The sequence below is a fragment of the Bombus bifarius genome, unplaced genomic scaffold, assembly GCF_011952205.1.
Source record: "Bombus bifarius isolate JDL3187 unplaced genomic scaffold, Bbif_JDL3187 scf7180000009111, whole genome shotgun sequence".
Classification (NCBI taxonomy): domain Eukaryota; kingdom Metazoa; phylum Arthropoda; class Insecta; order Hymenoptera; family Apidae; genus Bombus; species Bombus bifarius.
The window spans coordinates 386,130-673,905 of NW_022884904.1; the positions used below are offsets into that span (position 1 = coordinate 386,130).

General features: G+C 40.2%; 15 protein-coding genes, 1 long non-coding RNA gene and 1 other non-coding gene across 36 annotated transcripts in view; 9 read left to right on the forward strand and 8 right to left on the reverse strand.

The window, feature by feature from the left end:
* Positions 1 to 5,212, reverse strand: part of LOC117213506 (insulin receptor substrate 1) — a 9,363-nt gene extending 4,151 nt beyond the window's left edge. The window contains exons 1-5 of one of the 4 annotated variants that reach the window (XM_033458889.1): positions 3,013 to 5,212; positions 2,365 to 2,510; positions 1,997 to 2,279; positions 1,534 to 1,629; positions 508 to 807 (exon numbers count right to left, since the gene is read on the reverse strand). In XM_033458889.1, coding sequence (XP_033314780.1) covers positions 508 to 807; positions 1,534 to 1,629; positions 1,997 to 2,279; positions 2,365 to 2,510; positions 3,013 to 3,397 — 1,210 coding nt within the window. In that variant the 5' untranslated portion in view covers positions 3,398 to 5,212. The remainder of the gene's footprint in view (positions 1 to 507; positions 808 to 1,533; positions 1,630 to 1,996; positions 2,280 to 2,364; positions 2,511 to 3,012) is intronic. The other 3 variants (XM_033458892.1, XM_033458890.1, XM_033458891.1) reach the window with 3 other exon arrangements.
* A 1,053-nt stretch (positions 5,213 to 6,265) lies between these two features.
* Positions 6,266 to 12,813, reverse strand: LOC117213508 (piwi-like protein Ago3). 2 transcript variants are annotated; one of them, XM_033458895.1, is made up of 12 exons: positions 12,193 to 12,813; positions 10,977 to 11,289; positions 9,988 to 10,143; positions 9,484 to 9,682; positions 9,100 to 9,413; positions 8,761 to 9,022; positions 8,324 to 8,677; positions 8,004 to 8,254; positions 7,790 to 7,940; positions 7,518 to 7,715; positions 7,223 to 7,414; positions 6,266 to 7,131 (listed from the first exon to the last, which is right to left on the reverse strand). In XM_033458895.1, the coding sequence occupies exons 2-12, from the start codon at positions 11,273 to 11,275 to the stop codon at positions 6,802 to 6,804; spliced, it is 2,706 nt and encodes a 901-aa protein (XP_033314786.1). In that variant the 5' UTR covers positions 11,276 to 11,289; positions 12,193 to 12,813; the 3' UTR covers positions 6,266 to 6,801. The 2 variants fall into 2 exon arrangements, with proteins under 2 accessions (XP_033314786.1, XP_033314785.1); XM_033458894.1 differs by having other exon boundaries at positions 12,115 to 12,813.
* A 3,695-nt stretch (positions 12,814 to 16,508) lies between these two features.
* LOC117213509 (cGMP-dependent protein kinase, isozyme 2 forms cD4/T1/T3A/T3B) lies at positions 16,509 to 70,680 on the reverse strand. Of its 3 annotated transcripts, none has more exons than XM_033458896.1 (10): positions 69,617 to 70,680; positions 42,293 to 42,459; positions 19,615 to 19,834; positions 19,466 to 19,529; positions 19,212 to 19,384; positions 18,811 to 18,957; positions 17,717 to 18,163; positions 17,281 to 17,580; positions 17,142 to 17,204; positions 16,509 to 17,038 (listed from the first exon to the last, which is right to left on the reverse strand). In XM_033458896.1, exons 1-10 carry the CDS (start codon positions 70,087 to 70,089, stop codon positions 16,873 to 16,875), a joined length of 2,220 nt encoding a protein of 739 aa, XP_033314787.1. In that variant the 5' UTR covers positions 70,090 to 70,680; the 3' UTR covers positions 16,509 to 16,872. The 3 variants fall into 3 exon arrangements, with proteins under 3 accessions (XP_033314787.1, XP_033314788.1, XP_033314790.1); XM_033458897.1 differs by lacking the exon at positions 69,617 to 70,680 and adding an exon at positions 43,818 to 44,152; XM_033458899.1 differs by lacking the exons at positions 42,293 to 42,459; positions 69,617 to 70,680 and adding an exon at positions 36,253 to 36,801.
* A 9,841-nt stretch (positions 70,681 to 80,521) lies between these two features.
* Positions 80,522 to 117,727, forward strand: LOC117213488 (paired mesoderm homeobox protein 2B). Its single transcript, XM_033458866.1, has 6 exons — positions 80,522 to 81,471; positions 101,921 to 102,191; positions 107,397 to 107,602; positions 112,410 to 112,575; positions 112,781 to 112,994; positions 116,687 to 117,727. Exons 2-6 carry the CDS (start codon positions 102,107 to 102,109, stop codon positions 117,174 to 117,176), a joined length of 1,161 nt encoding a protein of 386 aa, XP_033314757.1. The 5' UTR covers positions 80,522 to 81,471; positions 101,921 to 102,106; the 3' UTR covers positions 117,177 to 117,727.
* A 22,391-nt stretch (positions 117,728 to 140,118) lies between these two features.
* On the forward strand, positions 140,119 to 140,310 carry LOC117213534. Its single transcript, XR_004488673.1, has one exon. It is a non-coding gene; the product is annotated as a U2 spliceosomal RNA (small nuclear RNA).
* Positions 140,311 to 142,252: 1,942 nt separating this feature from the next.
* Positions 142,253 to 144,839, forward strand: LOC117213516. Its single transcript, XM_033458920.1, has 3 exons — positions 142,253 to 144,297; positions 144,373 to 144,471; positions 144,557 to 144,839. The coding sequence occupies exons 1-3, from the start codon at positions 142,521 to 142,523 to the stop codon at positions 144,595 to 144,597; spliced, it is 1,917 nt and encodes a 638-aa protein (XP_033314811.1). The 5' UTR covers positions 142,253 to 142,520; the 3' UTR covers positions 144,598 to 144,839.
* Positions 144,840 to 145,970: 1,131 nt separating this feature from the next.
* LOC117213514 (microsomal triglyceride transfer protein large subunit) lies at positions 145,971 to 154,061 on the forward strand. 2 transcript variants are annotated; one of them, XM_033458916.1, is made up of 5 exons: positions 145,971 to 146,264; positions 147,027 to 147,050; positions 149,076 to 149,269; positions 150,301 to 150,954; positions 151,411 to 154,061. In XM_033458916.1, the coding sequence occupies exons 1-5, from the start codon at positions 146,198 to 146,200 to the stop codon at positions 153,154 to 153,156; spliced, it is 2,685 nt and encodes an 894-aa protein (XP_033314807.1). In that variant the 5' UTR covers positions 145,971 to 146,197; the 3' UTR covers positions 153,157 to 154,061. The 2 variants fall into 2 exon arrangements, with proteins under 2 accessions (XP_033314807.1, XP_033314809.1); XM_033458918.1 differs by lacking the exon at positions 147,027 to 147,050.
* An 86-nt stretch (positions 154,062 to 154,147) lies between these two features.
* LOC117213518 (growth/differentiation factor 2-like) lies at positions 154,148 to 155,355 on the reverse strand. Its single transcript, XM_033458923.1, has one exon. It carries the CDS (start codon positions 155,175 to 155,177, stop codon positions 154,161 to 154,163), a length of 1,017 nt encoding a protein of 338 aa, XP_033314814.1. The 5' UTR covers positions 155,178 to 155,355; the 3' UTR covers positions 154,148 to 154,160.
* A 640-nt stretch (positions 155,356 to 155,995) lies between these two features.
* Positions 155,996 to 166,106, forward strand: LOC117213515 (long-chain-fatty-acid--CoA ligase 1). Its single transcript, XM_033458919.1, has 8 exons — positions 155,996 to 156,690; positions 157,251 to 157,374; positions 157,570 to 157,906; positions 158,367 to 158,835; positions 162,005 to 162,295; positions 164,117 to 164,338; positions 164,507 to 164,824; positions 165,097 to 166,106. The coding sequence occupies exons 1-8, from the start codon at positions 156,616 to 156,618 to the stop codon at positions 165,232 to 165,234; spliced, it is 1,974 nt and encodes a 657-aa protein (XP_033314810.1). The 5' UTR covers positions 155,996 to 156,615; the 3' UTR covers positions 165,235 to 166,106.
* Positions 163,876 to 164,686, reverse strand: LOC117213519. The gene is made up of 2 exons (XR_004488670.1): positions 164,545 to 164,686; positions 163,876 to 164,336 (listed from the first exon to the last, which is right to left on the reverse strand). It is a non-coding gene; the product is annotated as an uncharacterized LOC117213519 (long non-coding RNA).
* Positions 166,107 to 166,149: 43 nt separating the features above from the next.
* Positions 166,150 to 167,043, reverse strand: LOC117213491 (vesicle transport through interaction with t-SNAREs homolog 1A-like). The gene is made up of 4 exons (XM_033458869.1): positions 167,014 to 167,043; positions 166,516 to 166,863; positions 166,269 to 166,399; positions 166,150 to 166,165 (listed from the first exon to the last, which is right to left on the reverse strand). Exons 1-4 carry the CDS (start codon positions 167,041 to 167,043, stop codon positions 166,150 to 166,152), a joined length of 525 nt encoding a protein of 174 aa, XP_033314760.1.
* Positions 167,044 to 167,296: 253 nt separating this feature from the next.
* On the forward strand, positions 167,297 to 173,568 carry LOC117213517 (protein ERGIC-53). Of its 2 annotated transcripts, none has more exons than XM_033458921.1 (11): positions 167,297 to 167,512; positions 168,484 to 168,692; positions 169,142 to 169,198; positions 169,423 to 169,693; positions 169,774 to 169,873; positions 171,237 to 171,348; positions 171,425 to 171,599; positions 171,668 to 171,864; positions 171,935 to 172,128; positions 172,197 to 172,402; positions 172,494 to 173,568. In XM_033458921.1, the coding sequence occupies exons 1-11, from the start codon at positions 167,388 to 167,390 to the stop codon at positions 172,528 to 172,530; spliced, it is 1,683 nt and encodes a 560-aa protein (XP_033314812.1). In that variant the 5' UTR covers positions 167,297 to 167,387; the 3' UTR covers positions 172,531 to 173,568. The 2 variants fall into 2 exon arrangements, with proteins under 2 accessions (XP_033314812.1, XP_033314813.1); XM_033458922.1 differs by having other exon boundaries at positions 167,298 to 167,512; positions 171,938 to 172,128; positions 172,494 to 172,728.
* Positions 173,569 to 185,848: 12,280 nt separating this feature from the next.
* Positions 185,849 to 234,156, forward strand: LOC117213510 (talin-1). Of its 8 annotated transcripts, none has more exons than XM_033458901.1 (15): positions 185,849 to 186,383; positions 198,496 to 198,597; positions 216,622 to 216,811; positions 217,344 to 217,745; positions 218,135 to 218,405; positions 218,716 to 219,219; positions 219,596 to 219,693; positions 220,520 to 220,608; positions 221,357 to 221,815; positions 222,079 to 222,114; positions 222,516 to 223,540; positions 223,934 to 225,836; positions 225,980 to 226,726; positions 229,559 to 230,197; positions 230,618 to 234,156. In XM_033458901.1, the coding sequence occupies exons 3-15, from the start codon at positions 216,673 to 216,675 to the stop codon at positions 231,647 to 231,649; spliced, it is 7,344 nt and encodes a 2,447-aa protein (XP_033314792.1). In that variant the 5' UTR covers positions 185,849 to 186,383; positions 198,496 to 198,597; positions 216,622 to 216,672; the 3' UTR covers positions 231,650 to 234,156. The 8 variants fall into 8 exon arrangements, with proteins under 8 accessions (XP_033314792.1, XP_033314791.1, XP_033314797.1 ...); XM_033458900.1 differs by lacking the exon at positions 185,849 to 186,383 and adding an exon at positions 187,997 to 188,146; XM_033458906.1 differs by lacking the exons at positions 185,849 to 186,383; positions 220,520 to 220,608 and adding exons at positions 187,997 to 188,146; positions 220,926 to 220,948.
* Positions 234,157 to 234,453: 297 nt separating this feature from the next.
* LOC117213512 (spermidine synthase) lies at positions 234,454 to 238,711 on the reverse strand. Of its 3 annotated transcripts, none has more exons than XM_033458914.1 (6): positions 238,377 to 238,711; positions 237,176 to 237,382; positions 236,226 to 236,346; positions 235,874 to 236,120; positions 235,474 to 235,703; positions 234,454 to 235,387 (listed from the first exon to the last, which is right to left on the reverse strand). In XM_033458914.1, exons 2-6 carry the CDS (start codon positions 237,307 to 237,309, stop codon positions 235,235 to 235,237), a joined length of 885 nt encoding a protein of 294 aa, XP_033314805.1. In that variant the 5' UTR covers positions 237,310 to 237,382; positions 238,377 to 238,711; the 3' UTR covers positions 234,454 to 235,234. The 3 variants fall into 3 exon arrangements, with proteins under 3 accessions (XP_033314805.1, XP_033314803.1, XP_033314804.1); XM_033458912.1 differs by having other exon boundaries at positions 237,176 to 237,369; positions 238,382 to 238,514; XM_033458913.1 differs by having other exon boundaries at positions 237,176 to 237,369; positions 238,377 to 238,513.
* An 869-nt stretch (positions 238,712 to 239,580) lies between these two features.
* Positions 239,581 to 243,057, forward strand: LOC117213511 (G patch domain-containing protein 4). Of its 3 annotated transcripts, XM_033458909.1 has the most exons (5): positions 239,581 to 239,623; positions 240,288 to 240,364; positions 240,461 to 240,583; positions 240,861 to 241,044; positions 241,133 to 242,888. In XM_033458909.1, the coding sequence occupies exons 2-5, from the start codon at positions 240,292 to 240,294 to the stop codon at positions 242,886 to 242,888; spliced, it is 2,136 nt and encodes a 711-aa protein (XP_033314800.1). In that variant the 5' UTR covers positions 239,581 to 239,623; positions 240,288 to 240,291. The 3 variants fall into 3 exon arrangements, with proteins under 3 accessions (XP_033314800.1, XP_033314802.1, XP_033314801.1); XM_033458911.1 differs by lacking the exon at positions 239,581 to 239,623 and having other exon boundaries at positions 240,935 to 241,044; positions 241,133 to 243,057; XM_033458910.1 differs by lacking the exon at positions 239,581 to 239,623 and having other exon boundaries at positions 240,292 to 240,364; positions 241,133 to 243,057.
* On the reverse strand, positions 243,039 to 244,265 carry LOC117213513 (probable transcriptional regulatory protein LMOf2365_1554). Its single transcript, XM_033458915.1, has 4 exons — positions 244,042 to 244,265; positions 243,681 to 243,924; positions 243,415 to 243,577; positions 243,039 to 243,319 (listed from the first exon to the last, which is right to left on the reverse strand). Exons 1-4 carry the CDS (start codon positions 244,217 to 244,219, stop codon positions 243,110 to 243,112), a joined length of 795 nt encoding a protein of 264 aa, XP_033314806.1. The 5' UTR covers positions 244,220 to 244,265; the 3' UTR covers positions 243,039 to 243,109.
* Positions 244,266 to 262,024: 17,759 nt separating this feature from the next.
* LOC117213493 lies at positions 262,025 to 265,222 on the forward strand. The gene is made up of 3 exons (XM_033458871.1): positions 262,025 to 262,281; positions 263,232 to 263,449; positions 265,071 to 265,222. Exons 1-3 carry the CDS (start codon positions 262,229 to 262,231, stop codon positions 265,217 to 265,219), a joined length of 420 nt encoding a protein of 139 aa, XP_033314762.1. The 5' UTR covers positions 262,025 to 262,228; the 3' UTR covers positions 265,220 to 265,222.
* Positions 265,223 to 287,776: the final 22,554 nt, after the last annotated feature.

Below are 287,776 nucleotides of genomic sequence, written 5' to 3' on the forward strand. Positions count from 1 at the left end.
TGTATCCAAATGATTGGGATAGTGAGACGAAATATATGTATACTTCGAATATGAAAGATGTTACGGAAAATATAAGAAATAGACAAGAGAATAATTTCACGTGTGAGGAGGACCGGTATGACGGTAATGAAAACACCAAGAAAACACATCATTGAGACTGAATGCTGTAGGAAATATTCCATCGATTGTGTTGGCACGCTGAAAGAAACGAAAAGGGAAGCGTTACTTCATTATGAAGTATCGTGCAACTAATCGCATGCGAGTAGAAGCTTGCATTTCCACGGCAACGCGATGGTCTCATGGAGAAGTAAGTTATATATGACGCAACAGGAAGTAGTTTCAATTTCGAACACATCTGCTTGCGTATTTGGATTCCCATAGAAAGGAAAAAGTATAGAAAGAAGAGGGAATAGAAAATAAAATGGGAAATAGCAAGGCAGAGACACTGAAAAAGAAATAAAGAACATCTCTTGCTGATTTATCGTACAACGAAACAAAAATACATACAGCGTAAAACTGATCTTTTAGATGATTGCATTTGATTGATAATGGCAGCTAAGGGCAGCGACAAGGTTCTCTGATGGGATATTGTCGCGGTTGTGGTTGTGGTGGTCACGGTAGCGGTCGTAGTGATGGTAATAGTGGTGGTGATGGTTGTTGTAGTTGTACTTGTTGTAACATGAACGGATTGGGAATTATTGACGGAATGGGGATGACTCGCTACCGAATGACGACGTCTAGTGGTAGTGGCACAGTTGTTATTAGTCGAGGCAATCCCAGCAGTCCCAGCCCCGGTACCAGCAACGACTGCAAACCATACAGCTCTCACTGTCGTACAATTACTTTTCTTTTTCCATATACTTTTTGCAAAATCTAATCGACGTGATAATGATTGAGATTCGATCGAAAGATTTTTATTGAAGAAAATAACAGTTTATAGGTATCAGAACATCGTAAACGTAAAAAGGTTCCTATGTAGCAAAAAGTATCGTTGATCAATCTTTAGAAATTGAATAAATTTCTACTTCAAAGAATGCAATACACATTTGTTTTTGTTCTACTTGGCCTCGTTAATATGTATGTTCGCCAACGTCATATGTATGGTATTGAAACATATTGTGCAATACTAGAAACTACCATTCGCACACGGTAATCAATAAAATCCTGTTTGTTTCGCCGACGAATTTTTCGATTAACAATTTATCACGATTATCGTGTAATTATTCGGTTATCCTATAAAAATTTGACCAAAATATTTTTAATTAAAAAACTATAGAAAGTAGTGAAACAAAAATCATAGAAAGAAGTTAGAGGTTTTTCTTGAATTTCATTTAAATACACATGAACTTCTTTTTAAACGGAAAATTCATTTGTGTAAAAATAGAAGTCTTTTAATAGGCTATACGTATGTATATGATAAGAATACTTTAACAACAAATTTGAGTATATTGAATTATAATCGTGTTTGTCACCCTTTGATGCCCACATCTTATAAAAAAAAGAAGCATACAACTGCAATGACAGAAAACAGACCCGTGATCGTATTGCAAGAAGAGGTACTCTGAGTCTGATTAGACTGCTCCTGTTCTTGAAGTTGATCCACCTGCTCCTCGTGCGTCCTGTGTTCCTCTGTAATACCCGCAACCCATTTGTGTTATTCTAAGCTGAGTTTTCAATTGTATATTTCGTGATTCAGCCGATATTTCGAGGCATGTAATGTAGTGCAGTTATAGTTATGGTCTGATATAAAAAAGAAAATCAATGTCTTGGACAATTTACACATAGAAGCAAAAGGAATTTGTAGGATGATTTCTGTGCAAAGGAGCTTCTGCGTAAAATGTTCAGTATTTATAAAAAAAAATCGAAACGTCAAAATATTATAAATATATTGTTAAAGTATTTACATAATTGAAAATATACTCTGGAGGTGAGTGCTAAAAACCATAACTGATATTCTCTTAAAGTATAAATATGATTTATTAAAATTCAGACTCACCTAATGGCGAATTATGAAATCTTTGTCCAGCATGTCGTTGCAGCACACCAATTGGCTTGCTGGCTTCGGTGGCAGAGGAACTGCGAATTCTTTCGCGTGGCCCCACATCATCTTTCTTGCTACTAGAATTGCTCATAGAATTCATAATAGCAGCATGCATATTATTTGCTATATTATTGTCTTCAGCTTCCATCCATAATTCACCGCCACCAGTAACAGCTGAACGACCTACTTCCATGTAGAAGATACGTTCCATATATCCGCATCGTCTGATACAAATTAACTGTGGAGCAAAGGTTTCGCATTAGTCTTTCTTCTTAAATACACTAAATCTTAGACTATGTCATCCGTTAAAGTAGCATGCTTACAGGGAATTCTATAGTGTCTGAATTATCCTTTGCCCCGATTTTCACTAGGCTTAATGTTCGGTCAGTTAAACATAGCCTATAGGGGCCATGAATATTCTTTCGTTCACCTAGTCCTTTTTTCTGCATTGTAACTTGCCATACATGTTCTGAAATAAAATATTACATTTATGCCTCATCATAATTAATAATTAATAATTAATAATATATAACATTGTAGAATCAACAATGTGTGATATTGTATTTAACCTCATTATAACACTGCATAATATAACATATAACAAGATTTCCACATTTTATAACAATTGTTTATAAATTATTACAGCATATATCTTTTTATTTTATACAGGACAATACAGTTTTATATTTCTCACAAAGTATAATCAGCAATTTTCTAAGCAATTATTAAAAATATATTCGGAAGAGATAACAAAATATTGAAAAAACGTTCTTCTCCTACTTATTAAAGGCAATGACGCATTTGAAAAAACAAGTAAACAAGTGGACTTATAGTTCAAAATATGACACTTCAACGAAATTGGTATTCGTAAATAACGAATGTTTGTTTGAAATTGTTTTTCAACGCGTGAATCTCGCGTTTCGTCCTTAATATGCGGCCTAATTCTAATTCAAATCATGATAGCGCATTACCAAATATAGGCCGAGGTTGCTCTCCATCAGCTACATCTCCGCTCTGAAGTAAAAGCATCGCTTTCAGCCATTCATCCAATTCTTTCTCACTCTCCAGAATCAAGCAAAAGCATTCGTCTTTCGTATACAATGCGATAACATGTTTATGTTTGGTGTCCATGCGTCTATTAATATTGAAACAGCTGTTCAACAAGATGCTGCGCTTTGGCAGTTGCCTATTTTCAAATTTCTTTTTGCTATCGTAATATTCGAGACACGCGGGATATCCTGGTGCCTCGCCACGCAGTACAAAGAATTTTTTCTTCTGCGTCTTTAGCTTCTTCACGTGACCGGAGAGAACAACGGGACCTCCTGAAGGGGAGACTAAACCTCTGCTCGAAGACATCGCGCAGTGACGATCGAAAAACCCGTTGTCGCCAAAAATTTTGCGTCTTCTCTGTCGACGCGTAATATTGTACCATTTAAATGGTATAGATGATCAATTCGTTACGCATATTTTACTATACCCAAACATACTATGTCAATAGTTCATTGTGGTAGAATGCGTGTTCCCACCCACGTTGTCAGAGCAGCAGCTCGACTCGAAAGACACACTTCCAACTTTTGCACTGGAGAAATAACACCATATAGATATTTCAATCGGTACAATCATATATCGCTGCTTCTATCGGCGTAAGAAAATTCAAAGAACGTTTCTGTAAAACCGCACGCTCGTGTTGCTGTTTTTCTCTTAAACAACGTGTAGCCGTTCTGCTTTTAACGTGGAGAGGTTGTCGTCGATATCGTTGTACTCGAAGCAAGCCAATGGTGAAAGCACGTGTCGGGGGTAAATAAGCAATAACACGCCACCATAGTGCATGTGCACTCAATGTGTACTAAGGGCGTCGCACGGGTCGGCCTCTTCGATGCGATTCATGCGAGCATTTATTATCGAGTAACCACGTTTACTAAAGTCACGGAATTAAGAAACAGTCCAATCCACGACGAAAAATCAACAACTCTTCGTAAAGTGAATTTCTCGGTAAACATAGAAACTATGTACCTCTTGACGAGATTTCTGCGATCACGGTTCTCGTTGGGTTCCACCTGTCACGCGGCTTCGTCTAATTTCGCCCGCCACGGTTCGCGGTTCGCGTGGTATCCCAGGACGACAGATTGCATGGAATCTGAAGCGGCCTGTATACGCTAGCATTTACATATTTCGCATTTGCAAATATGTTGATTTGGAAATTACTCGGAAAAGTGGAAGTATCATTGATCCGGGATAGAACCGCAGGTACACCTGTTTATCGCGTTGAATAATACAATTTATAACGTTGACCAGAATGGTTGGCGCGTATACACAGACAGGCATGGACACATATAAAGAAAGGGTTGTATACACGATGATACTGACAATGAGAGACAGACACACGCGGGTGTTTTCACGTGTACACGCAGCAGCAGCAAGCGAGCGCGCGCGCGCGCTTGTGGTCGCTTGCTTGTTTGCTCGTACGTTTAGAGGAAATACGTAGAGAGGTAGAGAAAAAGAGAGTGGGACAGGCGATGCACACGTAGGTGGGTGGTTGAACCCCTGTTATCACTGGTAAGCGCGGTTTAAAGGCGGCCTGGTTCGGATAAATAGGCTATTGTCAAGGGCAGGTGAATTTTTTCATGCGCAATAGTAGGCACATCAAAACACGGCAGCATTCCAGGTCGATGCGAGAGAACGCACTCCTCTTCCCACACCCTTTATACATATATCGAGCACTTTGCGGAAACACACGAATGGAATTCACGATGTGGTTAACAACACTGTATCATCATGCACGACGTATCCTGAATGCGAACTCTCGATCAGGCATACGCAAAATCCGTTCACGACAATCACATCTGCTTGAGGTGAAAAATTCGGGTCTCCTTTCGTACCCACCATCCCTCTCTCCCCTTTCCGCCCGCGTGCAAGCGACAAATACCGCGTCACTTGGGATCACGAACGCGTGCTTTGACTGTTTTCTTTGATAACCGAATTAAACATCACTCGATTCCGCGGTTCCTCTCATACACGTCAATCTTCACGATTCAATGACACGCACGTATCTTCAACTTTTTTCCGTCGCACGCCTAGACAGCTAAATAGGCGCTCATGTCCATCTTGTAAAGGTCATGTGTATGGTAAGCTCCGCAGTTGTAAACAAGATGTACGCAGGCGCTAACCGCTCGAATGGCGGCGACGGCGGCGACTCGATACGCGATACGCCACGACCGTAAATACACATACGTATGTACGTATTTACGTACACATGCGGTTGTCTCTTTTGCAGTGGCGTAACTATTGTGTCGACTAAACACCGCATTGCGGTGGATCCTTCCGGAGCTCGTTTAAGTTGCGCTACGTTCTTTTCACAAATGTAAGTTCTCGATGACTTGGGTTAACCTCTGACTATATCGATCAATCTATTTTTATCGTTAATACCGATTGCTTGTGAATTTTTAGTCAATTGAATGCTTGTTTCACATTTATCCTTTAAAAAAGACATTTCATACATTGTCTGTGATATTACGTCTATTTGAATACAATGAACGATAAACAAAGAAACAATTATAACAAATATCAATGTAATGGAAAATATGCAAAATATTATGATGATATAATTTTTAAATATTATCATTTTTGTTACGCCATTGCTTTCTTTAATGTCCCACACTGATATACCGCGTCATAATATAGAGACGTGCGCTTGCATGAACATGTATGCATACTTTCAAGTCAAGGTGGACGACTATGGATACACGCATTTTGCTCGCATCGTTCTGGGTATTGGATCCTCATCGGCAGAGTCGTTTGTAAACACACATAAGCAATTAAATAAATTCCTTTATACTAATGGACTACTATAATCATTTTTAATACAGTGTTGAAGAACAAAATATAATTCTTAATAAAAAGTAATGCATAATATTGCACAACTCGAAAAAGTAAACACGGACATGGTTAAATTTGCATGAAATCAAAAGGTAAACATTATTCATGTACTTTAGTGGTTTTATTATAATATGTAGATTAATGAAGTACATGTTTTACGAAATAAACGAAGTACTGGATATTTATACACAAGGTCCAGAGTTCGTACTTGCCCAAGTCTGAAATTTTTTGTCCGCGATTCATATCGCGTGTATGGTGATTCAGTAATTATTCAAAGCATTAGCCTCGCAATATTCGTATATTCTAAGGGATATTAATAAACAAAATTTAAATAATTAAGTATACAAATTATGTTTGTAACAAAAATATAAAATATTTGTTTTTATTGTTGAACAGTTCAGTTTAATTTTATACATAGTAATTGAGAAGTATTTATATGGACATGATATAAAATTTCTAAATTACATTTTATGTATATATATAAACTATACTTATCCAAATATAACATTATATTTATGAATTTGCAAAATTGCTATCTTTACCCCTGACAATGTTTTGGTTATATTTATATAGAGTGAAGAAATATTACAACTTACCGATTAAAACAGCTTATTCAGCAGTGGTTTTAATACTGATATTATTGTCATATATTAATATATGACAGAAAAAATGACTTAGTAGTACCTTACAAAAAAATAGCTTTACCTCTTCTATAATACTTTTCAAGTTTATATGTCAGTGAAACATGAAACTATATTTGTGTGAACATATTAAATCCCTTATTATATCAATATCAGTCTAATAAGTACTTATGATTTATACTAAATCATGTGGCATCCAGATCTGATTAACAACATCCTAGGATGTTGAGTCATATATAAAACTTACAAGTAATATAATTTATCGGCAAGCGATTGATGTGGTTCTAGCTGTATATTTTGACCAATGAGAGAAACAAGCTTATGTGCATATTGACAAGGAGCTGGAACTTTTATAGTACCAGGCCAATTATAATACAAATGACAAAGCTTATACGTTAGTCGTTGTATATGTTCAGGCTTCATATTTCTACTGTCATATACAACGATATAGCGAGTTGGTGATACTGTTCCTTGACGTATGTTTTGAGAAACTAAGAAGAAATCGTAGACATCTGGTTTTGTTATGTAATAATCCACAATTGTTCCTGGTGGAGGGTTCCTCAATCCCGAGCTCTATAAATAAATATAATAAATAAAGAAATATATATATGATTAAGAACTATAAGTTGTTAATATGTAATTTCCTTCTTTCTTAGGCACTTACAGATTTCTCAAATATCCGGGTATTAATGCGTTTTTGAACTATTATTACAGTTAATGTTGGTTCGTAATTTATTTCTATAGCTTTAAATGATGCTAATAGCTGTTTTACCTCATATTTGACAACAATTTCTAATTGTCCATCGCTAACTCCATCTCGATATATGATAATACGATCTGGGTAACACGTATTACGCTGCAAAACAAAATAATAATAATATTTACAAATGTATTACAGATAACTAGTATACAGAATATTAATGCATGTATATATACAGTGAACGTTAAAGATTACTTACTCTATAGTAGGCTTTTACAGCCGAAATTAAACATATTTGCAACATATCTACTATTTCTTGACGTTTACCTTGTATACAGATTTTACTGTGCCAAATTGTCAATAGCTGATCTAGGCTTGCTACAAAGCCTGCAACACTCCCTTTTAATTGGCCATTACCTGCATGATATACGTCTATACCGCATATCATGCATTTGTCCTAACATATTGAAATTTTGTATTTATGTTTATTTCTTTAAATTGAAATTATAAATATGTATGTGAATCTCATACCATAGGTATAGTTAAAGCCCAAAGTGCTCCACCCAGCTTACACATAACTTGTAAAGCAATTTTTTCTGTTATGCTCTTTAATTTGTCACCACGAGAAATAGTTCTAGACATAATTACTTGAGAAGCTATAGGCATTTCTACACAGCATACTCTAGATATTGAAGAATATATTTTTAATATGGAAACTATAAAACATGCGTATAAACTGTTTTACCTTTTTACCGCAGAATATCTATCAGTTCTGTTTGTAGGAAACACGATAACCATTAGATTAGCCATTTCTTGGAAACTCTTTCTTAGTGCTTGTACATATGTTTCAATTCTATCGTCTTTTAAGCAAACCATCTGTGGGTCTCTAACAGTCATACCCATAACTTTTGTAACATTTTTGAACATACCAGCAAACTCTCGTGTACATCTTGTATCTTTTTGGCAATACAAGATGAACCAATGATTCAGATTAGGCTAAAAATATCATTATATTCTAAGTGTCACTATCAAATTATTAAATATGTAATATATAAAAGTACCTACAATTCTAAAAGGAGCATTTCTAGATGCAGTTGAACCCCAATCTACAGGACGATCAGATGAAGGTGTAAAGTTTGTACCTTGACCAAAGGAAACGCGCTCAGAATTAAGAACTCTGCCTGTAAATTCTATTACATCAGGTTCCAGATATAAACCCCACTCAGCTAATATTCCCCGTGGTACATCATTATTTTGTATTTCTTGCACAAAATGTCTAATTATATCACGTCGGGCATTGGGAGTCATTTGAGTCACTGCCATGAGATCCTTCATAATTCTAAAATCTGAACGAACACTATTGCTCAAACTTGCTAAGTAACATAGCTCAGGAACCAACAATATCATTTTTTCTTGTGTCTACATATAAAATTTGTACAGTGGAATTTGAGACGGACTAAATGACATTTACATTTCATTGCTTGAAGAACTTCATTACTTACCTGACCAGTAGATGATCTAAATTTATCACAATGAACTAAAAGTGGTTGATTTTTGTCTTTTATCTCTATATTCCAATGAAACTTATAATAATTTATTAAAGAAACTTTTTCAGTTCCTTTAATAAATTCATATGTTGGATCTTTATCCCACGCAACGTCATCAACACGATAAGTTTTATTATTATATCTTGTAAAAACGGATAACCCAATTACTTCTCTTACAACAGCATCTTTGAAATTCGGTTTACCTCCGAAGTTGATCCTGCATCGTTGTATTTTACGATGAAATAAAATTAACTATAATATTACATTTTTTATGAAATTATTTGCAATTCTTACATTATATCACGTATCGTTTCTGTACGCATAACACGATGCCGTGCATCTATGCATAATTTTAAACCCCCTTCATATGCAGTAATTGCTGTTGCAAATCCTGGCCACACTTCCAATTTATGTTGTGGTATAGGATGTATTCCCTTTGGATTAAAATTATGTTGGCCAATGCGAACTAAACTAAGCGATCGTAAAACACGGCCAAGTAAAACATTGAAAAATGGAATGTTCTCAGACATGGTTTGTTGTTTCTTATATATTACTTTTAATTCCACTTTTGACTGATCCATAGGATGTATAGATTCAAGGATGGTTATCTAAAAATTGCAAACCATATAAATCTATGTACGTGTACTTTTAAAATCTCATTGCTGATGTATTGCTTACATCCTGCTGTAACTTATGCGGTAAATAGAGTGTTACTCCATCAAATACTTTTGTTCGTCCAAGTGCTTGTAAATGTTGATTAAGAAGTTTTCTACGAAGTGGTCTTGACTCAATATCAGGATTAAACTTGACTTCATAATTGAACAACCCTTTTCCAGAATTTAATTTGAGGCTTATATAATTACCACTTAACTGTACTCTAAAAATTTATTGCTATTTTCTAATTTGTTTCATTTAATTTTATTGTTATTATTTATTTTATTATTACAGGTATCTTTGCAATCATTAAATACAAAATGATCAAAATCGACAGTATAAACTGATTACTCATTTTCAAAATGGAATTAATGTACATGTACTTGGTGGCATTTACAGTCGTGTTCTGAAAACAGAGCCTTATATGCAAACTCTTCAGTCTGTATTTTTAGCATATTTTTTAATGAGGAATTATCTTTTGATCATATCATAATTGCAGAGACATCTTGTACATATATCAATACTTACGAAGTTCCACTTGTTCCTTGTCGACATTTTGGTTTATATGCTGAATATGGTTTAGATATACTTGTTGTTTCTTGTATTGTTATATCTGATAATTTACCTAATACTCCTTCATCATCAAAAGATTGTACAGCAATGTCTGATTGTTTTTCAGCTAAGCTATAAAAATATATTTTTATTTCGTTTTAATAATATATATACTTGTAACATGTATTTTATGTTTCTTAAAGCATATTTCGGTAATTATATAGAAGAGAATATACGTCACTGATTCCAATCACTTTTAAATATGTACATTGTTGGGAAGACAACTCTCAGCAACTTTTCCTTAAACATATAATTGCCGCTTGGCTTTAATTTGAATTATTCATAAAACCACCTTTGGTACTTTTTATTTTTGGTCTGGGTTAGATTAATCTCTTTATCCTTGAGGTAGTTTACGGTTATCTTAATGTACAGACTTCATGATATTATATACATAGCTAAACTAATTATGTGTTAAGTTCATTTCTTACATTCTTGCATTTACAAATTAAAATGTGATACGTACGAAGTTTATATTATGAATGCATCTTAGCAAAAACACATCTATAATATCATCAGCATGTCCATACATAATGGTAAATCAACTCTAATCTAAGATAAAAAGTAGCAAAAGTATTTTTATGAATATCTCAAAAAACTAAACCCAAGTGGCAGTTATATGTATAAGAAAAAGTTATTCAGCATGTTGATCTCAACAACATATTTGAAAATTATTAAAATTGGCGAGGTATACCCTTTTCTTAGATGATCCTTAAACTGAGGAAAGAGACTTGTAAATTTAAATGATTTTATTAAATAATATATTAAATGATTGATTCTTAACGTAACAAATACATTTTTGTAATTATTACCCCGAAGGTAGTACGATATTATACTATTTTTGGAAAGATGAAAATACATTTAAAGATATAATTGAAAATAATATACCTACAATTTGGCATACATACCCAGCAGCTTTAGGTTTGTTGATTGACAACTCTCTACCTGGTCTAGCTACTTCTAATGGTTTAGAACTTGATGCACTAGCACGTAGCATTGTTTTTAACGTGCTTATTAAATTACCTCTTCCATGTCCTGTTTTAGAACTGGATGGTATTTCAGTTGGATTAGGAACATTATATTGTGTTTGACTTTGACTTTCTGATAATGATCTTATAGCTGTATCTCTAGATTTTTCCTTTTCTTTCATGAGCCTTAAAAGAATAGCTCCTCTTCCTTTACCAGTTTGCCTTCTCTGATCTTCCATTTTTCATATATATACTGTAATATAATTTAATCTTGTTTTACATGAAGGTATCATAAATAAAAATATCAAAACAATTATGATAACTACATATAATAATCTCGCATGAGAACTTCCACTATTGTGTTTTTTAATAGGAAACAATTCAATAATTCAATAATGAAACATAAAAATGGGAAAACTGAAAATGTTAAAAAAAATTTCAGCGCAAGTTCCTTATGAGAATTTTTTTTGAGTATAAAGCTTTATGACACAGTAAAATATATTGAACTTATACTCTCATATATCGATTCATAACTTAATCAAGATATGAATAAAAGAAATATATATTTTATGAAATTTTTGTGGAAATTTAAATATATTATATAAGAATACTCAAAAAATAGACACATACAATTACTCGTAAATTAAATAAATACGGAACGAACTCTGAAAGCAAGATACGTGTAGTGAGAACAAAAATTGTTTAAAAAATAAGTTTATTTAACATTCCGAATATTGTTTATGTAACGATAACAAAAATAAATTTTTAATCCATATCGATTTTTATTTTTTATTATTTATTTTATTATTAAACAACATTTAAGCTACTTCAAATAATTATTTATAAAGAATACAGGTTAGCTTTTAATAGGAAGCAATAAAATTATGCTGAATGCATTATACATACATGTTTCATATACATATCATATTAATTTGAAGTTAAAGTTTAAGACAAAGTTACAGGAAAAGTTTTGAAATATATCTATTCTTTTTCAACGTGTTATTAAGATGCATGAAAGAATGATAAAGGAAAAGAAAACAAGATATAAAATGGATAGATAGATAGATAAAAATTTTACCTTTACTAAACAATATGAGTATATAAGAAGAATCCACGTATGAAAATGCTTTGAAAACTAGTGTAAAACAGTACGTACTTGTCGCATGTTTTTCAATATGTGGCGCTACTTTTTATATACATATAATGACAGAGAGAAAATCTCTGGCAGTTAGAATGTGGTCACATGGTCACGGTCACGGTTGTTTTCATATAAACAGGTCTCACACTCACATACAGAAGCAAGTACAGGAGAAACACTTGACATTCAATGTTTTTTTTGTGTCCCACGTTTTGGGGGTCACCTGACTCCCCATATCGCTTCCGTCTCACATGCGACATTATCGATTCAGCATAGTAGTGGGTTCAATTAAAACAGAATTTTCCTATGAAACTATAAGTATGATCAGAGAGGAAATTCTCAAAGAGGATGATATAGAATATGCCAGCTTGTGAAGGAAGTGTATAGAATCCTATACTTCGGCATCTGATTAGAATGGTAATTTCGTGCAGAACCTATTACATTCTTAACATTTTCCGATTTTAACACGTCCCGATTGCATAAACAACTTTATTATTATTAACAACTCATTTTAGAAACTATTAAGTGAAACTATTTTTTATTTTGGAACTATTAAAGGAACTAAAAGTCTAAAATTCTTAAACAACAATCTTTTTAATGCAAAAAGGTGCGAATTTTGCAATCTATAACTTCGACTTGTTTCTACTTGCTTAATGTCAATGGAAATAGTAACGCACGAGAAATTTCGTAATAAAAAATAAAGGCCCGACTACCAATTATACAACCGTCTGGCCTACGTGGAGGTGCAACTTACTTTTTAGTGGCTGGTGATATCATGGTTGATGGCAAGCTCGCGATCGCGACACCTCCGGTGTGAAATACGGAGGGGCGATAGAGGCAAAAATTCTTAAAGATTCTATCGGTAAAACAGCGTCGGTAAACTGATGTTACAAATATCACGTCCCATCGGCGATAAAATCACTAAGGAGTTGTTTGTAATAATTCCTATGTTCGCAGCAGAATATCGTAGATGGCGTAAGACATTCTGATTTTTTGACAGATATTTTATAACATGAGACACAAAGTTCCATTTAATGTCACGTCTATCCTGTCCTTAGTCGACCGTTATACTTACGTATTTATATTTATTATGCAAATGTGCATGCGTTATTAAACAAGAACACAAGAGGTCTATATGCAACGTTCTCTTTCTATTTCTATAGCGCTTTTTTAGCTCGCTCACGTACTCTATCTTGATACCTCTATGGCCGAGGTCGAGATCGATAATTTGATAGGAGGTCAAGTTTTGTAGGTCATTTTATTAGCCAGTGTAGATTTGCTGACCTCACAGTAAGGCCTGAGGACAAAATTTATCTGCTGGCGTCATTCGTATACCCGAACTGATAAGCTATTTTAGAGGCTAATTTAATGGCAATTCCCAAGTCTTTTACATCATAGTCGAGACTTATTTATATGATCATGATCTAGATCGTTTATATGACCGTGGTTGCGACCATTCATTCTTAAAATTAACACTATGCGGCGTTTATTTCAAATGATTTGAAATTGAGAATACTCAACAATAGATGAAGATAAAACATTATTCAATACATCTAACGTAGCCTAATTTGAAGCACTAATAGTAGCAAATAGAGAATATAAATTTCAAAAGAAAAATTTAAGGAAAAATTGTAATTTATTTGTTGCAGTAGATATTGTTACACGAAAATTTGAGACATGAAACATATTACTTTAAAATACACCGTAAGACATTTTAGAAATTTTTTGTAATTGCTTCCTTTGATCATACTGTTACTTAAAAAAAGTTAAAAACTAATTTCTATTTGCTCTAGGATTAATCCTAATTCTTTCGGCTTCACTCATCTTCTCCTTTAATTTCGGCAGCTAACAAACGTTTAAACCGATGTTTTGCACGTTTCTCAGTATTATGGTCTTCGTTTCTGTAATTCCTTCGTGCTTTTGGCATGAACAAAGATTGTTTGTAACAATAATACTCTCTATGACAACCAATGTGGCTTCGCAAATCTTGCCCAAAGACCCGAAAAACCCGTAGGCGTCTTCGATTATTGAAGGCACCGTAATCCGCGCGAATCATTTAGTCGCGACGAGATAACAAGTTAGCACAGGAAATGGTCGCTTTTTAATATTTAATATTCTTAAAGAAGGCCCAATTAAATATACAATAATAATTCTTGTTTGTTGATACTAATAGTCAACGCCTACTTTATTCAAATGTTCAATGTATTACAAGTCCGAAATTTTAGAGAAGAGAGTGTTGCAATGTATACAATTCTTACCTTGTTTATATATACTACCGATCGCACTTTATTTGGATTGAATCGAAAATATCGCACTAAGTAATATATTGATTAAATTGTTTAAGTATAACTGTTTGAAGACTGACTGATTTCAACTCGCGTACTGTACGCTTTTAACTCCTGATTAACGACTAACGAACAATGAACGACTGGCTGTTCAGGTTTACTTCTTGATGTTCACTTTTTTAGGATCTTATGCTACAATTACTTTATTTACAATAAATGGATTGTACAGACGTTGATTAAACAGGAAACGATGGTTGTTTAACGTAAACTAAATACAACAACGTGCCATAATTAAGACAACTAGATAGTTAATTTGCAACTCTCGTCACCACGGATCCAACGCTCTCTCTCACATTCTCTCGACAACGCATTTTGCACTCTCTGATTTCCCAACTAACACTCTGCGGCTTCTCCACTGACACTGCCTGTTAATTCATCTTTCTCCCTTAATATCCCTTTGTCCTTTGTCTTAGCCCCACCACGCACGTGTTCCACAACCGCTCGTAGCCAGGGTTATGTAGGCCTTTTCCACGAAACCGACGACACATTGACGGACGGGTTTATGTTTCACCCGATATCTCTTAGGCCTTTTGCCCACGATACTACACTCTTAAATAGTTTTCTGAGAAACTCAACTCAACTCTTAAACTCTTAAATTTAATTAAACTCGTCGCTCAACTTGATATTGACTCTCGACTAATTTTTCACTCAACTAAACTCTGCTCTAAGTGGCTACGCTTATTTATACTAAAACTATCATGGTATAATTATCACGTGACGGTTTATTCCATGGTAACGCGGAGTTTGGCACGTAATTATTTCTGCGGATGCTGCAGTCTCCGTTTCTGCTGACGTCCTTCCGAAGGTATTAGGTTTCTTCTTTAGAAGCCCTTGCTGCTGCATTCCTCTTGCACTGCTAGTTTCTGCTGATGATAAGTCGTACTCCCCTTGACACGTAGTTACCTTTGCTGATGCCGATACTTGATTCTTTGGCGCGCTACAGTTGCCTGCTTATCGTACTGGGTATTGTGATGGGTAGAGCGCGCGCAAGGCGATGCATCTCAGCGGACGTCTCATTGGTCCTTGTTTCGATTTCGATATTCTTAGGGCAGGTTTTAATTTCGTTCGATAATATTGTTGTGCGTTTGTTTGTGGATTTGTTGCGATATTAAAGTATTCGTACGTATTTTTTATTTCCCTTAAGCTTTCTGTTACTAATTCCACTTGCCGAGAGTTATGGCTCGCGCTATTCGCGAGTTATGACGTATTCCTTTTCCTGTTTCACGCTACAGCCCGTATGGAGCGCGAAACGTGACGCATACGTTATCTTGATTTTACTTTCGCGTTTCCACCTCCCTTTTGTACATGTATAAAATTAATAATAGATGATTGTCGATGGGCAAGCGTATGGGATACGAGTATTAGTAGAAATAAGGAATTTTGTGCAATTAAATTTCAAAAACATTACAAATATAAAAATATAATTGAATAAAATACAAAATTTGTTTGAAAGGAGTCTAAGACAAACATACGATAACCATAACAATAACCAGTTACGCACCATTAGCATTAATAAAACTTTATTTATAATCGATATACATTGAATTGCTAAGTATATATATATATTTTTATATTATATATATATATTTATTTATAGTCAATTATTTACAGGAGTCACGTTTTCGCATGATTAATTAAAATAGAATTATTACAATAAACTATAGAGTAAATCAAACAACAATGAATCGGACGCTAGAAGAATCCGACATACTTCATTCTGTAAAACTGTGTGCACGACTTTGCAATTTCGATGGCAAGATGTCTCTTACAATTTAAGTTCACTGTACATCGTGCACGTTCAGGTGGACGCTTCGTACACACGTATCGTATTCGACTCTTACCTTTGTTAGGTATGGCACTTAACGCATTCGTGCGCGTCTCACGATGCCACGTTCGAGTTCTAATCTTATCGAACGCGAGCTCGTGTGTGTAAAGATTTTCCTAAATTAGACGCATGTTTAATTCATGCCAACAATATTTTGGCCGACGTCTTGAAAATTCATATTTCTTGTTAGATAGTACGGTAAAAAGATAATCTTCTCTATGTTCGAATCTATGGATCATTCGATAGACTCGAAAAGTTTGGAAAAGCTAATTTTCAACGGCCTAATTATCGTATCACAGGCCAGTTTCGTTTTCTTTGTATTATAGTATTCGGCGATCGATGTTATTTTAAACAATTATCTAAACATCACATAGTACCAGCTCGTTGAATAAATGCGGATGCTGATGGTCACGTTCTCCACCGACCTTCCAATTATCTTGCGATTCTTGCGACACGAGCCGAAGCTTTTTCCAACATTTTTCTCTTTCGGAAATAACGATTTCTTTGAACAAATAAATTAAATATCGATTAAAAATCATTATCCCAGCCGGATAAGTCGTCAGGAGGAGGAGGATCTGAATCCGGAGGATACTCGTCAAAGTTCGTTGTATCGGTGGCACTTTGAACTCGTGGCATGATTGGAGGTTCAAGAGTTCTCGATCTGAGGCCTTCCCAGTTAAACCCGTCGAACCATCTAAACAAGAAAATAGGATCGTTGATAAACAATTTCTCTCCCTTTTCTTTTTCACGCAATTAATTTCTTTTTACGCAACTAATACAAATTTTGATACACCTACTTATGTTTTTGTATTTCGCTAATGCCACCTTTTTGGTATCCAAGACGCTCTGCAGGATTATCCCTTAAAATAAATAATTAATTTCACGGTCTATCCGATAATAGTTTAATTAATATTATGATAATAGTTTAATCATTACCTGCACAGCTTTTTAATCAACGCAGTTGCATTTCGTGTGATCGATCTAGGAAATTCTATAGCGTCGATTCCTTTTAAAATAATGTTATAAGTTTTCATTGGATCGCCACCAGTGAATGGCGGTGTACCCGTGAGAAGTTCGAACATCAGTACACCAAGGGACCAGTAATCGGCACTGATATCGTGTCCCTTGTTTAAAATAACTTCCGGTGCAACATACTCGGGTGTACCACAGAAAGTCCACGTTTTTCTCCCGTGATCCAAACGCTTGGCAAAACCAAAGTCAACCAGTTTTACGTATCTAAAAAATATGACTAGCGTTTAAGAATGTCGTCGATGTTACGTTGCTGTATCACATCTATGTACAGTGATACGTGTCGGAGGAAATTTTCTTTACCTCATCCCGTACGTTAGATCTACGTTAAAAATCATCTTACCCTTGACTATCAAGCAAAAGATTCTCCGGTTTGAGATCTCTGTATATAATGTTCCTAGAGTGAAGATAATCGAAAGCTTCGACGACACAAGCGGTGTAAAATCGTGTCGTGCCGTCGTCAAAATGACCTTTATCCCTTAGAACAGTCCAGAGTTCGCCACCAAGGCAAGCTTCCATCAGCATATAAAGATATTTCCTGTCTTTGAACGTTTTGAACAGCTTCACGACAAAATCGCAATCAGCTTCACCCATAATTCTTTTCTCCGACATAATGTGTTGCTGTTGTCGTGTTTCAACGATCTGGGCTTTCTTCATCTGTTTTAGAGCGAACGATCTACTGCTGTCCCCGACTATTTGAACCAACTCGACTCTTCCGAAACCGCCTACACCTAGAGTAGCCAGTGGTCGAAGATCTTGTAGCCTTAAATCTCTGAATTCCTCGTTCAACCTGTATCAAAGCGTTATTCGGATGATGGATTCGTTCGTTCTATATTTGCACGATCGCTAATTACACTAACTTTTCGCAGGTACACTCTTGTCAGAAATTGAAATAATTGCCAACGAGTAATAAAAGAACAAGCGAAAATGTCTTTCTAGCCTGAAACATTACCTAATAGCGATCTAACGTAATCCGAGTATTTTTAAGAGTAACTATATCGAGATGCTATGCTCTTAAATTACATTAATACCGCATTAATAGGGTTTATTAACAACTAGTTAGTTTCTAATCTTTTTCATTTTTTCCGTGTTATGCGAGCCTCCATTCTAAGCGACGCGGCATTAATGCAAATTGCTGGCACGTCTCGAAGAAAAAAGCGAAACGTTAGCTTAATTGTCGAATCATTAGCACACACATGGTTGTACCGTAACGCGAAACTTACTCCGAGATAGCACGCTCTATTCTCCCATCCTAGGTAGTAGGCGTGAAACATAACATACAGATACACATAGACCAGGGATTTAACAGACGATTCACGATCATGATTATGGTCGTGTATAATTAACGTTCATGAGAGTTAACGCGGTTATTAGTAATAAAGCCACGTTTTACCGGCGTACGATCGGATTGCGAACTGTAAGTTCATAAAGGCTCACCTTCTACGTTCCACGAGCTCGTCTTTATACCGCGTACGAATTTCATCCAGAGACGAGATTAGCTGATTGAACGTTTCACGGTCTATCACCAAGCAACTCACTCCTTCCGGATCGTCAGCGATTATGTTGGCCGTTCTCAGGTCGTCTCTGTGGAAACGTTTCGTGCACTTTAATATTTAGGACGATACCGTGGGATTATGACGAGACGAAAGTGCGACATATAGTATATCGACTACGTACATACTGTGGTAACGTCCTATATTTGGCAAGCAAAGAATACAAATTAGAAGTTAAATTTTTCTCTTTCGTCGTTGTTTACCGTTTTAATATCCAAAATTGTTCCCTTACACCGATTGAATTCCCCTATTTTATAATAATCTAATGAAATTTGAAACAATTACCCTTGAAGCGCCTTCTCGCCGAAGAAATCGCCTTTGCTTAACGTCCTGATGTACTTTTCTTCCGGAGTATCGGGCTGCTTTATCGTCACGCGAACTTGCCCTTTGCTTATTATGAAAAACGTGTCTCCTCTTGCTCCTTGCCTGATTATGTAATCCCCATTGTTGTAAAAGGTCTGTAGAAGTACGTACACGATATGGAATAAACGAGAAACGAGAAACGAGAAGAGTATCATCGAGAAGATACCAAAGCTTACCTCTTCCAATACGTCTGAAATTTTGATTAAAGTCTCCTCGGGCAAATTCTTGAAGATAGGAACGCTGAAACAAACAAAATCACGTCGTTCGTTAAGCGTGTCTTCGCTCTTCCGCTCTGATACAGTTATCGCGTGGAAATGATTTTTACCTCTTTAAGAAATCCGTGTATTCGGCCTGCCGCGAGAGGCCGGTTCTCATCATAATCGTTTGGAAGCATTGCCGATCGATGGCCCATAGCTGGCAATCTGTAGCCGCTGTTATCGTCGCTGTCCTCTTACAATTGTAAAGAATTGCCAGCTCACCGAGCACCTTGCCCGGTGCCAGAGTGCTCAAGTATTTGCCATCGCGAGACACTTCCACTTTACCCTCTGCAAACAAGGTCGAACAATTAGTATTTGCTGGATCTGTCAAACATCGTCCGGACATTATTTTCGTGCCACACAACGTACAGTATCATCGAGCAGGATGTGATTTTTCCTGAGAACACAATTTTTTTTTTTTATCAAATTAAACGAAAGTAAACATCAAACGAAGATTTCTCGTTGCTTTTTCCTAACGCGGCCGAGAGATAAATTTCGACTAACCAGCGCAGGCGATCGCGTTTCGACGAAGTTTTCCACTAGTCGCGGTTCACGCTAACGAACGATCGACCGTATCATGCACGTTAAGGAGAATATTGTGCATCAGTCGGTAGAACCAGATGACGTAGTTGTTGGCGCAAAAATCGATTATTACAAAATTCGAGCAATACCTGCGTGGTTTGTTACGCACGATGGAACCTGGCAGGATAAGCTACGGATCACGCAGATGTACTTTTTATGAAATCTTAATTCCTCGTATTCGTCGTAATTGAAATTCATATTTCATTTCTGTACATATTTAGCGTTTTAACTTGGAACGTCTAATATTTCAATCCGAAGTAACTCGATAGATGTAATTACGCTATCTCGAAAATCCTGCAATCCAGCGGACGCATGCTGTTGAAATCTTCGCAGCAGATAATCAAAAACACATTAGACGACTCGTCAAGCTTATGCTATATAGCGCATACAAATCATATTCTTCTATCATACGTGGAAACATCAAAGATACAATCGTATCGACAGAATCGGACTTTTCGAAATTCCTTTCATCGATCGTACTTTTATTCGATGATAAACCGCGCCGCTATCATCGAAGAAGCGGTTCTAACTGATAAATTAGGGGAACAGTCGGAGCCTTAAATTACACTGTTTAACAAAGTTTTCAAATATCCAATGTCGTTAATAATTACTTTTTAGATAATGTTATACCGAGCTTCTTTAGCAATGTTTCGTGATAAATGCGCGGCATTAAACCGCGTGCCTCGCTAAAAAATCTCGCACGACCAAAAACCCCGCAAGAAATCTTAAGCGCGACGAAAAATAAGAAACATCTTGTAAAACTGGTAATTTTGCGGTTGTCCGAATGGAGCAAATTGCGTCACGCGGCAGTGTGTAAAGATTGCCCTCTCTGCTATAGTAATCAACATTTTTCAGCGCGTGGACGCGAGTGTGGACCGGATGTAACGAACGTACGCAGTTATCTCAGACCCAATCCCTTAGCGCACAATGGGCCTATTCATAAAAGCATCCGGTACCTGTGCAGTTTTCTGTTCGCTTACCGTTAACGTGTGCATTGTATACTCGATTTCGCCCACGTTCTTGCTTCTCCGATTAGACTGTTTGTGCCGCTATTACCGACCGTAAACAATTCTTCGGAGCGCTATTCCGCAATTCGTCGTTTCTTTCTTCGCTCCACTCGGAGAACGTAAAGCGGAGGAAACTGCTATCTACCCGGCGGAAGTTCCCTTATGCGGTTTAGTAATTTTTCAAGGTATTAGCAAGATACCGTCGACTTCAAAATTTTTGTTACCGATACTCGGCGTGCAATCGGCGATTTTAGGCGTCGCTATCGCATCGCGTACGACGAAGCTGCGATTATTTTCTTCGCGTTAACCTAATGAGAAGAAAACGTTGCGAAAAATGGGGTTTAAGAACTCGTACTATTCGCTGGGAGGAACGAAGAACGTCTGATCGACGTAAATCCTAAAGTCGATCCTTTCGGCGTTCCATCGAATCGATATAGCGTGGATCGGTGGAAATCTGCAAATTGATCGAACCAACGCTACGGTGGTTTGCATCGGAATTCCGAGAAACGCGTACTCGTTCGCGACAATACCCTCTCTGTAAACGGATCGACTTCATCTGGATTCGTTAGATCCGCGTTTCTTTTCTAGGAAAAGCGCGAGCCGGCGCAGAAATAGATCGAGGAAGGGAGAGTAATTGTTAAATGAAAACGATTAGCCAATCGTAGCTGACCGTTGCCGCTATAAATATTCGTCACGAGTTGGTAATAATCGGTTGGCACGATGTACGCTTCAAGTTGAAATATTACCGATGGCTACGCGAAGAAAAAGACGAGAGAGATCTATGAACGTGAACTCTTCCGTGATAAATGACATTTGGCCTTCTTTAGGTGCTGGGAAACGTCTAATTCGTTTCCTCTGTTACTTTCTATATTTTCTATTCGTAGTAATCGTTTTTCCTCGTTAGGCGAGCCACTCGGCAGCGAAACCGATCGATTACGTTTTCTAAAAATTTCATCGATCTAATAGCGGAATCCATACGCGAGCGTTTGACTTTATAATCAGTTTGATTTCCGTGCGATCTAAAATGGCAGTGGTCGAAAGAAGCGAAACTGGTATCCTAAGGATATCGCTTCTATCGAAACCTTTACGAAGAAGGAAAGAAAGAAAGGAAGAAGCAGCTGCGTATCATCGAATCAACTCGTTACAACGATTCACCTTTATACGAACAATCAGAAAGATTTCTTAATATTAAACGAACTTTTCAGATCGCCGAGCTCGAAGTTTCTATGCCTTAACAGAGCGATTGGCCGGTATCTCCGTTTTCTCCGATCATCCGTCGCATAAAAGTCAGGTAGACACGTGAAAGCTTGGTTTTTGCGAAGCTCGACAACAGCTTGGAGCGTGTTTCTTAACGCGTAACTCGTTCCGCCACTCGGTATATCGTATATCTGTCGTGGAGGCGTGCTCTTCTCGATTAAACGAGGCCACCAGCCGCTTCTTCCAGTGCATGCATCTCTTCGCGTTGTCTCGTCTTTCGCGAAATGCTTGATTTACTGTTGCGCCGGCATAATTTAAACCGTCGAAGGTGATTCACTTTAGCAACGAAGGCGCGATGTTCGGCCTTTTAGACGAAGATGGCGAACGAACGAGAGAGAAAAGGATACGCATTCGGCTCGCTCCAGGTTTCACGCGTCTTCCTCTTTTCTATTTCTGGCGCGTCTTCTATAGCGCGTTCATGATTCGTTAGGATCTATACTGTAATTCGGTAATACGTGGATATTTTGTCAAAGAGAGGGTTGAGAGAAGGGGATAGTCCACGGCCGTATTGTCCCGTGAACGTTGCTTTCACTTCCTCGCGTGCATATAACGTATCCTGTCAAGAACCCGCCGGTACAAAGAGACTTACGTTGCGAACCGGTTTCCAACCGATGCGATTCCCCGGGATAACTGGCCATTCTTCGACTCTTCTCTGGACTTTGCCGATCTATCAGTTTGGCTCAGTTCGCATCGAACGATCGCGACTGCCGCTCGAAAGTTTCACTTCGGTTACTCTACCGGAGAACAGAGCTCGAACCTTCAAATTGGCAAACGTACTCGTACGAACGGAGATTCGAAGTTTCCTACGATCCTATGCGGCGATGTTAACGCGTTCACCGTGATACGGGACATACAGGCCCCGTAACGAACCTTCCTCTGGGCTGCCGCCTCTTTTTTTTATATCGCCGTCATCTTTCCACATTTCTCAACGAAATAAACGCTAATTAAGTATTTGCAAGACAAAGTTACGTAACACGTAATAATAGCGAGAAATTCTACGAGACTCGTTTGCTCCTTAGAGGCAAAAATGTAACGACTTGTTGGTTGTACGGCTGTTATTTGTCCCGTGCCGCTAAGGATACTTTATATCGTACGTATCAATTGGATTAAAACAATTGTAATACGTTGTAACGTATTTGACAAAATTTTCAAACGTGAAAGCGCGATACAAAACATACGCCGAGACGAGTATGGCATGGCAGAGTCCCGTATCGTGAAATAGAAAAGTCTTTAAAAGAATCTGTCGCCGTGAACGCGTCAAGCTATTTGCGACGATGACCTCGTAGCTTCGATCAATCGTTTTTATTTTTTCATATTTCCGCGTACATTTAAAAATATGTGTCGTTTAAGATTACACGTGCGAGCGAACGCTCCTCGAGGTGTGTTATCGCGATTTACTTATTTTCTCTGAATAGATTAACACGGTGGTGTCGTTACGAGGATTTTCTGCTTCAAAGTCTGTTCGCATAGCGAAGCGGTAAACGAACGGAGAAAACGAGACCCCATGCACCTGAAGGTTAAACGTTCAGCCACGATGAAAGCCCGCGTCCCGATAAAAATTCCTCGCGTGACGGATACTCGAGAAAGTTATTTCCTCGTAAACTATAAATAACGATAGCGAAAAGCGTTTCAAAGGACAAGGTTTCGGAGCTGTGCCAACGCGAATTTCACCAGAACGTTCGTACTTGACATTAATATTCAACATCTCGAGGGACGATCGTAAAGTTTAATTTTTCCCACAGTTCTTTCAAATCTTCGCTGACCTCGTATTACGTTCCGCTATACGTTTTCTAACCTATTACGTTATATTATCGTAGGAAGTGATCGTAAATAAGGTATTTATCCAGATGTTCAATAGGAGTCGCGTTACAGCACGACGGAGCGTCGGATTACCATTCAGAAGGCAGAAAATAAAATAAAAAATAAAAAAAAAAAAAGAAAAAAACGATGGTTTCGCAAATGGGAAGGGGATTGAAAATCTAGGAACGCGCTAGCCCCTGGTACTTAATGTGCGTAATGCAATACGGTAACGCAATACACTAATGCCTGAACAAGAACTTACTCATTTGCATAAGTTGCTTCATCTTGTAATCAAGGTTGTCCCTTATCTCTAATTCGTTATGCTATTCGCAAATACCATCTGAATTTAAATCGAGATATCGCTCATAGAAGACAAACACGGCGGTGACTTTGATTAATCGCGGAGCCCTTGTCCGAGGTTCGACAATGGCCCTAATTTCGAGCAATTTTTAATAAGACAGGTATCAATGCCTGGAATCGTGCGACGTTAATACAAATTGGCAATTTCAAAATTGTTCGTCATAGTTGGCAAAGTGTCGCTTTCAGGGGTCATCGACTTCGTTATTCAATTAAGCGCAAAGGATTCTACGTCCCGATTAGTCGAAGCCGTCTCTGAATGAATTACGTCGCGACTTGGGTAAATTATCGAGGAGGAAAAGCAGCGGAAAATAAGCGCCAAGTCGTTGCTTGCGACTAAAGTTAGGCTCGACGAGATCAACGCGGCTCTTGCGAGTTGAACGTTTGAAAGATGCGAGTAAGCGAGAACTCTCAACGAGTGCGACAGTTTTAAAAGTAGGATCGCTGGCGTGTACGTTTTGCACGCATTTGCTATCGCGTTTCGTAATTTTCTGACACGATTGCGTTCCTCTAAGAGCCGTGGTTCGCTCTTTCGAGTCTCGGTTTTACGAGTCTTCACCTCCGTCCTAGGAATCCTCGTCCGATATTAACGCTGACCTCGCGTAACTCGTCTGCGACAGCTCTTTTAAACATCCATTCGAGGAAACGACATATCGGGCTATCGAATGATCATTTGGAAAACGTTGGAAGTTAATCGGATAGAATTCGAGATCTTTGGAGTATGAAACGAGTCGATAAAATTCGTAGAACCTGGAAACGGACGACAGTGCTTTCCCGCTCGCTGCGAAACAGGATAAAGTTTGGAAAGTGAACATAATTACGTGACTAACGGAATAATGTTACCTGGTCACGAATTCTCGATTACGAAAGGAAAAAGGAATGAAATTCCGTCGGGTTCTCGGTACATGTACGTGACATTTGTAATGACATTTATATACACGCGTTATCCGCGAAACGTTGTATAACCTTCGACCATCGCGAAAAACAAGAAGCGATCGATTTAGAATATCGAGGCAATCTCGATGTAGATAGATCATCTTGATGAATGACAGAACGCAAAGCCCGAATGGCAGATGGTATAAAGCGAAAACTTTTGCTGGAAAAGTAATTTGAGCAGCGATACTTTTAACCGAAACGTCGATCAACGATAGTTGTTGCAAGATATTCTAAAACTTCCTGAAATTACGCTCTACAATTTTCAACGACGATCGACGAGGAAATTAAGCAGCTGATCCGTTATATATTTCTATAGACACGATTTCCATTGTCCTGTTGCTTTGTATAACAGACGTTTATCGATTCAAATAGCAAGTCCATTCAACTTGCTACATAGTTTTGTAACACTACGAGAAAACAAAATATTAGAAATAAAGAGCTATTATATATCCAATATGAATCGCAAATAAAGGAAGTCTGTAATTGCGAGTGATTAATACGTGTCAGTTTTATTAGAAACCTTACCGTGCAAACAGATACGACGTCTCCTTTCTCCTACGAAAAGTAAGAATAAACTAAATTCTGCTTTCGTAGAACGAGCATCTCTTCTTGTCTCGTCTCTAAAATGATAAAATTCCTTTCTCCATTAAGTCGAAACAACGTTCTGTCACTGATTTCACGATTCTCTCTCTCTCTCTCTCTCTTCCAACTTGAATAGTTTAGTGTTGAAATCTAGTGCGAGTGTATTTTGCCATAATGTTTGCAAAACGAGCGATGAATCAGACATCGAGTTTTTTGTTCTGGATCCGAGAGAGGCGAGCTCGTGCCTCGCAACGTTAAAAACTCGATTCGAATCGGAATTTTCTAAACGGATACGCCGGCATCGCCAACGTTACACGTATTTCCGTTTGGATCGCGTACACGGTTAAATAGAGTCTTTAACGCGAAGCGCAATATAAATTATAAAGCGTCTTGCGCAATTTCGATAGAAAGTTACGCTCTTGTTTCGCTAGACGAACGTACGGTTAATCGGAGTAGTAAAATTCGATTAGATCGCTGCTTTCTACGGTATGTAGACGTATTATTCGTTCGCATTATACTACGCGTATTCGCTTGTAGTAGAATCTATCTATAGTAGAATCAAACCAGCGAATCGTTCTTGCGGAAATAGAACGTGCACGTACGTTATCGCCAATGATTTATTAGCAATTCTTTCTCCGCTCTACGACGGACAATTTAGTAAAAAGATACTTCTTTCTGTACTTTGGATAAATTCGAGGATACATCGACGACCACCAGGTGTAGCGCGAAGAAATTGTTCGAACGCGTCTCAGGTATTCGCGGATGCTTCGAAGGTACGAGAGACGAAGAAAAGGGACCACCCGCTATAGCTGACCTGCCAGAGACCTCGAACGAGAGAAGCTAACAGAAGAAAGAAGAGGATAATTCTTCTTCGAGGTCTGTCCGTGGTTTATGTTCTATTCGCATATTCTACCGGAGACTTCTACCGGATGTTCCACGGAGAATACGATCGTTATAATTAAAATTGACTGGAAGAAAAATTATTTTATTAACAACGGACAGCGTTTGACGTTCCTTAGACGGTTTATGGTTTATGAGATCGACAATCGTCATACGCACACAGTTTCGAAATGACTCGTTCATACTCTGCGCAGCTGCGGTTCTTTAAACTTTCCGCTTCGACTTACGACGAACCGTGTCGAACGATCTCTGTTTTGAAATACAACGTTACCACTTAACTCTCAGTGGTACCGATTCGTCCTTTGAAATTTTGCAACGCTTAATGGCTTCGTTGGACCGAGAAACTTTCTAACAATTTCTGCCAAAGTCAATTCCACGAACGAATCATTTCATAGTAAACTACCGTCATCTCCTTGTCATAAATATATTTACGAAGGCAAGTCGTTTGGTTTAAGAATTAACCATCTACCTATCGGGTACTTGGATACGACGAAGTCGAACATCGTGCAAGAAATGATCGGTTCCGTTTCTGGTAGACCGTCATATGCCTCATTGAAACAAAAATACCACAAGGTGTATCGATACTTTCGCGAATGGCTGTATACATCGGGTAGCGCAGAATTTCAAAGAGTACATCGTGTGTGTACAAACCCGCGACAGGCCACCTAGCATGACGATATAACAGGACAAAAAGTTTACGCCTCGCATACGATATCCCCGTCGAAAGGTTTTATTCGAAAGCCGCGTAACTGAATTCCCGCTTACTTGGTCTAGCGGTGTCTTATCGTCAGTCCAACCCGACGATCTCGTTTCTTCGACCCGTAGCGGATAACGACAAAGCGGTTCGTTGGGAAAATGCATGGTTCGAGCGTCGACTGGCCACCAGCTTTTACGTCAATGCTCGCCAGGAACCTTGACTAGCCAGTTTGCAAAAGCGGATCGCTGTCTCTAACGTTTCTTTCCTCGTTATCGGTATATATGTTTCTCTTTTTTCGTGCCTGTTCGTCGAACTAGGTCAATGGATTCGTTCTTCTAGAAAAATCGAACGCGTCGCTAGCGAGGATGGCTCGAATATATCGTCAAGGACGCGAGACCACTTTTTCGGAGCAGATTTCTTACGGTTTGCCTCTGAACGTGTTCCTTGTATGTTGCTTTTAGAGGAGAGGTTTGTGGGACGATGGTGTCACATTGTTTGAGAAAGATTGTTTCGACGAAAGAGTTACGGAGATTAACGTGGGATTTAGTCGAAGAGACGAGAGTTATAGGATTATACGTAGGATAGAACGATAGGAAATTTGGGATTTCAAAGAAGAAGAAGAACCGAAACGAGACTGTTTGTGTACGCATATGGTTGATAAGACACCGGGATGTTTCTTTAGAAAATATTTGCCGTAGAAGCTGGATATATTACTAGAGAGCTGGTAGAGCAGAGAATGCTGTTAGGAGAAATGGTCCTTATCACCGTACCGCCTCCAGGCGCGCGTGTAAGGAACCCTTGCATTGTTCACCATGAGTCATCGGTATATTTTTCGACTTTGCGAGATACCAGAACTTATTTCTCGCGTGCTGTATCCTTATAAGATTCGCACGGCTTTGCTTAAGCAAGATCGAGCAAGAAAAAGGGAATTGCCAAATTAATAACAGTTGGATTTATTAAGATTCCTCAGGCAAGTCCGTGATACGCGATTCGTCGGTGAAAAACCCCGTTTATTTTCGCGCGTCATTCAGAAACTGCGATTCGACGGGCTATTTCATTCGCGTAAGTGTCAGATTAGAGCGCGTAGCGTGAAAGTAATTCTTCCTTCGCTTTTTAAAGCGCGTTTATTAACAAATGCGCCTGCATTCGCGTAAAAGAAAATTATGATGAACGCAAACATACGCAAGTACTATTATATAAATCGTTATTACTTGGAAGTTTACTTAAACCCATCTAAACTATCAACAAAAGATAAGAACTCGAGTCAAGCGTTACATTATCCAGTCGCCGTAAGACGTACAATTTTAAGTAGAATCTATCGTAGTGGCACAGAAAAGCAGTTGTTCAAAGCGTTGAGTTTTACCATATACATTCAAAGATCATAAACGTTTAATCGTTCGTCGCAACAAAAGGCTTGCTTCTTCTCTAACCAGATCGCGAAGCAGAGTGACTCGAATCGCGTGGAATCTCGGACGACAGCTGTTCACCGATCCAGCACGAATTTCCTGCGATTACTTTGAAACCAAATCCCCCGGAATTTTCAGCGTCCAGTACACACATGTTGTCAGCCAGTTTGGGAGCAAATTCAGCTCGATTTCGGGCGAATAGGTGCACGACCTGTTTCGAAACTCGCTCGGTTTCTCCCTTTAACTCGATTCAGTTTGAGTCAGTTCGATTTCTTAATATCTTTGCTCAGATTTATAGATCGATGGTCTCGCGTTTCCCGCATTTTTGGCGGTGTGGTACTTTTACCGAAGAAGCAAAGAACAAGAATGCAAAGTATTTCCCTTATGAATATCACGAGCCATTTTAATTAATAACGAGGTAAAATTCACAAAGAATTAGGTGAGTTATGAGGCGCGTACGAATAAGTGCCGTCCATGGAAGTTGTACTTTTAAATAACGGTGTCACTCGCGTAACACTGAACTGCCTATATTATGAATACAATCCTTGAGAAAATTCAGCGTCGATGACAGCGCAAGTAGGTTCCAAGGTTCTGTCGCTTAGGTTTACGCGATTACGCTATATTTTTCCCGCTATGTCTTCTCGAGATCTTCTAGTTGATCTTTTGAATATAATTCTGTCGTCGACTCATTCGATATATCAACGGAGAAACAAACACTCTAAAGGGATTTATACAAAGAGGGCAGACGCCGAGAAAGATTAATCACGAGATGAAAATAAGCGGAACACGTCCTTAGATGAAATTTAAAAAAGTTAGGAGATACGATTGTAACGGGTTTTATGATTATTTTAGAACCAAAAGGCAAAAATTGGGATCATAGGTGGGTATAAAAATAATTCTTGACTCGTCGATTAGAACTAAACACTGTGCCTCTGTTCGAAATCACCTTCGCTTTTGACCTCAGTGGACTTTTTCCCCGACCATGTGTTGTAAGTATATTTTATAGGTCGAGATAAAAAAAGATGTCAAGTAAATATATGTCACTGGCAGAATTGTTAATGAATTATGGAAAGAAAAGGGATGTACGCTATCAACAGACACGAACGTGCGTTACTACGGTGACGAAGTATGAATAAATAACAGATATTTACATCTAGTAGCAATCAGAAGCTGTACGTACTTATACGACTCCAACTGCGACTTCGTTTCTAAATATTTAATATTCCTGCCAATACAAGACCGATAACAGCAAAGAATAGAATTATCGTTTGAAATTGGAGTCGTAGGAATATCACGATACCTTTCGACTACTACTACGTGTAAATATTCCTGATTCATTCATACTTTGTCTATTCATCTATTCATATCGTTCTTTTTGGTATAGCCGAGAGCTGCTACGAAAGACACAACTTCCTTTAGCGTGAATTTTCGATAATATCACAATGGATATTTAAAACATAGTTCCAGAAATAGAAAGTTCATTGGCCTTCGATAAATACATATTACAAGCTCGCCAATAGTAACAGAAAGCTTCCTATATTTTCATTCGAGAGTTGTTGAGTCGTTCGATTCAAGACTACAAGCGAGCGTATTATAAAATAATCTGAAAACGAAGAAAATAATCGATCGAGCTTACCTGTTAAATACTCTCGTCTCGATCGAACACAGACGCTTTTAACGACATATAACAGTGTAACAGTTGGTACATAACATTATCTCATAAAACGACACAGAAAGCCAGAGAAAACGTTACTTTTACATCAGACAAACGTCAACAGCGGATTACTATTCTGTTGCGAGTGAGAATGTAGCGAAGTTTACGTCTGATGACTAGGCACTACTGTTGCCATAAACGGGAGAATAACTCGCGTGTGTAATGCGTTCAGAATTTTGTCACCTCTCTTCTATAACTATTTAATAATGACATTGTTGTTGTTATTTTGACCTATAAATGTGTACTGACAATATACTACTACGACAACTACGACAACTACGACAACTACGACAATTAGGACAACTACGACAACCTGTACATGGTATATTAACCTATGCTCAAATATCGAATACCAGATTCTTCTTCTCTATAAAACGCGTTAGATGCTTGTTTCCTTAAATAGGCGGCTATATAACACCGGGTATTCTTGTGTGAAAGATACCAGTTTGCCAGGTAGTTTTATTGATGGAGGTCAGCGGAAAATCTGGGTCGAAAGACCCACTGTGTAGTCTCTTTTCTATAGGTATAGACAGTCTCGCGCAATCGGGCCAAAAAGCCACAGTGTTAAAATGGTAGAAGATCGATGAAAATTTGATTACCCAAGATTAAATTAGAAGCGATTTGAGATGCTCGAAAAATTTCTTGAAAGCTATTTTTTATCCACGTGTATCTACGTAGGGATATTAGTATACAGCGAAATTGATTAATCTTGTTTTCTTCTCCGTTAATTTCGACGAAAATCACTCGGACGGAAAATCATTTACAATGTAATAACTTAGAATGCATTAACACAAATCGTTCAGTTTCTAGCTCGTTGAGTTTCTTTTCGAATACAGTATGGAAAATCTCGCTAATCCCGTAAGACTAATTAAAGGCGAATAGCAACAAGGTATGGCAAATGGGCTGGTAAATATTAACTAATTTAGTTGAATAAAATATGGCACGATAACTGCTCGATCAACAAGTTACATAACTCGAACATCCACCGGTCTAAAAACGAATAATAATTTATAACAGTCGGCTTAACGTATCGTAACGCATCGCACTTTACGATCTCATTCGCTTTGTTCAACTAGAAATCAAAGATTCCCCAGACATTTAAATTGACTGAAAATTCTTGAGATTTCTCACTCGAGATTGAAAGAGATTTTGAAAACAGATTTGGACCTTCATAGTTGAAAAACTTGCGGTTAAGCTTTTAATTGGTTTTTCTCTGTACGTAGGGCACTATGTTTCACGGGACTTTCTCCCTTTCGTTGTCGATCGATCGGCAAGAAACGTTAAGACCAGCAGTCACAACGAGAATCGTTGATCATGGAGCGAACTCATCGCGATTAATCCAGACAGCGGCAACGAATATTTGCAATTAGAACTGCGGTTTGTAGCAAGAACGTGGGAAACACGGAAACACGAAATAGTCGTGCAATTAATACCTCGTGCGTTGATTACCGTGTAGTACGATCGTTGAATCGGTTAAGCTGATTAACGAACGACGCGGTTTAACACCTAGACTACCAAAGTAAAACAAATTCTAAAACGATACGCGGCCGAGGAGCGTGAAAGTTGCAACACGATGAGCATCGTATGAATAACAGATGAAACTCTCTCGAGTCGAAATAAAAACAGCAAGCCGCGCTAAACTGCACGATAGGATGGCTTCTCCCATAAAATACAGTCAACGAGGAAACCGTGCTAACGAGTAACCGCGTTCCGTGCTCCAGAAACTAGGGGATTAAATCTGGTCGTGATTTTTGTCTCTACTCGCGTTTGTATACGATGGAAGTCGAGCCAAGCAAAACTTATTTTGTTTCGGTTGAGATATCTCGCGAAGGCCATAAATCTCGTGTAGGTGAATGTGCCTTTGATATTTCAAGGTGATCTTTGCTTTTCAAATGCAACTATACATTTTTTTATACACCATTCGGTGCATTTTTTAATTCTCTATAAAAAAGTATTAAGCTACTCGGGTCGAATGATAATTAGATCAAATGATACTTTAACTTTAATCTCGTAGAACTTATCGTAGGAAAGACGAGGAACGCAGCGATTTACCTTCACGTTCTCCTTGTTTTTCAAACACGCAATTTGATAGAACTCGATGAAATTAACATTAAAATATGTTTTGAACAAAGCATTTTCGGATACGAGTATCTTGATACCTTTTTGTAGAGAATGAAAAACAGCATCGAATATCGTATAACAAGATGTGCAGCTTCATTCAAAAAGCAATCATCTCGATCACCTAAGATCACCTTGAGATCTCGTCATAACGTGTAAGTTTATTCCTCTGTCTAATCTATTAAAATTCTATAGGAAATAACGTAAAACGATATTCGAATTAATGGAGCATCGCTAATAAAATCGATCAGAATGTCAATTAAAGTTAAAGCAGCCGCGTGGTAGAACGACGAGAACGTGAGAGAGCAGCCAAGGGCGAAACAAAATATTTCCGAATAGTAATTGCGATTTTTGTATCCCTATGAACTTGAATTCTACTAGTGTTGTAGTAGTAGATTGCTGAACTTATTTCAACGATCGCATATTTCATAGATAATACTTAATATAATACTTATGATTGCGTAATGCAATAAAGAGTAAAATTGTGAGAATCCAGTGGCAATTAAGATTATCTCTTACCAGTGGGATGATACTTGAGAAATAATTGTTTCTTTAGCAAGATAATGACGAACATTCTTATGTGCGGTATCTCGGTTCGAAATCTTTAAGGCAACTTGAAATTATGGAAAATTTACAGTCAGTGAGAGCGGGTGAAAACACAGCAATAAAATCATTTTCGTCTTAGAGAGACAGGTGGAAATTTTTTCAATTTCGGATATTTCAATTCCATCGAAGTAAAATTTCTTCTTCCTTTCCAAATATCGCGAAGCTCGGCCGATTCGTTTCTCAATTTCGACTTTCAACCGAGTCGTCGATAAATCATCGCAGTGGTCAGAAACGCGATTACAAATAATCGATCGGAGAAGAAAAATTCGATTTGATGTTCGAAGATACGATTCGTTTCTTCTTCGCGATATAAAGAACGCGGTTAACGCAATGCGCGTTATCTTATGCAAGATGTTCTCCATAAAGATACAAAGTAAAATCAAAGTAAACGTCTGAAACGTGATTAGAAGCAGTGTAATCAACCTTCGCGTTGAAAGATACGAGCAGTAACAGGCTTGAGCAACGCTGCTCTTGCGATAGAGACGTCCGACCTAAATCTAGTTTTTACGATAGCTGACTGTTAGGTCAAATTAAATATGTAAACGGCTAATTCGCGTAATACGGAAACGTTTGTCGTATTCGCATTTGTGGAGAATCGAAGATCGCGCTTTTTGTGCAACTTCGATCCAATTTTATTTTTGTATCGTTATTTGCTTTCACAAGAACATTGCGATCGAAGGTTGAGACACACATTTGTCTTCTATTTATATGCACAAGTTATTACGTCAATCTATTTTTTGATATTATTGGTGTTGCCGTACCGTAACTATGGTTTTACGATACGTCAATACGAGATTTTAATCTTTCGGTATATTTAGATTTCGGTATGTTTAGAAAAATCATGCGTCTAAGGGTTAAGTCGAGTATCACGCAAGAATCGATCTCGAACGGAACATTTTCGCTTCGCTTTCGTTGACCAACGCGAGATTTCGCGTTGGATCCCGATCGAATCAAGGACATACATTTTTCACAAGATTACAAAAGCTGGTCGCGAGCGGTCGAGACTCGACCCGGATCTAGACGCTACGAGTGGTAGTGCAAACCAGTCTTCGCGGATATGTACCGTCTAATTGACGTTCTCTGCCTACGTGTGTATTGTATCTAATTTTATGATTAGACAACTTCCTCTCGTCTCTTTGCGAGGAATTAGGAAAAATTGATGTATCCTTCTTAGAAATGTTTAAATAAACTAAGAAGACAGGCGTGACAAACTTTAAAATGCAACGACTCACGGTCATTTTTTTTCTCCTTCCAATTGGTGGTGCAGCCCGAACACCGAAATTATCAATTCTTAACGTGTATCTAGATATCGGATTTGGCCACTATTCAAATAAACTATTTATCACAAAGTAATCGTTACGATAATATCATATGTTTAATTCAAATCGTGAATCTCGGACTCATCCAATTAAATAGAGGATCTTTGAAAGCGTAAAAATGCTGAAAACTTTGCAACTAAATTAATACGAGCATGCTGGGTTTTTATTTTTAGTGATGTCAACGACTGAGTGATATCCTGTTACGCGATTACCGCGTGTTCCCAACATATGCAGATTTTTCTCTTTTATTACTATTGTTATTACGATCAATCGCTTGATCGTGTAAAGAGCGTCGAAGTAATCGTTCAAATTCCTACCTCTTTGATATTTTGTTCCGATCCGATTTATTTCGATGTTTTAATTTTGCGTTAATTTGATTTAAAAAGCTTCGCTCGGAAGAGACGATCGATTTCGAAATACGCTTCGAGCATAGTTCACGATGTTCACATTTTCTTTAGATCGTCATCGCCTTCCTCCAGCACCTGAAGCAACGCTGACATTTTCTACCGTCGAATACATTTCCATAAACTTTTTTTACGTACCAGCCTTCGTGACTTTCATTTACTTTCGATAGGTACAGTATGTCTAACGATAATTACATAGAAAATTACACAAACAGGAAATTTCATCGTTGAACTTTATCGAAAGCGTAGACACGCAGAAATTAATCATTCAGACCACTATCGTTCAAAAGTTTCTATCAATTACTACGATCAACGAACGACCATGTATCCACCAGTGAATAATCGATCGATATCGATTCGGCGTGAGATTTATTCCAGTCAGGATCACTCTGAAATGTACGTCTCGTACTACCGAATTATTTAAAATGTTTTAACGAGTCTAACATGAATCGACCCGCGAATCGTTCTCTTATACGGCTGTTTATAAAAATAATCCACGGCAGGGAATTTCTATGTCATAGTTGCTACCCGAGAAGCATTGTGCGCACGTTTTTCTCAAATTTCGCTACGAACATTCTGGACAACCCGTTATTATCGCAGAAATGTGTCAGCTCTTACCTTGCGGTACCGCGTGTTCAGAAGCGTTACGCATACCGATCGATGGATCGATGTCATCGATATCGAGTCAATCCTGCTTAGGATATACAGTCCCGTGTAAAAGTTTTGCGATTAAACCATTCATATTACTCGTGTTACAATAACCAGCTAAGAATATCTTTAGGGAATGTTCCTACGTGCTTACTACTCTTGCATAACCGAACTAATATCACCAGCGAAATTTCACGAATCGCTGATTAGAAGATCTTAATATCAATAGCTTCTCTTACGTAATAGAAACTAGTTTGATAGCGATTAAGGAAAAGAGGAATTTTCCTACGGTTTGAAGGCTCGAGCGAAACAAATGACATCACCAAGCAAAGATAGTTGCTTAAAGAGCGGCAAAAAATCGGTGTCGAAATACCTTCGCGTATATGTCGTCTCCTAGCCGGCGGAGGAGCGCCGGTTCGTCGCCTCCTGGCGTAGGTGTGAACCGGTACGATCAGTCTCGGTCTGGGTATGAGAAATCCACCTTGACTATTCCCTCTTTGATTCAATTCGCTCGATTCACTGTCAGTCGTGCTGATGTTACTCGATTTCCTCGACTCGCAATCCTCCCTGGCCGACGAGTCAACGCGGCTACCATCCAGAACACCCTCCAGCTGGGAGATCACCTCGGCATAAGGTTGTCTGTACTCGTCCTCTCTCGACGCAGGTTTGCTTCTTGCGTTACTTGCCCAATTGACGCCACACTCGCGCCAGCTGGCCTCGTAAAGAAGCTCCATCGCCCTTCCTCGAGTCGCGTCAGGGTCCAACAGCAACTCTGGGTCCTCCAACACCGCTCTGCCAGGATAACTTCTCACTTTCATGGTCGGACGAATCTCGGGATTTCCAGAATTCCCACCTCTTTCAGAGCTTCCTTCGAGATTGACGAAAAACGAGGAAACGGAGTATTCTTTCTCGTAGTTCGTTGTTCAAGCACGAGAGACTTTTACAGACAGAGCGACGAATCTTGGTCGTTGAACGAGATCAGATAGCAAGAGACTCGTCGGAACGTTGCTCCGAGACGATAGTTGGAAACGTTTGATCCAGTGGGCGACCTTGGACATGATTCACCGCGCTGGACATTTTCCAACGCCTCCAGCTCGCATTTTTCGCTTCGGGATAGGAACGTAGATTGTACGGGCTGTTAAGAATCACCAGGGTTCCTGCCGCTCGTTCGTTTGGAAACCCTCCGTAAATTTGACCGTGGGAACGACAACTTCGACGTTGATCTGGCGTTCATCCAGTGGGAAGATCGACGAACGTTTCCCCCGATCGTTTCGTCCTTTTTGTTTAGCTTTGCAACAGCCCTTCGAGTCGGAACTGTCGAACTCTTAAAGGATCGAGCGTTTTCGAGCCGTATAAAAGACACTGGGAAACACGTGTCTCTGAGAACTACCTGGATTGCTTTTGGAACGAATCGACGAGTCCAGCGTTCGTCGAAAAGTTCCAGCGACTCCCCACCGGTTCATGCTTCGGGACAGCGCGTAAACGACAGCCGGCAGCGATGGAAAACTGCGAGTTGCGCGATTTTCGAGCGGCTAATTCCAGGTCTGTCACGAAGCAGAACAATGACGCGCTATTCTTAGTCCCGGCTCGATTCCTTTCGATACGAATCGGACCTCTCGATTCTGCAATAACGGGTAAACTGTTCGATCTTTTTCACCGCCTCGAATCTGTCTCGCGTACTTCTCCGCTCAAATCCTATCGTTTTCAGCTTTATCACTTTTCATTGCTCCCGTACCTAAAGCTCGTTATCTCTGATCGATGGAAATCCAAGTTTCCTCGGCGCTTTAGATCGAGGAATGTTGTTTTCTCAAGAAGTCACGTAGAAGACACACGACGACCAGATCGACAGATCGTTTGCTTGCGCAAGAGATCCGATGGACAATGAAATCACGGTTCCGTGTTCACTCGCGTTTCCACTTGGATCGGTCGGTTTTATCGGCAAAGAAATTTCGATGGCTCGTTATTCGACGACGAGAAGATGATTTTGGAAAAGTGCGAGCGAATGTAAGAGGAGTAAGAACGAATGATGTTTTCACAAAGAAGGATCCTGTCGCGAACGAGGATACGGGCAGGACCACTCCTTCGAGACTGACGCTCACTGACAGCGTTCGCGACTGGTGAAAAGTACGCCCGCAAAGAGCGTGCACGAGAAACTCCCTTCCCCTCCGACTGTCAATCCCCCCACCAGTTCGCTGTTAGCGAGAGAAAGGACAGTGGTTCTCAGGCGAATGCGATTGCCCTCGGCGCGACCACTCCCACGTAAGTACGTACAAGTATATCGGGTGACTCGAGAATACCGCAAGATACCCTTATCAACTTGTACGATATAATTGAGATGGTAAAAGACTAGATATCGTATATTTGTCGTATCAGCTGATGCGCTTCGAGCATCCGCGTCGAAATTCTTCTTTTTGGAGGCATGAAATTCCACGACTAATTCCATTAAGAGGCAACCATATTGCGTGTGACATTGCAGATTTGTATCGAATTATAGAAAAAGAGAAGAAACGGATATACCACGGAGATATACGTGAATCGACTGGAACTTTTTCGATTACGCTTCGAGAAATACCTGTCTCGCAGTTTCCTTTTGTCCGTTCGTCTTGTAATTGTTAGCACGCAAGTTCAACAACGAACGAACGATCAGAAACGATGCACCAATTACGTTTCCCCTGAATTGACTCGTTTATCTTTCGTAAATCGCAATGAAATAACATAGCCTAATTGCGAGAACAAGTGGGAAACACTACGAGCAAAAGTGGAGCAATCTTGGTTGGAACTGTTTCTCGCGTTTTGCGCTCGATTCCCCGGCTTCGTATTCCCCTTTCCTTTATTTTTCTCATCGTGTCATTATTTCCCATTTGTGGAGTGCTTTACACTTTGCTTTTTAACGCGGATAGATTTCTCTAATAACCCCGATGTAATTAATTCTTTTTCTTCTTGTATCTTCCTTCTCTTTTTCCAGCGATTCTTGAAATTCTAACTTTCTTTCTTTTTGCTTCGATTCTACGCCCCGCGTTGACGTAATTTTTAATTTGCAAATTTGCTGCAGGATGAAACGGTTCTCTATAAGCCAAGAGTAATACGCGCGACAAGTAAATTTTCTAAGATAACACGTATCTTGCAAAATATGACAGACATTAATATTACGTTCGATGTTCTCTATGTTTTCCATACATATATTTAAAAGTACACGTCCCGTTATTACATTTAAATCCACTCTCCTTACTGCTATAACGATGACTCATGATTTTATTATCCCGCAACGCGCATGATTGCTAAGGTTCGGATAAAAAAATAATTTCATGCAAATTATTACCAAGTGAACAACTTGTAATATAATTTTACCGTTAAGATTTTACTGAAATTATCGTGGAAATGGTCGAGTTTCCTCTATGTCAGATACTAAAAACCATCGCTAATACATGGTTAATTCACACTTTCATTTGCTCGTCCCTCGTAATTTACTCCAATCATTATGATTTTCCTACGACCACGTTTCACTTCTATCGCTGTAATTTCATATATTTTATTCATACGCACAAAGGTTTCTAACTTTATGTATAAACTTTAATCGATTCGGCATGTACGCTCTTTAACGAGACCATTGTATTAAGAGGAATCCTTCTAAAGCGATTAACCTACAGATTTCGTTCTCCCTGCCAATGGCACGAACAAAATTTAAACCTACGCTAAAAGTGTTATAAGAGAAAGTTTAACGTTAGAAAGTACACGGTATATAATTAATCGCGATTAAAATTGAATCGAAGATAGAATAAGCCTATTATGTGATTTTAAATTTTAAAAATCCACGTTCAATTTGTTAGGTATATTTAAGAATTTAAATTGGTCATCGTTTGAAAATTTGAAATTAGCCTCCTGACAGTACCAATCATGCTTTTCTAGTAGTTACTTTTATCCAAATTCAATTATCAAAAACCATCTAAAAGAATCACGGATTTGCCGTAATACAATTAAAATTGTTACGATTATTACTATTGCTACGATTACAATCATAGTAGTGTCAGAGTATAGTTACATAGGTACGTAAAATTATATGCATGACGTTATGCCGGTGATAATATGCGAGTGAAACATGCGTTTGGTTTACACGTTTCTGTCAGGCGGATTTTGCTCGTTTCATTTCACGGATACCTTCGAATTGTCACAAAACGATGCGAAACAATTTTGTTTTATAAATACATTATAACCGTTGTATTTTTTAATTACTATGCTATCACGGTACACCAACTTCCGAGAGAAAGGCCAGTGATTCTCATCCTTCGTCGTTAGATGAAACTATCGATTTTCTATTTCGTTTCCATCGAAACATCGCGTCTTAAGTAATCTAAAAACCGGCCACAAAGTAGGGAGGAAATTACCAAATAGCTTCTTATAATTTCTAGTAGATACGAATCTCTTACAATCAATTTATTACAGACCGATTTAATATATTACATTTATTTTGTAGATTAATTCGTAATAATTATTGCAAGGAATGTACGAAAGAAAATGATGAGAAGCGAGGAAGGAATTAATTGCTCCGAAATTGGTCGGCTCTTCCTCCAAAGAAAATCCTCATTTTAATTAATAAATTGACCAGAGATTCTATCGCTATAAATACACCGTTCTATGCCGTATAATCATTGAATCTCTTCCTGTTCAAGAGACTCGTGTTCGTAATTATTTGCGCAATCGTTACGCGACTTGACGTTAAACGTTACACGTTTACACAGTTGGCTTAATCGTGGCTATTACACGTAAAAATTCGCGTTATTACGTTGCACGTGACCCATTGCGTTCGAATTTAATTGTAGTATCGTTGTTGGTTGCGCAAATCGTGTCTGAATGCGCTCAACCAGCACCGGAAGTAAAAGCAAATTTCGCCAAGAACGAAGCTTCTTTGTACGACTATAATAAAATACTCGTATGAAATTGCTCGATGCGAAGGAATTGAAATTCGTCGATTACGATCGCTCGTCGCGAGGCTAGCTTGGTAGGTACGAAACAAATTTTGGTACGACGTAAAATATTTATAGAGAAGGAGAAAATTTTCAACGCGATCTCAACCGGCAACGTTATATCGGCGCGCCGTCGACATCGGCGAATATTCGAAATTCGTACGAAAATTATTACAAGTCATTGGATCGAATTAGCGAATGTTAAAGATCTATTTTCAAATATTTATATTCGTACGTATCAGGATAATTTCTCTCGTTACGTGCATATGCATTTTACTTTCAGTGTAAAGTGAAATCGCGTATTGTTTGCTGACCGGAGAATTAATTTTCGAAACTTTTTAAATTTGTTCGAAAGAAAAAAGCAGAAAGAGAAGAGAAAGGTGGTTTAAAATTATTAATAGGCATTCTACTTAACGATGGAGAGTAATTTTTATAATACATCGTATTTTTATTATACTTTCATCGCAATTCCAGAAAATGTATTCGCTAGTTCGAAATTTCGAAAATATTAGCATATTTTAAGCCGAGTTCGTCGGATATGGAGCGAAATTTGCTTAAATAGCAGATTGATCCTTATCGCTGGGAAAGAATGCCGAGTATTTTCAGCAACATTTTATTTATAACTACCGCTATGGGAACCGGTTTTTCGGAAGAAAAGGCAAAGAAGCTTGAATCATTCGGTTCCTGCAAAGAACGATGAATCACGCGTTGCATAGTTTGCGGGATTAAAGCGAATTTATTGAAAGTTTCTCGCCAGTCAAATGGCAACTCTATCGAACAAAGAAAGCAGATAATATTCTTGTTCCGACGTACTTACATATATTCGCAATACGGTCGAGTTCGTTGAACGTCGAATTAGAATTTCCTTCAAACTTGAAATCGCAAGGAGCTCTATACGCTCGTTTATGATTACAACGGTCTCTGCGACATCTGCTGTCATGAATTTTCCACGTGGAAAACGATACGACGGGGAGTGTGTAGGCAAAACGGCGAAGAAATTTTCGTGCGGCGACGCAAGAGGGCATAACGGTACACTGTGCGGTCGCAGGGAACAATGATCGACCTCGACTCGCCTGACTTGGCGAATAAACTGAAATTGCACGGCGCGAGGAAGATTAACAGCCATCGTGATTCCGTCATTCGCGAAGCCTCTTCGTCAGAGACGACGATTTTCCGCCTATATTCGTTAAAGCATGGCCAACTATTTATAACCGGAACGCATGGAAAAGCGTAATCGCGCACAGTTTCCTCTAACGAGTCGGTTGCGTTCGACTGGAATTACTCGCGCGAGCCGTACGACGAAATCCTTTCGGCTCCACGTTCTTTCAATTTTATTTCCAGCGATTGTTTAAATATATATCCAAATAAATCAGATCAATTTCTTACGTTCTGGAACTACGATACTCGCGAAAGAATATAATTCTGGGCAAGGGAAAGGTCTGTGTAACTCACCCTCCATAACATACACAATGGACCCAACATCTCCTTCGCGAATGATGGTTGAACCTGCCGAGAAGGTAACAGGATACATGCAGTCCACGATCTCGCGGATTTGCGTCAGCTCCAAGTTCTTCATGAAGTCATTATCCAAAATGGCTGCTTTGATCAGATCACGAGACCTACGAAGGAAAAAAGAGTCAGACACCTTTTTGTCAAAGGTTTCCCTTTTAATCGTAAGAAGATTATTAGAAACGTCGCTTCGAACGAGGCTGATTTGGAGAAAAAAAAAAAGAACGAGAAAAATGATAAGAAAAAGTTTAGAAATTCCGATGAATATTCATCCGTTAGATCGGGGTACTAAATCCGATTAATCGATAAGAATGGAACTGAAAATTAAGATAAAATAAAAAGTAAAATAAAAAGCGTTATCGCCACTCTAAATAAACTCAAAAAGTGTTTGACGTATACCAGGCTATCTTCTTGCATACTTGTTCAGTAAACAACTTGCGGCCTGTAACAGGTGCACCGTGATAAACACGGTTCGGTACTTTTGATGTTGCACTTGCAAAATAAACGCGAATATTACCATCGTAACGTCATATCCTTAACGTTAAACGTCTTACGTAGACATTTAATGCGAAAATTGCTACGAAGATTTCTACGACTTCTTCCTGACTGACTTGTTCTAACTTCTTTTTCTTCCATATCAATTATTGCAAGAGCAAAACTTATTATCCTACGTGCGACTCGTCTAATAAATAATCGTGAATAATCGCGTAGTACATAAAACAGTCGTGTTTGGAATTTACTCGTTATTTCGCTTAAAAGTGCGTACGAATCGCCAAGCAAACTAATTTTCCAACCTTACTTTACGACAAAATCGTGGTTTTCTAAATGTTTAAGCGCTCTAACGGAACAATGGAAAGTTTAAAGAATACAGCGTTTGGAAAGTTGCACGAGTGTTACCTACGACCGATCGAACAGAGTCGTCGACGAAAGAGGTTAGTTAAGAAACGACACAGGTAAAGTTAACGAAGCCACGTGTCGTGAATTAAAAGTATCCTGAATGTAACACTCTGTCACGTAGTTGCGCGGTGAATGCGATTTGTATAGGTGAAACCATGACTCGAAATTGCGCAAGGAACGACCAAATTTCACTCTCAACGATACGTTGTACGGTGATCGTTGAGTCATCGATCTCTCTATATATGGCCTTCGAATCGATAACAATGATAGATTAGTGGATTATTAGTACGAAATTTCGAATCGAATACATTCGACTAGATAGATCGGCTATCGACGCTTTAACACGAGGAACCGTGCCAGTTTCCTTTGCGATAATGTAAAATGTTTTTTCCTTCGAACGATAATATGGTCAAACAGGGAGTTAAAAATCAGTTCAAGAGGGAGTCTACCGTGTCGTTGTTTGTTCTACACTCGATACAGATAAATTTCAGACGATAACTTTTCCTCGATACACGGCGATAAGTAGCTGAAAATCGCGTTAGAACGAAACAAAAAGTGACGAATTCTGTACCTTTGCGGTTTCTGAAACTTGACGATTACCCGGCTGTCTTTGGTAAGTGGTTCGGCTGAAATCGCTTGTCTTTTGGATCTCTGACCCGGCCCGATAGCACCAGAGGCCAAACTGAAATCGACGATTTGCCGGAACTTGTCGATCTCGTTTTGGAGGTAACGAATAGTGGCATCCCGTTCTTCCAATGCTTTCTCCAGTATCTCGATTACATCGTCGCGACGTCTAAGAGCTTGCGTCCTCTCGTACAGTAATCGTTTCAGATCTCGTATCGAATCCATGATCAGAAAGATTTCCCACTGTCGTTCGCTTTAATTGAGATTCGTCTGTTCTTGAGATTTTCCTCTTGCAGTTGGTATACGCGTCGTGCACCGAGATTCCGATGATTCCCTATCTTCGACGGTCCTTGTACTTCCACTTCCACTGCTGGTTTCTGTTTCTCATTGGACCATTCTTAGTACACGTTGTAATTTTTAAAACGTTTCCCTTGCCTTTTCATTAAAATATTTTTTATCCGACAACGTTTCCTTTAACGACGGTTTTATCATCGAATCTTTCTCTTTTCTTTTTCAAGCGTTCGTTCTTTACATGTTCGAGCTTTATGATCGCCGAGGGTTGGAACGAACGTTTGCTCTGCCGGATTGGCAAAGATTCGAGCGTTCAAAGGTGTTCGATCGTTGGGTGAGTTATTCCATCTCGAGTGTATGGAAAGGTACTTTTAAACTAAATATAGATCTTCAGAAAGCAAAAGTATCGTCAAACAATCGAAACTCCGATATATTATATCTTCGAAGATAGCTATCTGTTTAAAGAACGGCGATACGAAGCGAATTTAAATCGTATACTCGCTAACAATAAGATAAGGTTGCAATATACTCTCGTACTTTCTAACTCGTATCACACTTTGAAAACGACTCCTAACAATTCTATCCACCTTCTCTGATTAGACAGCTGATTGCGAGACGCTAGCTTTTTTCGACTACATAATCTTTTTCAAACGTTACTTCTACTCTCTATACTATCGCTATCAAAAGCAAATGAAGCTAAGTAGATTAAATTCCTACCGATAAAGATGAATTAGAAACGTACGATTCACACGATAGACATTTAATTGGACGGAAAGGCAAATTACACAAGATTATTAGAAGTAGAATGTTAGAAATCGATTGATCTACTTAGAATCCCCGTACAAGATAACGATCTATTTTAAAACTGACATTGACTCCGACGGCTGAGAGAGTGTGGACGCGTGTTGTATATTATCTTAAAATCGAACACCGATAAGCGTAAATTTTAGATATTGTTCTAATAATTACGCTACCTCCGTTGCTTTCAACGATTCCATCAAAGATATAATAATTCTCAATTATTTCATAAATACAGCGAAACAGCTAATTATTATTAAAGCGGAACGATAGAAAACTCGTCGTCCTTTAAATCGACGAAACAGTAGACGAAACAGATGCAACTAACATTTTTACCTGAGCAAATATTTCTACGAAATCAGGTTTACGTTAAACAACGAGAAACTATAAGTTACTATAATGACGTGTTACGTAATCATCTTTAAAAATGATTGTGTAACGAAAAAATTGACTGTTTTATTGGACAGCGTATTTTTTACCTTTTGCATCAATTTGTTCAAGCACGATGCTAGGTATCGCGATTATATAATGGCAATTTGAAACGTCGAGGCGTTCTCGAGCATCTCGATAGTACCGAGGTAGGTATGTGGGCATAACACTTTCGAAAATAAGAATGGAATAGCAATGATCGACACCTTTAGCGACTGTCTGTGTTTAGCAAGCGTTCTTTCTCAATTAGAATTAGAAACGAACGGTTTGTTTTGAAATCGTTCGAGAAAAAACCAACTGGTCCATTTTAATTCATCAACGAATCGCCAATACCAACGAAGTAATTGGTTTTAAGTTCTCCGTCTTTGCATATACGCGTAGGTATATTTCCATATGGCTAAAATTGTTTGTTTTTCTAAAAGATACAAGTAGAATAAGATTATCGCGGGAATAATTTTCAACAGAGATAGGGACGAAAGAATAACGTGAATGAAGATCTTTATCACCGTGAAGTGGCAATGTTTCCAGTCACTTCGTATGTTATATCGAAACGTTGTATCTGCTAAACAATAGAAAATATTTCAGACACCAACAATCGATAAATATACACCGAAAGAAAATTGCGATGGTAACGAATCGTCTATAGAAATTTATATTACGTTTATTTCGTAGCGGTTAGCATAAACGTGTAATATCATTATTTGTATTATAAGTTTATCGATTGAAATTTATAACAAAGAAAATTTCGTGACTCTTCGCGACATTAACGTTGTTTTTAAGGCAGCTACCTTATCTTTATCTTTATACGAAGTATCACTATTTTCCTATTATTATTATATTATTATTATAGTCACCTCTCTAACACGATCCTGACAAATCGTCAACAACGTTCACGAAATTTACATAAATTTTAAATAAATTTTCTCTCGATACGATACACTTTGCCCTTCTCTTCTTTATGCGCAAAATACTGAACACTTCTGAACGCAAGAACTTAAAATTATAAAATGGCGCAATCGTACCATTCTTCCACCGAGTGCTCGATCGTTCGAAGAATTTACAAATAAATATCACCAACATCAAATTTAATAACTGTGTACATACACGGAATTATATATGTGTACAGATATCGATTTGTTCGATCGATCGCGAATGATAGTGGCTTGGTCGTAGAACCGTCACTTGCAAGAGTCTCCGTCGAACTGACAAGAAAGGCCGTAGATTTGATCGAAAGAACTCGATGCTTCGTGAACGATGACCGTCGATTAGCGCGAGGTTGGATGTAAAAAAGGGACTGTCTTAATTATACGTTAATAATGAAACGTAGCTAATGTCTATTTAATGGTGGCCTGGGAATCGATGCGATATTCCGTGCCCGTGATTAACGATCGAATGCCAAGGGTAGAGAAATTTCTAATTCAACTCTTAACGTCAGATCCTCGCATTTCCTAAGGAACAAATTTCTGGATCGTAAGTAGTCGGTTAGCGTGCTACGTTGCAAAATTGTCTTTAATTTCTTTTAATGAAATGCAATAAGCTTATACGCGACTCGAATTAACAGCAAATTAGTAGATCATCGATGTAGATTAATCGATATTAATTCGTGGTACTTTCCATTTACCATATTTGATAACGTATTTCATGTAGAAATTGACCAATGTTTTAATATAAAACACGATTATTTATTTAATTTAAGCGACGAAATAATCAATGCGGTTTGTCATTGATTATTTCGAAGGTAAGGGGATGTTCCATTTGTTTCACGCGAACGATTTCATTTGTTCGTTAAAGGTAATTCGAAGAATCGACGAACGACTAGGTCGATCGTTTAAATCCGCACAAGTCCACGCCAACAACGTTATTCGTTAGACTAATCAACAAGAATCTACAAATATCGTATCTTTTATAATTTTTAAATCCGCGTTACGTTACTCGAACCACCGTCGCTCGTAAGGACGAGAAACAAGGATTTCGAATACTTTGCGATTTCATATATCAATTACATTACACTGTCGCCACTGTTTATTAAATTAACTAAAGAAAACGACATATGAACTACGGATACAGATGCGAGGTATGTACCGAGAAGGTGCGAACAACACCTCAGACGTTGAACGCGAAACTGGACGGAAAGGACCAAGCCGAAGAGACTACGATCGCGTAGGGCGAGAGACTAACGAGAAACTCGAGTTCGCGCACGGTCTATTTTTGAGATATAATCGCGACTCGCGCTTCCTCGAACACAGAACGCGCTAGCGTACACACGCGAAACTACCAGTCAGCACGTCGACCTGGCTGCGACGTATTTCGAAAATGGTCCCCTTTCACCTAGCCTATTGCTCGTCTAGCATTCGCGATCAGCCTTCGCGGCGATCCGATCTATCGTTTCGGACAATTTCACCGATTTTCCCGACCGATTTCGATCGACCGATGGATCGTCGCGACCGAAACTACGCCGAGGAATGCAAAGGGATCGTCGCAGTCGCAACGAGTCGCTACATCGTCAACCCTCTATGGCGCCATGTGACACGAAAGGAACACACCTTACACGTATATCTATGATCACGTACCGAGCCGTTAAAAAATTCATTTAACGTCGTTGCCTGTCACGTTTCAGTTATGTGCGCGATTTTCTTCGCACCTCATCTTCTTTCGTTTATTTTTACACTGACAGGAGCAGAGAGAGAGTGGCTGAAAGGTTACTGACTCCAGAAATACCAAAGATGTAACGATCCTTATAAAAAAATATTAACACCGTTGTCAAAAATTTGCAAAAATTGTTTAATTATTATAGGCGTATAAAGATGCTAGAGATAGCAGTTCCATCAAAACATGTTTGAAAAAGATACGAGAAACGCGAACGTATACACACGTATTTAAGTCGTATAACAGGGAAAAGACATAAGTTAATACACGACTTAAGAAATGGTACGTATCTACTCCATGTGGTATTATAATAGGAAAGAACAAACTATTATACTGTGTTACATCACACAGAGTAGACTGTTTCAAAAACCTGTACAGGAGACAAGATCGATGGCTTAATTAGAATGCCTCTCTCGTACGAGCAGTGACACAAATGATACAAGATATCCCTTTATTTTTAGAACAACGCTGGCAAGAAAACGAGGCTTTTTAATGATTTTCATAAAAAGAAGATATCAGGCCATTAATACCAGCGAGCGAAGGAATCATTAACCGATCTATCATTTTCGCGTGAATACCGCAATCGCAACACATCATTTCCCGGCCGCTGCTTCGCAAGCACGAGATTTCTATTTATAGTGTATCGCGTGTACGATAAATAAAAAAGATTATTAATAGTATCTATAGCATTATCATTAACTCTCGATTAATTGCGAGTGTCGCTGAGTTATAGATGGACGACAGTTTAGATTAGAACTACGTTTAGGTATTTAATTTTAGGTTTGGGCAAATTTAAAATGAAGATAAATATCTCACAATTATCATCCTGATTTTATGCTAATTTATGAATATACATTATAATTATTATCTTACGCACTCGATTATAATTATCATCTAAGGATTTTTCACTACAAATTCGTCAAATATAAATAATTTATGAATAAACGAGTTAAGATTTTACAGAGGGGCAACGTTCTTTGGTTTTACAATTTATATAATATGTGCAATTAACATATAGCAGCGAATTGTATATTGTGATTTCGTAAGTCCATAATAGCCGAGCAATTGTTCATTGTTTTTTTTTCCTTACGAAACACCGCGGAAAATCATTGACAAGAAATTACTGCTTCTAGGTCATTATTGGTTCTACTACACGAACGATCAGCCAGGCGACCATAATTGCTCGTTACCATTTTTAGAAATATACATCTATACGTATCTGTTTTTTGATATTCAGGTGCAAAGTTTTATTGCTTTTCTAACGTCGCGAGACAATCTTTTTACGCTCGGGATCTTGCCAAAGTAGATAGTTTATTCGCTCAAGAACCAGATACGTTCTTTCTCTTAAATTGCGTTTATTACCAAAATTAAACTATTACGATAGAATATCAGTGTTTGCCGCGTAGTATCGTTTAACGACTACGGCTATCGACTATAAAATACCTGTTGAAACACCTATGACCCATGGACCCATGACCATTCGAAAGATCAAGCAGCGAAATTTGTATCCTACGACATTCGTGCCAAATTACAGAGCTAAAAATGATTCGTAATTGCCATAATCGCGACTTCTAATCGCGAGTTCTGGACACGGTTGTCCATAAAGAGTAGAATTTGCGTTTCATAAACCTCGTGCTTTGCAGAAAAACGCTGGCACTGTTCCGACGAGGATGTACGTGGTCTCGAAACGAGACCTTGCCTCGTTTTTCGAAACCGTATCCACCACGCAATACGACGAGACGATCGTTTGTTTCGTTTGTTTGTTTGCACGTAGTCCACGATCTCGCGAATACACCGTCCAACCATCGCGGGACGTCCCGTTTGAATTATTTAAACGGCGTCCACCGAAACCTTCGCATTTCCGTTTCGTAATCGCGGCTGCGCAGCCGCACGAATGGTCACCGGGGGATGTTAGCTGAAATCCGACATCATTTTGCAAGCACCTTTGATCGGCCAGGAATTCGCTCCATGCGATCTTCTTTGCGGTTTCGCATATTTTTACATTTTATTAAAGTATCAATTTCCTTCTCTTTCGAAAGCGATGGAAATTTCGTTTCACCGATCGTTTCTTCTGCGGATCTCGTTGTCGAATCACCGAGGATACAGTGTATCGGGGCTCGTCGATTTACTTCGTCAAACGTTGAAACGAGGAGGCGTGGTCCTTAATATAAAATGGTTAAATTAATCTCGTGCACGAGACGTATCCGTTGCGATCGGACATTGGCGTAGGCCTATGGAATTTCGTTTGAAAAATATGGAAATTTCGAAGTTGAACGTCCGAAACGGACAGGATCTTTTAGCAGAAACAAGTAAAAATCTGCCAGCTGCCATTACCCATGACCAAATCGTAATTATTAATGCAACAAACGTCACGGTAACGACATTAGATGGATTCGAGTAGTCGATGAAACGACGCGATAAAATATTTTCGCGCTACGATAGAATATCGGTACACGTATTAAAAATTTCCAATGGCCAATTAGAAACTTACTTAGCCGTCCTCGTTCCGCCGCGACGACGAAAACGGTTAATCGACGGCCAAGGTTGGCTCAAACTATTCGATCCTCTTGCAAACTGGATGTTCAATCATGCAACGTATTGTAAATTTAGATATGCAATTCTGTCGTATAATTCGCTTGCTTTCATCGTTTCATTCTATCGGATAAAAGAACTTGATATACTGCCAACTTAGTCTAGTCAAATACAAAGGGACACTCGATCAATGAGACTATTGTACGAGTCAACGATCGAAAGCAAATGCTAATCTCCAACTAACATCGTAGATCATTGGACACACTTAAAGGTACGTAGCTACCTACAAAGGTATATGCTACCTTTTTATACCGAAAGAGCGAGAATAGCTGAAAGGTTGAAGCACATACCGCGTATTTCACAATTATACTAAATTCGTAAGATTTTAATTCTACCAAAGATAACAGATTTATTTCTCTTTTTATGAACGTCCCTGCGACACCGTTACCAGCCGATTCCGACGAAGATATAGAGTCATCGCGAGCAGCAGGGTATTTCTTTACGATAAGATCAACGGCGAAGAGTTCACCCACCGTAGGTCGTATTCTTGTCACAGTTGATGAAGCGGGAAACGTGTTGCACCTTCACGGACGGTTAAACCGTAATACGGCGAGAAACGCGTATTATACCAAAGCTGGTAGCAAATCGATTCGTTTTCAAACGGTTTAACCGGTGCATCAGCCAATTGCACCAACAGATACGTATATACGATAACGGTTTTAATGAAAACTTTGACTATTTTTATTGCGACGCGAAGCGATTCCACGCGATAAATGCGTGTGAATATCGAACGAACGCGGCTGGAATCAGCTTACCGTCCAAGTTCGTTGCTCTCGGAAACGATATTCAGATAAAAGCGCTTCTTCCCAGCTTTCGTTCGCCTTTGTTCGCCAGACTTTGCCTTTATTTATTTAACAAGTAGCTCTACCGATACAGTAGTACATTCGCTGATATGTTGTAAACTTTTGTTCTTCCGTTGACACCGACAAATTTGATACTAAACCTATGTCGAAGTCGCAGTTCACGAAGAAGCCAATCGAAGTTAATGTTAATCGTTGCATGGAATTAACGGCACGAAAAGCGAAAATAATTGGTGAAATTAACGGTGGAAGTTTTCATGTCATGAAAAGTGTAACAGTATACGAACCCGTTTCCTCGTCGAGCAAGTTGGAAAGCGAAAGCGACACTTCTGATGCGTGAAATAAAATATGCACGAACAAGTTATACGTCCTTGATCGACTACATAGAAAAAGTGTGATCGGAAGACGGGAAAGAGCCTTGACAAACGACGAACCAACGACATATGCAAACCTTACACGCTTCAAAAATTGAATAAAGCTATAAATAATAGCAAATAAAAAGAAATCTACAATACATTCGATTTAAGGTTGTTGATAAATTTCTACGACAATCCGGCTAATTCCTGGCATTGAAATGACAAATCAAACTTCGAAATAAAAAGATATTAGTAAGCTAAGTTTTATAGCTAATTCAATTTGCAACAAATGTCGTAATACTCGTTACACGTGTAACTGTACGAAACCCTATGATATTTATGAATACATAGGAAATTTCGTAACGTGTGCCGAATCGAGGCGATACATCGCCCAAGGCATCTCCCCAGAGTTTGACCCCCCTTTGAATATTGGCAAAAGTGACACGGGTAAATGGAACAACTTCCCTTCTCCCACCTACACGTGTACCTCTAAAACGTTACGTAACGTTTGGTCTCCGGGCTGTTACCAAAGAACACAGGTAATTTCTCGTCTCATAGGTCCGTCCATTTGACCTCGATCTACTGGACCGATGTACATAAATACATACATATATGCAATGGGTGTAGAAAGTATTCGTACAACTGCTTAAAACAGAATAACTTTATTTAAAATGGGACCAAACGACTTGAATCTTTCTTTTTTTTCCTTTTTCAAAAATCGTTGTTATCGAACATACTACTTGTTGGATGAAACTGAATAAAACGGGAAAGAAGGAAAGGCACGTGCATTAATTTCGTTAATAACATCCATTAATCTTAACGAAGATCGGATCGTTAATTGTTAAATTAAGCTTTCTTGTGCAACAAGTTTTTACGAAACAAAGCTACTGTGACGAATGTTTTAATTGATAAATATGTGTCAAACTTTTATCGCGTGCAACGTTATCTTCGAGTAAATATCGCCTGTTGTATCGATAGTATAGTATAGTATAAATTTAGTATCAATAACATCAAGGAATTCGTCTGAATTAACTATGAATGAAACTAACAATTTATAAGTCCCCTTGTTTTTCGAAATGTCCTATAATAAAAAAGGTAACGAATAAAAATCATTTCGATATCAACGTTTTATTTTTCATATTATATGGTTCGAAATCTGAAATAAGTTAAAAAAGAAAAAGATTCCAATTGCGAGGAACGAAAGAGTAGAGTGGATCGGCCGATGAGAATTCACGATGTATTTCGCACGTACCGACGGAGCGCGATCGAAAACACAATTTGCAGGGAGCAACAGGTGGAGGAGCGGAAAGTGAAATATGCTCGCGAGAAGGCGCCACTGTTCAATGACGATATCTCGAGAAGGCGCTAATTCGTTCGTTCGTGGGCTTGGTTCGAAGCTCGTCGTCCGGCCGCTTGTGCGGCTTTTTAAAATGTCGCCGATGGCCGTGACAGGGTCTATTTTTAGCCACGACGAGATAAGCGTGGCGGGGAGAACAGTCGAGGAACGAAACCGGGAACGAGACGGAAAGAGGGAACGCTGTAGGTGAAACAGAGACAAGAAGAAACATCGAGAGTGGGACAGCCAGTAGCGTAACCGGATGGCATTTTAGTAGGCACTTGGAAAAACACCTGTTTAATTAACTCCCTGTCTATGCAACGATCGACGGAACCGAACGTATCGATTCTACCGTTTCTCTTTCAGCAACATGACAACATCGTTCCACATCGATTTACCAAATTGTTCTTTTTAAGGAAAATTGATATTATTTAACGATTCTGTCTCGAAAAACAAACCAAATTTATCTCTTACACGTGTTGAAAGCGTAGACAGTTGCGAGTAACATATGGAAACGTTAACCCATTAAACAGCGTGTCGAGAAAATGTTTCTGCTTCTGTTAGTTGACACTAGGGAATTCATGATAATTTGTCCCTAGTTGAAAGATTGCCGAACGATACATACGTATATCTCTAGACGATAAAACGCTTGCACGTTAAGATTATCGTGTAATTTTGATTCTTTTTGACGTAAATTGCTGAAACGTAAATACGTATAGAACTATCGACTTGTAAAACAGCTTCGATTATGCAACCGTCGTTATCAAAATCTAAAACTGCTAATCTTCTAGAGTGATTCAATTACATCACTGTGAGCAGGAACGGCGGAGGCTCGTTGGGTTGGATAAAAACGACACTGGAGTCAGGGGGAGTCGAGGGTGAGGAAAGGGGGTGAAAGAGGTTGGGGAAAAAGAGAGAAAGAGATAGATAGAATCAAAGAACTAATTATACGTGACGTCACTCGACTGGTTTCAACACAGAGTCGAGTGCAACGAGTCGACTCGACGAGACAAGTCACAGCAAGTGGGCCAGAGAAGTCTGTCTTTCTCTCTTTATCTCGCTGTTCGTTTTCTCTGCTCGTTCTCTCTCTCTCTCTCTCTCTTTCTAAGCTGCAGTCACAGCGGAAGCTGCGTACAAGCAGAGAAGGAGCGTAAAGGAGGTTTCTTCTCGCTCCAGATGAGGTGGGAGGTGGTAAAAATAGAACTCCGAAACTTTATGGACGGTAAATCACTGGCACGTTAGGCCCGCTGCCATTCCCAACGTCTCGTTCATCCCGTTCGGCCTGTTCAGTCTGGACTGACCAACTCATTAACCGTAATATAACGACGGTGACGAATAGGAAATTCAATGTAAGCTTAATTAACCATTAGGATACGCGCGACGTTAGGAAGTCTCGAGTTTACCCAGCATTTTATATTTTCTATTTCCTTTTTGCCCCTGTCTTCTCTCGAAGGGAGGCAGTTCGTGGAACGTTCGAATTATATGCACATATATCAATAAAGGACATCAGAAGATTAAACTCGATTTTAATTCGACCGCTCCATAAAATTACTTTTATTAGGGGCCGACGCTGCTACGTATAGTTTGGACGTCTGCGTAGCAAGCTTCTGACAGGCGAAAAAAGATCCGTAAATGGAAACTTGTCGAAGGTTCAACCTGTTGTACGTTGGCTTTCACGAATTTATTGATTCAGGATCAATGTATATTCTCTTTCGCGGACCGCATGAATTACGGTGGGCTGGAAATTTCCGAAGCCTTTAAAACGAGGACTCTATTTGGAGCGCTTTATTAAAGGAGCTGCAGAAGCACTTACACCGAACAAATAAATTCTGATTCTTGAAATTACATTGAATAGCTTTTAAAGCTTATCTTTGAATCGACGTTAATAAATCCAATAGTCCAACGGGCAAATACGGAATATTAAAAGATAAATACTGATTTCTGACAGCGACACGTCGAAATGCGAATCATTATTTATGTTTCCTACATTTCGACGAGTTTTATATCGCCGGTATCAAATTTCGACCGTATGAAGCACCGTTTATAAAGCTCATTGACTTCAAAAAAAAAAAAGAAAGAAGATAAAAGAAAAATGTTTAATGTATAAGTGAAATGAGAAATTCGCAAATTTAGAAACATGTTTCTATATTTACTTTGGTCATTCGACTTTTTATTAGAAATATTAGTCGATTAGCGATGATACGTTAGACAAAATTTATCAATTTTTACGGTTAACGTACAAGTCTTATCGAAACATGAATATTAATAAAAATCTGTTGATAATATAATAATCTAATATTACGATACCGGTTCGTGATCTGATGAAAGTGCATTATTTATAATTTTCTTGTATCGTTTCCAAGAAATATCTTCACGCTGCTGTTACATCACGCCTGAACGTTGATTAATTATACGATTTCCATATTAAAATAAATTGATAATTTCTTAAAGAAACCCGAGGTATTCTGAAAGACGTCTAAATGTAGACATAAACGGTGATTCACTAAATTCTTTGAACTGTTCATCTATTAGTCGTTTAGCAGCATAAATTTGTTACAAATAAATTATTGATGAATGGAAGTAATATATTATACAAGTATAAATATGTCGCGATTATACTACTAGTGTTAAGGAGAACAAAAACAATATTCGCTGTCGACAAAATAATTTTCAGTGTACATCAAAGTTTACCATTAAATACACTTACTATTCGTTATTTGAGATCGTGTGCTCGAAGATTATTTAATCGAATTTCTCCGTTTACGTAGAACTTGATTCTTTTATCTAGTGGCCCCTCACGAATCGATAATGGAATGGGATACAAAGAGATAATTCAAAGCGATCTTGTTTTCTAGATTATTTTTAGCCGTTGAACAATATCGAAAAGACACGAGCATCCACCATTATAAATCGCGTTGTTTGTTTAAACTTCTGGTAATTAGAAAGATTAATAATAATAAATCATTACTAGATCCCATTCTGTTCTATTCTGATAAATAAAAAGACAGTGCCGTAGGTATGATTTACCAACGACGATCGAGTAACAAATTCTTTCCTTCCTTTTCTCTCGTTCAAATTAACGTCTAACGCGAAGGACGAAAATTTACGACATGACATATAAGAATATATTCTGTAAGATAAAACGTAGACTCTAGATCTAAGATTATCTTACATTACAAAAAAGAAATTCATTTTCTGATCAAGCGTTATGTAAATATTTGCACAGCAAAATCGGATGCAAAAACCTGTTAACCTCTGATCCTGATTGCTTACATTACAACAAATTTATATATCTAAACCTGTACAGATTCGTTTCGATATGACAGCACGTGGAAACATTTCCTAATATAATTAGATACAGTTGTCCATACGGGTTCCTCGTCGTAGATGGCCCAAGACTTTTGCACGGAATCGCAAACGATTTCGTGAATCGTCGAGAAAATCCAACGAAACTGAACCAACCACTGGGCCCACTAGTGCGATGTCGTCACTGGCCATGACGAACGCAGCTATTTTCAGGCCCACTTACATATCCAGAAGACGTCTCCACAGGACGGGGAGAAGAGGATAATAGAGCCACGTGACTCATACCAACTGGTACCACGTTCCAATAAATAATCTCGAGCAAGCTGTACATACACGATCGTCGACGACGCGATAGTCCAATTATCGCGGCTTAATCTCGCGCGTCAGAGGGCCCCGATTATTTGCAAGCATCGATGGCGACTTCCATATAAATTCTGTTCAGTCCCAACGCGAGAATCATGTTCCGGATGAATAGACGGACGCGAAGGAAGCCACACGGCGGCATACAAATCTTTTTGCACCTTGTATGGCCATCCACTAGCAACGTGACGATATTCGATCCTTCGTAAATATTCTTCGACTTCGGATCGCGGATGATTAGTTAGGTTCGGTTCGATATGCCAATCGCGCGATCATTTATAGCTACGCAGTTCCACGGCAATGTAACAATTAATAATGTATAGGGTGATTCCAGGGAAGGTGGACTGACTTGTATACAGTCGGTATTAAGACTCATAAGGAACCGTTTAAGGATAACGTTAAGTTAAAAACGGCTCGAACTAAAGCTATCATACGCTCGCCAACCGTAACGTATCGCTTTTCCACAACGTGTAATTAACAATTACATTGTGTCGTATCCAGTTACGCCGTATGATGTCGAGCGAAACGATAAACATTATCAGCTATCTATAGCTGATATAAAAAAAGTGATTGTAGTTCACTGTAACTTTAATTGTAATTTAATTGTAATAAACTCACTATTATCATTGCATGTCTCGTATATTTATGGCACATTTTTTTATATATTTCTATAGTTATTGCGTTATATTTTCATACTTTACGTATGCTACTTGCATATTTCGACATACTTTATGATTATCATAATAAGATACTTTGATCAACTTTACAGATGTCTGCGGAAACGAAGAAATACAATTTTGCAGCGTAGCTCGTTTAAGATGGACCAAATTTCAAAAAAAAAAAAAAAAAAAAAAATAAAAAATAAAAAAACGTTACACTGTTTCATCAAACTGATTCGTTAAATCGGCTCTGAACGCGTTTTATCGTGTGTACGCTATTTGTTTTGCGGTCATTAATTATTTCGATAGAACGATATGTTGCCGTAGCGTACAACACGACTTATTCATACGCGTTGCAAATATCAAGCGTTACTCCGCGAATATGTAGCGGTACGTGGTCCTTTCTCGGTTGTATTATTAGAACAAGCATGACGGTGCGTGTTTCAAAGGTGCTCGTTCCAAACACTTGCCGCGAAAGCTATTTTCTTCGTGTTACTGAAAAGGAACTTACGGTTTAATGCAACCATAACTGTGCCGATATCAGGATAAGATATACGATATTTCGTTTCTCTGAAGCGTCTATTCGACAAGATAGTAAAAAGAAGCCACGTAACGTATGTATGTGAACGTATAACATTCGATATAGTCGTAAATTTTTCGATAAGAACCATCAAATTTTGATATTTCCACGACAAAAAACGTTTTTCGCGACAAAGGTACAGACAGATAAAAAAATCCAAAGATTCACGAGCAATATTGATTCGTTTATCGTAAACTATGTACGAAGGTTTATGTCGATTTAATGAGAGCAGTTTATAATCGTTTTTCTCCGAAAGCTCGTCCGATTTTAATGGAATCGAAGAAACGGTGAGATATCAAAGCAAATGGTAGCGAAGGAAAATAAATGAATCGAAGCTGCTGTAACTCGAGCAGCATGGTAATAACGATAAAATAATACGAAACCTCTAAATATCAGAGTATTTCGCGGGTATCGAGGGATTTGTTTGTTTAAAAAAATGTTTTTTAAAGTTTCACCCAGAAATTTATCTTTTCTCTACATATTTCTTTCCACGCTGTCAACACTAATAGCGGTCTTTTTACACGTTTTTAATTCTATTCCTAATCTTATTCGCTGCCTTATTCTTGCGAAAGTCGCATTAATATGCAGAGATATTTATAAAATATTCCGATTATACAACGTTTACTCGTTCAAAAGTATTTTCAGAATTGCGAGTTGTAGACAAGTCTTCGCTAGGTGTAGCTACACCAGGTGTGAGAATATAATACAAAATATACGATACGAACGAAAGTTTCAAAAAATGATTTTTAACGATTTTTTAGATAAATTAGAATTACGGTATTTTTCTAACCACTTGCGTGCAAAGCTTTTCTACTTAAAGCAACGCACAATATTTTCGTTGGAATATTGAAAAGAGTAAACTGAAAAGATCAACTCGATGAAGCCGATGGTCTTTCTCGATCGCGAAATATTTTCTACTTAAAAGTTAAAACCGACGTTCGCTAGTATGTATCGGACAGTGAAAACGAATGGTAGGCATTTTAATCGCTTAGAACCAAGAAACCAAGTTACTAGAGAATTTTCACGTAAGTATGTACAAGTATTTGTTTATGGCCCTCTGTAAAAGGTACAGTCGATGATCAGGCGCACTGAATGAGGCCATTAAAGATCCGCTTGTGTTACGGAGGAACGAGTTTTGAACGTGCCGAAGAAATAGAAGAAAGGCACGGAGAATGGAGAAGCAGCTAGGTGTGACCGGTCTATAAGATTCTCGAGAGCGCCATGGGACGTCGCGTCCTAGCAGGTGCCCCAATCACCTTTTCTCCGTATGTCTTCTCCTAGAAATTTTATATACGAGACGTCCTGCTTTTGACAAATCATCCCGTGTTGTAAGTTATCACGCTCAGATCGTAACGATGAAATTAGATTCGATGTATACGAAACCGAGAAAGCATATTTCGAAGAATATTCGAAGCGAAAATTCAAGTGCATATTAATCAGCTTTCTATACGAACGTACCGTTCTAGATGTTCTATCAGGCTCGATTTTAAAGCAGATATCGACGATAAATCGTTTTAAAGAGTCGGTTTCCACCGTGGACAGAAAAGAAGAAGACTTCCATAAGAAAGAAGAAGGATCGACGACCATTCTTTCTCGCGTCGATGTTATTTCGCGGAGAAGAAACTCTGTAAACATACCAGTCTTTCAATTACCTATTTCCTTTTTCGTTTATCGTCGAACGAATTCGAAGGTGTATCGTGCTTCTCTCTAGTTTACTATCTAATCAGTCCACAGAAGTTCTGAGAAACAAAGGCTCGTGGACGTAATCGTATCGGTATTTGAATAATAATAACCGGCGATGGTACGGCTAATAACACGTAATTACTTCCTCTTTGTTAATCAATTGTAAACACGCACCTTTCTATCGTGCGTTTTCCCTTTACACGCACATAGCTGTGAATCACGAAATTTTATCGCTCTTCCGCCTAATTAAATTCCCGCTCCTTTTTATTAAGCTTGTAAGCTTTTTGTTAATTACAGATAAGCGAGGAATCAAACGTTCCTGATAAAACGTTGAAATATTTCTTCCCAGAGATACCGTTTACGTCATAAAGTTTCAACTTTACACACGAGCCTTGGTTTAAGTTGAAAAATTGTATCTTTTCACGAGCAATCGAGATTCGAAAGTCACACAGGTTCGTCGTGTTTCTGCTTGTAAGAAAAGAAGCGCAAAAGTCGGATAGTTAACCGATAAATATCATAGCCGAGCGTCATTTAATCGTCATTTATCGTAGATCGTCGACTACCAGTGATCTAACAATTATTTCTGCGTATTTTCTGCTATTTTTGTGATCTCTTATCGCGCTATCAAACTTCCGTAGACCTCACGATACAACAAAGAATATCTGTCTTCTTCGATAAATGCCTCGCTACCGTCCGTTTAATTTCTCGATATAAATAATATTAGAGATTAAAGATTATTCGAGGAATTAGAAACGACGTTGTAACGATGCTATGTGGAATGGTTTCCCGTCTAAAAGAGCAGATCAAGACGTAGAACGGAATTTTTCTACTCGACACTTATCTTTTTGGGAAAACCTGATCTCGGAACGAACCCCGCTTACGCAAATAGATGCCAAACGGTCATTAGATAACTCTTGCGATGAAAACTATCAATTCGTTCTTATTTTCTTTCCTTTCTCCGCAACGTCATCGAATCTCAGATCGCTTGCACAGATCGCTTTGAAGAATCTATCTCCTATTAACCGTTAGAAAATGACTATCTCATGCGTTATAGCGGAGTATCCGCTATCGTCTTTCGTAAATCCAGATTCTTCAACGTCAACGTCCAACATCGCACGAAACGCAATTTCGCTGGATGTATTACTCGCACCATTTGGAAACTAATCTGTACTTCCCATATCAGCTGCCAAGCACCTACTACTTCACCCTTCGCAATCCTTAAGGAAGATAAATTGCCGAAGGAATTTTTAACGACGATCCAGCGGCAAGTGCGAAGGAGCGAAAGAAGAGGAAAGACGAGGACAAAAAGACGAAGAGGGGGAAGAAGAAGAGAAGGAAGGGGCGTGAATGGAGCGCCTGGTGGAAGCTTCAAAGGGCGCTCGTGCGCGTCAAGTGCAGCCCCGGCCTGTGCTCCCGGTGCAACGACCTTGAGAATTCGGCCTCGGGTGCGAACGTTTCGAAGGCGGTTTCCTGCGGGCATGCACACGCTCCTATTGCAGGGCACACGCGCGATTTTATGAAAACGGTCGTTAGCTCGCCAACGGCGCGTAACCATGACGTCAGTCCGACATGAACGCAGTCTGCACTCGACGAACCTGAAACGTATTATTTTTCACGGCACTTCCCACACCAACGATCACGCTAGTCTGCGATCCGTTCTCGCCAACCAACTTCCAATCCAATATGTATCGTTTTATCGGAGCTCCCTCGAAATCGTTTTAGTCATCGTTCCTTTCCGAGAATTCGTTCCATTTTTGCCTTTTATACCGTTGATCGATAACTTTGCCAATCATTTCGCACGTTGAACGTACAGTGGCGGTATTCCTTCGTAAAACACTTTGCCAGCAACGTTATTACCTTTGCTTTCAAAAAGAGAAAGATAATAAATATCTAGGAATGCTCGTGAGAGAATGCGACGATACAATTCGATCGATTAACATCGGTATTAACGCGGTATCGCGTCTTCGACTGACAATGAGTAACGTGGCACGAAAGAACGCGCGGTGGTCGATCGGTAATTTGTAACCAGAAGGCGATTAATTCCGCCTTCGGGCCGCGCGCGAAGAGCATTCCAAGGCGATCGCGTTGGTCCATTAAAAATCGCGGCCTAACGCGAATTAAAGCAACAGAAACGGTCATATCGGGTACGTTGGCATCGCGGCGACAAAAATTCGAGAGAAAGAGAGAAAGAGAGAGAGAGAGAGAGTGTAAAGAAGAAAAAGACACAGTTCGCATAACGAAGCAGTCAAAGGCTAAAATTAGCGGCTGCTCCTGACCTGGGTTTCGATCGCGTATAACTCACAGTGTCAAAATGCGAGTCAAATCTCGAACGCGTGCCTACGGAATGCTTTCCGTGGCGCCATTCTAACGGCCGACCGCGTTTCTTCGCGACGAACCGGTCGTGCCTCGAGCCCTAATGCAGATCGTGATCCTCGTCGATCGATTACCTCCTTCCCGCCGCTCGTTTCTCGTTCATTCCTCTTTCGCACAAACAACAAGAAATATTTTAATAAACCAACGGCATAGCTTCGTTATTAATGATTATCTCGCTTCTCAATCCGACGTTCAACGATGGAATTCGGTTCGAAGCGCAAGCGAACTGAAACTTTTACCTTTTATCATACAGAGATAGAGCGAACGCAACGGATGAAATATCGAACCATTTGTGTTTTTTCCACGAAGAGAACGAGTTGTATTAATACATTTCTCAAAGTCCTTAATTATCACAGTTGTCCTGCTTCGCAAGATTGTCTGAGCGTTTACAAATGTAATAATTGGTGGGAAACATCGTCCGGAAAGAAAGGCAGGATGTGGCACGGTTTTGTATTTTAATTCAATTACCTTCCGAGTAGTTGATCTTGATACCTAACGATACATAATAATACTTGCTACATGAACGTGTTATCGTTCATATCGACAGGACTTTAACGGACGATCTTACGAGTACCTTTCAAAATGTCTAAAAATGATGATAATTCTATAGAGGAGATAAATAAATAATTACGCGAACGGGTTAAGCGGTTAAATTTAAATGGCTACTACGATTTAAATGGCTACGAACGAAAGAAACAAGTCCATTTCCTTTGGTCGTCGTATTCCTCTCCACTATTTTTCTCGCAAAGTCTCGTAAAAGTCAAGTCCACGATCCGTCGATCGACCGTTTCCTATCAGCACGTGGCCGCTTTTATCGCTGTAGCGTTTCAGTAAAAAAAGAAGAATCACTGGACACAATAGCGTTTAGGAATGCACGAGGGAACGATCCGTCTGTTAAGTACGCACGAAGAGTTTTAGCGCACGAGGCCGAGAGTGAGAATGAAAAAGAAAAATACACCGCGGTGAACTCAGAGGTGCAACGAAACGTATCGCGTTTGCGAAGCTAATGCTACACGCCTACCACGGGCGCCAGCCTTAGAAAGTGGTATGCAAGCGTCTGATGAGAGTGCAAGTCTAACGCCAGCTTTAGCTATCAACGAGCGTGTTGTTCGGTTCTTTGACGAAGAATCGAGAACGGTACGAGCTGGTCTGTCCGTAGAACGCGAAAATATCCGATCGCAAAAATTTTATTTTCCATTTTCTACCTACTTTTTCACCTAGAATTACCCAGTAAACGATAGTATCGCGTATTTAAGGACCACCCTGTATAAAAGTCTATGAATTTTATCATATATATATATATAATTAGGAGAATGTTAATACACAACAAAGGAAGGATGTAGCGAGCGCATGAAATTAATTATCGTAAACGAAGTGAAACGTGATTCATTATCCATCAAGAAATAATAGTTAATTAATTGTCAGAGAAATACAGTTTGCTTTAGTCTTTGATCAATTCTGAATTACAATACGTAACTTTTCAATTATTCCTCTTAATTGTACGCTATTTCTATTTCGATCGTCGCACAGATCTAAAGATCGATTTATTTCGCTTGAAGTGTCTCTTTAATCTAAAACCGCCCGATGTTTATGCAAAGAAGAAGCAGATTTTCGATATGCCGAACTAATATGCCGAACGAAAGCAAACAGTTATTTTTACTTCGATCGCTCCACTCCCACGCGATTATATTTGATCGTTCGCCATTGCTACACTGCAATTTCCAAAAACGGTGCTTCAAGATAAACAAATTGGTGTCCGTTCGCGTTAAATGGTTTGTGGAGATTAGATCGCAAAACGCGTGATACGGAATTCGGATTTCTTTATTATTTTATACTACGAATGCCTTAAAAATTCTACATTGGCAAACCAATGTTTCAAAAACGCATCTCGGAAGAACGTATGTACGTTTGAGCGTAATCGAGCGGATTAGGTTCGAATTAAATAGAAATTGCGTTGAATTTATTCTCCGCTATCGAGTCGAATGGCACCTATTGATTCAACGTTGCTTTTATTCGCGATTAAATCTCGAATAGTACTCGATTCGACATTACGAGGATATATGCAGGTACAGTGGAAGACGTTCGTGTTTAGCGAGACTAATGTAACGCCTACCATCAAGCGCCCGCCTTAGAACTTGGAATGTAAATCCGCGAGGGTCTCGCCTAAGCGCCGGCTTCGATACACGCGGCATCGATATCTGCACGCCCACGCGGCTCTGCAATCACAGCACGTCCTGCTTATGCCATCAAAATTGCTGGACAAAACGGTGTATTAACATTCACCGACCGAACCATCAAGGAAACGTCTATTTTTGTCACGATTCCGATTCTACGCGTGCACGTGTTTATTGCTTGATTTCGCTTCGCTTTCATGGAGAATATTTCGGTTTATGGTTCCGTAAGGAGATCGTCGAAGAGAACGAAGTTGCGATACGCGAAATTATTGGACCGCTACGATCCGACAACAGTCGTGACTTTGCGTTAAATAATGTGTCGGGTACGCAGAAATTTTATATGTTAGATACACAACACACATAATACGTAGATAAGCGTAAGATACGCGACGGCAAAGACGATTCTTGTAAATTTATATCTTTCATAATGTTATTAAAATAAAAAGGAAAAGAAGCTGATGTCTATTTAATATTACGCGGCACTTTGTAAACAAGTTTTTCTTTCGTATAACATCTACCCGCTGCCTTCCCGTTTTACTCGTTGTTTCGTCATTTTAATGAAGTTTCAAGGAAGCTTGACACACCGTATAAAATGTCAGGAGTAAGTACTTGTCGGGTACGCAAACTTGAGCTTATGTCGAAACGCCCACAGGCGGCGATAGGACGATTGCCTCGTTTTATAAGAATCGATGGGAATTCAGCACGGTGAAAGTGCGTTTTCAGAAATATGGTGAAATCCCGGCTTTTTGTTGCCGACGACTTGCAGTTTCGATTACAGTGTACGAGCACTTCCAATATTCCACGAGACTCGGCTATTCGGCGTAGTAAATTTGTCTTGTTACGCATCGATTTCACGTGGAATATTTCAACGAATACCTCGAACGCTGTCCACTTTTTTCTATACAGATTGCTTCTAGAAACTGGGCCACCTGTACCTCCGTGGAATCATGCCAGCTCATTTATCGATGAAAATGATCATTCGTCGATTAAATAATTGTCCAACTATTAGAAATTTATATATACGCGAATGTTATCCTTGCGAATATACGAATAACGTAACAGTCAAAGAATTTACGTTTTCTGTAACTAAGGGCGTAGAACAAGAGATATTGAGTATTTCAAAAATGTCGCATTTAGCCACAATCATGCGATAATACGAAATTATACAATAAACGAAAAGAAATAAAAGTACATCCGATCATCTCGTTAGACTCGTACTTATAGCTTATCTAATTGCAACTGTGAACAAGCGAAACGTATGTAAGTACTCTGTATTTATTGAAAATCGACGAGTTACACCACCGTACGTTCCGAAGCAGGTACATTCGATACGTGAAACTGTATGTAAACTGCACGATTTCTATAATTTTATGGAAATATATATATAATTATGAACCTATCGATATTCGAGCGTTTCTCAGAATTAATATTCATATTGAGATTTTATTAGAGCAGTTACTTCGCTGTTTTCAATTATAAACATACCAACAACGACTCGAATACGACTAAAAGTTTTACTTTTATTTCTATATTTAATCGTCGAGAAATTACTGCTCTAACTAATCCCAAAGAGACGATGACGTATCAGTAATTTATTAAATACGCGCGCCAAAGGAAAAACGAGCGTGTACTCTATTTCTATCGGGATAACATCCTTAATGGTGTATTTCGAAACACGTCACTTCCACGAGGGCTTATGAAAATAGCTGTACAAGCGATCCTTAATATGTACTTGCGCATATCTCAATTATATGCATATATACACATAAATTGTTACGTTTCACGAAATACATGGAAAGAGCAAAGCAATAGCCAAACGTAACGTTAAAGATCGACTAAACGAAGATCGCTACTCCTCCCTATACTTTATTTATTTCAACAGGGCATAGAAAATGTTTCAAGTTAGAAACAGATTTCTCGCAGCATGTTTCCACGCGGTTAATGATCAACGATCTTGATTCGTATGCGAGATCGTTTTATACCGAAGAATAATAATTATCGTGAATTTTTTCGAAAAAAAAAAAGACGAAACAAGCGTAGATTACACGTGCGATTATCAGTATCGGTTTTGCGGTTCTTTGTAGCTTGCTCCTCTTGCTCTAACATGTTTCAATGTGTTTATAATTTTATTATCATATTTATTTTTGAATCATCTGATATCATCCGTTGCCAAAATAAATTCCACCGATAACGAGTTCCAATGCTATTTTTAACCATATAGAAATAATTTACTCTTTATACGGATGATAAATTTTCTGTCATCCGGACAAACACGTGTTTAACAAGAATTTTTATCAAGAGTACATAAAACAGTCATAAAAAGGTCATAGGAATCCGTTTGCTCTAAAAACATTCGCACCGTTATTCGCGAATTGAACGATCGACGAACCAAATTTCTCTTTTTAATCCCAAGATCAATGCAGAATCGAACCACCCAGAGAAAAAGTATTAAACCGAACCAGTAGGAATACGCTGCAAAAGAAGTACCTCTATTTTTATCGTCGTATACATATTTGCGAGCACGTTTTTTCGATCGAGTTCTTATCCAACGTATACTACGTCGCTCTATTATTCAGATAGAGCAGCGTTTAGAATGTTAAATATCAAAGGGATTTGCATATCGAACATAGAATAATCTGCCTTCAATTCGATTTGAAAATAGATCTACGTCTGTTATTCGCTCCTCATGCTGTCCACGTTTGTTATTTTCGCTTAATTTTAAACAACTGTGTAAACAAATTGATTCACGAACAAATCGATGATGCCAGTCATATTAGGACGGATTCTTATTCACGTTATTACTTCGATATTATTCGCATAAAGTTTTTAGACTTGAATAAAATCACGCCACGAGAGGAAAACGTTAGCCGATCCGACGTGTTTTGTTTCGTTTTTCTTTAAAACAAAAAACTCGGTTTCAGTGAACTCGCGTACGGTGACCTTCGAATGATTCAAGGGCGTGTAATTACCGGAAGCACAAGCTTCCAACGTATCCAGTAAATAAAATGCAAAGACAACCTGATTTGCGTATACGCAAATGAATCTTGCCTTTTTGCCAAAGTAAAAAACGGATGAAGCTTAACTTTGAACTAACATTGAACGAAAGAAAAGCTTCGCTCTCCTGATCTTGTTGATCAAGTGAAACAAGAAAAAAGAAAAAAGAAAAAAGTAATGAAAAAACATTTCTTGTTGCGTCTACACTTCTTAATACTGTCGTCCGCTAAGTCCTGTCTTTCAGTGATCGCTTTGTCGGCACATAATTATTCAAATGATTCTACATACACAGAAAAAAGTGGAGTTTAATGGAAAATAATTGTATACTAATAGCGGTTAGTGATAAATAGCCTATAATTGTGGATGAGAACATGAATTTAGAGGTAAAGTCATTTTTCTTATCACTTCGATACTGTAATCTTCATATCGTCGTAAAAAGACGACGATTATGCATGAGCAACCCTAAAAGACTGATATAAAATGTCACAGAATTTGAGAATATACCGACATTTAAATAAAAATATAATTTAGGAGGATAAAAGTTCTAGAGGATTGTTTTGCTCTCCCATAACGAAGATCGATAATTATGACAATAATAAATATCCTGAGTATTTTAATTGAAGGAAAGAAGCGTATTAACGAGTTGTAAAATAAATATTCTCAATGATAACCGTAATAACGAATATACAAGTAAGATTTAACAATAAAAATCGACATACATATTCCAAATAATTTTGGAAAGATTTTGCTTCGGTTTATGATTTTGTGGCGTAATAGTGTTAAAAGAGAAGTTTACTTTGCCGGAATAAAAGATTCGTAGCACTAATAAAGGATCATATCCATGGTAATAGGAATCAACGTAAGTACTCCAATTAACTCGTTGAATAGGCTTTAAATAGATATTGCTCTATTTTAAATGCTCTAAACGTGATGATATCAGAAGGCAGATTCATCGTTTTACAATAAATGTGTCAATTGTAAAAGCGACTATTACCAATATTATTTTAACACTGTGTCGATAGTTTAGTGAAATCCAAAACATTATATCTATCATATATATACGCTTATCAGTCAAAGATCAGTCACTAATTCAATTTCTATCGGTTATCGGTTCTTTAAAATACATTTTGTTCGTATCTTGACGTTACATGCAATTTTCCAAAATGACGATATATATAGCATGGAACTGCTGAAATGTATGCGAATAAAAAGAATGGTCTAAAAAAGTAAGCTACGGTTCCGAAGTTCAAAAGACACCATTGTGTGTTGAAAAATTTCAAGAATTCGTTACCACCTTGTTTTCCGTCATGTTCGCGTGAAAGCAGCCGCCGATGAAGATAATATGAATTAAAAAAATCCCGTACACGAAGCGTTGTGAAAAACGTCGCCTACCAACGTATAGAAACGGACAACCAAACACGCGTTAATGCAAATATCGAAACTAATCGCGAGTCAAATCGAAGGACAAGAGGACGAGAAAACATAACCTGTTACAATTATTGAGCGCCATTGATTCGTAGATAACTACGTTTGGAGAATCCGAAAATAAGTATGATATCAGTGTCCGATAAGATGAAAGTACGCAAAACGTAAAAACTATGAATGTAAATAAAAAAGTTTATCTATATCGATTTTTCATATTCCGAGCTACGTTTTCTTTGTATCGTTTCATGGAACATGCAAGTAAAACGTGGTAAAACGTAGCGCGAAAAAACATTTGGTCGAAATCGATGTAAAACCTCGCGAAACACGACGATGTCCGCTGCATAGGAAGCGTTGGAATGGAAAAGCATTGGTTCGCAGTCACATGGTGGCCAGCCAGTGCAAAACGCGTGTACGCGTGTTCTCGTCATAATAAACACGTCCGCGAGCACAGTAGTAGCGCTGGTTGACGTTAGTAAAAATACGTAAAATTCAACCGACTGTCGCCGAACACATCCGAACGTAAATTATTCGCCGACACGTCACAGTCGCCCCAAACAAATAGCAAAAACCATATATTTGAATAGCAACGCGCGTATCAGAAAGAGAGTACGTTAAATATTTTTGAAAACATCTCGTCCATCGATGACAATCGCGTGTATAATATTTCCATGTTTCTTCGCACCACATCGAAAATCAGTTAAATTACAGCATGAAATCGAACGCGAGCGCGAGTGTGATCGAGTAAAAACGCACGCACATAGACACACGCATGCGCGGCATTAAGTGGCTAACCTACTGCAACTTAACGCACCGTGTCCTATAGAGAGGTAGTCGAAACGAAGGTTATTTCCGTCGCGACGAAAAGGAATGTAACGGCGATCGAAAAAATCATGCCGGTTAACGAGTTTAATCGGTAGAGTAAGAAACGATCGTATGACACCAACCTGTCGCTCTTGTCGACGACCGTCAGCGTAGCGAGCTCCTGGAGCGGTGGTTCCGCGGAGATTCCCTGCGCCCTCTGCTTTCTAGGTCTTGGTTTGGTCGGTGTCAAGGGTGACTTGAAGGGAAGCACACTGAGAAACTTGTCGAGGTGACTCCGTAACTCTTGTATCTCGGCATCACGACGACAGAGAAGCGCCTCGAGCTCCGTGATCTTCTCGTCCTTGACACGCAGCAATTCTTGCAGCTCGCGAAGGGTGCCCATAGCTGTGATCGTGGTCGCTCCGGTGACGTTCGAAATGGCCCTCTGGCCGGCCGCGGCGACCACGGCCACGGCACCGTGCGTCGGCAGCTGGGAAGCGTCCTCCTCGTCGGCGAGCCGCTGCTGCGTCGACGAGAAGCACAGGGAGTCGAAGCACACGCGCATAGACACGCAGGCGTCGCCGATCGGCACTCTGCACTTGGTACCCTCGTCCATTCAACCCGAACGAAACTACCGCGAGAAGAGAACAGGGCCTCGTCGAGGAGCACGACCCGGACGGTGCGTCGTCGGCTCGCTCTACTCCACAATTCCGCGCTCTCCAATGCCGAAGGACCAACCTCCTCTCCACCGTCTCCCGTCACGAACTACCACGATTACCGCTGTCTCGCTCTTTTGTTTTTCTGCATCGTTCTTTCCCTTTCTCTCGCTACTCATCCCCACTCTGCTATTACAACCGATAGCTTTCCTCGTTGCTCCATAACCTCTTTCTCATTGTGTCCCACTCTATCGATCGTGCTCTCGCTCTATAATGTCGTCTCTTCCTAACGTTGCTTGTCACCGTTTCTCTCTTTCTCACTCTCAGCCGATTTCTCCTTCTCGATCTATCGTCTGCGTTCTTCGAACCGTCTACCTTCCTCGCACGTTCTCTCCTTAACGTCGTTACTGCTCCTTATCCCTCGTATTTGTTATCTTCGTTAAGTCTTTCAACGTTTTCTCTTTCCTCTCGTACTTTCTCGTTTCAACGTTTGATATTTCTCGCTTGGATGGTATCGATGATCGTTTCTCTATTCCACGGTATGCGCTATTCTATTCCATTCTCCTTTGAAATGCAGCGCGATGCAGGGGATACAGAACGGAGTCGGCTGACTAGTGTTTCGACTCGACTCGACTGCCATCGTGCGCATCTATCCTTTTCTCGCATAGCATTGCGTGTAGCTTCATTTCTGCCTTGCGCTTCGACACGATTCTTCGCGATAGTTCAAATTTACTCTTGGATTGCGCCACGTGACTGGCGCGCCATCTGTACTACTCTTCTCCGTCAAAAATGCTCCGCCGACACGAGCGACTTGTTTATCGGCTGCTCATACCAGATCATAAAAAAAAAACTATAGGCAAATCAAATTCCTTCCTCTATTCGCTTCTTTATGTAGTTAGTGTTTTCTTTAAATCTATGCAGTGTTTTTACTGCTTCTATCGTAAAACTTATACATACCTGTGTAATTAATATCTTATTTTTTCTTTTATTTTCTAATAACATCGTTCAAAAATATTCTTTCCTTAGGTTCCAGTGTTGAAATTGTTCGCGATATCGGTACAAAATGTTTTAATGTACATTCGCATCATCATTTCCTCGACATTGTTGTACGTATCGTTGTACATTGAAACAATGGTGCCTTTTTATTTACTTTGGATAAGAGTGACTGCATTTTTACGACACACTTCTTGCACATCACGCCACGCAGTGGCTGCATGGAATAATTTTCATAAGCCGTGATTTTATCTATGTCGGTAATTCAGTGCAGCCATCGTCAAGGCTAATAGCGGATTTCGAGTTTGATAACGAAGCACATATGTATATAAATGAAGTCTTAAACGATATATCAAGTTCCTTAACATTTCCATTTTATTATTTTCGTTTTTATTTTACTTTATGCTTCGATCGTATATCATGAACATAATTCCTTGCAAAACAAATAAAGATAAATCGAGGATATGTTATAATACGACTAGGCAAACGACAAAGGGGACGAAATATGTATCCGTAGCAATAATAATACGAATAATACGAATCTTTTAGGACAGCGTTGCTTTTCACGATCGTTCCACTTTATCGCAAAAAGCAAGTTTTGTCGTTACGTTCGAAAGTTATATCACATATATCAGCCGGTGGCAACTTTCGTAAGTAGAATACGAAGAAACGAGAAACATCCGTGTAATTGCAGTGATATACACATGCTCAGAATAGATTCGTAAAGCACACAGCAGTTGATCCCGTAGTTTATGTGCGTCAGATTTCTAGAGATGACGCCACGTGGTCCGCTGACCTTATTGCATTACATTATGGTAGTTATTTCGATTGAAACGATTAAAATGACAGCGATCCTACATTAAGGCTTCACCAGTATAATGTTTAAATAGCAAGAATGTATACTTCGTAAATCAGTTGATCAAGCGAATGTACAGCGAGCGCTGTTTTATTGAGTAGCGCGAGAAGCTCGTAAAATAGATCGAACTCGAGAGTTGCTGTTTCTGTTTCATTCATCGAACGGAATTGACAACCAATGAAATTTAATCTATCCTCGTCTCACAAAATCTTCTTATCGTGACAAGTTCTACTTGAAAAATCAGCTCTTAGAAAAACGACGTCGCTTATGAGACATCCTCCCTTTCGTATCGTCAAATCTTCCAACGAATGATCAGATTTATAGTTTACTCGACTGTATAGGAGCGTAATAATTATTCGTATCCAATTACGCGAATCCAGACAATGAACCCATTACGCGAATCTTATTACATTTCGTTAAAGTTCATACATTGTTACGATATACGTAAATCCGCCAAACCGTCTGGATACTTATGAGCGATGATACATATGCATACAAAAGGGAGAAAGGGAGAGACGATTAAATGCGTGAAAATAAATTGAGAGAGCGGCCTCGGGCAGCCGATCGGGCATTGTCTCTGGCGTCTCGATGACTAGTTACCGAGTTATCCCGAATCGAACGCCTGGAGGGAGAGTCCGGCCCGGTAATAGCCAGACTGCTGCTCGGGGAACCGTAATGTCATAATAGAATAGCGATGTTAGTAATAGCATCGCGTTGCACCGGCGTAGGTAACCGGCCGATTGACTGGTTCGCGTAGAGAGAGGCCCAATTTGCATCGCATTGCGTGTATTCGTTACGCCTTGGTCCGCGTGTTCTGCGTCTACGTGCTGTGCGCTCGGTTGTACACGACGGCAGCAACGGTGGCGTCGCCTCGCCGCGCGCAACGGCCATCCCGACGGCTAAACCGCCGCCGTTCCAGCAATCAGCGCCCTGGGAGATCCGTGGAAACCGCGGAAACCCCTAACTCGATTATCGTTTCTGGCATCGTTATCGTTATTAGTCGCCCCATCGGCAGACTAACGGGAAAACCAACTTCTTGCGGTTCGATCCTGTTTCTTCTTTTCACGTTAATTGTTTTTCTCTTCTGCCTTTTCCTTTTTTCTTCTACTTTTTTTTCTGGTCAAGGCGATTTGTTCCTTGGCGATGACTCTTATCGGTATCCAGTCGGAGAATCGAGTTTTATAGATATTTGCGTAGGAATTCCTTTTGCAATTAGATGCTCGTGTATTTATAACATCTTGACGAGTCTCAATCCGATTATACGCTTCGTCGATGATTTTGCGCTCGATCGAAAGCTGAACTTCGTTGAATTTATTTGAGAACACGCTTTCGAGAAGTCTACAAATTCTCCAATATTATTTTCGTTTTCTTAACGAATTCTGTTAGGAATCGTCTTGCTTTGTAATAATCATCGATGTTATCTTCGTGATTACGGTCACTTCGTTCGATTGGCCAGATATCGAGGTACCGGCAAGATAGTATAAAAATGCAGAAGCAACATCTTTACCAACCACCCCCTTGGAGGAACGACGCTTTGATCTCCCTCTTGCCTCCATTGCTGCATTTCATCCCCCCCGCGACACTCTTCTGGTTGCCTGGATCCGTCCGCGCCCCTCAAAATATCAACTAAACGATAACCGTATTTATTATTCATTCGGTCGGCTCGTTCGCTGCTCCTCTCGCGGCTCCAATTTTGCAGAGTAGTTTTTCAAAGAATTTCGCGAGCGTGCCGGCGCATCGCGAGCAGGATACACGATGGTAAGATGAAATCGAGGGAGGATGAGATATTTCGCGTACGCGAGACACGTGATAAGAACCAGAGCAGGTGAATTTGTGTAAGTTTCGCCTAGTTTTGGGATTAAATACGACGCGAGCGTGATGAAATTTCTAGCTTCCGCTTTCTATTCTATGCGATATAGGTCTGATCTATTAGTCAATCGTTGTAAGTCGACTAATTATTAATAATTTAATCGGTTATCGATATCAACTCTCTACGAATAAATCGTTGCTGACCAACGGTCACCGACAAAGACGTGTATATCTATATTTACGATGTATAGCAAATAAACGTATACAGAATTTCAAAACTTAAACAAAAATGAACCCTTAAAGAAGTTCCGCTTTCGAACTTCATCGATAAGAGAATTATTACCTTTTATTGAAAAATTTTCCAAATATTTGGTTTAATTAACGATCGCATAACGTAAAAAAGGCGTTAATAAGTATACCGCGTGTACTTTTGCAAATCTTTTGAGACTGCAAAGAATCAGCCCGGTTTGCCCGTGCACAAAATTTTGGTGAAAATAATCTGCGACAAGCTTAATCATATATGATACAACTAATATATTATAAATTGACATAAAACATTTCCTATTAAAATGGCATGAATTTAGAGGAGACGAATTATATTCGAAAACGTATTGTTTGCACAGAACATAAAATCCGGTGTAAAATTTAACGCTTCTGATGTAATATTAATCAACGATTAACTTGCAAATATCGTACGAGGATCGAATAGAAAATATTTGTAAATTGTAATTGCACGAAGTGCTGTTAGAACGTACAGCTAAGTTTCTGTTCGCATGATTTTATATATGACGAAATACATAGTTCTAAAATTAGTAATTTTTCACAGCGAAAAAGATAGGCGATAGACGATAGACGAAACAGAAAACTTGCCTGTTTCCATAAACTTTTCGTAAAGAGTTTAATCGAATGATTCCACTGTATTCACCGTACAGTCGTTAACGATACAGCAGAGTGTACCGAAATTACTTAGTTTCATAGTAGAAAAGCTCTCTGCCTCTCTTAAGGCCTATCGCCGTCATACTGGAAATAATTCAATCGTCGTTAGAGAATGGCGCAGTTTCATTTTCGGAATGAAGCTATCGCATATTATGTTTAATCTTGGCTCGCCTCGTCTTCGCGAACCACCGGAACGTCTTGGAAAGCTCAACTAGGATAACTAAGATTAGTGTCGAGCTCGTTGTGCGACAATTCATTTCGCGAAGATATTCGCAAATTGTTTCCTCTCTCTGTGTCAGCGTTACCTCGATATTTATTATTTTATTATCGTTTCCACTTTTTCTTTCTCGATGAGTTTAAGAGGTCCTAGCCTCGTTACGTTATTATTTAAAATATATCATATAAAATTGTATGAAGAGATATTAGTATACTTTGGAAAATACGTCATCCTGGTTCACGCTCGATTTCTCTCAAGATTTCACTCCTCTCGGCTTTATTTTAAAGGTAATGCTCCCTCTCATGTCGCAAGTTTATCTTAACTTTACGATTCGTAGACGTCAATCCGCGTCAGAGAAAGGCAGTTTACGTTCTTCGTGTATTTTTGTTTTGAATTTCTTTATTGCTTCTTACGATATCGATCCTTCTACATCGTGTCGTGCTCGAGTTCCTTCGCGTTTATCTGCAATTAAAACAGCAAAGAAAACTGCCTGAATTCTCGATTTGCATTACCGTACAACGATAGATAACGATCGAAGTACTCTAAAATACATAAGACGACCCAAAAACTTTTAGATCATCTACGATCCGAAGATAGCGATCGAGAGTTAGAATCTACTAAAATGGAACACGTGTTCCAGTATCACTCATACAAACAATTTCTCTGCACATTCTACGTTCCTCAAGACGTCAATCTGCGTCAAGAATATCATGCCAGAGTTCTTCGTGCTCTTTCTTTAATTCTACCCCTCTTCTTCCATCATTTCCTGTGCCCTTTGAACGCCAGGACGGCGTCGTTGATCCTCTTCCCGTCTTGCGTTCCCTCTGTGTCCAAGTCCCGGAGGATGAAGGGATCAGAGGAGAAAGAGATATGGATTGACACTCGAATTCCTTCGGTAAAGGATCCACCCTTCGCTCGGTCATTTTTCTCATCCGCCGTGCATCCGAGTCGCGATCTAACAAACTAGATTCATCAAATTCGACACCGATCGTCCATTCACGGCGGTCGTTTGATTTCCCTTCGCGGAAAGGCCGCAGAAAGAGACTCGAAATTCCGAATCCTTACTGCGGTAGGTACTACATTGTTAATCTCGTGGAATATTTTCTGACACTGATGTTTATCAGGTTGCCTCGTAAGTTTCGTCTATTTGATAAAATATCTTCGACACAGACGATAAGAACTGCAGCATCTACTAGATTCATTTGTAAGATTTAAAGGTTCGACCGAATGGCGAAATTAATGCAAAAGAAAATATTTTCATTCCCCGTACGAAAAAGAAGGGGTCGCAGGAATGTGTGAAATATCGAATTCTCCCCCGAGCTGCCAAGTTCCTCGGATGTTTGATACAGTGACACGAGAAACACCGCGCTAAATCATCTGTCGCCCCCCTCCCCCCCGAATTTACCCCTGCAGCGGCAGAAGCCTTAAGTCTCGACCTGTCTATCCGCCGTCACTCAAGAGCGTTACGAGCCGACCCTATGTGGCTTTTCACCCTTAAAACATCGCGTTTACGCCTAATCGCATTTCACCAAGGCAATTTATTAAAAAGACACCGTCTACGTCGACAATCTGACTTTAATGGCAATTTTCGTCGTTGAGTTTGAAACGACACTGCGCGACATTTGCTCGTCGTGGATTTTACTTCGCGATAAAGGATAATTCCTCGGATAGGTACGGGCGATTTTGCTAGCCGGAATAACTTTTTAATCGAAAGAGAATTTACTTTACGTTGCGACGAATTTCGATGTTTCGCCTTGTGATTTTTTTAACAGCTACTTACACCTACGTTCGAAACTACACAGACGCTTGATCCAAGGATCCAAGGATCCTCGCTACGTTTTATTCTCGAATCTATCTCTCAAATGTTCGTTTCGTTGTCGCAAAGTCCCGCTAAAGAGGCAAAACACGAGGGTCGCTTAAGAAAACCGACCACCCTCTATCAAGAGAGAGAAAAAAAGAGAAGAGGAGAACGGAGCAAATTGTCGCGATCTCGGTGTGGCGAATAAACCGCGAAACAAAGAGATTCCGCGTAGAAGTGGATGGTAAAAAGGTTGACCCAATAGAAGGGATTATCGAGCGCGGGTGAAAAATAAAAGTACCGAGCAACGAAGCAGCCGATCTGGGAGTCGATCCGGCGTGTTGCGGCAAAGAACGCCAACCCCCTCGCGCGTCTTTCTCGACGTACAACAACCGAGAAGCTTCCAACATCGCCATCGCCACGACCACCATCGGTACTAGGTACAGCGTCGGTACTACCACCACCGCCGCCTTTTGCCCTTCTTCGTTCTCTTTCACCCCGCCAACCCCTTCGCCAGCCGCTGTTCCATCCAGCAACGAAGGCTGGCTGACGTTCCCGCAGGAGGAACATGGCTCCCAGGCACGATCCATCCTTCCAACCTACCCCTCTCGACTCTCTCCGCTCCTCCCGCGGCCCGTTTTCTCCGACACCCCCATCCCCACCGGCTGGTTGGCCCCTCGTTGCATTTTAAATCAAAGCCCCGGAGGTAACGCAATCACCAGGCATCACGACGCTTCCACAATTTTCTACTTTAAGCTACTTTATGTATTAGTACTCCCCCCTCCCTTCGCCTCGTGGCCGTCCGTCTCGCTTCCTCCGCAGTGGGATCCGCAGCACCCCCAACCCGACCCCCCGCGGCCCCCAAACCCCGTCCATTTCTCGTCTCTTACTGGCAAGCCAAGGCGAGCAGCCACCGCTGCTACATTAGCCCTCTACCGAACCATCCTCGTCCTCCTTCCAACCGCCACCTACTTCTCCGACGGCCTCGCGTTCCAGACTCAGTCTTTTACACTCCGACAGATCCTCTAGCACCCCCGCGGAACACCCCTCTCGGCTCCTAGCTGCGGCGTAACGAGGTTATTTTATTAAACAAGCTCCGCAACCCGCTCGCCGACGCTGTTGGAATTCTGACTGGACAGAAAGACGAGAACTTAGGAGGAGTTACGGAGTCGAGGTTGAAACGGTGGTTGAATCTCGCGCAGCTACGAGTTACACCTGCGTTTTTCAGTGTTTTTTGAGGGCTTAGCTTGCTGTGCATTAATTGGTTTAGCTTTCGTCTTCGCTGGACACAGAATAGTCGATGGAAACGTAAACAGAGAGAGGGAGAGTAGAACGTTGTTTCGCGATATTTTCTTGCCACTAATTTTTTACCGTTCTCTATCGTTTTAAAAGCCAGCAAAGCGAAACGATTCGCAAATCTACTCCCTGTCCCCTGTCGCGGAAAGAAAATCATGCCTGTAAACGGTGGGGAAAAATTGGGAATAGATAACCGGATATTTCCAATGGAGTCGGTATGATAGAGGGCGGACTAGCTATACGCGGTATAGGCACTCTATACGTGGTACGTAGTTCGCAAGCGTAGACCGATGTAATCTAGTCATCAGGAAACTTGATTATTATTCTCCTAACTCCTTCCTGTCTCTGTTTCCCTTTCCTCGAATTTAGTACTTCTGTGTTCTCCGATTGCTTCTCCGTCCGTTTTCGCTGTTGTCTTCCCTAATCATTTACTTTCGTTCTCTGCCTATATGTAGCTATTTAGTAGTCAATCCTGATTTCATATAACAGAATTATACGTATGACCTTATTCCTCTTCTTTAAGTATATTTTACAATTTTGGTCGTAGTTTCTTGTCTTACTTTCATCGGACTTTAATTTCTGCCGGCAAACATATTTACGTCGTTTCAATTCTATTCACTTTATCCGTTCAACCTTTCTTTATCTTTGCCTATATATCAATTTATCTTCACAGTTTCTTCTTCGCTCTCTTCGATTCGCTCTTCTCTATTTCCATAGGTCTCGTCCCTTTCCGTTCCGCTCTGCGTCTTACGTTCCGATCGGCATCGCCTCACGGTATTTTCCTATCGCGTTGATTTACGTACGCGCGCTCCCCGGCCATCGCAAATCAGAGCTAACCCCGAAGGGTTGGAAGAATCAAATGGAAAGAGAATATATGGACACGGATAAGTGCGTATTTGATTCGAAAACGTCATCGGCGAAGGCTCTACGTTTTTGCTCGGCGAATATACGAGTATCTTGAATTCCCGGCAAAGCGCAATTCGATAGGGGATGAAATTGGAACCGATCAAGCCTCGGGAAAATTGCGGAAAAATCGAGACGCCGGATTCCTTGTATCAGATTTTATCCACTTCTTTTTCTTCTTTCTCTTTTGTTACTTTTATTGGCCTTGAGACCCGACTCGGTCCAAGGTTGATTTCAATTTTTGTTCATCGAAAGAGATACAACGTTGCTTTCAATTTGAACGGAGCTGACGTTTCTTTCCGTGGAATCGGCTCGTACGATACGTCGTCCTTCCAAATAGCACTTTCAAAGTTTTTTGAAGTCTTCAGGTAAAAAGATGTCTTCGTAAAGAGAAATAGCGAAGACTCTTACGACCGAGTGTACGATATTCGGACGCGTTTAAACTGTCGAAATACGTAAAATAAAGATAGAAAGGGACAAGAACGACGTAACTCGTGCGTATAACGGATTAATTCGACTCAGTTACCGAAAATTATAATACGTATCTTAAGAGCCTCTCGGCGAAACTCAAACACAAGAAAGCGTTCAAGTAGGTGCAGAGTGAACCGCGAAGAGGCAAACGTCGTTCACGTCCGTATACGTATATACAAACACGAGTTCTTGCGCTTAGTTGCGAGTTGGCCAAATGTCCGGCATGCAAGAGCCAGGAACGTCGTCCAAGATACGGCCTGAAGGAGGATGAACAGCACGACGCGTTCGTCCTTCCTCGGAGAGGGAGATTGTTCGCGAGCCACGACAAACAAGGATAAACGAAGAGCGACTCGAAGAGGAGAGAGAGAGAGAGAGAGGGAGAGGGGGGGGTCGAGGTGGAGCGCGGCTGATACAAACGAGAGAATCACTATGGACGAGGGGTAAACACGATTTACACCATGACGACTATTGCCTCTCCTCTCGTCCAAAGTGCCTACGCGTAGATGCGAGGGTGAGTTACAACACACGGGGAGACACTCGGGTTGCCCACGGTAGGGATGTTTGTCGTACGCGTTATTTGGCCAATAAAACCACGTGGCGATTCCGCCACCCCCGCGTAAAGCGGTTGCAACGACGCGATCAACTCGGATGGTCGAACAGAGAAGAGAAATCGTAGACCACGCCTCGCGAGTCGCTCGACGCCTGCGTGGTTCCGCCTATCGAACACGCTTTTGCTGCCTGGCCGTCGAAGCGACACCGTATCGCGACACACAATCCAGCTCTGGGACCCTCTTCGACGCCTCGAATCGCGACTCCTCCGGTTTTTCGGCCAACACGATCACGGCCCGCGGATCATACTCGTTCGAACATCACGCAGCGATCGGATCGGTGCAAGCTCCGCTCGTAACATCACAGATGCTGTCGAGAAGAACCCGAGGACTCGATGAGTTAACAGTGACGAGGACGAGATTCTCTTGGAAAACGTCTTTTTATTCGAAGACTCCGTGTTAGAACTCCAGAGCGAAAGAGAGAGAGAGAAAGAGAGAGAGAGAGAGAAGAGAGAGAAAGAGAGAGAGAGAGAGGACGAGGTGATCGAGGACTAGGTGAATACCGTTGTAAGATCGTTGGTGTTAAGATTTGTTAGGTGATCCATGTCATCTCGCGTCAGCTGGATGATCGAGAATTCCCGTAGAAGTTTCATTGGAGCTTGATGGAAGGAGAAGTTTAAAGATGGAAGACTTCTCGTAGAAGACTGACTAATTGCTGTGAATAAGGAGGGCTCGTGAAGAAAGTTTGAGGACGTTGTTCGAGTAAGTGACGCGTAACGGATACTCGTTTCTTGCGCGTCGATCAGCTGGTTCGACGAAACTTTCGTATACCTCAATTCCGATCGGAAATTCACGTCTGCGATCTTCGAAAACTGTCGGGTATGTGCATCTGCCTCGAGGGCAAATCTAAGGATCGAACAGGTCGACCGAACTTTCAACGACTCGCCACCAAAATTCACGAGAGCCTACAGATACCAATGGAAACAGGCAAACTCCGCCACGTACACCTCGAACAGTGCGTTTATTAACCGAACAACGATACAATTCAACAAGTGTTTGCGAATCAAAGTGCCGAAGCAAGAACAGAAACCTCAAAGACTCGTTGTCGGTCTGATGTTTCCAAAGTGTCGTCGACGAATATTATCCGCACGTCCAAGTATATATTATCGAAAGTAATAAATAACATACGACGAGAAACTGGTGTCAGTGTTAAACGAGGGCACGAGTAAATCATCGTTGTGTCAGTGATCGGGAAGACTGTAGGGGAACGGTTGGCGGGAAGACAAGGTTCGGGGTAGACCGTGGATCTCGCGAGCGCGTCGCACGGTAAAGGGGTTCGGAAGGTCGACGGTGATCCGCGAGGGTGCGGAGGTAATCGGGAAAGTGTTGTTCAGCCACGAGTCCAGGATTCTCACCCCCGGAGGCGGTACCATTTCACCCGGGGGCGCGGGGCCACCCGCGAGCCCTTCTTCGGGACACTATCATCCACCTACGCATAGTCCACCCTTGGTCAAGGTGAGCGATTGATATTCCAACTGTTCCCAACGATCTTCCTTTTCAACTCTTAATCCCGGACTGTACGACCGAGAGGAATCTAAATTTTTCTTTCCTTACTGCAATTCGACGAACAATTTTAGCATCTTCGGCGCTCGAATTGTAAAAGACGACCATTTTCTAAAATTTCGTTATTTATATAATTCGGTACAATTGGGGAAAAAATACCAGCAGAAAAAGTAGCAGAAGCCTTAGTTCGTCGGACAACGATGATCATAGTACAACGTGCACGTATTAACAGAAATTTCAAATATACTCGTGAATTTTTAGTACAGGACATTTTTATCGACGACAAATTTATCAAAGGTTTACGGATAAAAATGTAATGGACGAGTTTTCAGTTGTATACAGCCTCGCAACAGTTTTCGCGAATAAATTAATCCAGCAAGGGATTTCCTTAAGTGTAACTGGTTCGTACCAAGCTAATTTACCAGTTTGAACCCGCTATAATAGCATTTGGCTATATTTTCAATTATGTTTGATAGGGTGCTTGAGAAAATTGGATAATATTCGAAAGAATCAAGTGTTTCAATCGTTTCGGTACAATTGTAATGGCAGGAATTGTTAATATCGTATAATGCCTATGCACTTTAATGTGCTTATAAATTACAATCTCCGATAGACAAATACAGTATCATTTCCCATAACTTCTTTGCCGTTATTCGTCTGATTTTGCATCTCCTTCAATTTCCGTAAATAAAATAAATATATCCGAATGGTATATTTCAAGTAATACTTGCTAGGTGATGTTCGCGGGGAGTACTTGCTTATTTACGAACTACGGTAGGAAGTAAACTAACTATAGTCGCAGATCATGGCATCCGACGGATCAGAATCACCGAGTTTGACATCGAATAATTTTATCTCGTTTAAAGTAAATGATATTTTATAGCTATTAGTTGCTATCGATAGTGTTACCAAACGTATTGCAGAAAAATCGATATCGTTGTTTAATTTTGTATCGGGCGGAAGTGTGCGCGCTGTTTCGAAGATGATACCGTTCGATTCACGAATCTTTTCCAACGTCATAAAATATTTCTCGTCTTTTTCGAATTTTTACACTTTGCTGGCGTTCGTCGTTTGTCACGTATCAAATCATTGACATTACTGACGCAACGCATCAAAAATATTTACCTCGAATATTTGCAAATGACGCAAGACCACAAACGGTACTTTGAATCTTTGAATATTGATTCAATGCTTTAAACGCATTTCGACCAAACTATAGTAATTTGTGAATCGTTTAACAATTGTTTATACAGTACCTTTTCGATTCGATATCATGCGATTAAATTTAATCGGTCGAGGAATTTTTAACTCCGCGCGTTATTCTCCCAAATTTCCAAATTTATTACGCGTATTTCTGCCGATTGCTATTTCTTCTTTTTTCACTTTTGAATCACTTGTTTCGAAGCCGTAGTACCATCAAAAACAACATTCCACAAACAGCCGAATCAAATGCAACTCAATTTTGCAGGCGTATCGGTCCTAGAGTGAACGCGTCAGAGTATTTAAATTCACCACCACCGCAAATATATGCACATTCGACTATTCATTTGGCTCGGTCTTCCGTGCATCGTCTCTTTATCGTTTCGATATCTGTTCGCGATTTTCCATCGTTTCGTATTTTATCGTCTAATAACTAATGCAGCGCGATTGTTCGACGATCGCGTCGAATTATTCCAATACGATCCATTGGCCAACCTTTAGTTTCCGTTTCGATCGTTTCGCCGTGCGATTCCAGTAGTTTCGGGATAGAAAGCATCGTGGATATCTGCGACGCGATGCGACGCGACGCCATACGGTGGCCGTGAAAGGCGACTGTTTTTTATGGCCACGTAATAACAGGATAGCCGTTGAGGGGATTTTCGCCGAGAGAAGAAGCTGAACGAACCGCTGGAAAGAGGTTGACGATGATGGGTATAAGGGCGGCTGTCCGTGCTCGTTCTCGTCAACCGGCACCGTGAATCCCTCCGGGGACTCGAGCTGTCTACAGCCGAAGCTTCCGCTGGAGAGCCGAGTCGGAATTTAACGCGATATGATTTTTCCCGAATGATTCCGTTCTTCGAGCATTTTTTTTACACCGCGACGATCTCGAGAACGAACGTCATACCGCCATGTTATTTGACTTGTAGCCACGACGAAGTGCACTCGAACGCCTCAAGTACCAATAACAGAATAAACTCGCACCGTCGATGCCTCGAACACTCGATTCGATCGAACGGTTAAAACGAAGGATCGTAAAAGCGTGGATGCAAAAAGGTAACTTATGAAATCTTATAATATAACGTATTAAGGCTATTGTCAACAAGACATTACGATAAGGTCGGGTTAAACGATTCGATGTAATTGATGGATTTAATTGACACGCAGGCTCAAGCTGACAATCGGTATAAATATAAATTGTGCTTCTATTCGTTGAACGGAATATTCGAGAAAGCCAAGCACGGCGTTGGAATCGATCGAACGATCGCACCGTTGTCGAACGGATTAAAATCCGTGGCGCCGTGAATTAGAATCGATCGATAACGATCTTGAAGATTGTCGCATGATTCTTGGATAGAGGTTGCATTAAAATATAATGTCGTTAAGCTACGCGCGATCGTTTAAAAGTATTCTAGTGGCGAGATTCATTTCGATGGAGAAGCAACTTGTCCGAGTTTCGTCTCGTCGTAACGAACGAGTACAATATCATCGATATAAACGATACGTGTTAAAGAGATCGTAGGGCAAGCGGCCGCGGTAACCGAGAATGAAACACGATGGAAAAGCAAAGATTCGAGAAGACGTTGGAAAGCGCGAAGGGCCGTTGCGGCCCTGCTCGCACGCGCGCCCAACACTTTTGCTCTGATTAAGCTTAATTCATTCTCGCGACGAGAGAAGCAGCGGAGAGAAAGAGAGCAAACGAGAGAAAAGACGTTCCAGTAAAACGGGCCAACGCCGTACGAACCGGCGGCTCGCGCTGTCTGCCGTCCAATCCTGCCAACTTAACCTCATTAATAAATTAATTAGATATTATTGTGTTGGCAGCCAGGGCGGCAGCTGCGGGCCACCTCTCCCGCTCCGCTTCCTCCTCGTCTCTCCACGTCTTGGGCCCGCAGATGACGCTTCGGAACGCCACTATATCTATACGTACAAGTAGGGGGTCAAGACCTGTGACGTCATGTCTTTGCCTGTGACGATCACGCGTGTTCGGTCCAACCTACCCGCACGTTTTTCCATCTTCGCATACAGTAGCATCTCGATTATAATTATCCGTACCTCGGTTAGATCGAATTATCCGAATAAAGTCCGAGTCATGAACGAGCGAAGAATAAATTACAGCACGTATTCCGTGTAACCGTGCGATTCTCTTACGTGGCGTATATACACGAGATGCTACCTCTTATTCGTTTTATAGATTAAACGAACGCAGTTTAGAGTCTAGTTCGGATACAGTTTACAGGCTTTGATCGACGGATAGAAGCTCGTTCGATCTTTTATCATCGAATCGAGCTCTTTCGTCGTTCAGCGAAATTGTCGGTTTGTCCGGTTTAAACGATTCTCCGTTAGCAACGCAACGGAAATAGGAAAGAAAGAAGCGATCCGACGCAAAAGTGAGAAATCGCGGAACGACTCGTTGGAGAACCGGATGAAAATTCGTAACGCGATCGAGGAGAGAGGGTCGATCGCAAGATATCGGGTAACGGCGAATCCTAGCGAAGGAGCTGACGCGGCGATGCTCATTACGGGGTAGAACGGTGACTACTGGTAATGACAAAAAGCACATGCAGCATTATCATTGCGGAGTGTATGGCATTAAGCTGTAGGGGGCCAGGATTAGGATGTCGGCCATTACCGCGCGTCACTGACCGTTTATTCTACGCCGTGCACGGTGTGGTGACTTCCTCTAGACGCGTATGTATGCCTACATAACCGGAGGATGAGGACACTCGCGAGGTCGTGAAATCTCGTCGAGTGCGATTCACCTTTCTATTCGATAACCTTGCTTTTCTCGACATACGCGTGTACTCTATCTCCTGCTTTTTCCTGCTTCTATCGATAATCACGAAATAATTAGCGGAACGTTGCCGTGTTCTTCCAAACGAACAACGAACGACAGTTTTACCGATATATTCTTCCACTGTGTTGCTCGTTGTACACTGTACATTGCATATTGTTTTCGAGAATCGTTTAAATTTACTTCGTTGAATCAACGGCGGTGACTAAGCGTCATAAAATGTCAATAAAATACTTCAACGATCTTTATTGGCAACCGTGGACTTCCTCCAGCGTCGTTTTCAACACACGTTTATTTGTAAAAGTGTTTCCAGGGTAACTCATTTTCAATTTCGCCTTTTACTTCTCTTTTTTCACGTAACGATATCGTACGTTCACATCTGCGAGCGAATGAAGATCGCATTAACTCGACTAGTCGCAAACAAAACGATAGATCTAAATTCGTGCTAACTCACACCTATCAAGCAGGACAGATGTTCGGATAAATTAATTATTCCCATCAATTTTCATTCGCGGAATGTTCGCTCGAAAGTCGGCGACGAAAATGCTCACTACGCGACGTTAACGCGATATAAAAACAAAATCACTTCGATTACTTTATCTTTTGCGAACGATTGAAATCACCGAGCAAAAATTAGTCAGAAATTGGATATTCGCGAAAGCTGTATGCTTAAGGAATCGACGTAAAATTCGATCAGACGTTGAAGTTAAATTTTTAACGAAACGTTTAATGGAAAAGGACGGAGCAAGCGAAAAAGAAAAAAGACACGATGGATCAAATTGCAATTATCGATCAACCGATGGGAAAGCACCGCGGAAGCCTCTTCTGTGAAGGCGACGTCGATTAAAAGTAACGCGGTTAAATAGCAATCTGCCGGCAAATTATGTAAGCAACGCTTGAAACTAACGCGATCACAGTCGATTCGAACGCAACGAACGATTAACTTCGTATCCGGACGATTAATACGAACTCGAGTTAATTAATAGCGTCGAGTAGCAGTGTCGTGTTGCCACTCGTCGAAAGACGTATGTATCGGAAATTAGAGCGAAAGAAGACTTTATCGCGCTTCGAAGAACGTTTACCTCGATTTTGCGGTCGTTTCATCGATTTTACGTTTAACCGAATCTATGAAAACGACGAGCTACGAATTTAATAGAACGACTGGCTGATCTTAAGTCGCGCGATCCACTTTTCCAAAATTCGTGGAATTTGCATAAGCTGGCATCCACAACCACGTACGTACGTAACGTATTGCCTAACGTTCGAATACAAACTATCGAACGAGCCACTTTTTTTTCAACCGACATTCATCGAATTTCGATTTCCATTTTATCCAGCGCGAATGACTTAATTTAATGGAATAAATCGAAGAAAAGATGAAAAAAAAAAAAAAATAAACCGCCAGAGGAGTCGATGTTTAATTATTTTTGGGCGAAAAGTACACAGCTCGTCGGGATTTAAATCGAATTTAAATAAATCGACGGCGCTGCTGTTGACAGAAGCACTCGCGGAGAGCGCAACGAGCTCCCTGATTTAATTACAAATTGATCGATTTGTTTGTGCGAGCACTTTCCGACGCAGTCGTTTCGAAAAATCCCGAGCATTCGTCGAAAAAAATGGATGTTTTACAGGAGAGACAAGCGGTGGGGGGAAAAAAAAGGAAAAAACAAGAGAAACACGAGAGAAAGAGGAGCGAAAGGAGAAAGAAAAGAAATAGACCGATACAACATGGTGGACAATTGAACGACGGTGCTTAGAGAGGCTGGTGCGTTTAATGCGCTTGAAGCAAAGCAGATAGCTCGCTCTAAATTGCGCTTAAGTAACTTAAATTTAATTTAATTTCGCATTGGTTCATTGGTGTCTCCGTTCGCGATATTTAATTCAATACGGGCGTAACATTGTATTACGGGTACTTGCGCAATGTTCTCGATGAATGAAAGAAAATTGGATAAAAATATAGCAGTCGAGGATTGCTGATGGATGTAAGTGGCAACGATTAGAAAACTTTATTGGCAACGTTTAAGTATTTATTCGATGCTCCGCGTCTCTTGACTTCGAAAGAAATTGATAGCGTTGATATATAGAGCATCGAAAAAATCGAATCTCAGACACGAAAGATCGTATCACACTCGCAAACAGGAATAGAACATTCTTGATCGATATAATCCGATTATTCGCGATGCTTTTCTTACGATCATTCTCTTCTTTTTCGGTATCGTTCATTGAAATCGAATAATTATAGGACGGTATTAGTTCATGAAACTTCGAAGAAACGACGTATACGCTGACTCGATACTTTACAATCGATCGTCGAACGAGGAAGTCGTCGAACATAAAATTTATATACGTACGCTATATCGATCGATGTATCACGCATAATTCTCGTGGAGTTCGTGGCCCCGGGATCGTTCGGTTCGAGGAGAAGCGTCCGCTGGAAGACTTTCGACCAGCGTCGGTCTCGAACGAAATTGACTCTTAATCGCAGTGGCGCCACGCGGTCATGAATAATTGCCGGCATCAGCAACGAATTCGAGGACGGATAATGCAGCAATCCTCGAATCGGGTCGTATCATTTATTCAGTAGCTCGTGGCCGTCACACGGTGGCCGAAACTGTGGATTTGCAAATCGTATTAACCCGCGAGCGCGAGAAAAAAAAGAACTCGCTCCCTTTCTGGACCCCGCGCGTCGCAAAGGGATTAAAACGCCGCGATTTTTGTTCGCGCGTTTTCAAGGTGGCCCTGTGTCATGATTTTTCCACACGATCGCTGATTTAACCTTTAATCGCTATCGCGTATCGTTGGGTCGGCGCAATTCGCAAGAGTTTCGGTATTGACTCGATTTTCGGCTACTTGCTTCCCATCTGTATTTTACGTGTTGCGCGCTGCGCGTTGGAGGGCACCGGATCCTCGCGTACGCGCTCTTCTCATAAAATAATTGTTATCGACTTTGAAAAATAAACGCTCTCCAGTAAAGAGGATTAATCGTACTACGTGTAATCGTATTCTAATCAACCCGTTTACTTACGTACACGCATCGTTCAACGTATTGATTATTGATCTCTATTAATTCGCGGTAGTACGTTACTCCATAGCGTACAGATCAACGCAACGATTGCATCGTACGCTTTTCGCTATGTCTATTATTAACAGAAGCATTACACCGTTTGTCCATTCATTTTAAATGATATTTACAAGTCTTCTATATCTCTCCTCGTCGAATATATATTTGATAGAACATAATGGAAAGAGCTAAGAATTTATGTATTCACGAAGATGGAAGGAAAGACCCTGCTGTACGATTTGACTTCGACGAATCTTCCACGCGTTCGTCACAAACCAAGAATAGCACCCACCTATTAGCCACACGAACATATCCGAAAACCAAGTCCTTCAATTTACTCCCGCGAACGCGTTCAAATCTAACATCGACGCATCCAAACGATGAAAGCTCTTCTTCTTGTCGAAACAGCGTAACGGAAGGAGATCAGAGAGAGAGAGAGAGAGAGAGAGAGAGACGAGAGAAGAAGAGGAAAAGAGAGAGTCGGTTAAGGGAGGCAAGCGCGTCGCGTTTACACGGTGAAATGCACACACGTGGCGGAGGGGGTGTGTAGGAGGGCGCAGACACGCCCCTGGCTCGAAAAGGTGCACCGGGGTGTGTGTAGGGAATTCGAGGGGAAAAAGGGGATCCTCCGTGGAAACCAAGGGAAGAGGCGCAGTGAAAAAGGTGGATCGAGACCGTTCCTCCTTATATCGGTACCCCTGGAGGGTCTCCGCTCCCGCGCGTCCTGCAGCCCCCACTTTTCGCCTGGAGGCTGCTGTTTTACGCTTTTCGACTTTTTCAAGATTTATCCCTGCCGCTTCCTCGCTAAATCGCTTTCCGGGCGAAATTTACGGCCGGGCAATAATACAGCAGAGCGAGTGTGCAAGCGGGGTGCAAGGGGGATGCAAGGGTCCCGGCGGAGGTGGGCCAGAGAGGAAGCGGAGGATAGTAACAGTAAGGGAGCGTACATGCATTCCCGGCACGTTTGCCGGCTTCTTCTCTACCTGACTGACTGCTTCCACCTCTTACTCGAGCACTTTCTTTACGACTATCCTCCACCTTTCACCCTCCGTGCACCGAGAAAACTCCAACAGGGCCATTTCGGGCCTGCGCGCGCTTTATATCTTTTCTTCGGCGCCTACTCGCTGAAAATCGTTGTTTCCCAAGATTTTATGGAATCATAGGACGTGTTAATGGGTCCGAGATGGGGTTCGTTCAAGGGTGAGCGAAGGTGGTAGTAACGAGCAACGGAAGTAGGGTGATCGCGCGATTGTTAGCGACGTTGACGAATAACCGATGAATGCAAGATGAGTTCGGTCTTACGTAACTATTAGACTTCGTAACGCGGGTGTGACAGAGTCATAAACGAAGGCTCGAGAGCCGAGGAATTTTAAGATCGAGGGTTCTTGATTCGTGAAAAAAGTTTTTCCCTTATCGATCGTTGATAATGGAAGCACGTTGTTTTCGCTTTCGCGATCTATTAAAATCAGAAACCCTGAAAATTTCACTGCAAATTGGAGCGTAAGAACGACCAAAGTAAAGAACAGAAATTGGAATCATAGAAAGAAATTGGATAGAATATAACATTTTTTAGAAGTCGTGTTGACGAACCATGGCCAGTCAAGGTTCGACGGGTATAGCGAGGGTGGGCAAACGTGGTGGTGGAAATTTGGCTTATTCCCCTCTGTAACTCATTATGTTACGTTTACAAGCTATCCCCACCACGTAGCTTCCGTTGAGTGAGTTCACTCAGCTTCATCGAGCTTGCACGGTCTCTTCGAAATAGGTCATCGCCAATCTCTGCCGATTCCACTGACCGACGGAGGACACGAAAGAAAAAAAAAAGTGTAGAAAATTCGGAAGCATCTTTTCCTTCCAAAGAATCGATCGACACCAAGACGCTTTAAAAGATTCGATCGTCGAAGTGAAATATTCTATTCTATATCTTGTTCTATATCTTTATGAAATTTCTTTGCGAAATTGCCGACCTTGTTGAGATTCGTAAAAGCATCGGTCATCCACGATCACGGGGAAGTTTCTTATGCATTATTCACCGAGGTATCCGACGAACAGGGTGTAAAAGTATACCAGGCCGATAAACTATATAAATGATGTTCTAACGCGGAAACACGACAACCAAGCGAACCGCTGGTCACTCGTCAGCACGTGACCAGCGAATTTGGAGCTGGGATTTCCCGACGAAATGATTTATCGGATTCGATCGAGACACCGAAGCAGAGGGACGATAGAGAAAAGACGAGATTTAAAGTACGACAAGAGAAGAACGAGAATTCGTTAAAACAGCGCAGCGCTTGTTATATTATAATCAAAAATTATAACGAAAGTAATTCACGAGAGAGTAAATGTTCGTTCATCGAGTTTCATCGAACTGTTATTTGCCACGATTCTTTCACGTTTCATTCCTTCGAGCGTATCGCTGGCAGAATCGTTTCGAACCTACGTTCCACCGTCTAAATTGATTTTCAGTCGCTAGATCCCGAGCGATTTTTTACGCTCGAAAAATCGGTCGCTCCATGTTCGATAACCTAATGAAAAATTAGTTAACCTACGATAGAGGAATTTCCAGTGGTCCACTGGACCGATAAGGATACCAAGCTTATTGGTTACCGTTACTCGAAAAGATTGGCAAGCGTTGGTCTAGGGGGCGCGACATATTGGACGAAATTGGCGCATATCAAACGGAGGGAAGCAATTGGAATATAGTAGGATCCAGATCCCGTCCCTGCTCGTGCTTGGTTTCGTTGGAAATGGTGCCCTCGGGGCGAAACCGGGAAGCGAAACCCTCGACTGCGCATCCCCTATCTCTGTTCCCTCGCACCCTCCGGCCTCACCATCGCCACCACTCCATCCTGCCACTTCCAACAAACCCCTCTGTTCCCGCGCTGCCTTCCGCCCTTTCCGCCCCCGCCGCGATATTATATCGCCGGGAAGAGCCTATCTACTCGCAAACGCGAGAAGCCCAAGTTCTCTCTCGTCTTGGAACGAACTTCAAATTAGATACAGCTACGAGCACAATGGAGCACTGCTGGGTAAATACGATAGCGTAATTTCGTATTCTCTTTGCCGTAATCGGCTGAGACGTACGATTTGCGGCCGAGCTAACTATTGTTTGTCGATTGGAAGAACGTTTTCGACGAGCAGACGATTCGCCGATGATCTTTCACGGAAGAGGATTTTTCGTAAACGCGAAGAGACGAGACGATCAAAAGTTACGAACAGACTTTGACGTTATTTAAATAAAATTATATCTTTGTATCGTCCGCGATTTATCAGGAAGCCCGAAACGAGATCCCAGCAAGCTGATTTCTCCGACGTTTTTCGATCAACGTATCTTCCAGAATCCTATCGAGGCGAATCGCGAAAAAGCAAAATCGCCGAATCTCCTATATCGTTCGCGATTCGCCGATCATCCCTCAAGATCCCAAGAACGTGTAACTCCTCTCGGCCTTAAAACAAAGACGACCGGTTGCTCGAGGCAGTAGCCGGCTCGTAGCTGTCTCTACTCCGCGACTATGTAACCGGAGAATCAATACGATCCTCCTGCTCGTTCGGTGCGCCAATTGAGCTCGTTGAATCTGTGCCCCGAGCCACGCGGTTACGTATGCCCGATTCCGCGCACAGACGTGCGCTGGCATACGCACGCCGCACACACGCACACGCGCACGCACATACACAGCTTAAACACAAGCGTGAACGGAGCATAGGTACAAGGTGTACACAGAGATACACGCAAGCACACTGACACCGTTCACGAGGATTTTCACGCAGGCACACACGTATAGAAACATTCGACGATCCACTTGCGATCGATGAACGCGGAGGAGACGCACGGAGAGACGTACGCGTACCGCAGCCACCAAACAAACTCATCCGTGTAATTGACAAATTGACAGATTAATTCAATCACGGCCAATGCTTCTTCGTCCCGGCCTCTCGTTCTCGTTCAGGTTCCCCGTTTAATGTATATCGCTACATCGATGAAGAGCCATCACGGACGCTTCTTGTTGGGTCCGTTCCTCTCTATCCTCCGTGTTGCTGTCGTAGCGCGTGTGTTTGTCATCGTTGGAACGTTACGTCGCGAATGGAATCGCCGTCGCGAAGCGAGCGAACAAAGCGATAGCGGTTACATTTTAATCCCTTAAAACGAACATTTTTCCTCGAGTTATCAACGAGACATCCGTTAAATATCGTTCTTCGTTCGTCGTATATCCTAATTTACCTTGTCATCGATCTCACTGGACTTTACGTTTGCATGATACGAGCAATGCGAAAGCGTAGCAGGAAACGCGACGAAGGCGACAACGTTCGATCGAATTTGGTCGCCGAGAGGCCAATCGTCTAACGCTTGGATGTTTATTACGAAACAATCAAGATGTTTGCTCGTTCCCTCGAGATCACTGGCCGCGACAATGGCGATGCGTTACAAGGGGAGGCAGTCGTTTAAGGGCTATAAATGCATGCCGAATGGAACGGTATCCGGAAGCGGAATCTCTCCACGACCCATCGTCCGGAACGAAATCGCGTGGGACGTTTCTTCCTGCTGCAAAGATGCTGTATACGGGCTATTAATTGAGAGGGGAACGATGAATAGTCCCGGAATGATAAATAGATCGTGAAAAAGCGTCCAGGAACCAGAAATCACGCCATTACGGACCGCCTGCTCTCCCTCGAATCAAATTCCTTTGCTTTGACAGTGTACGACGAGAAAATGATATCGCTTCTGTCAATCTTTTAACGACGACGATGCTTATCTCCGACCGAAAAAGTCGTCAACATCTCTCCACTTACCTACGTTGTTTGATTCTACATTGTTAGAATCTTCGATTCTATTATTGCGTACGGAAATCTCCGGCGGTATCGAGTGAAAAGCGAAAAAGAAAAGAAAAAACGGGAGAAAGAATCGAGCCCTGGAATCCGAGGGAGAATCAAACCAGAGAGTAATAAACACTTGATTCAACACCGCTCATCTTCCTCTTGTCTCTTCACACCGGCAGCCAACTCCATTTGACTCTTGCCTCTACTCGATTCCACCGCATTGCACACGCCCTTCCCGATGTGTACACTCCAGCGAACATCCATACTGCTTCCTCCGTACCCTCTGTTCTCGTTCTCACCCCTTTGTCCCCTCGCCCCGATCCTTCGTCTCCCTTGCTCCACTCGACTTGTCCCTCTTTCTCGCTCCTCCGTCGCTGCTTATTTTTTTCCATTTCGCACTTCCTGTCGTTTCTGCATTTTTTCGCGTTCGCCCCTTTTTACTTTTTTCGTCGTAACCGTGGTGGCAGTCACCCCGCACGAAAAAGGGTGAGGATGGTCGAGGCTCGATCATAGCCGGCCGTTCCGCTTTTCCCTTTCGGTTCGAGCAGGCCACCCGGTGGTTTTCGGTTTATTTCCCGCTTATCCATTTATATTTGATTTATCCTGGCTGTCGCGCACCGCTCCGGGAGGGTTGACGCCTCGATTATCGCGTCGATCGTCGCGCGAAGCGATGCTTCCATCGTTGATCCTCGCTCAACGACGCGTTCTCAGCACTCGCGCCGATAAACATTACACGGAATTGGAAAAATCCTCTAAAATCTCGAGAAAGAATGGCCGATTATTAAATGCAAACGCTAGAAGCGTGGTTGATCAAACGAATATTTGTTAAATCCGACTGCTAAATTCGATCCAATTAGCCAGGATTGCGAAAACCTGAAACTATGGTAGAATCGAGAGAAAAACGATAAAAGACCGACGATCTTGATTTAAAGCTGTTAAAGCTGTTCGACCAAAAAGGGAGGAAAAGGGGGCGAAGAAGAAGTTTTTGTTGAAGCAACATCCGAGGCAAAAAACTGATACGATGAACTAAAGTAACTGAATACTTAACCGCATAATTCGATCAGCCGGAAAGATCGAGCGACCGGTTTAATAATGATGCCCGTTCTCCGGCAGTAATTTCGGGTAGTTTGGTCGTGAGCTTACGATCCGGGGGATGGTTGAGCGTGCGCGAGTAAAGAGGTTAGGGCACGGGGGAGCAATACCATATGCAAAATTAACCTCCATTAAATGCGTTAACTCGGCGACGAGCATGCTCCGATGCGCTTAACCAAAGTACATTACACCGTACTCGATGCGGTCTATAGACAGGGCCGTGCGATTCTCTACAGGGTGTTAACGAAGAAAACGATCGAAAAAGTGTTTCGGAATGTGAATCTCCGACGAGAGACGTTTAATCGTTTAATTACATCGTTTGACTCTGCGAAGATACAAGGGCCTTCGCGCTCCACAAACCTAATATCGTTAATAAATTTGAAGAATCTCGACATCACGAGTTAATGTTCGTGATAAGTCGGTGATAAGTTCGACGGTAAAAGAAACACAATTTTCAAGGTAAATTTTATGGATTACCAGTCATATGATATCGCGTAATACGGAGGATGCAGTTCGAGTATCGTAGATGGAAATAAATCAAGAGGAGAGAGACACCCTATTTAGAGGCATCTTTATTCGTTCTCTGAAAGCCTGATTTCATTGACTGCATCAAAGGTACCATAATCTAAAGTACACTTACGTACGAGGGTTTCGGTGGGGAAGCGATAGAGATATACGTCGTTCGGAAAAACCAGATAAGTACAGAAAACGATATAACGTTCGAATTCGTCTAGAGGATTTTTTTAAATGAATTTTTACGTCCTTCTTATTTTCTCTAATTCACTTTCCACCGTAGGATTCCCAGAAAATTACCGACCACGGATACGTAGACATTGCCGGACGAATAAGAGCACAGATGTGGCCTGTGATCAAATTTGAGACAAACTAGTCCGCAGATGTGTCAAGGCATTTGTCATCGTCGAAACGCACGCACGATCCTCTACGCTGTACGAAAGAGTCTCGCTGTCTCTCTGCACGTTTATTAACACCCTGTATATGTCGTGGCGTCTAATTGGCCGTCGCGATCGTCGGGGCAAAATGGCCTTACGCCGCGCATATTTACCCACAGTTCGTTTCGTCCTCGATTTCTTTTCAACGAGACGACAATGCGCGCTCTTAACCCGTTAACCGTCTATGCCGTAATATTATTGAAGAAGCCGATCTACAATTGTATTGTGCGCGACACGATATTACGTTCTGGGGCACGCTCTTCCCTTTTGACCCGTGCCAATCGAAACACTGCCTCTCCGGCATGCCTCTGGTCCGATCCTCCAGCCGGCTTTGCTCCGATATTGGACAGATTTTGAGAGCGAATTGCGATACGGCTAATTTTCTATCGCCGTTTACGATTAGCTTATTACCTCAATCGTCGAGTAAAAGAATAACTTTGAACGTGATCGATACTGTCAAAAGTCGCGGGACAGATGTGACAATTATCTCGCGATATTTTACAACAAATTGTAACTTCCGAAAGTTATACAGCAAAAGCTGACAGTGCGAATTTATTAAATTTATTGGACAAAATAGCGCAGACGAGACGACATTCTACTCGAAAAAAGGCGAAGAAGACGTTAATGCGGCGTCGAAAGAAATAAAAAGAGCGGTCACTTTGCAACGCAGCAAACGCAATTAACGAAAGCACGCAAAAGTTTGTTTCCTTTGCCCTTCGCATTCCTCTCAACTTTAGAACCTAAGGGCCTTCGTCGTATAGTAATAGATGCTTATTAAATTGTGTCATCCAGGAATAAGGGCTAACACGGTGCATCCAATTTGTGCCGCTTAATTAATTCTCTCCAATTTATTCCAGCCGGCCAATAAAGAAACCAGGACCCCGTCGGTCAACGAGCGCCGATGCGAGCGCAATATTGTCCCTAATGAAATCTTCGTTAATCGCGTCTCCGTCAAGTTTTCCAATGTACGACGACACGACGATGTCGTTCCAATTGCTCGCTCCACGAATTTTACGCAGTTAGACTCGATAGAAGACTCGGGCTTGATTTTTAGCCGTTCGTGACGGTCTCTCTTCGTAGGTAGGTGTATAGCTTGACACAGAGTCGAGTTCGATACTCGAAACAGACATCGAAAAACGTCCTACGAATAGATGATTCCACGCGTGGGAATGGCACAAAAATTATTGGAAATTGGGCAGAATTGTGGAATAGTAAATTTCAATACCAATTACGATATAAATATTAACGCGGATTTCAATTAATATTATTTACCGTTAATATCAACATTGGCACTAATATCAATTCCGTTAAATTCGATTATATCAATTAGACAATTTTAGTCCCCTCGGTCATGGGCATATATTAATTTATGGCTTTCTGTGTTTAACATTCGCTGGAACGGTGAAACGTAGTTGGCGTGTATGAACGGGACAAAGATTTAAACCTGATCGAAATCTAAGTCGCAACTTTCCTATAGAATCAACAATTGGAAAAAAAGAGTCGATTAAAATTCGCTTTATTCGTAAAACTTACTTTTCACCCAAACTCACCCCTGTATCGCTATCGACAATCCGAACAAACTTACCTAACCCCGTTTCACCTCGTCGAATTAGCAGAAGGAATTAATCAGAGGATATAGCAATTGTCGAATAAACGCCAGTATCGAGTCTCGGAGAGGGACAAGAAAGCGTGGAATCCGTCGCGCGTTTACCGGATTCAACCCCCTAGTGTCGTAGTCGACTCGGGGAGGATGCTATCGCGCGGAAGCGAGAAATTAGCGAGAGAATAGCGGGAGAATAGCGACAGGGTAGCGACGGGGCGAGGCGTGACAGCAAGCTAATTACAGTATTATCGCTTTTAATTGCGATTCGTGCTATTTGCGCAATGGCGTGGCGGTGCAGCGCGCGATTGTCGTCGCGTGCCGAATTATTGGATGTTGACGTCAGCCGACGCGGCACCGCTTTGCTCGTAATTGCCGGCACCAATTATGCAATTAGCGCCGCTCTCTAATGAGCGCAGTGTTACACACGCGGAATCTAAACAGCCGGGATATTTGACAACCGTGCAACGTATCGCGCTTCTACGCGAATTTTCGCTTCGGCACGAATCGCTGCGAACGATTTCTGGATTACGAGAAATTCGCTTATTTACTCGCGGATTTACGCCTCGTAGCAACAGCTGCCTTTACTTTTTCCAAACTTCGTAATCCGCTGTCTTTCAAAAAATTATCAAATCGTAGAATCTTATTGGCGATACGAAAGGGAAGAGAAAACGAAACTCGCGATCGTTACTGGCTGGTCTATCTCACTGTTTGCCCAAAAATCTAATTATCCGCAGTATTGAAATCTAATTACGAGCTGTGTGTTCCGATACTCATAAATGATGCGCTATACTTGCAAGGATGTTAAACTACAGTAACTCGATAACACTGGCCCCGCGCAATTAGAACTGTCGGTAACAAGATATTCCTACGTGTACCCAAATAATTGAATACCGGCATTACTGGATGTCCATAATCCGGGTTACCGAACCATTGGATGTGTACATTACTCACACACCGTTACGGGACTAACATCGCTGTAATTTTCGTAAACTTCGTAATGGACTATCCGGCACTCTCCGGTGCGTCGACATCAGCATCGATATCGATAGATCGGTTGCTCTACGCTCTCACGAACCAATTTCCATGCCTGTGTTAAGCACGGAAAAATAGGACGAGTTGTATGTTTGCAACCACCCGGAAGAAATAACTACGGTAATTCGATCGTATATCGTTCTCCTCTCTTGAAGATCGAGATAAGCGAACGAACATTTCGCATCGTGAAAAAACAAGGTTATTTTGGAAAACACTGGGAGAAGAAGTCGGATCGTATCTGGGTTAATGTCGTTTCAAATTCTTCGCAAAGATATATAAGCGCTTGTAAAAAGAGAAGAAAGGAAAGAGAAAAAGAAAATAGAAAATTTGGTCAAACACTCGAAAGTACCATGGTGTAACGCGATTTCCTGTAACGTATCGGCCGCGTTGTACGAATTTTCTCACCCGTCGAACCCGATTACAAGCGAATCATAGAAACCACGTCGACGCGAATCGAATTGCCAGCTACGTACCATCGAACCCCGCTAACTGGCTACGAAAACTCGTAACGTAACGAGCGTGTAACAAATCCGACGCGTGTGCCAATGTGTAAACACACTCCACTCGAAGCCGCAATCCCTTATGCTCTTAGAATAGGGTGCAGTCGGATGATCGCACAATAAAACACTGGCATAATGTTTCGCCCCCGCTGGTTGAACACCGCAAATACACCCCTGGACCGCACGCAGGTTTATTTTCGAGGGAGCACGTCTGGCGTGTACGTACATCGAAAGGGCTAAGGACCTGCTGCAGCAGCCAGAGCTCGAGGGACACCCCGGGGCACCCATCGCGGATTAGCCTCGCTACATTTCGTCCCTTCTGTCGATGCGTATGTTCCGTCATTACGCGTCTAACTCGACCAACCTAGGCTACCAAGGGTTGTTACCGAGTATTCAGAGGGGTTGATTCGATTCTTTCTACCTGCGACTAATCGGCTGATCCATTTAATGGTGTCACTGGCTCGCGACGTTTGATGTTGGAGCGCGCGGACAGACGAGGGTGAAAAAGGGTGTCTCGGTTGATTTTTGGTTTGCTCGGGGTTATATAGAAAGAAAGTGGACTAGCGGATTCGTTCTTTCGGGGGTGAATATAGTTTGTCCTTTATCCGAAACAACGAACACCGGATACCGGAAAGTCTTTGGAACTTGTTGCGTTCTTTAATGAAATAAATTTGAAAAACAAAGTGAAACTTCGAATTAGCGAAAATTGGTGAAATTTTGATAAACGAAAGTGACCGATATACGTAGGTAAAAATTCTAAGGGCCCGATACAGACTAAGCGTTACCGTACGAGGTTCGAACTTTTCATCGACTTCCGGGAAAAGCGAAGACGCTGCACCGAAATGGTTTTACGGGCAGCATCGAAATCACCCCCGAAATTCCATTTGCGATCCCTCGGAAAGGAGGCTGCGTGCATACGTAAAGCGAAACCCGAGCCAGTAATCCGTCGTCGTGGAAGGTCGGGCAGCCGAAACGAAAATTGGCTAAATTTCGTTAAGTTTGGCAGCAATTACTTTTGATACCCGACACGCGGCCGTAATTGCGTTGGGCCAAGCTGAAGCGAGCGCGCGCGACAGAGAGGGGTAATAATTCGCTAATATCAATTTCAAATTTCAATTAGTATCATCTCGACGTCTGCTCCCAGATCCAACCACCCGGCTGCCCCACCACCGCTATTCGTTGCCGTTCTCTCGCTCCTTCTCTCTGTCTCTCCGCCTCGGTTTTCTCCTGGACCCCAGAAGAGCACGGCATGATCTAAAATTCAATTTGTCCCTTGTAGCGGAGCCGCAAAGGGCGAAGGAGCAACAAAGGCAGAGAGAAACTAGTAAAAGAGAGAGAGAGAGAGAGAGAGAGAGAGAGGAACGGCGGGAACGATCGAGAGGGAAGGTTCGCGAGGCGGTGGGTCGGTGGTGCGGCCGGTGGTTGGAAGCAAGCAACGTAGAATCGCGTGTATATAGAGGAGAAGGTGGCGGAAGAGCATAGAGTTAGGGAATACACGGAGTTTAAAGCTTGCTGTTCGCGTGCACGCCGTTATGTAAGCAGAGCTACGGCCCTGTAGGCATGCGCATGCGCGACACGCCGACCCATTATAAATTGATAACCCCGCCGTTTATTAAGTTCCACCGACCGATGGCTGCTTAGGCAAAGAGCCCTCCACGCTCCTCGCCTATACGTGCATTATTTATTTACGAGAGTTTACAATCCCTCTAATGGGGATCGGCGTAATCGGCCGCCTATATGCCTCCAACCTTCTTCCCCTCTAGATTCCACTGTGGCCCTCTTGGCCCCCGTGCCCGACGCCAACCCCTTGTCGGCTTCTCTCTCTTAATCGCGTTTCAGCCCGCTTTCGAAAATCCCAGTATCGCTCGGGGAAATCGCAAGTAGCCAGGTTACCGAGGTGCTCGTTACGAGGACGTTGCACGTGATAGCATGTGTACGTAACCAAACGAGAAACGTCGAGGGGCTTCCGGTTGAAACGTACGATCGGTCTCGCGAGGCACTTCGTAGTCACGATCTCGCGAAAAGATCGTAGTCGCAGCTTGGTTAAAAGATTTACCAATCGCGAGGAAAACACGGGTAGACAAGCTTGGATCGTAGGTAGCCCACAATTACAGGTACTTCGTTGGTATCGATATCGCTTCGAAGCGAAAATGCGATTGATTTTTGCGTCGATGGCCATTTCGTTACTCAAACTTAACCTATGGAGAACTTTGACCATACGGTCGTTATCTCCGAACAACTGCTTTGGCAATATCGTCATTATCATTCTACGTGCACTTACGTAATTAGATCCAATTTAATGGTTAATTATTTCGTGCGTGTAAGTGGATAGAGTCCGGTTATACGTGTGGAGGATCGATCGTTGTTAGGTTGAGCGAAATATTGCTGTCGCAGTCCGCAAAATATATTTCGAATAAACAAATAAGTAAATAAATTATTTACAGACGAATTCGTGAAGACGTATTTGGTACAAATACAAGTCGCGGAATAAATACTCGATAAATACTCGGAGAAACTCTGTAGATTCACCTCGATACTCGTTTATACTCGTTGATGCTCTTCGATACTGTTCGAAACTCTTCCGCTCGCGATCGCGTCCGTTTATTTACACTGGTCGGGGGAGAACCGGAAAATTCGAATTCGTCTACGTTTCACGGTTGTATGTAACAGCGACATCGTTTTGCCCGGAGTTTATTTGTTCTCACATTACTCGTAAACTAGCGGTCTTGATACTCCGAGGTAAAACAACAGCAGGATTTGAATTGTCCTCTGACTCGTGTGCCGCTACATACTTAGTTTGCCATTGTAATTGTTTGCGCAGAAATATCTTATATAAATTAAGCGTAACTTGTACTTTGATAAATTATAAGCGAATTATTTCAAACTAATTAATGAAAAATTATCTCGACGAGCATCGCGTATTCCTTTCTTCCTAAAACCGAGTTTAAATTGTGTTTACTCTTTGGGATAAACTGCTTTTACGATATAACGCAGCAACAAGCGACTACGCGATTGTACGAAAAAGGATGAAAAATTTGAAAAATAGTAATTAACTTGCAAACGAAGATACTCCGTTTTAACGTTGTACTCAAAACTCTGTCAAAACACGTAACTAAACGTCTGTTTATCGGCGCTTCGATTCCGGTCTATCGTAGAAACCGATTAGCCTGTCTTCCAACTAAGCCTCCTACTAAACAATTGTTACCGACAACCAGCAATTACATAATTCGTCCCCTCCTTCCCCGATAAATCTTCCAGAAATACCAGTGACTCTATTGTCTAACAACCTCTAATTCACTTTCCTGGAAAAATGATGCACGACTTACGTAAGTAACCCCTCTTTCTCTCTAATTGCAGATTGGATCAGTTCACACTCACCAGCCGAACAATAACCACCACCACACGCATCATCAGCAACAGCAACAGCAGCAACAACAACAACAACAGCAGCAGCAGCAGCAGCAGCAGTCGAGTCAACCGCAGGTGCCAGGGGCAGGAGGAGGTGGAGGGCCGGGGGGTGGGACGGTGGCCAGGCCAGGCGGCATGTTCTGCTACCACTGCCCCCCGGGTCTTCCAACGCCACGGTTACCACCCACCCTCGAGTACCCATTCGCTGCTACTCACCCTTGTAAGTAGATATTCCATTTGTCTCTTGCGTTTTGTTCACGGATTTTCGGATAGCAGTTCAAATTTAAAGAAGTCTTTTTCTTTCGATGACTTTTCAAACGTTTGGTCGCGATGGAAAAATTTCTTTTTCAAACTACGCGTTTTATCGAAAACTGACAGGGCAGTAAACGAAAGAAAATTTTTTACAATATCGGTTGATCTTGCATTTTTCTAAAAGCGAGGACATTCGATTCCAATGGGAGCAGACGATTATATAATAAAACAAAGGGAATTATAGTTTAATACAGGGTATAAAAATAATAAATTGCATTCCCCAAAATATCGCAAAACGTAATAATTAAGTTGGCAAATACTATCGATGTACCTCGTGCCTTCCGGCGACTCGATCCCCCAGAGTACCGTTTTGTTCCGATTTACCCCCGTAAGAAAAATTTGATTCCGCCCATAATCTTACATTTCTTCATCTATTTTCCCCCTTGCTATTCTTCCTCGATTTCACTCTAGCCGTTGCGAGGGTGGATTTTAAAGCGAGCTATGTCATGGAGAAACGTCGATTCAATTTCTCAAATCACCCTCGACATAACAAGAATTATAAACGACGATGGAACCGTCCATCGAAGGTTTAAGCATTAGTAAGTAAGAAATTTGATGTAAATCCTTAATGATTATTTATTATGTGGTGCGGACGAAGAAATCCTGATAACACTGTTCTAAGCATTCTTGAGTTCTGGGCCTAATTTCGAAGGTTCGTTCGAAGAAACGGTATTCCACGAAGACGTTATAAGCGACGTTAAAAGAGAGTTAAGGAAAAGGCGATGATCGCGGTGTAATTAAAGAAAATCGTGCAGCAAGGTGGATGGACGTTAGAAAGGGAAAGGGAGAGGAAGAGAGAAAAGGGAGATTGATTGTACCGGCACTTGCTCTGGCGGAACACATCGATGAAGTTACATTACCGACTAGACCGAGTTACGCAAAGTGGACGCTACAAACTGGACGGCCGCTAAACTTAATTTGCACTTCGGAGCAACTTCCGGCTAAACCGCGTCCCGACGGCAGTGCCGAGTCGCTCTTCGGAACTTCGACGCCAGTTTGCCTATTCACCGATCGCTTTCCAAGTCGAATCTCGTTTCTGTCGCGTACGTTAACTCCCGTTTGTAGATATATATCATTTTGCTGGAATGTCACGGGGTCGGAACACTGGGTTTCTTTGGCTCTTTACGCGTTGGAAAAACGCGATCGAATTTTGACGGGAAGCGCCATTCTCCGCGATTTTACGCGATGAATTTTATATGACGTTTTAGAATTGAATCCCGCAATATCAAATTTGATCGCGTTTTCCTTTGTGCGAGCTAAATTTTGTATTCCTATTTTTACAATTCTGCGGATTCGATCGTGTTATTTATGAAAATTATCGTTCCATAGCGCGATGAATTTCATGCTTTCAGCGATACTCCGAACGAAAATAAAATTGCTACGATGTTCATTTTATTTGATATTTTCTCCTAATTTAACAAATTTAATTCGTTAAACAATCAAAAGAGCAGCGAGAAAAGTCGATTCTTTATTCTTCTTTCTTCTTTTTTTTTTTTTCTTCTTTTTTCATCTGTCCGAACATGGTTCATCGAGCCACGATGTGTATGCTCACTTTATTGCATATTATAAACCTCAATGAGATACATGTGGTAGGTAGATAATCGAATGGGGACCGTAGGTGAAGAGGGGAAAGAGATACGGTATCCTCAGGGACGTGTATAAGTGCCCTTCCATCTAGGCCCGAAATATAGTTTAAATAAAATATTGATTTCCCTGGCGCAAAGTGAAATTATGTTTTTAATGCGCATTTATCATTCCCTTTATCGCAGGCGCTCCCCGTAGCTCCACTTAAAATTAAGTGAAATTCGTACGCGCGTTTACCGTTGATTAGAACGCGACGAAAAACACGAAGAATTCCTTAAAGCGTTGCCGAAACTTTATTCTTTTGCCTGTTGATAATTGCGAAAATTGTAAAAATTTTATTTCCAGGTAGGACGAATTTAATCCAAGCCGAAATGCTATAATCGTTTCTTGGAACTTTCTTGTTGGAAAATTTGCGTTACGCGGTTCGTTTAAGTAACTCGTTACTCGCGTAATTATAGTTTTTACCCTACAAATACGACTCGATTTATAATTGAATTTAGAACAAAAATCTCGTCTTCGTTTCTAACAAATACGAAGGACTCTTGGACTGGAGGCCCGAAATATCTCACACTCCGCTTGCTAGCTGAACGATCGAATTTAAAAACATTTAAAAACACTCGTTGCTGCTAAAAATCACTATCGTCTGCGCATCCTGTACAACCTAAAACACGTAATTTCGACAGCACGTGTGTGTCTAAACCTAAACGATGCCTGCTGGATGGTAGAAGGGGCGCAGGGGTAGAGTGTCCTCAGGGACGTTCGTGCACCCTTCCAACTCCCCTGGTCGCTGCCCCCCCCCCTCATCACCCCCCGTTGGGATAAACAGATTAGGTAACTACGTGATAAGTCGGTAAGTGGGTTCACTCGGCGCAGGGTCCGAACCCACCGACATTCGCTCTAACATCTAACTAGCTCGTTACCGTCATTAGTAACGGTCGGGGTGTCATTAGATTTCGTTCTGTATCTAGTTTTTCCACCAAACCTTCCAACCCATCCACTCCGGCCGTTCTGCAACGAATTTCAGGCAGAGGTAAACGCGATAATCGTTTTTATCATTATTCTTCGCTTTTCTTCGTTCCTTTCTATTGTATTTTTCGACTAAAATAGAATATGACGAAAAACGGAGAATACAAATCGAATCTTTATATAACGGTAATTTCAATTTAATCCCATTCTCTTGATTACAAGAACGACTCTTCGAACGAATCACAGGCCAGAAACACAGAACCAGTGAAACGACAAAAACACGATTCCCGACACTCAGAGTTCGGTACCTGTCCCATCGGTACCGAAAGGGTTAATCCAGACACGCATTTCGAGCGGAAGCAAATCAAGGACGGTCCCGAGTGAAGAGGACAAAGTGTTTTAAAGGCGCACGTAGCGTGTCGACGGGACACGTGCGAGCTTTCCGCGTCTGCTTCCTGGCAAGAAGAAATTAATCCCTCTATTGTTTTTCCCTCGGCGGCCAGACAAAACTATGACCCTTCTCGTGGCGACGTGTGTCGCTGGAAAAGGAAACGTGTACAAAAGTCAGCGGGACCTTCCTTGCGCGCACGGTTGTCGGGTACGTTAATAAATTGGATCAAGCCAGGAGTCTCGATGAGTTGTGCGAGTTGTCTGGATCCAGACTTCGTCCCCGCTCACGAGTCTAATCTAAGATCTTGAGTGGATTTCAGTTTCGGCCACCGATAAATTTATTTAGCCAACCGACGCGAGCTTCGATTCTTGCTTTCTTACCTCTCTTCTATTCACCATTTCTCACGAAAACGTCCCTTCTTCGATCTTCGAATTTCACGCTGGCCCATATCGTTCGCTGATTGTCGTCCCATTATTGTTGTCGATTGTTAACTGCGTTAAAAGCAAGATGTTTGCGCGTAAATAATACACGACGAAATTGACGCTATCGTTTAATAAACGAGTCGCGACGATTAGAGGGAACGTATTTGATGGAAACAGGAAGGGGTTGGGGGTTGGACAATTTCCCGCGACGAGAAGGCTGTTATTAAACGCGAGGACAGGACATCGATCGCGGGAAATTCAATTGCAAAGTCATACATACTGCACGCGAAAATCCTCGCGAACGAACACATTAATTTTGCAGGGGCGGCAGACTATTGCCAATGACACGGTACGAGTTTGCTCAACGGTATAATTGTTCCATGGTAGTTATGAAAGTTGGTTTCCGGTATGGATGACTTGTTGCAAACAGAACAGACGTGCCGACGCAATCGAATTCCTGAATTCTCGCGTTCCCTACGAGCCGGACCCGGTTTTAAATTTAACCATGCGAAAAACGCTCACGGAAGTGAACGTCACCGAACGCCTCGGGGAAATCCAATTAGAAATGTTCGGCGTCAATTAGCGTGAAATCTATGTGAAATTTTAGAACGAAGTGTACGCATACCTATGTGTTAAAGCTCGCTTGAAGCGCGAAATTATCGAATCGTCGTAGCGGTGAAAGCATATGTCAGATGGTTGTTAGGAAACTTTGCTACGAATCTTGCTGTCTATTTTTCTCTTTATTTATCCGGTACACTATGCTTTGTACTCTGGTAGTATGCGTTTAGAACGTATCACAATGGGGAAACAAAAATTTATCGCTTGGCACGAGACACAATTCCAACGATAAGTAGAAAATGACGTATTAGACGTAAAGAACAGAAGAAGAAAACAGCAGATAACAAACCAGCGAAGGAAAACGACATACTCCTATCCTGCAAAAACATCCCAAGCCGTTCCAAAGGATCCCTGATGGACCCGATAAAACGACCCACCATATCGGAACCGTAAAAGCAAAACCATAATCACGGTGAAAATGGAAAATTGAACGCGATCTTGCAGGTGGATGCACATGCGTGAATCGTTAGGGCGAACAACAGTCGATACTCGCGAGGGTAGGTTGGTCGTGTTCGGCAGCCGAGCAAGCCGCATGAATTTTTATGAGCTTAGGAAATTAATTTGTGTTTTTCGCTAAGCTCCGGCTTAGCGCCGCGGTAATTAATTGCGCTGATTGCCCTGCATCATTGATAAGCGGTTCTCTGGCTTTCGTAACGTTTACCCCCATTGGGCCATCTCTCTTTCTCCCTGTAGCTTCGCTGTGCCCATTTCTCTGTTCCATTTGTCAGGTCGTACGCGCAGCGTTCAACGCCATCGTTTCCCTTCATCCCCCTTCGTCCTTTTGTCTGCGCGTGCTTTGGCCAGCCCCCGTTTTTCCGATTTGCAACGAACGAACTGTGTGTTCCTCGTAATTGGCCCGCGAACGAGCCATCGCGCGTTAAATCATGCACCAGGCGATAGGGTGCTTTTGAATTTTTGTCAAACCTGCGGTATACGCCAGATCGGATGGAACGTTGGATCGAGGGTGAGGGCTTTTTTTATGAAGGGTTTGTTAAAATGTTTTACGACTGTTTTACGTAACGCTAGTAGAACTCCCCTACGTATATACATATACACACGTTACATATATATTCGCAAAAGCAAGGTTAAGGAGAAGAAAGTCTAATCGCGATATTTTGATCGTATATTACAGACACTAGTTACTCCGCGTATCATCCAGCCTTGCACGGAGTCGGCGAGGATTCTTTCGTGAGACGAAAGCAAAGAAGGAACAGAACCACGTTCACTCTTCAACAACTAGAGGAACTGGAGTCAGCGTTTGCGCAGACACATTATCCGGATGTCTTCACGAGAGAGGATCTGGCGATGAAGATTAACCTCACCGAGGCCAGGGTTCAGGTTAGTACGATGAAACGAATGAATACGAAGCGAAAGTTGCGACTCTCGTGACAAACAGATTTGGACAAGTTTAGTGGATGCGTTAAAGAAGAAACAGATACGGTGTGTAAGTAGTGTAGCGAACGAATAATTTTCAGTTAGAAAGATAGAAGAAATACGATGAAAAGGAGAATCTGAAAAATTTAATATTCAAATTGGAAAATTTTGGAAACTAAGCCCGTATACCGAATAAATTGAAATGTTCGTATCTCGTTTTGTTAAAAGCATTTGACATATATTTCGGGCACGCGAGTCTCTAATGATTTTGAGTGGCACGTTTTTTTCGCTTTTAGTCCAAGAAATCAATTTCAAACGGTGTCAAATGGATAAATGGAACAGCGACGAGCGAAATAAAATAAGGCGAAAATGTCGCTTGACGAGCGGATTTGTAATCGATTGACCTTTAATTTATCAAAATATACAATCATATGCTAACGCGAATGCACTTTAATAAATGCGTTCAATTTCGCCCGCTTCATACGACAAATTTAATGTTCCTATAATAATTTTGAATATATTTGCCGATTTCTGAGAAAAGAGAAAGTGCATAAAGCGTAATCGGATAAAGTAAATACTCTACGTATGCTACGTAATGCTACGTAGTAATGCTACGTCAAATTTGGAATCACGAACAACGATTATATCTTGCAAAAGTGTAGAAAGATACGAGAAAGCAGAGATCTACCGCAAATCTGTTCACGGTAAACCACGATATATTTCACGCATTCCCTGTCGGAGATTCTAAAGCAAACGGTCAAGCGAGACACAATGTGATCGATTGTTTCGATGCGCGACGGTGGATCACACAGTGTAAGAGAAAGGGCGCAAGATGTAGGGTAGTTTTAGGGTACACCCATCTCCCATGGGAGGTGCTGACACCCTCGACCTGACGTAATCTTCTGACAGAGTAAGCCGGTAATCTCCGGGATTACTTTGTACTCTTGGCTACGTCCTCCTGCCCATATTTACTCGCACCGGCGTAATTCGCGCTACACAGAATCCCGGCAGTAATAGCGATTCCCTGCTGAAATCCTGTTGGAACATCTGCAGGATATCCGATCGGTGATGTCAGATTTTTAATTCGACCCCCCCCCCTCCTCTTTTTACGTATTAACATCCTCATGATTCTGTCAAGAATCTTTTCCTTCGTAGCCACCCAAAAGTGTATAACGTTTCAATTCATATAACAAGTCGCGCAACCAATATCGTTCAGTATACTGTTCAATTTGATATTAAAATCTTCCATCTCCTATTCGATTGCATTGGGAAATGCATTCGATTTAATTTTTGCTAGGCCGATAAGGCTTTGTACGAGATACATGGTTAATCGATGCAATTATACTCTTGGAATAGTGGTTTTTAATATAAACAGGATTTGGGGGGAGCGAAACATCGAGCGATAAAGATTAAACGAAGCAACGAGAAGCAAAGACGATGGGATTTTAACGTCGAATGTAATCTGATGAAGAATTAATAAATAAGAGCAGCAGAATCGCAATTCACCGGATTGATACCGCACGAAGAAGAAATAATCCCAAGAGTCTGCGCATTTTCATATCTCGTCCCGATATTGCGCTCTGAATCGTAATTCACAAGGTTTACGAACGAATTTATATCGGTCCAGATTTTCAGCTTGCGTTAAACACGGTTGAACGATAAACGTTTTTCTTCGTAATTGAGACGATTTGTTGAAATAGGAGGGATAACTACAAATCCAAATCTACAACGATCCTACGTCGTTCAGGGAGAATGAGTGACAAACAAGAAAGCTAGGAAAAGAAAAAGAATGTGGGGGGAGAGAGAGAGAGAGAGAGAGAGAGAGAGATAGCAGAGAGTCTAGTAAAAGAATCCTTCAGCGTGGTGTGTCCAGCAGAGGGGCACGGTATTATCCCGCTGCATTGTTCGGATTATAAGACGAGAAGGCCATGGTAGGCAGTGGTGTACACAATGGCAGGAAGGTAGGGACAGGACGGCTATGACGCAATTACGGCGCAGACTCATTGTTTCATTAGGGAAGACAAAGGGAATCTGAAATAATGGACAAATAGGCGCGTTTATGCAACGCCGGTCCTCTTCTCCTACTCCAATTAGAACCCCGTGCGGGGTAGAACGAGCGCGGGGGTGGCTGAACCATCGTCAGTGGATCGTCCGAGGTAGTTACCAACCTCTGACGTTTGTTCGTCGCCCCGTGTATCGTGCGCAACAATTATGCTACACGCACACCGCCGCTGCAGGGAAAGAAAACCGAGCATGCGCTACGAACGAGAGGCCACCACTGTCAACGTTACATAGTCGCGTGCTCTTTGGCCCGGTTGAATTTCAAAGCGTGCAACGCGAATTACGGCGCTACGAGACGCGAGCCGACACACCTAACTATGCGCGACTGTGTACGTCGCTCGTCCACGATGAATTTTACACTCGTGGAAAATGGGAAGAACGATGATCGTCTTATAGCTGTATAATTCGATCTGTATGCAATGGAAGTTGGATAATCGAGTCGTCCGGTTAAATTGAACGATTCCTTGGAGAACAGTGGGACGATACCGTAGAAAAATTCAGATATAGAAAATTCAGATATAAAAAAAGAACGTCAAAAAATATCCGGAAAGATTTATTTATCATTATTATTTCATAAAAGTGATAACGCTACAAGATTACGCATTTCAACAGTTTTAAAACACCGTTATCCTGTTTGAGAAAAAGGAAGGGGCCAAATGTAAAGAATAATTAAAAGCAGATTTGCAAAGCAAGTGGCAAAAAGATTAAGCGCATTTGACTTTGGTCAGACCGGAACAATGCTACTGCTGACGTGTTTGGATTAAAAGCAATAAAAAAGGGGGAGGGGGTGCGATTAAAAAATAAAGAAGAACAAAGGGATAACGGGAGAAGGAACGTATGAAATACACGGGGGTGAAGAACGGCGATGCCTTTTGCCATTGGATTACATACCGTGCTAATGCGCTTATAAATTTGCAAGCAAAAATGTACCTTTCGTTTTTTTAATGAAAACATAATAGAGATGTAAGAGGCTTTGGCACGCGAGTTTCGCATACATTCACCAAGATCGCGTGTAATTGATTTGCGAAACAGACGATTATTTCGTTCAATTTTTCCAAATTAAATGACGATTTAAACGTAACCTTTTCATACACATTACGAAGAACAGTAACCAGTTTACTTTAGCTTTGCAAGATATCATGGAAACGATCGGCCACCACCGTTAAAGCACGTTTCGTCGATCCATATCGATCTATCACACTTTTCTGTAAGAAGCGTTGAAAGATTAAATGCGTTTATTTCATGGAGGGAAACGAGTCGACGCCATTACCGACGTCTTTCGGATTAAATCCGTATTGAAAAAAAGAGGACATGCGCGAAGCGAGAGAAGAGGGAAAGAAAACGGGAACGATCCGGTGGAAAGACAAAGAAGGAGAGATTGGCAGTCCCGACGGAACCGCGGCTTTGTTCCCAGCTATTACTCGCCCCCGCAACCCTGAGGATATTATTATATCTTTCCCCGTCAGCCGGTATCCACCGTCCTCGTTTCCCGTGTACGAATTCGAAGGCAACGCGAAGCTGGCTCATCGTATTTATTTTATTAAACCATTTTCCAAGCTTCCTCTCGCCGTAAAACTTTCGCTCCAGGACAAAAGATAATCATTCGCCGGTACTCTCGACCGATCTCTAATAACGCGTTTTGTCTTTTAGAAGCAAGTCGGAGGAAGAATTACGTTTGCGCCGATATAATTGACTTGCCGGAACTTTATTTTATTATCGATTCCAATCCGTTAATGAGTTCTCGTTACTTTTGCGCCGTGATTCTTCGAAACTTTCTTCGATCCGCTTAACTCTCGTCGAAGATTTTCGTGCGAAATAACGGATGGGTTTTTTCAGTAATTTGCGATGATATTTCACCGATTCTGCAACGTCTAAGAAGGCGAACCGACTAATCAAACGATATAGATTAATATACGATCGTTCTCCGATCCTACAAATTTTCCCAAAAGTGACGTTTCGATCATCGTAACTCTAATGTCTGTTTGGCAATGTGTAAAGCCTGTTAGCAGCGTGCTAGGTATCTTAAACTTGCACGTTGTCCCAACCGTAAGAGCTTCAGAAAGTTCAAAGTAGGAACTCGTTCTGGAAGAAATTGGTGTTAGGGTGCAATCGGAAAGCAACGACACACGGAGTGAACGAGAGCACGAGGCGGCGGAGGACCGCCGGGTATAATAAAGTCTATTTCAGTTGGTATTATGTCAAGTTAGGCTCGTTAGCGGAACTCGAGCTTTTTAAAAAACACTCGGCCGCTGTGGTTGCTGTCGGCTCGTTGAACATGCACGCGGGCAAGAGGCCCAACACCCCCTCTGGTCCAGCCGCGAATGCCATCCCTCTACATGCAATTATCCTTCCATATCCGCACACCAGGTGTAGCCCTATAAAGCAGCTTAAGTGCCGCCTTCAGCGCCGTTCCTCATCGTACTCTCGTTTGCTTTTTATCTTTCTTTCTATATTTTTCTTTTTTACACTGTATCGTACACCTTTTACTCTATTTACACCTTCGTCGTAATCAATCGCAGAGGAGTAGATTAGCCGAAGTGTCCTCTTCTTCTTTTTTTTTTTTTTTTTTTTTGGATCGATCGTTCGATCTCGATGTGGAATATTTGTGGGTTAAAATCATTACAAAAAGTTGCTGGATAGTATCCGTTAAAACATCTTCGCTCGTTTGCTTAATCATCGTCTAATCAAAAAATATTGGAAATTATTCCAGGTATGGTTTCAAAATCGTAGAGCAAAGTGGAGAAAAAGCGAACGTTTGAAGGAGGAACAGAGAAAAAGGGAAGGTAACGGGGGAGGTGGTGCATTGGAAACGACAGGCCTGGCACCGCCAACGTCTTCGTCGGCAGGTCCAAGTCCCACAGGACACGACCCTGAAGGTACGATCGTGAATAAAAACACGGCAACTTCAAACGTATTACTATTAATATCGATGTAATAAATTTCGCGTTCTTCTTTCGAAGAGAGACAATTTTAGTAATTGCAGAAATGAAAAATTCGAGATCTGTCGTTTCGACGAGTTTCTTCTAGCGTTTAAGAAGCAAAACTAGCATCGTTCAGAATTGGTATTTTCTGCTAAAAAAGGAACAACAAGCAGCAGCGCCCCCGACGCGGAGGACGCCGGCCCAGATGGAGCTGGCGGATCGAGGAGTCCCAGCACGACTTCCGCGTCGGTCAGTCCGCGGCCTCAGCAGAGTCAGCCGTCCTTGGGTGGCGTCTCGACGCCACCGCCAACCCCCATAAGGGCGCCGCCGCCACCACCTAGCACCATGGGAGGTCTCGGCCCACCCGGCGAGAGGTGAGCTTTTAGCTTCGTTTGTATTTACGTCTTTAGGAAATATCTTCTTTCTTCATCCGCCCCCGCACACCCCCGCCCCGTTTTCCCCTCGTCTGAAACTCAGTCGTGGTTCCACGCTGCAAGCACCGCTGAACACGTCGACCGGATGCTTGATACGCGCCATTAAACCACTCCTCGTCGCTTCCTACCCGACCCCCTTTCAGCCCCCCAACCCTCATGCTGCGCCACGTTTTCGTCCCAGTATGCTCGCTGCCATTCGTATAATCGCGATAATTGTCGCCTCGTTAAATCGCTACGGGACCCCGAGACGAGCGCGCAAACGCGTACAACCGAACGAGTTGCATACGCGCGATTTAGGAGCTGACCGTTCCCTGCTGCGATGTTTTACGATTCTTCGGCATGGTAGGTGTGACTTATTTGAGTTTAAAACATCGTAGACGAAGATCGCACAGAGTTGTCGACTGGGAATTAGGTTGAGATTTATAGAGAATATGAAAGATCGGCAGCGACGAGCGCGAGTAAAGGAATTGGGTTTAATACCGTTACGTTCTTTAGCTGCGTTGTTTGAGAAAAATAAGAGCAATTGGAAATAAGGAAAAGTTTGAAGGAAGTAGATAATGTGGAGAAATGGGTCGTTCTGTCGAGGATAGAGGGATTCCAAAGAAATTCCCGTAGAAGAGTGAAATTTAAACCTACTTCTTACCCGACACATATTCAACGAAAAAAATTCACGTACACCAAGCTGGAATATGAAAATAGATTTTCAACTGTGTTCCACCATTCTACTGACAAAAGAGATGTTATATTTATGAATTATGTAACGACGAAGCAAACGAAAAACCCCACGGGTTTAAAATATTCTTCTACACCGTTCTAAAAATAACAATGTCATAAACATAGGCATTTCGTGATACGTTGCGTGTTTCATAGCGTGCATTAACGTAAATATTTCTTTGTATTATCATCGTTGAATTAATGATTCTTCGATCGAATTAATATTGCAACGATACTATTCCGAGAAAATCATGTTATTGGAAAGCGGAGGATAAGCCATTATAGCAATGGCATTAATGTCAGTATCAATAATAGCGTTTGTGATTAATATTACTAATATATTAAATGTTTGCCGTTAATATCAATATTCATATATCCATCTCATTCATTTTCGACGAAGCTTTTCCTCGAATAAAACTTCCAAATTCGGAATACTATTGATACAATAGTGTACTAGATTAAGAAATCCAAGCGATAATGTTTCGAAAGCGAGAGATCCATTTTCACGTTCTTCGACAAAGAATTACTGCTTCTTACGCAAGACAGATATGCAAAAATCAGCATTTACACGGTCGTTCTAAAACGGGAAAGCCAAGAAAATAAATCCAAGAAACCATAACCGATTCCTGCGGATCTTGCATGCACACAGCCACGTATATACGTGTATATAGGGCTGAAAGCTTGAGCGAAAGAAACACGATTCGCCGATTTCCTCCCGACGACGGTAAGTATTCGACGGTGGCTCTTTATAATCCCAGACAAAGCTCCCCTCTCGCATCGACGGGAATGGTAAGAACAATACCCGAAACGTAGACACACGGAATACACTGGTAGCGGGATGACTCGAGTCAAGATGGTGGAACAGACCGCGGATGGAAACAGCAAGGGGATTCGGAGGGGGAGGGTTGAAACGGTAGGAAGATACTCCTTCGCCGTCTCCGCAGTTGTAATTTATTTAAAACCGCTCGCCGTAAATATATCCTCATCATTTATTCAGCGGCTCGGCAGCTTCTCGACTGCAGGGGTGTACGCTTTACTGCGTTCTTCCTTACCTACCAACCAGCCCAAGAACACCGAGAGACTGTTCCATGTGCAGTCGATTCTCGCGGAATAGGGGCGGATCCGGCACGGAAGGGTGACTCGTTCGAAACAGGCTATCTCTCTCTCTCTCTCGTCCTTCTTTTAGCCCGCGTCTCTCTTGTTTTACAGTAACGCTCTTAGGAACGTGGGATTTAAATTACTTGCCGAGAACAAAATCTTGAGTGAAATTGGTCTCCACTCCGGCACCTGTATCGATCCTCGTCTATTCGATGCATTCCGATATCCGCCTTGATATTTGGTGGAAACATATGGTAAAGAAAGATTCTGAATGTTAACGTCGAAGATGACAGTTGTAACGAGTTTGACGATTGTCAAGCTGTCGATCTAGTCGATTCGCTGCTCGAATTGTTCGTCTCTTGGACGCGGTATCTTTATTTGCAACCGGTTAATTACCCAGAGTTCAAACCGCGACAAACAGCGATCAGCAATTGTGCGTTTCTCCCGTAAGAGGATCTCGCGCTTGAAACACGCACGCGGAGTAATCGTAGAAGCTGCGCGAGTATGCACAGACCATGTAGATATCCCGATTAGACGCGTAGAGACCAAGAAACAAAGTGCGTGTACGCAAGGAAGGGAAGCGAGCGAGCGTAAGTAACGTAAGTGCACGCTAGGCTACGCGGCTAATTGCCGCCAATTATCGCGCTTACCGCGGTTCAAGCTTTCCTCTCTGCGCCTCTACGGTCGCTTTCGCCTCCTTCGCCACCCTCCGTTACTATCCCGTTGCGGTTTCTTACTCCTATCATCTTCCACCAACCAAAATCCACTACTAGCCCTAGCGCACACACTCTCAGTTTCGCTTCAATTTTTGAACGATGATCCGTGTATCGTCGTTTATCCTTTATTCTGTCCTTTGCCTGTCCACTTTCCAAGCAGAATAGACAGGTACGACGTCCGACGCTTACAGAAAATTCTACGTCAACGCCTTCATGGGCGCAATTCAAATTTTTGTGGAAAAGCAGAAATTTCGACGTTTGTGCTATGAGTGGTATGGATCATACCGATTTGATCTACCTATTTTATATTTTATCTAGTTAACTTTTAATAAAATTTCATCTTTTAACCCGTAAAAGGTAATAGAAACAAATTAAATTCAATGCAATTTACTGCATTTTAGCATATATCTAAATTTTTATATTATTTTCCATTATTTATTATTCATTAGCCTCAAATGCTTTTTTCTTCGTTATTTATCTTCGCAAAATTATTTATCCTCCTCCCACAACCCTCTACCTCGACTTTAACTCTCCTTAACTTTCCCTTTTTTTCTACAGATTCCGCCGTCTATTTGTACACGTTTACCCATCATCGTATCTCTCTGTTTACCATTTTCGCTTCGTCTCCGTTCGCCTAATTAAACATCTCTCTCGTTCCGCCTTGAAGACTCATCGTATCCGTGTTTCCGTCACTCTTGAGTTCCGTCTCGAGCTTCACCTCAGGCACGTTACATTAATTAAACAATATTTGCGATTAATATTTGAGATAATCATCAGCGCCTCGAAGCAGCCTCCGCCGGCTGTTGGAGGATGCGGAATATCGCGCGTGCTAATCGGGTTAGCGCTTTCGTGAGCCCTTCTGCTTTCCTCTTCCACCCTTGCTTCTCTCTCACCCCTCCCACTAACTTCCACAACTTTGAAGTCGTATCTCGTTTTTCTAATCATTCTCCGTTGCAATCTCCACTCGCTCGATAAAATGTTATACATCAAAAAATTCCATTTTTCGATAACCATGTTCCCGATAAAAATTTTGCTCGATCGCTTCTTATTCCCTCGATAGACCGATAACGATTAATCAACATTGTTCCCTAATTAAAATTCTAGCGGCCCAGGGTTGGCGGCGGGTTTCAGGCCAGTCGAACCACCCACGTCTCTGTTCTTCTCTCCGCACTTGGCAGCGCAATTTTCTCCGCCACTCTTTGGTAACAAGGTGGTCAGTAGCGCGCCAACATCGCTAACCTCGACGACTCCGTCGCTCTGGACCTCGAGCGATCATCGACCTGGAAGCTTGCAGGACATGTTGTCCTGGTCTCCGGCCGGATGGCCAGGTTCCCTGTGTGGCTGCTGCAAGCCCGGAACCGGGGATCTCCACAGGAACAGCAGCCTGGCCGAGTTAAGAAGAAAAGCTCAGGAGCACTCGACCGCTTCCGCGCTTCTCGGTGGGCTGGCCGGTTTTCCTGGAGGTTTGCCGTTGCCGTTGCCTCTGCCATTGTTGCCGCCGTTGTTGGGGCTGTCCAGGAGGCCTGAACACCATCATCATCATCTGCCGAGCATGGTGCACCAGATACAGCCGACCACAAAAGAGGATCCCTAGGATCGCGTGCAGCGCTCGCCTGACGGGCTCGTCGCCCCTTGACACTGGGCATGGCATGTATTTGTTTCAAGACGTTGGTTCATTTTTCTCCTATTCTTTCACGGTTTCGCTTCGGTTTCGTTTAAGAATGACGATATTAGGGGAACGGTTTGCGAATTTCTCAAGAAAAGGTCTCGAGGTTTGAAAACTGATGATTTCTTGCGTGGGATTGCGGATCTGTTCGTTTAATGGGAAATTTATTCGTTTCGATGTAAACGTCGTTCCTTTAGAAAGTTACTTGGTGTTCGATCAAACGATGGAAACAAGCCGATAATCAAACGACTTTAAACAACAGAATGATCTGTTTGAAGCGAAATTTGCCGAAACTAGATTAAACGAAAGTACAATGAAAGCCGAAGCTTTCGAAACTTCTTTTACCTCGTTTCTCGTTTAGTTATAGAAAAGATTGAAAGATATAATTCTAATGTAACTAATTAAAATTTACGTCCACGATAACGAAAAATCAAACTAGGATACTAGGACACGATCATTAGACGATTTATACGTTCTTTCGAATATAATTTTTCGTCCATTGTCTCGCGTGAACGCAGTTTTGCCTTAACGAAAGTCTAAGTTCGCGTGACAAATTTTACTTTTATCGAAATCGAAAAACGCTCGTGAAAACTTTTACGGCCATCTGTAGATAATTCACAAATTGCAGTGGACTGTCGCCAATAAATAGACTATGAACGATTAATTGATCACCAACGCTGTACGACCGAGTACTCGTTTTTCTGGTTCAAATATGAGAACGGATCGTCGATCGCAAAGGACCAACACGTGCCTGATGCGCTCTATACTTAATTGTCTGACAGGCGAAATCAAATGTTTCGATCTGCGCAGGAACGTTCGAATATCCGTTATCCATCATTTTTTAACTAATTTCATTTGTAAACGAAATGGATATCCGTATTACTGTGATGACAAAGAAATTCTGTAGTTGCAAAGCAAGTAGAAAACATAGATATTTAATATCGTTATAGACGTAACATTTCGGTGGAATTTGTAATCGACGAATCAGAATTCACGATTTCATGAAACCAGATATCGTTGCTTATAAACTCAATTGAAAAGTTAATTATCGGTCAAACCGGCGATTTTATTTTACGTATAATATTTTTTTAAGGATTTTCTAACTCCTTTTCCGTTCCTAATATATATTAGAAAAAAGTGTGCTTCTCTCGACTTTAAGAGGAGGAAACACGAATTAATTTGTATTCCGTGATAGGATAATTTCTATTATCACCCTTAAATCGAATCTATGACAATTTTCTTGAATTATATGATTACTCTATCGCATTATTCAAATAATACGGATATCCGTATTATCCGAGTAACACGGATATCCGCTTTACTCGCGCGACACAAGCACGCGCCTCGGATAATGTTTCTATCACTTAACAAGAAACGAAAAGAGAAAAAAAGAAAGCCGAGAAGAAACTAGCTCCGCCTCGTTCCTCGATCTATTCGAAGATAATCGAATGCACAGATACGAGGATGTCCGTCACCTTAAATAACATAGTGTCCGGAACACTTTGAATCTGTTCGTCAGAGAGAATTAATTTTTCAGGTAATGCAAACTGTGAAAGTTTCAGCCGTTTTCCCAATCCTTTTATTATCCAAGAAGAAAGATGAAATCTTTAATCTTTGCTCTAATTACGGAATTCTTTGCATTATAAAAAGGGATAACGATATTGGATCAAGTAATAGATTGAATAACGAAGTATTTGAAGAGTGAAAAACAATTTCAATCTGTTTTTGTAATAAAATAAAATGGATAAAAATTATAAGTTGACCGTTTTCGTCACTTTGGTAATTCGAATGTTAAAAGGAAAGTCGAAAATTTCCGGTTATTGCAGATCGAATTAAGGCTGACGAGCATCGTCCAAAATCACGTTATGATTTTAAAAAATGGGCACGTTAACCACGAGTCGACGGCTATTCGTACATGCCTTAAAATAATTTCCATCGACGTAATGATGTAATTTTAGAAAAGTCAAGGGAGTGAAATCGCTGTACGAGTGCTATCCATCGTAGAGATACGAGCCAATGGTGTGTATATATGCACGGGAAATAACGATATAAGAGACGACAGTCCCCTAAACAGTCACGTGCTATGTTCATTTTAATCGTCTCTACGATTCGTGCTCGTGATTAGTTAAGAATCGTTTCGATTGCGTTACAGTACGATCAACGTTCGTTCTTTTGGATTACGAAGGCGTGGTATAACGACATAACGACGAAAGACACGTAGATACTAGTAGAGACCTGTATATTAAATCCCGGTGAATTGTCAGTGCTAATCAAGGATAATCTAATAAACAATATGTTACAAACTAGCAACTATCATGTAGCTTGAACTGAATTATAGTGAATTATTCGAATAAACATGTTCTCTCGTGATAAAACGTGTGTTTAATAAAGACAAAATAAATGAATAAATAAATTGTCCTGTCCCGTGGCAATCTGTTTTCCAGAATCTTCTAAATTTCTCCCAACTTTACTTTAACATAGAGTATTCTGTTCGTATCGCTTATACCTTTCGCCGTTCCTATTTCCTTTTGCTTTTGTTTCTCACAGGGACATACCAAAATTCGCTATATTAAGAATAAGAAAGATATGAAAATTTATCGATATTAGTCTTCGAAAGAAACGGTTATTGCGTTTCGATGGAAAATTCCATTTATAAATGACGATCAATGAAGATTCTTAGAAGCTTTATAATCCGTTCGATCGAACGAACTAAAATTTTCACGATCTAGTCGACGTGGTACGCTGCGAAGGATCAGGTGTTCACTTAAGGGATCCCAGAATCAACTCGGTACTGAGTGATCAAAGGCTATAGTGAACCTATCAGAGAGATTTACTGGAGTACTAACATCTAATAGCAATTGAGCGTTGAATTACACGCGGTGTACAAAGGAAGGGATTGATCGACAACATGCATCTGCCGATGTATTCGTAATCAGTTTGAAACAGGGTAAGTTAGACGTTCAACTTGATCCTCGGCATACAGACGAGTTTCTTACTCGAATAAAATTACCTACGATATGGACTTTCGCTCTCGACGATGAAATATATTACAAAGAGACGATGTTTCAAGTACGTCGAAAAGAAATTGAACAAAATTGAAGATTTCACAGTTACGTGTTTGATTAGAATCGCAGCGTAAAAAAAATTTGGAAACGTCGTATTTAGAAAATATGCATGCTCGTGGTCGATAAAAATTCTCCTCTCCGTAGGCAACGAGATAACGAAATAAACGTACCGATGATCGATTGTGATCGAATTAATCGATCCACTCGAGAACCGCTAAACACCGGTTTCATACTACACCGTTTCGTAGAAAAATGAAGGCAACGCGAATAATTCCGTTAGCGGGGTAAACTGATCCCTGGAAGAGGAGCCCTGCCGCAAACAACGGCATTCCGATGCGCTGTATCGGGTCTTAGATCGAACAATTTCCCAGCTCGAAACCACGTTGACCCGCCGATTCTCCGAACGGGGGTTTTTTTAAACAAAGCACGCCTCTAAAAACCGAGACGAAGTGCCATGACGCGAGACACAGTGGGGAGGGGGAGGTGAAAGGATAAAAGAGGAGGACCGGTTCGAGAGAAATACCGCCGGAGAGGATGAGGAAGGGGTTGTTGGCAATCAATGCTCCTCATAAGAAAAGCTCACCCTCTCTTATGGGATCAACCCTCCCCTAGCGAGGTCCGCACCGAAAGAAAGGAGAAGAGGGGCAGAAAACGAGGACGGAGACGTCCTACGTGGCATAGAAAAAGAGGAACCGAACGGAATCTATTTCAGGTAAAACGAGAGAAACTAACGCGATAGAGGGAGGGAGAGAAAAGAGACAGACAGCCGGACAGAGAGAAGAAACGAAGGAACAAGGCGAAAGAGGGGAAGTTCTGTCCAGAACGGAAAGAGACGCGCAAAGAGGAATTGCCGCGAGAGGGACGAAGATGGTTACCGTTCGCGGGACGAGGACAGAGAGGATAGCCAGAGGGAGAGGGATAAAACGATACGAGGGGGTTGTTCCTGGCTCGACCAACCAGAGACAAGACGCCATTGATCGGCACGTGGCTCGGGGGTTGGTTCAACGGATTCCGGCAGGGTGGAGGATAGTAACTTCTGCTTCTGCTCGTAACCGTGGCGTGGTGGTGGCAGCGACTCGCAAGAAAGTGGAGGTGGAGAAGAGGTCGTTGCCGATGGTGGGAGTACAGACGTATTCTGCACACTCCGTTACACTTACTGGTAAACCGTATTAATCAACGACATCATGGTTTATCCCCCATTCCTCCCCACTCTTTGGCATCCATCTACCTCAAGCTACTCTATCCTCCGGCTCCGCGGGCTCCATCGCGATCTATGTAGGAAAACGTGTGCACCGACGTTGCCTTACTCCAGCACCCGCTCCGCCGGATACGGATGCGGTGGATGAACGGGGTGGGTGACTGGAGGGCGCGGAGCTGGAAGACTGATAGCGGACCGAGCCAGGGAACAGGCGTAAAGACGCGTATGCGAGGGAAATACCGAACGAGCGGCTAAGAAAAGCGAAGGAAAAGAGGCTGCACGGGGAAAAAGAGTGAATTGATTGTAAGGAACGGGGCGCGCTCGGGGGTGAAAAAGTAGGGGAATGAAAAGAAGCACGAGAAAACGGGAAACGATACGGTGGAACGAGCTTGAAACAAGCTTTAACGGAAAACGTGGATGCAGGAGAAGTTTAAAAAGTTTAACGGGAGTAACGAATACGTTCGACGATGAATTTCTGAAATTACGTAAAAAGTGCGTAACGAAGACGAAGGTTGTCACGACAGAAAGAGTTTGATCTTACACGATTTACGAATACTATACAATATAGAAAAGAAAAATCAAAGGTTTCAAGAAAAGGTTTCTCAATGTACTCGGTGTATAGAAGATATATATGTATTTTGATACGGAGAATGGAAGGGTGGCGAAAAATAAATGGGATAACAAGGACGAAAGTTGACGAACGTAAAATAAGTATGGCAACGAAAAGCAAAATATCGAAAATAAGAGAATCGGAGAAAAAGAGGAGGAGGAGAGAGAGAGAGAGAGAGTTTTCGCGTGAATTGCAGGAAGAAAGAGATGGAAAAAGAGAGCAGAAGCGAGGCGCCAGGTCACTTTGGGGAAAGAGATCGACGCTTAACAATGTCTCTCGATACCCATTACGTGGCTAGCTGGGATTCAACGAGCCACTACTACCACCCCTATCAGCGTATATAGTCGAAGGAAGATCCGATTGATCCTCTACCTCTAGCCCCTTCTATCGTAACTTTAAACGCGGCTCACACAATCAATTTTCTAAGTACATAATTCTCCTGTTTCTCTTATTTCGGATCGAACGATAATACTATATACGACAAATCGATATTATCGTCTACGTTGAGCTTGTTGGATCTCAAGCACATCTTCAACCAGTTATGTTTTACAATTTTCCTGGAATCCTCCGTATTTGTTTAAAATCAAATATGATTTTACGCTGAGAGCTTCGGGAATGGAGAACTTCCGAGAATTTGAATATGAAAAAATTATAATGAACAGAAGAGAGACGCTTACTCGATTGTTGGATTTTTATATGAGAGAAAAAAACACACGCTAAGTACACGAGTCATTTCTGTACGAAATTACTTCGGTGTCTGCTTTCGATAGCTCTGCGAATTCGTTTCTTCCTCCTGTATAAAATTACGATTGAAAATGTATATCTTCTAAAAATGTTGAAAACCCAGCCACCGCCGTTCAAACGCGTATCTACGCTGTACGATTCAACCTGTAACGAAACAAGCATCCTCCATCCTCGACATCAAAATCGGATTAAAATAGCGTGTCTTCTAATTCAACTTGCGTCCCGTAAAATCCCGTACGAGGGAATCTGCCAATCGCGATAACGAGTTCCTGTGTAAGCGTTTCGCGGTACTCAATTTCTTCCCGTTACAGTCTTTATCCCTCACAATCTTGTCACGTCTGAGTTCGGCGTTTCGACGCCAATTATTCCAGCCACGACGTTTATATTAATCACGATCCAGAGAAGGGCGTTACACGATCAACTTGCGAATCAGGACGTGGTAACTGATTTTATAGAGCATCGGAAGGATCCTGGCAGAATCGCGGAGGTCGAACTGGCGTGATGGCCTGATGTCGGTAGACAGTGATTAATACGGTCAACGTCGTCTGGTATCTTCTTCCCTAACTGGAAGAGGAGCTAGGCTCGTCTGCGTAGGAAGGGGATGTGCTCGCGAAACAACGTTTTCAACCGAGCTGCCGGTGCTCTCGAGAGCGTACTCCGTGGTAAAAGGTTTTACGAAATTCATTGTCAGACAATTTGCATGTCAAAGCCGTTCGAGAGCACGCTCTACGACCTACCAGCCGGCGGGGGAGAAGCGTCTGTCTCTGCTCCTCCTTGCTGCGCCACGTCGGCTAACCGACCCTCTATGGCCTACAGATCACGGAATTAGGAAAAAATGAGGCCACTTTGTGGCCAACGCACCGATCCAACCTACGCGATTGTTTATCGAGGGGATTATCGTCGGGGCTTGAAAGGAATGCTGCACGATGCTCGCGTTTCGGGCGGTTAATCGAGCTCGATGGGATGCTATGTTCAGTTTGCGTTGGACGAAACCAAGTACCTCTTGATCGCGAACGTACAATGACACTTGGAAATTCTAAAAGAACGTTCGTTAGAGGTTTTCAATTAGCAGTAATTTAGTAACATCGTAAACGAGACAATTGAATTTTGAACTAGAAACCCGATCAAGTTCTTGGCGGTACTTCTCTCTCGCTTGAGAACGATGGAATTTTGTATATTTCGTACTATTAGATATTGCGTAACACATATTAAAAGGATCAATTTTATGCCTAGAGAAGGGCAACGAAAAATAAACGATCGTTACAGAAATTCCGCGTTAAAAAAAGAAAGAAGAGCGAATAGGTAGCGCTTTATGCCGCTTCGTTAATTTAAATAAAAAATTGCTTGCAAGCATTATTCTCTCTCGTATTTACCGTGTTTCCATTTTCGACGAGAAAATCGTTTTTCCGGAAAATCGAACGGCAATTTCTTGCTGAATTATGAATTGCGATTTTGTATAAAAGCGGCATTACAACGGTAGAGAGAAGGCCGTTGTAATCGAATCACTTTATACAGGGAAATGAGGATACTTTACGGGGGTTTCGCGCTCGTCAAAATAAAACAATCGCTTCTGTGCCCCAAGAAAATGCAACCTTCGTTTTAGAGGCTGAGTTTTACGCGAGCCGACCATTACCATCCCCGTTGCAATTTCTCGGGTTCTTCGAATAGAATCTATCAATTCACAATTACCGAGGCTTAATGTTTCGAGGATTTCTAACGTTTCGTATTCAAGTCATTACCCAGCGTTGTGTTGTCCACCTAACAATTTTTTAACACGATTTTTCTACACTTGCGTAGAAAAAAAAATAAATCAGCAACTATTGCGCGCATTACCGATACCAATCTATTGTATAATATCTACGTGCACACGATATTTCTTCGTTTTCGTTGATATACGATGGCGTATCGCTAACGTAGATGAAAATTCTTTAAAATTCAAGCGCCGCAAAGTGTATCGAGAATAAAAGGGCTGCGCGTATAATTTCGGGACGGGGTATCGTATATATTTTAGCGAAGCGAAGGGTGAAAGTTGCGCCGGACAAAGGGCGAGGGCGTAGAAGGCGAACGAAGAAACGACCGCCTGGATCTCCGGTGTAACGCCTTATAAAGAGTAAGGCCACGGCACGAGGGCGGCAGGAGAATTTATCGTGGTTGTCTGGCGGAGCTAAGGGGATCAGCGGCCGCAATGATTTTCAATTTTCAAATCCACTTCCCGTCTGTTCTCCTTCGTTCTCCTTCCTATCGGGATATCGAATCGGCGTATTTCGTATACACACGGTTCCTAAGTTTTCGCGGAGACGTACAAGACACGGGCGGATACACGTTGCACTTTGAATCTATTTCAACTACGTTTGTGTTCGCTTCCGTGTACGAATATGTATACCTAAATAAACATTTACCTGTACAAGAAGAAAACGGTAATTTTCATTTTTGTTTTTCTCAATTTAAAATCCTTTCTTAAAGATTTCAAAATAAAGCTACCATTGCAAGATATCCTAAATATTCGTTTTAATTATTTTTCCAGATAACGTGTATGTGGCAACGTGTTTCGAAGAGATTCGTTCCATCCGCATCGTCGCGCTGGAAATGAATCCTAAAGCGTCATCAAGCCAAAGGGAAAGAAGAAAAAGCGAAATGGTCGTCCGTAAAATTGGATTGCACGGTTTGATTTTTTTCTTTTTCTTTTTTTTTTTATAGGCACGTGGTTGCAATACCACCGACATAGCCTTTACCCCGAGAAAGCGGAAACGGAACTGGACGAAGCCAGTACCGCCGGCTCGAAGTTAACGAGGTTTTCCTCGGTTGGTAAATTTGCCGCGGATTGGATCGCGCGAAAACACGCGCACTAACGTGGTTTCCAACGAGCCCCCTCGCCCCTTTCTATCCGTCCTCATCCCTCGGCCGAACCATCCACCGGTGTCACCGACATTCTGCACTTTGATCATCGTGAATCGCCAATGATGCCTCGATGCTAAAATGCTGCTTCCGTAACGCGATTACCGCAGTCGACTCCACCGAATATTTTCGACCCCTTTTTTTCCTACTTTTTTCTCTCTCCTCTTTTTTCCTTTCTTTTTTCCAATTTTTTTCTACGTCCCTCCTTCTCTTCTTTAATGCAGGATACGTGGGAACTCTGGAAGCTCGCTCGCTCGCGAAACCTGCCCTCGATATATTCGATGCCGAAGCTCGTTACACTTTGATCGCAGCCCGCCGCGCCGGTTCGCGAGGACGAAAAAGGATTCGCCGCGGTTAAGCTTTCAGCGTGCGGTTCGCTCGTTAATCGAGTCTCGCAGGATCCGTTTTAGCGTCTCGCTTAATGCGACGACGAGGAATTCGCCTAACGTTTATTCTGCTGGAATTGCCGTGTTTTGGATAAAACAGTGAAGAAGCTTTCATCGTTCACAGCAGAGAATCTTTTTAGATCGTCTCTACTGTAATTGTGTATTTCACGCGTGTATGTTTGTTGTTAATGGAACGATTGCTACCAACTATTCAGCCTCTAGGACGCGGTATCGAGATCAAATTACCGCGAGATCGGCGCAACGATGAAAAATCAGTAAAAACGTAAACGCGTAATTCGTTTAAAATTCGACGTTTCGTTAGGTAGCTCGCGTTGTTGAAAAGCAAAATTAAAGTCCATTCGAGTTGAATTAAAGAGGAAAAAGATGAAATAAGAAGCGATACAAAAATTATTCCTATAGGTACGTAAATTCTACGTGTTATTCATAATTTCTCGAGCGTTATTATTTTATCGATACCGATACAACGTATCGCGTTGTAACGCAACAAAAATGGCTGGCCGGTATAAAAAGCGCTGGTGCGTAACAAAATCGAAGTAAAACCTTTCATAAGTTTTGATTTAAACTCTCATGGATAACTCATTCCGTAAACAACATTTTATACTTGACGTATTACTACCGTTTTATACGGGTGCGCGCAGCACTTTGATCAGCGCCGGATAGCTGATGGAAAAATGCAGGCTGCATAACTCGGTTATAGTTTGCGTACACGTCAGCAAACGTTTTTACGCATCCCCCCGTCTCGAATCGGTATACAGGGTGTCCCATAATGGATGGTTTACTACAACGAATAAAAGAGTATCCTGCACGGAAATATTTATATAAAATCGAATAGATATCTTCATATAGATAGATCAAGAATATGAGATGAAATTTTAGTCTACGAACCTGTTTCCCACGAAACCAATTCTATATCGATTTCAAAAATCCGATTATCCTATCAAATAAATATTAATATAGATACATTTTGTGAAAATTTACATTTCTTAATACTCGTACCACATTACATGTATATACATATATATACACAAATATTTTTTTCGCCGAAAGCAAGTTTATATCGATTTCGACAAAGCGCATTTTTAGAACGTGTAAAGGGAGAAATATTTCTATTCTGTAAAATAAATTTGGCCGTATACCTAACAATTGTACCGTTTGTTACAAAACACCCTATACATAACGTGTATTAAATGTTACACCAAGTTCTATAGCAAAATGCTAACGCTCTATTTACCTATTTCAAATGGAATGAGTTAAAAAATTAATAACCCGAGGAAAAAAAGTTCGCCAAATTTTTTCGACAAATATAGCCGGCCAATTCGTAATTTGGCTGGATCGAACGAATGGCTCGTATAAAGCTCGATATTGGACGTTATATGTAACAGTAATCCTACTTTCATGTAGGAACGAAAAATTCATTAAATAAAATAATAAAATGCTTCTGAAAATGTTCCTAAAAACGAAGATTAACAGAAACAAGTATGTTCAGTAACTAATTACTTTTTTTCGTGAACGTCATCAAACACCACATTTTACAACGTGATCTACTTTACAATTCGCCACCTCCACTTTTCATTGTCCCTTTTATCCATCGTAACCCACCTCTATTAACCTGCCAATTCATCGCCGAGTTCTAACCTATAATTTCTAAAATACCGACCCACCCTTCTCCTTCCAACTTTTTGCGGAACCATACTACAAACAATTTACAACTTAAAACCGGAAGCATCCTGTATAAACACGCACGCATACATATGTGTTATATCCTGTACGATGCGGCGGACTGTAGGCATCGGCAGGCGCAGCCAAGCGTCCGCCAATTATTCAGCAAATGTTATAATTGGCACATTCCATTACGCGTAATGGATCGCACTTAGCGGCTGCCGGTGTGATTGGGGCTCGAGAGCCGCGGAGAGAAACGCCGAGACGGGAACGAAACGGCTGGGACGTTCGAGGGAGCGAGAGGAGAGTAGGGAAGGAGGCGAGGCCAATCTCGATAATACGAGCGTAGCGAAGGATACGACCTGACGCGTGCGAGATACTCGAGGATAGCATGTATCTAAACACCACCGGGGTATTCCATGCCGGATTGCCACGGTTCAATCTCGATTCTCGATGACCGAGAATTTTCATACGTGTCGACGGTAAGCTGATAACTACACCGAAAATACGATATAGGGAGTAAACACCGATACAGATGTGTAATTAGGCTGTTTCCTTGGGATACCGGCTTAGAGGTTAACATGGCTGATTGTTTATCGGAGCGTTGATCGTAAATTACACCACTTTGGAATTTTCGCAATTTTTTAAAATATTGACTTTTTTTGGCCGGGGCCCCCAGGGTCGCAAAACCTGTACCTATTAATGCTAGCACGCATTCTGGAGGGAGTTGCAATTAATTATGAATAAGCCTGTGTAATCTTTGTGGCAAGGTGGCCACTATTAAATTCGACATTTGTAAAGAAATCAATAATTAATGTAAACGTAAGAAATAAAATTGATAAAACTGACACAGTATCTCAAATACGATATTATCATTAGATTTAGATTTAGCGATTATCGCTACTTGTCTTATCACTTTATCGCGACTAAATTATGTAAATTATAACATGTAGTATAGATGTATAATAGTGACATGAATAATATAATTAAATTTCTGTTATATAAAATGTTAACACGTACATACATAACGTGCATGCTTTCATCGAAGATTCATAGCGCAAATTCGATAGATGTGTCAATAATGATTTGGAGGTTATGTAATTTACAATATAACCAGTCGCATTCATAAATATATATATTCGCAAATACCAATAGTCGAGCGAATTATAATAACAATCGATTTAAAATGCACTGAACATTAAAAGTATTCACTTACCAGAACCTCGATGGAAGACAAAAGATAACCTGTTCTTGTCCAATATATCCACGCACCGATCGATCCTTTATTCTGCGTTATAATTATGTAGAGAAGATAACACACACAAAACACTCCATATCATTACGTATTAGGAACACTATGTTGATTTTTATAACACTTACTCTTACATATGCAACAATTTCGGAAAGAAATATACCGGTAACACTCACGCGTCAGAACGCCATTAAACTGGTTGAATCGATTCAAACAAAAGTCAATCGTGATAAGCGCGCGAAACATGTATTCATTTGATTTATATTAGCCACAGTCAAGTACATTAATAATGTTTAATAATTCGAAATAATGAAAATTTAAAAGTACTGACAATTTATCAAACGCTATTAATTATTCGGTATTTAATTGGAAGGGACAATCTATATATCATGTAATAAAAGTATATAAATGATGTAGGAACGTATGGAAGACGACTAGGAAATAATTAGGTATTATTTAAGATGCAGATATTCGTTAAATAAATTTTTTATTACTTACTCATTATCATCGTTATATATCGAAAAAGATTATTATATTTTTACTGTTAATACTACCGCTCTTTAAACTTTCAACATTCCTTGCGTTAGTTAAGTGTTATTATAAAGTTGAAAAGAAATCAAACGACAAATATAAAGTATTAATTTTTTAGACGTAACGTACAATCGTACAGCGATCTTTCGTCTCTAAAAATACAATTCATGCGAAATAAGTTTCAGCGTTGCACTTAATTATTTTATTTTCCTGCACTACGAACCCTTCATGAACTGGGATTTTTGAATTCAATTTGTTACTTTACGCTATATCAAAGGATGTAATAACTAATATGACTACAGACGATACATCGATGATCATTTCGTTTCACTTTCGATACAGAAATCTCTACTATGAAACAATTAAAAAGCGAAAGCATCGATCTTGAAACAATGCACGAGCTACTGAAAATACAAATCGATACTCTTTCCTGGATTCGTAGTTGCAAAACTGTCGCAGCAGTAAACCAGTCAGCGCGCAATGTACCGTCAGGAATGATTTGTACTTGCACAAAGGCAGATCCCGAGCGCGCGAGAAATCTTCGGATATCATGTGGTTTCGCGCGATAAGCGTAGATTGGATAGCGGCCGGTGGTCATCATTTACAAGCGGAAACAGTGATGCAAGAGCTGTGAACGCTGCTGGACGCCGGACGCCGCATGCGGCCCGTGACAATTATTAGGATGGCAATTAGTGGTCCGAACTCGCACGAAACACAATGGTGCCGCGATAGAAGTGGGAAATCTAGCCGAACGCCACGAAATAGACTCAGGTGCGCTCACTGGCCGCTGCTGAATTTATAATTCTGTTAGACACCCTCCGCAACGCGTCACGTGCCGCCACCGCCCCCTCAATTCCGATCGCACTGGATAAAACGCTGGAGAACGTTTTTCGTTAGATCGAAAACGACATACCGCGGCCGTCTTTATTGAATTAACTCGATTGAAGGTGGTTCTATACCGTACCCTGATGGTCCATTGAATTTTCATATTGAAATTGATACGATACGGATAGGGAGTGAGGGCAGATTGTTTGATTACGAGTGATCGAAGTTTTGTCGCCAGTGACATTAACTGGAGAAGCAAGCATGTAAATCATTTTACACTTGGAACGTTTAATACTCTACTTTCATATTTTCAACCAAAGTGTTAAAGATGAATTGCTCGCTATATCATGGTATGGCACGTTCTAAACTTTGAAACTTTCTTGAGCAGATAGAATTAGACAAAAGTTCTATAATTTGTATAACGTAATAATTCTATCAATTATGTGAAACAATTTACATGGTGTATAACGAGATTGTATATTATAGATGCCATGTATAATCATATGGTTAAAATTTCAGTCCTGGTAACGATGATTTCGCAATATTTCTTTCGTACATGACCATATGCATGGATGCGTCACGGCTTTTCGTTGGAAATAAACCTTTACGCGTCAATAAAATCAATGAGCCTGGTCGGTGGATTTGGTTTGCGTCATTGAACAGTGTATTCGACCGAGGCATGATTCTTGCTATCGGACTTCACTGACTCGTAAACCGAGCTCCCCTACTTCTATCGAATCCGCACAATTTAATTCTACCAGTATTCTTCCGGTTTACATTAAAATCGTATCAACGCGAATCTCCATTATATGTTTCCACATATTTTCTCACTATACAAATAATTTTGTATTTTTCTCCATGACTCCGTGAATTAGTTCATAAAATAAATTGTCGTCATTTTCAATTTTCCATTATATTATCCATTCATATTTATTACTGTTTATAAATGTTTAACGTTTAATTACTATTGATTCAGTAATACAGATACCATTGCTCGCGCAGAAGCTTTTAGGTGAAATTGTGCTGTTAATAGTCAAAGGTATTACATGATAAAGTATACGGCAAAATATTACGTAACAGAAAGTGTCTACAGAACACCCTGGAGTATCGATGCCACCCTAACAACCCCTGCTGCTTCGTCGCACTCATCGAATGCTCACTGACACGTGCCGCGTCGTTATTAAGACTCGATCTTGGAACAAAATCAAGGAGACGCGCATGTTAACAGAAGAAATTATCACCGTTCAAGATCGGAACACTGGTTCTGTCGTTAGGAATATATTTCATCGAGACGAGAAGAGGGAAGAGATAGCAAAATCAAGAATATTCGGATTTGGATAAGGAAGCGATTTCTAGCATCCAACCAATTAACGTCAGAAAGATTGATTTGGTAGAAAACGAAGATTTTTGTATCGAATGGCACGAGTCGAGCGTAACACGGTGGGCATCGTGAGAGAGGCATCTCTGAAGGAACGGCCTGTGCCGGCTGATGAGGCGGAAGGCACCTAAAGAGATAAAGCGGCGAAATGGAGGGACGAGACACACAGAGAGATGCCTAGGCAGCCAACTGGATGTTGGTGTGGGACGGTAAGAGGGCCGGCGAGCTGTAGCAAGAGAAGCGAGAGGGAAGAGAAATCAACTTTTATTTGCCCGGAACGTCGTTAGGGGTAAGTGGAGGACCGAAGGGTGGCCGGACGTAATGGCGCCCTCAACCTAACCTCGGCTCCTACCTTCCGGTATCTGTAGCGTGTCTATCGTGCCTCTTCATCCTTCCCTCTACAGCTACCTACCCCCTTTATCCTACAATGCATCGGTATGTTGTTGGAGCGATTGTTACGGTAGAGAGACGCGGAAGGTAGTTGTAGCGATTGGTGGAGGATGAATATTTTCAAACGAGTGAAACGAATAGAATAATTTGTGAGATCATAATCGTTAATAGGCTACGAATGCTTTTATTCGTTTATGACAAACACGTATTTAACAAATAGGGAAAATGTAAAAAATAAGCTAGCTACTAATTTCAATGACTAAGGGATGAAACAAATCTCTATTTATCTTGTCGTTAGTTATTCTAAAACTCAATGATAATTTGATCAATTTTAAACTCCATTTACACCTTGAAGCAACGAAGCAATAATTTAACAGTTTAATATAGCATCGTGTTACATTCATTGACACTTGATCATTCCGATTACATTTTCAAACAAATCTCATTATACGACATTAATCGCGCGATTAAAATAAATCTGGCGTCGATGACGTTATGAAATCCTGACATAACGCCAGAAATCGATTGCCGGTGGACCATGTAAACGAGGGATCGAAATATCCTCGAACGAATTCACGTGACACGATATCACGCGTTTATTAGCGTAAATAAACCGGAGGGATTCGTAAGAATAATAAATGAAGGTTGGTCGCGTTACGACGTAGCAAAGAAGAGAGACAATGGCTTTCAATGAAGATCATCGTGTAGAGAAAAGCTAATTCCGGAATGACTATGCGATAAATCTGAAGCCCGTCTGCTATACCCGGGGATATTACCATCACAATGGTAGACGTCGAGTGGTACGAGAAGAAGAGGGCTGGGCGGGACGTTGAGATTGCGATGTCCGGCGCGGCGTCCCGACGCTCCCAAATGCCGCCATACACTTCCCCTTCGTTGCGCGACGCCCACCCGATTACGCGCCCCTGAATATGTTGGACTTAACCGTATCCACTGGCAGAACAAACTTTCCACGGTCACGTGCCATTTGTTCCGAATTCGTGCTGGTTCAAGAAGGTAATTCATCGAGAGATTCAACGGCTAGCTACAAGATCCTTGATAAACTAGTTGATAAATTATAACAAAAATTTGGATGGTGCTTGAATTTTGGCTGGCGAATCGATTCTTTCGCGGAATAATTCACCGCACATAGGATATCTGTGTGTCGCGCATCGTCGATTTCAGAAGTATGTCAACGCTAGGAATTGGGTTAGAAAGTTATCGTGTTTTTATTTCCAAATTGAAGAGCGTGATATCGCAGAAACTTAAATTGCTATCCGAGTTCGGTAGATGGATGGTTCGCGATACCAAATCATTTGCGAAACACAAGGTTGCAAAAATTCCTTCCACAGATAAAATATCATATTCTCGATGCCATTACATTCGATCCTTTACTTTTCTATTTCATCTTGTTTCGCTGTCAGACGCTGTAAAACGCTCTTACTCGAACGCGACATTTCATCCCTTTAGCGTATCGGTAAGATTTTATCTTTATGTGCTATTCTTTCGTTCTTTCGCCGCTGGTGGCCACGTGTCACGCGTCCGCACGCCTTAATAGCAGTCGGAACATTAGCGATCACCCTCTGAACGTTTACCACTATTAGGTCTTTTGTATATAAAGTAGAATGCTTGCATCGACCGGAAGCGCGAAGGAAGGAAGAGGGAAGACGATACTCCGGTGGTAAGAAATGGATGGGCGGGGTGATATTACTACGAGCAACTCCAACCCTCCACTTCCGTCGTGATAAATTAACAGAAGCTTACGACACTTCGAGGCCCTTTGTCGAATCTAAAGACAAGAGGAACAACGTTAAGGGGATGCTTAACTGGCAATGACATCATTTTTAATGACGCTGCACTGGTTTCAACGAATTGGTGTCGTCGCGTAAATATCGAAACGATGTTCCGAAAATCGTAACCTTTGTAACAGATTCTTTATAATATTCGATGGAAGGATATGCTCCGATCGATAAAAGGCTTTCGTTCTTGCGTTTCACAGTAAATAGAAGTAAATGTATGTCTTTGCAAGATCTTCTAGATACCGCTATTCAGACGTAATCAGTACCCAGTAGAACACCAAGTAAATTACGAAGCAAATTCCAAATCAGATCTGTAAGTCTATCGACCAGCTCTGTCAGCAAACAATCGTCTGTTCCCCTTCGGCCGGGTTTCTTACGTATTTGAGAAAAAACGACGCGGGTAAACGATGGGAAAGGACTGTTGAAAAAATCATCCTCGCGACTAAAAGCCCGGCAACTCTCCTTTTTAGCGTAACTAGCTTCACTCGCGAACCTGAAACCACACGGCTTCGCATACTATGTACCTCAAACGCGTCGGAGCCGCGATTTCGTTATCCGGCGCAAAGGATCGACCAAACTTAAAAACCGATCCCTAACGAACAGCCCCCGGCGTATCCACCATCAGCCCGTTAGAAAACGATTACTTATCGAACGAAGTAGAGCCAATTCGAGCGGCCAGGCTTGCATATTTGAAGAGAGACTGCTGGCGTGCGCACGGGGAGTCCGCGCGGCGAAGTAACCTCGTCAGAGAACGCGGCACTGCGGTTAGGTAATAATAAAGCCACCGTTAGGGTGGAAAAGCAGCCGCGCCGTCATGGACAGACTCTTGAAGGAGCGCACGACGACCAGGCCCTTGGGGGGAGGACAGAGGTGGGGTTGGGGGTGGAGATGCCCGCGGCTTGGGCTATCATAATATAGATTAGCTCATATGGCTCTCCCCTTATGTTAGCTTGGATCCAGCTCATAGCCTCGAGTGCTCCGGGATTCACTATTCATACACGCGACAATTAGATAGGCATTACCGTGCTGTGGTATAGGCGCGTGGCCTGGCCACGCACACATCGACGCTCGCGTTAGGAACGCGCGTACATAGGCGAGTCTCGGCAGGGGTGGCACGAAGAAGCGGAGTTGGTTGAAACCAAGGACCAGGAGGGGCGGCCTGAGTCAACCCCTAAGCCAGTGTAAACACGTTTTAATAGAGATTCGCTCGAGCGGTTATAATAGCTTTGCGGATGTAGCGGCCCGTCCGCCTTTCGCGCACCCACCCCCACCGCCAACCCTTAGCTTCGACGTCTGTTCTCGCTATGCCTCCCTCCTCGAGCCCCCGGATCGTTACGCCTGAGACAGAAATTTGATAAATTTTCTGGTGTCTCCGGTTTGACGACTTTCTTACACCGTGATCGTAGGATTCCGAGGGTGAGGATTGCGCCGGCTAGCGAGCCCCGATACGACCAGAGATTGTTTCCAGCGGTTTGTTGGCGAGCTCGAGCGAACGACCAAGGTATCCAAATCTACTTATACTATCGACCATGAGAAGTTATTTTTTAAATAGTATGAAAATTCATTAAGAAGTGGAAATGTAGTTCGTCGGTCAGAAATTAACCGGAAGTTCGTGGAATTTTTATTTATATTTATTATTTATTATAAAATTGCGATTTTACGAAAATTTTTATCGCATTAAGGAGACGTGATAATTTGTTTCGTCGATTAACGAATAGCTCAAGGCAAGAATTTTATTTGAGCGCGCAATGCATAATATATATTTTCAAATATTTAGTCTCTGTAACCCCAAGCGATTATTTAAGCGTAAACCCCCTGGAAACCGAGATGCGCATATGTTCCTGGACATGCTAATTCATTTGCTCGAAAGTTAAAAACTTACAAAGTAGTCGGTTCTTTCGATTAAAATATTTCAGCGTTCTTTTCCCTAGATAATATATATATATATATGTATATATGAAAAAGAATGTTATTGATAATTAGCAAAATAAATAAAAGGGTAGAATTTAATTTTATATAACGTAGAAAGCGTTTTGTACGATCGTATAATAGATTAAATGTTCTCTCGACTGTACCAAAACACTCGTAAATATATCGAAGAATTTCGATAATTCGTCTAGTACTAAATTTTATTGCGAAACGTTAATCTGAGAAAAAAAAATACCAAACAGTTTCAATCGAGTTACACTGATTAAAAACGCGAGTAATTAACGCGGTAAAAGTTAAACAAACAAACTACGAAGTTTGTTCGTTAAACAAAGACAAACCGTTTTCAGAAGCAAACTCGCGATTCTGCGAGTAATCGTTAATCAGCGCGACAAACAGCGAGCGCCTCGAGGAGCAACGAATTTGTCGAAGAGATTTCTTTTCAATAAATTGCGACATAAGATACACGTTTCCGCTTTCCACGAAAGAAACAAAGCTTCGAGGCTAATATTAATCCACGACCATATAGAAATCCTTCCCTTACGAGTTAGAAACTCCATACGAAAGACTCGTAAACGTGGCCCCGTCGTCGACGCGGGGCATAGCACGTGGAAATCTGAAATGTCGGTTAGTTACCGGGAAGTTTATCGACTTACAGGGCAAGTTTTCGCCTCGTGAAACGGCAGCATAAAAGTAAGGCAACCAACGTGCAAGGAACTTTAATAAAACCGAGGTTCCTCGCCCCGAGTGTGCCAGCTCGAAACCCCCTTTCGCCTCTCTTTCTCTCGCTGGCACAAAAAGGATGAGTTTCGCGATATCACAGTGCAATTATCTCCGAGGAAATGAGCTTTGCATAGGCCGCCAGGAACGTGTGCAATACCCGGTAGAAAACATATATATGAAAGAGGTCGCGCTAAGGCAAAGACTCGGTATTTATACGTTTCACGAGGTAAAACGACGTCTTGGGGCGTTCAAGCATTTATGGTGCACGTTCCAGTTTTGAAAAGGACGGGGCGATGCACGAATGAATCGCCGTTCTCTGGCCATGATTTTAAAATCGCCGGGGAAATTAGTTGACAGAACTGGCCCGGCCAGAAGAGCGGTCCGGCGAAAAATCTCTTCGTTAGATTTAATAGGAATTCGACCTTCGCACAGAAACGCTCCACGTTGATGGATCATGAATCTTTCATGGGATTTTTGCGTGTGCCGGTTCTAGGTTTAAGAAACGATTTCGAAGGCCGGGATCAAACTACGAAACTGACTGCGGCTTGAATACACCTGTGATCGCGTAAAGGAACTAGAAAAAGGGAGAGAGAGAGAGAAAGGAGAATTGAAAAAGTCGCTTTCACGTTGATACGCTCTTGACTGAAGCTTCTTGGGTCGGCCGATTCAAGCAAGCCGCGCATAATAGCAGCTCGACTAACCGTAATTTCGTCCTATTTTGTCGGATAAATCATACTGACTGTTTCCAGCGACTGGCGTAAAAAGTGGTTTGCGTCAAGCTTCCAATTGCAACCGTTTCGTTCGAAATTAATTTTCAATGTGTAACGAGGAATTTTTGTTGGTTTTACCTGCAAATTTAATAAATTTATCCTTCGATAAAAAGCGACAGAATTTAATACATTTTATGTCGGTTTATTACGTGTTACTTCTGTAAATTAAATCCTTTTGCTGTTTTTCAACGAAAGATTAAAAACACGATCGTTTCGTATATCGCCGTGTGACCGTGTGTTCAACGAAGAAGATGCTCCCAGAAACCGATAGAAGAGAAAAGAAACAGGTCGATTCCGCCTGTCTGTTCGCTAAACCTACAAAGATCGTTCTAACTCTCGACTGCGTACGAAATTGCAGGAAATCGGCCTTAAGGACACACGTTAATCTACGCATCGAAACGAACGGAGGAATTCTCAATTCCTCCAGTTTTCCAGCGTGTGCAAGCAGAGTCCCCGAGAAGAAGCAAAGAGAAGGAAGAGGAGTAGGTGGAGAAGGTGAGAAGGGGTCCTCGGAGAGAGGGGCGTCCTCTAAGCTGAATAATTCAAGCTCTCATTAGGGCGACAAAAGCACCCTGATGGATAGCTGCTTGGCTCTGTTGCCTGTCGTTTGTATGGAGCCACACGTACTTACACACTTGGCGTTTCATACGCTACCTGGCCGTATACGTACGTCAGTGGTCCCTTACTCGGCCCTGGAATATACATATAGGCGCGCAAACATCCCGTAGACCCGACCTCTCCCGACCACTCGTTACGTTTCTGCGTTCTCTACCCCCGTCCACCTTCCGACTCTCTTTCGCCCCGCTTTATCGCTATCAAGATGTGTTTTCTTTTGATTTGTTCGACCTGCAGGGTGTAGATTGGAGTCGCTGTCCAGCAGATGTGAGCCAGGGTGAGTCCACCTGATACTTTAAGGGTGATACCTTCGCTGTGTCGAGGATTGGGATGAGCGAGACTTCTTCGGTCTTTGATTCCAGTTTGAATACGTACATGCACTCGCGTGTCTACATGTTTCTAGGTGGCAGTAGAAGGTTTAGAGCAAACTGAGAGACGAGGTGATCTTAAGAGTAAGATAACTCGTTTTTTCTACGAATATGTGGGCTAGAAATGTTGCTGAAAAGCTGAAGCATACACGCGACATGTGAAATATACGTAGCAAAACGTAGGATTTATTTTTACTCCGTTTTCCATGTTTGAATAACAACCGTCTTATAAAAGTTACTTGACGCGATTGGCAAAATTTATTTAAATAAAAGTCGATACTGCACCGCTCGATCTGCGTAAATCCAAAACCGAGCAGCGACTGGAAAATAAACTTGCTGCTTGCGTCTAAAATCTCTATTACAACCACCTGCAACCCGAGGATCGTTGCATTCCAACAGTTTCCTCCTTCTCATTACCACTTATTATCACAAAGACTCGTTCCCGGGATTGTAAATATCTTTCTACTATCCTATTTATCTCTCTAACTCTCCTCCCTTCGGCCTCGTCCCCAACCTTCTTCCGACTACCTTGTACCCTCCACCTGCAGCCTCTTGCCCATCCCCTGTCGCAGCCTCTTTGTTTTATTTCGAATGTTCTTTCATTTCTTAAAAGGTTCTCCGGTGATAATTAGCACAATGCGCGGCGGCATTAATTATTACCTGCGCTAATTACCCGAGGATAAATCGCTCTCGGCGAGGGGTAGCCGGCGTTGGCGGCGGATTCGAGGGTCGTCGGGGCGGTTTCGAGGGGTTGGGCGGCCGGTCGAGCTGGCCCATTACCGTTATTGCTGCAACAAACCGTCCAACAACAGCGATAAATACGGGCGAGAAGCTGGCGTTACAAATGTCTCTCTGAGTTATGATTATTTAGCGCGACTGCTGCCGGCCGGATCGTTCGTTGCGGCCTGCAAACCGACCGGTTCCCATTTCTGCGAGAGTTTATGCGGCCACAGCTTTTGTTGCTGCACGTGTTTCGCGTATTCCTTTTACGTTCAACTTGCTTCGCTTTCTTTACAGCTCGTTTTTCCGCACGTGTTGTCTTAACAGAATCCTATTCTTCCGCTTATTCGGTATCTCGTTTGATTTAATCCCGTAATGCACAGCCCCTTGTCTTATACGACCAATCGTTAATTTTATTAACCATTTATGTATATATATATTTTCGAAAATTTCGATCTAGTCGATAACCGTCTATCAGCGTGAAACGCAGCTCGGTGTAACAGTTACTGCAAAAATAAATGAAACAATTATTAAAGTTTAATTTAAAAATGTATTCCTCTGTATGTATTTACAAAAATAGCTAAAAATATTTCATGCGAATTTTGATGATTTATTTATATCATAGGTAATACAGGTACGATATTCTGTGTACATTGAACGTATAGTGTATACAGAAACACTTTATATAGTGTATATAGAAACATTCATATAACGTAAAAGTGTGTGTGTGGGGAGGGAGGTACCGAATTAGTTGAATTGGGCGAAAAAAGTAATACGATTTTGATACCCACGACATATGTACGAATGCTCAGGTATCTAAAGTTGTCAGTGACAATCTACCTTAGCCCCTGCCAAACTGTAACCACGTTCTATCATTTGTAGAGGGGTAAAGATAGTTTCCGCACAAACCGCTAGAGGTAGTATACTTGCTAGTATCCTTCTCGCAAGCGAAATTACTCACTGTCTGATTTATAAAAGCTGCTGAAATTAATTTATTTATCGCTTCTCGGCCTTATGGCTAAGATCAAAGTGTAGTATCTGTTCTTATCAGCTTAATATCTGATACACTCCCCATTGGGGAGTCAGAATATTAACCTGATTTTTGAAACTAGACGGAGATGAAGGGCTTGCTCTTCCTCTGTCACGAGTCGGCCCGACATTGCAGTACAGTTGGGAACGGCTCAACAATAAAATTCTAAAATTAAATATTTATAGCTAACTTATCGCGATTAAGTATTTTTCAAAAATACAAGTTCTTCGTTCCAATAAAAGCGCTTACCTTTGCAAAACGCCGCTAATTTATTTGTAAGAATAGAATGCCTCGAGTATGAGCAGTTATACCGCGATCCTTAGTCTTTTGATGATACGTTTCAAATAATTATATGCGATAAAGGGATGTGGTATATGTACGACAATTGTAATCATAAATAAAAAGTCACAGCTAAAACAAGACATCCCATATTCAACAGTACTTACGTGTAGTGGTATAGCTACAAGTAATAAGAAGACTTTCAAGATCTAGTTAGTGTAACTTTCGTTAAAGTTATATTGAAGATTAGATTGGCAATTTTTAAGACCTTGTTAGTGCATCCTGGTGGAGGCTTACACAACTTGGTGGATTAAATAGTTATCTATCGAACACGTTTCTTTGCTTACTGTAGCTCAATCATAACCGTGATGGCTCGACATTCTCTAGAGTGGCGCTAACTAGAGATAGCAGGGTTTGTCATTTACCAACCGTTTCACATGTTCTGAAATACCGATCGTTCTGTCGTTGACTTTAGTCACCAACGATTCTTAAACATCTTGATTATCATTGAGTAAGAATAAGATACTGTATACTTGTCCGTAGTGGTATACTGTTACGTTTTGTCTGACTCGTTTTGGTTGCGTTGCCGTTAATTTTTGAATTTAGATTAAATTGTAGTATTGTCTGTTATTTAATGCGATTTGAAATTAAACTCCACGTTTCGGCTAACCTGCTATGCGCAGGAGTACTGGCACGGGAGAGGATTAAAGTTGGTGAAAATAAATGTTCGCTTAATCCTGCTATATTATTAGACAAATATTCTTCACAAGAGAAAATGTTTATTCGTATTCTAATTGAATATTGGCAGAATAGTCGTTGAAATTTCGAATGCTCGGAGTTACAATCGTTCGCAATACGTTTTCGCTCTTATTAATTACAAGATTTTAATTTCGATAGATTTTCGATAGTTTACAAATTGACAAATACAAACACGTCGATTAACAAGACTAACAAGAATTGGAAACTAATAAAACAAAGAACTAAAAGCTAAAGAACCTAAAAGCTGAGAGCAAAACTAAGAGCTAAAGGAATTAAGAGCTGAAAAACTAAGGAACTAAAGAATTAAAAAAACAAAGTGTATTTTCGACCAATCGCGGGGAGACGAACTCGCGAGGAGGGACGTCAACGGGAGTCGTAAATTCCCGTTACGATTATAGCAATCGACACCACGAGTTGATCGATCCCCTGATTTCCGTTAAGATAATAGGGGTGGTTGAGTTAGTATAACACTGTGATTCACAGAATTATAAGGTTTTATTTCCAACACTTGAGTTACACTGTTGAGTAGATATAATTCCTTGATGACAACTCGTCGCCCGAAGGTAAGATAGATATGCACGCTAGAGCAAGGCTCTTAGACTTGAACTTCGTATGTTAGTGGACGTAGCACTAGAGGATACTTAGTAGAGGAAGTGGCGTTAGATTTGGACTTAGTTGGTGAATCTTCTAGCGATGTAGAAGAAGTAGTTGACTCTTCCAACGGTGTAGAAGAAGTTTGATATTTCCCAAGGCGCTCCAATCGACTAGTTAGACTTCGTGATGTAGTACGCCATATGTTTGTAATCTATGACACACGTATGACAACGTATCTGTAACTGAACTCTACTCTATTATGTAAATTTATTATCATTTATTTCAAGTAGTTTAGTTTATACCCTTTATCTTCGGTGGTAAGGATAGTGAAAATGATGTTCAATGCGCAAGTTTAACAAATTTATCTCAGCGCCATCTAACAGCCAATTTGTAAAACACACCACAGAATATCAAACTATTGAGCATCTTAGCCCCTCCATTGCAGTTTCCAATGTTCCAGGGCTATTGTGGTTGTGTATTACTGTTATGTTTATACGACCGTGCCTCAGTGCTTCGGGCAATGCTTTAGTTACAAACTGTACGTGAATCTATGATAGTTCCATATTATTATAGTTTACTGGTTTCGTTCGACTGTGTTAATTGTGTTATGTCCCGTACAAGCAGCGGATGTAGAAATTACATGAATGTATTTTAATATTTATATGTACTTCTTAGTCAAACGTACTTCATCTATAAATATCTCAATTTTTTAAAAATAATAGTAATGAAAGTAAAATAATGGCTAGTATGAGCGAAATACTTCATGCTATTGCTAAAGAAGCAAGTTTGTCTTCAAATAATAATGTATCTACGTCAGAACAGTCAAATTTTCCATCTATACCGATTATATATTCTCCTTATGTAGTTTCCAGTCGCGGAAAATCCAATGCTAGAAAAGAACAGCAGCTAAAACGGGGTTTTAGTCTTCGTCGTTCACTAAGCGATGATGATATTCCTACCAAAGACACTATCATGAAAAATTTAAATGTTTCAGTTGAAGAAGAAGAACGTACCGCACAATATTTTCATTTTCTTTTGAATAAAGAGACGGATAGATTAACCAAATTATGTGAAAAGTGGATGAAAATTGTGATAGAAGCTAAAATTACAGAAATTGATCGACTGGAAATAAATCGAGTTATTGAACAGACATATTTGTTAATAAATAAAAAGTTTGATAGATTTCGTCAATTGGTTATTAATTGCGAAACAGGGAAAGGAGAAATGTTAGTTACATGTAAAGATTTGCAAGGATTTTGGGATATGATGTACATGGATATAAAAAACTGTGATTTACAATTTGAAAAATTGGGGGATCTTTGTTCACAGGACAGGAAAGAAGACGTGTTTGTTAACAGATCAGTTACTAAAAACACATTAAATTCTATTAAAGCTATCTTAATAAAAAGAAAACGGAAGATGACACCAAAAATTAGAAACAGTGGTGGTAAAAGTAAACTTGAATCTAATTTATATCAAACGTTGGGTGATAAATATGAAAAGAATATAAGTTTTGGGATAAAACACAAAATAAGGGCTATATTTAGTAGTTTTAATGAAAAAAAACTTTCACCTGTAATGTGCGCTAAAAGATTAAGTTTACTGCAACAAGTACAATTATCTGAAACATTGTCGAAACAAAAGCCTTGCTCAAAAATAATAAATCTGAGTGAAATATGTAAAACACCAGAAGTTCAGTTAGATGATTCAGTATCTTATATTAATTCTAATCAAACACCAGGAAAGAGCATATTAAAACAGCCAAAGAATTCAGCCAAAAAGGAATGTCTCACGAAATTAACAAATAAAGTTAACTTTGCTGATCATATAGTTTTAAATGAAGTACCAATTGACGAAGAAACAGAGGTAAAATTAAATTTAGCTGCAGCATTGTCAAAAATAGATAATTTTGATCTTGATAGCTCTAATGAAGAAACAGCTTTTAGAGCAGAAAGAAAACTTTTTTTTGATGACGTTAGATCTGATGTACATAAAGATGATATCAAAGAAAATTCAGAAAATAATAAAATAACGTCTCCACGAACACAAATGGCAATAGCATTCCAAGAATTGAATAAAAGTCTGGGTACACTACAAGAAAGAAGCACGAGGGAACAAAATTTTGTAGATAAAAATGCGATACCAAATCAAACTCCACCATTCAATAGAAATATTTTCACACCAATTAATGAAAATAAAGATGTTGAAACTGTAAATACACTAAAACAGAAAGATATTCCTATAAATGACAAAAAAGAAATCAGCCATAGTGATGAAAATATAAGAATTTTAAGAAATAGAACTATTATTTCAATGGATACACCTATAGCTAAGAGATCTTTTAGCGAAATGTCTATGGATATAGAAGAATTGGGACATAAAGAAAATGAATCACCTGTAGAGAAGAAAAGAAGAACAAGTTCTTTTAAAATTAACGTTGATAATAGTGAAAAAATGAATATAGATGAAACTAATAACGACAAGGAAAGATCTATTAAAAACGTCAAATTTTCTGGTACTGATAATTCCCAGTAAACTAGTATTTTATTTGTTCTAAATGCAATATTTGAATAAGTATGTTTCATTGCAGGAAAAGAACATAGTGCAGAAAGCGTTCAGAGGTGTAAAATACATTTCAACAAATACATTCCAATAGAAGATTCTATTTCTTTGGAAATGCAAAAGAAAAGTAATTATTTTATTTTAATTTTTCTTAATCAGAGATTATACTTAGATATTTCATTTATATGTATATGTACACAATTTAATTTCAGCTCCAGAACGTATTAGGGGATCTGGAAACAAAATATCATAGTTTGTATGACTGATGTACAAATATAAAGTTTTTATAATTTTTAGTCGGTTTAATGAAACTTTCACTTGTTACACTTTTTATCTACGAAAATCCTCAAGTGTTTATATGGATTGTTTTCATTGAAACTACATTTTTAAGCATTTGACGTCTTCGTTTTTAACTTTAATATGTACTTTATATTATATTAATATGTAATGTCAATGTACTATATATTCTTATTAGATTAAATAGGATTTCATTGAGCAACATATTTGTTTATAAAGGGACAACCAGGGGAAGTTAGAAAATTTGTGCGTGTTGTATAATAATATTTATATTAATAAAGTTTATTTTTTGTCAGAATCATGCATATGATTTATGATCACAGATTACAAGGGATAGCACACAAGTCGTTGACTTTGTCATCTATGGAAAGACATCTATCCTGTTAATCATCACGCCGTATAAGATTTCTTTACGTACGGTTGGGTTGGAGGAGTTAATGTCACATTAGGTTTAAGAATGTATCACTAGCACAGTTTTTAGTTGTTAAACAAAACCTTTCATCCACCAAGGTCATTTTGTCGATAAGTAATTATCAACATGTAACAGAATATGTTATTTTTTTCTATTCATGTCGATTTGGCGAATTTTATTGTGAGAGTGTAACAGCTTCAGGAGAATAAAACAAAGAATAAAGCTTATCTTGTCATGTAAACACATGAATTTATATGTTATTATTGAATTATTATAATAATCAAAATCGATTTTCGCTTCTGAATTTAAACATAATTTAAAAGTTGTTCTACCTGAAACTGAATATATAATCTCATCTTGTACATTGTTTTTTCAAATATCTTACTTCATTTATTTAGTTCTATATTTTATTAATACTGTCCTTTCTTCCTAATATGGATATATGTACTTAATTAAATGAATAAAATATTTTGTATAGACCAAAGCAAACCAGTACTTTTTATTTTAATTTATTATCGCGGTTGTTTCCTTTGCCATTTCATGAAATTATATTTTCAGATAGAGTAATATTTCTTTCAAAGATCATTTTCTACATTTTCTAGTTGTAAAATTCACTGTGAAATACCATTTATTACAAAGAATTTATCCAAGTAGACGATACATGATGTGTACTACGTTTCATATAAATTATCGTTGTTATGCACTGCCTAGCAATAATTACTCTTTAAAGTTATCTTAATTCCTCTTACTTCATGGAACGCATAATAGTCAATTCCTACATACAAATAAGACAAGACCTAAGAACAAGACGTCTCGTTTTCGAATGCACCGCGCCTGAAATCAGATCACCAAATATCCCCACGTTCCATTTATTCTTCTTCCACCGCAAAAGCAGGTCCAATGGAGGGGATTGATACATTATCCTCGTGATATCGCGAGCAATGGAAGGGGAATAGCTCCGCGTGGTGCGGTGGGGAATGTTAGAGATGGTCGTGGGGTTCGATAACGCAAGCCTGCCTTGTCTAATTACTTTTACTTGTATCTGCTCGTATTTACTGGTAGAAGGAGAAGAGTCGTACGGAGCAGCATAGAACACGAGCTCGGGGCAGTAGGCACGAGGAAGGTCGTCTGTGAGAAACGAAGGATGGCCTGCTCGGAAACGCCGGTCACGACGCTTACAGTCTCCCTCGTTTATCTTCTGACGCTTTTCGGTGAGTTACCAACTTACAAGTTGGCCCACCTGCTTTCACGTTTCGATCTTACGTACTTTCCCGCGCGACGTCATCCATCCTCGTTAATTTTTAAATCCCTTTGCTATATTATTTGTCATTTTTCAATGTTTCGACCATCTATCCAGGCAACTATTCATAGAAGTGCTTGACGTTGATTAAAATTATTCAAGTGACTGTTTAAACAACTGTATTTATAAGCACAATAAGAACGTCCAATTTTCTTTAAATCTTTGATGTTATAACTATCCTTGTGTAAGTTAGAAAAAATTCGATAACTTGTGAACCGCATCGTATTATATATGTTTATGATATAGATTTTTATTTAACCACTTTTCCTCGATTGGTTCTATCGATAAGTAGCTAGATTAAAAACAGTTAAATTAAGTAAATTAGAAGTGCAAAAACGTTTAATACGTGTTAACTGCTATAATGTTTAACCGTTGCATCGAACAAAGAATAAAGTTTCGTCTTGTGTTTAAATGAAATCCGACGAATCTTATGAAAGTATCTACGCAGTGTTTGTTTCTTTGTTCAATGTATCTATACATTCAGTACTTTTTTGGTATTTCACTTTGTACCGGTTTGGTTAATCAAGGCTACAAAATTATTTTCTAACTCGGGGCATAGGACAATTATAGTAATCGACAACATAACTTTAGGACTTAAGAACAAAAAATAATTCTTTAATTACTTTAAAGTGCTACGAAGATCGTCTCTGATAGAAGTTTTTTTATATTTCAGGTTCCTACTGTCAAATGGCCCCAGGTAAATTAACATCTCTTTGTTTTATATTTGACATACTTTAATATAAAAAAACTAAAGGAAGATAAATAATAAATGTGATTTTTCTCTGCATAATTTACTTTCAGCAATTCAGAAAATTCGTTAGTAAAATATAAAATAATTGAAAACGTTGTACATATGCGGATCTATAAACTAAAAATAAATTGGAGCCTGTTTGGCGGGATAACTGATCTGAGATAACCTAACAGTGGTTAGGAATTCACGATTGGATTTTACTCCTTTTAGCATTGGTAATTTTACTCGAAACAGAAGATTCAAACGAAATCAAGCACCAAATTCGAAATTCAATTTTGTTCATTTTTAATTGTTATTAATATACTTTGGTTATGGCTATTTTTGTTTAACTTCCTTTTCATTTTCGATTACAAAAAATAGCTCGATCCAAAAAATAGCCGCAATTCATCCTTTCATTAATTACGAGAACGGAGTAACTATTTCCGTTTCCTTGTCGTGTAGCAGGGACTTGGTGAATTAACGGTGTTTATCGTTGGAGTATATTGGTGATATGCGATTATACATTCGTGTACACAAGTAAAGCCTGTGCCTATATATGCATGCATCTCGTATAGAGCACACTGAGGGCTTCGCCGCTTTTAGAAGAGCGATCCAGACTGTGACGATTTTGTGTGCGTAGATATGCGTACGTTTGTATACTGGGCGACTCAAAAATAGGGATTTGTGTTATGTAAAATATGAATCCATTAAAAGTTTATTTAATTTTGAGAAAATATATCATAATGAAATATCTCCTTTTATTTCATTACTTTATTTCCTAACTTTATTACATAAATGTTTATAAAATCACGCGAAGAACTATCTCTCGAGAAAAACGTTTATTTCTGCATTTGCAATAAGAGACTATAAAGGCAATATTTGTGGAGGTATGTCAGCGTGTGACAAGCAAATTGATTAATTTAATTATTACCGAAGTGAATTTCAAGGGATTAGGTTGAGTATTAAATTTGTTTATTGTACGTTTATACCAGTGTTATATCTATTTCGAGAAATATCATAACGATAATATTTTAAAGAAAGTCGTATGACTTTGTTGTTTTTAAATTGGATTTATGAATGCGAAAACTGATATGTATCGTTTAATTGTGCTGATGCTAGTTGTATTGTAAATTCTTAGATTTCTGATTTTACCTTTTTTTCCCTATTTTCGTCATATTTTTGAGCCACCTTGTATGCACACTCGTGTGAACATATTTATCTTCGTGTAACCATACGCTGCACTTATAGATCCTTAAGTGCCAACGCTGATACATATTAAGTGTTTCCACAAACATGTAATTAGAATTATAGATCTTATCTGTTTATGAAAATATTATTTTCTTACACCAAATTAACGACATGGAAAGTAGTGTATTAAAACACGGTAGAATGACTAATTACGAATTGACGATTTGGAAGCAGATTGGTAAGTTAATTTTCAAATGCAATTATCGCATCGATCGGCATAATTACATTTACGTACTAAGTGAAAAAAGGTAGCTATCTACAAGTTATACTATTCTAAAGTTTCATATAAAAACAGCTCATACACTTACTAACGAGTACAAACTCGAATTAAAATAATCACTGATTCTTCCTTTTGTTCTTTGCAGCTCTATCACTCCACGATATTAGTAAACAAAAAGGAAAAAAGAAAAATATACGTTTCATAACTTCGTAATCGCGCCAAACATTCTACACTCACGTATCTAACCACACGCAAACGTCAGCCGACGATCACTTACACACAGACAACCGCTATTCAGTGTGTCCCATTCTCATTGGCTTATAGACGAGCCATTACAGAGTCCATGGAGTAACAATGTTTGTCAGTCGACGGGTAACTTTGCCAGATCACATATCGAAATTGTCGCGTCGATCCTCGATCGATTCTTCGCCGGGTTTTCTCGTAGGACAGGGCGGAACGATAGATCCACGTTGTTTCTGTTACTTTATCGATCATGTATTGGAAAGTGTGCGTGATTTTTGTAGCCATGGCTGGTGCTACTAGAGGCTGGGACCTGGCAAGCGGATTGAAATATAAACTGACGACAACATTGCTGTTTAGCGAGGCAGCTCCGTCGAAATCCAGCGGGGACGTTGGCTTTCGATTAACCGGCGAATTGGATGTAACCGCCGTTTGGCAGAAACCGGATGATCCGAGTAGCTTTTTGCTGAATATCGAGGTGGGAATCGTTACTGTTTTATACAACTTCATTTATTGAAACGAAATTTTGGCTAGTGTTCGATTAAATGAATTTCTGTTAAGTGGATTTCTTCTACTCTTGAATAATGAATTGCTGTCACTTTAATGAGAGAAATGGCAGGAGAGTCGGTGAATTCCTTACCGTATACCTAATACGTAATTCGTGAAGTTTTGGTAAAATACGGATTATTTCTAACTCGATGTATACAGATTCCAGTTCTTATCTTTGCTGTTCCCTCTTTGGAGATATGTTTGTATTAAATTCCTTTCTTTATTCGCGTACCATTCGCGTGCCATTGATAGCACGCATGAAAGTTCTTATTCAAGATGTAAAATATCTGATATTATCATTTTTTATACATATTTGTGTTTTATCAATAGCACAGTGTTCAGTCTATAATTGCCGAGTTCTATTGAATTTAACGAGACAGTTACTGCATGCAAAGGAAAATCTCAGTTTCAAATAGAATTTTTATCGAGCAACGAACGATAAATGGGGAGTTCGTATTAGCAATATTAAGCTATGATAACCTTTTCTTAAAAGATTAAAGTACAGCACGTTTTACCAGATACCGTGAATGTATAATATATACAGTCGTCTCGACAAATAAGTTAACGGCCTTACGTTTAAACTTTTAGCGGAAACGTTAATTTGTTTTCCTAAGCAATTATATATTATCTTCCGAGTATTCCCTTGATCACTGCCAAGGCTTTGATCGAGGTGGCCGCCATATATCAGGGCTGTCCTCGTGTCTCTTGCTTTTATAAAACCTCTTCCTTTTTCACCTTTTTCATATACTTACCATTTAGGACTTGGCAGGAAAACATTGAATAATAACTACATGACTAGCCTGTATACGCTTCCTGATGACTCACGAAGGTTACTGCACAAAATATTTGGGCAATTGATTTAATTAGATCGATTATTAACATTTCACTATCGTTTCATTTCTACTACAAATTTTCACAGTAATCGTCATGGATAAAAACAAATTCTTGTATTTTTCATAGCTCCTGCAACCACAACTGTGGATCAAATCTCGAAGTGCTCCAGAACTAGAAGGATTCGTCGAACACTCCTCCAGAATAAACGCCCTTGCACAGAAACCTTTGCTAATATTTTGGAGAAACGGCGACGTAAATTCCATCTTCATGGATACTGCAGAGAGCGTCTCTTCGGCAAACCTCAAACGTGGCTTAGCTAGTTTATTCCAATATACAGTGTTCGATAGCGACGTCGAGGAACGAGATGCTTCCGGTCTCTGTAAAGTAACGTACCATTCTTTGGGACCGAGGACAATGGGAAAACGAAAAATATCCTGCAAGCAAAATATTCTACCACCAAAGAAACGGCATTCGAATCCATTGTTCGGCGTGAAGCTTACGAGTACTCGTAATTCAACCTACGAACTCACGGAGCAGCTTTTGCCTAGCTTGATTCGTGATGAGGAGAGTCATCGAATGGCACTTACCGCCAGACCGGAAGTGGGCGCCATCGTCACGTCGGAGAGGACACTCGAGCTGCTTCCTGGCACGCTCAGCGCTAAAACCGTGCAGGCTGATACCTTGAATCAAGCTCTCGCTGCCGCGCAACCTGGATACAGAGAAACGAGTATCGAGCTACAATTGGAACCGTTCTCGTGCCCTGACTACGGATGCCCCACGGTTAGTTCATAAAATTCTTTTTCCTTGTTTTCTTTTAGAACGTACATTTTCCCATTAATCTATTCTAATTTAATACATGCAATTTGTTAACCTTCCTCGGCATTCCATAAACATCTTATGTTGTTATGGAAACTGATTTCTCGCCAAAATCAACAGCGTGCCGGTAAGCTGGGATACTTAAAATTATCTTCGTTTAAATCAACAAGTTTATTTGTCGAGTGTTTCCTGTTCTTTGTTTGCTTATGAGTAACCAATGATAAATGAATAAGGCAGGAAATGAAAGACACGTTACTGCATAACATCTTCTCATAAAGTCATCCATTTCATTATCCTGCTGGTAAATTAATAGATCTAATAGATTAAAAATTGTACAAACAGATTTGCGATATCAAAATTATGGGAAATAATCGACTATAAATAAACATTTAATCGTATTTTTGTAATATTTGATTTTAGATCGAACAAACGGTCGAAGAGTACCGCAGCGCCCTGGAGAACAACGCATTGGGTACTGGAAAATCTGCTTCGGCGTTCCTGAAGTTACTACCTCTAATCAGATCAGCCTCTCCAGATGAACTGCAGAAGCTCCTAAAAAGTCCACGATATCGTCAAATAAAACCTCAACTATTAGATATCTTTGGCGCCGCCTCGACCATAGCAGGGCATCAAGCAGCCATGAAAATTCTTCGACAAGACGAAATAGGAAACGATACTGAAAGATATCTTTGGGCTCTGTCTCTGTCTCCAACGCCGAATGCAGATATCGCTAAAAATATTCTGAGACGATCGGAAGAGACCCATCCGAACGACAAAGTGTCAGAAACGATAGCTTTAACCGCAGCAGCGATGGCACGTCATTTAGAGTGTCCAGCTAGCATCGAGAAAGCAAGAATCAGTTTGGAAATCGGTCTCGATACTTGCACGGGGGAAGAGTGCAAGCTGAAGTTCCTCAGGGCTCTAAGAAATTTGAGAACCAAGGCTGCGATCCCGATCTTGTTAAAATTTGCAACGAGTGAGAATAAAGCACTCAATGTCGCTGCTTGGAAGGCCCTGTCAGCGCTACCCAGAGATTCGCTGACTGCTGAAGTAAAAAAGGTAGCCAAACGAGTCTTTTACGAAATAGGTGGGCCAAAGAGAGACAGTAGTTCTAGAACTATAGCCTTGGATATTATTCTTGAAACGAATCCATCGAAGGAAGATATCAGACACTTGGTGGAGTATTTAGCAAACACAGATCTCGATTACGAGGTTCGGAAGTATCTCGGTCAACGATTGGAACAACTCTCTGATAAGGATCTTCGATTTGCTAAAGATCTGAGCGAAGTTTTGAGTACGTGTGGAAAGGATATCGTTAATTACAACGTGTATTCCCAGAAAGGTCTTAGCACAGCGTTCACGAGAAACTTTCTAAGGTCAATAGATAGTAATGGATCATTGATAACTATTCAAGAGATTCAGTCAGGTTTAATGAAGCGTGGAATAGTCGACGTAGTTCTTCAAGTTGAAGACCACGAAGAGGCGCTATTCTCTCTTGGCCTGTTCGCGGGAGGCCTAGGAAGCTTCGTTTCGACTTCCAGCCAGGAAAATGACATTCAGGATGTCGAACCATCTACTGCAGGAATGGAGCTCGATTTCCTAGGTGTTGGTATCAGGCCATTCGTCTTCTTCTCTGGCCAAGGGGAACTTATGAGTCACGTCTGGTCTGGATCAGCGTCCGAACGAACTCCAGCTTTCCAGGCCTTAGCTGCTCTCCATAACTACAACGAATACATTCCATTGGCCTCGGGAATCGTAGCCGAAATCGACGTCCAAGGTGCGGTTAGCTTCGATTTAGCTGGACAAATTCAACTGAGCCTATGGTCCAGAAACGCTCAGTCACTGGTGGATCTGAAGGCTGGAATTATGATCCAGGGAGGAACGAAAGTGCGTTCCGACTTTGTGCAGAGCATGGCTGAGTTCTCCATGTCGATGGAACCGAAATTGGAGTTGGCCACCGACGTAGACTTTTCCGGGCCGGTATCTCTGTGCATGAGACTTAGCCAACCAGAGAACGTGGTGAAGTATCAGGTATATAAGGTTGAAAGGGTAGCTGGAAGTAGGCACAAATTGAGAAAAACCAGGAGGATGAGGTTGCATAATCCTGGGAGGTCTTATCTGTTGAACAGAAAGAATAACGAGATGTGCTCGATGGTGTTCAGTTAATCGATAAAGACTGTTCGAGTTTGACATAGAACTTTATAGAATTTACGAAAACAGTTTTTATCGAAGATGTTACTTTCTTCTTCTTCCAATCGTGTATCGTGCAATGCGTCGAGGAAAGGGAATCGCGCGTGCTGCACGAAAAGGAACTGTATAGGTATATTTTTGTTGTAATTTTGTATTTTGTAATTACATTTTTTCTATTTTGTTATAATTTATATAATTTATGTACTCGGTACATTTACGATTTACGGGGAAAAAGAAATTTTATTCCGATGAAAATTGCTCGAACTCGTTCCACTTTTATCAACGCTATTTGTTTTGCAACTCATTTTGATTCGATTTTTTATAGTTGAATGACCCTTAATAATTGAATTATTTCATAGCCTTTTACATACGTGCTTTGCATATTTAAATGATACGCTAAGCGTAGAAGCTATAACGATTCTCATCAATTTTATTCAAAATATCTATGAGTAGTACACAAAATATTACTTTAAAATCGATATTAACAAGCAAAGAAATATCTAATACATTGTAGAGAGCTAAAAGTATATCGAGTTACTTATTTTTTGATGAATTTATAATTTATGAAACTTAATGTAATGCATGTTTTATACAAGGAATATTTTTATTCAGATATTGCTAGTTCAGAGAATATTGTGTGTTGAAAGATATTATATTTTATGATATATATAGGAAGAGCTGGAAGAAGGCAGATCTGGAATTTATAGAATGTATTGAAGAGAAATGGAAATCAGAAAAAGTTTATACATTTTCTAAATTAAATGGAGAAATTTTAATTTATTTGTCGGAATATGAGATAAGAGGTATAAAAGCTGATCTTGCATAAAGAAACGCAAAGTAAATCGTTGGAATAAATTGATTGAAATATAAGGATTAAAAAATGTCTTTTCTTTCGATCTTTAAGAACCTATCTTAATTTTCATAAAAATTCATTTTCTCCTTACTCAATTGCCTAATTTTAAACCTATATTTTGAACACTTTAACGACAGCCACACTCGGCAACAACCATGTCTTCGTAGCCGTACTGATAAGTTAAAGTTCCACTGGCATCCAGATAAAGCAGACTGGTAGGCGCTAGTCTCGTCGGTACGCAGCAAGCTCTGCCAACAGGTTTGCTGCCGCCCTCGATAGCCTGGAGAGCACCGTGTACCAACGTCTGCACGATCGCATGCTTCGTGGGGCTAAGATGATCGCCGAACGGGTAAAAGCACTTCCCAGAGCACTGATAGGCTTCGTACCCGGGTGGAGCAACGACCCATTCGTCGTACGCGATCAGTGCAAAGTCTACGTAAAGAGATCGTCGTCTGCAGGAATTCTTACGTCTTCTTCGGGGACCGTCGTCTTCGTCCGTCTCTTCTTCTTGAATGGAACGCCTTAAGCGCCTCTTCCTCACTTTGGCGTAGCTCAATAACAAGATTGGGCCGTCTCCGCAAGGATGATAACCGACTCTACCGTATACTCGGAATCTGACGGCACTACCACTCCTTGCAGCCACTGCAGAAGTAACGTTGAAAGCCCTCCAACTATCGTCCCTCCTCGATTTGCAGCTTCCAAAAGCGTCCGTATGATCTAAACGCACTCTGAGAATGGATCCAACAACGCCGAGCAACTCTGCTACCTCTAGAGCTTCGTCTGGGTCGATCGGAGGTATCGAGAATACCAGAATCCTGGCTCCTTCGTTGGTCGGACCTGACACATGGATCGGTTCTAACGCTCGAACTATGTCCACGTCTGATCTGCGGTGGTACAGCTCTAGCATGTATTTGGATACGACTCCACGATACTTTTTATGACTTTTGCCGATGGTTTTTCTGTTTGTTTTGTTAGAGAATCGACGGAAAACGGATGGAGAAGACGATGGAATGGAGAGGTCGAACTGAATCGACGCTTTCGCGTGTACCGTGGAGGTTCGCCAGGAAAGAGAACTGGTTTTCCACAATCCATAGACACAGAAAGTTCCAACGAAGAGTAAGAAGATATATTGAGAAGGGTTCATGGCGAAGAGCACTGGAGGGTTTGGTGATGGGTTTCAGGGATTTTAAATCGACGCGAAAGAGTGAAAAATTGGATGATTTCGAACCGAAGTCGATCGGATTTGGCATCCAACTGCCAACGAATCCTTGGCCGGTGGGTGAGGTTGAAGGACGGCTTTTAAATAACTGCCAATGGGAAGGAGGGATTCGAAATTGCTGCTGGAATGTCCTTATCATCGACAGACTGCCACTCGACCTCCAGGCTAGTCCGAGAGTTCGATGGTGCGCTATGAATCATAGCGGTGTGCAAGTCGGTCCAAACATCAATTATATGACATGTTCCTTGAGTTAATTTTCACAATGGGATTTTTTGATTAATTAGGAAATTCAAACTAACTATATTTATACTAAGATCATTGTTGTGAGAAACAAGATACCTTATATTCCTCTCTATATTCAACGTTGATTTTGGAAAGATTTCAAAGTATGTATCGATTGAAGCGATAGGCCTCGGAAAGATAGCTTAGGCAATAGATCCACAGCGTGGAAGGATGGCATAATGTTATCATCGTATCGTCGTCATAATAACTGTCTAATTTATAACTGTTAAATTTATTTTTAAAAGCAAACACTTGGAAATCACCAACATCATCTCCAAGAACGTCTGTACGTCCCATCCCGATCTTTTAGGGTGCTCTCGGGCGATCAATAATATTTGAAATAGTACGTTACCTTTGATACACCTTTGATAAAAATTCGATCGATTTTCGATCGTTATATTTAGTCTCTATAAATCGTAATTCAATTCGGTTGGTCGTAAATCAATCTTAGCCGCTGCAGAGCGCCGCAAGCATCAACGAAAGCGACTGGTCGGAAAACGCAGATGCAGGAAGATCAAACCACACTTAACGTCTAACGTTTGATCGATATTGACTCTTCTTAAATCGCTTGCACCGACTGGAACGCTTACATTAATCAGTGGTGGTTGAAAAAGCGGCTGTCGTCGTTCACGGAAGAATCTTTAACGAGCGCTTTCAGCCAGCTCGTTCGACGTTAAAGTCCGATGGGTTGATCGATTTTTTCGCTGGCGATCATCCAACAAGTTCGGTGGCTGTTGAGGACGACGCTCGCTCCACCAGCGGTCCACTATATTTAAATATAGTCGAAGATCGTCGTAGAGAGATGAGCAGCTAGTCTTATGTGCGAGCTACTGATAGCAGCCGCTCCTCTCGGTGGAGCAGCAGCAGCAGTAGCACTTCTGACAAGCAAAGTGATTGAGAGGTGAGCTCCGACATTGAAGAGGTGGTGTCGATCCCGTGGCCTGTACGGGCCCTCGTCTCGTTTCAAGTGACCGTGCGTATCCCGGGCAAGATCTTCAGCTGAAAAGGAGCAGGACGTCGGCCCGTGGCCGCTCGTGCAGCGCGCTTTCTCTGTGCAGCGTTCATCGATCGTCTCGAGATTATGACGTCCAGTTGTTTCTCCCCTCCGCCTCTTCGACCACCGATCGACATCAGCGATCAGTCCGACACAGTCAAGGTGGAGTGTTTTCTTAGTTCTCCGATTCGATCGGTTCCCTGTTCAAACCGTCCCATTAACTTTCGTTCTTCACCATCTTCGGGACCACCTGACGGCATGCTAAGTTAGATCTTAGAAAATCGTGAACAGATAACCGCGATACAAAACCGTTTCTCCTGGTTTATCCCCGCAACAAATGGCCGATACGCATTAGGCCATAGAAGGTTCTGATGAAATCCACGGGCCAGCCTGTCCGATGTCGAAGCACGCGCGTGTGTAGGTGGGCAGACTTGTTGCACAAGCGACTTGGCGACGTCGAATCGTCGCAAAGGCGGTAGAAGAATGGTGGAAGGAAAAGCAGGAGAACGAAGCTCGAGCGACGGTCGCTTTCCATTGTAGGGGTTTCGTGATCTCGAGGGCGGGTCGATACTTGGACGTACCACCCCATTGCGTCTACGTGCCATGCAATATCCCCGTCGCACGACGTATCCGATATTCTTAGATTTGCACTTGGCATTCCGTTATATAACGATGAAAAACATACGTCGGATTTCACGTGCGCAAACGTGTGTGTTTTGCAGGGTACTGACCTGATCAAAGTGTCGAGGTTTTATAAGGACAGCAAGGAGGGAAAGTTCGTGAGCTTCTTGTACGAGGATACAAGGACTCTGTACGATGGTTTCCGCAAAGGCGCCAAGGAGTCCAGTAAGTTTGAACTCATCCCAGCTTGGTTTGCGAATCGTTAACACGCGAATGGTCTTGTTTTCGCGTCTATCCCGTCACACGGGACTACAATTTCGATAGACGCGTGACTTGACAAATTCTCATTTTCGTAAATACGCGCGACCTCTTCCGGACGTACGTGGTTATTATTCGTTAGCTGGTCTTCTTGACACACAGACAACGGACCCTGTCTTGGCTGGCGGGATGGACCAAACAAACCGTACCAGTGGCTACATTACAACGAGACCCTGCTCAGGGCGAAGAATTTCGGTTCTGGCTTAGTGTCTTTGGGGCTGATGCCAGGATCGCACGCACTCGTGGGTCTCTACAGTCAGAACTGTCCGGAATGGATCCTCGCCGAGCAGGCTTGCTACACGTACTCGTTGGTAGTAGTGCCTTTGTACGACACACTGGGCCCTGATGCCTGTGCCTTTATCATTAACCAGGCTGAGATCAATTTAGTCGTCTGCGAGAACGACAGCAAGTGCAATTTGCTGCTCGACAAGGCGCCGAGGTACGTGCCCTTTGTCGGAATTTGTTCGAGAAGCGTAATTTTATCGAACGTAAGCCTCTTGCGTTAAAAGAATCGAAGACGGAACGTTTCAACGTGTTTTCGACCAGACAGTGATACAAGTTACAATTCCGATCACTCGAGAGCGTGATAGTTGGGTTGTTGCAGTGGCAGTATGCCACGAATCGATATAAACGCATTTTTTACAGCATCGACGCGCGACACGATTTACAAATCTCGCGTGGTATCGCAAACAAATTTAAACGTTTCCGTGCAATGTCCTGAGACATCTTGGCACGCTAAACCAACGTGACCTTTTACCGCAATTTCGATTTAACGTAATAAACTAGACTAGATTTTCACGATCGATATAAAGTACATCCAGAAGTTCGTGCAAACAAAGTCGAATCTCGCTTATCCCCTGACTGGACTCGACCGATCGGATAACTGTCTTTCATTTCAGATGTCTAAGGAAAATGGTGGTGATAAAAGAGACGAGACAAGCGACGAACCAGAGGGCGAAGAACCGCGGCGTCGAGTTGTTCAAGTTCGAGGAAGTAGAACGTATCGGTGCCCAAAAAAATCATCCGGAAGTTCCGCCCAAGACGACGGATCTGTGCACCATATGCTATACGTCCGGGACCACGGGCAATCCGAAAGGCGTGATGTTGACGCATCAGAACGTGATGGCGAGTATAAGCGCGGTTTTGATACAATTAGGCGAGCACAGGCCCTCGTACAAGGATACGATGATCAGCTTTTTGCCCCTGGCACACATGTTGGAACGGTGCTGCGAGAACGGCATGTACATGGTGGGCGCGTCCGTGGGTTTCTACAGCGGTGACATCAAAAGGTTGCCCGAGGATATGAAAGCCTTGAGGCCTACCGTGATGCCAGCGGTGCCGAGACTGTTGAATCGAATGTACGACAAGGTGAGCACAACCACTTACGAAATTTACCCATTTCCCAATCACCTCGTACCTGTTCGTTTCCAACTTATTATGCTACCACCTGACGCTGGTAAATATACGCTGAATCCATTGTTTCTAGTTTTGTTCGCGCAATTTGCCACGAAACCAGCACGGTAATTACCGGTGTGGTTGAAATGGAAGTTGATTTTCGAAATAACCAATATTCAGATCGTTAGTGAAAAACGCGCACTTGCGCTTCGCCTTCGTAATTATATTCATAAATCAAACAAGTAAAAACAATTACGCAAATAAAACAGTGATTTAGTAACTTATAACTTAAAATATCCTGAGACAGGTGTAACTGTTCGAAGAAGAGATTAATTTATGTTTATTACTACTTACCACGAAACCTTGTGCCTCCCTTCTGATATTTCTTTTCCAAACGTTCGTAAAACACTTTTCCACGCACTTGGTCGAAAATAGCACTAAACGAAAAGTTCCGCTAGCCGTAAATACAATTATCTAAACAAAATACTTGACGCGGATGTGTTTAGAAAATTTCTATTCCGTGTTTACCATTTGGGTGGTAGTGGCGAGTGTTCAAGTGGTATTCTTGGCGATCAAAGTTACCGGAGAATCGAAAAAGATATTTTAGAGTGTGCTCATCGAGATGCAAGGACGGATAACCCGTAGGGCGTAGGAAATCGCGTCCCACGGAAGTCGTGGAATTCGTGACTCGTTCGTCTCCAACGAGTAGCGATTTACGAGTGAAGTGATATTTTTACCCTTGACGAAGGTGTCGGAGTGCAAGAATACGCGCTAAGTAATTTATTCCCGGACAATTTATCGGCAGACAAGATCGGTCATCTTGTGAAACGCTTAATGAATTTCCCCTTGTACCGGTGGCTAAAAATAGTTTGACGAATATCACGAGTCGCCTCGGCTACATTCGAGTTTGATGGACAGTTGCATTAGCGAAATTATCCAGATGTGTTTGTTTCGCGCGAATGTCTTCTACGTACACGTATCTCTGCTCACGGTCGAAATAATAAACCCTCTTTCCTTGTCTATTTTCAGATCGATGGACGATTAACGTATTCCATGTCGCGAGAAAATGTACTCGTTTTACGAGTGTCTTAAATCTTTGCGAAAAGAAGCTGCGTTTTAGGAAATTTAGAATATACATATATTTGACGACTGGTATCGTAGCTATCCGAGATCATCGATGGTCTAGGAAAAATTTTTTGTTAAAAGATACATCGATTTATATTCCGTTTGCAACTACTTGGACGATTTATGGATATCCCTTCAGCTTCCGATTAATCAAACGGGATTAGCAAGTTTCGCTTTACATATTCTTTGACAGAAAGTGGTCTTTTAGTTGTAAATGTATGGTTCTTGGTCTATCGAGTATAAGTCTACGAGGATCAAGAGACTTATGAGAAACGTATGAATCAGCAGATAATATTTTAAATGATTCTTTCGTTTTAAACGATTCTTATTTAATGGTAAGCTTATTTTTTTAAAGTTTAGCATTCGATGATTTATGGAAACTTAAACATTGTTAGCAAAGATTTATTACCTTCGTTCACTTCCAAACATTACAAATCTTTTTGAAAACAAATTACGCCGGATAGGATCCTATTCGTCTCGTTGCTATTACGAATGAAATTAAAAGAGTTTCGATAACACAAGAATAATCGATTGCAGATTTTAATTCCATATATATTTTTCTAGGAAGATTTTTGCGCTTTAAAGACGAAAATATTTTCGCGATAGTACATCGACACGAAGTGCACACGTAAGAATATAAAGTCGCATTTTATTAAGGTCAATGTTACGTAATACATTTTGAGACAGTACTGGCAGAACCAGATCGAGGATGACAGGGATAGCGCGACGAAACAGGTGGAGAGGCAGTTCCATCTTCTACCGTGACCCTGATATCCCGAATGAATGGAATTCGTGCATTTTATGCTTTCATAATAAATCTACGTATCAAATTCGCGATGTGAATGAATATGTACACATATTTTCTCTCGTTTCACAAATTCGATGAAATCGAAATACAATAATAATAATTGGAGCAAGAATGGATATAAAATTTAGCACAAAATTTCTCGAATATTAGATTCAGCAAAAATCCGCTACCGCTACGATTAATACCAGACTTGACAGTTGACACAGCGATACAGCCTATTAACGAGAATTTATAAAGACATCGCAATTTTCTTATTTATCTTTCAACGAGATAATTTTAATATCTAGTATAAAGATTACTGCTTTCGACACGTTCGTAACACGTAATCCGTGCAAAAACGCATAACTCTATTCTGTTCTTGAATGTGCTACGCACGAATATATTCGCAAAAATAGCCAGATGGCATGATTTTACTTAGAGCCGTAAATTAATGCAACACTTGAAAGTGCACTTTATCGACTAGCATAGGCTCGATGTTTTCCTCTGATTCCAAAGAACGACGATGACAGTTGTATAGAAAATACGTTGATTATTCAATATTATATTAATCAAATTTTATTTATTTATTTATTAGAATATTATTCGAATTACCATATGGAACCATATGGAACGGAAACACAGATGTAAAATCTATATAAAGCTCCTATACTCCATAAATCTCCTATTACACAAAACTGACAAACTACCCAAACGAGCATTCTGAAGGCGTATCATCGCGCGATCACGTAACTCATCGATGCCAGTAAACAGCTTTTCTTCAAGGAAATCGTCCACTCACGCACAGTTAAGATTCAAAAATAAATATTTCGAAAGTAGGTTTGGAATAAACCGTAACAACCGTACAAGCCAGAAATTGAACTCCCTGGTAAACAAGTCTGTCTCATTAGTACAGAGACATCAAAAAGATCGATTCTCCATCTCTAACGTTTCGAGCAAACTCCTCGAATTTCAGAGCTGACAGCTCTAGAAAGACGATTTCTATGCTCGACTGTTCCGACATGGAAAAGCGAGAGATCTCGTTTCACTTTAAGAACGTGTCGATCGAGCATCATCTAAAATTTCTTTTCGGGTATATAAATGGAGCTCTATTGTAACTCGTTCACCCGCCGGTTGCCAGTGTTCTTCGCGAAAACAGTCCACCACCAAGCTGGATCGCTCGATCAACCACGTTAAATATAGCAGGCATAGTCACCAATCGGCATTTTGCAGGTCCAAACTGAACTTCAGAGTTCGTGCTTGAAGAGGCTGGTATTTAGCCTGGGTATGCGGGCGAAGGAGGCAGAGATCAAGAAAGGGATCATCAGGAACAACAGCGTGTGGGACAAGCTGGCCTTCGCGAAGATCAAGGAATCGACAGGAGGCAGGTTGAGGCTGATGGTCGTTGGATCTGCTCCATTAGCGGGCAACGTTCTCACCTTCACCAGATGCGCTCTCGGCTGTATAGTCGTCGAGGGATATGGTCAGACCGAGTGCGGTGCACCGATCACTCTTACCGTCCAGGTTAGAATGGTTCAAGCGCTAATCACTGGGCTGTAAATGTTTATACGTCCTTAAGTGTATCGCACAAATTTCGCTTTACGTTTTCCATATTTTTTTTTTTTTTTTTTACTTGATTAATTCGTGCGTTAAGCGATCGATCATTGATCGGTGTTAATGGTACTAGACACTCGGCGCTTAACACCCGCTAAAGAAACAATTAATTTCTATGTTTCGCTCTAACAAGAGATTAATTAGTTAATTACTTGGGTAGCTCGCGGAACGTGAAATAGAAATTTAGATAAATGTATCATTTGACTCGACGTAAACAAGATAATTCAGACTAACAGTTAACAAGATGTTAATTTTAACGCCAGTAATTTTTTATGGTACCATTATTTGAATCTACGATTCGTCTTATCGTGAAAAGTATTAATTTGTTAAATCGGAAACCTTTTTAAACGATATGTAATTAGTTCTCTTCCTTCCGATTCCACGTGTTGCACATAGCTGAACGTGTCAATCGAAGACACGCAGTTACCTCAAAGTACGTTTGTCGTTTAACCGTTTCTTACTCGAGTAATACTATACGTATACATGTAGTGAATGGAATGCAATGAGGGGAATAAACGGGGTACGTTAACAGACGTTTCAACTCGAAACGGATACATAGCCGTATCTCTACGGCGAAAGAGCCGGTCAATAAATGCTCCGTAAATAAATCGCTCGTGCACTCGCTGACCTTATAAATCGCGGGTTACAGATTTCAGCCAGCTAGAAAAGCAAGCCATTTTGTGTTAAAAAAATAAATTATCCGAAAGTTATCGTCAATTTAAAATACGATGTTTACGCAAAGGATTCGTGCAGCGTTTGATTTGCGAATAATAAATAATAATTTAATTTCGATGGAAAATTCGCTTGTTAAAACTGATTTTTTCTCTTCGTTGGAATTGATAGCCTCTGAGTGGAGACAAGTCGAGGAAACAATGGTGAACACGCGACGAGATCGTTCGATTTCGATCGAGTTCAATCGAACAACGATCAAGTGACACGCGTGGTCACTATTCTTGGCATATTTACAGGTATCGATGTATTATACGTGGCTAGACGAAACCAGCTATTATTTATACGCGGGCATAGGTATATTCTTGTCGGGCAGACCGGCGAGAAAAAAATGTTGCAACCACGCGCCAAAGCACGTGGTAAATCACGTCACTTGGTAAATCATCACGATCGACCGTGTAAATATATATGTATGCATACGCGTCTACAACTACTGTCAAATATTCTATCACTCTGTACAAAGTCATTATGGTCTAAATTACGTTAAAAAGAGAACATTTGTAAAATACTCGGCGTACTACGGTACACGGTGTAATGCCGAGTGATGGCATAGAATAAATAATTGCTCAGCTCGCGATAACAAATAGCCGTTTTGCGTAAAATATGGTTTTACTATGTGTCGTAACTGACATTCCGTTATAACGAACAGTTCGATGTAAATTATATAAGTTAGATAAGATATTCGTAATTTATAATTTCTACTTCAGTGTTTAAACTGATAACTGGTAGACTTATTGTTGCAATCGTACAAAAATACCAAATTTACATATTTCTCGTACGTATGTTGATTTGCAGATTTATTCGATTTACATAGCACGTTACACAGCAGCTTAACAATATTTGCAGCGAATGTTTCAAGTAATTACGAAGCATTCGCCCGAATAAATTATCAGTTTAAAAACGTACAATGTTAAAAATACGATTAAAGAATTAGCTAAAAATGTTTTCGATATCTAATAACGAGAATCTGAATTTATCTACCTTTATGCGTTATTATTATAGGGCGATCATGTACCAGAGCATGTAGGTCCACCAGTCCCTTGTTGCTGCATTAAATTGGTGGACGTTCCGGAAATGGAATACTTTGCGAAGAAGAATCAAGGCGAAGTGTGCGTAAAAGGCACCAACGTTTTCGTAGGGTACTTCAAGGATCCCGAAAGAACCGCTCAAGTTATCGATGAATTCGGCTGGCATCATACCGGTGACGTTGGCATGTGGTTACCTGTAAGAGGAAACGATATAATTAAACATATTTCTTATGATACATCTGGTTCAACGCAAGTCCGAATTAATTTTTTGTTACAAACAGAATATTACTACTATTATACTTTTATTACTATTTCGATATTTTCTGTTTGAATTAATCAAATTAATACGATTCTTTCTTTCTAGAACGGAACACTTAAAATAATCGATCGAAGGAAACACACCTTCAAGCTTTCGCAAGGAGAGTACATAGTTCCAGAGAAAATCGAGAATATTTATTTACGCAGTCAATATGTTCATCAAGTGTTCCTCCACGGGGAATCCCTAAAATCTTGCGTTGTAGGAATAGTAATACCACACGTGGATGTTGTAAAATGTTGGGCGGTGGAGAACGGTATACCAGGTACACTCAGCGTATTATGTGCTAATCCGCAAGTCAAACAGTTGATCATGGACGACATGCTTTCGTGGGGAAAAGAAGCCGGTCTCAAATCTTTCGAACAGGTGGGAAAAATCTGCCAATATTTTTACTTAAAAAATTAATTTGCTTTCATTTGTTTACGCGCATAAAGGAAAACAAAAAAGCAAAGTCTTTTTTATCGACGTAACAATTAAAAATATTTTTCGACTAAAGTATCCAAGACCTTTAAACGCACCGCTCACGTAACGTTTAAAGGATAAAAATTTTACTGTAAAGTGAAATAATTTCGAAGTAACTTCTATCATTGACGCAGTTTGAAAGTTATATACAATACTATCATTTCTGTTTATATCAGGTGAAAGACATTTATTTACATCCGGATCCGTTCTCCGTACAAAATGGCCTTCTTACACCAACATTGAAAATGAAACGACCTCAGTTGAAAGACTACTTCAAACCGCAGATAGAAGATCTCTATCGACATTTGGACTGATTAGACTGAGCATTGTCTTTGATTCTGTTTTCTTTAGCATCGAGAACAGCAACGCGAAAAATCGAGACACGTTTGCGTCGCATTCATAGAGAAATCACTTCCGCCATCGAATATTTGTTACCCCGCGATACTTTATTATATCATTTTCTTCACAATTACATAGAGGCGCAAAAAAAAAAGCAGAAGAAAAGCACCGTTTAGGCTATTTAGATAATCGATAACATTATAATAAAATGTGTTATTATTAGGTGCGTCTCGTTTTCTCTTGACTATAGTCATCCTTTGATATTTGTCGCGTGTATTTACAGATTTCTTCGTCTCCCTATTCCTGTATTTTGATACAAATTATTACCGCCTTTATGACACACTTAACGGTACATTATAGATGTATATTTTTATCGATAACAATAGTCAAATGAATTCTGAATTATGATCTAGTACAAAGTAGGATATTTAAAAACGAATAATCATTTATTACCGTAAAATGCAATCGGGTATATGTGCAATGTGTAAAACGAACTTGAGATTAATGTAATAAATAGATTGCAAAACCGGACAACTTAAAAACGTACTACAAGATGATTCTAAATACATGGGAACATTTTAATAAATTCCGTTTCTGTGAACAATGTTCACATATGGCGCTGGACAGATTAACTTTTTATAATTATTAATAATACATTAGAACTTTTCTCTCACTGTTTGACGTAATTCTGTCATATTTAAGCGTTTCTTCTTGTGTGGTAACATTAAATATATATTGAATCCATACGGAACTGTGATTAACATTAGTGAGCATAGAAGGCTTAAATCATAATGATACTAAATGCTCCAAATGAGTGAAAAGATCAATGAAAGGATGATATATAACATTCCTTCGTGTGTAATTTAATAATCCCCTAACAAACATTGTATTCAATAATCATAATACCTGAAATTGAGTGAATATTAAATATGGCTTCTGAACCAATATCTCCCGACCAAAACGTTCGTTCTACTTTCATCTTTAGCTTTTAGATTTAAAGCTATAGTACATGACAATACAAGCAACAATTATAAGCGTTAATCCCACTACTGCTAAAATAATTCTTTGTTGAAGACTTCTAAACATCATTCCCGAGAGTAAACGTGAACCACGACCTAGCTCTGCATCCGTATCTCGTAACTAGAACAAATAAATTATATTATCGTATTAATAATAACATTGTAACAGTAACAAATTTATATATATGTATGTATATTTATATAATATATACATATAAGATCAAACTAATATCTTACCCTTGCTCTTCCTTTTTGAATCGTCTCTCTTTGCTCGTGCAGTTCCTTCAATACTTGAGAACCAATTTCTTCTGTTTCTAATACCATTCGATATCCATTCTGTAAAGTTCTACCCGTGCGGTCTATTTGTTCCGAGGTATCTAATAATCTTTTTTTCTGGTCCTCTGTAATATTATTCTCCCATGAATCTTCCCTGCTTATTTCAATACTTTCATCCTTTGCCTTTTTGGCTGATTGAAATTCTTGTGTCAATCGTTTTAATTCTGCCCTATGACTCTCTACTCGACCGCGCAAGCGATCACGTGCTGCACCATTCACCCCACGAACCTCCAATTCCATTTGCTCGAGCTACAGGTCAAACATAAGAACAACAGAAACTATCAAAACTTTATATAGTTATTCGGTCTTTGATTAAATACTGTCATTAAAATATATGATCCTTTCATTCTACTTATTTTCATATGCAAAATAAAAATGAAAAATCAATTTCATTCTAACCCTAAAACTGAAAATATAAACTTTCGGCATTTTTTAGCAAATTGAAACTTTGATGTATTAGAATGATTTTAAAATAGAAAACAAAATAAATATTTCATTTTACCAGTTCTTGAGCCTCTTCGATCTGCCTATCCACATCTTGAATGGACAGCCTTTTCTCATCTGTAAATTACGTCACGTGTATCGATTATTGTTGTTTAATAATGCCAGAGGATAGACAGTGTTCGCTTTAAAAACAACGATTTGTGCCCCACAATAAGAGCACCACTATGATTCTGTTTTGATCGTACTTACTGCCGCTTTGTGTTCTTATTCTACCAATTTTTGCAGTAATGTCAGCTGTCAAAACGGCGTATTGTTGCTCATAGTTGTCAATGAGCGACGCCATCTTGAACGTATTTCCATTGGAGACGGATATATGGAAAAGAGGACGTTCACTATTAGAGATTACACATCGAATAACTGGTAACAGCTGCGTTCTGAAATCAGCTGAGAAAATGTATGTATTTGGCTTTGTATTCCCTATCATTCTCTACATGGAAAAAAATAGATATGTACATATTAAAAGTTACATAAATAGCTGATTTTTGTATCATATCGTATCATATATTGTATCGATCTTTTTGCTTAAACAGAAAATAGAAACAATAAAATAATCATATGAAATATTAATATGCTTTAGTTTTTTATATACTTACATATACTCCAATATATTTGAAAGATTTGTAAATTATACGTTTGTGTCTGCATGAACTATTTACATACATATTTGAAACAAGCTTGTTAATATTCGTAGGGATTATATTTTCTCTCTGGTATTGTACATATTGAAGTTTGTAAAATTTAAAGATACGATCGAATACAAGGATAAGCAAATTTTATCAGCGATACATCAGCGATTTCGAAACTTTCGCTTTATCAGCAACAATGATATAACAGTTTTATTTTTACATAATTAAATATGTGCAATAAGAATACTAAAAATATATATGTACTTAACACATTTAGTAAAAAATTCCTCAATGTATATGCTATTTTGTACTGTCTAAAGGATCTATAGTTGAATCATATATCGTCACAGAGTTTTATCAATAATTTTTAAAACTGTTTACTCTGCAAAAGCTGCATTCGTGCAATTCTAGATGAATGACGTTCATTGATAAATTCCTTATTCATTGTTAAATCTACCGGACACTTGATTCATTATAACGCCATGTTTCTCTATGACACGTCCTCAAACAACAGAGAAACATAAGGCTCATGGTAGGAAACTAATAAACTTCTATGTGATCCTTTTACCAAGTCGAATATCATAAGAAAATAAAAAGTTATAATAGCAGTAAAATAATACAACAGTAGTGGAGGGTGAAGTCTTCGAAATATGGCTACAAAATTGACACGTCATTGGTAATACACCAATCAAAAGAAGAATTCATAGAGAGTACTACCAATCGTTTTAACTGGTTGCAGAGTCGACTACGGTCAATCTACTTTCGATTCAACAGTCGAAATGAAGATGGCCGCCGAGGTGAGGTGGCTTTTAATTTTTCATGTATTTTGTGTAATTTATGCGGTTCTCGGTGAGACACCCCATCGAAAATTCGAATATAAATACTCCTTTAAGCCACCGTATCTCGCACAAAAAGATGGGAGCGTGCCTTTTTGGGAATACGGAGGAAGTAAGTAAAGTATCAACCTAACCAATTACGCGTGTTATAAAATACTGCCGTATGTTCTTTTCTTATAGTCGGCTTTTTGATTATTTAAATGGAAAACGCTATTATTTTGTTTAGAAATTCCAATTTTAAGTGAATTTCATGCTCTTGAATGAATTTATGCATTAAAATGATGATATTCACTTGGTAAAATTTGATGAAATTTCAACAATCACAACACATGTACATGTTGTTATTTACACTTGAAATACTAATTTAGTTTATTCTAAACATTTAAACACAGGTAATTGTTCGAAATATGTTTGTATACGTAGGAATTCAATTTTATAATTCAATGTTATGATATATAGAAGTTTATTATCATATCCATGAACTTATGGTACATCATATATTGTTTTATAAGTAATTTTTTGTTGTTCTATCATTTACAACAAATATCATCTTTATTTCAGATGCAATTGCTAGCGCAGAAAACGTTAGAGTTGCTCCATCGTTGAGAAGCCAGAAAGGTATGTGAAAAATTGATTTTATTAACTTCTATTTTTAATTTTCTTAAATCATAATAAAGATTATTTCTTAATGCAAATAAAGATATTTTAAACTGCCACTTGGTAGTTATTATATGACATCCAATATTATTATATCGGGCATATGGTCAATAGAAGTTAACATAATATAATCCTTTTATATTAATAAAAAGTGGTATAATATTTGAATTTAAAATAATATTTAGGTGCGATATGGGTGAAACAGCCTGTTACCTTTAATTGGTGGGAAGTTGAATTAATATTCAGAATAACAGGAAGGGGAAGAATTGGAGCGGATGGTTTAGCCTTTTGGTACACTGCTGAAAAGGGTGCTTATAATGGCACTGTCTTTGGTAGTTCTGATCAATGGAAAGGTCTTGGAATTTTTTTCGACTCCTTTGACAATGACAATAAACACAACAACCCTTACATCATGGCAGTCCTCAATGATGGCACAGAAAGCTTTGATCATACTAAGTGAATTGCATTTCTTATTATATTTTTTAGTGTTAATTAATATTTTCAATGAATGATTCTTTACCTTGATTTTAATATAGCGATGGTACAACACAGCTATCTGCTGGTTGCTTAAGAGATTTTCGTAATAAGCCATTTGCCACAAGAGCAAAAATTGAATATTATGAGAACATTCTAACAGTAAGTGTATTTATAAATTTATATTAGGTTAAGTAAAAAGTTCTGAGCGTTTTTCGCTAGATGTCTTTAGTGAGCCATATCTCACGATGTGCACATCGCATCGAGTCATAGTATACACCGATTTCAAGGTGATATTACGCATCAAAAAGGTTCTTTGTCAGTTTTGTGTTCGGTGAAGCCAGTTGTGTGTTACAGCGTTCGAAAATGGAGATAAAAAAAGAGAAAATTCGATACATTCTTCAGTACCACTACGACCAAGGTGAAAAGGCGGAGCAGGCGGCCAAAAAAATTTGTGCTGTTTATGGACCCAGTACAGTATCGAATGCAACAGCAAAGCGGTGGTTCCAACGATTCCGTTCTGGTAATATGGACGTCGAAGATGAGGCACGCTCTGGTAGGCCAATCGTCGAAAATGTGGATAAAATCATGGAAATCGTCGAGTCGGACCGGCATGTGAGCACTTATTCCATTGCCCAGGAACTGAAGATTAGCCAGAAAACCGTTTGGAACCATTTGCATAAGGCTGGTCTCAAGAAGAAGCTCGACGTATGGGTGCCACATGAATTGACGCAAAAGAACCTTTTGGACCGAATTGATGCCTGCGATTCTTTGTTGAGACGTAACGAAATCGACCCATTTTTGAAGCGGATGGTGACTGGCGATGAAAAATGGGTCACATACGAGAACAACAGCCGAAAAAGATCGTGGTCCAATCGCGGTGGGCCGGCCCAAACGATCGCCAAGCGTGGATTAACGGCCAAGAAGGTTTTATTGTGTGTTTGGTGGGATTGGAAGGGAATCATCCATTATGAGCTGCTCCCATCGGGGCAAACACTTAATTCGGACCTCTATTGTCAACAACTGACCAGACTGAAGCAGGCGATCGACCAGAAGCGGCCAGAATTGGCCAATAGGAAAGGTGTTGTGTTCCATCAAGACAACGCCAGGCCGCACACATCTTTAACGACGCGTCAGAAGCTCCGAGAGCTTGGCTGGGAGGTTCTATCGCATCCGCCGTACAGTCCAGACCTGGCACCAAGCGATTATCACCTTTTTAAGTTTTTGCAAAATTTTCTTGATGGTACAAAACTGGCCTCAAGAGAGGCTTGTGAAAATGAGCTGGTCAAGTTTTTTACCAATAGGGACGAGGACTTCTTCAACCGCGGAATTATGAAATTGCCTTCAAAATGGACAAAAGTAATCGAACAAAACGGCGCATATTTAATCTAAATCGAATAATCTTGACTATGTTAATTTCATCGTCGAAATAAAGCGAAAAAGCGCTCAGAACTTTTTACTTCACCTAATATGTATTCTTATTTGCTATTGTACTTGTCATATAATTTTTAATGCTTAATTAAAGGTGCTATTCCATAATGGTATGACAAACAATGAACAAGATTATGAAATATGTTTCCGAGTTGAAAATGTTGTTCTACCAAAAGGAGGGTACTTTGGTGTCTCTGCTGCTACTGGTACTTATTATAAGAAGAATATCAAGTTAATCTTTATTTCAATATAATTACAATTTTCTATAATGTTTCATTTAAGGTGGTTTGGCCGATGACCATGATGTTTCACATTTCTTAACACATTCTCTATTTCTTACTGGTCAGATGAGGACTGAGGAGCATAAAGTATCTCTTGAGCTTGAACAACAAAAGCTTAGTCAGGAGTATATGGATTACCAGAAAAAATTGGAACAACAGAAAGAAGAGTATAGGAGGTAAAGAACATTACACAAGCATATTTCAAGTATAAGGTGTGTTTTCACAAAATAATTTAATTCGATAGAGATCATCCAAACGAACATCGTGAGAAAGAGGAATTTGTAGAATATTTTGAAACTGATAATCAAAGAGAATTGCGACAAATTTTCTCTGGTCAAAGTCAAATGTTCGATGCGCTGCGCGAACTTAATAGGAAACTCGACGAAATAGTTGGAAGACAAGAGCGATCTTTAAGTTTAATATCCCAACTTCAAGTTGGTGGTAAGGTCTTGTTGAATTATCGATAATTAAACATAAATGTAAATAGGAAATTTAGCAACTATAAAATAAGTAGGTGTGCAAGCGGGAGGCCAACCAGGACAAATACAGCTTATTGATACGATTCGCCGACAAGAAGTCGATACTGTATTAAATAATCAAAAAAATATAATAAGTACAGCAAAACAAATAGAATCCTATATAAATGAGGTGCATTCCAAGACTGATCTTATTCTTAATAATCAGGCTCGAAGTCCTACCGCTCAGGTGTTTATTAACATTTAATTTTGATAGTTTTCCAGTAATATTTTCAACTAAAAATGAATATTATATAGGTGCAGCCGATGGGATACGATTATCATTCACTTATTTCGGAAATGCGAGATGGACTTAATACATTAAAAAGAGATATTACGCAAATAAGCACTAAAGTAAACAATGGTGGAACAGATTGTCCAACAACGAGCTGTTTAACAACAACGATGTTCTTACTTTTTGTGGCAGTTCAGATGATAATTTTACTAGCGTACAGCATGTACCGGTAAATATTTGCTTTATTTTAAATATTTACTTTGTCTTACATAGATGATGTAGCCATATTTATCGAACTTAAATCATCTTTTTGTTTGCAGAGACAACAAAGAAGCACAGGCGAAGAAGTTGTACTAATGCTTGTTTTCAATCCTACAGTACAGAAGTAAGGGTATAAAGATAAATTTCTACCTTTGCGTACTGATTTAATATTTTTATCACTTGTTAATCGTATTCGTAAAACGTGCATTTTTGCTGAACATTTGTACAATAAACACATTCTTCATCCACGATAGACCTAACGTGATATGATAAGGAGCAGTCAATGCTCCTAAAGTATGATAAAAAAGAAATCATTAATTATGCTCAGCTTGGTATAATTCAGTCATTTTGAATATAATTCTCAACGCGTCATATGTTTCTTGTCATTGTAAACCATAGACATAGATATATATAAAGTGGCAGAAAGTAGACGCGAAATTGAGGTAAATAATTTAATATCTCATCGATATTCAGTGATCTTCGAATGTGACAAATTTTGTTGTGTTTAGACGGTTGTGTACGATATATATTCTTTTATCGTCGTTCATTAGAAATACTTTGTGTTATGTGCACATTTTTTTTTAACTAGTTTTCTTTAAAAAATAATTGTTTTTTTACATATTGATTTATCGTAACGTTAAAAAACGTATAAATGTTTATATACAAATTTCGAAAATTGGCATATCGAATAACGGAAGCTGAGACAATTTTTTCCCCAAGAAGTCCAATGATTCTTATTATATTACTTATGATATTTGTCGATCTGGTACTACATTCCCCTAGGCGATCGAGCGTGTAGGTAAGTTTCACGTTTCTAACGTGTCAGATACTTAAAATTAAAAATAAGAAACCCGTAATATGGCTCTATCGAATTCAAAGTAAAAAGGCAGAGTGGGAAAGCGACGTCGAACAATCACTACGCCCCCGAAGCTCTATTATAAGAAAAGTTTTTATTAATCGAATACGTACTTTGTAAGTGTATATGGTGTATCGAGTAGAAGCGTAGAGAAAAACAAACTCGAATTATCCGCAAACTCGGTATTCTTGTCAACCTTATTGCATTTGTAAAAGTTTATCGAAGATTGTAAATGTATAATGAAATATATCTGATAATAAAATTACTAATCGAAAAAATATGATTTGAAGTTTAATGAACGAGTTGAACTTCAAAGAAACTTGCACGAGACTGCGATTATTTGAAAGCTAATTGTAAGTGATATATCGATCAACCATAATCCTCGAAACGATTGAAGCGATCGATCGAAATCTAATGTAACGAGTAATGTAACAAATTGCACAACGGTTTTGCTGAGTCTTTTTATCAATTTTTGAAGAATTGGATATGGGTATGTGATTATTCTGTAAAGTTTTAAAACATACATTATATGTTAAACTTTATCAAATGTCTTTTGTACAAATAATTGCATTTTTATTTCCTTTACAAATAAAATATAATTTTCTCTCGTACTATATAGCTCCCTGATGAAACGGTATAGGAAACCAGATAAAAAGTGAAATATTAAGAGGCGTAAATTAAAGTATCATGGTTATAACCTATAACGTAACAACGAAACAGAAAAACGGTGAGGCTTCATAACTAATTAATAAAGCTTTTAGCAAAATTTAAAAAATTACCTATTAAATAAAACTGTTATTTAAATAGAATTGTCCAGCTCTGTTTATCAGCTTAAAGCTATTTGATTACTAATTTTATTGATTTCGCTAAGGATTATTCCATTTATCAGGCACTTATGCCTAAAGAAATATTTGTTTAACGTTGTATATCACAAAGTAATATTTTTTAAAATTAACATTCTTATGGAACAAGAAATTTATTAATTCGGTATCAAAAATTCGCACATACAACAACATAAGTTTCACGATAGAATACATTCAAATGCATAATATTAATTTTGTAGCTTTTTATATTGAGATAGTTTTCATTAAGTTTCTAATTTAGTTATACATTATTTGATTCAGTGTTTCTTTTCTTATCAGTGGTTCCCAAACTTTCTTTAATCACAGCGTACTTTAGAAAATGTATAAATATTTTGATCCACTTTGTTTATAGATCGTAAAATTTACTCGGAAGAGGTATTTATATGTATCAAGACTGGAGTAAATTAGAGATGTGTAATACAATTAAAAATACTGAAAAATCGTAGATAAGTACTTAGTCTAGCGGCGGCGGCGCACCCTGTGGGAACCACTGTCATAGACAGAGTTCTTCTTCGAATTTGCTTCTTCGAATTTATAACGCAATGACAGAATTTTAAAAGTTTCAGTAGCCAAGTCACATAAATTCTAGATTACGAAACTTGTGATTTATAGGTTCGAATATTCTATCTTTTATTCATTCGCGAACACTCAAACACTTTGTAACAATCAGTGTCAAACGAGGCGAAAGAGAGAAAACGCGTCGTGGTTAAATTTTGCGAATGATTCAATGAAAGTTGAAACGATGCTTTTGGAAAGAGAAACTGACGCTTATTTGCAATGAGATAAGTACGCTGTCTTCGTATGGCTGAAAAAATGATACTATTTTATCTTTTTTATAACGGATATTTCAACTTATATATGCAACGCTGTGCTCGATAAAAATGTTCACGTAAGATACGTGAGATAAGATACAGACGTACGGACGTTGTTTATATTCGTAAATATTGTATGCAAATCTAGAAATTTGACACGTCTTTTAACAGATATAATTGAAATGCAAAGCGAATAAGCAGTACCAGAAGTCGAGGATACAACACGTTAGATCAGAATATACGATATTATATCTCTTTATCATTGCGCAAGCCAGATGTGAAAATGAATAAGCGGTTCTAGAAACTGATAATAGATAATTGTTGTATTTTGTTTAAATTTTCATAGATAAGTTTCATTTTTGACTAACGACAATACCTTGAAATACGAAGAAGTACGTACCAAATTCAGTCACCCAATATTTTGCCACATCTTCCGTATACGAAGAAGAACCAATGACGTATCTTCTTCTACGGACTATTTCGACTATAAAAAAAAAAGGAAAAAAGCAAAAGAAGCTCATCGAGATGTGGAAGTACTCGTAGATGCTGGGCGTTCGAGAAAACGCGGTAAGGGGTGAGGTAAAAATTGGAAATTCGCTGTATTTCACTCGGATCGTCCATTTCTGGGAATGTTTCACCCTGATACGGTGTACCAGCCCCTTTGGTGAAAATGTGACCAATAAGAACGGTTATCTAGTGGCGCAGAATCCGCAGAATTCAACCCTTGTTGCGGCCAACAGTCTCGATTGGTGCGGTACGATCCAATCGCACGCTAGCCGATATTGATCTGCTTGAACGGGGGTTGAATTGTTGAAACTTTTTTATTGGCAAAGTTGTAAAGTGTTTTATGGCTGACGGGGAAACTGGCGGCGGCGGTGTTATGCGATGACCATGAGTTATTAAAATTGTCGAGGACGCTTCGATGCTTTTGCGAATTAATGGAGAGGATTCGCTGAAATGACCAACGGAATGGTTATTATAATTTTCTATTTTGGAGCTTTTGGTAAATTTCTTTCTCCCTATTATGTTATTCGTTGCCAAATTTGCCATTTGATTTAAATTTAAACTCTTCCCTAGGTTATGCAAAATTGAAATATAGTTACAACCACCAAGGTTTCCACAAGCATGTTTCTTAATACAGATATAACTAAATTGGAAAATGTGATTCAGAATTTCAAATGTCCTTTGAAAATATCGTCTCGTCGAATGTCAGATGCAGATTGTTGTCATAACGAAATGGATATTCATTGGGAAGGCGAAAGATGAAAAAACAGCCTCTCTTAAAATAACAGTTTAGAGAAAAATCATCGCCACTTTACTGTGTAAGCAAAAGTTACCCCCGTTGCGATATAATGGCGTGTCGCACTCGATAGTATGACAAACTCTGCAAAAAATGCATAGGGGAGAATGAAAATATGTCAGGCATTTATAAACTTAATCAAATTTATTTTCTATGGAGAAGATACGAATAGATTTGGCTTGATGCGCATGACGATGTTATGTTTTTATTTTCCGAATATCGGTCGAATATCTTAAATCGGATATGAACATTTCACAATGTTATTTAGAAATTGAAATAGAAGGAAAAAGAGTGAAGGGGTAGATGAAGAAAGCGAAACGGTAGAAAAAATAACAAGCTTTTCCTTTAAGAGGAGGATATACAAAGTAAAAAGAGGGGTGGAAATGGAAGGAAAGAAGAGAAAAGAGAAGAAAGAGAAGTAAAATTGCAATCAACATCAATACATGTAACAAAATCAAAAAAAAACGAATGCCACGCCTCTGCTTATCGATATATACGGGAATTTACTAATATTTCAATTCGTTAACAATAATATAATTTGTATTCGTAGAAATCAAATTAATGATTCAATTATAAGTTAGATTTCATTTAAATTTCATTTTTCCCTCGAACAAATGTCTCGTGTGCGCGATTCACCCTAATAAATCAGAAATTCAGTTCTGCGTGTCCAATCATCGATAGTGCGAATCGCAGAGAGAATATCGGTTATAACGAATCGAAATATATTCTGTCACGTGCGTGCATCTGCAAGGGTGGAGACGATTGTCTAATAGATTCGTACAAATAGACATCAATATACTACATATACAAATATACACGGTATTTCAAAAAGAAATGTTTCTAAAGTGACGACCATTTCCTTTAGTATTACCCTGTGCTTGTAGGACATCCTTCACGCAGTAATTAATTTTATAATAATACGAAATCATAATAAATAATTCCCTGCTTCTTCGTTAATATCACGTTATTTGCTCTTTATCTAATTGCGAGGTGTAAACATATTGTAAATAATGTCAATGCAGCGGACAATGGAACTTTACGTCATTTTTCAAGAAAATGGTTGAGTTGCGACCTGTGGTTCCTCCGAAATCTTTTGCTTCTCAACAACCCTGTTTGAAACGAATTCTATACGATGCAATAAAAAATTGATTTTAATATATATTAGATAGCGGCCAGGACGCTTATTTTTTATACATTCAGTACAGTTCATCTTCTCCTTGATACTCGTTAGATCGATACTCTGAATTAACGTTTCCACTGCTCATTTTTTCGACAACTACAAACTTTAGGCCAAGCTTTACGGAACACCCAGTATACACATTATATACGAAAGCGAGGCGTATAGAATGGAGCAATACACGAAATGCGCGATTTATGTAATCGGTCCCGATGCAAGGAGGATGATTTAGGATAGTCGGGGACGTAATTCACCGAACGATTTGGTTGATCGAATTGCCAAAACGCGTCTATCGGTTCGATTGATTAAAAGCTCGGCTGCACTTTTGGGGTGGCTCGATTGAAAGTCATATTCATACGGGAGCGGGGAAGCCTGCGTTTTGTCGAGATCGTGTTATCGTTCCTCCTGCTAGGATCAACCCCTACGACGAACAACCCCTAATTTTATTCATTACGTATCTGTTCAGTTTGGTTAAATGTTGGATTGTGCAGCGACGATTAACGCGCAATTTATTCGATTAACAAATGTGTTGAGTAATACGCGATTGGCGTATACGAACGAATAAATGTTAATTGGCAGATTTGAGTGGGTAATGGAGTTTGTACGATATGTACGAACCTACAATGGGGGATTGACAAAAATTGGATACACTGGGATCATCTTTAGGCGAAGCGAAGGTGTTATACAAAATAACAATACGTACGATACTACGATGTCGATGTATACGATACTATTCGCGATTGTCGACTATATCGCGTATTTTTTCCATTTCTCAGGGAGAAAATTTCTACGATAAAGCATAAAAATTGATCGTCCATGGAATCGCAAGCCCGGGAGTAGACTTTGTTCGTCAAGGTTCGTCGGGCAAGGAACAATAAGAATTTATTGAGCAAGAAAGAACACTAGGGATGATGACATTTATAATCTTTCACGAGAATCATAGATCAACGATGTTTTTGCCCGGTTTACAGGGGTGTCTTTGGACACTGAATTCGATTTTAATTATTATTAATCGTCCTTCGTCACCGGGAGGGGTACTAGACTTTCCTCGCTTTCCCGTATAGCTTTCATGCTAATGTTCATTAGCTTTTAATCTTTCTGACAGCGAATACAAAGTTAGCAAAGAAATTGTTTCGTACGAATTACGCGATTTAAACGATCGATATGGCAACGATAATACGTTGACGTACGCGAAATGAAGATATCTATAGCGGCACATGAGTTAGCGAATATAGCCTGTATACTAATTTATTATTTTAAACAACACCGATCGATCATTCTCCTACACATAAACCTCTATATATTTACTATTTGATGTGCAAAATCTCGGAATATTCATAGCCTAAATTGATTATTATCTTTTTTCTTTCTTCTTTTTCTTTTTTGCAACTCGTTGATACATAATTCATTATGGTGTTACAGAGAACGAACCACCGAACGTGGAAACGTAGGCTTTTATCTCCGTTGCAAAGTGACGACCGAGGAAAACAAAGTAGCGACTACTTAAGAGGAGAGTATCGAACCACTTAAGCAGTAATCTGTCGAGGAGCGTCCTCTTTATTCGGTCCTGTCAGGGGTGGTTTGTGTACACTGGCCAGTGTACGTAGCAACCCCTTGTAGGTGGGGTGTATCCTGCGTAGCTCGCCGCAAGGGTAAGTAACTTTTGTCTCTCGTGGACACGCGATTCTACCGGCGGGGGTCTTTCACGAGAATTTCGACGCACGTAGATGGAAGCTAGCCACTCAGAATGGTCAGTTTATGTGGTTTCTGGATATTTATGGGGTGCAGGAACGATCCGAGGGACCTGATCACCGCTGCCAGCTATATATCCTACAAATTGGACGCGGAAACTCGTGAAAATGCGAGCCAATGGCATGATCGAATTTCCGCCGTTCGCGTGTATTCGCTCTATCGAGCTTTCGAATACTCGTATCCCATTTAATGTTTTCGAAAGGACGGGTGCTTTATCTATAGATACACGATGACTCTCGAAAGTGTTCGAACATTTACCATAGAACATTCTATGCCAAACTTTTTGAAACATCACTGACGCTATAACGAGATGCGATTGTCACAGTTATGTTGGTAAAGTTTGAAATAAAAAGATAGAATGGAAGAACAGAATGAAAAGAATGGGCATGAAAAAGAAAGGTGTTACTTAGGATCTTTAAAAGATACAAACTTTGAAAAAGCAACGAGTCATACGTATTGCAAGGTATCGAAGCTCAATACGAAGCAAACGATACGATGAATTACGTGTAGCCGTATATGTATATTGCGTTATGGTGCGCCGTACGCGAGCACTTGTAATTTAATATTCGCACCCCGTGAACACGTTCATTACTTAAGTCCACACCCGGTACGATACATCCCTTTGCTCGTATATCCATGATCATTCTACCAGGACTAATGCACCGTGTGGCCAAATGCTCGATGCGATTTAAATGCCAGGGGTTAGTCAAGTATCTCGTCTACGGTAGTTAACACCCTCGACACAGTTTGCGCCAGCAATTCCCTCTTCCTTCTTTCCTCCAGGGACTTGTTAACAGTCGTTTCATTCGCAATCCACGTCTGCCGTCATTTATTTGCATTTTTTGTTGTTCAAGCTAATTTAGTAGCGTAACATTATCGTGTTCAGTCGAAAAAGTTTACTTCGTTCGGAGGCAATTACATCGATCGTTCTTTATAAGAAGAAATTCATGAAATTACTTCAGCCGTGGAATAAAGGACATAGATAAAGATCAAGATAAAGGAACAGTTTTTATAAACTCAATTATCGTAACGATCGTAAGATGTAGTAAGGTTTCGATAGATTTTCTTACGATTTCAACTTATGCTTGACGAATTATACTATGTGATATTTCATTTTGGTGGTCGCTAGGGGTATTTCTTGCGTTAAAACATTTGACGCGATGCATTATACGAGGGAGTTAATGTAACGAGCCAAATTACGAGCGACACGTGTGCTAATTCGAGTTTATAATTTTAACGGCGCGTACAGAAACGATGCGACGATTCTCGCTGATTTAATTAACCCCAGGGGTTCCATTTCGTCTATCGTTTCGAGTAACGCGTCCTCGATACCTTTTAAGACAGTGGTCATGGAAATAGGGACCAACTGTAACAAACCAGTTTATAGTAGCGTTGTCAGTCGGCACACTGTCACTTACTTAACACGAACTGTCGCGGTAATCCACGACTCGACGATACCAGTTGAGAATTCGTAGATAATAACATATTATCACATTACGAACAAATGAAATATACAACGAACAAGAATATTCGGATCTTATTTACCAAAAATATTAGGCAGCAAAAATCGATCGCGAATTACGTTATTATTTTCGCATTAACGGAAATGGAATTAATCAAAATTAATTATCAGGAAACTCGTGGATATTTACGACGTCGACGAACTATCTACCGAGGCAGGGTCGTTCGAATTAATTACACTTCGATGCAATTTTTCTCTGTCCCATGGATACAAATCGGAATAGAACTCGAGGGAAGCTCCTTGGTTTCCATGGCTCTTGGATTTTCGTTGTATCGTTAGGGTGGTGCCCTGCCGCGCTTCCGGTATCCGGTTCCGCCAGCTATTTTTATATCAAGGGGACCAAGGGGGCGATGATTCCATGGAATCTGAAAAGTCAGTCGGGCGAAAACGACGACCGCGTACGAAAAGGGAGAACGAATCTGTAAGGGAAGAAACAGCGGAGAGATAGAAGGGGGACGAGACAAGCTAGCGATACGTCGTCACATCCGCTTGGACGAACAGAGAATCACGACGTGTCATTTGTCAGCGAGATGCTTTTTCCGGAAACTCGTCGTTCGCAGGGAGTCCGCCGGAAGTCGCCACGCTAATCATTCTATAGAAAATGCGCACGCTCGGTGTTTATTCGATCGCCTCTTTTATCGTATCAACTTTATTCTATCGTTGTTCAATTGTTGATTTCATCCAGTTCATTTTGAAGTTTATATATTATTAAAACGATAACTTATATTTACATACTTGGTACCCATAATCGAAAATCCTCTTAAACTCTGTACCAAGCAATAAAGAGAAACGAATATCGTAGAACGTCAAAGTGATTATAAAACATCGTTGTTAAATATCCAAGACCGTCGTGTTATAAATCATCGTCTTCATCAGGGAGAACTCGAGCAGAAATCGTTCTACGCATAAATTCTCTTCGAATTTACGATTCACGGTTGCCGCATTAGACACGGGTAACTTTTTATGGTGATTTCGATAGCCGCACACGCTTCGTTCTTGCTCTCGGTGCGCATCCCCCACGCGTACGATCGAGAATTTGTCGAATCATCCTCGACCGAACTCGCAAGGGCTTGTTCCATTGTACTCTTTTAGGGTCTTGTGACGTATCTGCATTCCCTTTCTTCCGGCGGCGAGAAAATCGTAAACTATATGAGGTAGAAACATCTAAATACGAACGAATTGTGTTGGATGAATATTATAGGACCGATGTGTAAGGTTCGTAGGGAAGCGACTTTCTAATAGATTTCACTTTTACCACGAGGTGTATATCTGGTAGATTATAACGCTGTGAACAACTGGAGAATTATAAGAAACGTTTAAAAGGTAGCGATAAGATTTGCAGACTAGGGAACTTCACCTGAAAATCTTCTTTCTGCTGTACATTCAGCGAAAAAGCACAGACTTACAAGGATACTCGTCGTCTTTGTGACTCATCGAATTCGCGTGGAGAAGTTCCTTGCAACAGTTCGCACAGATAAACAGATCGAGATAAATGGATTCCTCGAATAAATTCCGAGAACTATCCTTCGAAAGACGTATTTATTCCCTGGATCGCATAATGCAAACTTGTATCTTATCTACATATCTCAAGCAATAGCAGTGGGTAGGGTAGACCATAATCTGGCACGGAGACGATCGAAACCTTTCAGAAAAATGAATTTATTCCTGGATTTATGTCCATCGTTTGCCGTCGTCTCGCTCATAAATCATCTGTATCCAAAACGGAGATGAACTCGCACAGTAGCACGCGAAGGAACACCCTTTCGTACGAAACTTTGCCAAGTTTTCCCTCCACTGCGTATAGAATTCTTTCTGTCCCTCACCCTTTGCTCGTGGTTAATCCTCCTGTATTGTTAAACGTCACGTGAAACGCCGTGTCCACAGAACGAATTACGATTCTCCCTCGAGAGAATCGTTCTTTCTTTTGTCACAAGTGCACTGGAAAATATAGTTTGATAACAGAAGTGGATTTTCCTAACGATATCGTAACAGTAGTGAGACGGTTTTGCCTTTTCTAAAAAGTAATTCACGTTGCTTTGAGTATTTATGCCAAAAAAATTATGTTACGAATAACACAGCATTGATTCGTTCTTTAAAGCTATTATGTATCATCCGCGGTAAATAATCAAGAGGAAGAATTATAATATTATCGAAAAATGTAACGATAATAAAGAATTATCGCAAAGCGAAAACACAACGACGACGTAGTTTTTGGGACGAATTTCTGGGATAGAAGTCAGTTGGAATTGACAGTAACCAGGAGAGCCCGGGACATTGGCTCCAGACTTCCTGGCGCCGTCGCGACGCTTCCCAGCTTTTGGCAAAACATATCCTATCTCGTCGTATCCTGAAGCGGGCGCCTAGTTTTTTTATGGCCACCGCCAGTACGACCCCCGGTTCCAGGCTTCCGAAGTTCCCCCATAAAATCTATTCTCCTCGTTGCTCTGCCCCCGACGATTTCTCTATATCTGGTTGCATCCTCCTCTGCAGACTGTTTCTCTTCTTTGCGAAAACTACCTTGTAGCTTGTGCCGATGGCGGATATTCTGTTCCTGGAATGGGAAACGGCACGTGTCGGTCTAGGAGATTAGTTTCAGAATAAGAATAGGCTCGGGTGCTTGATCATCGAATCACTACAAAAAGACGATACAACGATCTAGCTTTAGGATCATGGATCATGGTTTAGACATTCGCCAAGATAGAAGTTTCGTAATCGTCGAATGAGATTATTTAACGAGAAGAATGTCACAATTGATAAAAATTGTCTGGAGCGATACGAAACCCTCGCACGTTACACAATCGAGCAAAGTCTTTCGCTAATTTCGACGTCCGCGACAAATTTCTGTTACTTTCAAAATTTCACGCTGTATCTCTCAATCGTGCGCAAGCAAAATCGTAGAAACAATTTTATTCGACGATTTCATCTGAAACGACCCTGCTGCCAGCATATCTGTCACAAAAGGAATAACGACGTTTTATGCCCCTGAAAAGGTTCAAAAGCTCCGATAACGTTAGAACGCTATGCTTGCTAGCGGGCAGACGTTCGGGTAGTTGACTCATTCTTACAACTTCCATGTATCTAGCTCCACCGATATCAATCTGATTCGGTGCTCGATAAAGTTTCTCCTAGGTACATGAGATGTATATAATGGAGAAAGTTTCTAGGATGGGTGTAGCAACGATTCGACGACAGGGTGTATCGCGAACGATGGATAGGACAAAGGGGGTGATAAACTTGTCCGAGAGAGAAAGGAGCGGGAAATTGCTAGATGGAGGCATCTCCGGGGGTTGTTCCTATATTTATTGCCATTGAAGGGCCGAGGAACGGTGCTAGTATCTGCCGGTTTGCTCCAAAAATGAGTTGCCTGGCGATCGCCTGACAAACTGATTCATTCGTGGTTCCAGGAGCCACATGGAGATGTTGATCGAGATAGGACTTTGGAGATGGATGCTTGGTCTTCCGTGTTTGCTTTGCTGAAATAGGATGAGGGATAAAGAATGATTGTTAATCGCGTGACAACGATTTATGGAAAAAGTGCGAAAAAATTTCGTCAGCGAGCAATAAGAACTTTGTGAAAACTTTGATAACTTCACGAGTTGCAAAATTATCATTATTAATACATTCGCATATTGTAACATATTGATCGGTGATATTATACTTTTTATATGCGCAACATAAAGCAAAATAGAACAAACAGCAGGGCAAATAAACGAGTACCGCTTGAATATTACTTCAGCTTTGCGAAATTTAACGAATTCTGTAATTCTTAGGGTGCACTCAGGCCCTGAAGAGAAGTATATTATACCCTTAGGAAGTGCGATAAATTTTATTTTCCAATTAACGTTGATACCGTTTGTCGCGATAAAAATTTCACAAACCTTCGAACGTAGAATAAAAATTTATTCATTAAACGAAACGCTAACATACTCATAAAATTGTACTATCAGCTCGACGTGAGCGGTGCTTGCTCCATCTTGGAGTCCCCGCAGGAAACGGATGATAAGGCAGGCCAAGGCTAACGTTTTCCACAAGAGAGAAAACATTTTCCTCGTGCGGTAAAAAAGCAGAAATGAATGAAAATTGGATTATAAGCGCCGTCCTGGCAACTGTCCAACCGAAACTTTTCTCTTTGACGCTGGAAGCGCAAGATTTATCTCGTGCTATCCACTTTCCAATCGATGTCGGTTTGTCCTGGTTTCTCAAATACACACTTCCGAAGTCCCCGAGAACACTCGCAGAATGTATTACGTTTATTTCCTGTAAAAGCGTGTCGTAACGAAATAACCTTTTCACGTAAAATGATAAAACGATTCTCTTTGTTTCCTGGTACCACTTGTCTATTTTTTATCGACGGAACAAGCGCAAATGTTACAGAGCTTTGCAAGACGGACGAATATAATTTGAAAAACGATGTGTCGGACGAGAATCGGTTGTTAAAGTTGTAACGTTGCTGTAACGACGACAAAGTAGAGGTAATTATTAAGATTTTGGCAACGAAATACTGGCCCCGTTCCTATTCTCTTCACGCGTGACGCCAAGTCGGCTATGAATACGCTTTTTCCGTGTTAATAGATTTCTCGATTCTGATGATTTTCTTCTTGAAAAACTACTTCGTATTTTACAAGAGACGTTTGCACGGTTATCGCATAATTGGTATTCAGTTTCTCGAAAAACGAATGACTACCATAGGTATATTCATCGCGACAAACTATTATAAACAATGGGAAATTCCAACGTGTTTGGAAAAATATCGTTCGTAATATCGTCGCTTGCTCTCTACTTGCGATCGGTTCGTAACACAAAAGTTGCATAAATCGTACGTCGAACCGAGCGAGCAAGCGTGATTAAAGTTTCCGGGCTGGTTGAAAAATCACGTAAACGCAGTCGGGTTGTCCTCGAGGCATTTGAAATGCAGGTCGTGCCCACGTATCCCGAGCTATTTGCCCGCTACGTATATCGAGCATCGCCCACGCCCTGCCGGTTTATGCACAGGTGCATTCTGTTGGGCGACAACGACAACGTGAAAAAGACGCCTACGTTTATTTTTCTTTCGTAGTGCCGCCGACGCGCGAAGAATGCGAGGAACGCGCGAGCTTACGCGTCTTGTGGGTGGCCTACGCGATTAGAAGAAGCAACAGGCTGTTAATCGTCCTTCTCGTCATTTTATTCGCCACAATTTCACGGCGTGTCGACGGCCGTGGACGTTGGTCATCGCGTTGCGAGAAAATCGACGACCACTTCCTTCGTGTGTAGATAAATACCGGATGGCCGATATGTGTCATACTTTTCCGCGTAACTCTTTTAATTCCGACCTCGTTATATAATAATCCAACGAGAAACGAAGACAACAAGGATTTTCGGGAAGTCGCAGGGGAGAAGCATACGGGAATCATGCTGGTACACGAACGTTTATTTTGAACGAATAATGAACTGGCGACTGGTACTTGGCCTGGTAAAAGTGGTATATGCGGTAGAGCGAGTGGCTCGTTTTAGAGGCTGTATAGTGGATTTAAAATGAAGCGTGAGGATTTATGTTTGTCCTGTGTACTTGATACGTGCGATATCGGTTTTTCTACGATATCCAGATCAAGTTGAAGTTCGTGATTAAGCGTGGCTCGAATCGACAGTGTCGATTTTCGGAGGTATTGGACTTTTTACGACAAAGAAGTAAGTTTGTCAATAATTGGCAATATCACCTATACGAATAACATCGGCGTTCACTTTCCTTACACTTTAGCAACTTTATAACTTATTCGTATCGTGGGTCAGAGATCGTGTAATTATACATAATCGTGTATTTCCCGTTGGCAAACCGTAAGACACGTTTCTGCATATTCTATGCCTCAAACTATAAAGACGTCCCAGAAAACTCGTTAAACGAAAGACGAGCAGTTTTTTAACAACACAAACTACGCGAGTAATATACGATAACGAAAAAACGTGATGTCATCGACACATTCATACTGTACGAAGGAGAGTAATATTTTTGGATTTCAGTCTCATGCTATTACTCAGCAGGTTAAATTTGCATGTGACAAAAACAAGATAGAAGAATGAAAAATCGGGACGGAGATTCTCTTCCGTTTGTGTTCGTTTATAACGAATTCTTGTTATTTGATTTCACGGAATACGATACACGGAGTAGCGTAAAGCGCGTTACATCATTGCGTACTACGAAACGTACACGGTTCTGAATGGAGACTGGCTGGCATGACCAAATTTGGTGCGGTCTCGATTCTGTACCCGATGCTGGATTTGTTTCCAGCTTTACTTACAACTTGCACGGACCTCCTAACACGTTTTTATGGAAATCTATCATTTCTCGCGGATTTTTTGAGATAATTCTCAGCGAACCAGCGAACTTTTTAAATCGTTCTCTTATCGTCGTTAGATTTCACGGCTTTTCAGGAAGCAAAACATTCGGAGATCGTTCGCTGTGTTTTCTTGTCACGCGTATGATTGGTTCTTTTTATTTTTAGAGGAGAGTCTGTTTATTTGGATTAGTTATTTGGACGAAGCCAGGGAAGTGCGTAGCGCGGCGAGGCCCGCGCGAGATTGTTATCGATCATCGTGTTATTGAAATTTTCTGAAACGAAAAATTAAATTAATTAAATATCTTGTGATTTGAAAATTACCTGCTGATATAATTATCAGAAATTTTCTGCATAACTTCTAAATTTATTTAAAGTACATACTTTCGTAATTGGACAGTAAGAAACACATAATACAGTTGATTATGAACATTTTTAACGAAATATAAAATGTTTTTAACAAATTCCTAAATAAGCATAGTAATATTGATATTTTGAGGTAATACGATTTTCGAGTGAATCTTTAAGATCCAATGTAAAGATAAAAAAACGTTTAAGAATTTAGCAATAGAAATGTAATAATAGTACTTAAGAAGATATAGTTTATTGGTATTATTCATCGTATTTATAAATATACTAATCCGATTATGCCTAATACACGAAACAAGATTTCCAAAAGATAATAGCACTTTTATTTATTTATTTATAACTCGTATAAAATTATTGCACCTTTTATAATTAAAATCTTCGATCGGATATTACAATTACAAATATTAGATATTAAACATTAAAATTTCATTGTTGTAAATATCGCTGCAACTATACGTTAGAATGCATTGAAACGGTATAACGAGTATATTTCTGATTCGAAGTAATTCAGTTAAAAAAGAAACTAGAAAAAAAGACGTTTGCCAATTGCCGTCTCGTTCGGAAAGGGTACTCAAGGCGCCTTAATTTTTTCGTGACACGCGCCGTCACTGACCTTGAACGAGAGGAACGCTCGAAACTGAAACGGTGGAGTCGCAAGAGTGTTGTCGGACGTGTGGTTGTGCCCGAAGTGACAAATTGATTTTGTGCAACGAAACAGGGCTTCTTTTCTATCTATGGATATTTTTTACGGTGAGTAGAATGTACGAATAGCCGGATAATATCGCGAAACCGACGGCTGGTGGCGATGCTGCCGGTTCCTATTGATTTTTCCGTGATTTCCGACAGATGGGCGTGCTGCTCTCGTTTAGACTTTTCCAATCGTTCCTGCTCGTTTTCACACCGATAAAACGCGATCTTCCGTGTTACTTTATTAATCGCTTAGAGGCATATACCTGCCTCTTGGCCGTATATGATCGTATACGTCTGAGAGTCGAGGCGGATTACGGGCGAGCTAACCTCAAAAACGAAGGGGGTAGGACCACCAAACGGGTGTCTCCCGAAATAGAGATGATTCACAACATCGCGACAAATTGACAGCTCGTGGCCTCTCCGCTCGTGCGTCTGTGCATCAACTTGTGCCGTTTGTTTCACGTTTCGCAAATCGATCATCGAAGTAGATTTCGCCAACACTTTGCTCTGTATCGTACTCTCTCCTCGATGCTCTCCTCTCGTTCCTCCCGTTTCTCTCTTACGTTTCGTTAAATGCGCGACGTGCCAAAACAATAGGACCGGAGAAAATCAATAGGCAGGCTGTAAGAGGTTAAATAGGGAAACCCATCTGCTACCACTGTTCACGAGACTTTATTAAGTTTCTGCGTTTGGCCAAGTTCGGGACCCTAGAAAATTCGTTCCGATTTCGCATCGACGATTTGCCACGGTTTTTAATTCCTCGCGATGTCACCGGGTCTTTTGTTTTACTTTGTTTTTAATCTTCTTCGCTTTTTTTCATCCGCCTAATTTTCTCCAGGAATCTTAGATAAGATATCCTTTCTCGTATTGTGCCCTTAAGGTCATTTTTTATTTTTTTGTTTTTTGAATCCATCGGGGGAAATATATAAATCAACTCTCCTTTCTTCGACGGTGTAGTAATAAATACGTAACACGTCCCGTATCGGTGTTCGATTACCTTAAATTCTTTGAAAATATCGTCGAAGTAAAATTGTCATAGCTCTTTTTATGGTCTTTTGACGGGTGGGTCATAGTGATTTTTTAAAAGCATATTGGTGATTTATCGGGTCGCGACGTTCGATTAATTTTTAGCCTTTGACGATTATTGAACTACTTTGCAATTCCCCTTCTTTCACGCGTGCCTATTTTTTTTTCTTTCTTCTTTCTTTTTTGTTGCATTCGTTTCGTCGGTTTTACTCTAACGCGAATTCTCTGAACAACCTGAAACTACTGAATTCTCTGTTCTTTTACTTTTAATAGAATTTTTTACCTTATAGAATGTTATTAAGTTTGATAAGTCGTCCGATACAGTCGGAATAAACAGAATAACAATGGAATACAAATAAGTTGGTGAAATAGTAACAAGTTTCCAAGCTAGGATTTCTGTAGAACTATATAGGCGTATATTTATAAAAAATAGGATTTTTTTTATTTAAAAAAAAAAAGAAACTGTAAATTCGAAACGGCAGAAAGCGCGATGAAAGGAGAAACATTTTCTCATTACAGATTGCCTTTAATAGAAAAAGGAATGAAAAAAGTTGGTTTAGTGGATGGTGAAACACACAGTTTTCCTATGTTTGCCGTGCACTTTCGGATTTAGAGTTCTTAATTCGCGCGGTGCGTGACCGATGCTCCTCCGCAGATTTATTTCCGTGGAATTGAGCCAGACTCACAATTTAATTATCGCGATCCACTTGGAGCCAGTTGAGAACTCGGCTTTAAGGTTTCATTGAGTTTATCCGAAGTGACGATCTTTATTCTCCGATCGACGCGAATAAAAAGGCCTCGCGGAAGCGGAAGGCCTCGAACAGCCCTCGTGACTCATTTCCAACGGAGATATCGCTCGGGATATTGCCATTCGAATGAATTGCACGATATCCAATCATTTGTAACCCCAAACTTCTTCAAATTTAATTATAATTCGTTTCAAATTCCCCTGTTTTCTCCCTTCATTTGTCAACAATATCGGGTATGAAATGTTTTAAATTCTAGCTATATCTCTAGTTCTTTTTATACGCACGGTTGGTTAAAGGCTAGGAATCCCTAGGCGCAGGATTTAAATTATTCACCAACTATTTAAGTTTATTTGTCGCTAAGCCGCGGATGTTTAGGTAATTTTCTAACAGACATAGAGATGAACGATAAACATTTATTTTGCTCCTTAAATATCAGTTAATAATAACTAAATATTTGAAATGCATAAGCATCCGCGTTTCTTGGACATACTTATTATTTATATAAATAGCGCTTGTGAGATATACAGTTTTAAAATTCCGTCTTTGTTTATCAGGATAATGATCATGAGCAAATTGCATATAAAAATTGAATATACGTACCGAAGACGGCAAGCATATGTCTAACGTACATTGAAGATATCTAATGGAAGAATTTTAAAACGTTGGAAAGAAAATATTCGGGACTTTTCTACTACCAAAAATTGTATTATATCATACGAAGGACTGCGAGTTACATAGAGTGTATCGAATTTGACTAAATAAATCGGTAGTATGTGAAAGTAGGTAGTCAGAATAAGATAGAATATGTACGTACGTACATATATGGAAATAACAATCTAAGAGACATAAAAGTATCGATGCATCATTTCTTCTGTGGACGATGACGTAGAAATCAAGATTGCATTATTACCGATGCAGTTATTATTACCGATGCTTAAACGCTTCCATTCAGGAATTAGATATTATTATTCATGCTGTCGATAACTCTGGTAAGCTGAACGGTCGCGCGTTTGATTTATTTCGTAGAATTGATTTACTTGCCATTGAAAGCGGATGAATGAACCGAGAAGACTAACTTTATGCTTTCGTACGAGTCGCGAAATCGTTACAGGCAATTTAAATTTCTTTAGAATCCTTGTTTATTTGATTTATTACTGTTTTTTATACGATAGTTTCGTTTCGAATTCTTCGTTTTCAATTAGAAATTCTACGTATCCTCGATAAAATGTTAATGTTGATTTCTTAACGTAGTTATTAATGAGAGTATCAGCTAACCGAACGATTAGTTAGTCCAACTGTTATGTAACGTATACTACATTAAACTTACAGATTAATCAACTCTGAAATAACGATATAATGTTTGCAATTGAAGAGGAATCTACTTATTCGTTGTCACTAATTATCTACCAAATAATTGATAGATTCGTAATATATTCGTAACACATCGAGTACGTAATATTTTCGCTAGCATTGCCTAAGAAACAGATAACATAAATAGCATAAATATAAAACGTAGTAACACTACTTTCATCAAGCATTGTAATAAAGAAATGTATTCATCTTTTGTCAAGTTATTCTATCGTCCCACAACGACGATACACGTTTATCGTCATCCTTGTAGCTACAATTAGAATAAAATTGAATTTCTCGCCAGAAATTAATCTTTTATCTGTGTATATAGCATAGGGCTATTCATAGTTTGCGAACGCTTGTATCATTTTTCTTTCCGAAACAAATGCCCGGTTAAAACGTTTCATTGTAAAAGCTGGTGGGTCATTGTATGGCAAAAATTGCGTCTGTAAAGGGATTACGCTTTTGTGGAACCGAGTACTTCGTTTTCGATTATCGATTCATTTTCGTCACGGTTGCGACAAAACATTTGGCTCGGCCAAAATACACGTTTGTGCGTTTGGAAGACACAGTTCCGGTACGAGCTGTATAAATAGAAGCATGCGTATGTCCGGTGCGTGTAGAATATGCGATGCTTCGAAATAACGCGTTCTTTGTGCATGAAATGCGTACGCGCGCGCAATACAGGCAATGTGCACGAAGTAACTACAGGGTTGCTGTGCGCACGTGTTTCTGCGAAGATCATAATGGAGTTACGCGCCTCGGCCAACACAGCCAGCGATGACGGGTAATCGCGTGAAATCGATTTTGTCATCGACTCGTTGAGATTAAGCCGAAATGGAATACTCGGGAGGTACAAGTTACGCGTCCGAATAACTTGGAACGTGTCATTTGTAATAACATAAATCAGCGATCGGAAGAGTCGTGGAAGAATTTTAATAGCTTCTATTTAAAACATGGATTGTACAACCTCTTTTAGAACACGTTGTCACGTTCGAAGTTGTCCGATGAGAACAGACAAAGAAAAGTTCTTGAAAGTAAGTTTTACTTTGAACAGAACGTGTAAAACGTAGAACCAAAGGTGTTTCCATAAGAGGAACAGATATTTCGTTTATGGACATTTAAAAAGTTCTCAATTATAGTAACAAATATTGAATACTATTCGATGAATAGTACTGCGAAGCGATATATATATGTTATTTATCTGTAATTTACATAGACGATACACAGTTCAATGCTTATTTGTGTTTGTCTTTGAAACGAACGCTTAGGAAAGTAAGAATGTACTGAATACATACACGATAGTTATATATAAGTATTGTACTAATGTAATATCATACTATTCGCACGTTTATCGAATAAAAGATATGAAGATCGTGACATAAGTAATTAATATCTTCGTATGAAATATAAGCCGGTATTTTTCTGTTTAAGGGTTCGTTTTTCGAAAATAAAGTTCGAACGCGTTTAGTTTAGAATCGGTGCGATACCTGTGTACGATAAATAATCAAATTTATTTTTCCCGGAAGGAATCACGTCGTGTCGGCTTTACATGTTATCTGGCCGGACCCTGTGTTATAGGATTGCTATTGTATTTCAATTTATAACGTTCATCCTTTATGATTTTCATATCTTCTATTCGATAAACGCGTGAATAATATGTTATTATATTGTTATGTATAAAACTAGTACTTTGTCCGTTTGGTACTTTTATCTATCGCACGTGATCTTATTTAATACACGTTCTAAAACAACTTGTGTCCGTGGAACTTTTATTATACAGATTCTAAAATATCTGTTCACTTGTTAACATTTGTTTCGATAAAAATTTCACAAGAACAGATATTTTCCTAAACGAAACATACAAGTTGGAACATAATTCTTTTAGAAACGAAAGATAACTGTCTATTTTGATCTCTGGTGTAAACGTTTTGCGTTCGGACGTTTCATATGCTCTGCCATTGTTATCTCTGTTTCGTCGTTACATCACGTTATCGTTATCGTCATCGTTATCGTTGTTCTTGTTATTATAATAATATTACACTACACATTCCATTTGCATTCTTTTATTCGAGCTTGATACGTTTTGTTCTTGTCGTTGCAACTTATTTACTATTTATCCCTGTGTTACTGCGATTAAATAATAACGGGGAAATAGTTAGAGGAAACAAAACGTCGAGATAAGAATGAAAAAGAATAGAGAAAGATGCGTAGAACATTAAAAAAACATTGAAAATTTCATAGGATATTGTCGATGGATAGAAATCAAAATGTTTCAACGTTGATTTGATAACCCCTGGTTCACGTGTTTATATGAATCTAATAATATTCAAACGATATACATGGCACTATTCAACATCGACGCGTATCGTCAAACATTTTCGTATTATCTGTGCGAAAGATCTGCGTAATTTTGGATAATCATGTAATTTCATGGTCATTTACTTAATATTCGTATATTTCTCCCTTCAGATTCGTTTCTTTTCCGTGGCTCCGTTTCCCTCGAAGGAAACAAACGACTTCGTTACGGGATCATTACGGCGATTGGTGAACCACATTGAGACGAAGTGGACTCTCGGAACCAATTATACGCCTTGTTACATTTAATCCTCATTAACAGGTTACGTCGCTAGTTTATGTATACTATATCAGCGATGCTGATAACAGCAATAAATAATATCTCGGTATGTTGATGTTAAGGAGAGTAACAGGATTAATGGTTATTTAAAAAGAAAAAAAGAATTACAGGAAGATCGATGAATCGATTTCGATTCGACGACGCATCGTTTGAGAGACACTGTTTGTCACGAATGCACGATCTTGCACGATGCACGTCGAGACAACGATATGCCTCGTTACTTTTTCTGCGACATTACACGGACTGCTAAGGAATTTATTTAAAAGGGGACGATTGTTCCATTAAATTGCCTCCTTGAGAATAAAAGTGCATCGTTGTCCGTAGACAACGTTGTCATCAAGAAGGATTTTCTGATGTTCAGAAGGCAACGGTGATATTTCGATAAGATTGTGGAAAGCGAATTTCTTGTTATCTATCACGCTGTAGAGAAAGCAGATAATTATATCATATTTATTGTACAACGTATATATAATGTCTAATGTATTTATTGTAAATAACTATAGTATTTAATAGTATTTATAGTATTTAACATTTAGGTACAAAGACTCGTGTAGTAAGTAAATTGCTCTTTACGAACGTAAATAGGAAAATGAATAGAAATGAATCGCAGGTTCCTCTGCCGTTATACCGTCGCTTTACTTTTATTTCATAAAGTCGTTGTCGTCAGGTATACTCGTGTCTGCTTTCGATTTTTCTCATTTCTTATTCGTATGGTTACGCAAATTGCGGACTGGACCTTTCGCGATAAATTCGGTAAGGCTCGTTTTTCTGTGACAAAGCCAACGACCGAAACTTGCGTGTATCGTATAATTTGGACATACTCGTATAATTATTTCTAACATGTTATATTATACACGGAGATATTCATCGGAGCGATGCAGGAACATTTGACGTTTTAATTAATGCGTATACGTGCAGATCTCGTTAAACCAGCAGCTATAGGAATTAAATAGAACGCAAAATAGTGTCTCGGCTAATTGCTTTTTCGATTGTACCGAGAAACGCATTTGCGGCGCATGTAAATCAATTCAAAGAAAAATGTAAGCGTCTCAGCGACGGATTTTACGTCTAATCGGTATCTAAAATGTAAAGATATACTTTCGCTTATTTGATATTCACCCTCTGTAACTATAGAACTTTGTTTGCTTCTTTTACCATAGAAGTATATATATATATATATCGATACGGAAGGGCCGAATTAGCATAAAGTGAAAAATGATGGGATATTAATCGCGACATGGAGATTGCAAAGAGATAACGATATTTACACAAATTGGTTCAAGATAATAACTAATTGCAAAACTCGTGCAATATTCAAGCAGTATTCGTCTTCTGCCCATCCCTCTAAGAATAAAAGTATCGTTTCTATTTTCAGTTGTCACGTTGCGGTAATAATTATTATACAGATACTTGACGTACGCTTGCGTGATACGAAAGAAACTTTTGCAAATGGCCTTGTTGGTTATCGAAATTGCTAGTTTGTGATATTTGTTCGTTGTCATCGTCGCTCACCTGTTTCGCTGCGACTTATTTTCATTTTCCTAGCGGTATGTTCATCCCCACGATCCATCCGGGCGTCACATTTAATCCAAGATCACCCTTGTTTGCGCAGTTTTAGGTTACAACGCGTCTAATGGATTATCCGTACATTCAGCTCAAAGTACCTTTCACTCCGTTGTCATCGATTCAATGGAGGTCCGTGTGCTGCACATAAAAATAACAATGATTCGATGTTTACTCAACTTATTAGACGATTTTAGCGTGCTCCGTAGATCAGGGTGGAACATTTCAGCTGACGTTCCGATCCTACGCAGGAGTAACTGGCTTTTAGCGTCGACGATCTTTTCGAAACTGTTCCGTTTTGCTCCTTTTTTAGCGGTACATATCTCGTTAGTTAGTAGGAGCTGTATAAAGCATAGCGTAGCAAAGGATCGGATTGTTTGGAATCGTTATCGGAAGAGGAAATGGCAAAATCTACTTAGAAATTTCCGCCAAAAAACTAAACCTAAGTCATGTTGCAGAAATCGACAACGTAAGAAGCATCGAAATAACTATATTAGACTGTATCGATTCAACGCTTGATCGTCTATTGGCCACTCACCCAGCTCACCACGAGACAGCCTTCGTTTTCCACAAATTCGCTCGTATCTTCTTTGAGAGCCGTCGAACGTTCGAACGTTCGCATGGGTTAGAGTCCTAGATCAATTTTAACCGGCCGAGACCATAGATCAGAGACCAGAATCGACAACGAAATCGCGGTCCATCGAGAGATCGTCTATTGATCGGTTGTGAAAGGCAGGCAAGCCATTAATCGCAAAATTTTGTGGAAACGCGCAAGACATTCGGGGACGGGATGACGAGAGAGTGACGAGAGAGGGTGGATGGTACGAGGCGCGTGCCGATTGATCGAATTTACAGCCGGTTAGATTGTCTCTCGTAACGTAGCTACGTGTGCAACAAGCCCGTTATAAGATTACCCGTTATGAGTCGTGGCTTTATTAGTTATCTCTCGCGTCCTTTTTTACGACGGCCCAAGAGGCCCTTTATTACATATTGTTCGGCTCGATCATTCCATCTTCCGCGCATTGTTGCCTCCGCTTTTCGACAGACTTCCTCGTTACACGTGGAAATTGCAGCGCTACCGGCGATAAACACTATCGAAAGTGAAGTTTATCGGTGAATAAGTGGCCTCGAGTAAATTATTGCAAATAACCGGTGTTGTAAACAATCGAGCCTGAAAGCCTGAAAAATTACACGGTTCATGGGGCTAGGGATCGTCGTGTCTTCGTCCGAAATCTTTTTAATTGCGACCGATGTCATCGGGTGAAGATAAAGGTCGAGAAATATATTAATAAGGCATGTAATCGATTACATCGAATAATATATCATTTTCGTTATCGAATATATCTATTTGTTAGTGGATATATAGTGGATGAGAGAGAAAGCATCTTTATCGATTACGAAAACCTAGCTTTTCCGATGTTCTTGTAAAATTAATTCGATGGGTGGCATTGCCTTGCCAAATTCAAATTTCGGAGAAATATCGTACACGCGCTAACTCGATAAATACCAGATTAGCACGTGAAAGCAGGCTATCGAGAAACTGATCGTGCAAGAACTTTGCACAGCTGCCACACCCCGCGGTCCATCGAGGACCTTGACGCCGAAGCTGGCCTTCCGGGTTATAAAATCCAGAATTTATTCCATCTCTGTCCTCGGTGTTTCTCTCGGACCTTACGACGAGTCTCTCAACGCTCGCGAACGTACAGTACGGGGCAGTAAAGGTAGGAAGAGAAAAAAAAGACAAAGAGGGAAGGGGTGAAGGTGAAAGAGAAGGGCCAAGGGAGAGGTAGAAAAATGCACCTGTACATGTGAGAAATAGAATCCCGAACTGTCATTGCGGCCACGTAGTTACGTGTACGTGAATATCGTGGGAGGGTGCGACATCGGGGGTTGAAATGTGTAGGTATATGGAGCCAACATCACCGGAGCGTCTCGGCGTTGGAGGCGCCAAAGCGTCGCGGCGCCACCCCCGGCGCCCGCCATAACGCCGCCAGCACCCACCTCCCTCGATTCTCTCCAACTCCTATCTTCCCTACTCTTCCTCGTTCTAGCGTTCTCCATTCCCTTTGCATCTCTTCTCTCGGCTTTTTTTTCTCTCTCTCGAACCGTCCTCTCTTTTCGTTCATCCGTGCTTCTTTCATATCGTTTTTTCTTTATTTCTTTTTCTACGGTTATCCCGATGATTAGTAATCGTATCAAATCAATCTTTGTGTATCGTAACGGTGATTTTATAAATAAAATTATCGAGTAAGTTGAAAGACCGTGCGTCTGTGGTAATGGCAAAGATAGGGAAATCAGTAGCGAAGGGTTAATAGCTAACTCGTAAAATCTTCCAAACGTTCGACGATTCTCCTTTCGTTTTATAGAATATCTACTTTTTCTCTCGTCATCTTGTCTTTGCACAAGCTTCGTCCGTTAATTGTCGTCTTCGAGTTCGATGTTTGTTCTCGGGGATGCTGAATTTTACGAAAATCTCGTTGGCGCCGTCTTGCTTGTTGTCTCGCGAAAATAGAGTTCTCCTGGTCCTCTGACGTTTCAGCCGATCCGTAAACTCTCTCGGTCAACGATACTTTTTTGCTTCTTTCGTTCTTCGTCTCTGTCACGTGTCAGAACAGTCCCGGTTGCACCTGCTCTACCTCCGGGAGAAAATTTTCCCCTTCCCTTCATCCCTCCACCTTTCGCCTTTCCTCTCGAAGAAGTTAATACTCGCTCGATGCGTTGCACGACGGAGTTATCGATATGATTTCTTTCCGGCCGTTTCTTCCCTTTGTTCTGGCCAAGAATAATTCAGTGCTTCTGTATCTGTTATTCAAATTGTGGCCGCGTTTTTCGCGCGTCTCACGCCGCGCACCGGCTTTGAATTTCAAATCCGACGAATCACACGATAGATCGATTACTCGAAGTAAGAGCGACAGGATTTAGTTTTAGATATTCATACCTGTGACTTTGCGTTCCACGATGGCATTTTGTCTAAGTTCCTACTTTTCTTTCTGCTTCGTTCAATTATTTCAAACGAAATATTTAAATCGCAACAAAGTACGATTATATAAAGAGATAAAAAGTAATTGGTTTACTTTGATTAGTTTTCAGAAGTGCCTGAGAAAGAAGCTGCAAGAGTTGTAGACACACACGCACACAGGAGGAACGAAGTATCCCGCGACGTAAGAGAGAAACGATTTTAAACTGTAAGTACCAACGATTCGAGCAGTCAGTTCCGATTTGCAAATCACGTTTGCTCGGTGGCCGGTTCGCTTTCTCGTCGAGATCCTCGTAAAGCTTTACACGCTTCTGCGGCCTCTTCTCCGACTTTCTTCGTCCCTCTCGGTCGACTATGAGTCAGACGAATCGTGAAAGTGTCTACTACCCCCGCGATATCCCATAAACTCAGCCCTGCGGACCCTGCCCTCGCGTCAAGTCCACGAATTTATCTCTATTCCGCGAGACAGCCGGCCGAACGATCCTTCCTGCGACCAATATGGAATACTTCTGGCCCATAAGCCCGAAAACGCGATACTTAATTGCGACAAATATGGCCCATAAAATTTGAATAGGCATCCGGCATGATGAACGAGGGTTCTTCGGGTCACACGCACCTTTTTCAGCGAATCGGTTGCAGGTTGATTCCGTGGTTTCGCTGTGTATACGACACGGATCCGATTAAGTTTATTAAGACCCGCAGAAGACAATGATTTTTTATTCGTAAAAAGATTTCGTATACGTTTCGTAAGCTTGAAACTTTTTTGGAACGGGCAAAAATTCAGCTGGTGGATCGTAGTGGATACGGGGCGTGGAGACGAGGACGAAGTTCAGGTAGAGCATGGACGAGTTTCGCGAAATTAAATTCTTGAGGGAAGGTTGAAATTTTCGGCTCGAAGGGTTAGAAGCGAAAGTTGGCGTCTCTTGTTCTTAGAATTATTTGGAAATTTGTACGAACAACGTCCGTGAAAAGTGAATCCAGTGCTATGACACAATACGTCGATACTGTCGAATTTCCCATATAGTATCTTTCATAAATCAAGTATAGAGTGCTAAACGAACCGTTGCGAACGCCGCCAAAAGTCGCAGATCTCTGCCGACTGATTTCGCTCGTATCTCGTTAAAGTATCTATATTCTCTGTTTCGTGGTGGTTGATCTATCTACGCATCTGTCGTGCTTTGCACGCGAACGGCGTTTAGCGTGCGTTGAATTTGTTTACTATTTCGTATCGCTATTGGAGTCGTTTTAGGACTTCGATCGTAAATTGCATAGTTTATTATCCGAAAGATACATCGGAAAATATATCGTATCAGTATCTTGTCGGGCATGAATTTTTATGACAGCAGTAATCGCGTATCGTTGTTGAATAATTTGTATTATTTGTATCCGATGTTTATGGAGTTTAGAACGATTATCGATACGAGTTGACCGTGACCAGCGACACAGATCGCCTACGAAGTGTTAAGATTCATAATATCGAGCAGATGTCAGACATCCGATTATCGTTTTCAGGTTTTATATTTTTTCATCTATCCAAGTAAGATATTTAAACGATATTTACTAGAAACAGAATAATCGCATTCGCCAGAAAGCCAGCGTAGCGCAGAAATGAAAAAAATTTGAGCTTTTGAGACTGCTAATTTGGCTGTTAGGAAGGACGCGATTGGACACATTGATTTATCATGATGCACGAGCACACCGTTCAGAATACGCGTATCTCGGTGAGGTTAAACAAGCAGCCAATGGTAATGGTCCAGACATTTTGGCGCCGACGATACGAACTGTTGTACAAAGTCGTCTACTAACAAACAACCAGCGCGCCAAGTCCGATCCATACAGCACTTCCGGTTTTGCTGACGACCGGCTGGAAGTTGGGATGGCGAGTTTACGTAACCTCGAGCTCCTGCGTCCCTCTTCCTTTTTTACTTTTCTTCTCTTCCCTTTTTTTTCTTCTTATCTCCTCGTTAAATTCTCATCGACTTTTGTTAACTGCAGGGAACATTAAATTTTTACATTGTTTCATACTATAGTCGCTTGTATAACTACGGTGGGTTATCTTTTAATTTAAAATCTCTTTAAACAATATCGCAAGTTCCATCTTCTACTTATAAGAAAGTGTATAAATCATAGTAGTTCCAAATATATATCGGCCGGTTCGTCGAAAAATAGCGTGAAATGTTTCAGAATATGTGTAAACGTTATATTCCATATATATCGAAGACCAACGATACCGAGCGTGCTTAATGAAAACGTACTTCTAAAAAGGTTGACGCGTGTGCGGCCACCGCGTCACGTTGCCCGATTAACGGTATCTCTAAGCTCGCCCATGGTGTATCGACTTGGACGAAGCGGCACTTTCGGGAACAAAATTTTGCATCAGAAGTCGGGGCCATATGGATTTAGGGCGGGCGGTAAGTTGGATCGACAGGCGCATTGTCAGTGCGATTAATCGAACGATAAGTTGGACCGTATACGAAGAGAGTGATTGACGCTACCACGATAAGGCTTGATGGCTCCGAGAGAGGGACAGTCCAATCGAGAAAATAAGAGAGACGCGGAAGGAGTGAACAAAAACCGTGAAAAAGGGATACTCTCAGCGAGGTTCTTAGCTTTGTCCCTGAAGAAAACCACCCCACGTGTTCCCGCTCTACCTTTTTCCTACCTTCCTTCCTCTTATCCCCTTGCTCCTACGTTTAACAGAGTAAATCGTATCCACCCTCGTCGTGTTTCACAATTGTTTCGGACCACCTTGCGGCTCCCTTAAACGTGTTTCGATAGCGAAACCTGGTAGTTTCCCCTCGTTCTCTTTGAATCTCTGACGCTGTCGTTCGAAGGAAATTCAGGTTTCTACTTAATTTTAGGTCCGGTAATAGCCCGGGCTTTTGCTTAGATTTTATAAATATTATTTGGATAGAAGATTTGTAGTTTGTAGTAACTGCGAGATGATTGAATCGTGTATCGCTAGAAAGAAATAAAACAGCCTTTACCGCATTCGCGCGGAATATTATACTGCTTCACGCTTCGATCTTCTCTGCTTCTCTGGAACTAATCCATTTTTGGCCCTAGAAGGGTGAATCATCCCTTGTACCATGACATTTCGTTGAATTTCGCCTCAACCACTTAATGGATGACAGAACATTCATGGAACAACGGCATTTCGACAATTTCCTCCTTGAATTATTGAAATAAAGTTACAATCGATTTTGTTGTTATTGTATACTTTTGAGATATAAAACACGAGATATCTCACTGACGGTACGTTGACAAAGAGAAATGATAATTCAGATTAATAATTTCATTTATCAATCTATTACTTACTTCAGTCGGGCAGTTAAGGAAAGAAAGGAGCAAAATGTCGATTGTTGACGAAAGGAAGATCGTATTCTTGCTTGAGAAGGATGCAAGGTGTTATCATCCCCGTACTGTTTTGCAAGCATTCATGGTCAGCTAGCTGACGTTCGAACGAAAGTGCCGCTGCATAAATTGCCTGTACATCTCAATTCACCCCCCGGGATGGTGACCATTCTCTTACACGTCGTGCTCCCGAGTGACACTCTCCTGCCCCTCGATGGCTGACCTCCCTCCTGCGAACTCGCATTACCATCCCTTTGCACCCCCTCATCTGCTATAGCCCGATCCTCGTTCAACCTTTTGTGCGCTTGCTTGTTTAAATTCGGCCCCAAGAAAATTACCAAAATCGTTATGAAAATTTTCGACTGATCCGGGAATCTCAAAGCTCGTCTTCCTTTGACAAGAGATTAATCGAACGAATTGACCCTATCCAAAGCGAAAGATTGCACGCTGTTTCTCCCCCTTTCCGGAATATTAGATTCTTTTTGGATTTTACTTACAGGGTTTACATACAGAAACAGTTCACGGAGTTTTCATTAATGAAATAGCTTTGGGTTAGTCACATTTATTTTTCATGTCGAAACAATCATCGTAATCAAGCTTGTATCGTTCTCCCAAAATTTATACTATTCGTTTTAAAATTCGTTTTTAAAATTTTAATTATTCGTTGTATCAAAAGAGAAGGAGCTGCGATTTTCTTTAATCATCAAAGCCCAAGGAAAACTTCCATCGTCCCTTCGTCAAGACAAAAAGGCGAAGAAAATGGTACTGCAAGATGATTCTTTGATACATTTTTTAAAAAAATGTTACTTGACAACTTCGTTTAGATCGCCAAACATCAAGACAAATTCTCATCCCTCGAAGTTAAAAAGAAAGAAATATGAAGAAGATCGTGGCGAAAGATAGGTAGATATTGTTAACTGAAATTTCAACAGAAGCGTTGTTCTTTCTGGCGCGTATGTATGCGTGCGCGACGATGCCCAAGAGGGGTGGCTGGATCGCTGGATGCGACTCAAACTCAGTGGGGGTAGAAGGAAAACTACCACCATCGGTGTCGACCAATCGCCGTGTTGAGTCAACGTCGTTCTATCGGCGCATGTGCATCCTCTCTGGTGGTGTCTTTGGTTTGGGTACCGCGCGCAAGGCCGCAGACCTATCACTTCTTTGGCGACAGCCGTCGGGGTAACATCCTTGTTCTCGTCCTAGTCCTCGTCCTTGCATTGCCCCTCAACATCACGAATACCAAAGTTCTCTCTCGGTCTCTTCAGTTTCAATTTCAAATTCGTTCCTCCTATTATCTCCTTGTTTCCTCCATTCGTTTTCCTTTGCTCTTCTATATTTGTTCGTTTCTCATCCTTTCTTTCCTTCTTTCGTTACGGAAATTTGTTTATCCTCGGTTGAAGGTCCCCGTTGACTCTGTTAAAATCATCGGTCGACGCGTCCTTTGATTTGTTTTCGTCGTTAGTTTTCCAATTTTCTTCGGGGACGAATTGATTTTTCATTTTGTTACGATTTAAGATAAGTTCTTTTCCTTTCGAGTATTTTTTAAATTTTCTTTCACCGTTGGGTGTCGACTTGGGTGTCGATTCAGTGTCTTTGGTTTGGAAATTTGGAGGTTTCTTTCGAGATTTGCCTCTGTCTGGGTACTTCGCATTTTTCGAGGTAACACATTTTTTATTTCTTGTTCCCGTTTGATAATTCCGTTACATCGTGACTTCGGTTACTTCAACTGCGTATAGTACGTATTATATTTTTATCTCAGAGAAATAGAATTTCTTTCAAATGTTTATCTTCTTATTTTTCCGAATCTTGGAAATGATAAATTTCGAAAGAATCGTTTACTCGTTTTCAAACACAGAGAAATGTAACTTCGTTCGCCCACGTTTACTCAACATTTATTTCGAAAATAATTTACGTCGGTATTGTTTTTAATCGGTAATCGTAGGGCTGTCGCGACAGGAAAACATCTCCCGTGCCTTAAAGTGCCGTCCAAATTCGACCTGGTGACAATAAGCTAACGCTTTCATTTCACCTTGTTCTTTTCTTCTTTCTTTTTGTGGAAAAGGCCGTCCACGCTGCTCTCGTAACTCGTACAGATGACTATCTCGACTGGTCAGAGCCTTACCGAAACTGTGATCTTTTTAACCGATCGAACTCACCGTTCGCAGAGTTTCGATCGAAAAATTTCGTTTCACCTTTCGAGCTTACTTTTACGAATTGGCTTCGTGCCCGTTGTGCGCGAACCAGTTGCCTTAATTCGAGTTTAAGGGTCATTGAAACTTTATCCCTATCCCGACATTCTCCTCCCCTATTCTCCCTCGGATTTTTAACGAAATTTCGACGAAAACCTCGTCCGTCCTCTTCTGTGCCTTTCGAACTTCACAAAACTTCTCTCTCTGTCTCTCTCTCTCTCCGTTCTCTTTATTGCGAAATTGAAACTAGTGTCAAACACGCGCTCTTACACATACACACCCATACAATCGTCGCAAAGAAGGAGCAAAACGGTGAGAAAGAAAATTTCTGAAGTTTTTTGAACTGCTTTGTGCCGTTTCGTACGAAAATCCAGCGACAAACAGAAGAAAAAACTCTGTAATCCAAATGGAAATCGAGACAAACGAGTGCAACATGAGTTTCGACCGGTGAGTAAAAATCGCATGCATGTACACGTGTTGTTGATAGTTTGCAATACGTATCTTATGGTAGTATTGGTAATTTTATTTCACTCGATATCTTTTCTGTGCGTTGGTTTGTTCTTGTTAAATCTAGGATAAATATTGGCTCACTGAACTTTCATTCTGTTTCTTGTTAATCGTGTTAATCTTGTTAATCTTGTTTCTGGCTTGTTAATCGAGTAACAAGCTTTATTCGTTAGGAGTATCCCGATTGAAAAATTTGAAATCGATTGTTCAAAAGTTTGATAAACATTTCTACGTTGCAGAAATGTCGTGACAAGTATTCGAATGGAAACGTTAGTCAGGAAATTTTTCTGCATCTGTTTGGTGAGAATTAAGAAAGTGCGCCAATTTTAGTTAAAAAGATATTTACGCGTGCAAAGATTGCATTAAAACGAACAAGACAATTTTAGGGGTGTGTTGAAAGTTTTATTATATGTAGAATAGTCGCAGCATCGATCAGAAATTCCGCTAAACTTATCTCTGTCTCGAATAATCTTAGCAAACTTTATTCGTTCGTGATATTATAAAAAAACCGGGAAGAAAAAATGATAAGTTTCCTGGACAAGCGAACAAACGAGACTCTTTCATCCGAACAAAGCAATTGATTGCCGTGAAACAATCAAGATAGGGGACTCAATTATCGGGAGGGATGAATCGCAACAGACGATCTCGAAGGTCTCGAAATCAGATAGTATAATGCGAGGGTCAACTTTCCTCCCTTCGTCGAAGTCGTCGAACAGAGAGGGGGTGGTAATGGTCAGAATAGAGGGGTTTCCAAGAGTATATTTTTTAGGCCACAATTAAATCGTTCTTCCGGATAAATCTAAATAGTGGGTTTCCTGTCAACCGAACCCCATGCTTTTGTGACCAATTAGTGGCTTGGCGAATCGCAATTATGCCACGTATTGTGTTTCACGTGGCACCCTGGGGGGTTGAAAAGTATAAGTCGCTGGAATTTGGGGTTCACGGGGTAGTTATTAACCGTGATAACGCATTAACTCGATGATTACTCTATGATCGATCTCCTCGCGATATAAGGTTTAATATTAACGTTGTAATAGAAGATTTTTCTAATTTAAAGGTACCGAAGTTTCTATCGTTTGATTTACTAAGTTTCTGTATGTTATCTCAAACGCAACTTAGGTAGCAAATTTCATCGCTTGATCGATATTTTTAATAGAGAATAACAAAGATTTCCACAGGAAATTTTACATAGGAATAGGAAAATTTTATAGAAATATCTATCTTTCTGAACAGTACCGTACTAACGTCAAAGAATATTTAAGTATTTCCCAATATATTCGTCGTTTGTTTAAACTTTGTTCGTTTTCCTTGAAACAAGCTTATCAACGCAGCAAATACCTCGGGTTCGACCAAACCAGCCCAGAATCTAGCGTTCTGAAGATTCTAACTGACCGTTTCCATACCGCAGAAACGGCCACTTCCTGTCTCTGCTTCTCACGAGTGCCCGACGAAAACAGAGAATTTGTTCCAGCTCGCACGTTGTTCGAATTTTCCACGGCTGGTTTACGGGGGTGTGTTACTGGGGCAATAGTGCGCAGAAGCTCCGAGCATCCCCGGTGTGAATTCACTAGCACCCTCCTGTCGTCTCCTTTCCCCCACCCAGGCCTTATTTACTTCCCCTTGTCCCTACCCCCCTCTCCCATGGCTCGAGGGGTGGTTTCCCAACAATCCTCTCGGTCACATTCGAGTCCCAGCCGAGACCGCGACGCATTCAGTTTCCGATCGCCGGTCTAACGGCACAACGTGTTAGCTCTGCTCGTGATTCCATCGAACAATTCGAACCACGCGCGTGTCTTTTAATCGGTTCGTTCGATTTGGCCGGCGGTTCGCGATGACTCGTTCATTCGTCGGTCGATCGTCGACGTTGAAACGTTGTGCCGGGTTTTGTGAACGCTTTTCGCTCCAAATGGATCCTCGACTTTGACGCGACCGAGTGACAAAATACGTAGCGCGTTGTTGTCTCCGTTCGAAAGCGAGTCGACGACGCAATGCTTCGAGGGTGTTTACAGTCGCGTGTGATGGTGCAGATGGTGCGACTGATGTTCGATCTTGCATGCAGGGAGGCTTCTAGCTTCTCTATTGGTCACGTTTATTCAGCTAGCTTTGCATTTATTTCGAGGATGATATTGGAACATCATTTTTGAAATTTAACGTGATATTTTTGTGGGAAAGTTCGTGGCTATATGGACATCAGTTCGAACAACAGTTTCGTGAGTGTTGTATAACAATGTACATATAGGTTAGTTGGAATTTTCCCAAGCTTTCGCTTACTTCTATCTACTTGCTTTTCTTTGCATTTATTTTTAAGTTTGATTTAACAAATTTATTCTTGCAGTAAATTAATTTTTACATTTTGATAGTTCTCGTACTTTCTTGTACTTTCATGTTTATATTACGCCATGTATTATCATGTATACGAAATAACCCGCGATTAGAGTAAATAGATTCGGACATTAAGAGGTTAAATGAGAATCTCGAGTATACGTGAACGCTTTACGAGGTAGCCTAAATATATCGCGTGTAATTTCTATTCATGAAGGGATAAAACACCTTACTTTCTAGTTTAGGAATATTTTAAGCCCGAAATATCGTTATATAATAATAAAATAGTTCAATTACGATACAAGAATTTAAGAGGATCTTGCATCATAGATACACTGTTCGAGATTAATGATAATTGTTTTGAGGTACCTCTTTATTATCCCTTGAATGATTTATTAATGGGAATCTCGATCGAACGATAAGCTTTCTATTTGCAATTCGTAACTGGGGCAGGCCATATCTCTTTTTCAGTTGAAAATAGGAAAAAGCGACGGCAAAAAAAAGTTGAATGGTTTAACGAGGTCTAACTTTCTATAATCGTACTTTTTTCGTTAGTCCAGCGGTGCAGCTGCAAAGTGCAATTGCATTCGTCACTCTAACAGAGCCATTTCGCTTTTTGCATAAATCGATCGCCTTTATCATCCTATGTTTCAAATTTTTCTTCCCAACTTTTCTTTTCTTTGCTTTTTAAAAGAAAGACGGAGATAAAAAGTGGGACATCGATTATCAGATCCATTTACAAATGAAATATTTTATTATTTCTTTTAAAAACACGTTAATCCAATAAAATACACGACACTATTAGAATACGTCGAAGATAGAGGAATTAGAAAGACCGAAGTTGATGGATGGTACGATACCAAATGTGTCGAAGTACTGTTCGTTGCATCGTTCATTGTTCGTCATACTTGTATACGAAGACGCATAGTCATAGTTTGTGCGTTATGTGCTGGTATAGCTTGATGCTGGCCACATGGTATGAAACGTATTCAATCTTGTGGAAGAACATTGTCAAAAAGAATAAATAACGAAAGTTCCGTAGTTGCAACTTCTCGTAACGCATCTAGCTTTTTGCACTTTTTCTAGATTACGTAATTACATCTCTTAATTACATCTATACAACATTCAGCTATTTTGAAATATGTATGTATTCCCTTTGTAACGAAAGTTAAGGCGTCGATTATATTTCAGATCTTATTTTACTATTTTACTTCTTTTTTGCTGTATTCAAAGCCTATCCCAGTTACTTACTCTCATTTGAATGCATAGATAAAATTTAAAAGATGAATATGAGGTACTCGATAGAGTCCAAGGTAGTGGATTAAAATTTGGGTACATAATTATATACAAGAGGGTACGCCTCACCGATTTTAGTGATCTTCGGATATGTCGTTAAGGTCAACATTCTTCAAGGTATCGAAGATATTGGTAACAATACCTACTTTTGCTATATTTTATCTTGGTGTAGATTAGGTTGGATTAGGTTTATCTACGGATGATGTTATAGGTACGTTGGTGTCGCGATGAGTTTATACGTCTCATCTTTCGATTTGGAACCACAGGGAGATAAGAAAGGAACTCGGCTTAGCTACGCGAGAGCTACGAATATACATACGTATAATATCATCGTGTCCGTACATAAAGGTAATCCGAACCTAACTCACATTAAGATAAAAAGTAGCAAAAGTATGAATACCTAAAGCTGAGTCGCGGTTATACGTATAGAAGAAAAGTTGTTTGAAATCACGCTCTCGATAACATATTTGAAAATCATTGGAACGGAGGAGGAGTACCCTCTTCTATGTAATTACCCCAAATGTAAGTTATTACGTATTTTTATCGTCACACGTAATCTATCGTTCGATTAGAATCGACCGAATGGATTCGCTTACTGATTACGCAAACAAATTCTATAAACGTTTCCGACACGATATCGAAACAATCTCGGTGAATGTTTGTTCCGGATTATCGGACTCGTAAATAATCGGTTCTCCATTGGAAAAAACACGCGTCGTAATTTAACACAAAACGAGACAATCTTTCCAGTTGCATGCCTTGTAAAGAGTTCCCCGTTTTTGATCGTCCGCTTTATTCAAGTCGATCGTTGATCGAGACTTCGTTAGGACGATGACAGCGATAAATACGCGAGTGACGTACACGAATCGAACGATGATTATATTTAACAGGCGGTTGTCATCGCGGGACGCGTGGAATTGAATCGAATATTACAAAGATCCGCCCGATAGAGGTCGAATTGCTCTTTTACCCCTCCTCTCTCTCTCTCTCTTTCTCTCTTTTCTTCCTTTTCTATCGTTTTAGCGAACGTGCCAGAATTTCCAGGTGGTTTTTCACGATAGTGTGTGAGAGGGAGAGAAAGGGAGAGATAAAGAGGACACAGCGGAGAATAGACGCGAATCCGTGCTGCAGCTTCGCAGGGATAGTTAATTATCTTTACACGAGGAGCCTGCACCGGAAACGAAGACAGTCAACGTCCACGTCAGCCGACATTCCACGATCCTGGGTATCAGAGGAGTAGCCCAATTTCCAATTAGATACCTTGGATGCTGTGTAGTTGCTACTGCTGCGCCATTCGCGAAATTCAGTCGCACCGATCGTCGAGGTAGATAATCGGGATTCTTGATCATCCGTGACACATGGATGCCTCGCGGCTGGGAACCTTCACGTGCTTTGGTTGGCAAGGGAAACAGGGTTTGCAAACAGCGTCGATAGAATCGTTATTATCTAAATCTACGTTATACACAAAAATTTATTCGTAATAACTAATAATTATCTACTCTACCTGACTGACTTCTTAATAGCATTTCTAACTGTAACATTGCGAAGCGTTAGCCTTGGAAGGGTTAATGGGTGAAATTGGCTACATATAGAATCGAATTTAAGCGAAAGGGTTGAACTTCCCTTTGAGGGAGCGAAAGGACAATGAAGTTGAATATTCGCTGTTAACGTAACGACGTTAAATTGATACGTAATGCGGCGATTAAAGTATATGCCACGTTGCATTTGAATTGCTGCAAACTGAAAGTAAATTTCGCTTTGATCGCGTTCATTTGCACGAATACGTCTGTAAATAACTAAAAAGTGTTAATCTTGACTAAATACCGGAATGTGCTTTTTTACCGGAAATAACTGGAATCACTCGTATTCGAAATAATTTAGTTATTTATATTTTCGCCGGTTTATTTTAATTCGTCTTTCTTTCTGTTAGTAATTTTTAACGATGGTAAGTACCTTCCGCTTTGACTAAAGTTAGGCTTCCATTCGACGTTAGAAAGAGGAAATGAAAAAAATGAAAGTAAGAGGTCGATGAGAATTTTACCCGACGAAAGAGTTGGGCAGAGAAAGAAGTTAGTCCAATCGTTTCAAAGACGTCTGAAAGTTTCTAAAAAAAAAAAAAAAAAAGAAACGGTAGGGCGTCGGTTTTCCCCGGGGTGTAAGTTAATAAGTCATTCGAACAGCTCGTAACAGAGTTGGTAGTTACGGTCGAGGTCGTTCTTTACCAACTCCTGACGGGACGTGCAAAGGAAAACTATGCCATTGGACATTGTTGCGGAATCAATATTTGCCCAGATGAAATTGTCTCGATATTGCGCTGATGGATTATTTGTAGAAGTACAACGCCATTATTAATAAAATGCAGCAAGAAATAAAATAAACTTTAAAAGTATATCGGTATGTGAATTTCGAGTTACAGACGGATAATTGAAATATAGAAATCTTTCCTACGTTCAGCCAAAATCGCTGCAGAAATTTTCCAAACGTCTCGAGAAGCTTCCGAAACAATTTCGGAGTTGAACGAGAATCTTGCATAAACTGATTCGATGTCGGTGTGCCTCTGGTCGCGTCACGAAACGTTGCGACGAGCTGGTTCGTGACGAAGGGTGCCGAGGACGCGATAAAAGGGGATGGTCCGAACCACGTGGCTCGATAGGTGACACGAGGGTGGCAATGGGTGGGATAGCTTTGGAAAAAGACGAAGCTCACGAAGTGACGATGGAGTTAAAAAAGCTGACGATGCTTGGTTCCGACGCTCGAAGATGGGCGAAAATAGAGCGTTGCAAGTAGAACGCGGTGTCGATCGAAAGTAAATGGCCGTAAGTGGTTGCGCGATCTCGATGGTTTTTGATCGAGGAGAAAAGCGAAACAATCTTCCTTGTTTCTTCCGCGAACTTCCGCGGGTGGCGGAACTGCACTTTGCGTTACTCGGTTTTGCGCTTCGTGTCGCGACATCGTTCCTCGTTCCTTGGTTTCGCATCGATATTGCTTTTCACGTGCTTGGAGGTTCGCTTTGATAGATGTCTAATAAATTCAGAGCTTTTCACTGTGAAAATTATTCTACGAATTTTGGTAGAGGTTTTACTCGATTTTTCGTGTGATCGAACGTTAATATTAACAAATCCATCGATGATGGATACAGGAAATAAATTGTACGAAATAAATTGTCGTGTTTTTGTATCGATAGAGATAGAAATTAACGAAGTTTCGCAGATTATGTACATCGTTATGCCAGCTATGGGAATCAAAGGCTTATACATCGCTGTAACACTCCCCCCCCCCTCCACCCTCCCCCATGGATCCCAGCCAATACCACGTACAGGCGAGGCGAGTGAGTTCGGTTAAGAGCACTTCACAGAAGTTCCCCGTGCTAGTTAGTGCTAAACAGAGGGAGAACGTTGACTCTATATTGGTTTTTGATCCATCCGAAATTAGTAGCAATTCCCATCTAACCGTGCCGATCGATATATACTTATCGATCTTATTCTTATTCGATCTTATCGCTCTATTCTATTCGCAAAAGATTTATGTGATTCCGCGTTTATCGAACAAATTCACCTATGTTCTAAACTCATCGATACAAAAATACAGCATGTAAACGATCGAAAAATTACATGAAAATCCAAACTTACTGTCGTCCACGTTCATCGATTAACTAACTGGTCGTCGTTCCGAGATATATGAACGTATTCTGTTAGTCGTTTGGAATAAAGTCAATGAACAAAAGTCGAGCTTAAACAAGCGAAGTTAAGCGAAAGATTATTTTTCATGCTCGTTGTATCAACAGCGGGGTACCACGTGATTGGCACGTATGCCAGGATCCATTAAGAGAACCGAACCCCTGATTACCGAATCTTGTAGAGCGTGCATAATCGTGTCTTCGTTACCTCGTAGCAATCGACGGACCCTCAATTAGTTGCCGTCAGGCGTCATCACCGTGGAAAGACACTGACGTCTAAATTTAGAGACTGCGATCGATCCACTTTCGGTTAACACGCGGATCGTATTGCTTCCTATTTATTTTCTCCTTGTTTTCCCTTCTCTCTTGATCGTTGTCAGCCTCGATACCCATTGCCACCCATATCGAGCTTATAAGCGTTCTGCGCTAACGGACTCGTTTCGTGATTCGATTGACTTACAATTTTATCGGGCTTTTGATTATCGTCATTGCACGTAGCATTGGAATCTTTGCTAATTTCTAATAAATCACTAGTTTTTTCGTTCACTTACGGACAAAAATTCCACTGACCTACTCCTTAAACGACGAAACGACGCGTTTCAGCCTATGAGGAATTTTTTGCAAGCTGGCTGTAAAATATTCATTCGTAAGGTCGTTTGGGTAGTTCCGTGACCGTTTTACACGGTCTACTTAAAAGTCTTGAAGCTCGCTTGGTAGAATTTTTGGGTTATATACCAACGCTAAAAGTGTGCAACACAATATGCAGAAAGTTTGGCAGCTTCAAAAGTAGATATTCGCGTGATATACGTATGTATTACTGTATTACGGACTTTTAGAGCGCGGAGGATTCTTTTTTGTATCTAATGTACAAAGAACTTCAGACATACGTAAAATAACACGCGTAATAGCTTTTGATACGAAGGTCGAAACGTTCAAAGAACGATTCGAACGACGTTGGAGCGCATCGCCGTTGCATAGTTGCACTCATACGGTTGACCTAATTACAGGTAATGAGGTCATTCCTCTAAATACATTCCATGGAAACTGGAAAGTGACGTATCGCGGTCGAGCGAGTAACTTTGTAAACGACGAATCAGATCTGTTGCAAAATTTCGATTATTTCGCATAGATGTATCGTTCGAGCTCTCTTCCCTTTCGAGCCAAAAAACGTTCGATCGAAAAAGAACGAGATTCTTAAATAATTCAGAGACCAATTTTTACCGATTTGAGAAACATTCAGCGAAATATCTTCCTTGTCCTTACTTGCGGCTCTCATGACTACCGAACGACTGAACTCGTTTAAAGATAACGTTAAACGAAATTATTAGTCAAGCAATTGTACAGTATCGTTGCATACATTATTGGGTGGCTGTTTTAAAGCGAACCCGAGACAAAGTTTCGTGCAAACTTGCGCGATTATCAAAGCAGATTCGTTGTTGGTGTAGTACCGACAGTTTATTCATCGCTCGAATCATTTTTAACCACCCACTTCTAAATTATAACAACTACCACTTCGTATACTTTTTACGATCTTCAACAACGTTTATTCATTTACGTTTAGTAATAATAACTTCGGTAATTCATCCTCCAGTTTACCTGCAAAATGATCTTACGGTAGATTTTGCGTTATTGAATTTAGTTAGTTGTTCCTTTCTTTTTAGTATAAATCCGTCAAGTTATTCAAAGTCGTTCTTTAGTGAATTTTTAGCACGAACTCGGAGTTGAATTCCTTGGCGATAATTTGATTCCATTTACAACGGTTAACGGACTAGAGAAGTAGCTATAAAACAAGATCATGGTCCAAGTTCTGAGATACCGTTGAATAAAGAGGCGCTGAGAATTATAATATTTCCTTGGAAATGTTTTCCACTTTGATGTTAATTGCAGCCGCTGTCGTGAATTTGAACACGACGTCCTTCCTTTTGCTTACATTAAAACTAATCGTATCTAACTATATGAAAGCGCGTAAAAATCGAAAACGATAAAATTGGACGAAAGCAGAGGTTCGAGATAGTGACACGGACGAACGTGAAAATAATGTAACGAAATGGAAGAAAAATAAGAACAGAATGAAAGTGGGAGAAGAGGGAAGAGCTAGAGAAATAAAAATACCGATGAGAGATTTGCATGCGAAAGAGTAATATAGAAATTGGGAAAAACGTAGAGCCAAAAAGGGTTGGTAATAAAACGGCAATAGTAGCGACAAAGAAGAAACTAGCAAGCAGAAAAGCGAGGATAATAAGAGGAGATAAAGCATGAAAGAGAAACGAATCAAAAAGTGAAAAAGGAACGAGAGCATCGTTGAAAGCCGATAAAGAGATAACAAAGAAAGCGCTGCGCCGAGAATAGTAGAAAACGAGACATCGGAGAGACAATAACGCCGGCGATCTAACTAAAACCGAGGAAAAAGGTAGAGGAAGAAATAAAGATAAGAAACAAAGGAGCAAATAAGAAAGCAAAGAAAAAGAAACGAAATAAGACGGCAAGAACGGAAAATTAGATTCACGGGAAAGAGGAAAGAAACAACGAAACGGGAAAGAAAAGAGGAAGAATGTATAAAAGTTGTACAGTGATAGGTGTAAAGATAGAAATACGGTAACCGAGGAGGAAAAGAGTAAACAAGAGAGGCCGATGTACAGCGGTGAAGTAAGGAAAATGGAGAAGAGAAAATGAAAAGAGAGAGGAACAGGGGGGCGAGGGTCGACGGGATGGACTCGTAAGAAGGGATGGACTGGGGTGGTTGTGCTTGAGTTTGACACAGTCAGAGACCGGCGTTGCCTGGCAACCTCTAAGGGTGGAAGTTCACATTGGCGTAGGGTGTACTTGCAACGAATTTATGCGCATGGACCACCCCCCTGCTCTGCCATCGAGACGGATATAAAAAAAAGGAGTCGAGTAAACGAACGAAACAGCCTATAATTGGCGGCCTCTGCTCGTTTAGATCCTGATAATATACCGTGTGTCGTGATAGTCTACGGACAATGCATTCTCGATTCACAGTTCTAAACAGAATATCGTAATTTCTCGTTTCTTTTATAAGCTTCGAATCTTTGAGATTTTCTTTAACTTTAGGAAGATTTTTAGAAAAATGTCCTCTTCTTAGGAAGTTGACGGAATCAATGTAGGAGATCGATAGCTTTATCTTTATTCTTCCATAAAATGATATCAGAATACGCAGAATGTCCCTTCTTGCTATTAAATTCCTAGATCTATTAGTTTTTGTTAGTGGAGTTCTCGGTCTGCACGAAGTAGCCTTACGTTGTTCCCTCTTGGGCCCAACTATTTCATCATGAACGGAACTTCGTAATTAATCAACTTTCCAATTAACATAACCAAGGCTGTCGACGGTCTTTTCATTCTCGTGTGGAATATTTTTCGTAGAGGCACAGAAATTTCCTTCCAGTCAAGAATGCAATATTCGACAAAATGGAATTTTACATTACGAAATTTCCACTAAAATATCGAGGCATAAAATGTAGCCAACTTTTACTCATTTTTTAATCTATTTATTTCAACGTTTCTGACAATTAAATTGGACGATTAAAAGGGTTCTCGGCAAGGCGCGTAAAGCATTGAAGTCTGTTTCATCAATGTGATTTATTCGACAAATGTACGGGGATTATTGGTAATTTGTTGATGCAAACAGAGCATGGCGGGTGGTATTTCTCTCCATGGGGAGTAGATGAGAAAGATTCGTATCCTCGGATCGATTTAATTAGCCCGGAGCCGGTGACAATTTATTTTTATTAGCCGAATACCGTGACGTGGGGTGGGTTCTACGCCCGTGCTGGATCCCACACTGCACCCTGTGGCAAATTCTATGGCAAATGTACCATACCTCGGTAGATCAATATATAGACAGAAGTCCCACGGTTGCTTCCTCTTTCATACGATAGCGAGACATTTTTAATCCGTTGCTCCGTTAGATTTCCCAGAAAACCGATACAAAACGATGGAACGCAGGGCTTGAAAATTTCTCTCTCTCTCTCTCTCCTTATCTTCTTCTTATTCAGCAATCAGCTGGAAAAGATACTTTTCGATACTCGTAAATATGAATACTCTTTCGATCGATTGACATCGTCGAATGTAAGTAGGTAATTAAACGGTAATATCCCAGTCAAGAGTTATTTTATTTTTATCATAATTTTATATATTTAGTTGTTCCATTTCCAACAGAAATAGAGAATTTAACGATTTCTTGAAGCAATTATAAAGCGAAGGATTAAATTACTCTTCGTAAATCGACCTAGTTGTACATCCACATAGTCTCGTCATTCGCGATTATTACATTGGAACTCTTCGGTGTAAAAAGGGGAAATTAACGAGAGAGAGAGAGAGAGAGAGAAAATATATTCGCGTACAACAAGCAAGAACTATCCGTTGTTTTATGATAATGTGCAATTACGCGAATGGTTAGAACGGTGACCCGCGAGCAAGCACAATGCTCGCCCTCTTGCAACTTGTTGCACTTGATTCAGTAAACTAGAAATCGCATATTCCCGTAGTACTTTATGTTCTTCGTAATACCATGAGTCGCTCGACGATCAAGCGCTGCGTGTTTCTTGTTTAATACTAGCCACAGTAATTGCGAACAAACACGACAGACGTGCATCTACCAGATCAATGTACTTTACTTTTCAACGTTAACTGCATCATTAGAACTACAAAAACTCGACAGAATGACGAATTCTTTTCATTTTACAATTGAGTTGAAATTGTAACCGATATAAGAAGAAGATGTAAGAACCTGTTTCCAACAGAGCTAAAAATTGCATTTTGTCTATTTCAAGTGAACGACTTGCGTCGTTTATATATTTGAACAAAAGAAAGAGAAAAATGCAGAGGATGGAAATCATGCTAACTAATCGACATTATTTTTGTGTTTCAGTCGTGTGATTCCGGTGGTTTTCGTGCACACAGATCATCCCAGGCAGCCGCAATGGCCACCCTATCCTTGCGTATCTCCATCCCGGAGAAAAACGCCACGAAGATGATGCAATTCGACCCGAGCACATCCATTTACGACGCTTGCCGTATTATCAGAGAGAAACTCGCTGAAGCGGGTAACATGGGCCAACGTAAGCTCCTACTTGCACCTGCAATATCCTACGATGCTGTACTAACGAACAAACGAATTTGCATTTATCTCTTCCCTTCTGTCCTCTTTATTTTTTCCACGATATTCTTTGCGTATGGATGTTAGCGTTAACGACAAAATAGCTGACTAAGAAAAACGATTTTATCAAGTTAATCGCGTCGAAGATTCTGTCTTTTCCACAAACAGCCCTTGCAATTCTACTTCGCTGTCTCGATCGCTTGTCGCGAGAAACTGCTCCTACGGCTCTCTAACTTTGCCAAAAAAATAAAACACCTAACCCACTAAACCGTCAACTTCTTAATCTCTATTAGCCAGTTCGAGGCGCAAACCCACGAAAATCCTCCCGGAATCCCTAGCAAATAGTCGAGCAACTATTATTCTATATAGAAACAAAGGAAAACTCAATAACGAAGGGAAAAAGCTCGTCTAAAAGCTAACGAGTCCAGGAGAATTCCATGCATAACCGTGTAGCACGATGATAATGACCGCGCGTTTTCCTCTTGCATCGACAGCCAAGGACTACGGATTATTCCTTGCCGACGAGGATGTGAAGAAGGGGGTTTGGCTAGAGCCGGGCCGGAATCTCGATTATTACATTCTGAGGAACGGCGATCTTCTCGAGTACCGGCGTAAACTGCGGACCCTTCGAGTGCGCATGTTGGATGGAACGCTGAAGACGTTGTTGGTGGATGACAGTCAGCCTGTCGCCAATCTCATGGTAGTAATTTGTACGAAGATAGGCATCACGAACCACGATGAGTACTCGTTGGTGCGCGAGTTGGCCGACGAGGAGACTGAGAACCAGAAGCCGGGCAATTTCGGCACCCTCACACTCAAGAGGAGAAAAGAGGAGAAAGGCGAGCGGGACGCGAAGATGGATCAGTTAAGGAAGAAGCTTAAAACCGACGACGAAGGTGAGCAGCTAGCCTTGATCTAGCCGCGATAAAAATTCGGATTTATTAAACTTGCGGAAACGAGCAATTTAATGTTTGCGGAGAAACGCGTGGAAAGAAAGTGTTGTACGAGCGTTGTATTTCGTTGTTGCCAATGCGTTCGTAGACGTTGACGTCTTTTTTAATAGTAGAACCTTTTTTTTATCCTACTTTAGTGGTGACATAGACGTGCGACCTTAGTTTGATCCTCTCGTACATGTGAAAAATGTAATCTTCACGCAAGGAGAATTAAGGCTAAAGATATATATATATATATATTTTTTTTTTTTGTGGTAAAGATTTTCAATCAATCGTCTGCGTACAAATCATAGATTTTCATGGCGCGATGAAATGTCATTTTGTTCTTCCAGTAAACTGGATAGATCCCAGTAAGACTTTACGAGAGCAAGGGATAGACGAGTCGGAAACGGTGCTGCTGCGGAGAAAGTTTTTCTTCTCAGATCAAAATATCGACAGTCGAGATCCGGTGCAATTATCTCTTTTGTACGTTCAAGCAAGAGACGCAATTCTAGATGGCACGCATCCGGTTACTCAGGAAAAAGCTTGTATTTTCGCTGGAATACAATGCCAGATCCAGTTCGGTGATCACAAGGAGGACAAGCACAAGCCAGGCTTTCTCGAGTAAGCTCTTTCAGATAAGAAATATCGATTTCTTCCGTTTCCACTTATTGCGATATTTTTAACAATAACTGTACGAGAAATCTGATGCAATTAGGATAAGAACATCGGTACAGTAAACAACGCGAAAAGATTCAAAACTGCGAAGATGAATTTTTCTTTTTCTTCCTTTAAATAAATGACAACATTTTTGAGCATTTTTCGTTGAATCTTTGAACGACGATACTTGAAGAAATAATAAAAGGTTACAAAAATTCTGTAAGAGCTCCTTCGAAATAATATCTAATCAAGATTTTTCAATCTGATCCCGTAGCCTCAAGGAATTTTTACCGCAGTCCTACTTGAAGGTGAAGGGTATCGAGAAGAAAATTTTTGCAGAGCACAAGAAGCACATCGGTCTCTCAGAACTGGATGCCAAAGTGTTGTATACGAAAACGGCAAGATCTTTGAGTACTTACGGCGTCACGTTCTTCTTAGTGAAAGAGAAAATGAAAGGAAAGAACAAGTTGGTGCCTCGTTTGCTCGGCGTCACCAAAGACTCCGTCTTGCGACTCGATGAAAAAACGAAAGAAATCTTAAAAACCTGGCCGTTGACTACCGTCCGACGTTGGGGAGCCTCTCCGAACACGTTTACGCTCGACTTTGGCGATTATTCTGACCAATATTACAGCGTACAGACTACAGAAGCGGAACAGATACTTCAGCTAATCTCTGGCTACATCGATATCATTCTTAAAAAGCAAAAAGCTAAAGATCACTTTGGTATCGAAGGAGACGAAGGCTCAACGATGGTTGAAGATAGTGTATCGCCATTGAAGTAAGTATTACAATATACGTATTAATTTTTAATACAAGTACTAATTCCGTTAAGCGAAACGACGATGGATTGTTTATTAGGGGAATTATCGAAGCTGATAGGTCAAGACTCATTTTGCCAATCTCGATTATCCAATATCGCTTATTGAATATCGATTTTTCGTAGCGAAGAGAGTCGCGGCGGTTTCTTTCTTTTTTGTGTCGTTTCTTCTTTTTGTTATCGTGGATGACAAAGTGATATTATGGAAGAGTTTTTGAACAAAAAGCAAAGAAGTTATATGGAAGCGAAAAATAGAGAGAAATATTTGAAGTAAATTTCCTGACTATGTGTGTTGAATGTGTATTGTTTCCAGTAAACACGCGGTATGTTTTTACAGAGCAACGATCATGCAACACGAAACGAGCAACGTCGGCAAAGGAAACGTGGAAGCTGTGTCAGTTGCCATACCTGCGGTTATGAGAACCGGTGCAGACGGTAGGAATTTTCAGAAATTTTTCCTAATTTCGTGAACCTTGAAATCAGTGTCTTGTATCATCCCTAAACTGAAAAAAATATTAATACGCAATTCCGTTTCATCGAAGAAGCTGGGAGAAAAATATGTATTAAGATTTCATAAATAATCTTCAACGAATCAGAAACAAGACACTGTATTTTGGCGTGGTTATTCAACGATTTATACGATGCCAAATAATATATCGTACCTTGCGCGTTGGCCTAAGAAACGTGTCTGATTTTTGCTCGAAATAAAATTATTTCTATTTAAAGTCAGTTGGTTATTTGGAAGTTGTAAAGAAGCAAATTTTATCGTACTATTTATTCAGCTATTTTCTATACATAAATAGATAGACCAGTTATCGAAAAATGTACACATGTCGCGTGGCTTCGATTAAACTCTGTCCTTGCCAAACTGTCAAAGCGGTGAGAAAAGATGCAGAAAGCTCTAGAGGTCTTTGCACGATTGCCTCCTCGGTCTTTTACAATAATTTTGTATATATCTATACATTTTTCTATTTTTATTTAGTCATTCGTTACTCTTTGGATGATTTCCTCTTTGTATAATTGTTTTGTACATACCTATACATTTTTTAAAAGTCGCATTTTCATTTTTTTAAATCTTGGACCCTTTATTTTGTATGTACTAAACGAAATATTTGACGCTTATTCGTGAGAAATGCTCTTGCTTCGCAATTCATGGAGCAGATCTGTTTGCGTATTCAAGCTTCCCTATCGGACGATCAATCGATCCCGTGGATCGATCTCTGTAAATATCATTCGGATAGTTGCATGATACGGTTTGTAGGGGCTCGACCATATGGGACCGGGCACATGGGCGGTGCTCAATACACGACTGTCAGCGGCCAGGTGAACATCGCTCACGCTCCACCGATGGTAAGATTTATCAAAGGCATAAGCTCCTGCTCACGTTGAATTTTCAATGTTTCCTGACCGAAATTAAAGTATATTCGAGATTATTTTTGTCCACATCTCTCTGTATAAATTTTCTGTAGAATAACACTGATCATTCGCTTGAGCGAGAGCTGTTCAACTGCTTTGTTATGGCATTAGTTAGTAGTACCATTATTGTATGGATCACAGCGAATATCAACGGTATATTTAAGTTCAACATCAATATAATAAAACAATTTCGTTGCATACCGAAACAATTGCGTAAAACTAATTGACGGTTAAATTTGTTTTCATGCTAGGCGCCTTCTATTGCGGACACAGAGTAGGTACTCGATGATAAAACTTTTTGTTATATATCATTGGCATTTAAGTAAATTTCTGTTACGTCATTCCAATTCTTAATTTCATTAAGTTTGATTTTCGTGACTAAAATATATTAAACTTCACCGAGATATAAAAGTACTTGGATGGAATTTACCTAGTCTATTGGTGAATTCCGTATCGTAAGAATTTTTATTCGGCATATGCATTCTTTATTTGTACACCCGTCATTGAGGAACGATTATTTAGTAGTAATCAATTTGAATGGGCAATTTGAAGGCGTGGAAAGATTCACTGAGAAGACGGAGCGCCTTCAAATCACCTCGATCACGATACGTCGGTACAACACGCATCCGTCCGTTTATCCATCGACCGATTCTTAAGTTAATGTAAGTCTAATCGCAACCAGGTGCAACAAACCAAGGTCACATCCGTCCTGTCCGAACCACAACGTGCCTTACTGTCGACTATCACCGCTGGTCACGAGGTGATCCACATTGCGGAGACGGAGCTGTCCTGCAAGGCTCAGCTTCCAGAACTGGGCAACGATCCGACCTCGTTGAAATGGATCGAACAGACGATCGATACGCACAAACAGAACGTTGGCTCTCAGATCGCGGCGATGAACGCCGCGACAGCTCAGGTGGTCACCTTGACTTCCGGTCCAGCCGACGACGTGGATCACACAGCGGTAGGTGCAGCTATCACAACGATCGCAACCAATCTGCCGGAGATGACGAAAGGCGTCAGAATGATCGCCGCCCTGATGGATGACGACTCTTCGGGAGACAAACTGCTGGATGCAGCAAGGAAGCTGTGCTCCGCCTTCTCCGACTTGCTCAAAGCCACCGAACCTGAAACTAAAGAGGTATGGTATCTTGGTATTCTTGTGGAAAATGCTGGGATATTCGTATGGGTTTCTTTGATATTAGGAAAAATGTATTAACTCTTAACTACGAGTACGTAGTATCATTGACTCGTACGTGATCACAACAATTTGGATTAGATCCGCGGAGATTTTACAACAGATTTAAAAGTATTTAACAGCGGCGGAAACTATTATACGTTAATAATACGCCCGATTCATTAATTTTGAAGATTTTTTATCTTAAACTGTACCTTTTTGTGCAGCCTTCCTACGTAGCGCTTTCTTCCTCCGAACGATACGTAAGCACAAATATCAGAGAAAGTTATAGAATGTTGCAAATTATTACGGTTCTCACTTTTTTTTAGATTCGTTAAATATCCTTATATACGTGGTTTATTTATAACTTTACGCACAGTGTTAACTTGCAGCTTTTTCGGGATACTTTGATATAATTTGATGAATTTTTTCATTGCAAACAATGCAAATTAGTTTTTCTTTCATTTAGGATGAAAATGAACAAAATGTTTCTTTTCTCTTATGTTGAGTGAACGAATAACTTGGTAACAAGATAGATGCTAAAGCCGTTTCACCAAAGAATAGAAAATAATTTATTCGCGACTATTTTGCCTGCGATTTACTTTGACCTTTTCACCGATATATCGCTTAATATCTTTATTTATTAAACTTTAACTTACTCCAGCCGAGACAGAACTTGCTGAACGCCGCATCCCGTGTTGGCGAGGCATCTCACCAGGTGTTGACAACGATTGGAGAGGAAAATGACTCGAATCGAGAGCTCCAGGACATGCTATTGGCATTGGCTAAGGCCGTAGCCAATTCAACCGCCGCTCTGGTGCTCAAAGCAAAGAATATCGCAGCCACTTGTGAGGATTCAGCGACTCAAAATCGTGTAATCTCAGCCGCCACCCAGTGTGCATTGGCCACATCGCAATTAGTTGCCTGTGCAAAGGTCGTAGCTCCAACTTTGCACTCTCCAGCTTGTCAGACGCAGCTGATGAACGCAGTTCGTGAAGTGACAAAGGCAGTCGAAGGTCTCTTGGAAGTCTGCAATGAAACCTGCAGCGACGAGACTCTTCTGAAGGAGCTAAATGCTGCTGCCACTGAAGTTAAAACGCGAGCCAGGGAGGCATGCGGCGGTCTGGAATTAGATGCAGCAGAAGAATTGATAAACAGTTTGAAAGACGAGTTAAGAGAGTTCTACAATGCCGTGGAAGCTGCTTCTCTAAGACCTTTACCCGACGAGACACCAGAGTCCACTGCTCTCCGACTAGGTGCTACCTCGAAGAACGTCGGATTCGCTATGGCTCAGCTTCTATCCGCTGCTAAGCAAGGAAACGAGAATTACACTGGAAGCGCAGCTCGAAAGACAGCTTCCGCCCTCAAAGATTTAACTTATGCCGTTCGCGGAGTGGCTGCTACTTCGCACCAACCTGATACGCAAAAGAAAATCTTGATGACTGCCGATGATGTTATTCTAAAGTCGTTGAGACTGGTTAAAGAAGCTCGAAGAGCTCTGAAGAACGCTGACAGTGTAGAGAACGAAGCTAATCTGGCTGCAGTTGCCAAGGATGTGTCGAACGCACTGAATAAATGTGTGTCTTGCTTACCTGGACAAAGAGACGTAGACGATGCAATTAAAAATATCGAAGACATGACTCAGGTCCTTAGCATGAACGAGTTCCCACAAACCAATAAGAGTTATGGGTATGTATATCTCTTTTCTCTGATAAGAGGCTTGTTATCAAATGGCACACTGATATTTACCTTTTCATTTGCCTCATTTTACTTACTGCTTATTATTCATTGACACACTTTGAATCTTTCGAGATAACGACCGACGATAAATTGTCATAGCATTAAGCATTTAGCATACTAAAGATGTATGTAACTTTAAATTTTACGCTTGATATAAAATAAAATATTATATGTGAACAACGTAAAATATTACGTTTCATTGTACTTACGCATTGCTTATACATGTATTATAGTTTCTTTGTTAATTTAAATAATAATCGTATAATATTGTTTATAATAACTAAGGTTTTGCTCCAAATTTTTATTTCATTATCATGCAGGCAACCAATCATTTCTTTACAGACAATTGCAAAGCGATCTAAACAACGCAGCTGCGAATTTGAACGATGCTTCTTCAAACGTGGTGTCGTCAGTACGTTCTCCAGTGCAGTTAGCTAATTCTTCCAAACAATTCACCAACGCTTTTGGAGACCTGTTGGGCGTCGGCATGGAAATGGCCGGTCAAACAGCTATCGAGACTCGAAGTCAGATGGTGGTTTCTTTGAAGAACGTCAGCATGACATCCAGCAAGCTTCTGGGTACTGCTAAATCCGTAGCAGCCGATCCGGGTGCTCCAAACGCGAAGAATCAACTATCGGCAGCTGCACGAGCCGTCACAGATTCCATCAACTATCTCGTCGATGTCTGTACCTCGGCTGCGCCTGGACAAAACGAGTGTGACAACGCTATCAGAAATATCCAATCGATGAGGTCGCTTCTCGATAATCCTAGCCAACCAATTTCTGACGCGAGCTACTTCGAATGTCTAGAAACCGTGATGGAAAAGAGCAAGAGCCTTGGCGACGGAATGACGGGCATAGCTAACCACGCAAAGAAATCAGAACACGAACAATTCTCGGTAGCAGTTAGAGGGGTCTCTTTGTCAATCTGCGGACTGATAGAAGCAGCAGCTCAGGCTGCTTATCTAGCTGGCGTAAGCGATCCAACATCGGTGGCTGGAAAACCAGGCTTGCTGGACCAAGCTCAGTTCCTCAGAGCTGCACAGGCCATTCATACCGGCTGTCAAAGTCTTGGAAATCCTACAAGTACCGAACAACAAGTCCTTTCAGCTGCTACCATGATAGCAAAGTATACGAGTGCTCTCTGCAATGCTTGTCGCGAAGCATCGAACAAGACCAGCAATCCTGTTGCTAAACGTCACTTCGTTCAGTCAGCCAAGGATGTTGCCAATTCCACATCAGTCCTGGTGAAAGAAATCAAGGCGCTGGATCAGAATTATTCCGAGGCCAACAAGGCGAAGTGTGCAGAGGCTACCAGGCCACTTTTGGAAGCGGTTGACAACCTGTGTACGTTTGCTGGATCTCCAGAATTCGCTAGTCAGCCTGCAAAGATATCCGTCACAGCTAGAGCTGCCCAAGAGCCAATAACTAGCGCCGGTAAAGCTATTATCGATGGTTCTTGCGCGATGGTGCGAGCCGCCAAGAGTCTCGCTGTCAGTCCAAAAGATCCTCCAACTTGGCAATTATTGGCAAACCACAGCAAGAGCGTGAGCGATTCGATCAAGTCTCTAGTTGCTTCCATACGCGACAAAGCACCTGGGCAGAAGGAATGCGACGTTGCGATCGAGAAACTATCAGCTAGAATTCGAGAACTGAATGCCGCGTCTTTCAGTGCTGTTTCACAGGCACTGGTTTCACGAAGAGAGAATACGATGCAAGGATTCACGGATCAGATGGAGACCAGTGCTAGCGAGTTACGAGAAAAATTGGAACCTCTTCGAACAGCTGCCAAATACGAGGCTGAAAACGTAGGACATGCCGTCAATCAGATTGCTTTGTACTGCGAGCCTCTAGTTTCTGGTGCTATTGGTGCTGCTTCAAACATGGTGCACTCGAAACAACAGATAGTGCTACTGGATCAGACGAAAACCGTCACCGAGTCTGCTCTACAGCTTGTCTGCGTGACAAAAGAATCTGGTGGTAATCCGAAGGCAGTTAATCTGCACACTGAAGTTGACGAGACAGTGGAATCCATGAAAGATGCGCTGCAGGAATTACAAAACACTTTGGAGACAATTTCGACATCTTATGGAATCGTTACTGGGCTAATCGACGCTATTTCTCGAGCCATGGTTAGATTGGAAGATCACAGAATGTCTACGATCGATACAGTGGATTCTTACGTGGATTATCAAACGAGAATGGTGGAAGCTGCTAAGGAGATCGCTCGGCTGGCGCAGGAAATGGTAAGGAATAGTTATAATATTTTGTTAGTATTAGGAATCTAGTGAAAGGTTCTAGTCTAGTCTAGTTAAAGGAAAGAAATGATTAGTACGAAGATCATTAACGTATCTTACGTTTAATTTATCTCAATCTTTATCCATTCCAGTCAACAAAATCTAGCACCGACGTAGCCAGATTAAGTCCCCTTATAGTGGATATCTCCCACAAGTACACTCAGCTAGCCCGCGATACGTCCGGCGCTTCAGCGGCCGCATCTAACGCTGACGTGTCTGCGAGACTTCGCGCAAGCGTCCAAGAGCTTGGCAAAGCCTGCGTAGACATCGTTAGAGCTGCAGGAACCTGCCAAATGTCACCAGGCGACGCTTACACTCAAAGAGAAGTCGCAGAGCATAGCAAGATAGTCACGGAAAAGGTATCTCAGGTGTTAGCTGCGCTTCAGGCTGGTTCCAGGGGAACTCAAGCTTGTATCAACGCTGCAAGTACCGTGTCAGGCATTATCGGTGACCTGGACACCACGATCATGTTCGCCACTGCTGGAACCTTGCACGCAGAAAACGAAGGCGACACTTTTGCCGATCATCGAGAGAACATCTTGAAGACAGCCAAGGCTCTCGTTGAAGATACGAAAACGCTAGTAGCTGGAGCAGCCTCGTCTCAAGAGCAACTGGCAGTTGCAGCGCAAAATGCCGTGTCGACTATCGTTCAACTTGCCGAAGTGGTTAAATACGGGGCTGCCAGCTTGGGCAGTCAGAATCCCGAGGCTCAAGTAATGCTAATAAACGCGGTAAAAGATGTGGCTTCTGCACTCGGCGACTTGATACACGCCACTAAAGCAGCCAGTGGCAAACCTATCAACGACCCCAGCATGGCCCATTTAAAGGACTCTGCCAAGGTAAGGTGAATCGTTCCTATTCTTGTTGCTTTATTCGTAATTACGTCGGCGTTTTGCCGATGGTCAGGGGATTCCCTCTTATTGTTAGTAGCTTGATATTAACTTTGTCTCGGAGAGACGCTTGAGTTGGAGAGGTAATGGTAACGTTTATAACAGAATGGCAGCGTCTAGGATACATCAGGAAGTAGAGCTTTATGAAGGATACGTGTATGCGACTAATAATATGTGACTAAACGATGTTCGATCTTGATTTCCCAATTAGTATAAAATCAGACATTTCAAATTGAAACGAATCATAAGTATTATATGTATTCCGAGCCATTGGACCTGCAGAATTTTACATTTCTATGAAAATTTTCTCAAAAATTGTTCAAAGTATACATTGAAGTAGCGAATCTCCTTTTTATCGGTGTTGATTTAGAACGCACGACTCGAGCAATAATTTCAGGTGTTAAAGAAGTCTAAGTTGGGAAACGCTTGATTAAACGATATTAACCGCAGCAGGTATCGCTTTAATTGGAGGACAAGTCGAAGCAGGATGCGCGAAATCTCATTATGACGGACCTAACAGCACTTTGTTGTTGTTTTACTCGTTAACATACTAAATTTGATCTTCACGCTTAACATCACGAACCAATTTCCTGTTATTTTGTGGGTGGACTTTAATCGATATACATTTCCATTTCACCTCTAACCGACTAAAAAGAGAGAAAGATAGAAAAAATACGAAAAGGTACAAGAGTAAATCGAAAATATGTAATTGTCAATGATGTCACTCACTAGGTATTCGGTAAAACGGTCTCGACCGAAGATTCATTGTTAAAAACTATTAAAGTCCACCTTGCACTTTCCTACATCGTTCGATGTTCCATTTTTTCGTGTGTGTGAGACACTATACACTCGATCTTTATGTTCCCTTGATGGAAAGTGTGTAGAATCGCTGAGCGAGGCAGAACCGATTTTTGCTTCAACCACAGAGAGAATATATTCTTATCCGGCTTTGTTTTTTTTTTCTTTTTTTTTTCCTTGGCTTGTTGACGATAAGATTTACATTTACGCGATGAAAAGTAGCGAAACATTTTCTCTCATGAACTTGGTGGACTTTAATTGTGAGCTTTCATTGACGATTTTGGTCTGGCCGATCCGGATAGGTGTTAGAACAGCAGCTACACCAGCAGCTGATGCCTTTGAGTGACGTCGGTGGCTCGGAGTCCGAATGGTTCGTGTCCGATCAAGAGGAGGAGCTGATACGTCTGCTCTCAGCCTCAGAGAGCGAACAACCGTCTCAGAGAACTTCCGATTTGCTGTTACTCATGTAGCCGAAGCATTGATTTTTACACCTATTTCGTTCGGTTCTCGATGAACCTGATGTTTACCCTTTCGGTACATTATCGTATCGGGGTCAGAAAGAAAAATTTTAATCACGTCTGTAACCACGTATCTTCGTATAAGCGGACAAAAGCGAAAACAATTGATAATATTTCACTATACAGTACCGAAAGGGTGAAAACAAGACTCGTTATTCTTTTTACACTCTTTTTACAAAAAGAAAAGAAAAAAAATGAATATCTCAAAAAATTCCAACAGCACAATATTAACAAATATTTCCCAAATACTAATTCACTGCGAAGAGAACTTGGTGACGAATTTCTCGACAAATTTGCATTTTACAGTTCTCCTTCTCTTCAAGTATTTATTTTCGAGTTACTATACATCGAAGCATTTATAGCATTATATGATACTAATTAATATAATATTAAGAAATAGTAACACGTGATGCGCTTCTTTGCTACGTTTTTAGTTCACACGCATTCGTATTGTAGATATTCTTGCTCTGCAAACAATTGTATCGTGTTTCACTTGAGTTACTATTATACTTTGTAACATACATCATCATTTCTTTATACATTTTTTTTCTCTCTATATTTTTTTTTGTAATAAAGAAATAAATCATCAAATTTCTATTACGCTACTACATCCTTTACACGAATATCTTAATTCATCCGTGGACAGAAATTTTTTTTAAAACAAAGCAACTTTTAGGTACGTACATTCTACTTGCAAACGTGTGTGCATTAATGATTAATAGCACCGTGCTTTAATGCTTCGTCGACTAATCGAAGATTAATATGTTATTTAAAAGAGTTTGTTAAAGAGAATATGATGATAATAACATTTCTAAGCAGATTTCTTTTCGTTATTTCTAACGATATTCAGATTTTGGACGTAACGATTTTCAGTTTTTAACGATAATTAATAAGACGTACGAAATAAATGCAAATAAAGTGAAATACCTGGAAAATATGGTCAAATATTCTTAACGATCTTGCGATGGATATCGAAGAGATAAAATAAGTTGTCGAAAAGGAAATTAGTTTTATGCGTGCCTTATTTTCTAATATCGTTTTACAGCGATTGATTTAATATCTTTTCAAACATTTTATCTAGAGTCTAGTTATAGCATTAGAAGTTGACTAACAATATTTAAAGAAAAAATGTTAACTTTTCTCAAGGTTCTTGTGCAGCAGAACATATCATCGCCATCATTTTATTCAAAACACAAGTGATAACAATTGCATTAACACCGTAACATATTTTCTATTTCATTCGCAGTGCAATAATCTAAAAATCACGTAATTGACAACTTAATACGCGGTAATATTCGATAAAAGGGAAAGAAATAGCGATGAAAATTATATGATTTTTAGATATCCATTCATTAATAATTCTTACATCCATTTTCAACGATGAGTACGAAGAAACAGTACCCAGATCGTCGCATGTAATAGCGAGTGGAACATGTAATAATTTGCTTTATCTTTTCGTCTTCAGGTGATGGTAACCAACGTGACGTCCCTGCTGAAAACAGTGAAAGCTGTCGAAGATGAGCACACTCGTGGCACCAGGGCTCTGGAATCAACCATCGAGGCGATAGCTCAAGAAATACGCGCCTTGAACACTCCAGAGACGCAGAAGATCAACGTGACACCCGAAGATCTGGTTCGATGCACTAAGAGTATCACCATTTCAACCGCCAAAGCTGTAGCTGCCGGAAATAGTTGTAAACAGGATGACATAATTGCGGCTGCAAACATGGGACGAAAGGCTATCAGCGACATGCTGACCATTTGTAAAGGAGCAGCGTATAATTGCGCAGAAACAGCTGAATTGAGAGAAAGAACTCTTCAGGCTGGTCACGACGTCGCTCTTAATTATAGGGAATTGTTGCAAGCTATATTACAAATATCTTCAAGATCTGGTGATGCGAAACATACTTTGCCACCCATTAGTAGAAAGATCGCTCAGAGCGTTACCGAATTGGTGGCTGTGGCTGAATTGCTGAAGGGCACCGACTGGGTGGACCCTGATGATCCGACGGTCATTGCAGAAAATGAGTTACTAGGTGCTGCAGCCAGTATCGACGCTGCCGCGAAGAAGCTTGCCAGCTTGAGACCTCGGAGAAGTATACAGGTGAGTCTTTCGAACGATACTGTTGCCGTTCATAGCGGCAATGATTTCTCGTATGATCTGAATTTGCTCGTAGATCTCGTCTCAGTCCAGTAAACAATTTGTCTTATTATTAGCTGTAAAACGGTAGAAATAACGCATAACGTTAAATGTTGTCTCGGTAATCTTCGTTCGCTAGGAAGCAGTCTGATTTCCGTAAGATATGTTTGATATTCTTGGTTGTTTTTTGAAAGAATCGACCAGGAATCAAACATATTATTACGGCGGTCAGGAACATCTTCGGCAGAAATCCACCGACGGTAAGGCGATTATTCACACGTATCATCCAACCGATATGCTAATTCAATGTTGGATTCAATTAAAAAAAAATCATTAATCCTGTAGTTATCTCCTTCCACAAAAGTTTTCATTTTTACTTCATAGGAGGCAAACGAAGATATGAACTTCGACGAAATGATCCTAGAAGCAGCCAAATCGATCGCAGCCGCTACATCGGCTCTTATAAAAGCAGCCAGTGCAGCTCAAAGAGAGCTTATCGCAACAGGAAAGGTTTCTCGAACTCCCCTAACCAGTTCCGACGATGGTCAGTGGTCCGAAGGTCTAATTTCTGCCGCAAGAATGGTCGCAGCTGCAACTCACAGCCTCGTTGAATCTGCAAACGCTCTGGTACAAGGCGTCAGCTCCGAAGAAAAACTAATTTCCAGCGCGAAACAGGTAGCCAGCAGTACGGCACAATTATTGGTCGCTTGCAAAGTAAAAGCTGATCCAGATAGCGAGAGCACGAAACGTCTGCAAGCAGCTGGAAATGCTGTGAAACGCGCCACCGACAATTTAGTACGAGCAGCCCAACAGGCTATTCAGCAAGAAGAAGACAGATCTTTGATCCTAAACCGTAGAATGGTCGGAGGTATCGCTCAGGAGATAAACGCCAGATCAGAGGTCCTTCGCATCGAGAGGGAACTGGAAGAAGCTAGAGGAAGACTCACTGCCATTCGACAGGCCAAGTATAAAAATCGTCCAGATTTAGCTGACACCGATACTGATGCCGAACAGAGTGGCTACGAGAGCACGACCAGATACGAGACCAGAGCTTATGAAACTCACAATCAGTCACAGATGAATTACAACACGTATCAGCAGCATTCTACAACGCACAATATTGGCCAACTCAGTTCCGACAGACAAACTCTGGTTAGCCCGGAAAAGGTTTATTCAACGCAGAGCACGTTAGAAAGGAAAATGAAAGAGAGTCAGTATCGGTCTACAATGGAAAGTCAGTATGGGTCGGTGGAGAAAAAATATAACGAAAGCCAATACGATAGACGGTATGTTTCAGACAGTCCATACCTTGTTACCGAAAAGAAGGTGACTATGGAAAGTTCATCCGGTCAGTACAGTTCTATCGAAAGGAAGATCAATAAGGAAAGTTATAATACCGAGGCAACCATGTTGTAATGATCGCAACATCTTTTGCAAGTCAATTCATTAACAACAATGTTTAGTATAATGATAAGACAACGAAAAACCCAATAACGATCGTTTACACAATATCAGCACGTGCTCAGTTGAGAATAAATTAAGGACTGCCTTCTAGGACGAAAATGACAATCTTTAAAAAAAAATAGGGAAGAATAGGAAGGAAAGAAAGAGTTGATATAGGAAGCGAAAATATGAATACGTGATATGGAAGAAGAATAACTGGCGAAGAAGTAAAAATTCATGAGGGCCTGATGATCAAATAAGAAGTAAGGATCTTCAAATTTACAATTTAAGTTCATAAATTTGGAATATATTCAAGAAAAAGGGGGAGAGGGGTGAGAGTTTATGTTCAAATAACAAAAAACACGCGCGTATTGAAAATTTTACAATTCTTCTCGAGATATTGACAAGCTTACTTGTTTTAGTTTTTATTTTTAAAAGCAATCGTGATAAAATCTTTGTATGATAATCTTTGCGATGAGAAACGGTAGAAAAGTGCCCTTAGATAGAATTAACTGTGTGCTTTCGAAATTAGCCTTTATAAGAATGACTATTGATTGGAATATAACCGTCCACCTTTTCCACAAACTTATTTCTGTCGATCTAATACGAACGATGCCACAAAAAAGTGCACGTGATATATTTCCACCATTTTGCATCGACGATTCTTAATATTTTGATAACATATTCGTTTTCGATCTTTTGAGACATCTTTTTGAAAATATATTCGAAAGATTTATAAGAATATTTGTATTTATAATTGAAGGAGAATTTGGCGGGGAATCTACATTCTCCGAAATATGTATTCGTATTTAACATATATAAAAAATTGGATAATTATACGAAATCCAGCGAGAAAGAAAGATGTTTGTTCAAACCGATGTTTCTTTCTTCTATTCTTTGATTTTATTGACAAGCGATTAATAGCCATCGCATACCTGATTTAATTTAGATCTAATTTATCATAATAGTTTAAGTTTAAGACCACGGATTAACAAGAGAAGCAACATATCATTTAATTTTATTAACTTTCTGACACCATGTGGCCTGATCCTATGGTGTCTCCGTCTCTTTATCCTTAATATTTTCCGTTCTTCTTAATATTTTTCTTAACATTATCGTTGTAAGTGCGTCTCTTTTCGTTCTGGAATCTAATCGTTGCTTAAACTTACGTTTCTTCTGTATCGCGCGCTCTTTACCATTCGCTCGCGGTGGCTTGTTTTCAATAATTTCGCTCGTTAGACTTTTCGAGTCAGGACTGTCCAACTGAATTCAGAGGTTTTGAACGAGATCTTGAACACATAATACGAAATCTTATTGTACGTGAGTAGTACATAGACTGATCCTGTTCATTGACATCAAGATTGAATAGCGAAAGATTCATGGAGAGGTAGATCCAAGTAGTACGCTGAACATGCAACAATTGTATCATAATAAAAATTGAATTGAATATTTTGTCATGGAACGTTCTGGAGTAGGCAATTTATTTTTATTACTGCAAATATCGAGCTTTTCGAATAGAAGAAGTATATATTAACTCGTAAGTTAATTTAAAATGCAACATTTAAAGGGGTTCATCGAAGTTGCAAGATTGTAAATATTCTAATGAAATTTGTATAGAAATGTCAACAACGTTATATAAAAGCAAAGTGCTAATAAGAATTGCAAATAAAATCAATCTAAATCTTTAATCCTTGATAAGAAACTAGGTACAAGATCTTTGGTTTCCTTACAATGATACGAATTATTGTAATTATTCTTTTCTGACATAAAAGTCATAGCGAAATAATCTATCGAGTATGATTATTTCAATATTGAGATATAGTAAATGATTGCAAAGTATTTATTTCAATCATGGATTTGTATAAAAAAAGATCAAATTTTACATGTAAGAATTCGATAATTTTATATATTTTTACAAATTTGTCATAATTTTATCTACGAATTTTATATGACACGTAAATTCTCAACTAGTGTAACCTTATTTGTTCTAAACATGAATTTCTTTTGCATTAGCTTTTAATAATGATTTCTTGCTTAATGCTCTTTATTGAGACTCTTTATTATAGAAATAAGATTGCAGTCTAAAACTAAAGAGAAATTTTCACACGAAGAATGTAATTAAGAAGAATAGACACGATAAAAAGGAAAGTGCTTAAAAACATGATATTATACTTTGAAAAGAATTATCTCAAACAAGGCGTTGAAGCGTGAAAATGCTCTTAGAAAATTTTGATTGGAAGGTCGATGGTTGGACAGACCTGTTCCAAGTGATAGATTAGTGCAATTATCATTAGTCTTTCGAAGGTCAAGGAAGAATTTGTAAATACATAGATGTTAAATATTTCGCGTAACAATTCAGTGTCTTGACGATGAGTCGATAAATGGGTGAAAAAAAGTGCCTGAGTCTAATGAGCTACCGCTTTTTTCACATGCTCGTAGCAAACTCGTAGGATTCTCGAATATTACCAAAAAAAAAAAAAGAAAAAAACTGATGCTTTACTAATGTTCGATAGTATAATCATAAAACGAAAACAAAAAAAAAAGAAAAAGGAGACAAGATGAAGGAAGAATCCCTTTGCATGAAAAGATCGTTTTCAAAAAGAAAAAACAAGCGAAGAGGTAAATTTGTATTATCGAACTCTTGCAAAGGGATCTACAGATATATATGTATACATTATTGCATTTAGTGTTATATATTTTCAGAACGATTGCCAATCGTGTTTTTATTTTATATACGTATACATTATACTTATAGGTGTGTGCCATGATATATAGAAAATTATATGTATAGATATAAATATAAACGAAAGGAATTATACAATATATAGATTCTCTACATATATTATATATTAAATATATATGTGCCGTTAATATATTAAGAAGAAACAAAGAGCAACGAGAGAGAAAAATCGACAGTTTTTAAAGCTTTGTATTCATTGGTTTTTGATGATTCAGATTTATATACAGGATATTTTTAATCGTTATATTTAGTACAATCGATTAAGTTTTATCGTGGAATGTTACAAATTGTAATATCATATTACATTATTACATTATATTATATTATATTATATTATATTATATTATATTATATTATACTGTATTAATTATATTATATTAGTATTGATTTATTCTTATCATTAGTTATAATGCTGCTACACATGTGTGTGCTACATACAATTAGGAGATGATTATGATAATGGATATCGTTTTATTATAATTATATTACGGCAGAACATTCACAAATATAGATATGTTAGCTTTACTTACATTGAAATTAATAAAGAATTTCTAACATTTCGTTGATGTATCATTAAGAATGTATGTTTCCATGTGCATGTAAGACAAAAGTGCGAAGCGTATGATTTAAACAGGACATTCTATTTTAATTTATTGGATTATGTAGTCTCTTTTTCAGGCTGATAGCTTGATCGAATTGAATTGAGTTAACAATGATACACGATAATATGAATTCAATAGATGTAACAAGATCTTGATCGTTTCTACGCCACGTCTGTAACGATGGCGTATCAAAAACTGCGAGGAAAGATTTAACGACTATTTTTCAGCCACGACTTCGTTCAATGCTTTTATTATAAACCTTGGGAGAATGAAGGCGGCTCGGTGCACATCGTCGTCATAATACTTCATGTTCATTTCATCGAGTTCGCTGTGACTGAAAACTTTCTTCGGTTCTTTGAAGTTCGTTTCCTGAAGATGTATTTATCTTTTTATTTGTCTGTTTACGTAGAAGGACTAACGAAAAGAAGAAAAGAAAAATTAAAGAATGTACTTACAGGGTTTAATCCTCCAAGCACGAATCCAATTTGCCCTGTGGGGTAGGTAGGCACGGAAACAATACCATAAGTTGCAACCGCAAATAAGGACTTGCAATGTTGCAATGTTTGTGTCACATGGCTGAGATTCAACCATGCAGTACCCGCTTGGCTGCAAACGATTCCACCAGGTTTCAACGCATTTTTCATTAAATTGAAGTACGATTCGTGGAATAGGCACTCTGCTGGACCTACATTCGTAAACATTTTATTACCTCATTTCATTACACGTAAGAAAATACTCCTATTGTACATTTTCCGATCGTTTTCCATTAATAAAACTGGATCAAAGTATATTATACTATCGATCAAAATCTAAATGTATCAAGAAACGAACTGTAATTAACAAAAATTTACTTACCGATAGGATCGCTACTATCAGTAATTATAACGTCAAATTCTCCAATGTGTCGCTGCAGGAACTGGAAACCATCGCCCACGTTAAGGGTGACTTTAGGATGATCGAGTCCCACACCCATCGTAGGCAAATACTTTCTGGATACCTCTAGTACTTTCGAGTCGATTTCGACTTGCACGATTCGTTCTACTAGCGGATGTTTCGCAACTTCACGAGCAACCCCGCCGTCACCACCTCCAACTATTAACACCTGACAAGGAAATAATCGAAGCAAGAAGAGATATGAATACAAAATACGATACCTTTTCAATAACTATAACGTTTTTCAAAATATTTAACGTATGCAAGATCTTACAGTTTTCGGATTTGGATGGCTGCACAACGGTAGAAATGCGATCATCTCCTGATACGAAAATTCGTCTTTCTCCGTGCATTGTATGATACCATCTAAAATTAGGGTCCTTCCGTGCGATTTCCTGTATGCGTGCAATTAAAACAAATTCCTTTTGAAACAACAGCGAACGACTAACTTTCTGCTTTTTGCGCTTTCTTTTCTCTTCTTAGAATCTGACATATTTCGCTAGATCAGTAGATTTATACATTCTTTATACATATTTTTTCGCTCTTTGCGTTAATACCAAGTTGTAAGAAATAATAGAAGTAGAAAGCACCGTGTTACGGCAACAGTTATCAAGAGAATTATATATTTCGTATAAGAGAGAGATTAGATATATCGTAACTTACAAAAGATAAACTTCTAAGACTGAATTACACCATAAAAAGCATTGATACAACTAAATTATGATAGTAATCGTTCGTATTTTTGCAAGTAAAAAATATCGGTCTTAAAAATAACACGACGATACGGCGTTATTATTAGCTTTTTCGTGTCGTTTAAAGGAAACTCTAAGTTGAAGACCATCTTATTTGTTTTCTTGCCTCTACCTTCCTTAACAGCTATGTCGTGCCTGCCCCTCGATGTTTTTTACTATATTATAAAAAAATGTTCTCAAAACCAACTGTTAAAAATCACTCAAAAGTAACTGTGAGACTCGATAAGAAAGAAAGATTAAAGAAAACTTGTTACGCTCGTTTTTAAAAAATACTCGTTTATAAAAAATACTTTGCTACTGTCGTCCGATGGTAAAGTATAAAAAGTCGATTTCCTCTTCGACCTAACTGTTATAACGTAGGGATCTAAGTGTCATAAACCTCCAACGCATATTTAGTTTTCTCCAATTATTTTTCCAATGAAAAATCGATATCTTTTACGTTTAAAGAAAATAGAAAGAGTAGAATATTTACGTGTCGATCACCATCACTTCTTGATACTCCGATCGTTCTCGATGAATTACGTCGAGGACCTCGAGAGACAATGAAACACCTGGCCACAGATCGTTGTTAATTTCACTGAACCATCCAGGTTTGATCGCATCCATTTCTTCACTTACGCAAGTTTCGGTTGGCGAACCAGTATCTGTTCTTGTTTCACGATTCGACTGCAAGTAGACACTGTCGGTCGGTTAATCGTGGACGAGGAAAATAAAAGTGCCAACTTTTTTATGTGGCCAAACATGTTTCCCTACGATACGGATCGCCACTTCCACTCCCTCTGGAGCGAAGCTCGAAGGAAGAAATGGTGAAACTCGTTTGTCACCTGTGTATTCGTGCTGGTAGCATTCGGCCGCTGACACGGTATAAGTGTCACGGTTTAAATGTCTTTGCAATGTCATTTGTTAAATTATTTGAAAGGGCTTGTTTGTAAAAGAATAGCTTAAATTATGTTAGATAGTATTGGCTTGGCGATTCTTGTTTCTTGAAATAATTTTGTTGGAGATACGAAGGAATAGAAAGAGTTCAGAGTTAATCGATGATGTGCCATTAATGCATTTCTAGGATCTTTCAAATAAATAAGGTTTCGATCGAAGCTGTACCATAGGAGAACGAAATAAAATGTAATTCTAATTTTTTGCTTGATTGTGCGTTTCCGACTTTCGATATTTATTGTATGTGACAACCTGTATTTACTACTAAATACTACGTCCTTGTAATGTATTAATTCGAATGAACTTCAATGGAAGTTTCAACACGTAAAATTTGCAATAATAGTAATTCACCATATTTAGTTAATATTGATAGTAATAGCTAAAGAAAGATTTAAGACAATATCACTTTGATCACGCAATACCTAAAATACGAAAGCGGAGATCTACTTGGCTTCTACTCAAAAACAAGCTAGAGAAATGTTGTCTTCAAATGTTAATTATTTTTTTAAATACCAACTTCACTAAAAGTAAAAACACTCAAAACGATTCACAGTACTCGATATCAAATCCAGATCATCACACAGAATGGGTCCAAGAATCGCTTCAACCCCTTCGACGAACTTCTCTGTAATTCGATATTTATTTGCAAATTAAAAGTAAAATTACGACACTATCAGCACGAATAGCGACAAATAATAATTTACATTCTGCCAAAACTAACAAATTCAAATTCAAATTACTTTACCGATAAATACAAATCACCAGGGTAACCCGAAGAAAGAATTATTTCAGCCGCACCACAGCGTATAACCACACCATACGATCCTTCCAACCGAATTGAAATGCAGAAAGAGCGAGAAGCGAACGGTGTACAGTGTAAAAGTGACGACGAAGCAACGAGCAGACCTTCGAAACGGAAACACGAGCGAGAATGGAAAGTAGACGGGAGTTTACTTGCCAAACGGATGATGGCCTTTATCAGCCTCCGTCCCTCTGCTCCCAGATAATGACGGTTCAACCACGGACAAGATAACTTGTCTGCGCTGTAGTATGCGTTGCCGAAACGGAAATCGGTTTCCTAATTCCAACTGATGGAAAATATTCGGAAAATTCGGAGAAAAGGCGACAAAAGATAAAAGAAAAGCTCAGGAATCTTCCTCTGTCTTGTTATCGTTGCGATAACGATAATGCTTCGTAGATTATATGACGATACATATTTATATTGTAACTGTTTTGAACTTTAATCCTTTCCATCTCTCCATTAGCCTAAAACAAATAACACAGTCAACTCAAAAGACAACATTTAAATATAGAAGTATCGTTCATCGCTGCAATCATTTCCTCTTTTAAAGTCCAAATTCACGTAAACCTATTTAATTGGCAACTGAAGTCATTATCCTCTTGTTAACTAAATAGATAATTCCCCTCCGAAGGGGAAAATTAGGAAAATTAGGAAGGGGAAAATAGCTGTTAAACGTTTAGCTATTTACATTCAAGATCATATATAATTAGCTATTTATGTACATCGTTTTCTATTTTAACGCTGCACTAGAACTAAAAGATTATTTCTGCTTTTTATCATTCAGGGGATAAGTTGTTTTCCTACGGAGTTGCCTTTTTAATTTTAAATTTGATAGAAATGTAAACAAAATGATAATGATAATAAATAGCAGTAATTTGACTCTTCGTTAAAAATTTACATTTTATCGTTATCATTAAAAAATTTCATAATTTTGGGTAAAAAAAACAAACAAACAATCGAATAAATCATTTTAGTTTGATAGATACGGAAAATCTCTCTCTTTCTCTCATTCTCTCTTTGTTAAAGAGAAGCAAAGGTTACATGGTCATTTCCTCGTGTCTCGTTTTAAACTCGTCCCACGATACCTTTATCCAGAACGTTTTCCTCAACTTATCGAAATGCATTCATCAAACGTAACTAATTTCATCAAATCGGAATTAATGAGGCCAACACGTGCGAGATTAAGCAAGTTCGACCATGACGTGGTCGGTATCTAAAGTCAAGGTCAATGTAATCACAGATCTGATTTAGCTTCGTAAAATTGAAGTAATTGTGATATGAGATTACGTGAATTTTTTTAATGTTACTAATTATAAAAGATTTTGTTGTTATTCAATTTATGAAATAACAACTTCTACTACTTTGCTACGGTAATAAAAATAGAGCGTCTTTATTCGGAAAAAAGAATTTTGAGAAACTTAAAATAAAGAAACATACAAATAATTGGAACATTACAATATTTTGCAAATAAAAAACAAAGATACGACACAACTAATTTTACAATAATCTCATATAACTAACGCAATAATATTATTTGTATTGTATACGAAAACGTATACAAAAAAATTATACTAGATTCCGAATGTAAATTAGCATATAACCAATAGAGTTCGAAAGAATTACACCATTTTTGAAGTTTGAATTTAAATGCCACTATGAACGCGCTTTAATAGAGCGCCCTAACCAAAGCAGTGCCGCAAATTTTGCGGCAACGTTGCGTTCGCATGTTTCAATCGTTTGACACGATATTTGTGCGATTTTTAAATTTAATAGAAAACGTAAACTAAACTTCCTGCAATACTTATCAAATGCCAAATTTTTGAATTTATTATCGCTTTAAAACTTAAAGTAACATGTCTATGCTCGCAGAACCACGTCGAAAACAAAAATGGACACTAAACCCACGAGGAAAAGAATGGAGCGAAGGTTTGTAAATATTTGAATTTATTCGATTTTACTTAAAAAAAGTAGTATAATGTTGTATCTTCGAAACATCGTAGTGACATTTGTATGTTTCTGCAGATTCGAACAAATTCGGGCAGAAAATGTTGGAAAAGATGGGATGGACAAGTGGCAAAGGACTCGGAGCAAACGAACAAGGTATAACGGAGCACGTGCGTGTATCGGTTAAAAATGATACAACAGGTAAATATAATTAACAATTAGATTTTTACATTAACTCTGCTTATCGTCACTAATTCGTATTTTAACTATTTTGAATTTAATTCCAATGATCTAGAATTAACCTAGAAACGAAATTGCAAAACTTTAAGGAAATCAAAATTGTTAAAGTGAAATGAAATTGCTGCCTTTCTCTTAGTATTCTAATTTCTAATGTTTTTAATATAATTTGTCATTATCTAGATAGTTGCAATATTAGTTATATTGAGAAACATTAATGAAAAATGGATTGTTCCTATAGGTATTGGATATAAACAGGATGCCTTAGACGAAGCATGGACAGAGCATCAAGATAGCTTTAACGACTTTTTACAGAAGCTTCAACAAAATGAATGTCACAATGTAGCGCAAACAGAGGAAAGCAAAGGTGTATTAAGTGGAAAATCGTTAGAATTGAAATCTAAACAAAGCCGTGCTCGTGTTCAGTAAGTATTATTTATGTACATATAATGTATTAGACATACCATTATTTTATTCTCTTCTTGTCTTTTTTTCTCTTATTACTATTACTAGTTATCAAAAATTTACAAGGGGGAAAGATGTAAATAAATATAGTTCAAAGGATTTAGCAAATATATTTGGCCAAAAAGAATTGAATATAAATAAAAGTAATAAAGATAAACAAGGCAATGCCGAAGAAAACTTTGATTCAGTTGGCACTTGTGATAACAGAAACGGTATTATTACTATAAATGGTGGTAATATGGCAGAATATTTTATGAAGAAAGGTCAGGATTTTTCTCTGGCATGTAAGAATAAAAAACAACAGGAGGACGATATAGAAGAGGAATCTGAATATGCTGGATTTGGATTTGCATCAACATCTAGAAAAGTAAAATGCCATGATAATAAGGAAAGCATGGAAGTTAAAAGTGTTTGTAATTATGCTTTTGAAAATCCCTGTGTAGAATTAAATAGCCCTGAAAATACTTCAAATTTTAATATTGAATCTAAATTTTCTAAGAAAAAAAAACTTGATGACAATGAATTACGTTTAAGCAGCAAGGTTAAGAAATTTAAAGAGAACAATGTAAATGAAAAAAGGTGTGAGAGTGGTATTATCAATGCCGGCTTAAATTTAGAATGTCAAGCTGATGAAGTTTGTAATGGAAAAGAATTTGAAATATCTAGAGTACAATTTGGCCTTACAAATTCAGCTTTAGATCTAAGTGATGAAATAAATGATAAGAAAAGAGTAACATTTAATGACCATGTAGAATATAGTACTGATTGTGTAAAAACAAAAAAAACATTAGACAAATTTGAGGTTGAAAATAAGAAAGCTAAAAAGAAGAAAAAATATAACTCTGATGTTAATAGTTCAGTGTTATCTGGTTGTGTTAATGAAGCTTTGGATGTAGGAACACCCGAGGAAGTACATGATAATGAAGTTAATGAACATAAAAGTAAAAAATCTAAAAAAAGAAAAAGAAGTCGATCGAATTTAGAAACAATAGTAGAAACGCCAGAAGAAGAGAAAGCATGTGAAAATGAGACAGAGATTGAGCAAACCAAAATGGAAGATTACATACCTGATGATTGTATACTTGAAGATGTTTCGAGTAAGAAGAAAAAAAGGAAAAAGTATAAAGATAAAATACAAGTTACCACTGAGAATAGATGCGATGAAAAAGAAAGTATGGAAAAAGAAACAGGGGCAAACACAAATGTAATACTTAAGGAAGAAGAGTGCAAAATTAATGAAACTCAAGAAAATATTTCTAAAAGCAAAAAGAAAAAGAAGAAGAAAAATAAAGAGAGATATACCGAGTCAAACTTTGAAAAAGACGAGGATATAACTGAAATTGAAGTTGAACTGGAAAATGTAAAAGCAGAGAAAACAGAATTAGAAACTGCAAAGGCAGGAAAAAAGAAATCTAGAAAGAATGACAATGTAAATGATCTTAGTTCTACAACAAATGTACCGAACAATATAAAAGGCGAAAAGGAAGTTTCAGATAAGGAAAATACGAGAAATATGAATGAAAGTGAAACAGAAAAACCAGAGAAAGACAAAAAATTTATAGATAAATCTGCAAATTATTCCATAGATGGTAAAAAATTTGTGAAACGAAGGGATAAGATATTTACAAATACACGTTTGAAGAAGTCGAATAACAGAAGATCTAATACTTCGTCTAGGCCTGGGAATCAAAGATCCAGAATGACAAAGAAGGTATTGATGTCTCTATTTTACTCAAAGTCAATCTTAGATTTTCCAGGTTCTAACATGCATGAAATAAAAGGATATGGAGCTGATCAACATTAAAGTGTAAAAAAATTGTAAACATGTTTCTAATATTTTGTGCATAATATATACAAGACATTTAAATGATCAGCTATAACGATGTTTATCCAAAGTAACATATTTTTGCAAATGTGCAGAATTTCTTTTATTTATATTTTTATTTATAATGTAATTATTGATAACTATCTTTATATATATGTGTATGCATATACATTATACATATACGCATATTACGTATATATTTACAGGGATGCAATGTTATCCTCTATTTTTACAATTTCCCTTATTTCTGAAGTAAGTTTTTGTTTAAATTTATTTATATTTAATAATTCTTCTTCAGTTACTTGAACTGTACCAGTAGGTATACATTTATTTTCTGTTGAAAGTATAGTATACCCTAGAATTTTTAATTGCGTTATAACTTTTTCTGGATGAAGAAATTCACTTTTAAACTATAACAAATAAAAATAAAGATACATTGTATGAAAATAGAAATCCGTTTGATTAAATTTAAATTGTTGGAATAAAAGGATTTATATTTTAGTACCTTAAAATACGTTCCACTTTCATCCTTTATTTCTTCTACATCTATCGCATTAGCTATTATTGCATCTTCCATTGCAGAATCCAAGTTACAGTCTTTAGAAGCTATAACGAAAGTTACACTATCGAACAAATGTGAAAATGCCGAAGGCTCTATAACTTTGGCACTACAAATTATATACATATAAGTTAACATAATTTGACATTGTAACAAAGTAAATGTACATCTCGGAAGGAAAATTCTAGATTAAATTATAAAAGAGTACTCACTTAAATTTTTTTGATATATGTGCAATATTAGTTTTTACATAAGTAAGTTTGTCAGTTAAAATATGGATAGCAAGCGTAGGTCCTTTCATAATACGCATAGGCAGTATATGACTTTCACCAGTTCGTACATTTTTTATTTTTTCCAAAATTCCTTTTAACGTAGACATTGGCATGTTGGCTTTTCTTGCTTGTTCGACTAAATTTGCTAATTTTGGATTAGTGTTTGGGTCTGAGTTGCCACTTTCTTCAACAAAAAAACAAAATATATATAGTACCTTAAATCTAAAGATATTCACTTAAAACTTTGACTAGATATGTAAAGAAATTTTTTAGGTACATTTTTCAAATGTCAGAAACATACCTACTACTGCAACTTTCATTTTATGTGATAGAGTATTAAATATTTGTGCTCTTGCGGTATCATGTTCTTGTTTCGTAGCTTTAATGTTTTGCCATTTGCTATGACCCGCATATCTTTTGGTTTCTTGAATCAAGATACTTGTATATCTATTATACAACAGAACGTTTCGAAATTTCATTTTGAAAAAGAGAGGTTATGATATTCAGTTGAGCCAGCGCAACTTAGTAGCAGGGAAATTGTTAATTTAATATTGGTATCGACAAGGACAGACGATTCTGGTAATTTCATTTCAATAATTACCATACAATTATAATTTATTATTACGCAACTGTTAAGAGGAATTAAAATACATTTGCTACTAAAATTTTCCCAAATATAAGATACTTCGAGATAGAAGATTGTGTTTGCGGGTATTATTTGTTATTTGGATAAAGCATGTTGCATAATATAACATATCTCCACTTTTCATTACATTTGCCATTCATTTAATACGTAGATGTTTATTTAACGTACTATTGTCTCTGCGTGCTATAATACTGTCATCATATAGAGATAAATTGTGAAAAAATATTCCCGACTAATAGGCGAGTTACAAAAAAAGTTAATTGCTTTTCTAGTTTTTTTAATTTGTAATTTTTTGTTAAGAACGTATACCTAGAACATATATACTTTCTTATAACTATAGGTGTATCTATGCACGATTTTTTAGCACGAAGAATTAAAAACTAGTAAATGAGTTTCGGTTGTTAAATAAAAAAATTTTTAATCTCAATAAAAAAAATTATGATTCGTCCTATTTTATGGCTGTCGCGATATTTTACAGTTAAAAAGCTGCGTTTCGCATGTGAAATTTGGTTTTAGACAACGAACGAAGCGCTTCAGGAAGCATAGAGACCCGCATGTCGTGGAATTGCGATGAAAAATTTCTTTCTACTTATTTTGATTTGTTCTAGCATGAAAATTTTGAGCATAATCTCTCACTATAAATAATAATTCGATGGCATGCCGTATATTAAGAAATATCATCCGCTCTGGTTTAGCTCGTTTCACGTTTGAATTTTATTTAAAATAGGGTGGTTTTTATCGAATTAAAATAAATTTATTTCGATGATTTTAAGCTTCGCGTGTTTTAAATATTTCTTTTATAATCCTGTTTTAGTAATAACGGGCAACTGCAATTGCTTGAAATATGCCAAATAAATGTATTTTATTATAGTAATTTAGGAATCCGTGAGTAAAAGCGAACCCGTAAAACGTATTCAAGTTGTTCGTGCTATAGTTATTAAGATATTCTTCTCGAATAGATTTCGACGTGTCATAATACTTTAGAAATGGACGTTGAACCCAAAAGAAGAACGATTGTCCCACATACAGTTGTGGATCGATCAGCGTTTGCGCGATTTCACGAGGCACTTTCGCTACCGAATTCTCAATTTAGTCAGGCTGTTCGTGGTCATTCTTTTTAATTACCCTCGAGCGACTTCCAGGGGACGGGATCTAACCGTGTTAACCCCACATTGGATGGTTCCTTTGACACAACAGGTATAGGACATGTACGTCGTGTCGTCATTGCCTTTAATTCACGTACGCTTGCCGCTTTCTGAACGGTTAACCAGACGGGGTAAGAGAGAGAGAGGATGGAGGGTTTTAATAAATTTTGCACGAGAGTTCACCCTCTACCTCTATTCCTATTAAGATGTATATATTCTTGCTCGTGTAAAGCGTACCTTGTCCGGATAAAGGGACGTATTGGAGGGTCAACTTTTTATCACGAGCAACCGTTCAGGCGCGATCCGTGGCCTGCAAATTCAATATTTGCACGTCTCGTTCGTTTTCGAGGAAATTTGTCGAACGGGCAATTGATCGTCGACGATTCTCGCTTGGCAGACGTTTAAGGATCCATGAAATTTCGTATCGAGTGATTAGTGGTGTCATTCTCAAAAGTTATTTGGAATTTGAACGTATTCGTATCTTTGTTCGGAGGCAATTTTCACATTTTCACATTGACATACTTCTATATTAAATGTTAAATTTATCACGCGATCGACAGAAAAGGCCAACAATAGTCTAGTAATCATTTTACGCACACTGCGAATATAGTTACGCGTAATTTATTCTTAAAAACGCACCCGATCTCTGTCCGATCGCGTCCTCGCACCGCATCGAAGGCAATAAGAGTGTGAATAGCAGGCGGTTGAAAAATAAACCGTATTTATGCCTCGTTTCATTTGCTGTACCATGAATTCTTGCACCATCTCTGTCTCTTATCTTCGCTTTGGCCATTTCATCTACAGTTTAATACCCACTTTACCACCTTTAAAATGTTCTGCTCCCGCGCAGACTATTACCAAAGGGTGCGGAACACCGATATCGAAACTACTCGTTAATGGTTAACGTTATTTCTTATCCGCACCCCTTCCTGGAAATATATATAATTTTGCTTTTTGTCACGTTATCCCATCGTAATTAAAAGACTTCGAGACAGGGATCTAATAAATCCTGTAACTCACGTTGTCTTTCCGCCCTGATTCTCGCCAGATCACTTTAATCCCCTTCTCCTCCTCCTCCTCCTCCTCCTCTTGTGCATCTACCCTATAGTCACCCTCTTTCCCGTTTCTTTCACACTCTCCCTCGTTCATCCTGCCTTCGGTTCTCCCTTCCATTTTTTGTCTTTTTATTTTTATCCTCTGTATTTCTGTCGTTATATGATGTTCCGTCTATGGTAACTTTTTTTTTACCCTCCTTCTTTCTTCCTTCCTCTTTTACTTTCTTCCCAACGAACACGGTTGCATCATCGTTCTCCTATGTCCGAAGTGTCCATGGAAATTGCTGCTGCTGTTTTAGAGGGACGATTTGCTCTCTGTTAGAGGACGTAAATCTAGAACGTTGGAAGGAAAGGTATTCTTTTAATAATCGAATCGGATCGACCGAAGTACCGTGTTAAATGGAGGATATATACACCATCGGCCAAAAATTTGTCTTTCTACCAATACTTTGAATAATAGAAATATGAAAAGAACGTCGCGATCGTATATTTTGGAGAGAACAATATAAAATTGTCTGTATCGCCACTCGACGTTTAGCTGCTTTCGCGTCTTCCCTTGAATTCCTTTCTGTCTTTTCCGTTTGTCCTTCGTTTAAATTCACCACCTTGCTCCATCGCATTCACGCTTCGCTCTAGGTATTTTATGAATACAAAAACTGCGGATACATTCTGATTCAGGGTACAAGAATTTTATTTTCTTTGTTTCTTTCGTGCATTCTCCCCTTGCCTCGTTCTTTCACATTAGTTCTTCACAGGCCATTTGTAATTCTTTCTTCTTTTTTTGTAAGAGACGAAATGAATTTTATTATTTTTCTATCTTTCACGCGTTTCTTTTTCCCCCGTTTCGTTTCTCTCCTTTCCTTCTTTCACGAAAAAAGTGGTATGGCCGTGTACAACGAAAATCCAGAAATATCATTCTCAAAATACTGTACGATCACGAAACGATGGAAATTCCGACGATGTTTCATGTGCATCGATTTGATACGAATCACTCGTCGTGAACCAAATTTCTTTAATATCTGTAACGTCAGCCGTACGAACTCCAACTATAATTGAAAAATCACAACGCGATATTTTGTCTCCTTTGTTTCTTTCCGTTCTTTCGCAATTCATACGTTTCTCCTTTCGTTTCGTTCTTTTCTTCGTTCTGCATTTAGCGACCGTTTTCTCTCTGTCCTGCTCTCTTTCCGTTTCTCCGGCCTCCCTTTCGAGCTCTTTCACGCGTATAGGTATGTACGCCATGTTCAATTTTATGAGGGGAAACATATACGGCGAGCCGACGGGCGACGTTTAATAAAGGCGTGGGTGTGTGCGCTAGGGGTGCTAGTTAGCACGGCGCTCGGCGCCGGCGACGACGTCGCCGTCTGGACGCCTATGGCCTCCTCTCAACGTCCTACACCGACGTAGACATAGACGTAGATGTAGACGACGACGACGACAACCTCGTCTCACTCACTTGAGGCACGTAGTGACACAAAGTGGTCGTTCTTTAAAAATCCGGCAGACGTCTCGGTGATTTGAAATAATATCAGCGCCAAGACGCTCAGCGTCGTTGCGTTTCGCTTTTTCATCGACGACGTTCTTACGCCTACCGATATGTAATGACAATTTTTTGGCTATAACGCAATTCCGAATTAGATTTGAAAGAGGATCTTCGATAAAGCCAACTATCTATTTTTAACTGTAAACCAGAGGCGGAAGAGCATTTAGCAATCGCCTCGGCAAATTAATTTCCATTGCTCGCCTTCCACCCCGTCGTTTTTATCATCTTCGAAATCCAATATTTTTCACATTTTAGCCCAACTATTTTCTCGATAAACATTGGTCGCACACCCATGTAAAATGACATTTTCACCGGGTGCGTTCCTTTTTATTTTACAATTTAAAAACGGATGCGTCACGTCGCGACGAATCGAAGAGAAAGCGCGATCGGTTGTTTATGTCGTTGTCGTTCGCGCACACGCGATTTCCATGTGTTTCCGTCACGGTGTGTCGCGTCACGTCAGTCCAGGCAATTTTGATCCGTTACGTTCTCGCGTTAAAACGCGCAAATTGCACAGCAGTTCTCGCCATGTTACGTCTCATTTAGATAAACGCTTGTCACGTTGATTAAAGCGTGCCGCTCGAAAAAATACGGTTTCACGATTATTATTAATTATGACCGTGTGCGCGCGCGCGTTTATGTTCAGCAATTAGAAATCGCGACTAGCATTCTCCGCAAGTCAACACAGGACGAACATTAAGAATAACAAGATACTTTTAAGGTAGCGACATTCGTAGGAAGCACGATCTCTCGAAGATTTAAAGTTCTGGCTTCGAGGCTCAGGATTCGAAATTTTTTGGTTTACTGATTGGAAAAAAGAAAACTACAGGAGGAAGATGAAGCAAAATTTGAAACCGTTTGAACCGTCTTGAAAGGTGAAAAAAAACTGTGGTTGAAAAGGGAAAATCACGAAGTAACACGACTTTTCACGAGAACAATTTTTAGCCGACCCAAAAGTCTTTTACGTGTTTGCTAATTGCAGGTATACGTACTTGCGTTCGACTCACGGTGACGACTCTTATATTTCGCGATTGGCCTCGATCGCTTCGAAAGGAGTCAGCGATAAAGCGATTTTATGGAAACCTTGGCGCAGTCTTATGGAACGAAGTGATACACGCACACGTTGAGACTTTACTAGTCGCCGGTAATGAGCCTGAGAGGGTGAACAAACGGGTGTAGCTCGGTATGATTCGGGTTAACATTCGAAGAACGAGGCTCTTCCCTTTCCTCTTCAACCTCTTTCAATTTCTAGCTCTTCCTACGTTGCTTTCTCCTCTCTTTCCCCCTTCTTCCTTTCCTCCGATTCTCCTTCTCAACAATTCCTCGCTCTTCTCTTTCATCACACTCACTTCGTTTTTCCTATTTCGTTCTGGTTTTCGATTAGTGGTATTACTTTGTGTATTTTTTCTCGTTGCCCCTTTGCTTCGATTCTTCTGTATACCGACTGTATGCGTTTCAGCGTATTTAGCGGCCAGTAAAAGCCTTAATGAAAAGGATCTCGAGTCGACGAGACAGTAAAATCGGCGTTATATCGACGCTGAAGATGAGAAAAAGAAAAAGGGTCGAACGCAATTTATCGCACAATCATATAAACGGCTCGTTGATCGTTCCTAGCTACGATCTTGCGATCGATAAAACTTCCGATTGAAATCGTTTCACCATTCGATTCTCGTAACTCGGATCGTGGTGCGATATGAAACATACGGTTAATTTCTATCCCTACCGATATAAAACAACTGATTTCAGAAGCTCCTTATTTCCAGGTTTTATAAATTAGGTAAGAATTTTTCTTATTACGTGCGGATCTATACTAATGATAAAACGTATTGGGTCGTAACTGCCGAATTGGATCGAAACGATATCATGGATATTGACGTTTTAATCGATGGTAAAGCTGTCGTATACGTACCTAATCGTCGTCGATCGGGTATCGGCATGGTGGTGTTTAGTTTATTGCTGCTTTGTTTATAGTTTCGCACTTTCAGGAATCCACATCTCTGCGTGGTATATCGAAACCCCGAAACGAGGTATATCGTACATTTTCGCAGATTAAAAATTATTACGCGATTCTCCAAATAAGATACTCGGAACGACAGATCCTCTCGAAGAATGAAATGTTTCTTGGAAGAAACCACAAGGGGAAGAAAAACGAACGATACCCATCTACGCAAACCAAATGGAACCGGTGATGATCGATATGGTGGCCCTTTCGATCGACCATTATAACAGACGTAGAACGACGAGGACAATGTCTGTCAACTATAATTTCTCCACAGACGTTTTTATACACGGCACGTGTGGGCGCGCGCGTTTAACGCTGTGTTCCCATCGTTCATTAAGTTAACGATCCATCGTTAACCTCACCTTTATTGGATGCGTTCGATGCGCTTCGTGGATGGGGCGAGAGGGAAGGCAGAACGAAAGGTAGAAAGAGAGAAAGGGAAAGAAAATACAACGTTTCCGAGCGTTCGACCCGCCGCGGTCGTTTCTGACGCCATATGACCGTGGTGTTTTGAGACGACCATGCCATCCATTTCAGGGATAGTACGCCATTCTACCGGGTTATGTAATACAGAGTTTAAGCATTTTCCCCGTATCGAAAGCACTCGGTATTGCATCCTGTCGTGCATGTGTTCGTACGTGTTTTTTATTTTCTCGAGACGCGCCTCGTAAAACTGTATTGGCGCGAAATCTGTTGCTCGATGTCCGAGAAACGCGAGAAAAGCTAACTTGATATTAATGACCGTTCATTGGAGAGTCTTTACGTTACGTTAACGTTGGATAATTGGAAATGTCTTTTATAGAATTTTAGGGATATTGGAAACCTACGTTTCTCATATTTCGCGACAATTTCCAACATACCTTGAAGTAATTTTTTGCTAGAAAATTCGTTAACTTTCTGTAAAATGCGAACGAAGAGCGTTAGGGCAGGGGTATCACGGGCAAAGTTTCGGAATGGGCCAACCCTGGATGAGGCTAAATTCCACATTTTCGGTGTAATAAGTGTTTGCAGAAGCATCGTTGAAAAGAGGAAGAGTGGAGGCATGCCGGAAGATGCTGAAGTCGCGACGAAAAAAAAGAGAGACGCGGTACGTGGATGCTGGCGTACGAACGAGGAAACAGATAGCGAGGAGAAAAGTATTTCATCCTTCTTTCAGGGCCTTTCCCTGCCGGATCCTTGCCAAGTCTGGTCCGGGTATTACCTCCTTTGAATCTACCACGAACAAGCCTTGGTCTTTAAGATGCTCGCTGGGGTTAGGTTAGTAATTTGCGGATTATACGGCCAAAAGGAGGGCCTGACAGGAGATTGGTAGGGCAGGATGGAGAGTTTCAGGGAAGTGCTGGAAGCCGCGGCCTGAGAATTGAATGTTGAGAATCGAAGGACCAGGGGGAAAAGCGTATATGGAAGAGAAATGGCCGTGGTTATGAGAATTTTTACCGTAATATTCGTTTCAACGTGTCTCCGATCCACTTAAAGTTTGAAACTATGCTAAATAAAGCGACGATTATTTGTCTCCGAACGACGATGGAAGGAGGTAGTAGAGACACGAAACAACGTAGTATTGCTACGCGAAAGGCTGCGAGAGAGAGAACGAAACGAGATAACGCAAATAGAAAGGTTGCTTCAACGATAGAACATCTCCTCATCTGTAATTTTCTTGCTTTTTTTCTCTCGTGTTTCCCACGCCGACATCTCCGAGATCGGTGTCCTCGTAGTTTAGTTCATCGAGTTCGTCCGACGATGCGTCGCAACGAAAACTTTTCTGTGAACTTTTTCATTTCGACGACCCTGAAATCTGTCATTTAACCGGGCAAGGAGAGCGGAGTATTAGCTTTGACAGCAAAGTACGTCGTAATATTTCTTTTTCTTTCCTCGCGTAATCAGTCTGACTTTGTTTCGTAATGATTCTTCACTGATTAAAGAAACTCTAAGCAAGTAGAATGCTGCTCTGTTATCTCGTAATTTGTACCATGGTTTTTGCTTGATAGCTGTTATTTTCATAAATTGCTGTACATTCGGCAACTTGCATAATTTCTATCGCCCCTTCGTAAAAATAAATATGAAAGGGACTGAGATCGTATTATAATTGTTTGATAAGACTATATACGAGTTAGGAGTAGTTTTACCGAAAACTAAGTAGACAAGTATCATTCGTATAATCGTTCAACCATTTAACGAATCTTGCGATTATCTCGGTATACGATCAAATTAAAAAAAACTAGCGAGCGTTTCGCGTTCGTAGAAGTCTTGCTTCTATGCAAAAATATGACGAGCGTTTGTCTTCTTAATTATTCTTGCCAGACTATTCTCCGAGAAACACTCGCTATCGAGCATTCGCGCAGTCGTAACACGTACACAGGTATATACGAACGAGGACAAGCCGCGAATAAACCACAGAAATTTATCGCGGCAAGCAACACGGTGCCTTAATCATCTGTCGCGTGGTCGTGCAACGAAGAAGTTAATTGACTTAAAGGCTGAATTACTAGAGGGTTAGTTCGCAGCTAGAACTGCCGTCGGAGGTTTGCCGGGCAAATTTATCTCTCGTGCATACACGCACGTGCCTTCGTTTTCGCGCGCGTCTTGCCCTTCGAGTTTCGAAGCCTAAGCACAGAAATATTTCCAATGCGATGGCAAGTTAACGAAGCTTCGGAAATCAGAATCGTGCGGGGAAATCGTTTTGAAGGTAATGCGCGGTTTCGTATCGACTCTTTTTCCTCTGACAAAGGAATTATCGAGAGAAAAATATTTTCAGGAACAATTTTGCCACTCTGTTAGTTTTCCATGATTAACTTTGAAACAACTACATTTCGGAGGGTTGGAATATCTTCGATTTTCAGCCTCACTGCAACGAGGGGAAATAGTAGCGGGCTGAAAGATGGCGAAATAAAAATTGAGACGTGCATTAACCCGCAGCAGGACTCGAGTAATTTCGTCTTGGGTTATTCCTCGGATATTGCTACGTAAATAGATCGCATTTGGAGGCACTCAGCTCACAGCGTGAGGCCATTTCGAAACAAACGAAAAAGCCGCGGGATACAGAACCGACGTTACAAGCTTTCTCACCAAGTGTGTGCAAGAATGACACGAGGGAATAAAGCGAGAAGAAGCCATCGATTTTTTATTAACGAGAGAGGAAGAAGGCGAGAACCAAGGCGATCGAGTAGCTGCGAAGTGGAGTCGACGCTGGATGGCGGATCGAGTAATCGAAAAATTAAGTTATTTCGATAACGCCCGTATATCGAAGGCCGAATCCCCGTGCTGCGACATCACAAATCACTTATTTCCAAGTTATTGCGTGTTTTCTCTTTCTTTGCCGATGGCGAGAAGTAGTTTGGAAGTTAATTCGATGGTTCGCGCAGGATCAGAAAGGATAATCATCCAGGTATTGAAAAATAAATAAAAATCGCATTTCGGATGTTATTTCCAACGAGATTTCGTTCACTCTTTGCAAGACGCTCGCGGCCAGAACGAATCCCATCGTCGACTTATACGTATCCGTAGAAAAACTAGATTGCCCCTTTTTCGTTGCAAATGCGTCAACATTTAACTAATATAGAAAACGAAGAATCCATTCGCCAACCTGATTCTACGTAAATTCATTGCTAAGAGAACCTCGTTCCCTTTCAGTCGTTGAAACCTCAACGAAGCTTTCTAGTTCCTCTCTCGTCCCTTTTTTCCGAGAGGTATCACCGCTTAAAATTATCATACAACATAATTACCTCAAAGGATAGAGGGTAAAACGCGTTAAAACACTCTGACGGCGAGAGCAAAGTCACGATGGCCCTTTTAATTTCTCTGCTCAGCAAATTTTCCATCCGCTCACCCTTTTTCAGTGTCACACCCCTGGAAAAAAGGGACGTCGCGAGCACGCGAGTAGAAACAGCGGTCGTATCACGCGAAATGAAAGTCTCCTTCCGTGAGTTTAATTAGAGCGTGCTGAAATATCGGCACGACCGAATACCAGCAAGATGATCGCAACGGATTGCGGTGTGACGCATGGTGCAACGCGGATAGATTTCCAGAGTCGAATCCGGCGAAAAATGAAGCGCGCACCGCGTGAAAACGATTTGTTCGACTTACTTTTTTTTATTAGAAGTCGCCATCATACAGATTTTATCGCCGTTCTCGCTCGCTACAGGACCTTTCATCCTGCATTTTTCATCGTTGCTCGCTCGATCGTATAGTGATAACGATTGTATAATCGTATACGTATACAGTATGTACCTGTCTCTCAGTTTGTAACGTTTCGAACACGTAGCTACGTAATAAAAGAGCGAGGCATCCGTTTTAAGGATTGTAACGTCACTTTTACAGGACGTTTCAAGGCCATTTCACGATTAAATAGATAAAAGTACAATACGCTCTCCTCGATATCATACGATTTTTGGTCCAAACAGTTTTTCCTCTCGTTCGTATTTTTCCCCGATATTTGGGCGTTTCGAGTTAAACAGAACGTATCGTATAGTAGAGCGAAAAATCTGTACTTAGACGTTTTATATATTCAAAGCTGGAGAATCTTTTATTCGTAATCCTGTAATAGATTGACAGAGAGCTTTTATGAGTTTAATATTTAAACCGATTAATTTTATTATTTCGTTCTAATATCCAAAATACGAATAGAATTGTCGATATTTTGTATCGATTTTCTAAAAAAGGTTTGTTTAAACGTTAATTCAAAAGAACTTTTCACGAAGCAGGTTTAGATTATATCGTATTGCGTTCCCTGTTGGTGAAGCATTTATGATTTTATCGGCCGATTCGTTCGTCGTGAATGATAAATGTTTATGGTTGACTGTGGGGTGGATAGTATAACCGTGAGACTGAATTTGACGAGCCTCTAACCTAAAATGAATGGGATATACCGTGTGTTTGTTAGAAATGGAATACATATACGCGTTGGAAAGGTGGCAGTTTTTAAAAGATGCCGAAGAGAAAAAAAGAACAGAATTAAAACGACGTTGCGTAATTGTAGAATTTTTCATCGGGTACGCGACTTTTTCGGCGCGAAACTTTAGCAGCGATAATTATTTAAATATCTGTTACATACCTGCGAAGATACCGAGCGGTTAGTGATTGCGCAAAGTGTACGTTACATACGTAATATCCGACGAATGTGCATAATTAGCAGAAATAGCATCGTTATTTCGTGTTCGATGTCGAGATTAGAATTATGTATTAATTATAATATAAAATAGACATTGAACCCATTGCCGAGGCCTGAAAGCGAACGCATTTTTAACGTAGAGATCGAAATCACGGTTAACATGGAAAGAAATAAAAAAAGCACGAATGTTTAAGTACTTCGTATAATTATCCACTTAAAGTAACCGTATTATGATCTAGAAATTATTTGCAGAAGTGCTCGACGAGAGGTCTAAACGAGATATCCGATTAAAACGAAACTTTATATCCATACTTGATTCAAGTTTCACATGTGTAGGCTGTGCACATTTAAATAATAATACGCATAAATCAAGATCTTATAGCATGATTAATTCAACTTTAACGAGACAGATAATTAGAATGTGTATCGTCGAATTATTTTAATGCAATAGTAATGATCGAAATAATTAGCTTATCTGAGGCTAATTATCGAGACCGCTGCGTGTAGCTTCTAGCTAGCGAGCTATTCCCTCCCTTGAATGATAATGCATTGAAATTTGAGGCGGGTACGTTTTAACTCTATTATTAATTCGGTTGGGACCGAGATATGCACACGATCGTCCCTATGCCGCGTAGCCACGTTACTTTACGCGCTAATTATTATAAACGCAAATTAAATTCCTAGAATCAAGATTTCAGATAACGCGTAGCGAATCATTCGTTGCTGGCAAGTTTTTCCGTTTCCGATAATTTGTTGTTTCATCTTGAAAGTGAATCTTTATAGCGTAGGGATTCAGCGGTTCATCCGACGTTACTATGTTATTTTAGTCTTAGTATCTCTATTACCGTTATCCTTCGGTATCGCTACAGATCAACCAAAACGTTCGGATATTTACGAACGATAGTATGTATGTCTGCACTTTGATATCGCTACACGTAGTCGACTTCCATTGGAATCGAATTTCGGTAGTTGTGCACAGCATAAGCAATCAGTTCGATAGGGTCTGTGGTCGTGAAAAATCTAAGTCTCACGTGAGGTAGTAGGAAGGTCGTCACGAGGGGGTTAAAAGGGCCGAACGCTTCACGCGCTGACTCCAACTACTAGCTGCCTCTGCCTATTGAATATTCAAAGCCCAAGTTCCCGCTGCTGGGTAATTATAACGACATTACCGTTACTTGTACCTTGGCTGCGACGCGGAACCGACTTGATATCGGCGAATTAGCGCTGTACGGGCTAATAATTTTGAAAATATTAGCCTGGCCAGTGAGTCGGAGGATGTGAATCGAACCTTGGGAGGCGTATCCGCCCAGGGCAATAACTATCGTCGAGCTATTAATGTGTTTTCTTAAGGATCGCACGACCGTGTAACAGGGACTTTCGCCTTTGAATTTCCAAAACGTTCTTGCCAAAGTATTATCGGTATCGGTAAAATATGTTACGGTAACGTCGTTAACCAACCCTAGGAGTCAAACCTAGGATCGTCAAACTTGTGGAAACAATGGTTTTTACGGTATTCGTATTACGTTGTATTTCGAGATATCTTGGGACAAAATGATCGCTCGTAAACTGCTTTGCAAAACTTTCGTCCCTTCTTCGAGACTTTCCATAGAGAAGAATTACATTGGCAGACCATCGACCGATCGCTCGGTCGCATCGTTCCATCGAGGTCGCGGATCATTAGAACAAACGAGATCACTACTCGCGACAACCGCCGCGTATCTATATATGCGCGAAAAAATTAAATTACAATCGGCACGCCGAGGCGGTCGGTGTCATCTGTTGCTCGAGCGTGCCGCCAACAAGTGGTACAGGCCGAAATTTAAGGGGTCGAGAAAACTCGGCTAGTCCTCCCCTCGCGTTCCATCGCTGCGAGCTTGCCCTCCTTTCGACATACCCTTCCCCCTCCCCCCTTTAACACATACACACACACAAAGCCACGTACGTACATGCCTACATACATAGGTGTATGGGTGTATACATAGACGAAGTAGAGCGGGTTCGGAGCCGGGATGGCTCTCACGCTTCCTGCCTTTAATTGTGTTCCGGAAAGAGATCCTCTCGGACTGGATATCCGGGCCGGTGTAATGACCCGCGAGCAGGAACAGCGGAAAAAGGAGCAGCAGAAGGCACGTTCGATATCCTCGGCACGCTCGTGTACGTACGTACGAGTTCGTGGACGTGGTACGCTCTTGGAATCATGATCGTCTCGATTCGCTAGAACGTGTTGACTGTTTAGTATAATGAGCTTGCTGGGGAGATGAGCGACGTGTGATCAAAACGTGGATATACGGAGTGTATAGTCAGTCGATGAAAGCGATACGAGCGAGGTCGTCAAATTAATCGAGTATTAAGGATTGCGCGGTAATTTTGTGAATCGGAACAGAAATCTAGCACATGCAGCATGTTTTATGAGAAGGATCTTTATCGACTACGACGCAGTTATCGGGTCGTATATTTAAAATCACGTACCTTTCGTTCAGAGTAGCGATTGACTTTGCAGTCGAATTTTTTATATGAAAGACGCGAAATCATTGGACAAAACATACACGATTTAAGTTTTATTATCGTACCAAAACTATAAAAGTGTAAACCGATATTTAGCGTTGAACGTATGCATTCGGTGAATTTTAAAACATCGTCATTCGCTTTTTCTATCGGTTGTTTCCAACTGACCGTTACTGCAATTTTTTTTCCATCTAATCTTCGCGTCAGTCAAAAAATAAATCGCGTCAAACAATTCTGCATACAACATGGTGTAATTTTTTTTTTGTCGGCGAAAGGATAAAAAAAAAAAAAAATAAAAACGAGGAGAAAATGAACGAAAAATACTGTGTGACAAACGTCGCGTCGATCGATTCCGGTGATCGGGCACGAATCACGCGCGGAAAGCTTAATCGATTCGGCCGGAAATCACCGGCTCGATGCGAAGTCTCGCGCGTAAAATTCAGTCGCGTTAATCATAACGTCACGAGCATCCATCCCGATAGAGACTGACAAAGCACGTACACGGGCGTCCACGCGCGCTTAATGAATCCCCTTGTGCTCGATGTGTTCGGGCGAAAAGCACGCAAAATACACGACACGCGCGCGAAACACACGACAACGCGCGCGTACACGCGCCAACAGACCTGGGCTGTTGCTGGCATCCGCTTGTTGCCACGCTTCGGACACTTTATGATATCGTGAAATAGCTATCTCGTACAGTAACGTTTCTGTAACTCGATCGCGACGAAGAGTTCAACGATTGCGAGAATATTTTTTCGGAAGCTCGTAGAATTTTCTAAAGAAAAAATCAATCTTTGTAACAATGGCATTTCTATTTTGACACGAGTTGGAATCAAGTCTCGTTTGAAACGTTCGACGGTAGAGCAAAGTTACATCCGACCATGTCTCTGGTTGAATTTGGACTGGTTTCGTACGATAAATACTCGATAAAAATGCTCGTGCTCAGAGACGGATTTGCCCAACGTAGAACGTTTATTGATCCAGCCAGGATGTCCTATAATAGCGACGAATGCTCATAGAGACTGTTTCAAGAATCAGTCTCGTGTCCCGTTTAAATTTGTATCAGCGTATTAACCGCAAGTTACGAAGTCACTTTCAGTACTTAGCGAGTGAAACGTGCCTGGTCAAGTAATTCAATTGGTGGCACCTGGGAGCAACTGCTACTTTGATTAACCGAGAATCGGAATACCTATACTTTACTCTACAAATACTCTAAATGAAGTTGTAGGATAAAGTGCGTTCAATACAGATTTTCACAGTTGAGCGTTTATAAGATTAACTGAAAATTACTTCGAGGAACTCGTGACACAGAGCAGGGTATCTCGTCGGGTCTAAATTGTTTCCACCGCTACCGAAGATAAGAAAAAACGTCGAATTGTAAGAGAAGTTGGAGTCGTTTCAAGAAATCTGGTAATGACGAAAAATGTTATTCTAAACTACAGCACGATGTTACAGAGAATAGATGCTGATATACGAATTATTTGAATGTCATTCCGAGTTGAATAGGTTGTCTGATCATTGATCGACTTATTTCATTTTACTGCAGTGTCGTTCTGATTGCGTCAGAATCTATATACTTTCAGACATTTCATCATCGCTGTTTTTATATCTATCGACTTCTCCATTACGCTTGCTTAGGTGAAGAGATCATTCCGAGTAATTCTTACAGGTAAACCGTTTCTAGTGTTTCCCTCGTATCGAGGCATGCTATGACTCGTGCAATATTTTGGTTATACCGTAGCAATCATATGCAAAAATAGTGTTAACGAAAAAATGAGATAAAAGATACGTTTTCCACCAGATGGATGGACGAATAATGCAATTAAGTAAAAATGTGATTCGAAAGGTGTTTCTTCGTCTTCTCCCGTCGTGGAAGATCGTAGCGTGTACGAGAAGAGGGAACGTGGATTAAAACCCGTACAGGAGAGAGAGGAATATTTTTGGTGATATTCGGTGGCCGAACAAGGACGTCCCTGTAATAGTGCGAAATAATCATAGACGAAGTGGTTGAAGAGGTATCGGTGAGGGGGTTGTTGGAAATCGGTCGTTCGAAGAATTGGAAGAAAAGGCGAGAATAGTCTGGGGAAAAGACAGGGGACCGAGATGATCAAATGAAAGGGGAGAGGGATGAAGATGGTCGCATGAACCGGCGACGAATAGCAGGGGATGTTTCAGTTAGCGATGGGATCAAACGTGACTCGGATGGTATTGATGTGCCTTCGTTAAATCGATATTTTAATATGCCAGCCGCTAATTATATTCTATCCTTCTTGAATTTTATCCATTTTTCGATTTCGTTCCTTTCTTATTTTCCCCGAGACAACATCGGCGTATCTCGATCGCGTTTTAACCATTTAACGAGTATTTCTACATATAGGAATCCGAACATGTATTTGTTTCCCGGATATCGACGTCAAAAGACAATGTTAATTTACATTTATTCAAATCAAATGTTTCAACTTGGTGATTAATTCTCCGAGTTGTCCCCGTTTTTAATTGATTTTACTCGTGAAGCAGAATTTTCCTCGCGTTTGAATAGCTTCAAATCGAGGACGAATCGAGCTTTCAAACGCACGGTTACTATTTCTGTTGTGCCACGTTGAATTTGCAATTCGCCGAGCTCTTTCGTTACAATATCTCGCTCTTTTTACGCTAAATAATTTTGCTAAAATCACAAATGCATCTTAGAATTCTCTCCGATCGATACATTCCACAAAATGTACAACAATTCAATGCGTTTAAAAAAAGAAAAAGAGACTCTCAATTTAGGTAGAAACCGGAGTGAAGAAAAACGGAGAACCGAAACAAGGTCTCTGGAAACAAGTAAATTAATCAGCCATAAAATTCCTCGTACGCCGTTTCCACTATGAATTCGCTTAAAACTGACAAAGCTCGACCAATCAAACGACAAATCGATGAAAAATAGCAAGTAGGTCTCGGATCGGTCCCATCGCTATTCCACGATGGAAAGAAAGGAGAAAGAGGAAGGAACGAGGAGGCGTAGAGGGACGTACGGGGCATCCGAGCAGAAATCGCACGCGCAGGCGCCATTTCGCAAACATGGCCAGCCATCTTGCGATGCGTAGCGTTCGAACGGCGGAGAAGGGGTTGGAATATAACCGTTCTTGGTATCGAACTGCGCTTCAGTACCTACGGAGACAGAGACAGGCATAGAACGTCCTTTAACACCTCTGCAATCGCTACGCGTTCACCATTTTTTCCCCCTTTCAACCTCTTTTCTCTACTCTTCCTCTTCTATCCCCCTTTTTTCCTTTCTTTATCTCCTAGTTTTACCATTTCGTTAATTTCTCTTCTACGTTCTTTTTACTTCGATTCTTTTCTTTCATCGCTAAAATCCCGTTGAAGTTAACCAAGTATGCGGCCACGCGAATAATTGATCGCGCCAGTCGCGAGTCGGTGTGAAACTGAAACGATACATCGCGATCTCCGCTCCGACGTCTCGAACAAGGAAACGTAATATATCTGTCGAAAATTTTCAAAGCCACTTTACTTCTCTGTTTCTCTCGGCGAATCTTGCTCAGCCTCTTTCTCTCGTTTCTTTCTATATTCGCCGATCTCTTTGATTAAGTACAAGCTGGTACATTGTGTAATTAAGAGTCGTCGATCGCTTACGTGTGAAATCGAAACGTTGTTTGAAAGCTCCCGAATCGTTGCCTGCTGTCTGATCAACGTGTTTTAACTCGGGGGCCTTTCTTTCAACGAATAGTACGGTGATTTCACGGCGAACCAATGTGGTGATTCGATAGACGATAAAAAGTTTCGTTTCGGAAATAGAAAGTATTGCCGGTTTATAAATTGGAAAAAAAAAACACGTCGATCAAAACGGGATTTAGTCGATTCAATATATGAAAATAGCAATGTACGATGGTATCGTGAGTTTTTCATTTTAAATGATTTTCGAAGTAGCTTTTCGTTCGCGGTTGGTTAGAAATTTCTTGGCGAACGAGTGTGACTGGTCATTTGTTAAAAGCGGCACAAAGCGTGCGCCAAAAACCGGGTCATCCACTTCTCGCGAAAAATCGATACGAAATGGTGGAACGCGATTCCTGGTCTGACCACTGGTTGACTCGTTCCACTTGCTGCGCCGTGGATAGTCATTTTTCAATGGCGAATTTTGTGATTCGCGTTACACTGGGTCGCTGCGTTAGTTACGTCGCGTTTAAACCAAGTTTGCCAATATCGTGTCATTAGACGATTCCAACGATACGAAATGACGTTGAACGATCAGCAAGAACGAATTTTCGTCGAAGGAAACGAGATAATCCGATTCTTCGATGAAAAATATTCCTAGAGATCGTATAGATATCACTATCCCTAATTGTTTCCTACGTTTATATTTTTTCACCGCCATATTCTTTACTCTCCAATTTTTTTTACCGCGTTGCTATTTCTCTTCTCATCCTTTGTTCGGACGAATTAAAATTCTTTTTATCGTTCTATTTATTGGATATCGTACAACGACGGATGCGAACTCTTCGAACATCATTCTTCTGGAGCCAATTCGTGGATCTAATCAGGTGCACATGACAGTGAAATAATCGTCGTTAGAAAGCGAGACGTTGTAAGTCGGTCTCGAATAAAATTCCGTCGAAGCCAGCTGTATCTATTTGATCGAGAAGTTCCAATGCGATACGATTCGCGAGCAAGGCGACGTTCTCTACCTGTTGCACGTTGCTTTCATAGGAAATTGCCTTACCGACATATTGAACATTGTCATTCCTGTCTATGGATGGTAATCCTGTGCAGAAACGTGCCACTGTGGGATTACAACGCCTTCTTTTTGTCTTTTTTCATCGTTATCGGCCTCGTACGCGCGATAAAGTCACTCGTTCTCATCTGTAAACGCATTTGTTCAGTGTGGTGCAATTTATCAACGTACTCTTCCTTTAGAGCTTATTATTGCGCCTGATATTTCCCCACGTCTGACGGAAGATCGTTTACCGTTCCGTAAATGGTACGCGGAGAATATTTACGAAGCTTTTGCTTTTCCTTTCTTTTAATTTAAAAAAGATCTTGCTACAGGGGGGAAAAACGTAAGGGAGCAGTTCTTGGATATTCGTAGAATTAATTTTCTCGTAGTTCGGTGTAGCAACGATAGGAAAAGTATTTCAATTAAGGGAAAGAAGTCGTAGAAACGATGCACCGCGAAATTGGTTCGTCTTGCTTTATTATTTTGATCGTTTCCAATGAAATCTCGTATTACTCTATTCGACGTTTTAATCCGGAGAGAAAAATTATTCGATCGTTCGAATTAAAATTCCGGAGAGCAATATCAAAGTCGGTAATTTTCGATTTCTTTAAACTCTGGATTACCGAACAGCCGAGAAAGATTCTCACGAGGAAAAGAATAGATGGCTCGTACCATAGCTACACACGTTTCGTTCTGATAAACGTGGATCGCGTCGAGGAAATTAATTCCGCTTCGTAGAAGGATACTAAGTGTCTACCTGTTGCACCACGCTGCCAGACGAAACGGTCTCGATCGTTTTTGGAGAATCGCGAAAGTGAAGGAGAAATACAGAGAAAGAAAGAGGAGGAGAGAACGACAGCACTTGGCGAATGAAAAATTTTACGCGTCTACGCGTACGAAGAAACCTGCTGGTACGTCGTTGCCTTCGCAACTTGTTGCTAGTCGTTCAGAGATCTCTCCACTTCTCGATTCTCGGTGCTGCTTCCTGCACACAGGTAATTTTCCCACTAATTTTCAAACTAGAAAGATACTCGTTTCTCCGAATAGACGTTATGCACGCAAATGCCTGAGAATGAGAACGCTTTTCATAAAAGACGCTGCTTACCTTCAATTTAGAAGTACGTATCGCTGAATTACGTCTCTGCTTGGCTCTAAACGTTTTCTTGGCAATTTTTTATACAGCAGTCGCTTTGATTAAATACCGACTGACTTACGTTCGGAATATTCCCTGTTATTTCTTTCTATAATTTCTTTATAGACTTTCCTATAATCTTCTTCGGTCTGTGCCTTCTACTTGTCTATTCTCAGATCTACGTTTAATTATTCACAAAGCTGTCGTAAGTCTTCTCTCGTTTAGTCGGACCTTCTGTTCTTTGTGGTTTTCGTCCCTTATATACCAGCCCGTGTCCCGACGTTAATTCCTTTTTAATTACAAGTACCGCGACATCTTATCTTACGTTCACGGTTCATCGATATTCCTTTGACATTCGAGGAAAAAAATTCGTTCGGCTATCGTTTCAATCTCTTCGAGTCTGTTTCATTCGGAAGGCTCATCTCCTTTGTCGACGATATTTCGTTTCTCCTAGTTTCTTTTTGCCGCTCGCGATCCTGCAGATCTCTCGGATTATCGATCTCCTTGCTCGATGTCTGAAAGGACAGTGCGCGTTTCTAATTCCCAAATGCAACATGCCGATATCGTAGTGCCGTATAAACCTTCTGCGATTCGTTGCTATCTACGCGACAGATTAAAACGGTTGCATTCGTAGTTTCTCTCGTTGAGCGTGAGTTACGTAGCTCGAAGCGTGTTTTAAAAAGTTATAACAAAAATACTCGGCTGCTTTCTGCTCCTCGTTGAATACCCAGAGAAATTAAAAAGAAATTTACGGTTTCCAACGGGATAACTTTCTCAACTTGGAGTCGAGCGATTGACGTTTCACGTAGCATCGAACTATAATCCAGGCTTAAACCGAGTGACCCGAAACTTTTGTCCGCCAGTGCGCGTTCTCACGATACTTGACGCCATTTTCCTCTGACGCAACACCGAGCAAAGGTGTTGGTTTGTTAGTTCGTTCGACAAACGCAGGACGCGACAAAATGACGAGAAAGGATGGAAAAATTCGAAATATCCGTCTCGCTGAGTTATGCGCGGACAGTGTAGGGACTCACCTGTTGCGCGTTAATTCGTCGCCAGGGAAAGAGGGTCGAAGGGGACCGGTAAAGGGTAGAAAAAAAGACATCGCGGCCGCTCCTTTCGTGCAATATTTAAACAATTCTCTTCGACACGCGCCATACGCGACCTGTTGCGCTGTTAATTTAATGAAAAATTCAGGCTTTCCAGCCAGGCGCCGCCCTGGAATTTCATTGACCGACGTATGTAGGAGGTCTTGAGGAATGTCTCTTGCTTTATTCGCCTCGAACCAAGCCTCCGAGGCACGTGCCGGGGACTTGTCTCGCGAAATGAAGTTGAAATGTTGAAGAGACGCGCATTTAGGTTGATGTATAGCGACGGTTCAACTTTCACGATGAGTCGCTTCTCGCTTTATGTTTTTTCTCATAAGTTATATATCTAAATATTATATTTAACAGTTGTTACATCGAAACTTTTTTTAATTGTAGGTGCTGTAGTGGGACAAAATTCTCGTCCTTTCCGTGACACTGATCCTTCGACGATCGATCCACTAACGCCAGCGTGGTATTTTCAAGATACGCTCCTGTTTCCCTTCGACGATAGAAGCCTCGCCTTTAGAATGATTCTAATTGTATAGCGATTACGGTAAGCGATTTTAATGTACCCATAATGTTCTACGTAACGACGTTGTATCGTTTTATTGTGCCTTCGGAAGGATTCAAAGTAAATTCGGTGTATATTAAATACGATTCGTAACAACTTTAACGACCATCGCGATAACCTGCGTGAACTACGTACCAAACATATAAAAATTCCGCTTTTTCCCTATTTCGTTTCTCGCGAAGAAAATAACGCCGGTGTACCGACTCCGTTAGGGGTTAGGGGTGGCTCTAACCAATTTGAAGCCTGCTCGATTTTATCGGAAGTCAGGTCGGTAGACAGTGCAGCCGAACAACACCGCAGCAATTTAATTCAACGAGCAATTCTTCCATCGACCTCGGCAACCACGAGAATAAAGTTTCGGGAAGAAAAGATCCGCCAGAGGCGTGTTGCTATCGATCGGCGTGTTCGGTGTGCCGTTTTCGGTTGCGTGCCTAATTTCCGGCCGATTTTCTCGCTGTTATTAGATAACGCGAAGACTAATCGCCGAAATTAACCGGTTTAAAGAGCAAAACTACAAAAAACTAAGAATAGAAAATGCCAAAATTCGGGAAGTATGGTCGATTACGTTCATTCAATGTTAAGGCATCGATAATCGCAATTGGAAGCAATGTTTAATCGCTCGAATCGCATCGACTAATCGTTAAAAGTAGCTCTGAATATTATCACAGACGAAACTGTTTAAAAATCATCCGTCATCGATCTTTCGTTTTGAGCTATACTCGTGCAATACTTATTAAAAGTACTAAAATTAAAAAAAATTATAACGTTCGATTCGCGTTAATTATTCTCAAAGATCCGTATGACACGTGTATCAGTGAACGCTCCTCTTTAAGACTCGAGTCGATACGATTTCTGCCTTTTGAGACGTCGTCGTTCGATCCAAAGCATAATTTTGAGTATTTCGCTATGTTTACTCTCGTCGCACACTCGTTTACTACGCACGATTTACGTACGAGTCGCCAGAGCTAGGCGATGACAGGACGCTGAGTCAACGTCGTTTTTATGTTGCTGCCAGCGACGTACGTAATTTCAGGAAGAAAAAGTAGGTCACTCCGTATCTTAGAATCTCAGCTACCGTTTTGCCATGCCGCGTGTCTAAGACTCTGCGCTCGTATCTCGGAAACTAATCGAGTTATCGACTCGAAACAAAATCGAGATTAAAGAGCAAAACTCTGTTTCCTGTGCGACTCTTGACACCTTCCCTGACGGAGTTTCGCGTTAAATTTGGCTGTTTGAAGAAAGTTCCGCTAGCTTTGGTATTTGGTGGATGCAAACTTGGGTATACAAATGTTTCGTCGACGTACACAGATGCTCAAATAAGCGTTGAAACGAGTAGATCGGAGACGAAAGAAAATTTTCTTTTTCGAAGAAAGAAACTACCTTCCGCGAGTGATCCATTTACCGTTATTCCGAAAAATATATAATCCTCGAATTTTCTTGACACCATCTGTCGAAAGTATCCTTCTCGCGCAGTCTCGTTGCAGACCTAGCATACACCCTTGATATTTATATTTATTACAACTATCCCAAAAGCAAGTTTTGTTGCTCGTTTAAACCATCTTATATAGCATGCCATTATCTACTTGGTCGGGACAGAGATTTAGCCGGTGCAGCGACGATTTCGCGACTAAGGGTGGCAAACGAAGAGCGATAAAGCTCTATTTACGAGGCTCGCGATAGCAAAGTCCGTTCTGAGTACATCGTATACGAGAAAACGATCAAGGATGCGCGTTAGTCGGCCGCTTAATGGGCCGCCATTCTCGAATTCATTAGGCGATTGTCTAATTAAGTTAATCGACTCGAGCTCGTCTTGCCATCGTAAAAGTCGCGTAGCGCGCCTCGACGCTGACGCCAGACACGTTCTCAGCGCCGAAATTGTTACTTTGCCACGGCCTAATGGCGATAGAAGTTATGACCCGGTTTATTCGATGGCGGATGACCAGGATTATGGCTATCCCATGGACGTTCTATTTCTTATATCTGCGTTGTTATCGATAACGCGGGCCAAGCGTTTTTTTACGTCATACCCTTTCACGAATTTTCGATCGTTCTCGTGGTAACTTAACGTTGGTATGGTAACGTTACAGCCGTTACATTTGCATATACCTAACAAGTAGCTATAAATTACCAGAATACCAGGAATTGGACCAAAAATCCCTCGAAATCACCGATTAAATGGAGAATTTCTCGTTCCTCTTCTCGCAAGAGATACAGCCTCAGCAGTACCACTAACAAGCGTCGAACGATCGATACAATTATATTCCCCGATCATTGATATCCCTGCAGCAAATGATCCGGTTCGAAACGGGTCATAAATCCGTGGCCTATTAGCCGCCACGTGGTTCACGGATTCGGATTCAAGCGATCGTTCCTAATTATATGTCGCGTTTAATTGACAACCTTTAATTAAAACAGCCGCGAAATCGAGAATCGAACGAGCGAAACACGACCCGTTAGGTGAAATTCGTCGAACGATAAAGGATACGAATGCGAGGAAACGCGCGAGAACATACCTTGGATCGTCCGACTACCAAACAACCACATAGCTGCAATTTAATTCCACCCGCGAAACGTTTTCTCCAGTTTTCTCTGTCCCTTTTTTCTTCCATATTTGTTTTTATCGTTTCTTCGAAGCAATTTTCCGTTTCTCGTCGTTTCCCTTTGTCCTATCTATTTCCACTGGAAGCTGCGCAATCGGCTCGATTACACGGAGCGTGAGGATGCGGCAGCGATATTTCGTCACGAGGATAATCCCGAAGCTGGTCGAACGTCAGTTTCCATTTGCACGTACGGAATTAGCGAACCGCGTCGGCGAAACGCATCGATCGGCCGGAGAGGATCAGAGTCGCGCTTCGGATAATTTGTCGCGGTTTTCTACCCACCGACAAATGGTGAGATGCGATCTCGTGGCAGAAATAAAAAGCTTTTTGGGAGAAACCACCACCTTTCGACAGGGTTATAGGTTTTTACGGCGTTTTTAAGGCTCGCAGAAGGTTCGATATAGAGAACCGGATATACCGGATATGTGAACGCGTTGAATATGTCTTAAAACATGGTAGACGAAAGGTCAACCGAAACACGAGACCAAACCAGCGTATATTTCGTGCCGTCGTGCAATGAAATTCCTCGCATGATGCGGCTATAGAGCCTCCTGTTAACTATTAGCCTGATGCGCGTGAAATGCCGTTTATACGAAATTTTAATTTTACTTGGTCGTTAAATTTTGCCCTACCGTCCATTATTGTCATTATCGATCGTTAGATTAAAAATACGCAAATAATATTTTCGTATGTGGCTTCTAGGGTCCCTTTAAACATAAAACCACCTTAAATAACTTGATCCGAGTCAATTTTGTCATCGATTTAAGACGGCAGATAATAAGATACATTCGCGACATTCGATGCTTCTCTTTTATCGGAAAACACGAGCGAAAAGCAAATCTCGCTTCCATTTGGCAAAAGATCGAAGTGTATTTTCAATCGTACGCAAAGAACGGATACTCGCGCAACGAGAACCACACGAAATACAGCAACGTACACGCGACTAAACCGCATACGGCTAATTTATTGGACCGTGCTATCGTTCGGTCGACGAAGCACGACGATGAACAGAGACGGAAGTACAGAAACGTAATTATATGTAAATGAAAACTTCTACATACGTAGAATTTTTAATTACGATACTCTGTTGGTTCTTGAGCAGGATTATCGTGTAAAAGATGCTCGTCAAAACTGGGTATTATAACAACATTCGACCAAATTGACGAATATTTCGGACGAATGGAGAGTTCAACCACGATAACGTTTCGCTGAACGTTTTAATTTACTTAACGTTCTTGTTTCTGGCAAATATGATTCTATGCAACGTATAAAAAGCATTCGCTGAAAACTCTAAACGATCTAATAGAAAAGGAAATTGAAATTGCATTCAATTTAAATCGATATAATTTGAGTCGTAAGCGAGTCAATAATAATTCTCGAGTTACGGTAGAATTTTTATAATCTTCGAGTATCAGTTAAGCTAACAGTGTTCTAGCTGCACTCGGGTCGATTATAATTTTCGAGCTATAATTAAAGTAACGAAGCATCCTTTGGGAGCACGTTTTAGTTGAAAGTACCGGGCTGTTTATTATGGATATTAAAAGCTGCAGACAAATTGACCGAAAGAAATTTGCCAAATTTATTATCGGAAATATATTCTCATAAAGATTCGGCTGATCGAAATTGTTGGCGTTTCTTTTGGTGGGAAGCGATAAAAAATATAATCTCGTAGTTCTCTGTAATCGTATCGCGTTATAGATGTTACGACAGAGATTCGTCAGGACCAAGAACGCTGTTTCGACATGGCTGAAGTAGTCTTAAGGACACTTGTACGAGCTTTATTGCAAGTTGCACATTGTTTATCGACGCCCTTTCCTCGGGACATGGCGTACAAAGCCTGGCTCTGTCGTGAAAACAAGTCAAGCACGACGCAGGACAGTGTACGTGGCGAATACATCTCGTTACACGCTACACGGTAGCAAGCTGACGTGATTTTTGCTAATCAGCTTGTCTCGATGTTTACTCGTCGCTCGCAATGCTGAATTTATTCTACGATAGTCTATTCAATCGATTTCTTCGGAAAACTTAAACTCGACGTATATATGTCGATACATGTTTGGTATTATATCGCGCAACAAATCGATGACTATGTACTGTTGCTCGTCGTACCGTAAAAGCCGGCATTAACACATTGGAAACATGATGCATAATTTATCCCAAATTGGGAAAGAAGTTTGGCTACCCGAAGATTAATTAGCAGGGAACGCAACAGCGGACGCAAACGGCCAGAGAAATAACGATGATAATAGTTGATTTGTAATTCCCGATAGTATTGATTCAGATAATAGACGAAGCTACTCAAACGTCAATTTCCATTTGCCTGGTTAGAATTAGCCACGTTTCGTGGAACCGCGTGAAACGCATCAATCGGCAAACGAACGAAACGCATCGAACCATTCCTCTCTCTCTCTCTCTCTCCCCTCCCTCTTTCTCCACCCACTCGAATGTGCTTTTTCGCGTGGGAATAACGGGGATTTATTTATACGTTGTGCACGGAAATTGCTATACATGATACGATGCCATAGATTATATCGAGCGTAACGGACGTCGCCCAATAAATCATTATTGCCAGGGCCAATTATGATAATTACAACGGTTGAACTTCGATAATGTCGTTACGATGACCAGCCATGTATTAACGCTCGACTCGACTCGCCAACACACACTCAACCATGTTTTCTTTTTTTTATTAAATCGTTTTTAATCATCTTGATTGGGGTCGAGTCGTTGGCGTTGCGCAACGTCGGCTTTATTTCGTTGGTTTGCAAGATCGTCCGATTATGGCCAGGGATGGGATCGAGCTCAATACGTAGGCGAGACTGGAAAACCAGATGAAACGAGTAACTGAAATTGTTTATTAAGATGGTTTTAAATCTTTGGAGAATGTACTTGCAATACGTACGAATATAAAAGAAGAAACGAGCGTAATTGTGACAGAATGGATGCGGAATACGCGTATAAATTACGATGCATTCTCCTTTAGTTTTGTTCTCCGTTCCAGTACACTGGCATAGAGATCGCATCAAAATAAAAGATGCGAGTGTAAATATCGCGAAAAACGCGGGGAAAATCCGGCACGTGACCTGAATATCAGACGGTTCGGTGTTACATTCAACGTGTGAGGTAAACGGTGAAATATAACGTCAGATAAGCGCGAAAAATAATGTCACGCTGATGCAACATCAAGCTGTAACGCGAAGGGTTGGGTAAAGATCGTGAGAGAAAAAAGGTTTTCCGATGCTCCGCGTTTGCGTTTTACCTGGTAGTGTACGGGTAGATTGAAAAAAAAAGGGAGAAGAGAAAAGATACGAGGCGAAGTAAAAACAAAACGCGACGATGATAGCGGCGGTACGATACGAAAGATAGAACAGCTGGTGAAAAGTTTTCTCGGCCGATAGAAAAAGAGATGTGCGGACAGGAAAGCACCGAATTCGGGTCAATGGGAAACGGGATAGGGGAAACTGGAACGTTTTTGCTCCTCTTTGAAGTTTCCACGAGACTCCTAATCTCTTTTTTTTTCTTCCTTCTTTGTTCTGTCGTTTTTTATTACGCGTTTTACAGTTTCATACGACGCATGATCTGTCTTTTCCCTTGAAGCTCTAATTTTAAATGTTTCGTCTAAGATCGTTCAATTATGGCGGACGAACGTCACGTTATCCGAGGTGAAATCTGATTCGCGATAAAATTTTGCTACCACAATACATGGAAGAAGCCGTCCTGGATAAAAAATATACGATTATCGTATTAAAAGGTTATCGTTGTTCGATCCGAAATTCCTCGACGAAGCCAGAAATCTCTCTCTCTCTTTGTTTCTTCGTCTAGAATCAATGTTGTATCGCGTTACGCGAATTCGATGCCAAAGTGAAGGAAAATACATTTAATGGCTTGCTGGCTTTTTTAGGTCACTTTCGTGCCACCTCTCTCCATCGCCGCCAATTTCTCCGTTACGTTTTTCTACCTGGTTGCCTTTTAAAAAGCGGACCTGCGCGGCGGTAGGATTCTCCCGGTAAAAAACAATGTCTTGTTACGGAAATTTATCACCGGTAATTAATCGTAAATGTCGTGCTTGGCACCTGGTAGGCCACATACGTATATCGTGTAGTTTGGTTATTTCAAACCGTCTACTTTCTTCCTCGAAGAGTTCCTTGAAAAAACTATTTTTTAAAAAAAGATTTCCGCGCCAAGAAAGAAAAATGGAAGAAAGAGGAATAGGAAAGACCGCGGCACCCGCAGAAATTACTTGTCGGCGTCCCCGGTGACTCGATAAAAGTCAATCCGTCGCATAAAGCGGCTAAATAACATCCCTTCGATCGTATTTGAAATCGCGTAACAGGGGATGAAAAGCCGTGACGTGCAGAAGGGTGCAGTCACCCTGCTCCATCGCCCTTATTCGTCTCCCTCTCTCGCATTTGAATCGAGTTAAACCTTAATCAGGCGTAAATGCCGGCACAAACGTAACTTTTAACAGGCCAATAAAGAGGAGGAAATGGAAATCGTGGACCAGCTTGTGTCTTGCGCTCGCGCAAAGCTCATCGAGATAATAAAGCGCGTGAACGCATTCTGCAGAACGTTTTAAAGGCAATGTGCAGAGAGAGAGAGAGAGAGAAAGAGAGAGAGAGAGAGATAGAGAGAGAAGAGAGAAAGAGGAGGAGGAGGAAGGTTTATCGTGTCTGAGCCACGAATCGCGTGGTCGGTGACGCGAACGAATTTATCGATGCTATACGTCGATTAGAATTGTGCGAATTCGGTGAACCGCGATTCTCTTTTGCTTTTTTCCGAAAATCCTTCGCCTCTACGTTTCGTCGAGCTTTTTACAGGAACAACGGCATCGCTGATCGCTCGACCGAGGAATCGAGCGAAGGCCAATTCGCATTCAACCATCGCGTTGCGCTGTTGCGACTACATTCCTCTCGATTCTCGATTATTCTGGTATCTTGGTTCGATGCTGATAAACTCAGCCGTTTCCTCGATTCCCGCTTGTCGTTCACTCGATCACTCTATTACGGTAGTTTTCGCTGTTTTCAATTTTATGCCGCAATTTCAACGGTTAAATAACAATCGTTAGCACGATTGCATATGTCGACGCGTGAGATTGTTACAAATTTCATCGGTCGATCGTTTCTTGTTATAATTCTTGCTGTTGCTAGCAGTGCAAAAGACAAATTTCGTTAGAACGGGTGACTGGCAGATCGAAACGTCGAACGATTGACTATTTGACAGAGGGTGGCCGATCGAAACGTTGAACGATTGACTGTTTGACAGAGGGTGGCCGATCGATTTTTCGGCGTCGCCGCTTTCGAAGCGTGGAACGCCGACAGGGAGTCGGAACGTACCGATGAATATCGGATGGAATGCTACGAGCCTCAAATATTCGGTTTCGGTTATGATTTAGAGCTGTTTGCTGATTGATTTTTATTTTTCTTGGAATGCTCGCGCGCAATACCCGCGGCATTTCGCGTACGTCGATATTAAAAACAGATACGCGTGAAATTGCTATGGGGGTGCGGGTTATTGATAGCTCGCAGCAGCTGCGGCGAGTTCACAATTATACTCGATACGCTGGATATTTCCTGGTGATAACCAGCGTGTACGCGATATGTTCGTATAATTAGTGGGCGAAAATTTATTCGAACGAAAAAATATGAAAGAGCGAAATTTCGAAGGGACAAACTTTTCGAGACATTGGTCAGGATACACGGTGTTTTAAAACGGCTGTATCATCGCGAAACGTTGCGATCTTGATCCTTTTAATCGTGCAAATCGCTATTTTCGTCGTACGTTTCTATTTTCGTTTAAAACAGATTCCCGAATCGTGACGAATCTCGCACGTAAAAATACAATTTCCAATTGCATCAATCTCTGGCGCACATTCTCATCTATGGAACCAATTCGTTCGTCGTTTCATAAAACACAGGCTGTTCTCCGTTTTGCCAGAGTGGCGAAATATATTTTTCTCGGCGGCGTTGTCTCGGCCGTTTCCTCGTTTAATGAAACTCGAAGTTGTGGTGGCAGAGACGCAGCCACCCGGAAAACTTTATCGGGTCATGAAGTGTGACTGGTAAATGAAACGAAATAGAAAAGACGAATCGGAGCTGGCTTGGCGGATATACGTGGCTGGCAGCGAATACACGCGAGATAAGAAAAAACTTGGAAGTGAAATATAAGTTTCGACAGAAAGAGATACGATAGGGGAATGGGAAGGATGGTCGGGCAGGCAAAAGCGAGCTGGTATTACCAGAAATTCCGGAATATAGGCGGCAGGGTAGCGAAGGAACGAGAAAAACAGAAGGCTATACAGACAGATAGTACATTTTTTATTTGGAGTTGAAGCCACGCCGAATAGAACCGATGGGCCGTGGATTCGAACGATAGTTGATTGCAGCTTGCGAATCGGCATGAAAATAAATCACAGGCTCTCTGTCGCGAAAGAGATTCCTTCGAGGTCATGCTCTCGAGCTCGACGCGTTTTCCTTATCTTCTTTCTCAAGTGGGTCGAGTTGGTCGTGAGGATCCAGTCGAGCTAAGGTTCGAAGATATTGCTGGAAAACTTGGAACGTGTAACTTTTGTAATCATGGTACAAGCAGAATTACGATATACGCTTTTCCTGGCTCGTACTTTTCAAACTTTGTAAAACAAATACAGCTAGAAGGCAAGATATTTTAAACAATCCTAAATTTTCGCGCTTCTGCTTACACAAGCTCTACGCAAACAGTACAGTATGACAGTTTACGCGAATACAGGTATCGAAGATGTCCGTGAGCCGTTGACGTTACGGATGTCTGGACTCTGATCGAGGACCAGCTTGTACACTGTTAAACACGGGGTCATTCGCGAACATCATCGTCGAGTCGCGCGTATATAAATTTATCCAAGCGCCATCGTAGGATATTTGATAGCTGAGATAACATCCACTGTGCGGCCAACTCCGATGTAATTAACTTCATCTTGCGTCGTGTATAAATAATTAATCGTTATTAAACGTTACCACGTACATTAAATGCATCGAAAGCAATTTACGCGGGTGTTGCTATTCCGAGTGGACGAGTTAAGTAAAAAAGTTCGTCATACCGTTATCATTACCAAATATACCAAAATGGTTTTCTCTTGGCTACAAAATTTCGCTATAGCCATCATAAAACACTTGCCGCACGATCTCCTCGGCCAAAGTATAGGAGAAGCGGTAACCCGGTTGCGCGGTTTCCAGAACTATAATTCTCAGCCGTCCGTTCTAATACTCTTTGTAGCCACGGCACAAAGGTGGCGGCGTTCGCCGCTTAAAACTTTCATCCGGCAGGGGTCTGCAAGTCTGTAACTTAGATTTGAAGGTGGGAAACGAGGTTGGACGAGGACTTGCAGCGGCTTGCGGTGCCCCGTGTTCGAGGTCGCTCCTCTTTAATTCGGCCACGCAATCATCCCACTCGTCTGTGAAGTAGTCTCGTCCATGTTTTTGCGAGTAATCGGCCGAACCCTCGGGTCGACGTTGCACGTCATTGGGATACTCGCGGCAGCCTGTTTTGCCCTCGAATCTTCCTTCCAGAAGCGCAGCTTTTCTCCCTCGCGCGCTAGAAAAAGGCCGAGGAAGAGAACTTCCATCAAAGGTCGCAACTACCGGTCTTGGTATCGGACAGGATTTCTCTAACTTGGAATTTTCTACCGTTAGCAAAATAAATTAGCTCGACAGAGACCACCGGAGACAACGAAACTCGGTGGTTTTTACATTGGACGATATTAATCGTCTCGTTGGTGATTCGTTCGATAGAGTTATTGATTCGTAGATTGACAAGAATGTACGTTCCGTGACAGAAAGGTAGCGTGGCCTCAAATACTAATATCTCTTATACGCACGTCCGTCCGTAAGCGTCAAAACGCGAACTGGGTCAAAACCCTGTAATCGTTTTTTCGCTTTACGACATTTCTTCGTCAAATTCCGACCGAAACTGCTTCTCCACGGCGAAGGAACTGAGTTTCCGAACGATTCGAAAGCGAACTTGCGCGAAAGAAACAAATCTGGCGATCACTCCGCAGCGTTTCTCGGCCGTTCTCGAAAAAGTTGGCTGGCTCTCTTTGGCCGATCGATCTTCACCGAATCGCGGCCAACCCTGGAACCGCGTGACCTTTGTCGACGCGTCGCCAGGCGTCTCGGGAAAACGTCGGTGCGGCGAGAAAACGCTGGCAAAAACGAAGGCACGCTTTAATTTGAGACACCGTGTCGCGCTCTCGTGCCTCTCGAGTGGTCTCGCGTCTTTGCCACTACTGTCCGAAGAGAGCCGTCTCGGCGGCGGCCACTTGTCCGACGAAAGTCTGTCTCTTTCTACTGGCAGTCGCGCGTTCCTCGCGATCAACGCGGTATCGACGAGCAATTCCGTCGTTTACGTTTATCGACAGTTTCGCTGCTTATACTAGTCGCAGTGAATGTGATCGAAGCGATTAATTTTGTAGAAATTATATTTCGAAAGTTATCAGACAAGTAGAAATCGCGTTTCAATTGTACGCGATCGTCCTCGAATCTTTAATTTGCTACGTATGCTTTTTCGCACCGTTAACGCTGAAAATAATTTTGTCTGAGCGAGCATCGTCCTTGAAACTAGACGTGCTTGAAACGCTGGCAGTCGTTTATCCGACGCAACCATAGCTTTCTCCACTCGGGCTAACTCGTACAGTCGAGTGCGTGAACTTCTATTCAAATATTATACGCTTACAATTTCGTTGATAAAAAAGCAATCGAACGTTAATATTTTATATTCTTATATTTATTTGAATACCTTATATTTATATCAGTAGCTGCTGTCGAAAGCTTTCTTCGAGGAAATAAAAGTCAAATGGGTTTCGGAGGCTCGAAACTCGGTTCTAACTTTTCGCCACTCGAAAGCATCGTTTATATTCTCCCGAATTCCATGAAAATCCCTTAATTCTGCAATTTCGAGGAAATTACGATATTTTGTCCGAAAGTCATATCCCGGTATTCCCATTCGAATTCTTCCGGTTGAATTCGAAAACGTTGGGAAGTTGTTGGCATTAGCGAGCAATCGATAGGCGAAGAGGGGTTAATTCATCGCGACGGAAACTCGGCTGTCGAGTTGAAAACCGGTGCGAATGAAATGCAAATCGTCTCGAAAAAATGTCGGACAACGGCAGGTTGTCTTAATTATTTATTTATACGGGTGGCCGGAGCGTCGCGTCGGAGGAAATGTTCCATTAAAGCAGACACGCCTAGGCGTTATTCGACAGGGTCGAGCAAGCCTCGAACTCAATTCACTCGGAATTCAAATTACGGCGTGCACCGTCGGAGCCCGGCTTCCTTCTCTTCCGTTACGTCGTTCCCCACCCTCGCCCCTTCTTCTGGCACCCCCTTTATTTTCCTTCGCCCGGTGCTTCCACCGTCGTGTACGAAGGAATGCGTCGCAGACGATGCGCTCATGCGGTTGAAAACGAGCAGACGGTACCTTACGAACTTGTCGCTGAAATAGGCTGATCGAGGGGGACCTTAGTTCCTCTCGAGGATCTTTCCAGGCTTACGATCATCTACAACTAAAATTTTCTTTCTTCCTACGAGAAAAAAGTTGTACGACGGACTTTCTCTTTAATTGGTTGTATTTTTCATTGGAAGATCCAGCAGGATGAACGAACAAACTTTTCCACGTTAGACTGAAATAAAATACTCGAGTCGCGCGTGAACCAAAAAGAAGCGATTTGATACTTTAATCGGCGCGTTTTTAAATAAAATGCTCGCGTCGGCTTACACGTTCGAGTGGACGCGAGATACCGTTCGATGTTTTTCGTCCAAACACAAGTCACGATTTCCTTGTTCATCCTTCCAATAACTTTAGCCGTGCTCTTTTATATCGAAGCTCAGTCGCGCCGCGGAGCATAGCCCGTAACCGGCGAAGCGAATGCTATTGCGGCAAGCGATAAAGTTGATGGAATCGATGTTTATTTGGACAATGGTAAATGCGCGTTTCTTCCGGTGGCCGCGAGAATAACGGATATCTCGAATACACGCAGATGTTTCCGCTATCGAAATACTTTCTTTTAACCATTCGGGCCATATTTATATATACTATATGGCAGAATTCCATTTGTTTGAACGAAATTTTAGTTAACGCCCGATTAACTGAACTTCTGCCGCTCGAATTCATCTATCCGAACTTCATCTCCTATTATACGAACGAAAAATAGAGTGGAGGGATAATTGGCGAGCTCCTACAATACGAACTGCAATTATGTGAACTGTTTGTCCTCCGAACAAGTTCGGATAAACGCAGGTTTATTGTATCTACCGTACTATGTTACATCGATGAAATAAAAATTCAGTTTTGTCTCAGACATCGATCGTAACGAAGGACAATCGGATCCAGCGAAAACATCTAACATCCGGCTCGTTTCTCTTCGCAAACTTCTGGCTGAGAGCAACGTTCGAATAAGAGGAGGCGTCACGGTTAGAAGTAAGATCGGCGAGCGAAATGACTTTATCGAAAACTGCGCGCGACGTTTACTATGCTCGCGATAAAGTTTTAATCGGTAACGATAATTTATGGGCCGGGCAAGTCGGCTAGCCGAAAGAAGATCGGAAAGGGAGCGTGTTCATCGAGAAATTCGAGCGTCGATAATTCACAAGCGGAGTTGGAGTTTACGAGAAGTCGTCCATTAATCGCGAGAGTGCTTTTAATGTAAAGTGGGCAAAGTCGTAAAGCTCGGGCTAGATCCCATCCCTGCCGTTTCATACGTAGATCATAGAGGTTTCCTTCCTTTTACGATCCCTTGACCATCATGGACCACTGATCGGTTCTCTATCTCTGGAGCATGTCAGAAAATCGCCTTTAACCGCTCTAATGTATGTTTTCGCGACCCCTTCGCTTCTTTGCCACCGACCACTTTGACTTTTCTCCTCTCGTTCAAACTACTCGTCGTTACGTCAAATATCTTTCATCGTTTTACAGTACGTAACGTTTATTGTAATTTAAATCGGAGGAGCGTGTGCTTCAGTTCCATTAAGAAGCAAACTGTAGAACAGGCTTGCCAATTTTTTGCCCGGAAGCGTAGTTCGCCGGGAAATCTCGATAAGTAGATCAATTCGGGGGAAATTGAGAGAAGCCGGAAACTAAGACGCCGACGGAGAAGAGTTATAATCGACAAGGAATTTCGACATCGTGCATTTAGTTTATCATGCCTGTGTAACTAAAGCGTTCCAGTTTGTCCCTACTAACGACTTACGGACCCGCAAAAAGCGAGCCAACAGGTTTAGTCGCATAGTTACAGTATCTAATTAGTTTAATTACAGAGAGTTTATTACGGAGTACAGGCAGAAGAATGTTTATCGTAAAATATTTAGTTTCGAATCGTTGTTAACGTAAACGTGTCAAAAATTTCGTAACTTTAAAACAATCCATACATATTTGTAACATTTATAGAACGTTCTAAGCTGTGGCCGATAAAAAAATCGTGCCTCATCGATGTTTTATAAATACCATTAATGCCTCTTCTCTTAAGACGATTTAAAAATAATCATCGTCGTAACAAACCGTTATAAATTGGTTTGCATAGTTCCACTTACTTTCCTCCTCTCTCCTCGAATTTTGACGTAGAAATATTCTGTTGCAATTACTGGAATAACCGAGACACGAAGGAACGCATCGACTAATCGATAAATTCTACCAAGATATTGCCAGTATTCTGTTGCAATTACCGTGGTTTACGTAATCTCTAAAAGAATATTATGCGAGCATTGATCAGATCTCGGGGATTTTGTAGCGATACGGTAGTATCGAATCGACTTAATTAAACATAAAACGCTCCTCGAAACGTACATCGAGTATTCAAATTGATCCCACTGTATATTATTTACTTTGGACGTTGCTGCGTACCGAGTACTCGATTATTCAAGCGAGGTTTTTCGATTAGCAATTAGCGTCCCGACAGAAATTTTCTATCCAATCGAAATTATTTATTATTAGTTTCTGATAAATTATTCGTTAATTGTCGAGTTACGATCAGTTGGTACGAAAAGAGTATTAATTGAAAGTGGAAATTATTATCGTTAACATATTTTAAAGAATTTTATAAACGACTTCAAAGTCGAATACATGCGATTTATGTAAATGCGTCTCTCACGTTTGACCGTGGCGTATCCGATATTTCGAATAAACTTTGGAAATATACAGAAAAATCGATCGAGAAGCACGCGACAATATTTGATATGTGTTTACGCAAAATTCCGTGCAAATATTGAACGTAGTATGCATGTTATATAAATTCTGCTACTAGCACGCGATATTCTAAATATTTATCGAAGTTGTTCGATTGTTGGGACAAATTCACGCGCAGCTTGTCTATTCTGTAAAATTATTATCGCGATCTATCAACTTTAACTCGATCTCGATAAGGAATTAAAGTTTAAACGGTCTGTCCTAAAAATATTGTGCTTTTTTTTAATAAATTCCGCTCCAGTTGTACAAACATTACTCGACATCGAAATACGATTTGCATTATTTATTTTATCTCTATAAATTCTATTTTAAAGGCGCGTCGTCTTCCAGCGAAATAATCTAAAACATCGTAACACGAATATTTATATCGAAAATCGCCCTTTAATTAATCTGTTCTACTTACTTATGGTGTTAATATACCATGAACTTAGACACGGTATGTAGCAGAACTTACATCTTATCGTTAGACAAGAGCTGACGCAATGCTCGTTCACCTTTGTACTAAATATGTACGCAGGCACTATACAGGCATACATGACACGCGTACGTGTACATAGTTGCATGAATATGCAACGCCGAAATGCGTGTAATGTTCAGCCATCGTAGCTAATGTACGCATTATAGTTGACGCGCATATAGACCTTACGACAGTCACACTACAGATACACAAACCGCTATGTAAACTTTTTAGTAGTTGACGGTAACGCGAAATTTGCGTTTTCGTCGCAAAAAGCGGGCAGAAATCGTTATTTCTTCGTCGATAAGCTTACTCGAAACCCGATAAACTAGAATCTCTGCTGAACTCTTGGTAAATTAAGCTCGTGTAAGCAATATTCTCTACCAAAGTTATCGATCTTAAAACCTATATTGGTTTTTCACTTTTTATCTTTCTTGACGGGTATCGTAAGATTTCAGTGTAAACACTTTTTAAAAATATCCTCCGTACGACGTATTACCAGACATATATTTGAAAATGAATGAAAATTATATTTTCTTACTGAAATTAATATTTTTACTTGCGTTATAGACTCCTTCTATTTCAACCTTAAACGATATCTCAAAACGAGTGTGAAACGTCGATATTTCGTTAAATGGAAATACAACTTGGTTCTGTTTCTACCCGGTCGAAATACCGTATTATTGTTGATAACGCTCGTGCATTATTTATCTACCTCTACGAAGGAAAGCGTAACCAGAAGATATCGTTTCCATAAACCTCATTACGTACTTATTTCATTATCCACATTGTTACCGTAAGAGATTTCAATTTCTCGTTTGAATTACGGTTACACGAAATTGCGAACTTTGCGATCCGTAATCACACTCATATTAATTACCGATTGGAATGAATCGCGGATTTGCACGTTCGTTCGTTAAATATGGCGAATAAACGTTTCACTGCTATTTTCTTTCCGATATTTGTCTACCGCATAAATTACGCGACGTACAAATTTCGCATCGTATATGTATGTAAAGGTATGTATGTCGTGTAGGTATGTAAATTATTAGGTTTAATATGATATTTTCACGCTGTTACGAATCTTTTTCTTGGATAAAAAATATTAGCGAAACTTACTGTTTTCACTTTCTATTACATAGTACGTATAACCGACCCCCCGGCCTTGCTTTCCAACACCTTTCTTCTTTGTCTCTGTACATTCTCTTGTTATTCCTATATCGCTTTCTCAGCTCGCTCGCGTACTCTCTATCTTTACATCACTACGTTGATATTACGCTATTAAATTATCTTTGCCATGTGTGTAACACGCATATACGTCTCATTAAAAAGCTACGAGCTCGTTTCGTTAGAAAGTACTTGCAGCCTATGGAATTTCTCTGTCCGACAGCCTCATAATTAATTACGAAGATTAAACTCTATATCGCGGAAACTTCAGAATCCTGTCGTTTCCTATTTATTTACGAGCCGTGTCTCTAATTAACAGTTCGCTTAAATTCGCGACAAAGCGTGTCTTTGCTTAACGCGTGTCAATCATAAATTACACGCGAGTACACAAGTTGTATGCTCGTTTCGACAATGTCGAGCAGTAATTATTTCTGAAACTTTCCCAAGTGTATCCTTCGCCTGCGACATGCACGTGCGTACTTATACTCTAGTACACGAAAGTTTCCTTTATACATCGACGGCCACCAATGCCAAAATTTTATTCAAAATAGATATTCCTCTGTTCCAGTACCTTTAAAGTTTTGCCAATCGTTCGAAACGACAATTAGTTAACAATTCCAAAACTCGTTAAAGCGCGTTCTCTACCTGAAATGCTTATACACAGACGACACACTGTGTATCCCGATGCAGATTTTTGCGTACGAAAGGATGTTAACGCGGATACGCGTATATCGCCAGAAACCGAATATAGACCGCTGGCTGATCGGTTTGCATGCAAATGTACGGGGGATCGTAAGACGATCGAGCGATAATTAATCGCGCAGAGTGTGCACGAACGTGACGCGTTCACGTTGTTACACGCGTTCAGTTGTGATTGAAAGCCTAGAACGGAAACGATAATTGCAAACATGATCGTTGAATCGCGACCAGAGGCTCGCGAGACTATCGGCAAGTTCGTTATTAATTGTAAATTAATAATCGTGTACGGTCGTCGTTAAATCGGGCCTCAACATTTTGGAGTATTTATTTCTGAATAGCTTGGTATTACGGCTAATTGTAAATTGCCCGAACACACACATTATACAGTACATAATTAATAACTGTAATTGAGGACACTCGAAGATACGCAGAACAATTTGTCAAATTTACTTAGCAACGAGTGTACCGTATTTATGTGTATGGCAGTGATGCGTATTGATGCATTGCAAGTTAAGGGTTGATCGATCTATCTGCAGCTGCATAACAGCCAGCAGAGATAATTAATGGTTTGCGTATGTGTTTACGCGCGCGCACACGTGCACGTATCACGTGATACAGAATTTCGTTTACTTTGGAAACCGTGCGAACCAGTGACAATAAATATTCGATCGTTGATTAATTTTCCTTCTCGATTTAAAATAAGGATGTCTTAAAGATGTTTCTCTTGTTTTCTACTGTCGTAGCTTTAAACGAGTTTCAATTTTTCTACTTTAATTTTCCTCGCACAGAACTTGTTCACGACTCTTCATCGACACTTCGCGTGCGCCTATGTAGTTCGATAAAAGCAATCGAAAATACGTGGTGGTGCAATTTTCGAGATTCTCGATTTTATAAAATCACGGATGATTTCACACGGCTATCGTCAAATACAGTTTTCGTACGGAGACACGGATCACGCGTATTTTCATGCATCATAGTGGAATAACGCAGGTAAGTGTATCGTGGGCTAAGGGCCGGCCATGTAGGTACAGGTGCACGAGAGTGTAACGCTATGAGGCATAATTAATCGTCGCTACGAACTGCGTGCGCGTATACGCATTCGATATCAGTCGAAATTTTATTAATAATTAATTAATCGTACGATGGCCGCCATATTTCGCCACACTGGCAGCGTTCCCCACAGAGACGGCAATTCCTTTCCAAATTGAAAATCAGAACTCTTTGTACAAATTTATTTTTACGCCTACCATAAACTTGTTACTGAAATATCTCGATGCCTGTAATAAATAAAGGTAAAATACGCGTTCGAATGGACGCGACGAAATTCGAAGATGGTGTTAATAAAAATCAGGTTGCTACTTGCTTGCTTCAGTTCGCGTAGCTTGGATAGCTTAACTTGGTCTTTGTATTTATGGATGTCTTTTTTTTATATATAGAGTTTACCCCCTCTGGATTTATTTTTAATATCGTTTCATCGACACCTTCATCTCGTATATCCTTCTTTTTCCATCGAGCTTTTACAAGAGTATCACCAAGGATGATAATTTCTTCTTCGTAAAAGAATAACTTACAAGTAAGGGCAGAATCAACGTTTAATCCTACGGAATTTAACTTTCATTTGTATTACTTATTACGAATCATATTAAATTGATTAATTAATTATTTAGTTGATTATTCTCTATAACGTTACACTCGCGTAATTATGGAACGCCGTAAAATAGTCACGAGGTTATCAATTGTTCGTGTTCGTCAATATACAGGCGTGCACGTGCGTGTTACACGTGATGCTGCTACGCGGAATAATCGTTATCATCCCTGTCGTCGCGTGACACGTTACTTTCCTCGGTGCTCGTTCATAATTAACAATGGATTTGCGTTGATTCGATGATAAAATCCCGAGACTGGTTTCTACCCTGCCGAACGGACGTATCTAATAACGAAACGTACGTATGCTTTCTACGACGGAAAAAGCAATGCGGAAACAATTGTTCGACGTGCTAACGTTCGATAGGGATGAAAATGGTATAAGCTCGAAAACATTTTATGGACGAAAATTTTCGCGTAGCCTGCAATTCTAAAAACGCGAAACGGAGATTCGCTTTTGTTTCGTCGAGGATTAAAGATAATATTTTTTTACGGTTCCCTTCGAAATCGTTCACCGTGTATCGTAATACCGATGCGTTAATGGCAACGGTACTGTAATAATTAGACATTATCAGCGTTAGCAATTATTACCGCGATGGCCGATTCGACCTGCTTTCCGTGTCGTAATTTTCTTCGAAATTAAAGTAAATTGTTTAAACGAGGAGAGAGGCGCAGCCCGCGCTTTTATACGCCTAATGTAATGAGATCCTGCGCGGTCTCCTGGTATAAAGTCCGCCTCGTAATTCCGCGAAAAAACAGGATATTTTCATTTTACGCGAGCTTAGGGGCATGCGTATCATCAAAGAGAAATAAATCTCCCAGAATTTTCGGGGATTACGTTCGCAGTTTTTACTATGTTTCGCTACGTTTTACGACGTTTCTATTAATTTGTTTAATAATCGCGGTTCGACGTTGATAAATTCCGAGCTTGAGAGATTTGACGTTTTTCAGAAATTTTACAGATTAAAATCTCTTGTTACGTGGTATTAAAATTACTAACCAGATTAATGAGATGTGGATATAAATCTAATCTTGGAAAATTCGTACGAAATCGTAGCATAGCCGGATTATTCGATAAAACGAACAGAATTAGAATCTCCCTGGTATTCGATAACGTACGAAACTAAAAATTCTCTAAATTGCCAGTCAGAATTGGTAATTGTAAAAATTGGGGATTAATAATCATGGGTATACACGCTGCAAGAGCTTACTCGAACGTATTTGATCCTCGTAATTCAAATAGGTAGACGTCGCGTGTTTGATAATTTTCATGTAGTCATCTCGCAGATAATTTTCGCTACGCTTTACGGAAACATTTTTAGCAATATAATAGCACGATACGCATTCGCGTGTGCATAACGATCACAAGGTAAGATTAGTGCTGTAATTTCAAGGAAAGTGGGACAATATTTCTTCGGAATAGCGAGTAAGGGGGCGTGTCATGTATACGTACGTGGACGTGCAATCTTCGTGTAATTTCGCAAATTAGCAAGATACTCGATGAAGAACCGCAAACTGCTTTGCCAACCTGCGGACAGACACCTCGACACCCGAATACGATCTCGTTACTGCGACTGCGATCGAGCGTTAATTCGATACTTCTCAATTCCGAGACAAGAACGAAATAAAGTAACGATAAATAAAAGGGGCAGCAATACCGTAAGGTGTAATAAATATTCGCGATGATAACGTGCGTTTCGTTCCATCAGAATTTCTTAAAAAAATCTTCATCCAGTTAAAATACGAAACTTCGTACGTTAGGAAGCGTGATGCATCGCCGCAAGCTTAGCCATAATCCCTTTGTCACGATCGTGTCACCTAGTGGCTTTTGCGTACAGTCGACGTTAAACCGAAACGTTTTTAATTAAGTCTTCTACCCTCGAAACAATGCGAAAATTACGCTTCGGTGTAAGATTACCAGGAAGCAGCTTTTCGTTGCATGAATTTCTAATGACGCGGAAGAACAGGTAGGCGGCACCATTCGAATAAAGAAGGTCGTCGAATATAAAAATTTCCGTGTAAGCGGGACGTGGCACTTTCATAAAGCACGAACACGCGAAAGCGTTCCTTCTCCTTCCTCTTTCTTTTGCCGCGTTCTTCTTCGCTCCCGCTCTCCAGTTTTCACAGTCCTCCTTTTTCCTCGTTTTCGCGCGGAAATATAAATTCCGTGTAATTTCCGCAGATTAGTGCCGCGTATCCGGTGCAAACTCGCAGCTAGTATAAGTTACGGGGAACGTGCCTCGCTCTGCCGGGCAATTAACATGATCTATCGCGTAAATGTAATAACTGGCATATACCGGCCGCGTGTTTTAAGTGTTCCGTTCAGACAGCCCTGAAAATTACGATTCTCGTTATCGAGATACCGCCCAATTTTATCTTCTTCCTTTGCCGTTTCGCCTTTTCCAGAAACCGTTCCCTTTTCGATTTTACACGCGTTTGCAAGCGAAACACTGGACTTTCAATAAGTACGATCGCTCTACTCGTATCGTACGTAGATCTCTGTTAATGGCGTTCGGTTTAGTCGTAATTTTCTCACAGTTCTCAATTGCGATAAACAATCAACGATTCGACGAAAGCATCATCGTTACACGTTCCAGCAGCGTCTTCGACAAAATGGACCAAACTATGAAAAGAAAGAAAATAAATAAAGGAAATCCTGTCGAAATGGTAGAAAGCTCGAGCGCCGCAACAGGCGGAATCAAAGGGACGATGGCCGGGATTGCTTGAGCTCGAAGAAGAAAAAGAGCGGAGAAAGAGAAAGAGAAGGAGAAGAAGAGCAAGGATTCGGGGAGAAGTTTGCTGAAAAATGCGAGAGATTGTTCTGGCGGCCGAGCCGCAAACATTCCGGTTCCTCCGCCCAGTTTCTCCTTTCTTTTCGTCTTTCTTTTCTCTCTCGGAAAACGTCACGACGTCGTCCAGCGTCGATGTACCGTGAAAAATTCCGGCTTCTCCGCTTCTTCGGGCAAATCGCACGGATCTTACGGCAGGTCGAGTTGGTCGCGTTGGCGAAAATTTTCTTGCCACGTCTCCGAGTCGAAGGTGGAACCGAGACGGTAGATGCCCCGTGGCGAACTAACGCGTTCAACGATTTTCCGCTGAAACTGCCGGTTTCACCGTTGAGCGATATAGTCTCGTTGGCGAGATATCTGCGATTCGTTGCTTTTCCTTCTTTCTTGTTTTGGAAAATCCAGCTGCAAGACACGCTGTTTCCTATAAGTAGTTGTTTTCAACAATTTCTACAAGCGTCGGAGCGATGGAGAACCGCGCGGAAAAGCAGAGCTCCGAGTCCTTAACCAACATCGCAATTACCTCGTGCGTGGCACAGAGCAAACCGTTTCATCCTTAAAATTTGCACGAAGAAATCACGTCGCTAATAGGCAATTAACCCCCAAAAAACAGAGGTCGTGTCGCCATGACAGAAATGCAAATACGATTCAGGGCACGATCGCCGTTGCGACCCGAGTGAATATCGTCGTAACTGGCCTGACTAAAAGAAGAAGGTCGGCTACCAAAAAGTGACGAGAAGGAAGAGAAAGAGAAAAATGACGGAAACAGCGAAAGAGAGAAACGAGTGGAGTACACGTATCCAGGATAAATCCGGCATTCATGCTCGTGGGGCGATATCAGCGCGAAGAACGCGTGGAGAATTTCGTTACGACGATCCAGTAGAAAAGCATGGAACTTTAGAAACGAGATAGAAAACGCGAAGGGGGAGGACAGCGACGTCGAAAGGTGCGATGGAGGCTGATTTTCTTCTTCT

What these genes read in the sequence shown, in the direction of transcription:
- LOC117213493 (XM_033458871.1), top strand. Translation starts at nt 262,229, where the DNA reads ATGCGAACTCTTCGAACATCATTCTTCTGGAGCCAATTCGTGGATCTA. An exon ending in CAATTCGTGGATCTAATCAG is followed by an intron (nt 262,282 to 263,231) that starts GTGCACATGACA and finishes CCACGCTGCCAG; the next exon opens with ACGAAACGGTCTCGATCGTT. An exon ending in GTGCTGCTTCCTGCACACAG is followed by an intron (nt 263,450 to 265,070) that starts GTAATTTTCCCA and finishes TTTTAATTGTAG; the next exon opens with GTGCTGTAGTGGGACAAAAT.
- LOC117213512 (XM_033458914.1), bottom strand. Translation starts at nt 237,309, where the DNA reads ATGGATGCGATCAAACCTGGATGGTTCAGTGAAATTAACAACGATCTG. An exon ending in GAAGTGATGGTGATCGACAC is followed by an intron (nt 236,347 to 237,175) that starts GTAAATATTCTA and finishes GCACGCATACAG; the next exon opens with GAAATCGCACGGAAGGACCC. An exon ending in TGATAGTAGCGATCCTATCG is followed by an intron (nt 235,704 to 235,873) that starts GTAAGTAAATTT and finishes TTACGAATGTAG; the next exon opens with GTCCAGCAGAGTGCCTATTC.
- LOC117213511 (XM_033458909.1), top strand. Translation starts at nt 240,292, where the DNA reads ATGTCTATGCTCGCAGAACCACGTCGAAAACAAAAATGGACACTAAAC. An exon ending in AGGAAAAGAATGGAGCGAAG is followed by an intron (nt 240,365 to 240,460) that starts GTTTGTAAATAT and finishes ATGTTTCTGCAG; the next exon opens with ATTCGAACAAATTCGGGCAG. An exon ending in CAAAGCCGTGCTCGTGTTCA is followed by an intron (nt 241,045 to 241,132) that starts GTAAGTATTATT and finishes TACTATTACTAG; the next exon opens with TTATCAAAAATTTACAAGGG.
- LOC117213518 (XM_033458923.1), bottom strand. Translation starts at nt 155,177, where the DNA reads ATGAACCCTTCTCAATATATCTTCTTACTCTTCGTTGGAACTTTCTGT.
- LOC117213488 (XM_033458866.1), top strand. Translation starts at nt 102,107, where the DNA reads ATGTTCTGCTACCACTGCCCCCCGGGTCTTCCAACGCCACGGTTACCA. An exon ending in CACAGGACACGACCCTGAAG is followed by an intron (nt 112,576 to 112,780) that starts GTACGATCGTGA and finishes CTGCTAAAAAAG; the next exon opens with GAACAACAAGCAGCAGCGCC. An exon ending in CTCGGCCCACCCGGCGAGAG is followed by an intron (nt 112,995 to 116,686) that starts GTGAGCTTTTAG and finishes TTAAAATTCTAG; the next exon opens with CGGCCCAGGGTTGGCGGCGG.
- LOC117213509 (XM_033458896.1), bottom strand. Translation starts at nt 70,089, where the DNA reads ATGGACGAGGGTACCAAGTGCAGAGTGCCGATCGGCGACGCCTGCGTG. An exon ending in GTCGTCGACAAGAGCGACAG is followed by an intron (nt 42,460 to 69,616) that starts GTTGGTGTCATA and finishes TTTCCTTCGTAG; the next exon opens with GTCTCGTGATCTGATCAAAG. An exon ending in GGCGAGAAGGCGCTTCAAGG is followed by an intron (nt 18,958 to 19,211) that starts GTAATTGTTTCA and finishes ACGTTTCCACAG; the next exon opens with AGACGACCTGAGAACGGCCA.
- LOC117213516 (XM_033458920.1), top strand. Translation starts at nt 142,521, where the DNA reads ATGGCTAGTATGAGCGAAATACTTCATGCTATTGCTAAAGAAGCAAGT. An exon ending in TAAAAACGTCAAATTTTCTG is followed by an intron (nt 144,298 to 144,372) that starts GTACTGATAATT and finishes GTTTCATTGCAG; the next exon opens with GAAAAGAACATAGTGCAGAA. An exon ending in TTTGGAAATGCAAAAGAAAA is followed by an intron (nt 144,472 to 144,556) that starts GTAATTATTTTA and finishes ATTTAATTTCAG; the next exon opens with CTCCAGAACGTATTAGGGGA.
- LOC117213508 (XM_033458895.1), bottom strand. Translation starts at nt 11,275, where the DNA reads ATGGAAGATCAGAGAAGGCAAACTGGTAAAGGAAGAGGAGCTATTCTT. An exon ending in TTAGATCATCTACTGGTCAG is followed by an intron (nt 8,678 to 8,760) that starts GTAAGTAATGAA and finishes TTTTATATGTAG; the next exon opens with ACACAAGAAAAAATGATATT. An exon ending in CTGTAAAAGCCTACTATAGA is followed by an intron (nt 7,415 to 7,517) that starts GTAAGTAATCTT and finishes TTTGTTTTGCAG; the next exon opens with CGTAATACGTGTTACCCAGA.
- LOC117213515 (XM_033458919.1), top strand. Translation starts at nt 156,616, where the DNA reads ATGACGTCCAGTTGTTTCTCCCCTCCGCCTCTTCGACCACCGATCGAC. An exon ending in ATCAGTCCGACACAGTCAAG is followed by an intron (nt 156,691 to 157,250) that starts GTGGAGTGTTTT and finishes TGTGTTTTGCAG; the next exon opens with GGTACTGACCTGATCAAAGT. An exon ending in CTGCTCGACAAGGCGCCGAG is followed by an intron (nt 157,907 to 158,366) that starts GTACGTGCCCTT and finishes CTTTCATTTCAG; the next exon opens with ATGTCTAAGGAAAATGGTGG.
- LOC117213510 (XM_033458901.1), top strand. Translation starts at nt 216,673, where the DNA reads ATGGCCACCCTATCCTTGCGTATCTCCATCCCGGAGAAAAACGCCACG. An exon ending in CACAAGCCAGGCTTTCTCGA is followed by an intron (nt 218,406 to 218,715) that starts GTAAGCTCTTTC and finishes CTGATCCCGTAG; the next exon opens with CCTCAAGGAATTTTTACCGC. An exon ending in CCGAACCTGAAACTAAAGAG is followed by an intron (nt 221,816 to 222,078) that starts GTATGGTATCTT and finishes CTTTTTGTGCAG; the next exon opens with CCTTCCTACGTAGCGCTTTC.
- LOC117213491 (XM_033458869.1), bottom strand. Translation starts at nt 167,043, where the DNA reads ATGCCGAAAGTTTATATTTTCAGTTTTAGG. An exon ending in TTTATATTTTCAGTTTTAGG is followed by an intron (nt 166,864 to 167,013) that starts GTTAGAATGAAA and finishes TTTGACCTGTAG; the next exon opens with CTCGAGCAAATGGAATTGGA. An exon ending in TTCAAAAAGGAAGAGCAAGG is followed by an intron (nt 166,400 to 166,515) that starts GTAAGATATTAG and finishes TATTTGTTCTAG; the next exon opens with TTACGAGATACGGATGCAGA.
- LOC117213513 (XM_033458915.1), bottom strand. Translation starts at nt 244,219, where the DNA reads ATGAAATTTCGAAACGTTCTGTTGTATAATAGATATACAAGTATCTTG. An exon ending in AATGAAAGTTGCAGTAGTAG is followed by an intron (nt 243,925 to 244,041) that starts GTATGTTTCTGA and finishes TTTTTGTTGAAG; the next exon opens with AAAGTGGCAACTCAGACCCA. An exon ending in AAAGTGGAACGTATTTTAAG is followed by an intron (nt 243,320 to 243,414) that starts GTACTAAAATAT and finishes TATTTGTTATAG; the next exon opens with TTTAAAAGTGAATTTCTTCA.
- LOC117213517 (XM_033458921.1), top strand. Translation starts at nt 167,388, where the DNA reads ATGAGCGACGCCATCTTGAACGTATTTCCATTGGAGACGGATATATGG. An exon ending in GAAAGCTTTGATCATACTAA is followed by an intron (nt 169,694 to 169,773) that starts GTGAATTGCATT and finishes ATTTTAATATAG; the next exon opens with CGATGGTACAACACAGCTAT. An exon ending in CTAGCGTACAGCATGTACCG is followed by an intron (nt 172,403 to 172,493) that starts GTAAATATTTGC and finishes TTTTGTTTGCAG; the next exon opens with AGACAACAAAGAAGCACAGG.
- LOC117213514 (XM_033458916.1), top strand. Translation starts at nt 146,198, where the DNA reads ATGGCCTGCTCGGAAACGCCGGTCACGACGCTTACAGTCTCCCTCGTT. An exon ending in CTACTGTCAAATGGCCCCAG is followed by an intron (nt 147,051 to 149,075) that starts GTAAATTAACAT and finishes TGATTTTTGTAG; the next exon opens with CCATGGCTGGTGCTACTAGA. An exon ending in GCTTTTTGCTGAATATCGAG is followed by an intron (nt 149,270 to 150,300) that starts GTGGGAATCGTT and finishes TATTTTTCATAG; the next exon opens with CTCCTGCAACCACAACTGTG.